This window comes from Euprymna scolopes, chromosome 31 (genome assembly GCF_053919585.1).
Source record: "Euprymna scolopes isolate OS-2025 chromosome 31, ASM5391958v1, whole genome shotgun sequence".
Classification (NCBI taxonomy): Eukaryota; Metazoa; Mollusca; class Cephalopoda; order Sepiida; family Sepiolidae; genus Euprymna; species Euprymna scolopes.
The window spans coordinates 19256481-19466480 of NC_136512.1; the positions used below are offsets into that span (position 1 = coordinate 19256481).

A 210000-nucleotide genomic window follows, 5' to 3' on the forward strand; every position below is an offset into this window, starting at 1 on the left:
CTTATTTATATATATATATATATATATATATATATATATATATATATATATATATATATATATATATATATACAAGATGCTCCAAAAGTCTTGGGCACATTTTGACAATATATAAAAACGCATCAGTGATTGTAATCTCAAGTTTTTCATGGAAAATTGGTCAGTGTGGGCATCATTGGTCAGATGACGCACGTCAAGCCGATAGTCCAATTCTCACCGAATGTGTTCCAGCATTGCGTTGTCAATGGTTGCAGCAGCTTCTGTTATTCATCTACATCTGAGGCATATAGATCAGTCTTTTCACAAATCCTCAAAAAAAAAAAAAAAAAAATAAAGTAAAAAAAAGGAAAACTGCAGGGTGTGAGATATTTTTTGTGAAATGCACGTTGAGCAAGTGCCCGTGATTCAGATTTTGCAAATTCAAGCAACAAACGCCTTTTCAAGTTGAGTGAACGCCATTACTGGATATGAAACGTAGTGAAACAAATCAAATAGCAAAATTACAAAAAAACTGAATGCATTTAGCTTTAAAATGGCGCCACTTAATACCATTCATAGTTAAGCAGGTATAAGGACTTGAAATGTGCCCAAGACTTTTTGAATACCCTGTATAATAATTTGAATAAAAATTTAAAATGCAAAAGTCAACTACAATGGTTCAATTCTGCTCTAAACAAAACATTGATTTTGAACGCGTCCCTCTCTTATCAAATAACCTACTGTTGATTTTATATGCTGGACCTTCTGCTTGTGCGGTGATAGAACTTCTCATATGTACTTGTGATGTTAGGCTGTATAAGAGTGCTAACTTTGATTGAAATCAGACGTTTCATTCTTTAATGGGATTTTTGATTATTGATTTTCGATTATTAATTTTTGATTCTTAACGGAAGTATCCCGAGACAAACCCCATCTAAGAACACTCCCATAGACATAAAGTACATGCATGAAATTTAAAAAAAAACATCAGTTCAGCCGTTTCGGAACCCATAGGTAAAAAAATTCACGCACACAGGCACACACAGACAAAGTATCTTATATAAGTAGAGATTAGATTACTATATAAAAGGAACTTTGTCTGTGTATCTGCGTGTCTGTGAGTTCGTTCCCTATGGACTCCAAAACGGCTGGGGCAATTTTTATATAATTTATTTATGTGCCTGGCAGTGTTCTTAGATAGGTTTTGTAGCAGAATGTCTTCAATAAGTGTCAATAATCGATAATCGAAATAATCAGATGAAAGAAAGAATGTAGAAGGAGGGACAGTATGGTCTGCTAGTGTTATAGACGATCCCGACCCCATGTGTAGTTTAATGGATTGAATGGTAGTGTGATTGAAAAGCAAAAAGTCGTATAATGATTGCGAAAACATACCAGTATATATATTAGTGGAAGAATGCAGATTTATTTACATTAATTCACATGAGAAATAATAAGGATATAGATAGAAAGAATAAGAGTTTGTTGAGAAAAGAGTAACGTTACTTGCGATTGATGAGAGGCTAACGGGTTAGTCAGGAAAGCTGATTGGTGGCCGATGCCACCGGAGTGGTCTCTGTTACATATTGACTGCTTGAGGGTCCAGCACGAAAGAGGGAGAAATATAAGAAACAGGAAGTCACGTGACTGTGTCACTCTCCGATTATCAGAGGTAAAGGGCGACAATTGAGTTAGCCTGGGTGTTTCAATTCCCACAATACCCCCTTCCTCGTTAAGGTGAGAATAGTAGTCTGAATAATCCAAATAATACAAAAATTGAGATTCTAAGAGTTTATGACTATTATAGTGTACCCTGTCCTTTACAAATAGTTGTAGTTCCTGTGGCAGTCATCGATTATGCAATGATTCATGCAAGTTTATTGGTATAGGATGACTTAAGAAAGACAAGAAGAAAATAAAGTGTACTCAATCTGAACTACACCCCCAACCTCAAACCTAACCATAACCCTAATTCTAACCCAGCCCCAAAATTTATATATATAATAATAATAGCCTTATTGATGGTTGAAAAGAAGCAGCATATTTTTATGTTCATTTTTCAATGTAAAATTTAGTTTTTGCTCAGTTAGAAAAGAAAAGATAAAAAAAAACATTCATACATATGTGTGCATGTCAACTGTATAGGGAACGAGAAAGAATTTTTATTAAGTATCAAGGTGAAAAGAAGGAGTTGCGGTATATAAAGAATATCAGGCAAAAAGTGTTAAAAACTTGTATGACTGTGGGATGGTCACAAGAACGACGTTGTGAGTTTGAGTGCGAGTGCTGCGGTCATAGACTGTATTGCTGCGAAGTCTATGAAGCGTACGCAAGGGTCAGCAAAATGAGTTGAAGTTGGTTCGCGTTGGTTGCAAATGTGTCGACTACAAGTACATGCGATTATGACCCAAATCGGTTTTTTGCTTATGATATCATCCTCCCAAGAATCACCTTCTCCTTTTGAGGAATATTGTTGTTGTAAAAGTCCTCAGAGTCAGAATATGGAATGCAGATCATATATATATATATATATATATATATATATAACTACTTCATTTACTCACATAAATTAATATACGAAAGTATAAATTTATGCGTAAATTTTAAGTATTTACTTCAACAGTGCTCAATACGTAGATAGAGCTAGTTAGTAAGCTATAAAATATACATGGCGATTAAGCTACACTGAATATTCCACGTTTCATCCACTCTAAGATTCTTCAGGCTTATGCCATAAGCCTGAAGAATCCTAGAGTGGATGAAATGCGGAATATTCATATATATATATATATATATATATATATATATATATATATATATATATATATATATATATTACTCACGTTCATTCCAAACAAGACATATTGCCGCTTGGGCGTAAGGGGTTATTAATTGGACCTCTTCTTAGGGGAGGTGAGCGAGATGTCGGTTTACATTACATTTAAAATTCTGCATGTCAATATAGTCAGGGAAGCAGGTAACAGGACGGGAATTCCAAAGTCTTGCAGTTCGAGGGAAGCCATTGTTAGAGTAGAAGGCTTTCCGGCATCTAGAAACTCCTACAGTGAAGGGGTGTGATTTTGTTGCCAAACAGGTTTGTTGGGGGATATGTATGTATATGGGGCACAAATGCAACGAGTTCATCAGAGCAGATTCATTTAAAATATATGCAAAACGGGCACAAGGGTGCAACACTGTGGGAATAGGACAGGGGTTGGAGCTTTTTTTTTAATTACATTTTCATCCCAAACAATGCACAGTGCCACTTTGATGTAGGATGCTACTATTAGGGATATAAGTTGCAGGGGTATTATGAAGGGAGTTGAGCAGCAAGATATCTGTTCACATTACACTTGAACTTCTGCATGTCAGTACAGTTGGGAAAGCAGAAACCTGGAAGGGAATTCGGAAGTCTAGCAGTTCTGGGGAAGAAACTATTACAGTAGAAGGCTTTGTTACATTTAAGGATCTCTACTGGGTAGGGGTGGGATTTTGCTGCTTATCGGGTTTATTGAGGGTATATACGTCGAAGGGAATTACGGTGAGAGGTTACAAGGGCTAGTATTTCATTGGAACTTATAGAAGTTTGCGACTCGTTTCTGGAACCTGTTTAAGGAGGAGATACTATTGGTAGATGCACCAGCCCAGATGTGGCAACACTACTCCATGCATGGAGTTCATGCAGTTTATATGAAATGTTTTGAATGGACTAATCTGTATGTGGATTAGAAGGGATTAGCGTGAGATTTAAACTAAAATTTAATATTATTGTTTGGAAGGAGGTAGGAGGAGAGAAAAAAAGGGAGAGGGGGAGAAAAGAGGAGGAGTTGGGAGACAGTATAAAAGGAAGAGAAATAAAGAGGAGAGAGAAAGGGAAAATGAAGAGATTAGAAAGAGAAAGAGGGAAGGAACGGGGAAATGAAAAGAAAGAAAGAGTGGAAAGAATGGGGGGGGAATAAAGAAGGAAAGAGAAAAGAAAGAGACAATAGAAAAAGAAAGAGAGAGAAAGAGTAAAGAAAGTAAACCAACAGGGATTAGCGTAAGAAAAGGTGGGATGAGGGGGTAGAAAAAAGGAAGAGAGCGGACACAAGAAATATAGAAGGGAAAAAGAGGAAGGCAAGGAAAAGAAAGAAAGAAAAAAAAAGAAAAGAAAGGGAGGTAACAGAAAAAGAGAGGATTTGGTTCGGTTGTTTAAGTAGTGTCCTGCCTGGTACAGACATTGACAACTATGGCTCTCCATCTATCTTTCTCTCGAGGCATTCATGAATTCATTGTTGCTCATCATTTTTGATGTTGTCCAGGTGCTCAGACTGTCAACGTATGTTTCTCCCTGGCGTTCTCTGCTTCTTCTACCATGATCATGCTAATGTTCTATATGTATATTGATCAGCACAAAAGTTAGGAGAGAACTGGAATACCTACTAGACACTATTTTCGAGTGTCTAAGATATCCCTCTGTACAGGGGTTTGTCAGGACAACCTGGCATGACAATACTTTTCACTACAAGTAAACCCTGACTCATCATCATTCAAGTAGTGCCATGCCTGGTACAGGTGCTGACAACTATGGCTCTCCATCTATCTTTCTCTCGAGGCATTCATGAATTCATTGTTGCTCATCATTTTTGACGTTGCCCAGGTATTCAGACTGTCAACGTATGTTTCTTGCTGTCTTCCTTTGGTTCTTTTACCCATGATTTTTTCCTGTCAAACTAATCTGTTCTATTCCGCTTTTTCTGTAGACATGGCCCATGAACCTCATTTGTTTTGTTTTTCGCACTGTCCTTATTAGAGACCTTTCTGTGTTTACCATTTCTAATACCTCTTGGTTTGTTTTCTTTTCTGTCCAGGATATCTTTAAAATTCTCCTCAGGAACCAAGTTTCAGTTGCCTCTAGTCTCTTTCTCGTGGTGTTGATGATTGTCCAGCACTCACAAATGTATAATAGAACAGACCATACCATGTATAATGAGATGAATAAATAAATGAATATTTATTGAAAACTATTGACGTATTTATTATTATTATTATTATTATTATTATTATTATTATTATTTTTTAATGTATCTGTTTACAACAACTGTCAAGCTAATCTGTTCTATTCTCCTTTTTCTGTAGACATGACCCATGAATCGCATTTGGCTTTTTCGTACTGTTCTTATTAAAGACCTTACTGTGTTTGCCATTTTTGATGCCTCCTGGTTTGTTTTCTTTTCCGTCCAGCATATTTCCAAAATTCTCCTCAGGAACCAAGTTACAGTTGCGTGTAGTATGCAAGTGCATTTATGCAAGTGTCAATGTCCTTACTAAATGGTCATGGTTGTAGTGAGAATAAGTAATGGTTATTTGCACTTACCTAATCAATAAAATATCGATAAAAACAATGAAAATAGACCGTTAAGCTTATATTCATGTTATTTTACAGAATTTACATTCAAATGTGTTCAATTGTTAACATTCATAGTTCTGTTACGTTGTAAGATAAAGTTTGTCGTGTAATTTACCATTTAGAGACAAATAAATGCTCTAATGTAGTCAAAAATGGTCTCATTGGATTCCTGGACTATGAAAACCTAGGTATAGACACCAAATTTACGTTTATATGTTGAATAGTTTCCAAGATATCGATGTTAATTAGATTTGGTTGGCGGCCATTTTGAAAAATGGCGGAAATGTATGAAGACGCAATTTGATCGTTGTCCACTCGGACTAAAATTATTACTTAGACCCTAAGCTTCAACCTGGTACCAAAAATCAAGTTTTTACAAAAAGTTGAATTGACTGATCTCTCTGGTCCCACACTATAGTCTTTTCCTCGTGCTGTTGGTGATTGTCCAGCACCCACAACCGTATAATAGAACAGACCATGCACACGTTCGGAGTATTCTGAATTTGGTGTCTATTTTAATGTTTCTGGTTTTAGGTTCTTTTAATCTTGTCATTTTATTAAAAGGTTTTATGCTTCAAGTTCTTTATGTCGTCAAATATTTATTAATTGTGTTTGGTTTGGTTCTTTTGTAGAGGAAACCTGTTGCTTTTGCTTTTGGCTTTGCAGAAAGTGATTGAGTTTTGATTGAGAAAAAAAAAACAATAATATTAATGTTTGGTGCATTTTAGGTCAAGAAGCTGATATCTTCAGACAGCCTGATCTGGTAGCATCAGAAATAAATAAAGTTAGAGAGAGAGAGAGAGAGAGAGAGAGAGAGAGAGAGAGAGAGAGAGAGTGGAAAAAAGGATAGAAACAAAAAAAGAGAGGAAAGGGAAGAAAAAAAAGGGGGAAAAGGAACAGATAGAAAGGAGGAAAGGAAGGTAAGAGAAAAGGGTGTAAGAGTGAAAATAAAGAGGAAAACGGTTCGATAGAGAGAGGGGATTGGAAAGAAAAAAGAGAGAGGGAGGAAAAATAGAGATATCAAAGAAAGAGAGGGAGGGAAAGAGGAAAATGATAGAAAAAAGAAAATGGAAGAAGAAAATGGAAGGAGAAGAAGAAGAAGAAGAAGAAGAAGAAGAAGAAGAAGAAGAAGAAGAAGAAGAGAGGAAAAAGGAAGAGAAGAAAAAGAAAAAGTGCGGGAAGAATAATGAATGCGAAAGAAAGAGAAAAAGACAAAAAAACAGAGAGAGAATTAGAGAAAGAGATAAAAAGAGAGACTGGAAAGGAAATGAAGGATAAAAAGAGAGAGAGAGAGAGAGAAACAGAACGAAATAGAAAGAGGGTGTGATGAGCAAAACAGTGAGTGAAAGATAAAAGGGAAAGAAAGAGAGAGAAGCAAAAAGAGGGGGGAGATAGAGGTATATAGTGAGAGATAAAAAGGTGAGAAAGGGAGAGACAGTGAAATAGAGATAGAAAAGGCGGGAATGACAGAGAAAAGAAAGAGAGTAAAAAAGAAAAGAAAAGGAGAAACAAAGAGAGGGGAAAGAAAGAGAGACTAAGAGATAGAAAAAAAAAGAGAAAAGGCGAGAGAGAGAGAGAGGGGGGAAGAGAGCAAGTGAGAAAAGGCGAGAGAGAGAGTAGAGCAAGAGAGAGGAAGAAAGAGAAAGAGACAGAGGGAGAGAGATAGAAAAAGAAGGATAGAGAAAAAAGCGAGAGCGAAAGAGAGAGAGGGGGGGGAAGAAAGTGAGTGAGAAAAGGCGAGAGAGAGAGAGGCAAAAAGGGAGAGGGGGAAGAAAGAGAGAGAGAGAGAGAGAAGAAAGGGAAAGAAAAGAGTGAAAAAAAATAAGAGAAAGAGACAAAAAGAGATAGGGGAAGAAAGAAAGAAAGAAAGACAGACAAAGAGAAAGAGAAAGAGAAAGAGGGGGAGGGAGGACAAATGGGAATGAAAGCATCGAACGAGCACGTGACTCTCCAGGAAAAAAAATATAATTTTTATACGTGCAAAAGTCTTGTCCGTACAAGCCGTGCGGCGCGAAGAAACGAGGCCAGCGTTACGGTACAAACTAGCAAGACACGGCATATTAAGCTGAGCATGATGCTGGACCCCCAATCATGTAACCCCCGCCGCATAAATGACTTGTTATCCCTAACATGTTGCAACAACACCCAATCATCTCACATTACGTCAACGTTAAACCCGCCGCAAGCCGTTGGTAGCCAAGGGTCAGCATTTTTATCCGCGTCTTAATTTCATGTAAACTGAATCAACTTGCAAAACAATGCTAAGATTACAAGTAATTAAATACTACACGTCACCGTGACCCGTTGGGTCGCAATCACAATTTATTCGCCTTCAAACTGTGTCACATCTTTCAAGACGTAATAAGTCTAAAAAATAATAAATATATAAAAATATATAATAATAGGGTATGTTTTTTTACCACTTGCCTCAGCGTAGTATAAACACCCCCATGTTAAGAATGGCTTTCGTAATACACCCCAACCTCTCCATGTTAAGAACGGCTTTCTAGGTTGGGAGTGGTGTTTATTCCGAAAGCCGTTCTTAACATGGAGAGGTTGGAGTGTTTATAATATGATAGGGCACGTCGTAAAAATTTACCAATAATAGTATATATATATATATATATATATATATATATATATATATTACAATAGAAAAATGCGAGCGTGAAAAGTAATATGGTTAAGCTTAAACATGGAAAAGTAAAGGACTAGTTGTTAAAACTTGAAAAGGAAACGACAAGATATTCTAGTAAAAAATATAATACATTTATAACGTAAAATATTGCAGCATTAATGTTATTAATCTTCTTCTCTATATCTTCTCTATATAAATAAAATGAACTCATTTTTTCCGGTCTGATTTTGACATTAATAGGATTAAAAATCAAGATATTTCATGCAAATATAATATGCACAAACGGCAGAACAATATCTGAGGTGTGTTATAGTCTTATTATTTCTCAAATTCCTCGATAATCTTAGATTTCTATACTTTTTCTGCTGAGAAGTCACGGCCAAAATCGGTTAAGATCAATGGAAGTGGTAAAATATTTTCTCTCTAATAAATTCCTCCTCCCCCTGCCACCACTTAACACCGTTTGGGGATCGTTCACAAGGAACAGTTGAGAAGAGAACACCGGTTTGGCTTCGTAGTTCTTTCATGTGAAGTTATTTAAAATCACTAAACTAAGCTGCAGTGCTCTGTGGCGTAGTGGTTAGCGTGCTGGACAATTCACATTATATTTTCACGTTCGCGCCGACCTACCGTAGTCGTTTTTTTTTTTTCCTAAACAACTGGAATGGACTTTTCTTGGTGGCCGAACTGTTAACGTTGCAGATGTTTTTTTTTTTCACACTTTATTTTCCTACTTTTACTCATGACTCCGGGTGTGATCCTTCCTACTTACCTACCATAACATTTTTTAAACTTCCCCCCCTCCGTCCCGGAAACAAACACTCGGGCAACGCCGGGTACCCCCGCTAGTTAAATTAATAAAAAAAAAATTAATGCTGCAATATTTTAAATCATAAATTTATTATATTTTTTACTAGAATATCTTGTCCTTTTCTTTTCCAGTTTTAACAGCTAGTCCTTTACTTTTCCATGTTTAAGCTTAACCATATTACTTTTCATGCTCGTATTTTTCTATAGTAATCCATAATTTTTCCAAGCTTCCAATAAATTCACGTGTTCTTTGTTTAATTTTAGTCATATTTTTGGCCCCCATGGACATAACATACCCATATGTAATAACAATGTATAGCACTCCCCCAATTATCTCCTTTTCATTCTGTCTGCTTCACTTGTTACTTTTCTTTTCGCGACAGCAGTGAATTAGTAGCTAAAGCGACGTGGTTGCTATGGAAACCAGTCATAAAAGACGTTGCTCACCTCCTTACATTTTTTTACGATTTTGAACACCAGTAAATTCATAACTTTTGTTTTACTGAACAAAAATTGAAAAATTTTCTTTTCACAATATAGCTGAGAAGGTGTCGTAATTGTTTGAAATTTGGTCGAAAAATGAGTGAGCGGTGAAGCTTTAAAGCAGTTCTAAATTACTAAAACTCCCACTTAAACATATATTCAAACACTACCGTGTTTTAATGATAGTATTAAAAATAATCTCTTTACATTTATTCTTACTATCACTATTATTGCTACTCACTAGGAGTTCTCACACAGGTCATCGCCAGAGATTACTCACTGACAACAACCAGAGGCATTCCCTGGAGTCTGGGTGACAAAAAGTTTTCCAGTATTCTTTACCTTTTTTCATAACCCTTGCCATTGACTTCTTGCTGACAACTCTGAACTCATCCAGTGGAGGTCTTGATAGTGCTTTCTCTCCTCGGTCTTTCCATTACCCTCAACTCTTTTAAACTATTTGGTGTGATGCCAATTAATAATGGCACTATATTTTTTTTGGTGTGCGTGTGGGGGGAAGTAACTTATGATTATACTGCTTCAGTTTTCTTGGTTCCAGTTTGGCCTTTTGTAGATCGATTCAGCAATAAACTAGCCCCCTTTTAAAAGTGAGAAGGTAAAGCCTGGGAGAGCGGACCCCCTAGACTAGCAGAAAGCCATAATCTCACCTTGTTGAAATGAATCAGGCTCTTTTAGACTGATTTTATGTAATAATAACATAGCGCATATAATTACGAGTAATCTAGCGATAATTAAATATTTGAAACTATGACCTGTGGAAATTCCGCAGATTGTAAACTCTATTTAATCCACAAATATCTTTTGATAAATTTCTTGATTCCATATGGTGTTCCACTATCTTTTTGTTTTACCTCTGTTGCAGTTTCTATTTGTCCAGTTAGCGTTTCTAGCTCATGCGTATTAGTTTCTGCATTCAAGGATTTTCCTTAACATTTCAGCCGTTTTCATTATTGTTATCCGTTGCATCTTCTCAGCAATCCCCCTTTTTCACCCTGTGGTCGGCTGGAACAGCGAAACCGACGATCTAGCATCACTTTGCGAGACCACTTAGTTATTAAAGTAGTGGGCGTCGCCATCTTGATTCTTTCTACCCTCCCTCCAACAGCTTGATTCCAGATGGTTCACACACGCGTGGATGCTTTAACGGTCAGCCATTTTCTTGGTTTCTACAATTTTCGCAACATTGTTTTTCGTTGTATCTTCTCAATCATACCCTTGATTCCAATTTCTCCCATTCTTTTGTCGAAATGTTTTGGTATTGTTCCTAGTGCTTCTGCTTTTTTCATCTTTCATATCCCTTTCAGCTCTCTGACCAGTTCCGATTACTTGATCCGTTTCTCCTTGATATTCACCCGTTGGATTGCTGGAATGCCGAAACCGACGATCACACAGGACTTTTTCTTGTTAACTATTATAGCATCTGGTTTCCTTGCTTGTATGGGGTTATATGTTTGTACGTTCTTGCCCCACAGGATTTTTTGATTTCAATTTTCAAATACTGCTGCCAGTTTGTGTTTGTACCATTTGTCTGGATGTTAAAAATGCAATTGTTTGCATAATTCCCAGTGTACTGCCTTTCCCACTTGATCGTATCCATGCTTATATTATCACTTCTAGCAGGACCTGTGGAAATTCCACGGAACGAGAAATATATTTAATCTCTATATAAATAAAATGAACTCATTTTTTCTCGTCTGATTTTGACATTAATAGGATTAAAAATCAAGATATTTCATGCAAATATAATATGCACAAACGGCAGAACAATATCTGAGGTGTGTTATAGGCTTATTATTTCTCAAATTCCTCGATAATCTTAGATTTCTATACTTTTTCTGCTGAGAAGTCACGGCCAAAATCGGTTAAGATCAATGGAAGTGGTAAAATATTTTCTCTCTAATAAATTCCTCCTCCCCCTGCCACCACTTAACACCGTTTGGGGATCGTTCACAAGGAACAGTTGAGAAGAGAACACCGGTTTGGCTTCGTAGTTCTTTCATGTGAAGTTATTTAAAATCACTAAACTAAGCTGCAGTGCTCTGTGGCGTAGTGGTTAGCGTGCTGGACAATTCACATTATATTTTCATGTTCGCGCCGACCTACCGTAGTCGTTTTTTTTTTTTTTTTTTTTTTTTTCCTAAACAACTGGAATGGACTTTTCTTCGTGGCCGAACTGTTAACGTTGCAGATGTTTTTTTTTGTTTTTTTTTCACACTTTATTTTCCTACTTTTACTCATGACTCCGGGTTTGATCCTTCCTACTTACCTACCATAACATTTTTTAAAACTCCCCTCCCCCCGTCCCGGAAACAAACACTCGGGCAACGCCGGGTACCCCCGCTAGTTAAGAATAATGTTTTGATCAAGCCTATATTTTTCTGGATTGTGTAAAAATTATTTTTTGGACTGAAAAATCAATAACACGCAGTAAATACGAGTTTCTATGAAAGCAGTGTCTATTGTATTTTAAATATAAAACTGACCCAAATAAGATAAATTAAAAAATACTAATAAATAATCAGAAATAATATTATGCTACATAGTTCAATACATATAATAAAATCACATTGTAAGAGACAATCTTTAATTTACTCCTTCAGTCCAGCACCTCTTGGCAGATAATGTCCCTTTTTTCCCTGTTTCTTTTGAATGTTCCCTTTTTATACATAACATTTTGCTGACTTCTTTCTTTGGTGAAACACGGCTACATATCAAAATTACGACGAGTTCCTTCCTCATATCATTTCAACAACACTCTATATCTGTGCCTAAATCAAAACGCGGATTCCATGAACAAAGCTTCTTTCTTAGAACTGCACGCCTGTGGAACTCTGTTCCATCTGCCTGCTTCCCACCGGACTACAACTTGGATGTCTTCAAGTCCAACGTTAACAAATTCCTAATGAACCGCCCCCTTAAGTAAACGCTTCATCAAATCTCCACACTAACGTAATGTACTTGCAATAACCCTTATCCCTGAGTGGCTTCCGGGCCTTGATAAGTGGTGATCACTGTAAAAAAAGAAAAAAAAAAAAAAGAAAAAACAATGATCATCTATTATTATTATTATGATATTTGAAGAAGAGGCTACATCAAAGGGAGCTAACTCGCATATTCTTGTCCAGAATTGCCAGATTGGTCTTTTTAAAGACCAATTTCGTGAATGAGGTTTGTAGGAAGTTTGAGGTAAAATGTGTTGGAAAGTGGTTTGAGGGGGTACCTGTTGATATAAGAACAAGTGAGGATGGCAATGTAGAGGTATGGTGGGACAAAAGCGTCACGACAGTCAAGCAATTGGAATAGAATTGTTCGGATTTAGTAGTCATTGAGAAGGTCTCAAAGAGGTAGCAAATTGTAGAATTTTCAGTGCTATATGAAAAGAATGTGATTTAGCAGGAGACGGAGACATGTGGCGATTATGCTCCGTCGTCCTTGGCAGTAAAACGCATGCATGCAGTTAAGACCCAAGTGGTTCCAGTGTAGAGTAGGTATGCTAGGTGTCGTATCGTGTCGTCTGGAAGGACGTTTGGAAAAAACAAAAAAAAAAAAAACAAAAACAAAAACAAAAAAGAAAACTAGGAATCCTTGATTTTGATCAGCAGCCTTCAGACCTCTGCTATTGTAGCTACAACCAATATTCTTAGGAAAACCCTTGATCTTTGAAACTTCTGGTTTGAAGCCGGGATTGAAAGAGTCTTCTGAGAATTAATCCCCATCTTTTTTTTCAAACGAATTTAGAATTAGAATTATTATTTGTACTCACAAGGAGTTCTCATCAGAGATTACTCACTATCAATAACCGGAGGTATTCCCGGCAATCTGGGTGACAGCAATTCTCCCCAGATTTCCAGTACTCTCCACCTCTTTTGATAACCTTTTTCAAATGAATTTGCATTATTGCAACAGCTTCTTACCATAGATTTTCCGCCAGCAACAACCATTGGTCCTCATTGGAAATTGTGGTATCAATAAACCATCCCAAGGTCCCAGCACTCTTTGCACTCATCCTTGTCTTTTTTTCCAAGTTTTTCAAGACTGTTCCTAGTACTCCTAAAATTATTGGCATTATTATCATTATCACTATTATCATTGTAATAAACATGTCTGTGCCAACGGAGAATCAGAAGCATATGAGAAAACATAATAGGGAAAATCAATCCTTATCTAAAAAATCCCAAAACATAAAAAAATACATAGCACGTTTTATATAGCTATAAAAGTGAGAATATGTGTGTGAGGACATTTCTCAACCTATATACTCAACGAATTTTTGATCTACAGAGTTGAAATTCGGTATATATGGTATTCAGATATGTAAGAAACTTTTTAATCGGTTTTCATAAAAAAAAAAAGGGGGGGCTGCTAAAGGGTCAAAACTGAAAAATTGGTATGTGTGGGTGATTGGATTTTTATCTGTCTGTCAACTGTTTCATGAATGCGCATGCATGAATCGTTCACATGACAGCTTGCATGTTAGGAATTATTAAGTTTGAAAACACTTTTTAAAGAACATGCCAAGCTAGCCTAATGGCTATCATAGTTGACTCACGGTCTTTAGGTTTTGGTTTCGATTTCAGCTTAAGTATTTTTTTTTTTTTTTTACTTAAAAGAAATGAACTGTTTAGAAAAAAAAAACAATCCTCGCATGCACATGTCTCAGTTTTTATCGGAATTTAATGTTACGCTTATTAGTTATGTTACGGCATTTCTATTTATAATAAATAAGTATTCTGCATTAATTAAAATATAATATTTATGCGTATTTTATGACCAGGCGGCCTGTTAGTGTATATATGTAAATATACAGTAGAACCCCGGGTACAGTGGCCATAGGATACTGTTTTTCAGGTTATGATGTGAAATACGATGTTTTTCCGGCCCCTGGTTTCAGTATCTGTCCCACCTTATGGTTTTATTTATAATGTTATTTGATTATATATATATGTGTATTATATACTATACTGAATATTTTTATTACTCATTTTTAATGCCGTATCCCAGGGTCCTACTGTAAAGTCTGAGGAAGCTACAGACAGCCAAAAAAACGGCCGGGTAGCTGAAACAATAATGTAACTTAACAGAAAGATACGGTAATAAAAAATAAAACGCATATTTGCTCTACAACAGTATTGAGCACTTTCTTCAGTTTTTATTAATTACCATTTCCACTATATATATATATATATATATATATATTTATGACTTACCACTTACCAAGGCACAAAGGCTACTTGAGGATAAGGTTTGAGCTTCATTGCCCATTGCAAAGAGTGGAACTTTATTCACAGATAAAGCACCTTGCAAACGGTTGATCGATGTTCAATAATTATTATTTGATTAATGAAGAAGAAGAAGGCATTGATTTTATTTTTCTGAGGATTTTCATATTTATCCAGTTGTAAACCTGACAACAGACGAATGTCTCACTCCGATCCAACACACCTGGTGTTATCAGATCAGGCTGTTTAAAGATATTGGCTTCCTGAGACGAAATGTACGAAACATTGATACTATTTTGTTTTTCTACTTAATTATGTTTGGCAAAAACAAAAACCTTTTTCTTCTTCCCATTCCCCTTTTCTCTTTCTATCTCCCTCACTTCCTGACAGGTTTCCTAACTTAAAATGTACCAAACATTAATACTGTAACCCCCCCCCCATTCATGCTCTGAAGGGCAGGGAACAAAAATGATAAAACCCACTATAAAACAACCAAACCAAACCAAACGCTACAAACTAACGGTTAAAGACATAAAGAGTTTGAAGAATAAAAACCTTCTAAAAAAAAAAAATAACTTAATGCAACATGAATTCTATTTCCAAAATAACTCGATTCAGCATTAAATAACCCGGAAAGGGATGAGATGCCGTAAAACAAAACAGCCAAACCGATCAAACACACTCATACATACACTGTTCTGGAGATAATAAATCTCAAGGTGCGTGCATAGATCTGCAGTCTTTTAAACCAACGCATTTCAGGTGAAAACATTATTACGTACTTACGGGATCATGTCGAAATTAGTATAAACTTCAAAACAATCTATATATTAATACAATGGCGTGTGTATTATTTTCTGTGTCACACTTACATCCGGGTCATTTAATTGTTATGTACTTCCATTTCTTGTCATAAATAATTTTACCAGGAATTCTTCTTAAGCTTTGGCTTCGGTTTCGATTATAGCTGATGGCACTCAAGTCATTTAATTTTTTTCTAAATGATTTTACTAAGAATTCTTCATAATTTTGGTTTTGGTTTCGATTATAGCTGATGGCACTCCAATAATCTATTTTTTAAAAATAATTTTACCAAGAATAAGTTTAATTTAATTAGGTTATGGCTGAAGGAACTCAAGTTATATATATATATATATATATTATATATATATATATATATATACACATACATGCGCAAACAGTTAATAAAACATGTTAAAAACACTTTGAAATGAGTTAAAAACATATTTAATCTGAAAAAGAAACACTAGATAAGTGGATAGTCCTTAATCCACGGAGTTTCGAAGAAATACTTTCCTTCTAATCAGAAGGTAGGAATTAGCAAAATGCAGGATCGGATTTTGCATGCAAAAGTATTTGATGAAGCTGCAAGTAAGTCAAAGATCTTACTTGATAACAAAATAAGTTAAGCAGAGGGAATATGGTAAAGAAAAGGAGATTTAACGGGAATGGATAGTCTGGTGGAAGATAAATAATCGAGTGACGGTAAACTCCAAATGTAAAACTTCAAGAAAGTTAATTGAATTTCCATTTGCACAAGTAAAATCCAAGGAAATCCCGTAATTGGAAGATGGTCCCAAATAATCCAAAGGCAGAAATCCATGGAATAATTCACAAAAATGTGTACAAGGAAAAAAATGGAAAAAATTCCAATGATATTAATAAAAGAAAAATAAGATATGCTTTTCACTCTACTGCCGAGACATATATACATATATATATATATATATATATATATTTGTGTGTGTGTGTGTGTGCGTGTGTGTGTTTTTCATAAGTTTTTTATTTTGGTTTCGATTCAAGCTAATGCACCCAAAACATGGATATATTTTTCTATTTTTAAAATTGCAACTTTATAATATATAAAAATCGATACATTAACTCTGTAATAATATATACGAAATCTGCAAAAATTAAAATATCATATTTAAGCGTACTTTACGACCAGGCAATGCTGGGCATCCCTGCTAACTTGGATTAATACTTTTGCAGTTTCAAAAAAAAACCCCCCAAAAAACTAACAATAATATCAAAGTGTCTCAATTTACGCGGAACATTTACAGAATGCCAACATCAATATATTACATATGAATCAGTTCTCGATGGCATTTCCACAGGTCCCGCTAGTGGATAATGAATCAAATTTTTTTTTTTTTTTTTTTTTTTTTTTACTTCTTTATAATTGGAGAGGTGGGGGGTGGGGGGCGCAAATCTTTAAAAGCATTATTTCGTACAAGATTCTTTGCTACAAATATTACCACTGTTGCTATACCTTTCGGACTATTTATTTCATAATTAGAAGAAACAATAAATGAAGCACGCATGGTCCCCCGCGAGTTCACAATGATCGAGGCATAAAAAATATGCCCAAGTTCAGCATCCCCCACCCCATTTAGCCCCCAGGGGACGTCAAATCCTGGTGAAAATGAACAAACCATGCAGTTTTAGGCCTTAACATATATAAATTTGAGATCTGCACCATGCAAAAAAAAGAAATGACTAAGCCCATCATATATACTCGAGAGTCAAAATAATGAAAATATTCTCTTGTTATAGCCCTAGCCATCACTTATCTACGCCAGGAGCCACTCGAGGTTAAAGGTGAACAGAATGAAATTAGCGTCAGCCGAAAGAGAAATAAAACTGATTGATGATAGTTGTTCTGTAATGTGTTACGGAGACTGGAAGCTTGTGCTAGGAATGGCTCTCCATAGAAATACCGCCTGAAACTAGGGAGGAAGTCATGGTAGGAAGACTAGTTATGGCTGTGAATGCCCTATAAGGAGGAAACAGGACTTGAAGTTCAGTTGAGCACTCTACATGGAAATAATGATAGAGTAGAGAGAGACATGTAACCTCTCTTCTATGAAAAAGAAGCTGTAAAGAAGAGATAGGCCCTCCTCTGTAGATTGCGAACTTGATTTTGTCAAGGCAGAGAAGAGTGTTGATAATAAAATTTAACTTTGAAAGTTACCATTGCATGTCGTGTTTTCCGTTATTTTCATACGCTGTTCGTTCGTCTATTGTATATTTCCGGTTTTGAAAGAGTCTCTCCACGTTTTCTATTTCAGCAAGGTGTACTGAACCCAGGACATATACGTGTTTTAATGTTCATTGTATTTAATGAATGTCTTTTTATTTTCATTTTTTTTTTTATTACGAACTCACGAATGTGTTGTTATTAGTGTCTGTTTGCATTAATAATAACAGACTTCGTAATAATATATATATATATGTATATATATATATATGATGATTGTGACATCTTGTCAGACCAGTGCCACTCCCTCAGTCACTGAAAGTCCATGTGCCCGAAGATGACTTTTCAGCCCTGCCAGCGACTTGCACACTCTCAATCAGACATGTCACTGAAAACGTTAATTGGTTTGGATGAAACTAACAGCAACGGAACCTGTATCATCGAGCGCTTTCATGTGATCAACAAAACCTGCCTTGGACAACAGAGCCCAATCACACACCTAACAGATCCAAAGATCTCCATGATTGGCCGACAAGTTTGGCGTTTTCTATATTTTTTGCATATAATAAAAATTTAATCTATGAGATATACATACATACACACACACATACGTTTAGTGGTTAAAGTTAACTTCTGAAAAACAAAATATAAACACATATTCGAATTAAGAATTTATTGTTTGACACAAGGAATATATAGAGGGGAGTTATGTTAATTTTCTTAATCCATGGATTTTCAATACTGGCTCATATCATCAGAGAAAATGAAATGCAATTAGCAAAATGCTCAGCTGTGAATAAACACGTATTTTGCTTTTCAGCACAAATATTGAAAATGTTATTTGAATGGTGAATAATAGTTATAGGATATTTCACTTGATCTTTAATCTGTGACTTATCTTGCTTTATATATATATATATATATATATATATGATTGCAAGTCTTGTCAGACGAGTGCCACTCCCTCAGACATTTAAAATCCATGAGCCCAAATGCCTGAGGGAGTATCTATACAAATATGATGTTATAGAGTCTTAGCTTTGTACGACAGCTAAGTCTCTCTCTCGGTTCAAAATGTTGAGATCCAGCAACAAGCAAGAGCAAGATAGCCAGCAACAAATTAAACTGCAGACCAGCTTAATGCGGGTAATGGTCTCCCGCTTTATGGTTTTTTAAATCAGAGATTTGCTTCTCCTAGAAAGGTTGCCTTCACCACGGCTTACGGGAGCCCTCTCCACCCCATATCCACACACACAAATATCAAATTTAAGTGCAACGTAAATAAAATAAAGTACTGCACATCAACAGATTGTTAATTAATTATTTTAGGTTAATTTTTATAATAATTAGTTACCTTCATGTAATCTGAAATTGTTGAGCTTACAACCACGACTTACCTTCTTAATTTTCAATTTGTTACGCAAAATTAAAAGCCAAGGTGTTCGTAACATCAACAATTTAAGATATGCAGACGACATTGTCCTCATCGCAGACTCTGAAGGAAAATTGCGACACATACTGAAAATAGTTAACAATGAGAGCGAGACAAAAGGGCAGCAACTTAATGCTAAGAACGCACAGTTATCGCCAAAAAAAGGCTGACGTACCAAAATGCAACATGGGCGATACATTAAAGTGCTTGGGTTGCACTATTGCATCTGATGGTAAGAGTGACGTGGAAATCAAGCAGCTAAATCCCACCCCTTCACAGTAAAGATCCCTAGATGTAAGAGAGCCTTCTACTCCAGTAGTTTCTTCCCCAGGACAGCTAGACTTTGGAATTCCCTTCTGGGTCCCTGCTTCCTCAACTGTACTGACATGCAGAAGTTAAAGTGGAACATGAACCAACATCTTGTTGCCCAACTCCCTACACAGTACCCCTGATGCCTATGTCCCTGATAGTAGCCCTCTACAACAAAGTGGTAATGTGCCTTGTTCGGGGTAAAAAAAAAAAAAAGAAGGAATCATGATGGCAAAATCTGCATTCCATAACATGAAGTGCATCTTAGAAAACAAACTTAAAACTGAGCACAAAAAAAATCAGAATCTTGAAGACGTACAGATGGTTGATTCTCCTTTACGATTGCAAATGTTGGACAATAATAAAGAACGGACAATACAAAGTTGAAAATAATGATTAACAAAATAGGTTCGATTTCGAAACCATTAATTTAGGAATTTCCTTGTTGCCGGCCATGATTGAGCATGCGTGTTGTTTGAACACGTGAAGGAGTCACATTGTTTGGTTACGTTTCTGACGTCATAAAAGAAAGGGAATTCCAATATATGGAGATGGGTTCGTGCTAGTTAGTTTAGACAAGAATTGTTTGGAAGCAGCAGAGATATGGTTTTTAAAGAGAATTTTACGAATCTCATGGGCAGAAAGGCAAATGAAGAATTCATGCGTAAGAGTACAGCAGATTACTACTCAATACTGTCCATGCCAGACAAAGTTCTTCGGCTATTTAATGTGGGCACACTGCTTGGAAAAAAAAACTTGATGTTAGAAAAAAAAAAAAAAAATCACCAGAAGGAAGAACAGAGGATGACAACGATCAAAGCTCACTGACAGTCTCAACAGGGTCACTAGAAACATGACTATAGATCTCATTAAAGAGACTGAATGCAGAGTGGACTGGAGAACCATGATCATCGATGTCTGCAATAGCAGACCTGATACCTGGAGAATTTTTTAGTGTTTTATTTTAGATAAATAATAATAAAAAATATAGTTGGCATAAAAATGGAGAAATACCTCAATTAAAGAATTTAGAAAACAACCAGAAATAACTATAAAAATTTAAAAAAAAAAAAAAAATTTTTTTAAATTTAAAAAAAAGAAAAAAAAGAAAAAAAAGAAAAAAGCCATTGCATTCATGATGCAATGCCATGCAATTACTTTTTTTTTTAATTTAATAAAAAAAAATAATAAAAACAATTTTTTTAAAAACTTTTTTTTCAAAATTAAAATACAAAATTCAGTTCAGGATCCACAACCCATTTTTATTTTTAATTTTAAAAGGAAAAAAAAAAAAAGAAAAAAAAAAAGCACATTAATTTAACTATTTATACCCCCTACCTCTTGGCCCAATATTCACAACCCCTATTGTTCATCTGACTTTACCAGAATAAAATTAAAATAAAAAAAAAAGAAAATACAAATTAAACAAAAGAATGAAAAAGAAAAAAAAATGAAAGAAAAAAAAAAATGTGTAAATTCAGCAACTACTTATCAAATAAAAAAGAAAATTATTATCCCCTTCCCACAAAAAAAAATTATTTTCAGAATATCATAAAAATGTTTAACTTTCTGTTGAAATTCATTTTTCCATCCCCCTTTTTTTTATTAAGAAATAAAAAAAATCTTTGTGTGTTCAATCCCGGAAACATGACAACTTGCTAGGATTAAAAAAAAAAACAAAAAAAAAAAAAAAATACCATTTTTGTACTTTCAATTTTCCAAGGTGTATGAAATTTGAAAGCATTTATTTTGTTAAGGAATGAAAATGGTTTTGGAAAAACTTATTCAGAAACCAATTCTCCCTAATCCGTTTACATTTAGTGAAGGTGTGATAAGTTTAGGCCAATATGCCAAGCATTACGGTGTCGTGCTAAAATCGTCCCTTTCAACTGTAATAAGTGATGATGCTGAATATACACATGATAATTAAAAAGAAAGAAAAGAAAGATCAATACTTCACAGTTTGGAGATTGTATTGCAGAAAGTTTTTTTTTTTCCTTCAATTAGATGTTTTTTTTTTGTTGCTTTATTTTTCAGCAATATTTATTTTTGTTAAATTTCTTTGAATTTTTTTTTGTTTTTTTGCAGCATTATTTTTTGGTTAAAAAAAAAAAACAAAACAAAAACAGACCAATTTTAAAAAGCCTAAATTAAAAAAAAATGTACTGATGCTAATAATGCATAGTTCCATTTGTAAACCATTCTTTCCTTGGCTTTAAAGCAGTTTGATGATCACATGACTGTTCAAGCAATTTTCGACAGTATTTAAGCCAACTAGGTAAAAAAAAAAATAAATAATAAAAAAAAATACACATATATATATATATATATATATTGATATTGTGTGCAGTCTTGGAGGAAAAAACAGTGCTCAATATAGTTATAGGCAGCATTTTTTCTCTAAAGTATATTTCATTAAATAAAATACAAGTCTTTTGCCTATTAATTCTATTTTAGATATTGTCCATTAGTTGTGAACACATCCATTACTTGAACAGACTAATAATAAATTAAAAACTTAAAATACTAGAAGCTAATATCAATAAAATAAACTTTACCAATATTAGTAACATCCTGAAATGTTTGGAAAGTTATTAAAAAATAATTAACCAATGAAATATGTATATTATTATTATTATTAAAAAAAAAAAAAAAAAAAAAAAAAAATCAAACATTTTCTATAAATTATTCAAAACCAATTAGATTAAGCTATCTATTAAGGATTAGGAAATAGTTGATCTTACAAATATGACAATTACATCAGCCAGTTCCTGCCAGAAGTAAAAACGGTTATTCAGAAGATGGAAAAGATCCAAAACAGAATTAATAGGCCCCGCCCCCCAAAAAAAACATTTTATTTAATGAAATATGCTTAAGTACGTATATATGAGAGAGAAAGGAAGAGCAACTGTTCCCTCTATCTTTTTTTTTTTTTTTTTATTATTATTTAAAAACGTTTAATCGACTCAATATGAATTTAAAATATTGATCACAATAAAATGGCTCAATTTTGACCACAATAAAATGGCTCAAGTGTCAGTTTTATTGTTCATTGTTTCAAGTCTGTCATCAATTAATTTCATTATTTTATTTTTTTTTTTTTACTTTACTGGGGCGCGTATCAAAAAGTTTGAATGCTGCCGAGCGTGATTAAAGAGTCTGACAGTAAGATGATGCTGGCCACATTTAGGTAAGGATAATAAAGCAGGTCAAGTCAAATTGCAATTGATGGATGCCACTAAATCATGTTTAAAGAGATGAGACCCCTCCCTAGTCGAATACAAAAAGAAAAAAAAAAAAAAAAGCAGTTGATCATTGTTTCTAAAATTTCAAAGTTTTTCTAACTTACATGCCGCTTAAATAAAACCATGTCTTATTACTATCTCTTATATAAAAAGCAGTTATCTGTTTATGTGTCCGCCCATCTAAAGTCAGAAACTACACAAGACACCTATAAAGCTGACATATTCTTTTTCAGCACTGCCTACAGACAGAATATGTTTTTGTTTCTTAAAACATTTATTTTTTGTAATATGTATTTTTTTTTTATTTCTGTAATATTTACTTTTTTTTGAGGGGGGGGGGTGTTCAAGAGGAACAGAATTAATTGGGATCAGGGTAGGGGGGTTAGCTGTAACGTTTAAAGCGATTTTCTTTCTCCATTGACTTTTGATGCAGAATGATATTTTGTTGTTAAGTTACTAGAGAGAGAGAAGTTGGGGGGGGGCATGATAGGGTGGGAGAGAGAAATTTTAACGCTCTATTCTGTTCTTTCTGTCCCTGGGCAACACAGTATGCTAGTATCTTCCAATAAATGGTTTAAAAAGATTGGCTGTTTTCTTTGGATCAACCAGACTACCAATCACACTGTTTCAGACCATCTAACCTCCGACTTTTTAATGTATCCTTTTGGTAGTAGGCAAGCAGGCTCGAACCCGTGACGCGAAGGCGGAAAAGTGGAAAAAAAATCTGACGTCTTACCCACCCCTACTCCATGACGCGACCGGAAGTTTGGAACGTTAAAATTAGGCAAAGTCAATCTAACAGGATACAATGACTTTAAAAATGACCCGCAAAAGATCGACCTCTCCTTGTAGAAAACTGCCCAGTTGAGGGTGAAGGAATTAATGATTTTAGCCAATTTTTCGATATTTGTCACCCGAGATGTCGAGCTTCAAAATGATACCAATCTAGTGAAAATCCGCCGCCACTGTCAAAAGTTTTAAGCAAATATACATTCAAACAGACAGGTGAGATTTATATTATAGACTAGCGGGGATGCCCGGCGTTGCCCGGATGAAAAGAAGAGAAAAAAAAATTCGGGAGGGAGGTAGGCTTGAACCCGAAACCTTGAGGTAAAACGTGAAAAAAAAACAAAAACAAAAAAAAAACACAATGTGTAGTTTTCTAGGTCAAACGTCACGCCATAGTAATAGTAGTAGAGAAAATGAAATCACGTGAATTTTGTAAGATAAAAGTCGCTGAAATAAAAGATATTTAGGACGTCGTTTTGTAAATCTGACATATTATAATCTAGGGAGTATATAAAAAGTTCTAAGACATAGGAAAAAAATGCACAGACACACATTTTTGCTTTCATATTATAGATGCGGACGGACTCGTTTAGAGTTTAAATTAGAGTTTCATTGTTAGATAAACACAACACCAGGACAAATTCAATGACCAGTTTGTATGAATAAACCAAAACAAAACAAAGTAGATACTTTTCAAGCATGCTTTTCTCAATTTTAGATTCATAATACTAACTGGATTTTTATTGGCAAATTATTCCTCATTTAATGATAATATTTCATGAAAACAACATCAAACTACTTGTAAGACGTAAACAAATTTCTCTTGTTCTTCCTTGGTCACGATCTTTATAAATTGACAATCAGAGGTCACATTGGTCGAAACATTGTGAAAAATAATAAGCAAGGTGAGAATAATAGTTTGAATCATCCAAATAAATTTTTGGCAAATGTAATTGAAACGTATTTTAAAGGAAATATAGTTCAGAAATTAATCCAGAATTTTGAGTTACTTTCTAATGCGCAACTTATTTCTTAAAAAATACTTTAGATTTTTCTATAGAATTCTCTCTCCATAAAAAAAAGAAAAAATCTGTATTATGTACGTACCTGCGACAAAACGAAAATATCACATTCCAAAAATCATGTAAATTAATCAAGTAATTTTGTTTTTAGTGAAAAAAATCATTTTTAAGTGATTGATCGGAACTTATATTACAACATGAATCTTGCAAGTTTGAATTAAGTTGAGCTGTTTCCCAGGTTTTTTGTTTTTTTTTTCAGATTGTTTTCAAAATTCTGTACCTCGAAAAGGCCACCATTTGCCCATGTATGGAATATTGTTGTCACATTTGGGCTGGTGCATCTACTAGTCTCTCACTCCTGGACAGGGTTCAAAAGAAAGTCGCCAACCTGATAGGTCCCGAACTGTCATCTAATCTTCAGCCTGTCTCATCGACGAAATATTGCATCCCTCTGCCTGTTTCACAAGTATTTTAATGGTGGATGCTGCAACGAACTACTAGCCCTTGTACCCCCACTCGACGTAAATATCCCCAACGAACAGCAAAGTCCCACCCCTACACAGAGATCCCGAGATGTAAGAAAGCCTTCTACCTGCCTTCTTTCCCAGAACGGGTAGACTTTGGAATTCCCTTCTGGCTTCCTGCCTCCCAAACTGTACTGACATGCATGAGTTCAAGTGTAATGTGAAGACGTCTTGCTGCTCAACTTCCTACATAGTATCTCTCCAACTTATGTCTCTGATAGTAGCCCAAGTGGCACTGCGCCTTGTTTAGGGTGAAAATGGAATTTTAAAAAAAAAAATAAAATAAAATAAATAAATAAATAAAAAGTGGACAATGCAGTTACTCTTCTGTTCCTTCAAAAATTTTTATTTTTTTTTTTATTTAAAAAGAAAACTATTTTATCAATTTGCATGATTTTGGGAAGGATATCTTTTGTTTTGTCACGGGTACGTACATCATAAAGATTTTCCTTTATTTTTGTTTTTTTTTAAATAAGGGAAAAATTTGGACAAGAACTAAAATTCTTATGTTTGTTAGAAAATATAGGTTAGCACTAAGATTAGCCATAGGTAGTTGGTCATACTTTTTATGGCCGACAGATGATTAAATACAAGCAATAACTTCACAAGTTTATATCTTCTATTAAATATGAAAATATTTTGGTTCTTGTCGAGAATTCTACTTATATTAAGACACAAAAATAAACAAAAATCTGTATGATGTATATAAATGTGACGAAACAAAAATATCATATTCCAAAAATCACATAAATTGATTAAGTAGTTTTATTTTTAAATAAAAAAACAATCAAATTTTATGAGTATACGAGAACTGTCCCACCTGCCATTTTGAAAAAAATCAAGAAACAAAGGGAAGATAACTCAACAATTCATATTTACGAGGTTTATGCTGTAATGCCTACGAATTTCCAAATCAAACGTTTCAAAATGATTTTCTTATTAAAAAAAAAACTACTTGACCAGTTTAAATGAATTTTGGAGTACGATGTTTTCGTTTCAGTCATGGCTACATACATCATACATAATTTTCTTTTATTTTTTAATATAGGGTGGACTCTGAACAAGAACCATAGTTTTTAACATCAATAAATAATTTAGAGCTATAAATAAATTAAGTACTATTGTAATATATTGAACTAGCATTTCAACCCGGCATTGCCCGGGTGTTTGGAGGTGTATGTTGAGCAAAAAAAAAAAAAAAAAAGAAAAAAAAAAAGGTAAATTTTTTAAAGTTTGACCCCTATTATGACCCCTTAAAATTTATTGTTTTGGGCTTAAATCAAGTTATTAAGTTAGATCCATGTCCAAGGAACCTATATCTAAAATTTCAAGTGTTTAGACCCAAAATTGTCGGAGGAGTTCGGTAGGTCAAATCGTTGAACTTTGACCCCTTAAATGCCAAATTTAAGGCCGAAAACGGATCACAAAGATTTTCCCAAATCTCGGTACCCCGTATATCAGATTTTGAGTCTGTAGACTTAAAATTGCAGAGTTATTGCATAGAGAAATGTACACAGACATGTTCACTTTTATAGATATATAGATAACTGGGAACAGAAACTCATTTTTATGCTCCCATCATAAAAGGTTTGGTTTATTTACTATATAAGCATACAATTGTTTCAAGCCACACTGATATTTTTTATCTTATAATTATAAAACTGTGGACTGTCTCGGCAGCTTTGCTTGCTTGTTTGCCTGAATCTTATATATTATGATAAAGTTGTATTTCTGTCTGTTCACAATTTGATTAAAAAAACGGTACACTATTTCACAAATTATTTTTCATACTGAAAATGGACTTATGAAAACTTTTATTCCAGCATAAGTTCTCTCTCTCTCTCTATATATATATATATATATATATGCAATTTTGTCTCTGTGTGTGTGTATGAACGTACACGTGCGGGTTCGTTCCTTATAGACTCCGAAACGGCTGAACAGATTTTCTTTAAAGTGTACAGAACTTTAGTGTACAAGTCTGGGAATATTAAGTGTTGTCTCAGAATACACCTGATAATTACCGATAATCAAAACTTATTTTAATTTATCATAGGTAACGCTATTTTTTCCATGTCGTCACTTAGCAACAATGATAGAACAATGGGCAGTGAAAATTCTACTGTTGGTAAGTTAACGTTTTTTTTTTTTTTTTTTTTTTGCATGACGTGGTCTGTAGGTTCAAACTCCGCATGTAAATTTCTTAATGTTTTTTTTTTGTTAACTGGAAAAAAGTTTATATAAAATAATTTTATAAAAGAAACACTAAGTTCTCTAGAGTGCAATGTAGAATAACATATTTTGGACTAAGTTACTGCATAGAGGTATGTGAAAGCCCCCCCCCCCCCCTCCCTCCGGGCGATTTCACGGATTTTGATGACAATAAAAATATAGGAGTGTGAAATATTCGTTGATCATCATCCAATCCCTGACAACGCCGGGTCTACCTGCTAGTACTATATATTTAAAAGAAATCTACATCTAATAAATAACCTCATTTGCAAATCACATTCAAGGAAATCTATTTTAATAATTAGACCGATTTTATTAATAATTGTTCGTTGCAATAAAATCTTAATTTTTCTATTTAGAAATATTATTTAAAAGTTGATTTGTTCAAGTTATTTTGAATTTAATTCATATTTTGTTTAATTTATTTTCAGTTATAAATAACTTATAACGGTAGCGTTTAAAACCTGAAGCAAACCGACTTATTAAGCTATGAGAGTTATTTCCCCTTCGTATTTAATTTTCATAGACCAAGATGGAGGTGTTTTACACTTCCCTAAATCGAACATGTGGTCAGTTTTCGTAACAAGTTATGATATTCGGTGTATCTTAAATAGTTTGCGACTAAACTCTCTGCTACGCAATATGTTTATACTGTACACCTAGTGTGTGTGTGTGTGTGGAAATGTTATTTTACGATTATATTTCACCTTTTATTTATACAACTCCTTTTATTTATGAAGCTTAATGTAATTACAGAGCACATAAATTACAAAAAGACTCATTTGTATATATAGTTCTTTGCATATTTTATAACATATCAGTATAAGGCTGAACCAATTGTACGTTTGTAAATTAAATAAAACTGAATCCTTGTTTTTGAAATGAACCTAAAAAATGAGGGTCTGTTCCCAGTGAAGCGGTATATTATAAAAGTATGTGTAGCTCTAGTATTGCACTATCGAGCTATTTAAATGAACGTTCGTTAATATCTTTGATTACAAAGTTGGAAAGTTATAGTTCAATAAAATATATATTTGTCTTTACAAAAGCAGTAGTTTGTTGCTACACAGTCATGAGCATGTTTCGGTCTACTAGTATTTACTAACTAGAGACCTCATCAGGCAACAACCTTTATTTTCGAAAACCGAAACATGCTCATGACTGTGTAGCAACAAACTACTACTTATATAAAGACAAATGTAACCTGCTCTACTTCTGTATTGAGCACTCTTGTATGAATCTCGTTATATTTCACTGGTTACCCTACCTTTGGAAAATAGCAACCTCAAATTATATATACATATATATATATATATATATATATATATATATATATATATATGTATGTAGAAGGCAGTACAATGCAGAGGCAACGGAAGATGAACTTAAGTAGACAAAGAATAGTTTTATTAATTCAATACGTGTACACACATATTTGCACTATCATTACCTGCGTTAGATGGAATATCCGTATTCTATAATATTTTGAGAAAGATCTCTTTGGATGTGTTTGACTGTGGTTCAAAATATTATAGAATATAGATATTCCATCAGACAGGTAATCACAGTACAAATATTAATGTGTGTATGAAATATATTAATATATACCAATGTATTCATAGTTGTATTAATAAAACTATTCTTCATCTGCTTTAGTTTGTGTCTTTCCATTACCTTTGCATTGTACTGCCTTTTACAAATTACATTTAATTACACACTAAACAATGCTTCAAACAAACTACATTAACCTCATATATGGATATATATATATATATATATATATGGATGAGAGTGAAATTTTAGCTTTTAATGATCAACTAAGTGTTAGGAAAATACAACTGGTTATTACAAATGCCACGTTTATTTGCACGCCCTAAAAGACCCAAGTCATCAGTGTGGAAGCTGTAGTTTCGAAGTTGGGCAAGTGTATGCGGTCAGTTTGTAAACAGTCAACAGAATCACAGATATATACATTGCTCGAGTTTTGATTAATTTTTCATATTATTCCGATTCTTCGAACTACTGTTCTCCTTTTGAGTGTCATTTTCACAACGGTTCCATCGATGTAATTTCTGACCAACTTCTGCATGGAATTTCTTAAAGAACCTTTTATTTAATCCACATGAGTAGCATGCTCTTGTTCCGTCAGCCATGACATGTTGACCACACAGAGGATTGAACCTTTCATCTCCGGAAGAGTGTAACTTTACAGTTGAATTTTACCAAGTGGATAACACCATGCTATGGGTCTTTGTGAACAAAGTACAATTGCAAATTACCTAGGAGTCCTACTCATTCAGGACTGAAGGAACGAGAACATGCTACCCCTAGTGGATTAAATAAAGGGTTCCGTTTGAAATTCTGTGCAGCTTGCCGAGTTTGACAAGATACCCTTGAAGAAGGTTGAAGGTCACATCAACTGAAACGTCGCACAACATTCAGGATGAGAACAGTAGTCCAAAGAAGCTGAATAAGAAGAAGAATCAAAGATGGCTGACATTTGCGACAGTCATATATGACGACGACAATATGATGACATCCATAAGCTAAGTATTCTTATCACCGACGACCAAACAACGACGGCATCCACGGACTTGACTTTTTCTTCTTGTCTTGCGCTTCTATGAGACGAACCTGCTTCTCTTGTTCTTCCTGGAAGTAAAAACAAAAAAAACATTTTTTATCTTAAGAAAACAAAAAACATTATCTTAAGAAAACAAAAAACATTATCTTAAGAAAACAATTGATATTTCACACAAACATTACCATAGTGATTGATATTTCACACAAACATTACCATAGTGATTGATATTTCACACAAACATTACCATAGTGATTGATATTTCACACAAACATTACCATAGTGATTGATATTTCACACAAACATTACCATAGTGATTGATATTTCACACAAACATTACCATAGTGATTGATATTCACACAAACATTACCATAGTGATTGATATTTCACACAAACATTACCATAGTGATTGATATTTCACACAAACATTACCATAGTGATTGATATTTCACACAAACATTACCATAGTGATTGATATTTCACACAAACATTACCATAGTGATTGATATTTCACACAAACATTACCATAGTGATTGATATTTCACACAAACATTACCATAGTGATTGATATTTCACACAAACATTACCATAGTGATTGATATTTCACACAAACATTACCATAGTGATTGATATTTCACACAAACATTACCATAGTGATTGATATTTCACACAAACATTACCATAGTGATTGATATTTCACACAAACATTACCATAGTGATTGATATTTCACACAAACATTACCATAGTGATTGATATTTCACACAAACATTACCATAGTGATTGATATTTCACACAAACATTACCATAGTGATTGATATTTCACACAAACATTACCATAGTGATTGATATTCACACAAACATTAACATAGTGATTGATATTTACACAAACATTACCATAGTGATTGATATTTCACACAAACATTACCATAGTGATTGATATTCACACAAACATTAACATAGTGATTGATATTTCACACAAACATTACCATAGTGATTGATATTTACACAAACATTACCATAGTGATTGATATTCACACAAACATTAACATAGTGATTGATATTTCACACAAACATTACCATAGTGATTGATATTTCACACAAACATTACCATAGTGATTGATATTTCACACAAACATTACCATAGTGATTGATATTTCACACAAACATTACCATAGTGATTTATATTCACACAAACATTACCATAGTGATTGATATTTCACACAAACATTACCATAGTGATTGATATTTCACACAAACATTACCATAGTGATTGATATTTCACACAAACATTACCATAGTGATTGATATTTCACACAAACATTACCATAGTGATTGATATTTCACACAAACATTAACATAGTGATTGATATTTCACACAAACATTAACATAGTGATTGATATTTCACACAAACATTACCATAGTGATTGATATTTCACACAAACATTACCATAGTGATTGATATTTACACAAACATTAACATAGTGATTGATATTTCACACAAACATTACCATAGTGATTGATATTTCACACAAACATTAACATAGTGATTGATATTTCACACAAACATTACCATAGTGATTGATATTCACACAAACATTACCATAGTGATTGATATTTCACACAAACATTACCATAGTGATTGATATTCACACAAACATTACCATAGTGATTGATATTTCACACAAACATTACCATAGTGATTGATATTTCACACAAACATTACCATAGTGATTGATATTCACACAAACATTACCATAGTGATTGATATTCACACAAACATTAACATAGTGATTGATATTTCACACAAACATTACCATAGTGATTGATATTTCACACAAACATTACCATAGTGATTGATATTCACACAAACATTAACATAGTGATTGATATTTCACACAAACATTAACATAGTGATTGATATTTCACACAAACATTACCATAGTGATTGATATTCACACAAACATTACCATAGTGATTGATATTTCACACAAACATTACCATAGTGATTGATATTTACACAAACATTACCATAGTGATTGATATTTCACACAAACATTACCATAGTGATTGATATTTCACACAAACATTACCATAGTGATTGATATTCACACAAACATTAACATAGTGATTGATATTTCACACAAACATTACCATAGTGATTGATATTTCACACAAACATTACCATAGTGATTGATATTTCACACAAACATTACCATAGTGATTGATATTCACACAAACATTACCATAGTGATTGATATTTCACACAAACATTACCATAGTGATTTATATTCACACAAACATTACCATAGTGATTGATATTTCACACAAACATTACCATAGTGATTGATATTTACACAAACATTACCATAGTGATTGATATTTCACACAAACATTAACATAGTGATTGATATTTACACAAACATTACCATAGTGATTGATATTTCACACAAACATTACCATAGTGATTGATATTCACACAAACATTACCATAGTGATTGATATTTCACACAAACATTACCATAGTGATTGATATTCACACAAACATTACCATAGTGATTGATATTCACACAAACATTACCATAGTGATTGATATTTCACACAAACATTACCATAGTGATTGATATTTCACACAAACATTACCATAGTGATTGATATTCACACAAACATTACCATAGTGATTGATATTTCACACAAACATTACCATAGTGATTGATATTCACACAAACATTACCATAGTGATTGATATTCACACAAACATTACCATAGTGATTGATATTTCACACAAACATTACCATAGTGATTGATATTCACACAAACATTACCATAGTGATTGATATTTCACACAAACATTACCATAGTGATTGATATTTACACAAACATTACCATAGTGATTGATATTTCACACAAACATTAACATAGTGATTGATATTTACACAAACATTACCATAGTGATTGATATTTACACAAACATTACCATAGTGATTGATATTCACACAAACATTACCATAGTGATTGATATTTCACACAAACATTACCATAGTGATTGATATTTCACACAAACATTACCATAGTGATTGATATTTCACACAAACATTACCATAGTGATTGATATTTCACACAAACATTACCATAGTGATTGATATTTCACACAAACATTACCATAGTGATTGATATTTCACACAAACATTACCATAGTGATTGATATTCACACAAACATTACCATAGTGATTGATATTTCACACAAACATTACCATAGTGATTGATATTTCACACAAACATTACCATAGTGATTGATATTTCACACAAACATTACCATAGTGATTGATATTCACACAAACATTACCATAGTGATTGATATTTCACACAAACATTACCATAGTGATTGATATTTCACACAAACATTACCATAGTGATTGATATTTCACACAAACATTACCATAGTGATTGATATTCCCACAAACATTACCATAGTGATTGATATTTCACACAAACATTACCATAGTGATTGATATTCACACAAACATTAACATAGTGATTGATATTTCACACAAACATTACCATAGTGATTTATATTCACACAAACATTACCATAGTGATTGATATTCACACAAACATTAACATAGTGATTGATATTTCACACAAACATTACCATAGTGATTGATATTTCACACAAACATTACCATAGTGATTGATATTTCACACAAACATTACCATAGTGATTGATATTTCACACAAACATTACCATAGTGATTGATATTTCACACAAACATTACCATAGTGATTGATATTCACACAAACATTAACATAGTGATTGATATTTCACACAAACATTACCATAGTGATTGATATTCACACAAACATTACCATAGTGATTGATATTCACACACATTCCAATAAAGGCGCACTGTAAACACTGACCATATTGTCATCTGCAATACAAACACTGATGAGCAATGTTTGACGGACACCATCATCTCTGCATCCAACATGCAGTTTTACATGACTTACTTCAAAACTGGGACAGGTTTTAATACTTATGCACTATGCTGAAATAATATTATTTATAAAGCTATTAAGGGCGCAAGAGAGAGAGAGAGAGAGAGGGAGAGAGAGAGATGGAAACAGAGGGTGAGAGACAGACAGAGGGGGGTGAGTGAGGCAGAGACAGAGGGGGGTGAGAGAGAAAGAGGGAGAAAGAAAGAGACGGGGGGGGGAGAGAAAGAGACGGGGGGGGGAGAGAAAGAGACGGGGGGGGAGAGAGAGAAAGAGACGGGGGGGGAGAGAGAGAAAAAGACGGGGGGGGGGGAGAAAGAGACGGGGGGGGGAGAGAGAGAGAAAGAGACGGGGGGGGGAAGAGAGAAAGAGACGGGGGGGGGGAAGAGAGAAAGAGACGGGGGGGGGAAGAGAGAAAGAGACGGGGGGGGGGGAAGAGAGAAAGAGACGGGGGGGGGGGAAGAGAGAAAGAGACGGGGGGGAAGAGAGAAAGAGACGGGGGGGAAGAGAGAAAGAGACGGGGGGGGGGGAAGAGAGAAAGAGACGGGGGGGGGAAGAGAGAAAGAGACGGGGGGGGGGGAAGAGAGAAAGAGACGGGGGGGGGGAAGAGAGAAAGAGACGGGGGGGGGAAGAGAGAAAGAGACGGGGGGGGAAGAGAGAAAGAGACGGGGGGGGAAGAGAGAAAGAGACGGGGGGGGGAAGAGAGAAAGAGACGGGGGGGGGAAGAGAGAAAGAGACGGGGGGGGGGAAGAGAGAAAGAGACGGGGGGGGGAGAGAGAAAGAGACGGGGGGGAGAGAGAGAAAGAGACGGGGGGGAGAGAAAGAGACGGGGGGGGAGAGAAAGAGACGGGGGGGGGAGAGAAAGAGACGGGGGGGGGGAGAGAGAAAGAGACGGGGGGGGAGAGAGAAAGAGACGGGGGGGGAGAGAGAAAGAGACGGGGGGGGGAGAGAAAGAGACGGGGGGGGGAGAGAAAGAGACGGGGGGGGGGAGAGAAAGAGACGGGGGGGGAGAGAGAGAGAAAGAGACGGGGGGGGGAGAGAGAAAGAGACGGGGGGGGGAGAGAGAAAGAGACGGGGGGGGGGGAGAGAGAGAGAAAGAGACGGGGGGGGGAGAGAGAAAGAGACGGGGGGGGGAGAGAGAAAGAGACGGGGGGGGAGAGAGAGACAGAGGGAGAGAGAAAGAGACAGAGGGAGAGAGAAAGAGACAGAGGGAGAGAGAAAGAGACAGAGGGAGAGAGAAAGAGACAGAGGGAGAGAGAAAGAGACAGAGGGAGAGAGAAAGAGACAGAGGGAGAGAGAAAGAGACAGAGGGAGAGAGAAAGAGACAGAGGGAGAGAGAAAGAGACAGAGGGAGAGAGAAAGAGACAGAGGGAGAGAGAAAGAGACAGAGGGAGAGAGAAAGAGACAGAGGGAGAGAGAAAGAGACAGAGGGAGAGAGAAAGAGACAGAGGGAGAGAGAAAGAGACAGAGGGAGAGAGAAAGAGACAGAGGGAGAGAGAAAGAGACAGAGGGAGAGAGAAAGATACAGAGGGAGAGAGAAAGATACAGAGGGAGAGAGAAAGAGACAGAGGGAGAGAGAAAGAGACAGAGGGAGAGAGAAAGAGACAGAGGGAGAGAGAAAGAGACAGAGGGAGAGAGAAAGAGATAGAGGGAGAGAGAAAGAGATAGAGGGAGAGAGAAAGAGATAGAGGGAGAGAGAAAGAGTCAGTAATTTTATTGGAACCAAGAACATTGTGTAATCGATACTTGTACTGGAATAGGGAAGATAAAAACAGAATCGGTAATTGTATTGGAATTGGGGAAGTATATTGCAGTAGCTTAATCACCAGGTGAAATGCATAAAAACGTTATGTCATCGACGCAATTAATACATCGGAATATATTCTGAGTTGTCGAGTTGACAGATGTGACTAGAAACATCATGAAGGTCGCAGATGGGAATTGCCCCCTCCAGATAATGTCCTCGATAGAATCGGATGTTTTTCTTTCGTTTTATATACAGAAATCGATTTTAAATGTAAATATAAAAAGGTATTCTATTTACCTTCTGATATGAATTTTTATTGATTATGCACTTTTTACATATTATGATATATTGTTCAGTTGAATTATTTATCGTGACTCCAATTAGACCCTATTTTCAGAGTTAGCGTTTCTAATGAATCCGATATAAGTAAAGCGAAGTAACCTTCGTCGGAAAATGAATTACGAATTGCTAGTAAGGTTATCCAGCATTGCCTGGATGACAAAGAACTGAATGGATGTTAAAATGCGAAGTTTCTCCCCTTGAAGAGAAATTTTTTTTTCTTTTTTAAAATGAGGAGTGAAGAAATAAAACAGTGCTCGATAAAAGTAAGAACGCCTCCCGGGCACTACTAAAACTGCACCCTCTCCCCTTTCTTTGTAGAGAAATGAGAAACAACGATAAGCTCAATCCAGAGTTAGCGTCTTTCACTTTGAAAAAACATGCAGACTCATTTTCTGCGTTGTATTATTACACGATACGGCACAATCACGTTGAGACACCGGTTCCCATCTGACCACCAAAGTTAAGCAACGCTGAACCTGATCAGTACTTAACGGGTGACCATTTATGTCTTCCAGGTGCTGTATGTACTTTCTGCTTATCTTGGCATTGTTTCCAGTCGTCCTGGACTTATTGTCACTGGACTCAAACAATGCCGATTCAGGGGAGATGTAGTTGGGGATTGCGCAACCCTTGTTTCACAATTACATGCGCAGCTGCCCCCTACAGGGGGGGTATCCTTTGTCTTTCGAGACTGAATGGACGCATCAATATTACACGATAACATTAAAATTGCAATGATGCAAATTTTTGCAATTTTGACCCTCAAAGAGTGAACTTATTTTTCTCAATTTTAGATATTACTAACAGCTAAGGCTGCCTGGCATTGCCCGGTCATAAAGTGTGCATAAATATTATATTTTAATCAATGCAGAAATGGAGACATGTGCATGCAAGCTTTTTACTAAGCAGTTCATTTCCTGTAAGACAAAAAAAAAAAAAAATACTCAAGCTGAGATTGAAACCAAAACCTAACAGTGAGTCAAGTCCGATTACCATTAGGCCATTGACATGATCTTTAAAAATGTTTTCAAACCTACTTATTAACATGATGAATCTGTCGGATATAAATATAAAAATCCAACAACCTGCACATACCAATTTTTCAATCTTGACCCCCCTTAGCAGCCCTTGTTTCCAAATGGAAACCGATACAAAATTTTCCATGTCTGAATACCCTGTATACCAATTTCAAGCCCGTAGATCAAACAATCGTCAAGTATATAAGTTAAGAATTGTCTTCACACACACACACACACACACACATTCTCTCTTTTATATATAGATCATTCCAGGATTACACTAATAAAAAAAAAAAAAAAAAAAAAAAAAAAAAAAAAAAAAAAAAAAAAATCAACTTTGTAGGGTTTTTTTTGTGTGTACTTTTCAAGTTTTAGCTGGACATACAAACACACATGCAGAACTTGAATTCCTACTATACACTACCCTCAAGCGTCTAAGTTCTCTCTGTACAGGAGTTTGTCAAAGCAACCTGGCATAAGGATATTTTTCCCACAAGTAAACATTGACTAAATATTCAAAATCATATAGTATTCGCAGCCAAATAAGATCTCCTTAGTATGGCTAACCCAGACTAGCTTTTACGAGAAATTGTGCACCTTCTCCAGTAATAGCATGAAGCTGGATACTCCACTAGACTAGATGAATTCTTGTCCTGGAATCCATTAAGACCAAGAGACCAAAAAGAAAGAAATACTAAAACATATTAAAATGGGGGGGGGAAAGGAGGAAATTGTTCTCAATTTCTTTACTAACTCAGTGTTTTAGAAGTAAAGAACTTGGTTGTATCCTTGAATGGTTTGTGTCCCGCCATTCATCTCATCCGGAACAACAGACGCAAGTCTCATTTCTTTCTGGACAAATTGGTTTTATTCAGTTTTTCCATGGTCGAAGTTGCGCCATCATTTCTCATACTTAGAAGAAAGAGGGGGGGGGGACGGAGGGAGTCTCTATTTTGCTGTAGTTTTAGAACTCTGCCGATCCATATACCCGGGGAATCAGAGACATACCTTCTCTGATCTGCTCTCTCTGACCTCCCCCGCCGCCCCCCAATCAGACTCTCCGCTGACTCATATGCCCCCTCCCCCCACCTCCCAAAGTTGCATCAAACTAGATGAACTCGTCTTGAAATCAAGTAAGATCAAGAGATCAAACAGAAAAAATATACAAAATACAAAAATTGTTAATTTGGGGAGAAAAAAAAAAAATGTTCTCAATTTCTTTACTAACTCAGTGTTTGGAAGATAAATAACTTTTATAGAACATTTGAATATCTATGTATTTCATTTAAAGTTAAAGTGTAAGCCCCAGGTAGGGGACCACTTGATTTCTAATGTCACCCCCTTCAGCCGGTCGGTTGAGACGATCGTCGACCTCAGAACTCTTCCACTCCAATTACGGCAGCCTGAAAATGACTCGACTCTGGCGGTTTGCAGTTCACTATTTTCGTCCTTCCAGTGACCACTGCCGGTGATAATTCTTAGCCGTTTTAATGTTGCTGATATGGGGTAGTGACAGAATTATCAATTGATCGTCTAAATTTATACTCTGGACCTGTCGTTGTGTACTCACTTACCGGCGAACATCGCCGATAAGAGAGCCGTGGATTTTAGTGTGGTGAAAAAGGAAATTAAAATGATTCCACACACGAATAAACAATTAATCTTGGTTTATTCACAATAATAATGGTCTAATAATATTTCAGAGTTTGAAGGAAGTTGGCTGTAGCTATTTTAAAACGGTAGCTTGTGACTCGAGTTCGGATAAGTTTTTCGGCCATAGGAGATACGTGTTTTAAGTCAAAAGCCCTCTCTGCCCGACTTTAACACCATCTGAATTCGCCAAAATCGAATTCTCTCTTCTTCTCTTCTCTTTTTTTACTGTGTTCGAGGAATATATACATATCCATCAATGCCCTTTAAACATCACGAGTTTGTATTTGTTTACAACAAGAAAACTTGCCTGTCATCGGCTTTCAAACCTTGTTTTCTAAAATAAACAACCGCCTGTCATTTCATCTCGAATTCTGTGTTTCAAAATAAACAGCCAGCTCACTCCAAACTCTGACCGTTACAACAATAAGTATCTCTTGACATACTTTTTCCTTTGTGTGTTCTAACCACAGAGTCATTTGATCATCCTATTGTTTGTTCTTTTTGCTCTTTCTCTACAACGGCATATCAACCCCATAACCTGGTTACACTAAGACCTTTGATAATTTGTTTGTTTGTTTGTTCTGTTTTACGGCATATCAACCACTTTGGGGTCATTTAATGCCGAAAGGTTCGTTATGTTGTGTTAAATATTGGTTTGTTCTTCTTAAGGTTTTTCTTTTTTTGGGGGGGGGGGGTCTTTCCTTATATTTTTGAGTATATTTTAGTTTCTTTCAGAAAATTGATAATTTTTTGGGGATCAATCTTGTTTAATATTGTTTTCAGATTTTTTTCTTGGTAATACTTTGTTCGGATTTGTTCAAGGTCAATGCAGTTAGTCAGTATATGGTGTATTGTGTAGGGTTCTTGACACGTTATACAGTTTGGTGTCTCCTCCCCTTTTAGTAGATGTGAGTGGGTGATGTGAGTGTGACCTATTCGCAGTCTGGTCATTACTACCTCTTCCTTTCTTGTTAACTTTTTGGTGTTTCTCGTTCCAATATTTGGTGTTATTTGGAATAGTTTGTTTTTGGTGCATGAGCTCCAGTTTTCTTGCCATTTTCTCTTCAAAAATGTGTTTATTTTAGTCTTTAGGTCTGTATAGGGGATTTTTCCACTTATGTGGTTTTGTTGCAGAGTTTCCTTTGCTGCCTTATCTGCTTGTTCATTCATGTATATGCCGATATGGCTTGGTATCCAGCAAAAGATAATGTTTTTTTTCATGGTTATGGCATCTATTTTGTTTAGCAATTTTGTAATAAGTGGGTTTGTCATTTTTTTTTCTTTTAGAGATATGAGTATTGAAAGTGAGTCAGTAAATATGATATATTTTTGATGGTCATCATTGGTTATTATATTCAGTGCCGAATCTATGGCTGTTGCTTCTGCGCTGAAAATAGAAGATTCGTTTGGGAGCCTTTTCTTTAGTTTTATTTTTTTGTGGATGGCTGCGCATCCTACTTTATCTCCATCTTTTGATCCGTCAGTGTAAATTTGTGTATATTCTTTGTATGTATTCTGGATGATAAGTAGTTCTTCATGGAAGGTTGATGGGTGGGTTTTCGTTTTGGGATATTTATTTAATTTTAATATTATGTGTGGTTGTTTGATCATCCAGGGTGGAGTTTTTGATTTGTTATATTTATGTATTTTTGTAATGTCCATTTGGGCTTCTGTGAGAAGGTTTTTTATCCGGAGGCTGTAGGGCTTGATGATATTTTCTTTCTTGTTGAAGAGATGTGTGTATTGTGGGTGGAGGGTACATTGGTATGCAGGATTTGTTGGACACGATACCAGCTTTAGGTAATATTGTAGCGCTAACTTCTGTCGTCTTAGAATCAGTGGAGGCTCATGGGCCTCTATATAGAGGCTTTCTACTGGAGAGGTTCTAAATGCTCCCAAGGCTAATCTTAATCCTTGATGATGGATTGTATTTAGTTCTTTTATGTAGGACTTCCTTGCTGCTCCATAGATGAAGCATCCATAGTCCATTTTAGATCTGATTAGAGTTTGGTATAATTTCAATAATGTGACTTTGTCTGCACCCCAATCGGTGTGTGCTAGGACTTTGATCAATTGCATTGTCTTTTGGCATTTTGCTTTTAAATATTTTATATGCGGTATAAAGTTCAATTTTTTATCGAATATAATACCTAAATATTTATGTTGGTCGGTGAGTGGGATGTTCTTGTTATCCAGTTTCAGGTTGGGGTCGTGGTGGAATTTTCGTAATTTGCAAAAGTGGATGCATTTAGTTTTTTCCTCTGAGAATGTAAATCCATTTTCTATGGCCCATTTGTTTATTTTATTCAGACAGAGTTGTAGTTTGCGTTCGGCTGTTTGTATATATTTAGATTGGTAGTATATAAGTAGGTCGTCCACGTATAGGGCGTTTTCAATTCCTGGGTCTATGTTTTTTATGATATTGTTTATTTTAATGTTGAAGAGGGTGACAGACAGGATACTGCCTTGGGGGACCCCCATTTCTTGATCTTTTTGGACTGAATAAGTGTTGTCCATCCGTACTTGGAAGTTTCTATTTGTTAAGAAATTTCTGATAATTTCTGGCATTCTACCCCTAAGTCCTAGTTCATACAGGTCTTTTTGGATTCCGTATTTCCAAGCGGTGTCATACGCCTTTTGCATGTCAAAAAAAATTGCTATTAGATGTTCTTTTTTTGCAAATGCTTCTCTTATGCGTGTTTCCAGTTTTATTAAGTGATCGGTGGGGCTTCTATTTTTCCTGAAACCCGACTGGCTTTCTGTAATTAGATTTTTGCTTTCCAAGTACCAATTTAACCTTTCGTTAATCATTCTCTCAAAAGTTTTGCACAAACAACTAGTTAGTGCAATGGGTCGGTAGTTTGTTGGGTTTGTATGGTCTTTTTTTGGTTTGGGTATTGGGATTACTGTTGCCTGCTTCCAGTTTTTTGGAATGTTGTTAGTTATCAATATCTCATTGTAAATTTGTAATAAGTAGTCCAGTGATGGTTTTGGTAGTTTTTTGAGGAATTGATAATGGATCTCGTCGGGGCCGACTGCTGTATCGGGAGATTTGTTTATTGCCTCCTCTAGTTCTGCACTGTTGAATAATTGATTGTAGTTTTCTTCATTTTTTGATTTGAAGTTTATTTTTATTTTTTCTTCATTTTTCTTTATAGCTTGGAATTTTTTATTTTGGTTTTTTGATGATGAGTTCATTGAGAATTGTTCTGCTAATTTATTTGCGATATTTTGTTTGTCGGTAATCTTTGTGTTGTCGCATATAAGGTGTTTAATAGGGTTTTTTGTATTTTTTCCTGCTATTTTTCTGACCATCTCCCATACTTTTTTGGGTTTTGTGTTTTGATTAATTTTTGTTACATAGTCTTTCCACGAGTTCCGTTTTGATTCTTTGATAGTTTTCCGTGCTTTGGCTTTGCTGTTTTTATAGGTGTCCAAATTTTCTTTCGTTGGACTGTTTTTGAATTTCCTTAGGTTTGCACGTCTGGCTCTTATAGCTTCTTTGCATTCTTTATTGTACCAGGGTTTGTTATATTTTGTAGTAGTGGAACTTTTTGGTATGTTCTCCTCGGCTATTGTGAGTAGGGTGTTGCTGAAATATGTGATGTGTTCTAAGTCAGGATTCGCTTCAGGTATTAATCTGTATTGACATGTATTTTGGAAATTTTCCCAATTTGCCTTTTGTAAATTCCAGCGGGGTGTTTTGTCTTCTGGCTTGGGATTCTCGTTTTCTATTATGATTGGGAAGTGGTCACTTCCGCATGTATCCTTATGTGTTCTCCAGCTATAATCCATGTATATAGTTGGGTCACATAGTGTTATATCGATTGCTGATAGGGTTCCCGTTGGTGGGTGCATATATGTATTCTCTTTGTTGTTGAGTAGGCATAGATCATTTTGGTTAATTATTTTTTCTATGGTTTGGCCTCTTTTGTTGTTTTTTTTACTGCCCCACCATATATTGTGACTATTGAAGTCTCCCAACAGTAGAAAAGGTTTAGGTAGTTGTTTGATTATATTGTTTAATTCTGTTTCGTTTATTGTTTCATTTGGTGGTATATAGAGTGAGCATAGGGTTACTGTTTTGTGTAGTGTTGCAGTTATTGCAACAGCTTGCATATTTGTTTTTAAGTTCACTTTGCTGTGTGGAATGTTTTCGTTTATCAGTATTGATGATCCACCGGTGGCTTTGCATGATAATTTGTTTATGTGGTTGTATATTGAGTAGTGTTTTATGTTAATTTTGTCATTTTCTTTTAAGTGTGTTTCCTGTAGGCAAATTATTGCAGGACATAAGGATTTGATAAGTATTTGCATTTCTTCGATATTAATTTTTAATCCTCTTATGTTCCACTGTAGGATTTTGTTAGTCATGGTTTATATTTTCTTTTGGTTTTGGACTGTTGGTGTTTATGTCTACGTCCATAGTTTCGATGTTAGTTTGGGTTTTCTTTTGGAAGTGGATGGTCTGTTTCTTGTTTCTGGTGAGAGGCTTTTTTTGGGTTTTGGTCTGGGACTTTTAGATTTACTTTGTCTTGACTGTCTTTTTTGGCTACCAGTTTCAACTAGTTCAAATTTATTTTCATTTTCAATTAATACTAATTCTGTTTTTTGTTTGTCATTTTGTTTTTGGGGGGTAGTTTTTTTGTTGTTCTGTTCTATTTCCATTTTTTCTGTTGTTGTGTGTTTATTTTTAACATCTGTTTTTGTCCTTGTTAGTGACTTGGATCTTTCACGTTTTGATAATTGAGGAGGTTTCATTTCTTTAGAGATTGATTCCTCAATATTGATGGAAGTTTTTCTGATTTCCTTTGTTTCGTTTTCTTTTATACTGGGTTGTTCGTTTCTGACTTTTATTTGGCTGTTAGAATTTATTTTCAGTTCTGATAAAAAAGATTTTAATTCTTCAAGTATGTTCTTTAGTTCTTTTGCTAGGTTTGCAATTTCTGGAGCAAGGTTTAGTTCATTGTAGTTGTACATTTTGTTTGCTTGTTGGGTTATTGTGGCATATGAGTTTTTGGTGCGATTTGTGACTTCTTTGCGGGCTTCTTGGAAGGTTATATTTTTTTGATATTTGATTGTTATTATTTCCTTCTCTTGCTTATATATTTTGCACTGTTTTGAGTGAGAGTGGTGCTCTTCTTGACAGTTTGTGCATTTGGTTTTATTTGGACAGTCTTCTTCATCGTGGTCTGGGTTTTTTTCACTGCAGTTTCCACATGTGAAGAATCTTAGACATTGGTCTTTATTATGTCCAAACTTTTGGCAGTTGTAGCATTGTAAAGGTTTTGGAATGTATTGTTCTATTTTCGTTCTTTCATAACCTATATTGATGGTCTCTGGTATTTGAGGATAATTGAATGTTAATATATAAGTGTTTGTATATATTACCTCTCCTTTTTTTTTAAATGTGATTCTTTTTACATCTGTGACCCCTTGGTTTTTTAGTTCTGTTTTGATTTCTTCTGTTGTGCAGACGGAGATTTCCTGGTTTTTTATGACTCCTTTGGAGTAGTTTAGTGTTTGGTGTGGATAAGCTTTGATGTTTGTTTCATGCAATTTTTGTAGTTGAAGTAGAGTTTTGGCCTGTTTTTTATTTTGTACTTCTACCAATATGGTACCATTCCTTAATTTTTTGACATTTTTAGGTGTTATTTTGCTTGATATTACCTTTTGGATAATGAAGGGTGACATTTTAGTTAACGGTATATTAGACGTTGCTTCTAGCACGATGAATCTTGGAAAGTTTGTATCTTCATTGTCGCTGTCAGAGTCTATTTCTGTGTGTGGTCTCTTGGATTTTTTGGCATTCATAATAATTTTTGAAAAATTCATCAGCCATGCTCCCCACCCTCCTCGGAGCCCCTTATGGGGAAGAACTATGAGGGGGTAAATCCCATTCGCCTCGGTTCTCCAGGGCTACATAGCTGGTATACTCAAACATGGGGAGGTTTCCAAGCATTCACAATATATGGTTATGCCCACCCAAGTATGGGATTTCCCTGTATTTTTATTATTCCTGATGGTTACCTTTTTCCCAGCTTGATTGACCCTTCAGCCATCGCTTATTAACTCAGTTTATTGTTTATGTTGAGTGTTAGTGTGTTTTTGTTTGGATTGTCTGAATTAGTGCTTGTCATGACCAACCGATTGATTGGATCGGGCCTATCCAACCTCCCGTCTAGCCTAGTAAGGGCCAAAGTGGTGTGTTGTAGTATCATGTTATTATTTCCTAGGCATGTTCCACTCAACCACCAGGATCCCGTTCTTAATGCATTACGGGTTGCCACCAACGGTCAACTGGTGGTCCCATTGAAGGATTTTTACCCTCTGCAGGGGGGCAGTTGGTATGTTCTATCGCCCTACCAACTAGGCAAAAAAAAAAAAAAAAAAAAAAAAAAAAAAAAAAGGGGTGAGGAGGTGAAGGAAAAAGAAAACGAGGGAGGGGAAGGGGAGGAGAATGTTGTTTTTGTTTTTGTTTTCGCAGAACATGACTAAGTTTTGCAAAAGGGAATAAAAAAAACAAAGACATCTATGTAGGTGCGTTTCATCTCAGGAAGTCAGTAGACAGCCTGATCTGGTAGCACCAGAAGACCTTTGATAAAAGGAGAGAGAGAGAGAGAGAAAACTACTGCAGAAGAACAAACCTATTTCTACTTAAACTTTCTCTCGCTACTTTTCTTTGTCAGTCCCTCTTTTTCTCTTCCCAACATCCATTCTCTCATCTGAAAAGCCCAGTCTTCTCTAGTTGCACACACACTGTCATGGGAGGACATTTTCTTCATAAAAGTATTAAGATATTTCAATTTCTTATAATTATTAAAAATATTACATTACTGGGGGGGGGGGGAATGGCTGTGCCCAGCATGATATTTTAATTTTGTCCAGATTTCATATATATATTATTAAAGAGTCATGATTTCTAAAGTGTGTGTATATATATATATATATATATATATATATATATATAGTTTAATGCGTAAGAGGAAAAGAGAGTTCAATTCCACAAGAGGAGACTTAACAAGCTTCTCCTTTAACCTCTTGTTTAGCTCCCCCTTACTGAAACTCTTAAAAAAAAATATGACGACAGTACAATCTAAAAATAAGCTTAAACCAGGATTAGGGACAAACAAATTCAACTTGCCTCCTCCCTTGAGGCTCTCATTCACAAATATCCGTGGGCTTAGAACTAACTTAGCTGATGTTGAAGCATTTCTCTTAACAAATACCCCGGATATCTTAGCACTAAGTGAGACTAACCTACACTCCTCCATTCCCTCTAACTACTTTAACATGCCTGGATATCTCCCACTCTGCCGTAAGGACTCTGACAGACATATGCACGGACTTGGAGTTTACATTCGTAATACCCTTCCCTTGACTAGAGAAACAAACCTAGAAACAGATGATCAAGCCTTTATGTGCTTTAGACTAAACGTGCAACACAGTATTAGCTACTATTATTTTCTCTACCGCTCTCCCTCGACTCAGGACTGCTCCATAATAAACAAAGTATCTGACAGCATAGACACGGCACTGTCCCTCGACACTAGCGCACAAATACATGTGTTTGGTGACTTTAATGTCCACCACAAAAACTGGCTTGGATTCTCTACTCACACAGATGCAGTGGGCAGCACAACCCATAGCTTCGCTATATCTCACTCCCTATCACAAATTGTTACATTTCCAACCCGTTTCCCTGACCAGGAAGAACAACACGCATCACTTCTAGATCTGTTTTTGACCACAGTTCCCGATGACTGCATAACGAAGGCCCACAGCCCACTCGGGAACGCTGATCATGCAGTGATAATGGTTGAAATCGCCCTAAACTCTAGACCCAAAACTGAAGAGCCAGTGCTCAAAACAACGAGATATTATAATAAGGCTGACTGGGAAGCCATCAGGGAACTAATTAGAGATGCTCCATGGAAAAATATTTTCTCTCTCCCTGCTGAACAATGTGCAAACGAGACCACTGACTGGTTCAAAACTGCAATCGAAGCGCATGTTCCCATGCGGAAATTTTATAGTAAGCCCCACTCTCCCCAATGGTTTACGTCGACTTGTGCAACTGCCATTACTCAAAAGCAGCATGCATACCGTAGGTTTAACCGACATAAGTCCAGTTCAAACAGACTGAAGTATATAGAAGCTAGAAATAATGTTAAGAAAGAAATAGCGACAGCTAAGAGAGAATTTACGGAAACCACTAAAAAGCGCATCGAAGCACAAAAACTAGGAACTCGAGACTTCTGGAAAATCTACAACAGTGTAGTAAATAATGGGCAATCAACAATTCCCCCACTAACCAACAATCACAAGGTTGTCTCCTCAGCAACCGACAAGGCTAACATGCTTGCCAGTCGGTTTGCCTCAAACTCCACACTGGACCCATCCAACCACCCCCTACCTGACTTTCCTATGCGGACAGACGCCACACTAGACGATCTGAAAACCACCCCTGCTCAGGTGCATGCTATCATAAAAAACCTCAAAAGCATGTGGACCCGATCTTATCCCAGCGGTGCTATTAAAAAAGTGCTCAGCCGAAGTAGCTCCAGTTCTCTCCAAACTCTACAACAAATGTCTTAATGAAGCTTGCTTTCCGGGCTGTTGGAAAACTGCTTCTGTTGTACCAGTATTCAAGAATTCTGGCGAAAGGACAGACCCATCAAATTATCGCCCCATTAGCCTCCTCCCACTTTTTGCCAAAATATTTGAGACCATAATTAACCATGCTCTAGTCCATCATCTTACAGATGCTAAACTACTGACTGACAAACAATATGGATTTAGACAAGCCCGTTCCACAGCAGACATCCTCACTGTGATCTCTGAACGTATATACCCTTCACTGGACAAAGCGGGGGAAGGCAGAGCGGTAGCTCTAGATATATCTAAGGCTTTTGACAGGGTATGGCATGAGGGTCTCCTCAGTAAAATCAGATCATACGGTATCACTGGTAGAATACTTAACATAATTAAATCCTTCTTAGATAAAAGAAAAATCCAGGTAGTCCTCGACGGTCGCACATCTAAATATGATATAAATGCGGGAGTGCCCCAGGGTTCTATCCTTGGACCTCTATTGTTCCTGATATTCATAAATTACCTCCCCGACAACATTGCCTCTGAGATGGGTATATATGCTGATGACACTACACTCTATGGCAGACACGACAGGAAGACGAATGAACACATTTCTAAAGAAATGGCAGAAACACTAGAGGAAGACCTCCAATCTGTAGTGGAATGGGGACAAAAGTGGTTGGTCGCGTTCAATGCTGCCAAGACTAAACTAGTTTCATTCAATAATTACAAGAAACCCTCTCTACCACCCATAGCAATGGCCAACGACTCTTTATCTGAGAGCCCATCTTTCAAACTCCTTGGCCTAACGTTCACAGGAAACATGAGTTGGAACAATTACATTGAAGGCATTGCCAGGGCCGCTGCAAGAAAGGTAGGCTCTCTCTACCGTGCTAGAAAACTACTAACACCCGAAAGTATCCTGTACCTCTATAAGGCCACCATTCGCCCATGTATGGAGTATTGCTGCCACATCTGGGCTGGTGCATCTGCTACTAGTCTCTCGCTCCTTGACAAGGTTCAAAAGAGAGTCGCAAACCTGATAGGCCCTGAACTGGCATCTAAGCTTCAGCCTCTGTCCCATCGACGAAATGTTGCATACCTCTGCCTTTTCTACAAGTATTTTAGTGGTGAATGCTCTGACAAACTGCAATCACTTGTGCCCCCACGACGCGAGCACCCTCAACAAACCCGACAGGCTACTAGATCCCACCCCCACACTGTAGAGATCCCTAGATGTAAAAGATCTTTTTACTCCAATAGTTTCTTCCCCAGAACCGCAAGACTCTGGAATTCCATTCCAGGTCCCTGCTTCCCCAACAGTACTGACGGGCAGAAGTTCAAGTGTAACGTGAACCGACACCTTGCTGCCCAAATCCCTACATAGTACCCCAGTAGTTGTTTCCCCTGATAGTAGCCCCCCTACACCAAAGTGGCAATTTGCCTTGTTTGGGGTGAAAATGTAATAAAAAAAAAAAATAAATAAATAAAAAAAAATAAAACTTCCCCCTAACATTCTATAATTCCTCTTAATCTTTTTTGCCCCTACGCCCTACGCTAGACACTGCATCTCCTCCATGCTACCTAGCACCTTCTCTACTCTTCTGATGAGAAGCATTAGGCTTCAAAATGCCTTGGCATAAAGAGTCCCTTCTATCCCCCAAATTTTGCTTGTATTCCATTATTTAATAAATGATCCATTCTATATCCACCAATATATAGTTTTGTGACTTCATTTCATACTTTTGTTGTCATATATATATATATATATATATATATATAATAAAAAGTATTTAGCTGCCATCAGTTAAAATCGAAACCAAAACTGTAGCATTCAAAGCTGCTGATGTTACCACAGTACCAACGTGACACACATGAGCTGGTTAAAAATTAGAAATCAAAAAATAAACTAAAATGAATATACAAAATGTATAATGATTTTTTTCAATTCTGACCCATTTTTGATCCCTTTAGAAACTATTTTAACCGGCTAAAGACCCATAAAAAACTGGCCCATGAAAAATCCAATCATTTGAGGCCTCTAATGCCGCTCTACGACTTTTTGTTTTGAATAAGATAGAGTCTGAAAATATGGAGACAGACAGCCGTTTATATATTAGATTACAGAATATAAAAATCATTTTTGAAGAGATTCTAGAATGTTCTGAGATGTGGAATATTAAGGTGTTCTATTTTGAGTGATTCTAGAATATTCCATCCACCAAAACTATAAAAGAACGCTGGTCATGTAAACCTTTTAGTTATGCATATTTAATTTGTTTTTTTCGTAACATTTTTTAAAAAATATTTGTCGTGTATTTGATATCTCCTAGACACTCTGTAAAGGTAGCTGTGCGAGTACTTGTGAGGCAAGGGTTGTACAATTCCAACCACATCTCTCTTGAATCGGTATGCTTGGGTCCAGTGGAAAGAAGTGCTAGACGACTGAAAACAATGCCGAGATAAGCGGAGAACACTTACAACACCTGTAATTCCTGAATGTTCACTCATTTCAGTACTAACCAGGCTCAACGTTGCTTAACTTCATAATCTAATGAGAATCGGGTGTGCCAACCTGATTATGCTGTTTTAGTCAGACTATGCTTAATAAAACACCTTTCCTTTATACAACTGCCTATCAAGGCTCAAAGGCTACTCAAGGCTACAAGTTAATGAGTTCAGACAGATGGTGAGATAACACCCTGAGGATTGCTGACGGAGCTTGAAATTGGTCAGAATTTGATTATTTAAGAGGACGGTTCAACAAGATATTCCTAATCATATAATCAGTCGGGAAGCAAGGTAGTTTTTAGAAGCTCCGTTTAATTTTAGGTAGACATCCTATAACAAGCCCACTGTGGACGGACTGGCAGTTGTGGCCAGTGCAATATATAGAATTAAAAATTGGAACTCATAGTTTCTTTTTAGATTTAAAAGTTATTAGCACAGGTAGGGTGCTTGTTTATATATAAAAAAAGGATCATGACAAAATTAGAGAGGCCGGTCAAACAGGCAGAGCAATCAGTGACGTCACAGAATGATTCATGCAATGCGACTTTGTGAGGGAGGGGGAATGGATACGAGTTCATGGAGTCTGATTGGGGGGGGGGAGTCAGAGAGAGCAGATCAGAAAATGTCTGTCTGATTCCCCGAACATATGGATCGGCAGAGTTCTAAAACTACAGTAAAATAGAGACCCCCGCCACCCGCCTCCTTCTAAAGATGAGAAATGATGATGCGACTTCGACCATGGAAAAACCATGTTGACTGAATAAAACCAATTTGTCCAGAAAGAAAGGAGACTTGCGTTTGTTGCTCCAGAGGAGATGAATGCCGGGACATAAGCAACTCGAGGATACGATAAAGGGGCACGAGCCCAGAATATAAAAAGGTACAATTATTTTTTTGTATTATTTGGAATATTATTCTCATCTTGGTTGTTTTGTTTTTTCACGTTTCGGCTGATGTAACCTCCAGCCATATTCAGGTGCATTCACACTGGATGTTATTCATGAATGGTGAAAAAACGTTTAGTTTATTTGCTTTCCAAACGAACGCATCCGTTAGAAATTCAAAACGCAAATAGTGCCAAGTTTTGTTTATTTTTTAAAAATTTTGTTATTAATATTAATTATATATTATATATAATTGTAAATCCTTATCTCAGAAATATTCATTCATCATATCAAAAATACCGGAATGGACCCGGAGTGATTAATTAAAAGAAAACAAAAAAACAGACAAACAAGAAAAAGTCCCCCCCCCCCCTAAAAAAAAAACAGAAAAAGACAAAAAAGCAGAAAAAAAATAGCAAAAAAAAATAGCAAAAAAAAAAAGCAAAAAAAAAAAAAAAGCAAAAAAAAGACAAAAAAGACTTGGTACTATTTGCGTTTTAAATTTTTAACGGCTGTGTTCATTTTGAAAGCAAATAAACCAAAAATTTTTTCACTATTCACCAAAAACATACAGTGTGAATGCACTTGAAGATGGCCGGGGGTTACGTCGGTCGAAACGTTATAAAAAAAACAACAAAAAAACAACTAAGATGAGAATAATAGTCCAAATAATACAAAAAATAATTGTAAATCCTCATCTCAAAAACATTCCTTCATCATCTCAAAGCTACATTCGGTTTCGTTTTTATAAACATCCCAGAATGGTTGATGTGCTGTGATTGTGAACACCGACACGATGCGACACACAGAAGTAAAAATTATTTACAGCGGTTGTAGCTAGACAAATTTTTGTTAACGCGAACACAGCTGAAAGAAACTGCTACTTATGATCAAATGTTCAGAAAATATTAGCATCAATAAGTGTTGCGTATTTGCAAACGAGTCAGCTGTGTCGTGGGTTTCTCAGAATTTCAAATAAACAGTTCAAAAGGCGTCATTGTATACCATAATTCATTCCTTTGTTTTCAAAATTGCGCTGAAATTTAATACGTAGCGACAAATTTTAAAACATCTATTCAGATCTAATTTATGGTGATTATTGTTGTTGTTTTGTTTTTAAACGGAACTTTGTGTTGTGTTTGCGTGAATTTAATATTCGGGAAGGGAAAAATAACTGTTAATGATGAGAGATCCAAATCCGTCTCAGAGAGAATTATATTTGTATTAACAAAGTAGGTCGTCATAAAAAAAAAAAAAGAAGATAATCTAAACGGAAGTACGTACATGTCCAACACAGGTAAAAAAAAGACGTTAAATCAAACAGGATTACAATTCATGAATACATCTACTTTGTTACCATATGTTGAATCACAAAACATTCACAGCAAGAACTCGTCTTGTCACAACACAACAACAAAAAGACTACTTTCTCCCTTCATGTGCCAAGCGTCAGGCAGACTTTTGATAGTTTCTTTGCAGAGGTTCCTCACCTTTAGAATGAACATATTGCTGCAGGACTACTTCTCTGCTGACTACAACTGTCTTCAAATCCAATGTTAAAAAACCCCCCAAAAAACCACACCTTCGGATGGAATTTTGAACGGAACCCTTTATTTACTTCACGAGGGTAGAATGCTCTCGTTCCGTCAGCCATGACTGGATAGAGGTCCTAAGTAATTTGCAATTGTATTTTTCGGTCGTCCACACTGAGAATTGAACCTTCAACGTTCAGAAGGTCACTTTTATAATTTATCTTTCCAAGTACTTTAACCACTGCACCAAGGGTCCTTGTGGACAGTTCCAGTAAGAATTTTTGCAGCCTTAAACCTATTTTTATTTCTAGTTATGATTATATTACTATTTTATTACTAATTATTATAATTATATTATATATATATATATATATATATATATATATATATAAATAAAAATTACAATTAAATTTAGCAAAATGATCCAAGATGGTAAAATTAAAGTATATTATAAATATTAAAGAATTAATATTTATAAAATTATCTCAGCCAGATGTAAAAGCTCGATAAAACCAAAATAGGAAATAGAGCTTATAATATGAGCAAACAGTTAATAAAATATGTTAAAAAACACTTTGAAATGAGTTAAAAACATATTTAATCTGAAAAGGAAACACTAGATAAATGGATAGTCCTTAATCCGTGGAGTTTCGAAGAAATACTTTCCTTCTCATCAGAGGGTAGGAATTAGCAAAATGCAGGATCGGATTTTGCATGCAGAAGTATTTGATGAAACAACAAGTAAGTCAAAGATCTTACTTGAAAACAAACAAAAAAAAAATGAAGCAGATGGAATATGGTGAAGAAAAGGTTATTACACATGAATGGATAGTCTGGTGGAAGATAAAAAATCCAGTGATGGTAAAATCCAAATGTAAAACTTCCAGAAAGTTAAAAGAATTTCCATTTGTACAAGTATAATCCAAAGAAATTATATATATATATATATATATTACTGTTTATTTCTAGTGCACTGTATATATTATCTACTATTTATAATTAATGGTTCCCATATTGTGTTAAATTCTATACTAAAAGTCTACTTAGTAATTGATTGTTGCCCAGAATACATATAATACACCTAAAGGAGGTTACATTGACCGAAACATTGTGAAAATGACTCAAAATGAAAACAGTAGTTCAATGATCATATGTTATAATGATATTTGAAAAACAAGGTTAGATTAAAGGGAAGTCACACTCATATCCAGAATTAACCATTTTAAACCTGTTGATGATGTCATCCATATTTTGCACAAGTAACAAGTGATCAAATGCAGTTTATACCTTTGATCCTTGTTAGTACTTCCATAGTGTTCCTAATCTTTTGGCGGCCATTCGTTCCTATCAACAAATTATTAACCTATTAACAGATAGACAGAGGTCCTTGCACAAGAAGCCGAGGCACAGTGGTTAGAGTACTTATAAAAAAAAAAAAAAAAAAAATTGTAAAAGTGATATTGTGGGGTATATGGTTAGAAAAAAAAAAAAAAAAAAACGTACCGGGTGTATCTGCATCGCTCTTTGGGAAAGAAGAAGGAAAGGATGGCGAGCTCATTTATATACACGAAGGGCATCTTGGGAAGGCAGGGCATGATGGGAGAAGCTATTTTTTTTTTCCTGTCTCTTCCTGTTTTTTTTTTTTAATTATTTCTAGAAAAAAAAAAAAACAGGAAGAGACAGGAAAAAAAAAAAAAAAAAAAAAAAAGAAGCTTCTCCCATCATGCCCTGTCTTCCCAAGATGTCTTTCGTGTATATAAATGAGCTAGCCATCCTTTCCTTCTTCTTTCCCAAAGAGCGATGCAGATACGCCCGGTACGTTTTTTTTTTTTGTATGTGCTGAGAGCGTTGCAAGCTGAAGAAGAAAAAACCTCTTTTTTTTTGCATGAATATTTAACAGTATTAGGCAGTTAAAAGGAAAACTTTAATTTCAATACTAGAAGCTATTTCGGCGTATCAAACAGGTTAACATGGCTGACTGGAGACGCAACTCAGATGTTGAGACCCTTCACTGGGGAGGGTGACCTAATTAAATGGCTGGAAAAATTAAAGTTGGTGACAAGGTTGCAAAAAATCGAAGACGTGGTCACCCTGCTGCCGCTCTACTTAGAGGGGGAAGCCCTCACTATTTACCAGCAGATGCGCGATGAAGATGAGGGAGACCTTGCCTCAGTGGAGCAAAGACTGAAATTGGCTTTCGCTGAGAGTCCATTTGAAGCACTCGGCAAGCTTGCAAGTTTAAGGTGGACTGGCGAGTCTTGATGTCTTTGCTGCGGAGATCAGGAGACTGGCAAGATTGGCTGGTTATGTGGGGAGGAGCCTGGAGATGACGGTAAAACTATACCTAGTGAACGGCTTCCCAGAAGAAATCTCCGCAAACATGCAGAGAATCACTGCGATCAATACGATGGAAGTAGACGATCTCTTGGTCCATGCCAGAGTCCTAGTCAAGAATGTCAAGGGCCCAATCGTGGCTGCAACTGTGAGTGGAAATAAGTGCATGAGGCCCCACTTAAATGACGAGAGACAGGCAGCGAGGCGACAGGAGGGGAGGCCTGCCATCAAGTGCTTCCAGTGCCAGGGTCCTCACCTGCTCAAGGACTGCAAAGAGCCGAGACCGGAGGTAACCTGCTACCGATGTGGACGAGTGGGGCACATTAGCTGCTATTGCATTGCTACACGGGACCAGGGAAACGAGTAAAGGGGAGCCATTGAGCCAGTGGTTCCCCCTTCTATGTGGAAATGGCGCACAACGAAACGTTGCCTCAGTTACTGCTAGTAGTCAATGGGAAGAAAGCCATGCCCCTTGTTGACTCAGGCTGCACCACGACATTGGTAACTAAGAATGTCGCTAAATTATGGAGCGGAGCAAGGAGTATTAAGACCGTGGATGGCAGGGAGGTGAAATGCCTAGGAGAGACAATAGCGGAAGTACTGGTGCAAGGTGTACCTATTGGACTACGAGCCCTGGTGTTGGATCGTCTGGTTGGTGATGTTGATGTGGTTTTAGGTGTAAGTGCGATCAACCAACTGGGGGGGGGCGCAACGTTGAGAGGGGGACAAGTAATTTTCGGACGCCTTGGCGCAGTAGGAATGGCAGGAGTGGAAGGTGATAGAAATATCAGAATGCAAAAACCGGAGGCTTGCTGCATCGAGGACAAGGATTTCCTGGCGGGGTTCGATGGCGAGAGGTGGACAGTGGAATGGAAATGGATCTCCAGGCCTCCGGAACTACGAAACAAAGTAAGCTGCTACAAGAAAACACTGCAAGGAGACATAATAAAAGGATTTGAGGAAGAAGTGGAGAGGTGGATAGAGAAGAGAATTCTGAAACCATGGACAGGAGAAGAAAAAGGAGTGCTATCGTTACTGGCGGTTGTTCAACCCACAAAGAACAAAGTTAGACCAGTACTGGATTTCAGAGAATTAAACAGATACGTAGCCTGCCACACTGGAAAGGGGATTGACGTATGCGAAGAAATAATTGGAAATGGAGGAGGATGGAGCGGGCCACTAAGATTGTTGACCTGAAGTCGGCTTATCTCCAGATCCACGTAGAGGAAAAACTCTGGCAACATCAATTGGTCCGGTACAAGGGGAAGATGTATTGCCTGACGAGGTTAGCTCAGCCCGCAAAATTATGACTGCCGTGCTGAAGACAGTGCTGAGTAAAGACTGTACAGTGGACAAGGCCACAAGTTCGTAAAGAGAGAAAGTGAGAGGCCATGTCGTGAGGTATGGGTTGACTGCAAAACCGGCGGAAGATCTGGATGGAGGAGCAGCGTTGGGGTTGAAACTATGCCGAGATGGCAAAGGAAGTTTTGTCTTTAGACAAGGGAATGCAATACCCGAAATCGGAACCGACCTGACAAAACGAGAACTCTTATCGCTCTGTGGGAGACTGGTGTGACACTATCCAATCGTCGGCTGGCTCAGGATAGTGTGCAGCTTTATTAAACGACAAATGGGCACTGATGGCTGGGAGGGCTGTGTGACGAAGGAGGTCACGAACATGCTACAAGAAATCATTGCGAGAGTGACGAAAGAAGACTCAGTAAAGGGGGAATGGTACGTCAGCGGCGGAGACGCGGGGGTGATTTGGTGCAATGCCAGCAGTCTGGCATTGGGCGTCGTATTAGAGATGGGAGGTGTAACTGTGGAAGATGTGGCGTGGCTAAGAAAGAAAAACGACTATTCCCATATCAACATAGCCGAACTGGAGGCCGCTATCAAAGGACTCAATCTGGCCCTGAAGTGGGGATTGAAAACGATTGAAATCAAATCCGATTCGGCAACGGTAGTTTCATGGATCAGGTCGGCAGTGACTGGCGATAAGAGAGTTAGGACCAGAGGTGCTGCAGAAATGCTGATCAAGCGCAGGCTTGGAGCACTTGCAGATTTGATAGCGGAATTCCAGTTGAAGGTATCTGTAGTGCTGGTCCCATCAGAAAAAAACAAAGCGGATTCGATGACACGGGTAAAGAAGGCCTGGTTTCCTCAGTATGCTGTGCAGGGGAGGAAGTTAAAAAGTTACATTAAATGCACCACTTTGGTCGAGAACGGATGTTATTCCTGGCAAGAGAGGTTTACCCGGAAACCATCGAGAAGGAGGTCAGGGAGGTAGTGGAGCACTGTCAGGAGTGCCAATCGATAGACGCCGGACCATCCAGACACGAAGCAGGAGAGTTGCACATTGCGGAGGACTGGAAGCGACTGGCCATTGATTTGACTCATTATCGCCATTAGCTGTATCTGTCGATGGTCGACTGTAGACCGGGGGAAGTTCGCCATAAGGAGAGAGATCAGGGCAGAAGCTGCATGGGCGATCGGAGGGGTCATCGAAGAAATATTTTTGGAGAGAGGGCCGGTCGAGGAACCGTTAATGGACAATGGCCCTAATTTCTGATCAGAAGTGGCAATGAGATAGTGGAGAGGAATCATCGCACCATCAAGGCTGCTGCGAAAAAAAGCAACATTTCACCCATGGAGGCGGTGTTTTGGTAGATCTCACCAAAAACCAGACAAGATCAGACAACTGTGCCTCATAGAGCCATCTTCACATATAAGTGGCGGCATCCGTGCAATAAACCGGTAGGAATTGAGGGTGAAGAAGCTACCATTAAAGTGGGCGAGGAGGTGTGGTTGAAGCCCCCCAATGCAAAATGTACCACTCGTTGGGGGAGGGGGGGGGTCGTAACAGGAACGCAGTCTAAGAACAACGTGATGGTGAATGGCGTTCCCCGGCATATCCTAGACCTGTGTCGTGTAACCCTGCCAGTGCGCATTGATGGCAGTGAAGAGGAAGAAGTCGAAATCCACCAAGAAGTTAACGATGCACCCCAATTTGACAGCCCCACATTGTGGTTCTTTACAACCGGACGAGAATGTCTGTAGTGAACCTGAAAACGTCAACCCCCTAGAAGTTGTCCCCCAGTGGCCTCAACGTGAGAGAAGGAGGCCTACTTGGATTAAGGATTATGAAGTGTCTTATTGATCTCGAAGATCAGGGGGGCATGTGGGGTATATGGTTAGAAAGAAAAAAAAAAATGTACCGGGTGTATCTGCATTGTTCTTTGGGAAAGAAGAAGGAAAGGATGGCTAGCTCATTTATATACACGAAGGGCATCTTGGGAAGGCAGGGCATGATGGGAGAAGTTATTTTTTTTCCCTGTCTCTTCCTGTTTTAGTGCCGAAGGTTGACGGTTTAATTCTCAGTATGTGTGCTATTAAAATACTTCCGAGTCATGGCTGATGAAACCTAAGCATGCTTAAGAATACACTCTACTAAAGCCGGATTGTCACAGCTGGTGATTTTCCAAAATACAATCCGGACATGAGGACACTTTATAAGAACAATATGCAATAAAATGCCACAGAAACGTATGGAATACTTCATACTGCTTTTGGACCATCTTGCATGAATCGAGTACCAGTTTTTGAGTGGCATAAGAAATTCAAAGAAGGCAGGGAGTCTGTGAGGGATGATGAGAGGTGTGGGAGGAGTAAGGAAGTCAGCACACCAGAGTTGATTGACCAAATAAAGAATTTCATGGATAAGGACCGTCGTGTGTCTATAGAGATAATAAGTACAGTTGTATGTCTGTGTCGGAACTGTACACAATTATTCACCAGGAACTGAAGAGGTGGAAGATTTGCGCAAAGTTTGTCACAAGGGTGCTCCATCCTTATCACAGGCTATTTGACTAAGATGGGAATCAAGACAGTTCTTCAGACCTTGTTCTGTGTAATTTTTGGTCATTCCCTAAGCTCAAGGAAAACCTTAGAGGCTGTTGCTACGCACAATAGAGATGAAAGAGGCTGTGACGAGGCTCATTGGCACGCTCATGCAAAACGACTTCTATGGGGCCTTCCAGAAGTTGTTGGAACGGTACAGCAAATGCATTGCAGCCGGAGGAGATTACTTCAGAGAAGACTAGAGTTTCGTGTGTGTACTATCAATAAAAGTGATGATACGAAAAAAGTCTGGAAACTTATTGAAGGCACCTCGTATATTGACCGAAACATCGTGCAAATAACAGCCAAAATGAGAACAACAGTTCAAAGAATATGAATAAAACTAATAATCAATCCTCATCTCAAAAATTCGTACAACTCCGCCAAATCGTTTTACTGCTTAGACATTATTGGCAGAAAATACAAATTACTCACGACTTCTACTTGGTCATGGCTGACGGAATGAAAGCATGTTACACTTGTGGATTAAATAAATGGTCCCATTCTAAATCTCGTACAGATCCTCAAGTCTAATATTATACACGTGAAAAAGGTCGGAGATTACATCGACCGAAACGTTGTGAGAATAGCAACCAAGATGAAAACAGTAGTCCAAACAGTCAAAATTATCAACTCATATCTAAAAAAAAAAAAAAAACAAACATTTAAAATCTTTCATTCCATGCTGTGCACCAAGTTTCAGCCAGGAATGTTCGACAGTTTTTGTTTTATCAGTGTTCTATGATGTGCGGAGACACTTTGGTGATTCATCAATAAGAATTGTGATCCTGAATGATTTCACACCCACCAGATCTTAACATGCCCGCCCCCTTTCTTATCTGGGTGGCCATCCCAAAGATAATGTTTTTCAAAACAATCCCTCATATAATTTCTATCGAAGCCAAAAATCAATACTATTGACCACCCCCTCCCCCAACATTCATAGGCAACACAAACTGGAACAAATACATTGAAGACATTGCAAAAGCTGCTGCGAAGAAGGTGGGTTCTCTCTACCGTGCTAGAAAATTACACACACACACGACAGTATCCTGTATCTCTACAAAGGCCATCATTTGTCCATGGAGTACTGTTGCGACATGTGGGCTGGTGTATCAACTACAAGTATCTCTCTCTTAGGTGGGGTCTAAAGCTCCAACCCCTGACCAATCAATGCAATGTTGCATCCTGTGCCAATTTTACAAGTATTTTATTAATGGAATTGTGCACTGATGAACTTATAGCACTTGTGCTTCATCAACATAAACACCCACGACTAACCAGACGAACAGCAAAATCCCACCCCTTCACTGTCGTGATCCCTAGATTCCAGAAAGCTTTCTACTCTAATAGTGTCTACATTTGAGCTACTAAGTTTTGGAATTTTCTCCAAATCACCTGCTTCCCTGACTGTGCTGACACGCAAAAGTGTAATGTGAATGGATATCTTGCTGCTGAACTCCTGACGTAGTGCCCCTCATATGGTCCCAAAACACATACGAGTCACACTGTGCTTTGTTTGAGGTGAATAAGAGTAAAAAAAAAAATTTTGAAAAAGAAAAAAATTTTGGATTAAAAAAAAAAAAAAAAAATTAAAAGAATGGGTCAGATAAAAAAAAGAATTGGATCGGATAAAAAAAAGAATTGGATCGGATAAAAAAAAAAATTGGATCGGATAAAAAAAAAAATTGGATCGGATAAAAAAAAAAATTTGGATCGGATAAAAAAAAAAAAAATATTGGATCGGATAAAAAAAAAAAATATTGGATCGGATAAAAAAAAAAAAAATGGATCGGATAAAAAAAAAAAAAAATTGGATCGGATAAAAAAAAAAAAATTGGATCGGATAAAAAAAAAAATTGGATCGGATAAAAAAAAAATTGGATAGGATAAAAAAAAAAAATTGGATCGGATAAAAAAAAAATTGGATCGGATAAAAAAAAAATTGGATCGGATAAAAAAAAAAAATTGGATCGGATAAAAAAAAAAAATTGGATCGGATAAAAAAAAAAAATTGGATCGGATAAAAAAAAAAAATTGGATCGGATAAAAAAAAAATTGGATTGGATAAAAAAAAATTGAGAGGGGGGATAAAATTTTTTGGACTAAAATTATTTTTTTTATTATTAAATGAAAAAAAACAAAAAAAAAACAAAAAAAAACAAAAAAACTTAATTTATTCCTAGCCAAAATGATGTTAAGTTTTTAAATATGTTACTTGCCTGCTTTCAGACTTTTATATTAGAAATTTTTATCTATATGTGAGTTTTTTTTAACATACATTGTAGATAATTCATATGGACAGGATCTATTCTCCGACCACATTTCCATGGATAAAACTAATCAAAATTCTTCATTACTTACCTGAAGGAGTCTCTGGTTTTCCCGAAATGCTCCAATTGGATCTTCAAATTCACTATAATACTGGAGAACTGAGCGGACATCTTCAATTCCAGACATTGATAAAGCTAAAATTAAAAATAATTAAAAAATTATTAAAAAATATAATAAAGCTCATAGAGTTAAAAAAAAAAAAATATATAAAACTAAAATTTAAAAAAAATAAAGAATTATTAAAAAATATAATGAAAAAGCTCATAGAGTAAAAAGAAAATATGAAGCTAAAATTAAAAAAAAATTTTTAAATTAAAAAATTATTAAATATGATAAAGCTCAAAGTTAGAAAAAAATATAAAGCTAAAATTAAAAATTAAAAAAATATAATGATAAAGCTCAGAGTTAGAAAAAAATATAAAGCTAAAATTAAAAATTAAAAAATTAAAATATGATAAAGCTGATAGAGTTAAAAAAAAATAAAGCTAAAATTTAAAAAAAATTAAAAAATTATCAAAAAATATATAAAAATTAAAAAATTATTAAAATATAATGATAAACCTCATAGAGTTAAAAAAAATAAAGCTAAAATTAAAAAATTATTAATATATAATTAAAAAATTTTTTTAAGAATATTAAAAAATATGATAAAGTTCAGAGTTAAAAAAAAAAGCTAAAATTTAAAAGAATTAAATTATTAAAAAATATAATGATAAAGCTCATAGAGTTAAAAAAAATATAAAACTATAATTTAAAAATTAAAATATAATGAAAAAGCTCATAAAGTTAAAAAAAATATAAAGCGAAAATTAAAGAATTATTAAAATATATAATTAAAAAAAATTTAAAAAATATTAAAAAATATGAGAAAGCCCAGAGTTAAAAAAAAAATATAAAGCTAAAATTTAAAAAATTAAAAAATTATTAAAAAAAAATATAAAGCTAAAATTAAAAAAAATTTTTAAATTTAAAAAAATATAATGATAAAGCTCATAGAGTTAAAAAAAATATAAAGCTAAAATTAAAATAATTAAAATAAATATGATTAAAAAAACCATCTTTTCATGAAAACAAGTCTGACATAACTTATCTATTTTATATTTTTATTGTCATATCAACCGATTTATCCTGACATTTTGCCAACCTAAAATCTGACTTTAATCTTGAGACTCGTCTTTGCTAAGGTGAAATGCAGTTCAGTTTGGTCCTAGGTGATCACTCTCGGGCATTACCTGCTGTCTTGGAAAAAAGTTCGTTTATTGATGGTCACCAGGGAAAACAAGCGGATCTATTTTTTGCTATTTTTTTTTTTTCAAGTTTCCAAAAGTAAAGAAACAATATACATTTTCTCTAAATACAGAAACAAAGAAAAAACCCCAAAAAGATCAGTTGCGTGTGTGTGGTCCCCCTCTGGTGCTGCATGTGAGATGATGCCATGAAAAATAGTGAAGAAATGATGAATGTGAAGGGCCAACATTGACTTCACGTTTTCGCCAAGCTTCAGAAAAATCTAATAGATAGGGCAAAAGTTATGGGCTAAAAAGTGTCATTCTTTGCAATTTTGGGGTATTTATAATCATTTTTGAGCTCCTGGGAATACCGAATCCCAGTGTAAAGGGACAAACGGTGCAGTTTCACGCCTTAAGACGTATATTTGAATTCAGCAACATGGAAAACCACTCTACATCCAGTTTTTGAGAAATATGAAAACAGAGCCCCAAAAAGGCATGTTTTCTTAGCCCTAAAAGTCCCAGAGGGATGCGAACCAGAATTTTTCCAGGGTCACCCATATTGAATTTATATTAAGAACAATGGCCTTCACATTTTGGCCAAGTTTCAGGAAAATCTAATGGATGGATCAAACGCTATGGTGCAAAAACTGTCATTTGTGGCCATTTTGGGTCATTTTTTACCTCTTTTGAGCCCCTGGGGATGCTGAATCCCAGTGTAAATGGATAACAGTGCAGTTTCAGGTCATAACACATGTATATTTGAGTTGACCACCGTGAAAAACCACTATATAGTCAGATATATCATGTTTTTGTTGAGAAATATGAAAAAAAAGAGCCACAAAGGGACGTTTTTAACACTGAAAGTCCTCGAGGACGAATTTGGCCAAGTTTCAGAAAATCTAATGGATGGGTCAAAAGTTATGAAGCAAAACATGTAATTTTTGGCCAGTTTGGGCGTGGCTACCGAGAGTAAGAAGGCCGAGCACATGATAGCGTAACGTCACTTCCTGATTAAATTGTAGGTATAGACAGCTTCTGGTATTCAACCACGTGGTCAGGCTAACAGGCATAAAAAAATATGGCTACCAATATGTGTTACTGATTGTCCATGTATGTTCTAAAGAGAAAGAACAATTCTCCATTCAGCTAATAATTATTATAATTGCACATTTGAGATGAGTTTAAATCAAACTATTGTAAGTGAATTCGTGTTTGAACTTTTATTTCTATCGGAGAAAGTCGAATATTTCATTTTATTTATTTTTTTTTTACTGCAAAACAATTTTTATACAATATTTTTCAATCTGTTCTTTTAATAATAAATAAAACTTTTCACTGAATATTTCCAAATATAGTTAGCATTTTTCACCGCAGTTTTTTTTTTTTTTTTATGACCGGTGAATTTTCAATATTTTAGCACCGGGCGTAATTTATTTCTTTGAAATATATTTAAAACTTCACGATTTTGTTTTTTATAACATTTTAACTGTAAATAATTTACATGAGGGGTTTGTTTTACACACGTAGATTCGAAAAAATTGTCAAAAAAACAAATATATAACAAATAAAATATATCAATAAATATTGTATGATTTTCGAAGCGATTACACGTTTTAAAGTGAGTAAAACCACTAAAAACCTTTCCAGATAGGTAGAAAAGTAACTTATCTTGCCTTTGATAACATTTATTTGTAATATATTTGTTTTTTGATAACTTTTTAGAATCTATGTGTACAGTAATACAAACCCAAAATTTAATTCAACTTGGAAATAATATTTACACCGGCCAAGGGAAATAAAATCTCTTGGCAAATCATTTCTTCTTAAAAAAAAAAGAAAGATTTATTGTTATCTGGAGATATAGCTCAGTTTCTAGAGCATTCAACTACAGATCAAATTATTCCCTATTCAAGTGAGGATGGACCTCACCATTTTATTTTAATTTTTTCTTGTTAATGAGTTCAATTTACAATAAAAGAAGAGGTACCATTTAAAAACACTGCAAATCATTTCTTTGTTTGCATATTTTAAAACTTAATCAGACGCAACTTTTCCAGAGCATTCATTGTGAAGCCAAATAACGACATTATCATTGTTATTTTTTTTTTTTTTTTATTGCAAACTAGCATTTCAGCCTGGCGTTGCCCGGATGTTTGGAGGTGTATGCTGAACCAAAAAAAAAAAAAAAAAAAAAAAAAATGGTAAATTTTTTTTTTAACTTTGACCTCTATTATGACCCCTTAACGTTTGTTTTGGGCTCAAATCAAGTTAGATCCATGTCCAAGGAACCTACATCTAAAATTTCAAGTGTTTAGACCCAAAATTGGCGGAGGAGTTTGGTAGAGTTCTCAAAGGTCAAATCGTTGAACTTTGACCCCTTAATAGCCAAATTTCTGGCCGAAAACAGATTAAAGATTTTCACAAATCTCAGTACCCTGTATATCAAATTTCGAGTCTGTAGACTGAAAATTGAGAGAGTTATTGCGTAGGGAAATGTAGACGGACAGACAGATACTTTCACTTTTATAGATATATAGATTAGTCCACCAGGCAAATTATTGATTGTAACATAATAAACATTCAATAGAGGATTAATTCTATCATCTTCTGGAATGTACTTCAGAAACAAAGATTCTATGAAGGGGATTGTCAACTGCAGGTACGCTTGTGGCAGATGAGCCCAATGCGAGACAAGCAGGTTTGGCTACAGTGGCTACAGTCAAAAGTCGCGTCAGGTGTGGCTGCTGAGGCTTCCCGATTCTCTCATCATACATATGCAATCTGCATAAATAATGTTTAAGCGTATTGTACGACCAGGCAATGCCAGGTGTCAAGTTAGGCTCAAATAATCATGATTGCAAGAAAAAAAAAAAAGGAAAAAAAAGAATGTATATGCTTACTTCTAAGGAAGTTGGCCAAGTCTATAAGTGTGCGATCGTCATCCGCTCCTGTCCAACGTTTGAGCAAAAATCTGTTCTCTTCTTGTAATTTTGTTGCCGTTTTGTTCCAGTCAATGATGATAACTTTTGATAAATCTCGATTCAAACAAGAGAGATCCTAGGGAACAAAAAATAAAAAATACATGAGTTGTCTCCCTTTGCAACTACTTTTTTGAATAATTGAAACAACCATTAATCTAATCGTTTTTTGGGTTAAAAAAAAAAATACAAAAATAAACTAAGGATTGCATTTTTAAAGATTTCTGTAAAAAGTGGAAATATGCAGTACAGTTTTTCAATATTTACAAAAACAAAATCAATAAACGTAAAAGGGGGGGGGGCTTGCGGTGTTTAAAGAGAGGGACATTTTTAATAACGCAAGCTCCCTCCTTTTTTGAATTTCCAACGTCCTTTTCTGTTTCTAAAATGGAACAGCGTCACAATTTACACAAGAAAATTTTCAAATATTTGTATTGGTATTTTTGTTTTCTTAGTTTCATCCAACCAGAAGACGCCTTGAAATAAAGATGAAACGTTGATGAACATATAACCGATTTGTTCCTTTTTTATTTCTATTTTATCGGAATACTATTTCCATTATTCTCATCATATATAAATAAAAAAAAAAAGAGGTTCTCCTCCAAAATTTTTATTATATATATATATATATATATAAAATAAAAATTTTGGAGGAGAACCTCTTTTTTTTTTTTTTTTCAAAATCTAAAATAATGCAAAAAGCCATGGATAAATAATATTTTTCAACTTTTGTCTGAGATTTTCCATAAAAAATATCAAATAAAGATACAGTTAGGTGTTTGCGCTATATATTAATAAAAGTAAACTTGATTTTTATTAACGCCCTTATTGTTGTGTTCTCTTGATAATGGATATTTTTACTTTATAATTTTATGATACAAGTCATATTTTTAACTTGGCTCTAATGAATGGAGAAATATATTTTGCAGAAAAAAGAAAAAGAAAAAAAAAGAAAAAATACTTACTTTAACATGGTGTCCTTCCAAATAACGAGTGGCATCTCTATACAGGCGATACATAACATAACCATTTGGGTCCAAATTATTCAATATTGGATCTGCATTCTGATGAAAAAAAAAAAAAATTTAAATATGAATAAACAAAAAAAAGACAAAAACAAAAGAAAAAACAAAAACAAAAAAGAAAAAAATAAAGAAAAAAATAAAGAAAAAAAATTTAAAAAATAGAAATAAATAAAGAAAAAAAAAAAATAAAGATAAAAAATAAAGATAAAAAATAAAGATAAAAAATAAAGATAAAAAATAAAGATAAAAAATAAAGATAAAAAATAAAGATAAAAAAATAAAGATAAAAAATGATAAAAAAATAAAGAAAAAAAAATAAAGATAAAAAATGATAAAAAATAAAGATAAAAAATGATAAAAAAATAAAGAAAAAATTTTAAAAATAAAGAAAAAAAATAAAAACAAAAAAATAAAAACAAAAAATAAAAACAAAAAATAAAAAACGAAAAATAAAGAAAAACGAAAAATAAAGAAAAACGAAAAATAAAGAAAAACGAAAAATAAAGAAAAACGAAAAATAAAGAAAAACGAAAAATAAAGAAAAACGAAAAATAAAGAAAAACGAAAAATAAAGATAAATATTAAATTCAATTTATTTATTCTATTTTCAGTATACTAATTTCTAAAAAAATAATTTTTCAGCAGTAATCCTGGTCCGCTCAAGTTGAACGCAACAATATTGGTCTTTTTAGTCAACTCATCCTTTAAACCATCACATTTGAACACTTTTTCTTAAAACTCATTCCTGAAAGATTTCTCACACTTTGTGTCTTCTGCAAATGATGGCTTTTCGCAAATGATGTCTACACCTCAGCTTCATATTTAATATGAGATATCTGGCACCTGGAGAGTTCAACGACTCGTGACTTAAATGGTTTGACGACTATTGAATCTGCCCTTGAAAAGCTCTCAAGAAGTTTTATCTTAATAGGAATTCATTATTGAGATGAGTTTTATTTATTAATTTAATTTATTGCGGACTATTATCCTCATCTTTTTTAGTTGTTGTTCCACAACGTTTCGGCCAACTATTCCTCTGGCCTTTGTCAGGTGATAACCGTGACGGGATAGGAACTCTGAATCTCCTGATTGCATCCACAGCAATCACTGCCTTCCGTAGTTGTTGCTGTCTCCACCACGTTTTTGACCAAGTAAGTCTTTGACCGGCTTTGGGTGGGATTGAAACCGTTATCTTCAAACAATTCTCATCTGGAACCCTAGAGATTCAACGTCTACTCCTTGCGCCTTCAGGGCCTGACCATCTTTCTGCTGTCATGACAGCATCTTTCTTTCTGTACAAAACTTTGCTCAAATCTTCCACATCTTCTGTTCCTCCTAAATTAGGTGTACAGTTTCCACACCAACATCAAACTGTGCACTTATTGTCTCTATAGATACACGAGGAATGTGAAGCTTCCTCCTGGTGCGATAAGTTCCCAATTAGAGCAGGCAGTCAACGGATTTGATTGAAAAGTGGGTGATTTCACAGTCAAAATATGGGAGTGTAAAACATTCGCTGATCACCACTAAATCCTGGGCAACATCATGTCTCCCTGCTAGTGTTTTCTATTTAGATTAATAGAATGCCAACAGGGCTATTTGGGCATTTCTTTGTAATAGGCTAGAGTGCTTGGCCTCTTGAGCACTGACTTTTCAATCTTCACCTTCCACTTTGTTTCACATCTTCCTGTGATGAGAGGGAAGTAAAAACTGAGATATATATATATATATACACACACACACACACGGGGCTGTGTTTTATAGCTATGGCAATGCAGTGTATGGAAACAGTCTATGCAGTAAAATAAAAATGACAATATTGAAACTTATATATATATACACATACACTAGCCTGGGTGCCCAGCATTGTCCGAGTGTCTGGAGGTGTGTGTTGAAAAAAAAAGAAAAAAAAAAATGTGGTAGTAGGTAGGTAGGCAAACTCGAATCTGTACCGCGAAGGAGGAACAGAACATGAAGGGGGAAAAAAAAAAAAAAAAAAAGAAAAAAAAAAAAACGAAAGTGACATCTTTGCTATTGCATCCATCACAAAACCGGAAGTGACGTAGGTTTTAATTAAGGCTAGTCAATTGAAAAGAAGGGATGATTTTCGAAAATATCGGCGAAAAAAGCACCTCCCCTTGTAGAAAAGTGCTCAGTTGAGGGTGAAGGAATTAATGTTTTTTGTCAATTTTTCGATATTTGTTGTCCAAAGGGTCGAGCTTCAAAATGATATCGATCTCGTAAAAATCCGTTGCCTCTGTATAAAAATACTTACATAGCCCTGTTCTGAAGTATAAATGACAATTTCAAACAAAGGCGGTCCAACTTGTTGCAGAAAATATTCAAGTCCTGGACGTTTCTTGAACCGCCAACCGGTTCCATACTGAAAACAAAAATATAAGGAAAATTATTGTCGGAAACAGATTCAACTCGTAAATTTCATTCTTTTATTTACGTTTATTGGAACATTTTCTTTAAACAAGAAAACCAACAATTAAATTAAAAAAAAAAATATTCACATATATCAAACAAAAATGCTATATTTTTCTATTTTTACTTAAAAAAAAAACAAAAACAAAAAAACTATAACATTATGAAAATGACACTAAAGATAAAAATAGTAGTCCAAAGAATGGAAATAAATCAACCCTCGTCTCAAAAATTTAAAAGCGCTTATAAAAATGTTTATTTAAAAAAAAACCCAAAAACAACAGGGAGATAACTCTGCTTAAAATCTGAGGCAAGGGAGATAACTTTTGGTAAAATATTATTTTATTAAATTAGTTTCATAAAAGAAATTAAAAATACGAAAAATAAATGGATTTCTAGCAGAAGTAATCCATTTCTATGTTAATTCAGATAATTCATTTACGTTGATAAGATAAGGTTGTTTTAAATTCTTTTTCAATTTGGATACGTTCTAGCGAGTACATCTTACTTGTGAGATATTGGTAGTTGGATGACTACACGACACCTCTTGTTGAGAAAAAGTAGGTACATTCCACAGTCGGACATCTTTGTGGTTTTTTTTAATCTGTGTTAGCCAAAAGACTTTCTTGTATTCGGTGCAGTGGCTCAAATGGCAGAGAAGTCACTGCGGATACAAGTGACTCGGGTTTTGAATCCTGAGTTCGGATATAATCTACTGATGAGCCCAAAGGAAAACGAGACTCTAGTCTAGGACTTCCGGTTCGCAGGTTTCATGAGTTTATAATGAAGTGGTGTGGTGTGCTCTTATAACAGAGTCGACAAACGAAAATCAGCAGCAGGTGTAAGATAGCTGACAAGCAAAAATATTAGCAGCAGTAGCCATTTTAGCATGTATGCAAATTGACAAGTGTGCACATGGTGACATCATGGCGAGATGGTTGGTTGGTTGTTTTACGTCATATCAACCCTTTTCAGGTTATTTAATGCCAAATCCAGTTATTTGGAAGAAAATTTTTTTAATAGAATGTTTTTTTTTTCAAGTTGGTTTCTATTTAATCCATAGTTGGAACACTAACAGGTACTACCACTCGAGGTCAGAGTGGACCTGGGAGCAATGGCAATTAAAGGGTGGTTCCACACTCCCCAAAGCCCGCACGCTGAGGCCTCACCATCGGATATAGTTTAAGGTCATATCCAGGACCAGTCATGGCGAGAAGAAACGGAGAAAAGAAAGATAAAAAATACACCGTGGTCAAAGAGAGAGGCAAAATATGACCGGGGAAGATGGACGTGTGAAAACGAGGGTGAGAAAGCACTAGCTAGTGCCGGCATGAGGTGGCAGGGAAAGAGAGACTTTTAAAAAGCACGTTATATGCAGAGCATTGTAAAATGTGGGTGTGCGAAAAGGGAAATGTGTTTATCAACAGAACGATAGGAAGTTGTTCACGAAGGCACACAAAAGGAAGCTGACATAGGATTGTTGGTCAAGGTGTACCAGCGAACGGGAATAAAAAGAACCGAGTATATATTTAGAGTTATTTTGTGCTAAGTGACGTTACAGCAGAGGAAGAGAAGAAAAAAGAAAAATGCACCACAAGGCGAGGAGTAAAAAGAAACACGCATGTGGGTAAAATAGACATGTAACCCCGTGGGGGTGGCGAGAGACTTTTAAGCCGTGGGGAGATGGCAGGGTTTTGTCATCTACATGGTACACAACATAAACTAAGAGAATTTTAAAGCAAAAGGTGATGCGTTATTTTGAAAGAACCATGAATAAATGCATTTCCTTTCAACTGTAAAAAAAATGTAGATTTTTATATATTTCCCTTTCTGTGTGTTCCTTTGCAACAAAGTCTCAGACGTGTGAATCTTAGTAGTTGAAATGTAACACGCTTAAAGTGTAACGACCGCGTTACAAATTGTGTCACACTGTTTGTCAAAATAAGTTACTATGTATTATTCAAGCCGCAATTCTAGTCTTGGTCGTGATATTCAACGTTTGAACTGATGTCAGCTCTAACCTTCTTCGGGTGCATTTCTTTCAAGTTCAGAACCATGAAATGGAATTTGCAAACCTTGATGTTGAACTCTGTAATCCAGACAGAAGTTCCAACTGAAAAGACGCACTTGAAAATGCTTGGCAGTGACGTCGCTCAAAATGCTATGAATATAACCTGAGGATGCCCTTTTCTCTACCCTGCAACCCCTCTCCCACAGAAGAGATGTTGCGAGCCTATCCTTGTTTTATCGTTATTTCTATGGCAGGTGCTCATCTGAACTCCAATCTCTGGTCCCCCCTCGCCAATCTTTCACGAAAAACACCCGTCTAGCTGAATCCACTGTGAAAAATTTCCCCCACTCTATATCTGTGCCTAAATCAAAACGCGGATTCCATGAATAAAGCTTCTTTCTTAGAACTGCACGCCTGTGGAACTGTTCCGTCTGCCTGCTTCCCACTGGACTACAACTTGGATGTCTTCAAGTCCAACGTTAACAAATTCCTAATGAACCGCCCCCTTAAGTAAACACTTCATCAAATCTCCGCACTAACGTAATGTACTTGCAATAACCCTTATCCCTGAGTGGCTTCTGGGCCTTGATAAGTGGTGATCACTGTGTAAAAAAAAAAAAAAAAGGTCCCTCTCCATGAGTGAAAAATTTACTTTCACCATGACTAATGTTTGTGAAAAAAAAAAAAAAAAAAAATCAAAAGGTGTGATTATTGAGAAAAGTGTGAACAAATGAACAAGAGTGAATTACTTGGTCCAATCATTCTTTTGTCAGGAGATCAATAAGGATTTTTCTTAATAGAAGGGTCCCAAAGTCCTACCCTGGCAAACATCCCATAGATTTTCCAGACATAGGGACAGAACAACCGAAGGTTACCAGTTCCTGAAACAAACATCTGCTGGACTTTTGAGATATCCTTAAGCCAAGTTGCGGTCCTAAAACCACTGGGTTCCAAACAAATCCGTTAATAAAAGAGATGACATGACCAGAAAAAGATGAAGACAAAAACCACAACACAAACGCTGAGTATTACTGGTCATCAAAAGGTTTGACATTAAGCTTTCTTTGAAATTCCACAAGTGTCCAAGTTCAATATAAACACTGCAGAGTTCAAAAAGCTGCACCTGAAGAAGGTTGGAAGTCATATCAGTTGAAGTGTGAAACTAACAACGTAGACCATAATAGTCGTCCGATTCATACAAATATTACATACTAGAAGATATACCAGGCGTTGCTTGGTATTAAACTTAACGTTAAATTCCTTAAAAGAAAAGAAAAAAAAAAAAAAGAAAGAAAAAACTCGCGCTAAGATCAAAATCTTAACCTTAAGACAAGGAGTTGAGTACAATAACCATTACACCAGCTTGCCGTGTATTGGAACGTTTTTATTAAAACTAAAAACCAAAAATTAAATAAAATAAAAAATTATTCACATATATCAAACAAAAATACTATCCAGTGTTTTCAAACTTTATGAAAAAGATAAAAATTTGATAACCCCCAATTTTGACCCTTTAGCAGCCCCCTTTTTTTTGGAAGAAAACTGATTAAAGTTTTCCACATGTCTGAATATCCTATATACCATATTTCAAATTCATTGAGTATATATATATATAATAAAATAATATATATATATATATATATAATAAAATAATATATATATATATATATATATAATAAAATAATATATATATATATATATATATATAATAAAATAATATATATATATATATATATAATAAAATAATATATATATATATATATATATAATAAAATAATATATATATATATATATATATATAATAAAATAATATATATATATATATATAATAAAATAATATATATATATATATATAATAAAATAATATATATATATATATATATATAATAAAATAATATATATATATATATATATATAATAAAATAATATATATATATATATATATAATAAAATAATATATATATATATATATATATAATAAAATAATATATATATATATATATATATATAATAAAATAATATATATATATATATATATATAATAAAATAATATATATATATATATATATATATAATAAAATAATATATATATATATATATATAATAAAATAATATATATATATATATAATAAAATAATATATATATATATATAATAAAATAATATATATATATATATATAATAAAATAATATATATATATATATATAATAAAATAATATATATATATATATATAATAAAATAATATATATATATATATATAATAAAATAATATATATATATATATATAATAAAATATATATATATATATATATAATAAAATATATATATATATATATAATAAAATATATATATATATATATAATAAAATATATATATATATATATAATAAAATATATATATATATATATATAATAAAATATATATATATATATATATAATAAAATATATATATATATATATATAATAAAATATATATATATATATATATAATAAAATATATATATATATATATATAATAAAATATATATATATATATATATAATAAAATATATATATATATATATATAATAAAATATATATATATATATATATAATAAAATATATATATATATATATATATATATAATAAAATATATATATAATAAAATATATATATATATATAATAAAATATATATATATATATAATAAAATAATATATATATATATAATAAAATAATATATATATATATATAATAAAATAATATATATATATATATAATAAAATAATATATATATATATAATAAAATAATATATATATATATAATAAAATAATATATATATATATATATATAATAAAATAATATATATATATATATATATAATAAAATAATATATATATATATATATAATAAAATAATATATATATATATATATAATAAAATAATATATATATATATATATATAATAAAATAATATATATATATATATAATAAAATAATATATATATATATATAATAAAATAATATATATATATATATAATAAAATAATATATATATATATATAATAAAATAATATATATATATATATAATAAAATAATATATATATATATATAATAAAATAATATATATATATATATAATAAAATAATATATATATATATATAATAAAATAATATATATATATATATAATAAAATAATATATATATATATATATATATATATATAATAAAATAATATACATATAATAATATATAAAATATATAGGTTTAGAAGCGTCTTCACACCTACATTCTCACTTTTATAGATAACTAATTGAACTGAATTTCCAACTGAAAAGACGCACCTGAAAACGGTTTAAGGTAACATTGTCCGAAAGTCATAAAATTTTGTTTTTCCAATTAATTTTTTTTTTAATTTCATTTTATTTTACACTCTTGAATTTTTAATTTTATTTCACTCAATAACAGACTGATAATAGATGAAAAAAAAAAAGAAAAAAAAAAAGATGTGCAAGAAGAGAGAAACACAGGAAATGATCACATAATTTTAATAACGTAGAAATTCGTAAACATTATGATTGTGTCTATAACTAATGACAATTTGTAAGAAAAAAAAAAAAAAAAAAAATTTGAAATTGATGTTTGTTTTTTTCTCTAAAATATTAGTATGGAGATGTGATTTCTTTTTATTTTTTTTATTTTATTTTTTTTACTTGACTCCTCAAAAGGGCAAAGTTAGACACAAGGACAGTTTTTAATGTGGCCCCCCCCCTCAAAAAAAAAAAAAAAGAAAACACTGATTAGTAACAAAAATAAAAAAAATGGATCAGTTATGAAGGATTTCTCCTCCATTAACCGAAACCAAAAAATGAAATGCAGCATCAGATACTACACTTTGATCTTGGCATCAAAGCCAAAAAAGAGGTTTTACATTATATGATTGTGTCTGTAACTGATGGCAATTTGAAATTGATTTTTTTTTTGCTTTTATTTTGTTCACAAACTATAACAATCGTCTTTTTGAATCACACTTACTAAAAAAAAAACCAAAAAAAAATATGATGTACATACTTGTCATGAAACAAAAATGTATTCCTAAAATTATGTAAATTGATTGAGTAACTTTTCTGTTTTAACTTAAAAAAAAGTTTTTTTTTTGATTAAGTGAAGTGTACGATTTTTGATTAGCTATGATGTATAAATACATGGTAGACAACTCAATTCGAACTCTTCAGATCAAAAATCATCCGCATAATGGATACATTAAGCATTAAAATCGCTAAAAATCATAAATTTTTTAATTTTCTTAGTTAAAAAAAAAAACAAAAAAAAAAAAAACCCTACTCCATCAATTCATATGATTTTTCAAAGATAATGTTTTCGTACCCGTGAAGGATACGTATATAAAAAATTTTTCTGTATTTTTGTTTTTAAATAAGTAATTCTAAAGAAAAACCATTTCTTTTTTAACAAAGAAAAAAAAAAGATCATGCTTCTGTATTCTTGTAAATACTTGTAAATTTTATTATACTATTAAAAATTTTTTTTTTAAAATACAGGGTTGTAGTGTAGATTAGGTGTAATCAATATTGGGTGAGAATCCAAAGTTCAACCTTAAAACACACACACACACACACACACACACGTATTTATAATGGATGTACCAGTGACAGAACAAAAATGCTATATTCTAAAAATCACGTAAAATACAAATTACTGGATCAATTTAAATAAGAAAAAATTTTATGAAGAAGCGATAGTATTTTGATTTGCCATGTTTAATAAAGTCACACAAATGAATTCAAGCTACTGAAATCAAAATCAGTCTTGTAATGGCTATGATTTATTGCCAAAGTCGCAAAAATTTTAAAAAGAATTTTCTATGCAATATATATCCACTGGATCAATTTACGTGATTTTTAAATGACATTGGCGTTTCCTACGATAAAAAGGGTGAAATCTGGATTTATACCCAACATTATGTTAAAATAGAATTATATATATATATATATATATATATATATATATATATATATAAAACATAACTACACCAAATGAAGGTGCAATAACTACATCTGCCAAAAATATACAGAGTTATTCCCCTTTAATGCATTTTCTGCAAAGACAAATAAAACGATCATTTTACACTTTCGTTTAGTCTAGGATATTTATGAAAAAAAAAAAAAGTTTAAACGATTGTAAGTAAGGTCACCCATAGAATGAATGTGGTACTGTATTTTGGTTTGGCTGTTTTATGGCATATCAACCCTTTTCAAGTTATTTAATGCCGAATCCAGTTATTTTAGAAATAGTATACATGTTGCATTAAGTTATTTTTTGTAGAGGTTTTTATTCTTCAAGCTCTTTGTGTCTTCAATCGTTAGTTTGTAGTGTTTGGTTTGGTTTGGTTGTTTTATAGTGTATTTTATCGTTTTTGTTCCCTGCCCTGCAGAACATGAATGAGTTTTGCAATGGGAGAGTGAAAAGGGTTATAGTATTAATCTTAGGTATATTTTAAATTAGGGGTACTTGTACAGTTTAGTGAAGACATTAAAAAATGAAAATATCGAAAAAAGTTTAAATTGTATGTATCCGTTATGGAACGAAGTTCTCTGAAAAAAATTTCACTTAATTTCATCAAGTAGTTTTATTTTTTTACAGCGGAAAAACACGTTTTTATTAGAGCGCGTTGAAGGCAGCCATCTTGGATTTAAAAAAAAAAATTGTTTGAATTTTAGAAATGCCAAAGGGAGATAACTCCAGTTAAAGTGCTGACACCCCTTCCCATCTTTAATGCTAGCTTTTCTTCCTTAAAATCGAACATTTTGCTCTGTATCATAAATTGTTTTTTCGCAGTAAAAAAAAAAAAAAACTACTTGATGTAATTAAGTGAATTTTTTTTTCGGTGAACTTCGTTCCATAACGGATACATACAATTTAAACTTTTTCGATATTTTCATTTTTTAATGTCTTGACTAAACTGTACAAGTACCAAATTAGGAAACCCGTCAGGAAGTGGGGGATATAAAAAGAGAAAGGGGGAAATGGGAAAAAGGAAAGAGGTGGGAAAGGTGGGTTGTTTTTATTTTTGGTTTTGCAGAACAAAATCAAATTTTGCAAAAGGAAGTAGAAAAACAAAAACATTAATGTTAGATGCACGTCGTCTCAGGAAGTCAATATCTTCAGACAGCCTAATCTGGTAGCATCAGAGAATTTTGATATTTTTGCCTCAATCCCCTTTTTGACGAGTATGTGACGGGCATGCAATGAAATGAAAGTATCAGAATGCGCTTGTTTAAGAGCTACAGAAACGACAACATGAGTCACTTAAGAGTAATTTCGCAGGTTGCTCTCGGATTGTGTTGATGTACATAATTATCAACGTTATTGCTAGAGTTCATTTTGGGTCATATTGGCGTTACTGTTGACTTGGTGTCGACGAACGTTCTGGTCCAAGTGTAGAGTTCTTTCTTTCGACAAATTTACGTTATGTTAAAAACTGATCTTGTATCTGTATTTGCCTTTTTTTTTTTTTTTTTTTTTTTTTTTTTTTACATTTAATTTCAACATAAAAATAATTTTTTAAAATAAATGCTTGATTTTTAAGTCTGTGGACATAAATTATTTTTATTTATAGTTATATATGACCAGATGTAGAACAGTTGAGGAAGCAGGATCAGTTGGTAGAGGGAAGGTCAAGAAACACATGGAAGGAAGTGATAAATGCACCTGTAAATAAATGTCTGCGGTTTCAACTGAAAAAAAAAAAAAAAAGTGTCGAATTCTTTCCTGGTCTTTGTGATTTTCTGCATACAACGTATGGGTCTCAAGAGTTGACGTGTAACGACTAGGTTGCAATACGATACCATCCTCCCAGTCATTAGCTACATTACAAGAGTTTCATAATGAAGGATTTGGGGTTTTTTGTTTTAAAGGTCTAAAAACTTCCAAAACTATAAGACTAGCAGAGCTACTTTTTATTGCCCAGGTCCATAAACATTCTAAATAAAAATAGTGAGTTTTGTCGTTATATTAAAACTTCAGTGCTTCTACAGAATCGGGACAAGATTTTGTAGTCGATAAATGGAGTTTTCAGATACAAAAAACAATGGTTTCAACTGATTTTTTTTTTGCAAATTCTAATAAGTTACAATGGTAGCTTCCAAATTATGCAGTCGGAATTACCCGAATATGACTGAATTATTAAAAAACTTTAATAGTGTTAGCAGGTGAAAAATTGCCGCCATCTTGTTTTTATAAAATGAAACAAAACCATAAACAAGGGGAAGTAACTCTAAATGTATAATGTGACTAACGCAAAACAAATAAAATAAACGTAACATATATACAGTGTTTCTGAGTTTGGTTTTCATTTAAGATTTTTTCATAATTGTTTAATAAATAAAAAAATTTCTACCTTATTGCTTTTCATAATTTTTTGGATATAATCATTTTTAAAACACGGGGAATACGTAGATACAGTTGAAATTCAATATTACGATTTCCGAAATCTTGTCCCAATAGTGGAGAAGCTCCACTAACTGTTCCTCTATTATTCTCATTCCGCTGCCCCATTAATTTCTTCTCTCCAACTCTCCCTTTCTCTTCCACCCAGCCCATTCCTCTCTCTCATTTTAATGTTGAATAAAACAATCATATTCATTTACCCTATCCACTTTTACATACTCTACTGTAATCTTATATTTATTGCTCCTGGACAACAAAGAGTAGAACAAAACACAATTGCATTCTTGAACCCCTAGCGTTCCCCTACCCCACCCACTTTCACAATAATATCAAGAGCAATGATATTGAGAAGGAAAATAGTCCAAAGAGATTTAAATGTAATACTGTAAGTTACACCTATTGATTCCGGACATAATATGGCATAATCACGTTGACCTACCAGTTCTCGTGAGATCACTGAAGTTAAGCAACATTAAACTTAGTCAGTACTAAAATGGGCAATCATTTGGGAATTCCAGGTGCTGTATGTGCTCTCCGCTTATCTCGGCATTGTTTCCAGTTGTCTAGCACTTCTTGCCAATGGACCCAAGCAGTGCCGATTCAGGAGAAGTGAGGTTGGAGATTGTGAAGGAAGGGTTGCACAAGGACACATGCAGCTGCTCTTACAGAGGGTATCCATTGTCTTTCGAGACTGAATGAAGGCATCAAGTGTATAGGAAAAGTTTTTGTCTCCTCAAAGTATAAGATAATGTTAATGATAATTTTATTTGTCCCAGACAGCTCAGAGTAAAACACACTTACCAAATATAATATCAAAATGTTAATAAGGAGGTCTTAACAGCACTGGCAAAAGAACAAAGAGAAATTATGTTGATAATGATAATTTTATTGTTCATAGACAATGCCGAGTAGAAGAAAAGAAAATCATGAGTTAAGACGATAAAATTTAATACTAGCATCTTCTTACAAAGAACGTAATAAGAAATTGATAAAGTAGCGTGTTGCTTACCGTCCAATCAGGATGAACCAAAACGCCCGTCATTTCCATCACCAAAGTGTATGGTGGCTGCATATATGGGTATTGCAGGGGGTCAGGTAGCAGTTTATCACGAGACGGATCTTTCAGCATCTTGAAATAAATAGAAAAAAATAAAAGCGTTATGTGGGATTCTACAAAAGGGCCCAGAGAAAAAGGCAAAACACATGTTCTAATTGTGATCCTGTAAGGGTCCACAAGAAAGACACAATTTTGTATTTAGTGGAAATGAAATATATCAGACAGAAAATCAAACGCAACAAATAAAGAGTGTATGCATTTGTCAGTCTGCCACGTGTGCAAAACTGTCGCGAGACATACAAGGTAGAACGATAACGTTTTTGCGCTAAAGAAAACACTACAGATTTATTTTAAAACTTTTATTAAAAAAAAAAAATCAATTCAGGTAACTTGATTATCTAGTAGAGCTGATATCTATTCAATGTAGCCGTTTTCAGCTTCAATCACTGCCTAGATACGGGGCCAGAATTAGGAGCATGCCCTTTCCACAAGTGCCGGTGAGAGCTCGGCGAATACTTGGCAATCAGGCTAACTTTGGTGTTGTGGGAAGTCATGTTGGTGATGTTCTCGATGTATAACCAAAGAAAGTAGTCCAGTGGGTTTAGGTCAAAAGAGGAGGAGGGGCAAGTGAGAAAAGGGTACAAAGTCGTAGCACTCCTCCTAAAGCCAAGCTGAGCTTTACGGACTTGTGGGCCGGCATCGAGTCCTGCTCCCACACCAAGAATGTGCCAGCAGCCACCCGATTGCACCAGGGGATTACCACACTCTTCAGCACATCCAGGTAAACTTTGGTGTTGACTTTCAAGCCAACGTTGAAGATATGAAGTGGCATAATGTGGCCCTCACTTGAAACGACACCAAAGACAATAACCGTGGCCGGAAACCTTTTGTTTCATCACCATTGTTATTTGTGACAATCCAGCGATTGTGAGCTAACGAGGAAAGAACCAAATACTTTTTTTGCAGGAACTTAAGTTCAGACTATCAAGATTGTCTAGGAACAAAAAAAATTCAATTTCCAATATTGCCACATGTTTTTTTGGGGTCGCCTTAGACCAATACCCAAATCTTGGCTTAAAAGTTCAATAACTCACAAACAGTTCATTTTCAGAGGTTTTAAACGTGATTTTTTTTGATTCCTCGCGTGGAAAACCTTGTCCATGCAAATTTTCAAGGTTCCACCTAGTCTAGAAATTGATTCATGCCCCAAAACGTAATTTCATAATTTCGCGAATTTGCGCCTCTATGCGATATATGTAAAATACCAAAATTGCGATATTTCCGGAACTGCTTAGAGTTAAAAGCTCAAATTTTCAGGATTCCCTAGTTTTTATGATATACCAACATATGGTGAAAGTTTGGAAAAAATCTGAGAGGTAAGGGTGTCATGGTCTGGATGATTTGAGGTGGAATTACCGGATAGAAGTCTATCGCTATTGAGATTTGTACACAACTGGCCAACTAGTAGATGGTCTACAACAAAACATAAAACCGGTTTTCATCAAACGGAAATGGAATCATGTCTTTTCTATGGCGACAATTTTATCGTTCCACTCTGTATTCTTCCGGTCTTTATAAGAAGTGAACGAGTTCATTATTATCTGTAAGGTGGACACTACAATGGTTTTAGAAAAGCAATTTTAATTTTGTAAAGAATTATTTAGATGAGGATTGATCATTCATATTCTGATTATTCGGACAACCATTTTCATCTTTGTTGTTCTTTCCACAACATTTCAGTCGATGCAACCTCCAACCTTCTTCACGTTTATCTTGTTGAACTCTGGAATCTGCACGGAATTTCTGACGGAACCCTTTATTTAATCCATGGAGGTAGTATGCTCTCGTTCCATCAGCTAGGATTGGGTAGAAATCCTAATAAATTCCCAATTGCGTATTTGAATGTTGCCTGACAATAAGCACGACAGAAAGACTCCTTGTATTTGACAAGATACACGTGAAAAAGGTTTGAGGTTACATCAACTGAACCGTGAAAATAACATTCAAGATGAGAACAATAGTTTAAAAAAAGTTGGAATACCAATTTTTTTTAAGTTCAGAAAAAAACAAAAAACAAACAAAAAAACAAACAAAAACAAACAACAAAAACAAAAAACACTCCCCCCCAAAAAAAACATTTTTGTTTAAATTTTAATTTAGTAGCCACAAACACCAGCCCCATTACCGCATCCCTGTGCCTATCTTACAAGTACTTTAATGAAAAGTGCTCTGCTGAACTCCTAATACTTGTGTCCCCTCAATGTACATGTTCCCTGACAAGCAGTAAAAACCCCACCCCTTTATTGTTGAGGTCGGGTCAGATACTGGAAAGCCTTCTACTCTTACAGTTCCTTCTATAGGACTTCCATACTAACCTGCAGAAGTTTAAAAGTAATGTGAAAAACGTTAATGTTACCCAAGCACTTGACCACAACTGCACCAAGTGGAGCCAGCTCGTCCATCGTTCAGTCACCATGCAGTGCCCCTATGACCTTGGCGAATTACGGAACCAGTAACATTATGTGAAACCAGTACATAATATGACAAATTAAAAATGAAGATTATTTATGTTGAAACTATAAAATAACTTCAAATTAATAAAGTGACCTTTTCTGTTTCAAGTTTTGTGCTAGCTGCGAATTGTTATTTTATAAGGTTGGTGCAAAAATAATGTTTTTTTTTATCAAATTTATACATACATATATATATATATGTAACCACAACAAAGGTAGATGTTTCTCGCATGCCTTTCTAGCTAGGGATTTCCCCTTCCTTCCTTCTCTTCAAAAAAATGCTCCATTGCCAAAAGTGTGCTTATTCATAAAGTCTGAAGAAATGCTGGTTTTGAAAATTTTCAAACGACATAATGCTTGAAATTGTTGAACTGGACACGGAAACAATCGTAACGTAAATTGAAATACACTTTTTGTTGCCACCAACACCTTGTTTTTGCTTACACAGTATATACATGTTTTCATCATCCCCCCACCACCACCTTTTTTTTTTTTTTTTTTACTGATCCATCGTTTTTCTTTCTGTTTTCCCATTTATAAAAAAAAAAAAAAAAAAAAAAAAAAAAAAAAAAAAAAAAAAAAAAAATCAATAAATTTATTCAAATTAAGTTTTTGGCTCAAGTTAAAACCATAAACATTACGTAACAAACAAGGGAGATAATAATGAAATGGGAAAATTCTAACATGAACAGCATTTCAGAAATATAACACATTAAATAAATAAAAAAAAACAAAAAAACTCAGGAAGCAAATCAAGAAAAATTAGTAAAAAAATAATCCGGTACTTGTACAGTTTAATCAAGACATTAAAAAATGAAAATATCGAAAAAAGGTTAAATTGCACGTATCCGTTATGCAACGAAGTTCTCCAAAAAAAAAATTTCACTTAATTTCATCAAGTATTTTTTTTTTTTACAGCGAAAACATAATTTGCTATGATACCGAGCAAAAGGTTTGATTTTTAGGAAGAAAAGCTAGTATTAAAGATGGGGAGGGGGTGTCAGCGCTTTAACTGGAGTTATCTCCCTGTGGCGTGTTCAACAAATTCCATAATGGCCGACTTCAACGCGCTCTCATAAGAACGTGTTTTTCAGCTGTAAAAAAAAAAAAAACAACAACAAAAAAAACCTACTTGATCAAATTAAACGAAATTTTTTTCGGAGATCTTCAGTCCAAAACGAATACGTACAATATAACTTTTTTTTCTATATTTTCATTTTTGAATGTCTTTATTAAACTATACAAGTACTAAGAATCCATGTACTTGTAAAACTGATTTTTTTTTTCTCACTCTGGCATATTAAAACCTTATATTTTCTAGATTATTTAATTATTGGAATTCTTTGGCGATAAGTAATTTGTATATTTTTTTTATTTTATTTTATTTATTTACGAACTATTATCCTCATCTTTTGTAGTTGTCGTCAACAACTATGGAAGCCAGTAATTACTGAAGATACAGTTGAAGATCCAGCATTCCTATCCTGTCGCAGTTAACAACCTGATGAAGACCAGAGGAATAGTTGGCCGATACGTCAGAAAACAACAATAAAAAATGAGGATAATATTCTGCAAATAAATTGATAAAAAAAAAAAAAATGCCCTACATTTTCTATTTAAAAATTATTAAAATAAACTTTTTAATATTCTCAGTCATGGATATGCAAACAATTTCAAGAAGGTTAAGAAATTTGCATATTCCTTTGAAAAATCGAGCACTTTTTTTTTTATTGCTTTTTATTAGATGATTGGTTTAATTTCACTATTACCTTGAATTCTGTTCGTGCATAGTTTCTACATTCTGCATAATTGTGTAGAATTTAGGACGAGAATGTTCTAGCATGTTTATATATGTGTATAAGTGACCTTGTCTGTGTGCGAAACTTCTCTAGAAAACTCCTCTTTGAATATAGATTTGAAACTTTGAAACTTGATATATAGCTTATTTGGACCTCAGGAAGATTTTTTTCTTATTTGGCTTTTAGCTGGTAAACATAGCTGCCAAGGGGTCAAAATGGAAAAAAAAAAGTTGACTTTGGCAGGAGTAAATCGATTAACTTTTGAGCTTGCAATCACATTTTTTGTATCAAGTTGTGTAATTTTTAACTTTTTTTTTTAATCCGTCTGGGGGGGGGGGAACAACGAAAGCTAAAACACTAAATAACAGAAAACTGGCTCCATAATATTAAATACGAAATCTGCATGAATTAAAATATATTTACACATTTTATGACTGGGTAATGCTGGATTACCTGCTAGTAATTAGTAAAGTGACTCTTTTTCTTTTTCAAGTGTTGTGCTAGTTGAATCGTTATTTTAGTTGACTTTGTCGAGATCTCTTTCACCTTTGTCTGCTTTACTTTATGTAAAAATCTGAAATCTAGAAATTCAGGAAACACCTGGAACATTTTCATTGAATCCGTCTTACCTGTTTGTATTGACGGAATTCTTTCATGGCACGTTTTAGGTAGGCCTGGAAAATGGACACTGAAGAAAAAAAAAAAAAAGAAAAAATTACAGAAGCTGGTTAAAACAATACATTATGCTTGTCATGATAAAAAAAAATAATTTTCTAGGAGATATATAAATAAAAAAATAATATAATGAGAAAAAGGAAACGGAAAGAGGAAAAGGAAAAATAAAAGAGGAAAAGAGGAAAAAAGAAAAAGAAAAGGAAAAAGAGGAAAAAGGAAAAAGAAAAGGAAAAAGAGGAAAAAGAAAGGAAAAGGAAAAATAAGAGGAAAAGAGAAAGAAAAAGGAAAAAGAAAAGAGTAAAAAAGAAAGAAAAAGGAAAAAGAAAAGAGTAAAAGAGAAAGAAAAAGGAAAAAGAAAAGGAAAAAGAGGAAAAAGGAAAAAAGGAAACGAGAAAGAAAAAGGAAAAAGAAAAGAGGAAAAGAGAAAGAAAAAGGAAAAAGAAAAGGAAAAAGAGAAAAAGAAAAAAGAGGAAAAGAAAAAAGAGGAAAAGAAAAAAGAGGAAAAGAAAAAAGAGGAAAAGAAAAAAGAGGAAAAGAAAAAATAAAAGAGGAAGAGAAAGAAAGGAAAAAGAAAAGGAAAAAGAGGAAAAAAGAAAAAGAGGAAAAAGAGGAAAAAAGAAAAAGAAAAAGAGGAAAAAAGAAAAAGAAAAGGAAAAAGAGGAAAAAAGAAAAAGAAAAGGAAAAAGAGGAAAAAAAAAGAAAAGGAAAAAGAGGAAAAAAAAGAAAAGGAAAAAAAGGAAAAAAGAAAAGGAAAAAGAGGAAAAAAGAAAAAAGGAAAAAGAGGAAAAAAGAAAAAAGGAAAAAGAGGAAAAAAGAAAAAAGGAAAAAGAGGAAAAAAGAAAAAGAAAAGGAAAAAGAGGAAAAAGGAAAAATAAAAAGGAAAAGAGGAAAAAGGAAAAATAAAAAGGAAAAGAGGAAAAAGGAAAAATAAAAGAGGAAAAGAGGAAAAAGGAAAAATAAAAGAGGAAAAGAGAAAGAAAAGGAAAAATAAGAGGAAAAGAGAAAGAAAAAGGAAAAAGAGGAAAAAGGAAAAAAGACAAGGAAAAAGAGGAAAAAGGAAGGAAATAAAAAAAATCTATTCGATATTTTTAAATTTATGTCTAAAAATTTATTTTAGTTGAAATTCAATTTTTCAAATTTCAATTTTCGTTATTCCGAACATGAACTGATTATATTTTTTGTTAGAAAGCAGAATATGTCACCATTTAAAAATATTAAGGAATTTATTAAAATAAAGACTGTAACAAAAACTGTCACAAGTAAGAAGTTATTTTCAAAATATATTACATCATGTAAAGAATGTGAAAAAACAATATATTTTGTTTTAATCTTATAAGAAAAAAAAAATAGTTGATTGTTAAGATAGAGTTGACAAATCAATTTTAAAAAAATATGTGCAAAACAAAAAAAAAAAAACATTACATGCTTAACTGTCATGTTGAAAATAATATATCCCAAAATTATGAAATTTTGAGTAGAAAGTTACTTCTAGTTAAAAGTAATTTTTATGGAAAATTGGGTAAAATTCCATTTTTTTTTAGACATTATTAAGTAGAGGACATAACTCGAAACAAATATTTTAGGTTATTTGTTCATAATTATTGCTTATAGGGATTTTTTTATTAATTTTTTTTACAAAAAACTATTAGTTGTTCTACTTAATGAATTTTCATATTTTTCTTTATATATTACTATTTTTGACATGACAATTATGCACATAATATTGTTTTTGTTTAAAAAGACATTTAAAAAAAATCGATCTGTTGACTATCTTAACAAGCACCAAAAAATGTCTTAATTTTAGAAAAGAAAAAATTATATATATATATATATATATATATATATATATATATATTTATTATAAACAAGGTTTTAAATTTACAAATTAAATAAAACAAAACTAATGAAAAACTTACTGTCTGAAAATTCATCTTTGATCTGGAAAGAAAGAAAACGGTCGTTAGTAAGAGAAGGTAAAATCTGGTTTTATTTTATATTTCATTAGTGAATTTTTTTTTTGGAGGCAAAAGAGAAACTATAACCCCATAATGGAATGAAGTAAAAATTACAGACAGAAGAATGGTAGAGTAAGACAACTCGAAGAAACGGTGCCGATCACCTACCAGGCAGATTTAGCATAAAATTTAATACAATATGGAAACCATTAAAATAATAGATAAGGTCACAAGAAAACAATATATAAGTCTTGGAAGTTTCTTTAAAATCTTTAAAACTTTTAAGAAAAACAAAAGTACTTTGTTAGAAAATTATTTTGTCTGTAGGTCAATTAATTTCCTGCATCACTGTATAGTTTTATTTATATGAACAAACGATAGGACAGATGTTCTTAAAGGGATCATCAATTGATCAAGGTCACAGAGCGGCACTAGCGGCCTCAAATGATTGAATTTTTTGCAGACTTTTATGGGTCTTTAACCAGTTTAAGTAGTTTTTAAGGAGTAAAAAAAAAAAAAAATGGGTCAAAATTGAAAAAATTATTATACATTTTGTATATTCATCTTAGTTTAATTTTAATCAATTCATGTGTGTGTCACGTTGATACAGTAATAACATCACCAGATTTGAATGCTACAGTTTCAGTTTTAGCTGATGGCACCAAAATACTTTTTTTTTTTTAATAAAATACACATCAAGTGCACTTGAAAGCCAAATCACAACGTAAAATTAGGAAAATAAACAAACATTTTACTTATTTAAAATTTATCAAAAATATATTTCAGAGGTATACTCCATCTTCAGTGTGTTGTTTTTTTTTTTCTTTTCTTCTTCCTTGCCATGTTGTAAATTTGGTGAAGAAGTCAGTTTATAAAAAAGCCGCTCGTTGTTTCTAGCAGTTGTATTTTGAAATGTTTGAACTGTGCGTGGGCAATGAGAGAATAACGTCAAAGAATAAGAGTTCATATAGAAACGTTTTAATTTGAAAAAAATACGCATCAAATATTTCAAATTTATTCTAATTAAAACAATATTTCTATATGAACTCTCATCCTTAAAACTTTTTTTTTTTTTACTTTTGAAATCATGATTCTCTAATAATATACACAAAATCAAGACAAATTAAAACATCATACTTAAACGTATTTTACGACCGGGCAATTTTGATTTTCTAAGGATGTCGTTTTGATCAAAAACAATATTACGTACTTAATGATCATGCTGAAAATAGTATTATATCCAAAACTTACGAAAACTCATAGAATAGAAAGTTGTTCACCATTAAAAGTAATTTTTCTGAAAAATTGGGTAAAATTGCATTTTTTTTTCGATGTTATAAAGTAGACAATAGGAGGCTATGCAAATAAGACAACTAAAATGAATATTTTAGATTACTTGTGACCTGGCTGCAATATTTCTCTATAGTGATAGACTTGTTTTTTTTTAAAAACAATAGCTGTTCTATAAATTTCCATAATTTTTGAATACATTATTTTCGATATGAGAATTAAGTACGTAATATTGTTTACGGCATAATTATGTTGACACATAGGATCCTGCTGGATTACCAAAGTTAAGCAATATTGAACCTGGTCAGTACTAAATGAGTGACCATTTGAAACTTTCAGGTGCTGTATGTGCTCTCTGCTTATCTCGGCATTGTTTCAAGTCGTCCTGGACTTCTCCTTGCCACTGGACTCAAATAATGCAGATTCAGGAGAGGTGTGGTTGGAGATTGCACAACCCTTGCCTCACAATTACACGTGCAGCTGCTTCTACAAAGGGTTTCTTTTGTCTTTTGAGACTAAACGAAGGCATCGATAATTGTTTTTGTTTAAAACTTGATATTCAAAAAAATCCATTTGTCGACTATAGCTATTAAGCACCGTAATAATTTTTGTGTGTTGTTTTGCGGTGAATTTTGAAGGATAGTAAGTGTCTAGAAATGGTATTAAACGATTGTTCTGTTTCAAAGGTGAATTTTTTTTTTATGATTGCAGCTTCATCTTTATTTATCCAATATATGTGCACACACATATATATTATATATATATATATATATATATATATATATATATATATATATATATATACACAAACACACATATTTATATATATAAATAAAGGTTTTATGACTCAATGAGGAACCCCTCCCTGGACTTCTACGGCAAATTCCATTGTTTTAATCTTGTGTTTTAATGAAGATATAGCATTTTTACTGGAAAAGTAGTGTAAAAAATGTGACGAAAAGCATATGGGATTAAAAAGGGAAAAATATCCAAACGTGTAAGGCACAAAAATGGTCATAACTTCCTTAATTTTAATTGGATTTAAAAAATTTGAAAAGAGTCTTTCTTAGATCAAACTTTTTCTATGTATGCCATTGAGATATTTTAAGCAATTTTAATTTTTTATGTGTATTGCTACACACTTACATATATATATATATATATATATATATATATATATATATATATATATATATATATATATAAGGATTTTATGACTCGATGAGGAACCCCTCCCTGGACTTTAGCCATCTATCTCTGTCCCAAGTTCTCCGCTGCCACGTGGGACTCGTGTTTTATCAGGTCGTTCCTCCATCTCGTTCTTGGTCTTCTCTTTGACCTCTTATGTTCACGAGGTGTCCATTCCGTTGACCTGATGGACCATCTGTTGTCATGTATGTGCCCTACCCATCTGGATGCCTTGATAGCAGTATTGATGTCAATAACTCTTATTTGTTGGTAGATCCAGATGTTTGTCTTTCTATCTTATAGAGTGATGCCCAACATTATCCTCTCCATCTTCCTTTGTGCCACTGCCAAGATTTCACTTTGGCGAGCTGTCACGGTCCATATTTCACTACCATAGATCATCATAGGTAATATATATTCATTGAAGATCTTCACTTTGATTGACATATCGGCAGCAGTCACTTGTGTCCCTATATCGGGTCCATCATCTGCCTCATCTTCTAGGATTTTACATGGCTTGCAAGGCCGAACCAGTGATAGAAGAGTTGTGGGTAGTATTTGATAGGGAGTATAGGAGGGGGACAGAGCTGTTCTCCCTCTATCCTTTTTCTCCTAGCCTTTTCATATTGTCTTCTTTTCTCCTCAAAGTCCATGGTACCTTTGCGTGCAAGGCGCTTCCATTTTGTCCGATCCCTGGCAGCCTGTTCCCACGAAGGGTCGATGTTAATCCATGCCAGGGTGCACTTTAATTGGTCTTTATAACACAGTTTAGGTGCTCCTCGTGATCGAATCCCATTGGCGAGCTCACCATATAGTATTTTTTTTGGCAGCCTGGAAAGATCCATCTTGATAATGTGGCCTGCCAAACGGAGGCGACGGTGAATGATGGTTGCCTCAACACTGGTTATTTTAGTCCTGTCCAGTACTTCGAAGATAGTGGTATGGCTCTCTCTGGTGATATGCAAAATTTGCCTTGGCTTGTGTTGCTCGAAGCGTTCCAAGTGTTTTTGTATCGCTTCTGTACAATGTCCTTGTTTCACAAGCGTAAAGGAGTGGGGAGAGTACTACTGCCTTGAAGACCATGATTTTAGCTTGTCAATTTCAGTTTTTGATTGACACACACACATTATATATATGTATATATATATATCTATAATATAAAGCTGAATGTGTGTGCGTGTGTGTCTGGTCACGAATAGGCTCCTATATGGTTGACTATTTTAAAAAGCTGATTACATATAATTGTTCTCTTTCGGTGGAGGAGAAATCCTTCACGACTGAGACAATTTTTATTTTTGTACCTTTTCTCCACGTTAAAAAACGACCCTGGTGTCTAACTCTGTCCCGTGGGGAGGCATAGTAAATAGGTACATATAATGATAGAAGATGTATCGAGACACAGGAATGGGTATGTTTGATCTGGCAGAACTGTGGTTCATTAAAATTGTGGGGTCTGCGTTCACGCCTGGTCCACAAAGTATGGAAATAAATTTAAAAATTAAAAAAAAAAAAAACGTTTACAAGTGTTTTTGATATAGATGTACATAATAATACTTTGATAAGTATGTTTTTACTTAAATAGGGATGGTATAATAAAATTGTGGGGTCTGCGTTCACGCCTGGCCTCCATAGAATGGAAATAGGCACAAACTTTAATAAAAACTTTTCATATCTATCTGCGTAAGTATACTTTGATAATTATGTTTCAGTTGGAAGAAATATGGTATAATAAAATTATGGGGTGTTCGTTCACACCTGACCTCCATAGAATGGAAATATGTCACAAAGTTTAACAAGGTTTTTTAATGTAGATCCACAGAATATTGTGATAAGTGTTTCAGTGTGAACAGGTATGGTATAATAAATTATGGGGTTTATCTATTTTATTTTTACTTTCATCATATTTTGCTTTGGTTTTGAAACCCCCAAATTCGAAGATATCTCTTTACAACCCTTCCTTTCCATAACCTATCATACTTTAATAAATCAGAGTCCATTCTCTGTAGGCTGTTTTTGAACCCACGACGGGTACTTTTGCTAGTATATATATATATATATATATAGATAGATAGATAGATAGATAGATAGATAGATAAATATATAGATATGAAACAAATGAACATATAATGGTGGAAGAAGCTATGCAGATCAACCTTTATTAATACAAAATGTGTGCATATTTTTTAATATTTATTTTTAAATGTTGTGTTCTTGCTTGCGTGGTCAGATGCGTAATCCATATTTTGAAGAAATCTTCATTCGTCAAATGTGTTAGACTTTCAAAACGTGCATATCTATGGTCCCCGTCTCACCAAACATTCACGAGAAACACTCGTTTGACTGTAACCACTATCAATAATTCCCCCCACTCTTTATCTGTGCCTAAACCTAAATGTAGATTCCATGAACAAAGCTTCTTTCTTAGATCTTTTTTTTTTTTTTTTTTTTTTTTACATAGGCATCACCACATTATCAAGGCCAAGAGGCCACTCAAGGATAAGGGTTAAAGAGTGTACAGTAGAAATTGGACATTATAGTAATCATTAGTAATGAAAATTTGGTAAAGTTGATAACTTATATGGAACGGCTCATCAAGAACTTATTTACGTTAGACTTGAGGACAACCATATTGTAGTCAGCCGGAAAGCAGGAAAACGGAAGACAATTTCACAGGCGTGCAGTTCTAAGAAAAAAGCTTTGTTCATGGAATCTACGTTTAGGTTTAGGCACAGATAAAGAGTGGGGGGAATTATTGATAGTGTTTACAGCTAGACGAGTGTTTCTTGTGAAAGTTTGGCGAGGGGGGACCATAGATTGAAGCTCATTCGAACACTTTCCATGAAAATAACGATACATCAGAGACAAACTCGCAACATCTCTTCTGTGAGATAAAGGTTGCAAGGAAGAGAAAAGGACATCTCCTACGAGGCTACGAAGTCTATTTTGAACTCTATCAAGGCAGGCCAAGTCCTTTCTAACAGCTCCTGCCCAGATGTGGCAACAGTATTCCATCCTTGGACGTACCTGGCTCTTATATAGATAGAGAATAGCATCAGCAGTGAGATATCTACCACACCTGTGGAACTGTCTTGCGTTTACCTGCTTTCCAGTTGCCCTACAATATGGCTGTCTTCAAGTCCAATGTAAACAAGTTCTTGATGAGCCGTTCCCCTTAATTAATCCAATTTACCAAATTTACACTTCTAACGATTACAATGATATTGCCCTTTTGACCAATGTACACTCTTTAACCCTTATCCTCGAGTGGCCTCTGGGCCTTGATAAGTGGCGATTTCTTTGTTAAAAAAAAAAAAAAAAAAAAAAAAAAAAATCATGGCTATCCTAAAAAGTTAGCAAATTTTCAGAAATTGAAAATTAATTTTATTTGTTTTAAAATGTATTATATTATTAAAACTTAATACAGGGATTTTTCCTTATGCTCAACGACTTATTATTTATTTCATTTTTAATATATTTTATCTTTCATATATTTATAACTAAATTGTCATTTGTTTAAGTCTTTTAGGTATCTCCAATGCTCGCCACAGTTTTAACCCCCCCCCCTAGATGTAACATGATGTAATTGTAATTTAATATTATCATCCTAACTTTTTTTACCATTTAATAGAAAAAGCTCCGAATAAACTGCTAATGTTTTTTAACATTTTTTACAGCATACAAAAATAATAAAAATGCGAGACAAAAAACGTGTTTACATTATCAACGCTTTAAAACAATGTTCCTATGTAATGATGTTTGTTAAGCCGTTCACACACCCATGTTTTAAAAATCTAGCAAAAATCAAATAATCATATTTTCCTGAAATTTTCGATATTCAATCATTATTAAATAAACTTACATATTAAAAGTAGGTTTCGATAAATATATTAGCGGAAATATATTTTTTTTAGGTGTTCTACCCCTCCTATATTTCATGGTCCGAAAACTAAGCAAAATAAATGTGGGTTGATAAAAGTTTCAACATTTTTTTTAAAGCTGAAAAGATCAAATAATTAAAAAAATAGTAATTTATATATATATATATATATATATATATATATACACATAATCCTGTTATTTATTTCACTTACCTCAAAGCTGTAAATAAAATTGGACATAAACTCAATATGTTAAAAAATAAAACACAAAGAAAAACACTTTCTGGATAATTTTTTTCTCAGCAATATAATTATTCGAATTACAACAACAAAAAAAAAAAAAAATACAATTCTAAAAAATAATTATTTTTAAAAAGCTTTAAATGATATTAAATTCAAATATTATGCGATATGAAGTTTAAATGGATTTTTTTAATAACAGGTTTCCAATAATAAAAAAATATATTCATATAAAAGTAGGCACCGCCAAAAATGGCCGCAAAATCAAGTTGTTGTTGTTTTTTAAAACTAAATTACATTTATTAAAATCCATTATTTCTGAGTAACTTTTTTTTTCCAGAAAGATAAAACCCTGAATTTTATCATATAGGAAACAGAATAATGTAAAACTTTTTCTACTATTTTTAATTCAATTTTAAATGTTAAATTTTCCCAAAAAGTTAACAATTGACATTTTTTGTCTTGCACAAAAAAACGTATTTAAATATTTAAAAAAAAAGGTTTTTGAAATAATTTATTTATTTATTTATTGTCTAACTAAGATTTAGGATGATTTTCTAAGAGAATATGCAAAAATATTATAATATAAGTACCTGAATTTCAAATAATTCCACTTATTCATATAGGTAACCAGATATTTCGCGTCGCCGTAGAGTTCAGATCGACTCTGTTTACGTTTTCGTTTGATAATAAGAAAACTATGGAAGACCAAACAAGCCAAAAAAAACTTATTTTTCAGTGACGAAAATTTCAATGTATTATTAAGCTGAGGCTGGCCAGTACCAGATGGGTGACCATTTGTATGAGTTTGGTTTTTAATGTGTATGTGTGTGGGGGTCAGGCTCCCCAAAATGGGGGGGGGGGGGCAATTTAAAGCAGAATAAAAAAAAATTATTTCAGCGCGTTTGGTCCACCGTAGTCGAAAGGCGGCAAACGTTTTCAAACGGGATCGAAAAAAATGATGCTATTTTTAACACAAAGGGCACAATATTTATCGAATTTTGTTTTTTGTATCGATTATTCAAAGCATGCCCTGTTTAATAATGGTCATGTATTATTCGGCTCGCTAAAAAAAAATTGTTAATTTATTTATCAAAAATTTTAAAATGGCTTTTTTCGTATAAATATTAAAAAAAATTTTTTTTTGTTTTGCTTAACTTAAATTAATTATTTTACTTAACATATTCACCGAATTTCACACTTCAAAACTCAAAAGCGGGATAATTAAACACAATCGAAGTTCTGATATTCAGACGTCAAAATAAGGTATGCAAACAATTTTTTTTTTTTTTTTTTTTTGAATCTATAATTCTGTCCCTTACAACAACACAATATGTTTTGTTCAGTTTCAGATGATTATTTTAAGCATATTTGTTCCCACTTCAAAACAAGGGGGGTTTTGTAAGCTAAAAAATATATATATATAAATATCGTTTATGAAAAATAAGTACACTGTTATAAAGTTCATTCTTCTCCTAACAATCGCTGAAAATTTCGTATTGATCGGATAATTACCTGATTTTTGGTAGATTTTTAAAAAGACGGTCCGTCAAAAAGTACTGACCTGCCCCCCCAGTTTTGGCCTTGCCTATATAAAAGAATATAAGACTATTGAGATAATAAAAATTGTAAATCCAAAATCAACCTTAAAAGAATTCGTTTTGATTTTATTTAAATTGATAGAGGGTGGTTACTGGTTCTTATGTTTGGCGCTTTTTTTCAAAAATGTACGGAGGCTTGTAAGGAACATTATTTTTAAATACATGTGTCAACAGAAGACGTTAAACTTAATTTTATTAACTCTAATCTGTGTAGTTCGTTAATAAAAATGTATTTGTTTTACAAAAGTTTTATATTATTTTTTATCTATAGCAAAAAACAAAACAAAAAAAAAACGTAACTCCATTAATAATTATAACGCGAACGCTTATCCATAAAAACCAACAAACACACGAAATGATGACGTCACTATTAAAATGTGTACTATTGACGTTTTACACATCGCCGTGGAGGTACCTAAAGTTTTTAATATATTTTCAGCGATCTTATTAAAACGGGTTATGTTTAAAAACGCAACTATTAAAGGGAGACAAATTTGTCAAATGGTTAAAGGGAGATAATTTATGTCATAATTCAAAAATCTTTCAATAAATAAACATTTGTTTATTAAATTAAATTCGATATTTCGATTCATAACAGACTCTAAGGACTCTTTATCAGGAAATATAGTCTGCATGTTTGTTTTTTTTGTATTTTTTAATCACCACTTATCAAGACCCAAAGGCCACTCGAGGATAAGGGTTAATGGATGTAAGATGGTAGTGTAGTATTATTAACGATTACTAATCGTTAATGGTGTAAATTGGAGAGAATTTGATTCTTTATGAGGACGGCTCAACAAGAACTTGTTTACATTGGATATGAAAGCTACAATGTTTTATTCAACCAGGAAGCAGGCCAGCGGAACAGTGTTCCACAGGCGGGCAATTCTGGGAGAAAAAAGTTTTGTTCATGGAATCTGCGTTTAGATTTAGGCAGCGAGAGAGTGTGAGAAATCGTATATAGTGGTTGTAGCTAGTAGAGTATTTACGTCCTAGTAAACGTGCACACGCCCACATGCATATACATACACACATCAGCAATGCCCATCAACCATAAAGCACTTTAGATAATTACAAATTTCAAGGTGGTTCCATTAAAATAGTCAAAAACCAAAACACTTTTGTTCAGAAATGAATATCTTTTCACATAAATAATCTACATGATATATTTGAAGAGTTTTTAGGAAAGTAATGATAAAAATGTTAACGCTATGAAACAGCCATTTAGCATTAGTTTTTTTTAATCCCTGAGATGATTAAACGAATGGCACGTGTTTCCTTTTCAGATTAAATATGTTTTTAACTCTTTTTCAAAGTGTTTTTTTAACATGTTTTATTAACTGTTTGCTCCTATATATATATATATATATATATATATATATATATATATATATATATATAGGCAGCAAATCATTTATGCATGTCTGATTAAACACAACCGAGTTTGTCTTTTTTTTCCAATTAATAATAATTGGAATCCCTTTTCTCAATGTATTCGTAAACTCTAGCAACCCTACTAAATACGTAACCTCAACATACAAAAAAACCTAACAATGCAATCCTCTTAAATTACAATAGTGAATGCCCACAGAAATACAAAACTGCCCTTATAAAAGAAAAAAAACAAAACCCGATTCACATACAATATAGTGTCAACCCGACAAATATTTTACAAAAGAACATAAAAACCCTAATAAACAATCATTTCCCTAACAAAACCGTAGACCAACACAAAGCTAAACTATCCATAAAAAGAAAAAAAAAAAAACCAACAAAAACGACACCATCAAGGTATACTATAAAAACCAACTACACATTAACTACAAAATAGATGAAGAAAATGACAAACCTAATTAAAAGGCAGACCAAACTCATTGAACATAACAAAAAGAGAAAACTAATACTATGCTAAATTTAAAACTTCCAATCTAATTAAAAACGATAATAATACTAACACCACACTAAACCAAACTAATGTAGCATATGCATTTACCTGCACCTTCTAAGAAGGTCTCTGAACCCACTTTAAAAGTTCATATAATGCATACATCGGCCACACCACAACAACACTCCCAACGATTAACCTACCACTCAGCAGATAATAGCAACTAAAGTCTACAATCATCCAAACTAAGAAATATTTTAACTAACAAGACTAAAATTAGACATCTTAACAACTGCACATGACGTAAATTACTCGAAGCTATACTAATTAAAAAACTAATGAATAAATTAAATAAAACTTATTAATCGAATTGCGTTTAATATTGGGACAAATACACTAACCGTATTCGAAATTAAGAAAATCAAAATTAAAAATAATTCACCCCTACCCACCTTACATCTATCTAATTAGAATTAACTATAAATACACCCAAGCCTCGATAAAGAACAACAACCACTCCTGAGGATGATTGGAAGTACCGATGGAAATTGCAAGAGAATATGGTTGAACAACAACCACTGGACGCCATACTATATAACCTACCAGCAAAAAGAAGACTGCTTGGCAAATAGAAAAGATTACCAGCAAAACTGGAAAAAAGATGAACTCATATATATATATATATATATATATATATATAGACTTGTTTGTAATATACGGAGTTTTACTGGGTTTGTATAATTCAGTAAATTTTCATATACTAATAAGTTTTAAGCCAATGAGAGATGACTTAAAAAGTAAGCTACAAAATTATATTTCATAATTGAGCATTAATATACTATTAATTATGTGAAAAAGAAATATAGAAATCTAATTTGGGAATTCAATAAATGTTATTATTTAATGATTTTAAATGGCTATGGGTTTTTGTGGAAACTTCTTATGACAGGTTTTTAAATAAGGATACGAAAATTAGGTGATATATTAATATTTGAATGGGTTTTTGACGGAGGATGCCTCCAGGGTAAATGATTTTGCATGCTTCATTTCCGTTAAGGGAATTTTCTTTAAACAATGTTCTATTGTCAAGAGTTTTTTTATTTAAGAGGTCTGAAGAAATGCTGGTTATGTGAATATTTTCAAACGGCATAATGCTTGAAATTGTCTGACTGGTATTGAAACAATTGTAACTTAAAATGAAATACACTTTCTGTTGCTATCAATTCATTTTTTGAAGTCTTGGTTTTGTTAATACAGTATATATATATATACACACACACACACATTCATTTTTGTTGTCCATTGTAATTATTTAAAATAATTTTGTTTCATATTTTTAGAGGGATTTGCGGTTTGCTATTCTAAATAAATACTACCAATTTCCTTAACCACAGCATTGGAATCATTGGGCCACTTGACCTCATCCCAAACACCTTACAAAAAAAAAAAAAAAAAAAAAATATATATAATAGATTGTTGTTGGTTGGTTGTTTTTGTTTTACGGCATATCAACCCTTTTCAGGTTATTTTATGCCGAATCCAACGATTTTGAAGAACAATTTTTTAATAGAATATATTTGTTGTTTTCAAGTCGGTTTCTATTTAACCCATAGTTGGGACCCTAACAGGTACTACCACTCCGGGTCAGAGTGGACCTGGGAGCAATGGCAATTAAAGGGTGGCTCCACACTCCCCAAAGCCCGCAAGCTGGGGCCTCACCACTGGATATAGTTTAAGGTCATATCCAGGACCTCATATAATAGATTAGAATCAACCAACATTACTAAGTAGTAAAAAATATAAAGTTGCAAATAAAGGCAGAAAAAAATGTACTGACCTCATTACCTTCGGGGTCAATGGCTGGGGCACCTGTCAAAGAAAAAAAGGTATATTTCTTAATAATAATATATATATATTAGTCCTCGCGCAAAAGAACAGGACACAAAATATTTTAAATAATAATAGAATAACAAAGACTTTAGCTGGCAAGGACTACTATTGACCGTAACCAATTGTACAGTCCTTTTGAAATTTTTATCTCTATTTTTCTCGTTATGTACTGAATATTTGTTAATGAAACCTACATGAAATATTTTTCTTATTAAATTTTAAAGATTTTCTATTCTGAAAGAAGTTTAAAAAAATTTAATCTAAAAAAGTTATTTTAAAGTTTTTGTTAAAAAAAAATTCAGACTTTCTCATTCAGACCTGTATTACAAAAAGGGTGTGTGTGCAAAAAAATGAGTTGTGGTGTGAGGAGAAATATAAACTGGAACAGGAAGAATATTCAGACCTGTAATAATACAAAAAGGGGGTTGCAAAAATGAGTTGTGGTGTGAGGAGAAATACAAGCTGAAATAGAGAGAAGGAGAGTTTTAAAATATAATCTAAAAAAGAGAAGATACAAGTTAGAAAAGTATTCCATCCAAGGCATGAAAATTGTTAAATGTTGAATCAAAAAAATTACCTTGGATTTATTTTATGTAATGTACATTTTGTTGCAATTTAAAAACATTATCTTTCATCTAGCAATTAATGATATAGATATAAAATTTTCAATGATTTTTTTTTAAATTCAATTTAAATTAAATTTTTATACCTTACTTTTATAAATTTTACAAAGTGCACTTTGAAGATAAATAAATTTCAAATTGAATCTTGTACCTTTATTTTTAAAGCCTATAGTAAAAACATTGTTTAACAATTTTCATTCCTTTGATGAAATGCTTTTCTAACTTGTATATCTCATTGCCAGAACTCTGATATGATTATACATGTTGCTCATTAGGATTTGAGGAAGCCACAGCTACAAAGAGTTTTAGGTGATCAATGAGGCACAACTTAGTGTCGCACATGCTTCAGATATCAACCTGGGAATTTCTAGGACTTTGATAAAAATTAATGAAATGGGGGGAAAAAAGGGAATAGGAAAAAAATGCGAATAGGAAAAAATAATGGAATAGGGAGAATAAATAATGGAATAGGGAGAAAAAATAATGGAATAGGGAGAAAAAAATAATGGAATAGGGAGAAAAAATAATGGAATAGGGAGAAAAAATAATGGAATAGGGAGAAAAAAATAATGGAATAGGGAGAAAAAAATAATGGAATAGGGAGAATAAATAATGGAATAGGGAGAATAAATAATGGAATAGGGAGAATAAATAATGGAATAGGGAGAATAAATAATGGAATAGGGAGAATAAATAATGGAATAGGGAGAATAAATAATGGAATAGGGAGAATAAATAATGGAATAGGGAGAATAAATAATGGAATAGGGAGAAAAAATAATGGAATAGGGAGAAAAAATAATGGAATAGGGAGAAAAAATAATGGAATAGGGAGAAAAAATAATGGAATAGGGAGAAAAAATAATGGAATAGGGAGAAAAAAATAATGGAATAGGGAGAAAAAAATAATGGAATAGGGAGAAAAAAATAATGGAATAGGGAGAAAAAAATAATGGAATAGGGAGAAAAAATAATGGAATAGGGAGAAAAAATAATGGAATAGGGAGAAAAAATAATGGAATAGGGAGAAAAAAATAATGGAATAGGGAGAAAAAAATAATGGAATAGGGAGAAAAAAATAATGGAATAGGGAGAAAAAAATAATGGAATAGGGAGAATAAATAATGGAATAGGGAGAATAAATAATGGAATAGGGAGAATAAATAATGGAATAGGGAGAATAAATAATGGAATAGGGAGAATAAATAATGGAATAGGGAGAATAAATAATGGAATAGGGAGAATAAATAATGGAATAGGGAGAATAAATAATGGAATAGGGAGAATAAATAATGGAATAGGGAGAATAAATAATGGAATAGGGAGAATAAATAATGGAATAGGAGAAAAAGAGAAAAGTCAATCATTTGCACATAGCACAAATGTCAATAATTAAGGTAAAATATGAAAGGATACAAAAAAATAAAGAAAAGTTAAAAATGTTTGTTTAGAACATTTTCACCTTTTCAATTGAAATATTTTCAAAAGGTCAAAATAAAAAAAAAAAGAAACCAAGGTCAAATAACCGTAAACGACTCACAAAGGTCAAGGTTTTCTGGAAGGAAGTAACTTCAATCAGCAACTAAGCTAGAAGGTCGAGGGGCGGGGTGGTAGTCAGCAGGAAAATGAAACCAATTTTATAACTATTACACCATTCTCTTTTTCTTTATAATACAGGTATATATATATATATATATATATACTCGGGTTTTTTTTTATATTCAAAAGTAATGGACTAATGAATTCAACGAGGTTGTTAGATAGTGCTCAATAAAAAGAGCTGATAATACTTGTTTATTGTTATATAAACATGCTCACATCCCGCTGCTACAAATAGCCACTTGTTTCAATCAAACAACAGATATCATCAGGCAACCTGATGATATCTGTTGTTTGATTGAAACAAGTGGCTATTTGTAGCAGCGGGATGTGAGCATGTTTATATAACAATAAACAAGTATATATATATATATATATATATATATATATATATATATATATATATATATAAGAGAGAGAGACTAGCAAGAAAAGTGAAACTAAAATTTTAAATAAACATTTGGAGTTTTTCATAAAAACAAAAACTTTCACTTATATTCATTGACTAGCAGGGCTACCCGGCATTGCTCGAGACCGTATAAAACAATGAGAAAAATGAAGTTGGTTTTGAACATATGTTATTCTTCGGATAGAGGAATTTTTGATGTCTAAGTATTATTTGTAATCTCAAGCAAAAAAAAAAAAAAAAAAAAAAAAAAAAAAAAAAAGGAAAGTTTGTGTTAAATTGTTAGATGAAAATACAGAATAAAATTAAAAGTACACGCCTCTCTCCATATAAAGAATAGCTTTCTAAATGTTATTTCAGCACTGTCGATCGCTTCTGTGGTGCCGGTCTTCAAGAATTCTGGTGAAAGAACTGACCCATTAAATTATCGCCCCATTATCGTCCTCCCGCTTTTCGTCAAAATATTTGAGTCCTTAATTAATCAAGCCCTCGTCCAACACCTAACAGCTGCTAAACTCCTGACTGACAAACAATATAGATTTAGGCAAGCCCGTTCCACAGCAGATATCTTAACTGTAGTCTCTGAACGTATACACCGTTCACTAGACAAAACGAGGTGGGGGGTGGGGGTAAAGCGGTAGCCCTCAATATATCTAAGACTTTTGACAGGGCATGGTACGATGGTCTTCTAAGTAAAATTAGATCATATGGTACCACTGGAAGAATACATAATGTAATTAAATCCTTCTTAAGTAACAGAAAAATCAAAGTTGTCCTCGACGGTCATACATCTAAACAATATGATATAAATGCGGGAGTGCCTCAGGGGTCTATCCTTAGACCTTTATTATTCCTGATATTCATAAGTGACCTCCCTGATAAAATTTTCAGAGATGGGTATATTTGCTGATGACACTACTCTCTATAACAGGCACGAGGGGAAAACAAACGAACACAGATCTAATGAAATGGCAGAAACACTAGAGAATGACCTCCAATCTGTAGTGGAATGGGGACAAAAAATGGATGGTCATATTCAATGCTGCCAAGACTAGTCCTGTTTCCTTCAATAATTACAAGAAACCTTCTCTAACACCAATAGCAATGGCCAAGAACACATTAACTGAAAGTACTTCCTTTAAACTCCTCGGCCTAACGTTTACAGGGAGCATGAACTGGAATAGATACATTGAGAGCATTGCCAAGGCTGCTGCAAAGAAGGTGGGCTCTCTCTACTGTGCTAGAAAACTACTTATGCCTCAAAAGTATCCTGTACCTCTATAAGGCCACCATTCGCTCATTATGGAGTACTGTTGTCACATTTGGGATGGTGCATCTGCTGCTTGTCTCTCACTCCTGGACAGGGTTCAAAAGAGAGTCGCCAATCTGATAGGTCCTGAACTATCATCTAGGCTCCAGCCTCTGTCCCATCGACAAAATGTTGCATCCCTCTGCCTGTTCTACAAGTACTTTAATGGTGAATGCTCTGAGGAAGTACAAGCACTTGTACCTTCTTGACGTGACTACCCCCGACAAGCAACTAAGTCCCACCCCTTTACAGTAGAGATCCCTAGGTGCAAGAAAGCTTTTTACTCCAATAGTTTCTTCCCCAGAACTGCAAGACTTTGGAACTCCCTTCCGGGATTCTGCTTTTCCAACTGTACTGACATGCAGAAGTTCGAAGTGCAATGTGAACAAATATCTTGCTACTCATTTCCTTTCATAATGACCCTGCAACTTATGTCCCCGATAGAAGCCCCCTACTTCAAAGTGGCACTGTGCCTTGTTTGGGGTGAAAAATTAATTAAAAGAAATCAGTTTTTGTTTATTAAATTGTTACAGTACACAATAGCTAAAACAAACACTTAGCATTACTTTATCAATGTATGTGATTTTTAGAATGTGACAAACACTCAGAATTACTTGATCAATGTTGATCCAAGTTTTGTAATGTGAAAAATAAACACTCAGCATTACTATATCAATGTACATCATTTTTAGAATGTGACAAAAACTCAACCTTACTAAGCATTATTCGGAATTGAATGATGATCAACCGTTTAGATAAGACAGACCATCGGTACCGTCAGCTTAAAACTCGATAATAGGGAACCGTTTTATTTCCAAATATCAAGCTCTCTGAAGCCACTCTATCTAATCTGTATACTGACAGATCGCTCAAATCAAAACTTCTGAAAATAAAAATATAAATACTACGCTCTTATATCCATAAAAAATTTCAAGTAGAATCATGCCTTGTCTGGAGCGATTTTCATAAAAAATTCAAGTGCCTTTATTATGCCTTGTCTGGAGTGACTTTCCATCAAAATTTCAAGTGGCTTCATGCCTTGTCTGTAGTGATTTCCATCAAAATTTTCAAGTGGCTTCATGCATTGTCTGGAGCGATTTCTTTAGAACATTTAAAGTGGCTTCATGCTTTGTCTCACTGTGTGTGTGTGTATATATATATTATATATATATATATATATATATTAGAGAGAGAGAGACTAGCAGGTAAAGTGAAACTAAAATTTTAAATAAACATTTTATAAGTTTCTCATAAAAACAAGACAAAAACTTTCACTTTTATTTATTGATAAACATCAACATTTTGGTATTGAGAAAGAACGAGACAGACCCGGCAAGAGAGAGAGGGAAACTCACATTACATATCCATCATCATATTTCTCTCCATACAAAATTTATTCAAATTACGAGACGTTCAAATGTATTATATATGCAACTAGCAGGGGTACCCTGCGTTGCCCGGGTGTGAAAAAGGTGATGTAGTAAGGATATTGAAAAAGAAAAAAAGAAAACAAAAATAGAAAAAGAAAAAAAAACAAAACAAAAAAGAAAAAAAAACAAAACAAAAAAGAAAAAAAAGAAAAAAAAGAAAAGAAAAAAAAAGAAAAGAAAAAAAATAGAAAAGAAAAAAAAAGAAAAAAAATAGAAAAGAAAAAAAAAAGAAAAATAGAAAAGAAAAAAAAAAGAAAAATAGAAAAGAAAAAAAAAGAAAAGAAGAAAAAAAAAAGAAAAGAAAAAAAAGAAAAAAAGAAAAAAAGAAAAGAAAAAGAAAAAAAAGAAAAAAAAAAAAAAGAAAAAGAAAAAAAAGAAAAAAAAGAAAAAAAGAGAAAAGAAAAGAGACAAGAAAAAAAGAGACAAGAAAAAAAGAGACAAGAAAAAAAGAGACAAGAAAAAAAGACAAGAAAAAAAGAGACAAGAAAAAAAGAGACAAGAAAAAAAGAGACAAGAAAAAAAGAGACAAGAAAAAAAGAGACAAGAAAAAAAGAGACAAAAAAAAAAGAGACAAGAAAAAAAGAGACAAGAAAAAAAGAGACAAGAAAAAAAGAGACAAGAAAAAAAGAGACAAGAAAAAAAGAGACAAGAAAAAAAGAGACAAGAAAAAAGAGAAAAGAAAAAAGAGAAAAGAAAAAAGAGAAAAGAAAAAAGAGAAAAAAGAGAAAAAAGAGAAAAAAGAGAAAAGGAAGAGAGAAAAAAGAGAAAAGGAAGAGAGAAAAAAGAGAAAAGGAAGAGAGAAAAAAGAGAAAAGAAAAAAGAGAAAAGAGAAAAGAAAAAAGAGAAAAGAAAAAAGAGAAAAGAAAAAAGAGAAAATAAAAAAGAGAAAATAAAAAAGAGAAAATAAAAAAGAGAAAATAAAAAAAGAGAAAATAAAAAAAGAGAAAATAAAAAAAGAGAAAATAAAAAGAGAAAATAGAAAAAAAGAAAGAAAAAAAGAAAGAAAAAAAGAAAGAAAAAAAGAAAGAAAAAAAGAAAGAAAAAAAGAAAGAAAAAAAGAAAGAAAAAAAGAAAGAAAAAAAGAAAGAAAAAAAGAAAGAAAAAAAGAAAGAAAAAAAGAAAGAAAAAGAGAAAAGAAAAAAAAGAGAAAAGAAAAAAAAGAGAAAAGAAAAAAAAGAGAAAAGAAAAGAGAAAAGAAAAAAAATAAAAGAGAAAAGATAAAAGAAAGATAAAAGAGAAAAGAAAGATAAAAGAAAGATAAAAGAAAGATAAAAGAAAGATAAAAGAAAGATAAAAGAAAGATAAAAAGATAAAAGATAAAAGAAAGATAAAAGAAAGAGAAAAGAAAAAAGAAAAAAGAAAGAAAAGAAAAAAAGCGTCGAAAAGAAAAAAAGCGTCGAAAAGAAAAAAAGCGTCGAAAAGAAAAGAAAAAAAGAAAAGAAAAAAAGAAAAGAAAAAAAGAAAGGAAAGAAAAAAGAAAGGAAAGAAAAAAGAAAGGAAAGAAAAAAGAAAGGAAAGAAAAAAGAAAGAAAAGAAAAAAGAAAGAAAAGAAAAAAGAAAGAAAAGAAAAAAGAAAGAAAAGAAAAAAGAAAGAAAAGAAAAAAGAAAGAAAAGAAAAAAGAAAGAAAAGAAAAAAAGAAAGAAAAGAAAAAAGAAAGAAAAGAAAAAAGAAAGAAAAGAAAAAAGAAAGAAAAGAAAAAAAGAAAGAAAAGAAGAAAGAAAAGAAGAAAGAAAAGGGAAAAAGAAAAAAAGCGTCGAAAAGAAAAAAAAGAAAAAAAAAGCGTCGAATTTAACACCTTACACAGCCTAATATCACAAGTGCATTTGCAAAGTTTTATTACCACACAAGCTGAAAGGCTCAACATAAAATCAAACGATAGTTCTTTGATATGACAGGATCGCGTTTGAAATGAATATTTCTGTTTAGAACATTCTTAGCGTGCAAACTTTTCAGTGCTTACACAAAGAGAAGGACAAATCGATTTCTTTTAAATGTCCTTAAAACAATATTAATTGCCATGTCGAAAATAGTAATATATCCAAAAATTACAAAATTTCATAGAGCAAAAAGTTATTTATAGTTAAAAGTAATTTTTATGGAAAATCGGGGAAAATTTGCATTTTTAGTGAATGTTTTAGAATAGACAGAAGATTACAGAAAAAGGGGACATAACTCGGAAAGTATATTTTAGATTACATCATAATGACTTCAAACATGTTTAGCCGATATTGAAAGACTTTTTTTTTCTTTTACTAAAACACAATAGCAGTAGTTCTACTCAATTTTTTCTTTTTTTCATTTTCATTTTCTTCCTTTAGAGATTGTAATGCTGGGTATGGGGCAGCCAAACCAGCTGCCAACATTGCTCTGCTCTTTATTGAAACCAACCGAGAGCTCTTTTTAGTATCCTCGCTGTTCCCTTAAGTGCAATTATCTGGATCTCTTTTGCACTTGGTTCACCAGGAATGTTAGGTAGGACCAGGTTCTTCTTCATAAGCCCTGTGGCACCTATAATAACTGGTATGATTGATATCTCCCTAAGATTCCAGTTTCTTTTCATATCATACATGAGACCTTGATGTTTGGTCTGTTTCTCTCTTTCAGCTCTATTCAGACCTCCATCATTAGGGACACTCACTTCAACCAAGGTTGCAACTCTCTCTGACTTATTCCATATAACTATGTCAGGTTTTACAGCAGCATTTTCAAGGTAGGTGGCTGTAGGGATTACATGGTCGTAATGTATGGTATACAAGTCATTTCTAACTCTTCTTTCAGGTTGAGATTCCCAGAACTTGCTGCTACATTTAATGGCGTCCAACATGTTTAGCCGATATCGAAAGACGTTTTCTTTCTTCCTTTTACTAAAAACACAATAGCAGTAGTTCTACTCAGTTTTTTTTTTACCCACCTTCACCCTGAACAAGGCATATCGCCACTTTGATGCAAGGTGGTACTAATTGAGACCATGCCTATGAAAGATTAACAAGATGTTGGTTTACATTACATTTAAACTTCTGCATATCAGAACAGTTAGGGAAGCAGGTAGCAGAAAGGGAATTCCAAAGTCTAGCTGTTCTAGCGAAGAAGCTATTAGAGCAGAAAGCTTTCTAGCATTTAGAGACCTCAACAGTGAAGGGGTGTGATTTTGTTGCTAAGCAGGTTTGTCTAGGATATATATACATTGATGGGGCACAAGTGCAACAAGTTCATCGGAGCACATTCCATTAAAACATTGTAAAACAGGATTAGGGATGCAACATTGCGGGGATGGGACAAGGGTTGGCGCCTAGTTGACAAATTGAGACCTATTAGATTGAAAAACCTTTTTGGATCCTATCCAAGAGAGAGAGACTAGTGGTAGATGCACCATCTCAGTTGGGCCAAAGGTGGCCTAGTAGAAGCATAGGATACTCTCGAGTAGTTTTCTAGCACGATAGAGGGATCCCAGTTCTTTGCAGCAGCCTTTGCAATGTCCTCAATGTATTTGTTCCAGTTCATTTTTCCTGTGAATGTTAAATCGAAGTGTTTGAAGGAAGAATTCTCAGGTAGGGAGTTATTTGTCATGGAAATTGGTGATTGGAGAGGTTCCTTGTAATTGTTAAAAGAGAACAGCTTAGTCTTGCATTAAATGTTACCATCCATTAACGTTCTCATTCCACTACTGTCTGGAGGTTACTTTCTAAGGATTTTGCCATTGTCTTAGACTTGTGTACATTCGTTCTTCCCTCATGCATGTTATAGAAGATTGTATCATCAGCAAATATACCCATCTCAGACACAATATTATCAGGGAGGTGTGGTTTATGAATATCAGGAATAATAGTGGTTCAGGGATCAACCCCTGAGCCACTTCTGCATTAACGTTATGCTGCTTGGATGAATGTCCATCCATAACAACCTGAATGGTCCTATTGTCTAAGAAGGATCTAATTGTATTTAGTATTCGTTTAGTTATACCATTTGATTTACTTTTCATTAGCAGCCCTTCGTGCCAGACTTTTAGATGCACCATCCCAGTTGGGCGAAAGGTGGCCTGGTAGAGGCATAGGATACTCTCAGGTGCAAGTAGTTTTCTAGCACCAGATATATCAAGGGCACAGCCTCGACTTCACCCACCGTATCCAGGGCACGGTATAGGTGTTCAGAGAGGACTTAAAATATCTGCAGTAGAACGACATTGCCGAAATCTGTACTGCTTATCAGAGAAAAGATTAGTTTTGTGAAGTGATGGACTAGTGCTTGCTTGATTAGCATCTCAAAGATTGTAGCAGATAGGGGGAGGAAACTGATAGGGTGATAATCGAGACATTCTGTCCTTTCACTAAAATTCTTGTACACTGGTACTACAGAGACCATCTTCCAGCTATTAGGGTGGCAAGATTCAGCCAGGCATTTGTTGTAGAGTTTGGAAAGTATGGGGGCTAGCTCAGCTGAGCATTTTTTAGTTAGTATAGCAGGGATGAGATCAGGCCCACATGCCTTGGAGGTGTCTAAATTTTTTTTATGAGATCGCAGACATGAGAAGGGGTGATTTTCACACGATCAATTGTGGCTTCTGTCTGCATGGGGAAATTTGTGAGGGGGTTGTTTGTTGGCTCTAGGGTGGAGTTGGAACTGAACTGCCCGACAAGCAGTTCCACCTTTTCAGTTGCCATGCATGCAACGTTCTGGTTGTTGCTCAGTGGAGGAATTACTGATTGCCCATTATTCACTACACTATTATAGATTTTTCGGTTGTCTTTTGCGATTCTATGCGTTTCCTTGGTTATTTCAGCATACCTTCTTTTCGCAGTGGCTATTTCTCTCTTACAATGATTTCTAGCATCCATAAATTTTTGCCTATTTATATTCGACTTATAACGTACAAACGGGTGGAGCGTAGGCTGTCTTTGTGCAACTGCGATTTCACAATCTAATGAACCAGGGAGGGGGGTGAATGGGGCTTGCTATAATACTCCTGTGCAGGGACATGTGCTTCAATGCTCACTTTGCACCATTCAGTTGTCTCCTTGGCACACTGTTCAGCAGGAAGAGAGAAGATATCTGTTCATGCGACATCTCGAATGTGTTCTGATGGGCTTCCCAGTCAGCCCTTTTGTAGTACCTTGTCATTTTGAGCAATGGCTCCTCCTATTGGGGTTGGGTTTTTAAGTGTAATGTTAACTGATACCAGTAGGTGGTCTGTATTTCCAAGTGGACTGTGGACATTAGTTACACAATCCTCAGGTATTGTGGTAAGGAATAGGTCTAGAAATGAAGCTTGTTGGTGGTCATGATCTGCGAGGCGGGTTGGGAACATGACTGTGTGAGGGAATGGGTTATGTAGGGAAATTATAAGTAAAGTGTCCAGCTGTATCTGTGTAACTAAGCCAATTTTTATGGTGGATATTAAAGTAACTAAACATGTATTTGAGCATTACCATTTACGGAGATATCTATTATCTATCTAATATCTTACTAAGACGATATCTATCAAATATCTTACTAAGACGATATCTATCAAATATCTTACTAAGACGATATCTATCAAATATCTTACTAAGACGATATCTATCAAATATCTTACTAAGACGATATCTATCAAATATCTTACTAAGACGATATCTATCAAATATCTTACTAAGACGATATCTATCAAATATCTTACTAAGACGATATCTATCAAATATCTTACTAAGACGATATCTATCAAATATCTTACTAAGACGATATCTATCAAATATCTTACTAAGACGATATCTATCAAATATCTTACTAAGACGATATCTATCAAATATCTTACTAAGACGATATCTATCAAATATCTTACTAAGACGATATCTATCAAATATCTTACTAAGACGATATCTATCAAATATCTTACTAAGACGATATCTATCAAATATCTTACTAAGACGATATCTATCAAATATCTTACTAAGACGATATCTATCAAATATCTTACTAAGACGATATCTATCAAATATCTTACTAAGACGATATCTATCAAATATCTTACTAAGACGATATCTATCAAATATCTTACTAAGACGATATCTATCAAATATCTTACTAAGACGATATCTATCAAATATCTTACTAAGACGATATCTATCAAATATCTTACTAAGACGATATCTATCAAATATCTTACTAAGACGATATCTATCAAATATCTTACTAAGACGATATCTATCAAATATCTTACTAAGACGATATCTATCAAATATCTTACTAAGACGATATCTATCAAATATCTTACTAAGACGATATCTATCAAATATCTTACTAAGACGATATCTATCAAATATCTTACTAAGACGATATCTATCAAATATCTTACTAAGACGATATCTATCAAATATCTTACTAAGACGATATCTATCAAATATCTTACTAAGACGATATCTATCAAATATCTTACTAAGACGATATCTATCAAATATCTTACTAAGACGATATCTATCAAATATCTTACTATCTAAGATGATATCTATCAAATATCTTACTATCTAAGACGATATCTATCAAATATCTTACTATCTAAGACGATATCTATCAAATATCTTACTATCTAAGACGATATCTATCAAATATCTTACTATCTAAGACGATATCTATCAAATATCTTACTATCTAAGACGATATCTATCAAATATCTTACTATCTAAGACGATATCTATCAAATATCTTACTATCTAAGACGATATCTATCAAATATCTTACTATCTAAGACGATATCTATCAAATATCTTACTATCTAAGACGATATCTATCAAATATCTTACTATCTAAGACGATATCTATCAAATATCTTACTATCTAAGACGATATCTATTATCTTACTATCTAACCCTAACCTGATGGTGCATCTACACTATCAGAGACATGATCAATTAAAAGTAGTCTTCACTTGAACGAGAACGGTCCAGAAAATATAAGTAATCAACGCAGTGATGAAATCAAAAAACAAAGGCCTGATCATTCGATTCCAGATCCTGCTCTCTAGTTAAGGGGAAAATGCTTCGAATATAGACTCTAAGCCCATACATATATCGGGTTTGTATTACTGTACACATAGATTCGAAAAAGTTGTCAAAAAACAAATATATAACAAATAAATATTATCAAAGGCAAGATAAGTTACTTTTCTACCAAACTGGGTCCATTTTTTTTTGTTTTTATTCAATGTAACATGTTCATTCAGCTCGAAAAACATGCAGTGTTTACCGATGTATTGGAAAATTCAAAATGGCGCCCGACACTCTCTTTAACATGGTAAGTTTGGGAAAAGGTGTTATAAATAATAAACTAGACAAAATACTATTAAAAAAAAACACCGAATATATGTCAACTTATACCACGGTAACATATAATGAGCGAATTTCTAACAGTATTTTGTCTAGTTTATTATTTATAACATTTTTTCCTGAACTTACCGTGTTAAAGAGAGTGTTGGGCGACATTTTGAATTTTCCAATACATCGCTAAACACTGTATGCTTTTCGAGCTGAATAAGCATGTTACATTGAATAAAAACACGAAAAATATATCCAGTTTGGTAGAAAAGTAACTTATCTTGCCTTTGATAACATTTATTTGTTATATATTTGTTTTTTGACAACTTTTTCGAATCTATGTGTACAGTAATACAAACCCCATATATCTATCAGAGTCCCTACGGCAGAGAAGGAAGTATCCTGTCATGTTAGAATAGTTAGAGGGGATTATCATGTTAAAGTAGTTAAAATAGATGTAGGTTCGTTTCATTTAATGCTAAGATTTACATACTTTTTGTTGGATATATTACTATTTTTGACATAATTCAGTAAGTAATATTGTTTTGCTTAAAAAGGACGTAAAAAAAAAGAAAAGAAATTGATCTGTTGCCTCTCTTTGTACAAGCATCGACTTTTCAAACTAACACTTGACCTTATGTCAAACCTCCTGCAGTGGAGGTAAAGAAAATAAGAGTCTTCTGTTTAAATTGGTAAATCAAAAACCGGGTTTGTTTTACAATCCACAAAGTTACGAAAAACATGGCCAAAAAACAAATGCATAACAAATAAATGCCATCAAAGGCAAGATAAGTTACTTTTCTACCTAGCTGAATAAGTTTTTCTGCAATTTTATTTACTTTAAAACGTTTATTTGGTCCGAAAAACATATAGTGTCGGGTGTTAGGTGGAAACAAGAAAAATGGAAGCGAATTGACAGCTAAATATTTGAAGTTTTGATAATGACTTAAAAATTATACAAAATACTGTTAGAAACTCACCCAATATATTTTACTGCGACATTTTGTGTAATTTATTTTTAAGTCACTGACTTTTGTTTTACGGCATATCAACCCTTTTCGGGTTATTTAATGCCAAATCCAAAGATTTTGAAGAAAAATTTTTTTAATAGAATGTATTTGTTGTTTTCAAGTCGGTTTCTATTTAACCCATAGTTGGGACCCTAACAGGTACTACCACTCCGGGTCAGAGTGGACCTGGGAGCAATGGTAATTTAAGGGTGGCTCCATACTCCCCAAACCCACAAGCTGGGGCTTCACCACTGGATATAGTTTAAGGTCATATCCAGGACCCCCATTGAGGGACTTTTACCCTCTGCAGGGGGGCAGTCGGCGTATTCTAATGCCCCACCGACAGGGCCCCCAAAGGGTAGAAGAATGACTTATCTTGCCTTTCATAACATTTATTTGTTATATACATTTGTTTTCTTGACCACTTTTTTGTGCCTGTGGATTGTAAAACAAACCCCGGCGGACCTGAGAGTGCCAATCCCCTAAAAATGCCTGTTTTTCACTTTTTTTTTTTCTGACGATTATCATAGATTAGAGACTTAAATATCACATTATCCACCCACCCCAAAAAATATTTAATGACTTTTAAGAAGGGGGAGGTCACTTTCTCATAACATTTTCATCACGTGACACGTCGGTAAAGAAACGGACAGTAAGTCAGGTAGCAATGAATTAGAACGTTATAACGAGAAAGTGAACCCCCTTCTTAGGAGTCATTAATTTTTTTTTTTTTTTTTTTCCATAATTTTTTCTGCTAATATAATAATTGTTGGTAAAAAAAATTTTTAAAAGGTGTACAACAAGCATTTAGGGAGGGGGGTCACTCTCGTACAGGTCCGCCCAATTTGGAAACGTGGGTGTCATTTTTCAGTAATTTGAAAAAAATTTGAATTTTTTTTTAAATCCTAAGCAACGTTTATAGCTTGGTTCAAATTCCGTGGAAGCATTGACAACCTTCCCAGGCATTACCTCAATCTTCCAGGGTAGCGGGGAAGGAATTACTTCAACTTTGAGGCCGACTTGACTCCATGTTTGCTAAACATCGATTTAACGTCTGTCAAATACAACTTATTATAAATGATTGTTTTTAATCGATTTCCTTTATTAAAAACATGGTTGTGACTAAAAGGCGATTAAAATAGGATTTAACCTTTTATGCGATCGATAAAAATGAAAAAATACGAAAAATTAATTTTTTTTTTACAGAATTTGAACAGATTTTTTTTTAAAACCTTAAGTTTTAGTTCCAGTTCACTTAAAGTCGCTATGGTTCAAATTCTGTAGAAGCACCTTTCTAATGGAGTTAACAGCTTTTTATTTAATAAACTTATGGGCATTTTAGGAGAATGCGAACCGAGCTATTTTTTTTTTTTTTTTTTTTTAGATAGGACTTTAAAAAGTCAATTTTTAAGGTATTTTTGTTTATTAAATTGTTAAGTGAAAGTACAGAATAGTTACAAAACGCCCTTTCCGCCTCATATCAGAAATATTTTTCCATTTCTGCACGGTCCGTATTCTGAATAAATATTAACTTCAGTAAGAAAAGGCGAAAATATAGCTAAAAAGAAACAATACATGGTGCTTATGCACTTTTGTTACCGCGCTATTTTTAAATAGTTTTTCCAGGTTAAATTCAAGTTTCACAATATAGTTTTTCAATGAATTTTTACATTCGGTCCACCTCCACAATTTTTAACGTCGGGAGGTTGGAGGTGTTAATTCAGAAAGTCGTTCTTAACATTTTTACAAAAAAATTGTGGGGGCGGGCCGATTGTAAAAATTTACCCTTTTTTTCTTTTATTTTATTAATTGTTATGTGAAAGCACAGAATAGTTACAAAATACCCTCCCCTCCCCATGTTAAGAATGGCTTTCAAAATAACATTTCAGCACGCCCGCTTAATTATATTAGGACGTGCATGAAAAAAAAAAAAAAAAAAGCATTAACAATATTTATTAAAATAAAACGCAGTCGTGCAGTTTAACATCCCATGACAAATCTAGAAAGCCATTCTTAACAGATAGGGAGGTGAGGTGAGCTCTGTTAACTCTTCCCTTGCGCGGGCAGAACTCTTAAAATAAAAATTTGCTTGGCGATTCTAAACTGCAGTAGTGCTAAAAAAAAAAAAAAAAAAAAAAAATTATAGACGATTACAATAAATAAAATAAAATTAGGGTGCTTATCCAATTATTGTGCCGCCCTATTTTTTAAAATAATATTTTCAAGTTTTACGATATCTTTTTTTTATTTCATTTATTTAATTGTTAGGTGAAAGTACAGGATAGTTACAAAACACCCTCGCCATGTTAAGAACGGATTTCTAAATAACGTTATTATTTCAGCATGAGTGCCCAAATTATTTGTATATTATAAGGGGGAACATATTCTGTATGCGACAAAAAATAAAAACAATGACCCCAAAAAAACGAGGTTAGGGGTCATTTATTTTTGTTCTATTTTTTTTTTTTTTTTACAACCGTTTTTATACAAATGAATAGTTTGTTTTTAGGTTATATAATTTTAACCAGACGTTAATATATCAATAATATAACACGAATTATATAATAATTTTGAGGCTTTTTAAAAACTTACCCCAAATATTAATCAACACGCCAGTCGTGACAGTGGCCCAGCCTCCAAGGAGAAGGAGACCGAGTTTCCACGCATTTCTTCCGGACCATTTCGTATCTTTCGTTTTCGTCTGGTCACCCCCGGTCGACTCGTCACCACTCTGTCCATCGTCAGTGGCCGGAGAGGCAACAGCCGCTTGTTTCATCTTTGAGCTTAGAATTCCGCTGGTCAGCGATCCGAGGTCGCTATCGTTACGAGCGACTTTTTTTCCGAGGTCCGACGACCCCCCTTCTTTCGCCGTGCTGTACGGACGGCCCGTCTGTACGTACAAAGTCCGAAATCCCATCGAGGGGACCAAGATCTTCCTGCCCGTCCACACCCACCGGGTGTTGGCGGTCAGGCGGCGGAGCAGTTGAGGACAACACGAGTTCATCCTTCGTGAAAGACACATGCACCTTGTGAAGGCCGCCATGTTTTTTCTCTTTGGTCTCGACCGGGGAAATGGATTATGGGTAATTATCTCCCTTTAATATTCTCGAGTTTGTTGCACGTTTTCGCTCTCCTTGTTTCACATTCACTTTTGAGTTCTAGAATTCAACCTAAAGTCGACAGATCGAGTTTTTTTTTTTAACGATGTTATCTAAAAAAAAAAAAAAAAATGTTACGTACTTAAATGCCATGCCGAAAATAGTAATATATCCCAAAATGACGAAAACTCATCGAGTAGGAAGCGATTTATCATTTATAAGAGTAATTTTTACGGAAAATTGGGTAAAGTTGCATTTTTCTTAGGCGTTATAAAGTACCTATTTACTATGCCTCCCCACGGGACAGAGTTAGACGCCAGGGTCGTTTTTTAACGCGGAGAAAAGGCACAAAAAGAAAAATGGTCTCAGTCATTGAGAGAGAACAAGAAATTGAGTTGCAGCATCTGAAGAACAGATACTACACTTTGAGATATTAAATCCTTTATTCAGGCCAAAAATTTACATGAACAAAAAACTTAGGCACAAGGCCAACTCCAAAGGCGTTGGTCATCCTTGTCACTCCAGAACTAAACAAAAGTTTCTCTTAGCTAATATCTTCTTTCACCACAATACCACATTCACCCTTTCGTACTTGGGGACGTCCTACTTAGCACCCAATTGTTTAAAACATTTTTATTGACGTATAAAAACAAAAAAGAACAATAAAGGTAATACAATAATTCATTTTTGTCGAGGGCGGGGAAAGAAAAAATACAAAAGGACCCTCCCAACCGGACTAGTTGATAGACCGCCCGTTCAACTTCATTTTATAAAGAAACCTGAGCTCCTGCGCAACAGCCTCTAAGTGGGGGTGCCCGCTAGATGGGACGAAATGGAGAAAAGAAAATTTTGTGGGTGAGGATTGGGGGTTGGGGGGTAGTAACCGATTTCTTTCTCTCCAAGAGGGGTGAAATTTAGAGGGAGGCGTGAAAAACAAAATTGCAGTTAAGAGGGGATGGGGATCTTGAAGGCTTCCTAGTCCGGGAAGGATGAAGTACTCACTCGGCTAGCTAAGAGGCTAAAGATTAAGTTACACTTGACGGAACTGCGTGTTCCACACCTAGGCAGGGAACACGTATTCAAATTTGGCTCTTTTTTGTACACACTACACTTTGATCTTGGCTCGAAGGCCAAATACAGGCAGTAAGAAACAGGAAATATAACTCAGAATGAATATTTTAGATCACTTGTTCATGGTATTGTCTATAGCGATGGACTTCATTTTGCTAAAAACACAATAGCGATGAATTTTCGTAATTTTTGGTTTTGTTTTGTTTGGTTTGGTTGGGTTGTTTTTTTGTTTTATGGCATATCAACCCTTTTTCAGGTTATTTAATGCCGAATCCAAAGATTTTGAAGAAAAATATTTTAATGGAATATATTTGTCATTTTCAAGTCGGTTTCTATTCAACCCATAGTTGGACCCTAACAAGTACTACCACTCCATGTCAGAGTGGACCTGAAAGCAATGGCAATTAAAGGGTGGCTCCACACTCCCCAAAGCCCACAATCTGGAATCTCACCACTGGATATAGTTTAAGGTCATATCCAGGACCCGTAATTTTTGGATATATTACTATTTTCGACATGACAATTAAGTAAGTAATGTTGTTTTTGCTTAAAACAACTGATTTGTCGACTCTATCTTAATAAGAACCGACAAATTCTTATAATATATGTACCCGTAACAGAACGAAAATGTCATATTCCAAAAACCACATAAATTGATGATTCTAGTAGCTTTTTTCTTTTAACTAAGAAAATCCAATTTTAGGTGCTTGTTAAGGTAAAATCTACAGATCAATTAAAAAATCTACGGATCAATTAAAAAATCTACGGATCAATTAAAAAATCTACGGATCAATTAAAAAAAATCTACAGATCAATTAAAAGAATCTACGGATCAATTAAAAAAATCTACAGATAAATTAAAAAATCTACGGATCAATTAAAAAAAATCTACAGATCAATTAAAAAAATCTACGGATCAATTAAAAAAATCTAAGGATCAATTAAAAAATCTACGGATCAATTTAAAAAAATCTATGGATCAATAAAAAAATCTATGGATCAATTAAAAAAATCTACGGATCAATTAAAAAAATCTGCGGATCAATTAAAAAAATCTACGGATCAATTTAAAAAATCTACGGATCAATGAAAAAAAATCTACGGATCAATGAAAAAAATCTACGGATCAATAAAAAAAAATCTACGGCTCAATGAAAAAAAATCTACGGATCAATGAAAAAGAATCTACAGATCAATTAAAAAAATGTTGTTTTTGCTTAACGCAACAGAACTTACTTAATTGTCATGTCGAAAATAGTAATATATTCAAAAGTTACGAAAATCCATCGAGTAGAAAATTATTTATAGTTAAAAATGATTTTTATGGAAAATTGGGGGGGGGGTGATGACATTTCCCTATATGTGAACACCTTAAAGATTGCGAATACAGGGCACATACTTATCTCTCTCTTCGCTACTTTAATGGCGACGTATTGTTTTAGCCTATAACAATAGACGTTTTTTTTTTTTTTTTTTTTTTACTAAAAAACAAAATAGCAGTTGTTCGACTTGATGAATTTTTGTAATTTTTGGATGTATTACTATTTTCGACATGACAAGTAAGTACTGTCGTTTTTGGCTTAAAACGACATATTTTAAAAAATCGATCTGCCGACTCTATCTTAACAAGCACTGAATTTGTATTTTCTTTATATATACTAGCAGGTTACCCAGCATTGCCTGGTTGTAAAATACGCGTAAATATTAAGTTTTAATTAATGCAGAATTGTCATCATAAACATATATACCGTAGGTATTAAATATAACGTTAAGTTCCTTTTAAAAAATGAAGTAAATAAAACGAAAAAAAAAACCCCCCAAAAAACGAGACATGTGCCTGCAAGTATTTTGTTTTTTCTTAACAGTTCATTCTTGTATAGTCCTGGATATGACCTTAAACTATCTCCGATGATGAGGCCCCAGCTTGCATGCTTTGCGGAGTGTGGAGCCACCCCTTAATTGCTATTGCTCCCAGGTCCACTCTGACCCAGAGTGGTAGTACCTGTTAGGGTACCAACTATGGGTTAAATAGAAACTGACTTGAAAAAAAAACCTTTAATATATTCTATTAAAAACTTTTTCTTCTGAATCACTGGATTCTGCATTAAATAACCTGAAAAGGGTTGATATGCCGTAAAACAGAAAAAAACCAAACCAAACCAAACCAAACCACTTCTTGTAAGTTAAAAAAAAAAAAAAAATACTCGAGCTGAGATCGAAACCAAAACCTAAACAAAGTGAGTCAAGTACAATAACCATTATGCCAGCTTGACACGACTTTAAAAAGTGTTTTCAAACCTACTTATTCTTAACATAAGTAATCTGTCGTGTGAACCATTCACGCATGCGCATTCATGAAACAGTTGGCAAACAGATCATCTCCGCGTAGCAATTTTTCAATTTTGACACCCTAGAAGCTTTTTCTTGCTGGATGAAAACCAATTAAGACGTTTTCAACATGTCTGAATACCCTATATATCAAATTTCAAGTCTGTAGATCAAAAATTTGTTCAATATATATAGGTTGAGAAGTGTTTTCACACACACATTCTCACTTTTATAGAGATATAGATATATTTTTTAATGACGTTGAATTTTTAATTCCCTACTAGGCTACAAAGTATATTTTGAATTCTGTCAGGGTAGGACAAGGTGCTTCTAGCAGCTCCTGCCCAGATGTGGCAACAGTACGCTATCCTAGAACATACTTGGCTCTTATACAAGTAGGGAATTGTATCGAAAGTGAGATACCGTCTGGAGCAGTAGAATGATCCAACCATTGTTCCATTTTATTTTTGCTTTTGTCACGATCTTATTCCGGGTTCTGCATTTGTAGTGTGCATAGGCTTTAGGGGAGTCCATTTTTGGATGATGATAGTGTCTTTGTACACAGTCAAGAACTACACTGACGTCTTCTATAATATAAATCTCACCTGTTTGTTTAAATGTATGTATGTATGTATGTATGTATGTATGTATGTATGTTTGTTTGTTTGTTTGTATGTATGTATGTATGTATGTTATGTCAGGTCATGTCATATGCTACTGGTACCATGTAACCCAGTACTACCTGCCTCATGGTCAGGTCACCGGCGACTAAACTGGTTCCCCCACCAGACTTGTTTGGTGAGGAGGGCGGCTAGTCTCCCTGAAGGATTAAAAACAAGACCTTCCAAAGGGCGAATGAACTCTTTTTCTGGGTCAACGGCCAACTAGCACCATGTATATTTGTGTGTGTGTATATGTGTATTGGGGTAGAGAGGGATCCCGTAAGCCGTGGTGAAGGCAACCTTTCTAGAAGAAGCAAATCTCTGATTTAAAAAACCATAAAGCGGAAGACCAGTACCCGAATTAAGCTGGTCTGCAGTTTAATTTGTTGCTGGCTATCTTGCTCTTGCTTGTTGCTGGATCTCAACATTTTGAACCGAGAGAGAGACTTAGCTGTCGTACAAAGCTAAGACTCTGTAACATCATATTTGTATAGATACTCCCTCAGACATTTGGAATCATGGATTTTAAATGTCTGAGGGAGTGGCACTCGTCTGACAAGACGTTGCAATCATCATGTATGTTTGTATGTATGTATGTATGTCAGGTCATGTCATATGCTACTGGTACCATGTAACCCAGTACTACCTGCCTCATGGTCATGGACTTTAAGTGTCTGAGGGAGTGGCACTCGTTTTGAAGCTCGACTCTTCGGACAACAAATATCTAAAAATTGGCTAAAAGCCTTAATTCCTTCACCCTTAAACAGGCACTTTTCTACAGGGAGGTGTTGCTTTTTTTCGCCGATATTTTCAAAAGTCATCACCTTTTTTGGATCGTCTAGCCTTAATTTAAAACTACGTCACTTCCGGTTTGCCAATGGACGCAACAGTTAATGCGTCACTTTTTTTTTTCACTTTCTTTTCCTCCTTTGTGGTATGGGTTCGAGCCTACCTGTCTACTACAACATTTTTTTTTTTTTTTTTTGCTCAACACACACCTGCAAAAACCCGGGCAACGCCAGGTACCAAGGCTAGTTTAATATAATTTGGGGTATAAATGTTATTGTTTTAATGAAGAAAGAAATTGAAGATGGTATATGAATAAAAAAAAAAATCCATAATAAACTATAAATAAAATAAAAGCATCAAAATGTATTTCATATATATCTTAAACAATTATGGCGTGGTCCCTTGCTTTATTAGAAGCTGTTTTGGAGCAACTTCGTATATGGCCGAGAGCCATACTGACATTTAAATATGAGAAAGTTATTGTTTTAGCGAAGAAAGGAAACGGATGATATAAGGTATGCACATAAAATGAAAAATAAATGAAACTTTGAAATAACAGAGGGGTCACCAATTACTAAGTACTACCTAAAACATAAGCAAGTTTTATAAATTAAAAAATATTGGAAAATACAAAAGTGTTGTGGAGACGCCACTAATTAGCATACGTGGATGAACAAGATATAGATAAAGGTATCAAGTCAGCAAGACCGGAAAGCTGTGTTCGAACGCTGGATAGGCAAGACGCATGTGCTGGTTGCTCCATGAAAGACTTTAACACGCCCTCTGTCGGACAATCTTCCAACTGCAGTAAAACTGCACCTTTGTAAATATTATCTTTTCGTCTTAATATATTTGTTTTACCTTTACTTTCTGCGTCCATGTTGTTATTGATACAGACACAACAAAAAGTTTATAAGAAAACATTTTCATATAAGAAATAAGAATACAAAAGTTAGTTTCATGCAAGTTCTAACCCTTATCCTTGAGTGGCCTCTGAGCCTTGATAAGTGGTGACTCCTATGTTAAAAAAAAAGTAAATGTGCATAGTACGACACATGTTTGGCTAAAGAAGTTGAGTGAATACTAGTTACAAGTCAATGGTGTATTTTGGAGCGTCTTTGTATGGCCAAACACTACACTGACATTTAATAATAATTAAGATATAAAAGTTTGGAGTCTTACTACACTATTGGGATGAGATTTTGTGGTCGATAAATGGAGTTTTCAAATAAAAACCAATGGCTTCAACTGATTTTTTTTTGTCAATTCTTATAAATTACAATGTCAGCTTCCAAATTACGCAGTCAAAATTACCTGAATATTACTGAATTATTAAAAAAAAAAACCAACTTTAATCGTGGTAGCAGGTGAAAAATTGCCGCCATCTTGTTTAAATCGAAACGAAAAATTACCTCCCTTTTGAACTCTCCTGTGTCTTACGATTGTCTTCATTGAATTCTATTTTTTATTTTTTTAAATAAATAATTTTCTGGCTTATAGATTTTCCTAATTTTTGGATATAATCATCTTAAAAATAGAAGGAATACATAAATACAATTGCTTTCATGTGAAATTCAGTTTTACAATTTCCGAAATCGCGTCCCACTAGTGTAGAAGCACCAAGTTTTGTTTTAGCAAAAGAAGAGCATGAACGGATATATATATATATATATATATATATATATATATATATATATATATATATATATATATATATATAGTAATTTATAAAATATATATGGCGATTAAGCTACACTGAATATTCTGCGTTTCATCCACTATAGGATTCGTCAGGCTTATGTGCGAATTTTGTGGTTGCTTCTTGTTTTTATATATGTTGAGGATTTCTAGTTAGCCAATCAGCTTTCTAGTATCCACCGCACCCCCTCCTATCAGCCAATGGGCATGCATTTTATCGAACAAAGGATCAGTTTTAGAACTAGGTTAGTGGTTTAAGGTAGATCTTTTCCTTCCTTTTTTTTTTTTTATATATATAAATATACCTATGAGTACACACACACATGCACATATATATACATATATATATATATATACATATATGTGTGATCGTTTATGTATATTCATGTTTATTTAATTTATTTATTTGTTTGTTTTCTATTGTTATTGTTAGTTTAAAAGCTATTTTATATTGCTATCCTAGAGTAAGTTTTATTTTGTGAACACAGTTGTTTGCTATTTCTCGTCTACAGTTTAATAGATTTTGAGGTTCTTTAAAGTACAGGATAGCAAATTTTTCATGGAGGCATAATTTACATGGGTCGTCTAAATGTCTGCACGTGGTAGCTTGTCTCATTATTTTCCATTCGACTACCGGCGAATGTCCTCTTTCTTTGAGTTCCCAGTATTTATTCGCTAGTGTTGTTTTTATACAGTGTTTTTTATTTTTGAATGTACTTTTGTGGTCATAGTATCTGGTTTTGAAATCTAAGGAAGTCATGCCTACGTAATATTTCTTGTTATTCGGGTTTTCTTTCGCAAATATTGTTGCTTGATAAACTACACTTTTTGTTAGACATTTATTTTGGACTGGGCAAAGTGTGCGGTGTCTACAATTGCATTTATCTTGTTCGTTATTAGTATTTTTATTTATGGTATGGTTGTTCTTGTCCGGGGTTGGTTTGTTATTATTATTATTATTATTATTATTATTATTATTGTTATCATTATTATTATTATTATTATTATTATTTCTGTTAGTGTTGGTTTTATTTCTGTCATGGTGTCTACTTTTTTTATTGTTTATTTTGTTGTTGTTTACATTGTTTTCATTTAGTATTTTGTTATTATGTGCTTTAATTATCATCTCTAAATTTTCGCAACAACTGTAAGATAACTTCAAGGTATTTTTATTGAAGATTTTGTGTAAGGGGTTGGTTGCGGGAAAGTGTTTTTCAATAAGATCTGGAAATTTCTTGCCAAGTTTTGTTTTTAACATTTGATTGTATGGGGCCATATACCAAATTATAGTTCTTTTTCTTCTATTTTTATTATAGTTGTTGGTTTTTTTTTGCTTATATTTGATATTGATATTTTTGTATCCACTATTTTTTAGGGTTGTTTCGTAGATATTGGTTGACCTGTTAAATGCATTTTCATCGCTTGAGTTATTACTGAGTCTACTTACGATCGAGTTAGGAATGTGTTTTATAATTGATGGTGGGTGGTTGGACTTAGGGTTTACGTAAATTGGAGTAGCATTATCTTTTAAGTATGGTTCATATGTGTTTTTATCTAAGTTTAACGTGACGTCCAGGAAGTTTGTTATTTTTATGTTAGTTGATACGTCCGCTTTTAGGCCTAATTTTTTCATTTCTTTGTGTATGATTTTCTTAAAGTTTTCTCCCTTGACTTTGTTGGAGTTTTTTATTATAGCTAGTCCGTGATCTCTATATAGGCCGATATCCGTAGTATCGGATATGCTTGTGAGGGTATATAGAATGAATAATCCCACAAGATCTGATGCCTCTGCAGAGTCTCTGGCACCCATCGCCAAATCAAACGAATTTTTCATTTTAGTTTTTATCCATTGGTTATTGTTATTTATTAGAACTGATTTTCTACATTTTTTAATGATGTTGATTTCTTCTGAGGATATATCAGTGTATGCCTCGGCAAATTCTAGGGCAATGTTAAAAAGTTCTTTGGATATCGAAGGATAAAAGTCTATGATGTCAAACTATATAAACGTACATTTATCTTTGTTTTCTATATTTTTAAACCAGGTGATTGCTTCGGTAGTATTTGCCCACTGGTTTAGTTCTAGGTCCTGTTTGATTTGTTTGTTTACTCTAGAAAGTATAGTTTTGCTAATTCTACCTATTTCTGATTTAGTTGGGTTTATCAGGCGGGTGCTGGGATTATTATTAAGTCCCATTTGTGGTCTTTAAGCACAATGTATGCCTCTCTAAGTTTCAATTTGCCAACTTTATCGCTAATTTTTAGTTTATCGGTAATTTGTTTACTTTCAGTATTTATTATATCTATGTAGTCGCATTCGTTTGTGTCTATTTTTTTGTAGTTTTTTGTAATGTTTTCTGTGATTAGTTTGTTATATTCTTGCTTATCTATTTTATAAAAGTTTCTGGTTTTATCTGCTTTTACAAAGATTTTATTAGAGTTGTTTATGTTTCTAACGATTTTGTGTAGTTTCCGTTGGAAATTGTTAGGTTGATTGTGGAATTCTAGGTTTTTAATTACGTTTAAAAGGTCATTTTCAAAGTTTATCGAAAGGTCTACTGTTTTCGCATTTTTAAGGGTTTTAAAACCATAGGATTCTTTTTTGTTTACGTTTTCATTTTTAAGGAAGAAATTTGCTCGCCATCGCATTCGGCGTATTAGTTCATCTGTTTTTTGGATTAATTTAATAATATAGCTATGCTTGCTGGGTGTGGGGATGTTTTTTTAGCAATGTTTCGAAATTAACTCTTTCCATATCTATTTTTAATGTGGTGAAATAAATTCTTTTGAGAGTGCTCGACTGTTTTAGGAGCTAAGTATAACTACTTCATTTACTCACATAAATTTGATATACGAAAGTATAGATTTATGTGTAAACTTTAAGTATTTACTTCAAAAGTGCTCAATACGTAGGTAGAGCTAGTTAGTAATATATATGGCGATTAAGCTACACTGAATATTCTGCGTTTCATCCACTATAGGATTCGTCAGGCTTATGCGCGAATTTTGTGGTTGCTTCTTGCTTTTATATATGTTGAGGATTTCTAGTTAGCCAATCAGTAACCACAAAATTTGCGCATAAGCCTGACGAATCCTATAGTGGATGAAACGCAGAATATTCAGTGTAGCTTAATCGCCATATATATTTTATAAATTACTAACTAGCTCTACCTACGTATTGAGCACTTTTGAAGTAAATACTTAAAGTTTACGCATAAATCTATACTTTCGTATATTAAATTTATGTGAGTAAATGAAGTAGTTATATATATATATATATATATATATATATATATATATATATATATATATATATATATATATATATATGGAATATAATAAAAGGAAAATAAAATAAAAGCACTAAAATAGTGGAAAGGTCACCAGGTAGTAAGTGCTATCTAAAAAATAAACAGAATTTTATGAATGAAAAAATTTTTTAAAGATACGAAATTTTATAAAACTTTATATAAGAAATCAAATTTATAAAAGCTAACTTTTTTTTTTTTTTCTTTTTTTAAATTCAATTTTCACCCCAAACAAGGCACAGTGCCACTTTGAAGCAGGGGGCTACTATCAGGGACTTAATTTGCAGGGTCATTATGAAGGGAGATGAGTAGAAAGATGTTTGTTCACATTACACCTGAACTTCTGCATATCAGTACAGTTGCATCTCAATGTCTAATCTATCACACCTCTTTGTGATGCCTGAGCGTTGATGGATTTTCGTTTCTCACAGAGTTGCTGTGTCAGATGATAGTCCCGGAGGTCATTTTTTACTTTTTTTGTGTCTACAACTTCCACTGTAATTTCATTTGTTGCTTATTTATTTTGTTTTTGAAGTATTCATATCTACATATATATATAAAGCGTTCATGTTTGTGTGTATGTGTGTGTGTGTGTGTGTGTGTGTGTGTGTGTGTGTACAACTCTCCTACAGCCTATGTCACTAGACTGACCATGACCCGGCAGAATCGAAAAATTTTGTGCCTATTTTCTGATGCAAAAACCGATTGCTTTAATTATGTTCTTTTTAAAAAAACTCTTCAACTGCTGGTAGTAATAATAAAATAATCAATATTTATTGATTTATAAATGTTAGTAAAACTAACATTTATAAATCCCCCCACCCCTTCCCTCACATCCACGTGTTTTTACGTTTGAGAACACATTATGCACATTGAAGATGTGCTTTTACAGTAATCAAGACGAAATAACTATTTTATAGTTACATATTTAGAGATTTATAAAGAATCGGACTCAGAATCGGTAATTGTATTGGAATCGGAAATTAAGAACAAAATCGGGAATTATATCGGAATCGGAAAAATATTGGAATCGTCCCATCACTAGTATATATACTCTCCTACAGCCCATACCATTGGACCGATCATGACCAAACCTGACATGATGATGGTCTCCGACCTAGGGATGGGGCACACTATTTTTCAAGGTCATGTTCAAATGTTAAGGTAAGGACTTTGCTCTACGCTCGGGTACCTGTGAAGTGGGTACCTGAGCATACAGCAAAATCCCCTGTGGAGAGCGAGTATCTTTGCTAGTATCTATCAATCAACAAGTTTCGAGGTTTGAAAATATTTTTCTGAAACGACTTCTACCTTCTTTTGTGATTTGAAAAACAGGTTGACATTAACAGAGAATTATCAGACCAAATGTCTTCAGAGTTATGGATTAAGTTCTTAGTCTTTTCATTTATGTTGAGCAATGATGACATCTTAAGATTTTTACATTTACAATTACAAGATAGTAAAGAATTCTGGCCTTTTTGGCCAAGATCAAAGATGAAAGAGTGCCGAGCCGCGCTAAAACGACTACCAAGGTCTAGTGACCTTGTGACTGCTACCCGTAGGGAACTCCACAGGGATCTAGTGAAGGAGGCCGCTGACGACCCGCTATGCGCGCGTTTGGGGTGGCAGCAGAGTGAGATCCGCTCCGCGTGGAGCTGGGCGCCAGGTTCGAGTCATCTGAACAATTCGGAGTTCTCTCTGACCTGGCGATTGGCCCGAAATGCACTTCCACTCAACAACATACAATGCAGTTCTGGGTTTCTGGAGTCGCCTGATTGTCCCCGTTGTGGGACAACGGCTGTGGAAACTACGGATCACGCTTTCTTCGATTGCCGCGAACTCCGCCAGTACTGGTCGTATGTCAGTGGGGTGACGGCTCGCATCGATCCTGAGCATCCTCGCCCAATTACTGTATCCAATGTTGTGGACAACGTGAGGCCGCCGTGGGACCGGGAAAGACAAATGGTCTACGTTACGATTCTGGCCGTGGCGAGAATGGTGATTTGGACGTCGCGTCTGCAAGGTTGCCGGGGGGTGTTGTCTTTTTCTGATCAAGATCTGATCGCGTTCTTTAAACACCAACTACGGGTGAAGATCAGATGTGATAGAAGAAGGCTGCATCGCGCGGCATTTGACAGAAGATGGATACATGTGGCAAGTCTGTGTGTACGAAGAGGAGCCAAATTTGAATACGTGTTCCCCGCCTAGGTGTGGAACGTGCAGTTCTGTAAAGTTAAATTAAACAAGTAGTCTCTCAGCTAGCTGAGTGTGTGTTCCATCCCTCCCCGATTAGGAAGCCTCCAAGATCCCCATCCCCTCTTACCTGCAATTTTTGTTTTCACCCCTTCCTCTAAATTTTACCCATCTTGGAGAAAAAGAAATACAAACTAACCTCCATCCCTTACCCACAAAATTTTCTTTTCTCCATTCACCCCCATCTAGAGGGCATCCCCACCTAGAGACTGACCCGCAGAAGCGAGGTTCCTTTTACAAACCTAGTGGAACGGGCAGTCTATCAACTAGACGGGGTTGGGAGGGTCCTACTAATCACCTTTTGTTTTTTTTTTCTTCCCCCTCCCTCGACACAAATGAATTATTGTTACCATTTTATTATCTTTTTTGTTTTTACACGTCAATAAAAAATGTTTTAAAAATTGGGAGTTACTAGGACGTCCCCCAATATGAAAGGGTGAATGCGGTATTATGGTGAAAGAAGATACTAGCTGGGAGAAACTTTTGACTCTGTTTAGTTCTGGAGTGACAAGGATGACCAACGACCCCCAAAATCCCCCCTTTTGAGTTGGCCATGTGCCTAAGTTTTTTGTTCATCGTTGATTTTTTTTTCTGTATTTTTTAACATGAATAAAAGATTTAATATCTCAAAGTGTAGTATCTGTTCCGGCAGATACTGCACTTAAGATAATTTGTACCAGTCAATGGAGGGGAAACCCTCTATACTGGGACAATTATTATTTTTGGTAATCAGAGTGACCCCTTTTAGGGGAGCTGGTTTTTACCTCACATTAAAAACGGCCTTGTGCCTAATTTGCTCGGTGGGGGAGCAAATAAACACCATCTGTTCCGGCAGATACTGCAGGCTATGACTAGCAAAGACCAGATGTGGGGGCAACCCCACATGCCTGACCTTTAACCAGCTCCCATTTCCCACCTTTCGGGAGCTGGTCCCCTTTTTCCCTTCCCCCTCCCCTTCACTCCTCACATTAAAAATTGGCCTTGTGCCTAATTTGCTCGGTGGGGGAGCAAATAAATACCATCTGTTCTTCAGATGCTGCACTTCCATTTCTTGTTCTGTTTCGGTGGAGAAGAAATCCTTCACGACTGAGACAATTTTTATTTTTGTACCTTTTCTCCACGTTAAAAAACGACCCTGGTGTCTAACTCTGTCCCGTGGGGAGGCATAGTAAATAGGTACAAGATAGTAAATTATGATGTGATATTCTTCTTTGAAATCTTCAATCTGTTCTTACTTTGTAAATAAACAAATCGAGCACTGTCAGAGTGGCGGTCAATGTTTGTATAAAACATTGTAAGATATCATTGCCTTCTATGCCTGAACTATAGTGACTATCATTGACGGCATATCCACTGCCACCCATCTACTAAATTTTTTCCATTGTGGCAACGGTACTCCATTTTAGGACGTATTTGGCTCTTAAGTAAAATGAAATATGAAATTTGATCAAAGGGAAGAAAACATCAAAACACGTGTGAAGTGATCAAAATTCACAATTCCAATATTTTTTTTTACTTCAATATTAAAAAAAAAAAATGCTTGCAAAAACAAAATAAATAAAATGGCACCAAACTTTTATTATGCACTGTTAGCTTAAAAACATACAGTACCCTAAAAATTATGCAAATTCATCAAGTATTTTTTTAAACAAAAAGAAAAACACATTTTAACAGTGAAATGTCTTGTCTGCCGTTTTTTGCTTACATTAAGGTCAACGACAAAGGGACATAATTCAAACTTTAATTCGTCACAGTAATCATAATATCACAATAATACCAGCTAGAAATTGTTTATTGATTAAATTTTATTTTATTTTATACAAACAAAAATACTGGATATATTTGGTGTACAGCCTTTTATTTTTTAAACCTAACAGTTCGTTTAATATTTGTTCAGAAGTAAAAAATGTCACACGTATAGTATATGATGACGGACATTGACAGCATATCCACTGGCATCCATCTATAATTTTTTTCATTGACTCAAAACCCTACACATGTCACAATATATATATGTATACAAAAGTGAACTTGTCTGTGTGTGTACGGAACGATCTCTACCAAACTACTCTGTCAATCTTATGTCTACAGCAAACAGACAAGACATACTCGACAATATAGACATCTAAGAGAATATTTCCTCAAGACCTGTCCATACATCGACCATTTTTAAGGCTAAGTAAAAAAAATTGAAGTAAAAAGGAATTAATTTTAGCTTCTCCTTTACACTTTCTCCTCGTTAAATAACTGTTCTCCTCAATAAAACCTTTAAAACTCACAACAAATCTCCCTTGTTTTCATGCATGAGTTTTATTCCCTTAAGTTAGACAATTACTGGACAACACAACTATACAGGGAATGACCAACATGGAAAAGCGACGACCGTGCATGTATGTAAAAAAACTTTTATTAATAAATTTATTTTTTGATTGCACACTGGAAAAAAAACCCCAAAAAAAAAAAAACCCCACAAGTGCACAAGTATGTGTTTGTATGAAAAGAATATGTATCACCCGTTCATTAAATGTTCATTTAATGTTTGCTTAATTTATCCAAATTTTTAAATTTTTTATTTATTTATTTATTTTTTTATTACATTTTCACCCCAAACAAGGCACATTGCCTCTTTGGTGTAGGGGGCTACTATCAGGTGCAAAAACTACTGGGGTACTATGTAGGGATTTGGGCAGCAAGATGTCAGTTCACGTTACATTTTAACTTCTGCACGTCAGTACTGTTGGGGAAGCAGGGACCTGGAATGGAATTCCAAAGTCTAGCGGTTCTGGGGAAGAAACTATTGGAGTAGAAAGATCTTTTACATCTAGGGATCTCTACAGTGTGGGGGTGGGATTTAGCAGCCTGTCGGGTTTGTCGAGGGTGCTCACGTCGTGGGGGCACAAGTGATTGCAGTTCGTCAGAGCATTAACCACTAAAATACTTGTAGAACAGGCAGAGGGATGCAACATTTCGTTGATGGGACAGAGGCTGAAGCTTAGATGCCAGTTCAGGGCCTATCAGGTTTGCGACTCTCTTTTGAGCCTTGTCAAGGAGCGAGAGACTAGTAGCAGATGCACCAACCCAAATGTGACAGCAATACTCAATACATAGGCGAATGGTGGCCTTATAGAGGTACAGGATACTTTCGGGTGTTAGTAGTTGTCTAGCACGGTAGAGAGAGCCCACCTTTCTTGCAGCGACCCTGGCAATGCCTTCAATGTAATTGTTCCAACAAGTTTTTGGTTGTTTTTTTTTTTTTTTCTTTTTTTTAACGTAGGTATAACCACTTATCAAGGCCAGAGACCACTCGAGGATAAGAGTTAAGAGTGTACAATATTCAATTGGACAATATAGTAATCATTAGTAAAGGATATTCGGTAAATTTGTTAACTTAAGTGGAACGACTCATCAAGAACTTGTTTACGTTGGACTTGAAGACAACCATATTGTAGTCAGCCGGAAAGCAGGAAAACGAAAGACAATTCTGCAGGCGTGCAGTTTAAGAAAGAAGCTTTGTTCATGGAATCTACGTTTAGGTTTAGGCACAGATAAAGAGGAGAATTATTGATAGTGTTTTCAGATAGACGAGTGTTTTTTGTGAAAGTTTGGCAAGGGGGGGACCATAGATTGGAACTCAGTCGAGCACTTGCCATGAAAATAACGATAAAGCAGAGACGAAATCACATCTCTTCTGTGAGATAGAGGTTGCAGGGAAGAGAAAAAAACATCTCCTATGAGGCTACGAAGTCTATTTTGAACTCTATCAAGGCAGGACAAGTCCTTTGTAGCAGTTTTATGTACATTAAAGTGTTCATTTGATCCGGAAAGCAAATAGTGTCAAGCGTTGGGTGAGAACAAGAAAAATCGACGTTTATAAATATCTGAACTCTTGATAATGACTTAAAAATAAAAATAAAACAAAATGCTGTTAGAAACCAACTCTATAAATGTCACGGTAACACTATTATTGAGTGAATTATTTTTATTTTTAAGTCATTATCAAGACTTCAAATATTTAGGTGTCAATTTGCAGTCATTTCTCTTGTCCACATACTGCACAATCACGCTGACACACCGGTTCTCACCAGATCACCAAAATTAAACAACGTTGAGCCTGGCCAGTAGCAGATGGGTGACCATTTGGGAAGGTGAGGCGCTGTATGTACCGTAAGGTAAAATACCAGGTTAAGAAACTTGCACGATCTATCCTTTTCTCGAGGGTAGATGGGACTCTCTTAAGCCGTGGTAGGCAACCCATCTAGTGATGGCATCACGATAAAAAATATACCCTAGAGAGCCCTGGCGAAGCATCAAGTATTCAGCTACCGACAAGATTTGAATTACACTACAAGCTCGTGTAGTGAGTTCAATCTCGGCTACGTCCGCGCTGGATTGGATTGGATTGGATCTCTTGTTCACATCTAATGCTAGAAACTATTTGTTCTTTTTGAACCGAATAAACGTTTTGAAGTGAATAAAACCACTAAAAACTTTTCCAGATAGGTAGAAGAGTAACTTATCTTGCCTTTCATAACATTTATTTTTTTTATATATTTGGTTTTTTACCAATTTTTTCGTACCAATGCGTATTGTAAAACAAACCTGATCACTTATATCATTCTACCCCCACCCCACCCCAAATCAACATTCCTGTAATGACCTGGTCCCTGTTGATTCTGTCTAGTTGTTGAGGGTCTACCCTCCCAGGCTTTTCCTTCTCTCTTTGAGAAGGAGGTTAGTTTATTACTAATCGCCGGAGGCGCCCTTACCCGGGAGTGCACAGGCATCTTTTGCAGAATCAGGGGGTTCCTTCTCTGGAGCACTGACTTTGTCAATCTTATTTTCCGACCCTGATGTCACAGTTCTTGCGGTGGGAGAAAACTAAGTGCCCCCCCCCACCCATTAAAACAGAGAACATAGATGACCTGTGACCTGAAGTATTAAGGCATAAAAAAATCCCACAACAGACCTGATAAGATTTTAAAATAATAAAATTTCATAGCACTGATCTTGGTTTCTGTTGTGGAAGGATCCACCTAATTAGCATATGTGGAGTGTCAACCATATGAATATGGTTGGTACTGTAAAGACGGGAGAAACCTAAGGAGAGACCCAATGAGAGACTCAGAGAGACAACGAGTTTTAACACCTTGCTAATATGTTGTAGTATATATATGTTGTGGTAGGATCTACCTAATTAGCATACGTGGAGTGTCAACTATATGAATATGGTTGGTATTGTAAAGACGGCAGAGAGACAACGAAATTGAGAGTCGACAACCACCCAGCCGGCACCTTCTCCAGGGATGGTCTCCCTATGACTATACTGATGGACCCTACGTAAATATTGTATATAATTTCTTGCATTCAATATATCTGTTCTACTTTAATTTTGTGTTGTAGTTATTTATTTCCATGTGTTCAGTCGAGTTTCAACGGTTTCATACGATACTGACCACAGTTACGTCTTTGTAACGTACTTTAAACGTACTATGCTGAGAGTTGGAATTTTATAATGAGAAAAAATGGACAGAAATCATTACAAACGATTGAGAATTGAAAGGGTCACCGCTTAGCAAGAGTTAAATTCACCAAATATACAAGCAGGGAAACCTGACGTTGGCCAGGCCTGATTAATGATCCACGAATGTTTCGACTTTAAGTTCTGAATTTTTGAGATGAGGGCTGATTGCTTATATCACTTGCATTGCTCGGACTATTGTTCTCATATTGAGTGTTATTTGTGCAACGTTTCGGTCGAATTCTCCTTCGACCTTCATCAGGCATGTTGGTTTTTGTTTGGTCAAGTCTTTAATATCAAATCGATATGGACTTGAAACATTAAAAAAAAAATGGAGAAGACTTGACCAAACATCAACTGACATGCCTGATGAAGGTCGAAGGACAATCTGACCGAAACGTTTCAGTAATAATACTCAAGAATGTTTCACACTCCCATATTTTTATTTTCATCGAAATTTGGTGAAATCACACATTTTTCAATCAAATTGATTGATTGCATGCTCTAGTTGGGGACCCATCATAGTGCACGGGAAGGAAGCTTCACATATCTCCTCACAGTGACTTAGTCCACTATACATTGTTGTCTATGTTGCACCGTAGAGAACCTACTGTTGATTTTATAAAATCATTTTTTATATATAATTGATTTTATAAAATTTTTATTGTATTAGGTTGGTGCAAACATAATGTCGTTTTTTTGACAATAAACTGAACGTCAAAAAATGACATTATTTTTGCATCAACCTAATATAACGGTTTGAATTAAAGTTTAAAATGCAAAAGTCAAGTATCATGCTTCAATTGTGCTCTAAACAGATTTCGAATGCGCCCCTGTCATATCAAAGAACCTACTGTTGATTTTATATGACTGACCTTTCTCCTGGTGCGGCGATAATAGCTTGAATTTATGCTTAAAATAAAAAAGGGAAGTGTCATGGTTCAGTTGTGCATTAAACAGAAACATTCATTTTGAACGCGCCCCTGTCATATAAAAGAACCTACTGTTGATTTTATATGCTGGATCTTTCGGCTTGTGTAGTAATAAAACTTCTCATATGGACTTGTGATGTTATGCTGTATAAGGTGTTAACTTTGGTCAAAATCGCCTGTTCCTTTTTTTTGTCAGATTTTTTCCATTATTGATTATTGATACTTATCAAAGGCATTCCGATACAAAACCTATCTAAGATGACTGGCAGATACACAAGGTACATTTGTGTGAAATTTTATAAAAATTGGCCCAGCCATTTTGGAGTCATAAGGAACGATCACACAAACACACACACACACACACACACACACACACACACACACACACACACACACACACACACACACACACAGAGCATACCACACCACACCACACCACATCACACACACACACACAGAAAGTTCATTTTATAGATAGACTAGCGAGGGTACCCGGCGTTGGCCGGGTGTTTGGAGGTGTGTGGGAGGGGGGGGGGGTAAAAAAAAAGTAAGTATGAGGATCGAACCCGAACCGTTGAGGCAAAGTTGTAAATTAAAGTGTGAAAAAAAAACGTGCAACGTTAACCATTGCCCCACCGCGACATGCTAACGGAAACCCGTTTGAATTTATTTAATTACTTGGATTGAGCAGGTGCCCGTTTTGATGAGTTAATGAGGTCAAGTTTGACTGTGGGATAGTATTCATTTACTGCTAAACGCTTTTTTTTTTTTTTTTTTTTTTTCAAGATGTTATAGGAAAAAGACTAACCCACATGCGGCGAGCGACAAATATTGAATATTTATCTTCCCGAAATCGAGCAAATTAAATAGACAGGCGAGCTTCGTTGTTAACTGTGAGATATTACGATGTATATGTGATATAAAAAGTTTTAAAAAGTTGTGAAGCGAGCGACCGTTCTCTGAAAAAAGCCTTTTGTTGACATACAGAAAACGCATATATTCGTAGTGGTGTAAAAGATATTATTTTGTAATTAATTATCTGTTTAAAAAGTGCAAAGATTTTTGTAAATTTGTGCAAGTGTCGAAAGAGTCAATAACTTCACTTTCCGAGGCCACACAATTAATTCCAGTAGGTAAACTGACACACAGTCTTCAGGCAGTTTTCAATAATTTTACAAAACGCCGGAATCTCATCGCATGCGAAAATAATAATATACAACCCGACTGTACCTCGACATACAAAGGCTGCTGCAAAGAAGGTGGGCTCCCTCTATCATGCTAGAAAACTACTCACACCTGAGAGTATCCTGTACCTTTACAAGGCCACCATTCCCCCATGCATGGAATATTGTTGTCACATCTGGTTTGGTGCATCTACCACTGGTCTCTCCCTCTTGGATAGAGTCTTAGTGAGACTAAGCTGCTCTCCTTTAACAATTACAAGATGCCTCTCCAACCACCGATAACCATGACAAATAACACCCTACCTGAGAATTTTTCCTTCAAACTGCTCGGCTTAACATTCATGGGCGAACTCGGCTTAACATTCATGGGCGAACTCGGCTTAACATTCATGGGCAACCTCGGCTTAACATTCATGAACTGGAACAAATACATTGAAGACATTGCAAACGCTTGCAAAGAAAGTGGGCTCCCTCTATTGTGCTAGAAAACTACTCAGACCTGAGAGTATCCTGCTCCTCTACAAGGCGACCATTCCCCCATGCATGGAATATTGTTGTTACATCCGGGCCGGTGCAGCTACCATTAGTCTCTCCCTTTTGAATAGGGTCCAAAAAAGAGTCTTCAATCTAATAGGTCCCATTTTGTCAATTGAGCTCCAACCCCTGCCCCATTGCCACAGTGTTGCATCGCTGTGCTTGTTTTATAAGTCTTTTAATTTATTGTGCTCTAATAAACTTGTTGCACTTGTGTCCCCTCGACGTACATATCCCCGACAAACTTGCTTAGCAACAAAATCACACCCCTTCAGTTGAGGTCCCTAAATACCAGAAAACTTTCTACTCTAATAGTTTCTTCCCTCAAATAGCTAGATTTTGGAATTCCCTTTCCTGCTCCCTGCTTCCCTGATTGTATTGATATGCAGAAGTTTAAATGTAACACAAGCAAGCATCTTGTTTATCTTCCCTAGTCATGGTCCCAAATAGTATGTCCAAGTGGCGATATGCCTTCTTAGGAGTGAACGTGAGTTAAAAAATAAAAAAAATAAAAAGAACATGTTTAACCTACACTTTGATATATAAGAGGACGATGACACCTCCTTGCAAGAACTGCTAAAACCTAACGTCGTCATTTCCTCTGACCTGGATATACAAATGATTGGGAACTGCTCGTGAGTTTGTATATTTCCATGAAACTTCCTCCTTTAGAAGAAGTCAGTTGAAAAAAAGAATACATGATATCTTTTCCACAAAGCAAACACCCATGCTGTATCTGTAAGCTTGGAGCTGGCTCAAACTCCATGAAATGCAGAATATGCGATGAGTGATGCCAGTGCTATGCATATTAGAAGCAGCTAATTTCATTTCAATATGGAATATGAAGATGGTTACCGTAATACGAATAATTGTAGAAGTGATTCAGAAGAATTCTGAAAGACACCCTTCCTCCCTCCCTGCCAAAAAACTGGAAGAAACTGGAGTCAAAGAAAGGATTCATACTATACAACACACACCGATGATGAAAACAACCTAAATATTGAAGAAAATCCTTGAGTGCGAGAACCAACCCAGGTAATCATATTGACCAACCACAGTTAAGTTGAAATAGGAAAAAAATATATAGAAAGGGAATGGATATTGCTATCTCTGTCTGTCTGTCTGTCTGTCTGTCTGTCTGTCTGTCTCTCTCTCTCTCTCTCTCTCTCTCTCACACACACACACACACACACACACACACACACACACACATATAAACACCCATTTTTTTAAACATTGGAGTCACCCCTTATGAGTGCCACCCAATATCATAATAATCGTTAATAATGGAAATTTGAGAACTCTTTTCCGATTGCCTGCTTTCCAGCTGACTACAATCTGATTGTCTTTCAAATTCTTGATGAACCGTCTTCCTAAGTAATCCAATTTAAACATTTTTTTTTTATTACATTTTCACCCCAAACAAGGCACATTGCCACTTTGATGTAGGGGGTTATTATCAGGGACCTAAGCTACAGGGGTACTATGTAGGGAGTTGGGCAGCAAGATGTCGGTACACGTTACACTTGAACTTCTGCATGTCAGTACAGTTGGGGAAGCAGGGACCTGGAAGGGAATTCCAAAGTCTAGCCGTTCTGGGGAAGAAACTACTGGAGTAGAAGGCTCTCTTACATCTAGGGATCTCTACTGTGTAGCAGTGGGATTTAGCTACTTGTCGGGAGTATTTACGTCGAGGGGGTACAAGTGCTTGCAGTTCGTTAGAGTATTCACCGTTAAAATACTTGTAGAACAGGCAGAGGGATGCAACATTTCATCGATGGGACAGAAGCTGAAGCTTAGATGAGAGTTCAGGACCTATCAGGTTGGCGACTCTCTTTTGAACTACTTATGCTTACTACGCTATAATCACATTGACTAATGTATACCCATTAACTCTTATCCCCGAGTGGCCTCTGAGCCTTGATAAGTGGTGATTCTTGTGTGACCTGGAACCTTGGAGTGGCTTATTAACACTTAAATCCCAAGAAGGTGTTTGTGATGACAAAGAGTAAAAAAAAAACACTTGTTTTTGCCAGTGAGTAATCATTGACTACCACTTCTACTTTGTCTGTGTATTGATATTCATATTAAAAACACTTTTCTCTATTTATTTAAAAAGAAAATACAACTTTGTTATATATGGGTCGTGGAATTGCAGTCACTAGCAAAAGATCTTTCTAATTTGCATATTTTTTTTTTTTTTTTTTACAAGGTGGTCACCACTTATCAAGGCCCGGAAGCCACTCAAGGATAAGGGTTATTGTAAGTACAGTACGTTAGTGTGGAGATTTAATAAAGTGTCTACTTAAGGGGGTGGTTCATCAGGAATTTGTTTACTTTGGACTTGAAGACATCCAGGTTGTAGTCAGGTGGGAACAGAGTTCCATAGGCGTGCAGTTCTAAGAAAGAAGCGTTGTTCATGGAATCTACGTTTTGATTTAGGCATAGGTAAAGAGTGGGGAAAGTTTTTGTCAGTGGATTCAGCTAGACGGGTGTTTTTCATAAAAGATTGGCGAGGGGGGGCAGAGACTGGAGTTCAGACGAGCACCTGCCATGGAAATAAGGATAAAACAAAGATAGGCTTGCAACATCTCTTCTGTGGGAGAGAGGTTGCAGGAAAACGAAAAGGGCACCCCCCACTAAGCCACGAAGTCTATTTTGTACTTTATCAAGGCAGGATGGACTGTTTTTAGCAGCTCCTGCCCAGATATGGCAGCAGTATTCCATCCTTGGACGTACTTGGCTTTTATATTCTTTTAAACATTCATTTTAATTAATTCCCTATTAGTGTTTCGGTTTTCTTCTGGGATAATTATCTTTAGTTAACTATTATATTCATGCAGATATTCTACATGATTTATACTTGCATAATATTTGCATAAAATATTTATAGTAAACACAAACCTCTTTATGTATATTTATGTATGCGTATATATATATATATTTGTTTAAAAAATTTTGCCTACTAAACTCCTCTGTCAGTTTTTGGTCTACAGATATGAAACTTAATATATAGGATAGTTGAACCTATACAAAACTTTATATTTGGATTTTAGCCGGGGAAAATCAGTGTGAAAATTAAAAAATGGAATTTGCAGGTGAAGATTGAATAACGGCACTATGAATATGCATGTGTAACGTCATAGCTATTGGTTCGTATTTTAATTTTAAGCCTTGCAGCAGACATGTCTTCATATAGATATTGTCCCATTGACTACTGTACACTCATTAACTCTTATCCTCCGGGCCTTGATAGGTGGTGACTGGTAACCACTTTGTAAAAAAAAAAAAAAAAAAAAAGGTTTGCCTGTTAAGAACGGCAAAAGATTTAAGGTACAGCTTAAATGTCTAAACTCAAAGGAATTGACCTGATATTCAAGAAAAATCCAACTAAAAGCATCCAAAAGTTGAGACTATTATATATCTATAAAAAGATTAAATAAATTTTAATATTTCTATGAAATTTCATCCTATGCAAGATTTATCAAGGGAGTTAAGTACTATTTAGCTGCTTTAAAGTTATCTCCCTTTGAAATAGTTTCCTCGTGTTTAGAGCTGAGGTGGAACAATTCTGTAAATATGATACTGTTTTTACCTTCGTACATATTTTATATATCTATATATCTATATGAAAATTGGTTACCTAGCACAAATGTGTTCATACGAGATAAGGATACGTCATCGACAATCAGTCCTACATTCAGTGAACCGTTGGGCGCTACTGTGCTAGAGACGGATAAATCTGAGGGAGATAACTCCTATTGATTAAAAAAAAAATGCATATTTCGCAATAAATAACTTGGGACGCTAAACTGTAAGTACCGGAAATTGTCGAAACAGTTTACGAAAATGAGACACGATAATTAATAAACGACCACACGAATTTTTGAATAATAATAACAATTTTTTGGGCGCTTTTTTTTATACAAAGTCATTGATCTGACGGCGACAACTCCCTTTTACTAAGAGATCCGTTCATTTTTTTCAGTTTATAAGTTAGGACGCTAAAACCACCGATATTTTTATTAAAATCAAAACATCAAAAAAAAAAAAAAAAAAAAAAAAAAAGAAAGAAAACTCCGACGGTTATTTTTTTTAATGTAACGAAGTTGATAACATTAATAATACAAAATGTAGTCCTTCGGGCCGGGATCAAAGAGTAGTATCTGTTCTGCAGTGCTGCAGTGCAGCACTGCAGAACAGATACTGCTGCACTTAAGATAATTTGTACCAGTCAATGGAAGGGAAACCCTCTATACTGGGACAATTATTATTTTTGGTAACTAGAGTACCCACTTTTTGCCTACTTTTAGGGGAGCTGGTATTTACCCAAAATTAAAAACGGCCTTGTGCCTAATTTGCTTTGGTGGGGAAGCAAATAAATACAATAATATAAAATGTAGTCTTTACGTAACTATTAAGAGAATCGTTTCCGTTTTCATATCACAATGTACGACGCTAAAACCAATGGTATTTTCATTCGATGAAAACATTTGAAAAAGAAAAATGCGGTCACTTTTTCTACATTTTTTTGACTCCTTTTTGTTTTAATTTGTAGTGGACTGGTGGATATATTATACATATCCCTCAGTCGTACAAAATAGGTAAAATTAATTGAATTGAGAAAGAAACGAACAACGCGTTTATTGAATTAAACGAACTAGAATTTATTTCATGAAGAAACAAATGAAAGAAAAGGGTACAGCATGTGTTTAGTTTGGCGTTCGTCTCTCGCTGTTAACTGGTGAGAGGGAAAGTCTATTGTTGGAGAGAGAGAGAGAGAGAGAGAGAGAGAGAGAGAGAGAGAGAGAGAGAGAGAGAGAGAGAGAGAGAGAGAAAGTCAATCCAGTTTGGCACGCGTCTCTCGCTGTTAGCTGGTGAGAGGGAAGGTCTATTGTTGTATATATATATATATACATATATATATATATATATATATATATATATATATATATATATATATATATATAGAGAGAGAGAGAGAGTCTCCAGGACATGGAGAGAGAAGTGTGTAAGGTGTACGTACTGTCTGTTGGCTTTTGCCCCACACATAGTAGCAGGGGATGTGAGGCGCGCGGGCGCCCCCCCCCAAAAAAGGGAACGATTGGTCCGTCGACCGTCCAGGTCGGGAGCTGAATCGAAAAGAAGGAAACAGCTCAGGTCTCTTGCTTTTATAGTTGTTTCCGGTGCTATTTGCGCATGTGTGGATTTCCTTTAAGGGGAAGTGACGTTGCCCATGTCTGCGTACATGTGTGTATATAAGCGTGTGTGTGTTTGTACGTGAATGTGGGTGTATGTACGTGAACGTGAATATATCTACGTGTGTGTACGTGTGCGCGTATGTTTGTGTGCGCGTATGTGTATGACAAGGAAAATGGCTTGAGATGTGAACGCGTGTTTTTGTGCGAGACTAGAAAGGGCTCGCACAAATTAAAAAGGAAAGTATAATTGTTTTCAACAAAACGTTTTAGTAAAACAAGGATGAAAACATAAAAAAAAGCTGCCGCGGCTGTTTTAAAATTTAACATTTTTTTAACTGAACAAATCTTATAATATTTATAAAAGCACCGCCATAGCTTTAAAAACAGTTTCATCCTTGTTATATTAAAGAGTTTGTTTGCTAAAATTACAATTTCCTCTGCAACTATCGTGGCATTTGCCATTATTTTTACAAAAAAAATTATTTGTTAATTTTAAAAAGTAGTAAAAAAACAAAACCAAAAACGTAGTCGTAAACATTACATTTCTTTTGTAATATTTTCATTCTTTGGGTTTTAAGTAATGCCCCTGCCTCACTTCCCATAGCAGTAGAACAAACAAAACTTGGCACAGTTATTAGTCTTTCTCTACATAGGAATCACCCAGAGTTATGCATTTCTCCAATCATTTGATGCAGCTCTAGAGACCGTTTTTGTAGAACATCCCAGGTTGGTCCTGCAACCACGACGTGACTTCAGAAATCAAGGCTGCATCATCTGGGAAACGCTTTCCTTAAAAAACCTTCATGGCTGGGAAGAGGTGAAAGTCAGAGGGAGCAAGGCCAGGAGAGTAGGGAGGATGGGAAAGGATTTCATAACCACACACCCGTGCTTCTGATCTGGCGACATGCGAGTGGTGGACCGGAGTGTTGTCCTGCAGGAGGAAGGTACCTTTGCTGATCTTGCCCCGCCTCTTGATTTTGCTAGCTTTCCTTGATTTCCTCAAAAGTGAAGCATAATAGGCTCCTGTAATTGTGGTACCCTTTGCCAGGAAATCTATCATCACTACTCCGTCCTGGTTCCAGAAGACTGTGAACATGACCTTGCCAGCGGATGGCTGCACCCTTATCTTTTTTGGATGTGGTGAATCCAAGTGCTTCCACTGCATTGACTGGGATTTGGTTTCTGGATCATAGTGATGGACCCAGGTTTCATCTTTTGAAAAACTTTGACTCATCTTCTTGGCACATCTCCAGATTCATCCCCGAGCACTCAACGCGTTCTCGCTTCTGGAATGGTGTGAGCAACCTGGGAATCCATCTGGCAGACATCTTATGCATATGCAAATGGTAATGAATGACAGTTTTCACACACCCTGTACTAATCTTGACATCTTGGGCTATTTGGCGAATAGTAATGAATGCGCCGATCTTCCAAAATGGCAGCCTAAACTTTACGGACAGATGCCTCATCAATGGCAGAAGGGGGGCGACCACGTCTGGGATCTGTTTCCACAGACTTCCGGCCATGTTTGAATTCACGATGCCAGCGTTTTACAAGGTCATATGATGGGGCATTATCATCATACGTTTCTTTCATTTCATTAAAAGTCTCCTGTGGTGTGTGTGCGCCCTTTCAAATACAAAAACCGGATCACTGCTCGACATTCAACAGGCTCCATTTCACACCTGACTCAGTTCAAACACCTGTAAAACAGAAACCACAATTAGTTCAGAGCTGTAATTTGCCACATAACTCGGAGAGATATAAATCATTGAAAATTTCAGCTAGATCAGACAACTGGAAGTGGGTCAGGAGCATTACTTATTGCACGCACCTCGTATTAACTTTGTTACATTAAAAAAATAACCGTCGAAGCTTTTCTTTTTTTATGTTTTGGTTTAATAAAAATATCGTTGGTTTTAGCGTCCAAAATTATGAGATAAAAAGAATGAACGAATGTCTTAGTAAGATTGAGTTGTCTCCCTCAGATTAATGATCTTGTATAAAAAAGCACCAATTTTTGAATAATAATAACAAAAATGAACACAAATGAAAAATATTAATAAACGATAATTAAACTTGCTAATTAAATACACAAAACCGATAGCAACAAAACTAGTTCGGCAATTTTTACGACTATTTTAATTCAGGATTTGTGAAAAATTTTAATTACCGTATATTTCCATATAAAAACGATAATAAAAACTATTGTTTCTACGCATCTGGAAATTGCATAATTCTTGCGATATATGATTTATCATTATTATTATTATTATAATTATTATTATTATTATTATTATTATTATTATTATTATTATAGGCACGGCAAAAAGTAAGTATTTTTTGACGGAGTCTCGCTTTAAAAATTTACCAAAAATCAAGTAATTATCCAATCAATACGATATTTTCACCAATTATTAAGTGAAGAATGAACTTGATAATGGTGTACTTTTATATGATCAATATTTATTTTTTTTACCTACAAAACCCCTCCTTATTTGTGGGTACAACTATGCTTAAAATACTCAGCCGAAACTGAGCAAAATATATTGTATTGTGGGGAGGGTGAGGATTGTAGATCAAACAAACCAACAAACAAACAAACAAACAAACAAACAACTGCGTACGTATCAGATTTTAAGGTTGAAAATCCGAATTTTGAATGTGTTTTATTTTTCATTTTTTGTTTTCTGATTGTGGAATTCGTTGAATATATTAATATTAATCACTATGTTTCAGATTAGCATATATATATATATATATATATATATATATATATATATATATATATATTCATTATTCTTGCGAAAAAAACTACTTTATAATCCTTGAAAAATAAATTAATAATTTTTTTTAGTGAGCCTAATATTGCTAAGATGCCATTAAATAGGAAATTCTTTGAAGCATCGACACCGAAAAAAAAAAAAAGAAAGAAAAAAATCGATAAATAACTGCGCATTTTGCTAAAAATACGATAATTACTTTCGGCAATTTCTTGTTTATTCACCTATGGTGACCCAACCATGATACTAGATGCAGGAGTTGTTTTCAACACATGCGACGCCTATCATTCCCCAAATGGTCACTCATCTGGTACTAACCAGCCTTATTGTTGCTTAACTTCGGGGGTTATGTAGGCAACAAATATATATATATATATATATATATCATAATTTAAGAATTTAAAATTTGTGATTTGAAAAAGTTAAATTTTAAATAAAGAAATTTTATTGTATGCAAGACTAAGAATACAGTATAGTAAAATACCGTATTCTTTGTCTTGCATACAATAAAATTGCTATATTTAAAATTTAACTTTTTCAAATCACAAATTTTAAATTCCTAAATTATGATTTATTTGCTCTATCAAGTATATTGAGCAATTTTATTTATCTAGGATAGTCTTATATAAAATATTACATCCAATAATATTTTGTAAGACCGATAATCACTGGATTTGCACACCAGTAGAATTATTGTATTTCATTATTCTGAATAATTATATATATATATATATATATATATATATATATATATATATATATATAAAAGTGAAAGCGTCTGTGTGTGTGTCTTTGTGTGTACATTTCCATACGCAATAACTCTGTCAATTTTTAGTCTACAGACTTGAAATTTGATATACAGGGTACGGAGATTTGGGAAAATCGATGTGACCGGATTTCGGCCAGAAATTTGGCGTTTAAGGGGTCAACGTTCAATGATTTCATTTTTGAGAACTCTACCAAACTCCTCCGATAATTTTGGGTCTAAACACTTGAAATTTTAGATATAGGTTCCTTGGACATGGCTCTAAATAACTTGATTTGAGCCCCAAACAATAAATTTTAAGGGGCCATAATAGGGTCAAAGTTTTAAAAATTTACCGCTTTTTGTTTTGCTCAACATACACCTCCAAATACCCAAGCAACGTCGGGCTGAAATGCTAGTATATATATATATATATATATATATATATATATATATATATATATATATATATATATATATATATATATATATCGCTTATGAAAAAAGAATTAAACTCTTTACTTAATCGTCAAATCAAACCATTAAAAATACATTACTAAATATAGTTTATTTATTCCCTTATAGGCCTTCATACTTAATTTTGAACTATCATTAAACTGTTTTTTTTAATTAATTTCTCTACATAAACCTATAGAGTGATATAAAAAGTTGGGATTATTTGAAATTCAGATACTTATAGTATTTTGCATATTCTTATAGTAAATCATCCTAAATCCTATTTAGACAAAAATTATTTGGTTCAAAACCCGTTTAAAAAATATATTTTAATGTTTTAGCGATCGAGACAAAAATAACCGTGTGGTTTTGGAAAATTTGGAATGGTGTGGTTTTCGAAAATTTGGAACGATGTGGTTTTGGAAAATTTGGAACGGTGTGATTTTGGAAAAATTAAAATTTTAAATTCTATTAAAAATAGTAGAAAAGTTTTATATTATTCTGCTTTTCATATGATAAAATTCAGGTTTTTATCTTTCTTGAAAAAAAGTTGCTAAAGAATTCTGGATTTTAATTTTAATAAAACTGGATTCATTAAAAAAAACAACTGGATTCATTAAAAAAAACAACTGGATTCATTTAAAAAAACAACAACTTGGTTTTTATTTCACTTTTTGGCCGTGCCTATATTATTATTATTATTATTTAAAATTATTTTATTACTTAACATTTAATTTAAAACGTTTTACATTGTTTCATTTTTAAACGTTTTAACTTGTTTCCAACTTGTTTCATTTTTCGATTGATTAACTGATTATAATTGTTCAGGTATAGTATTCGTGCATTAATATTTTTCATTTGTATTTAAAAAAAAAAAGCCTTCATTATCAACAGTCTCACTGTTAGACAGATCCTGTTGTCATGACGACATTTTTCTGTGACCAGGCCTGCTTTACAATGGCCGCGGCCATAGCCACAGAATCGGACGTAGGCATTAAGTCACATACTATTTTTTTTCTATTTCTGTAAATACGTTCTATTGTTTTTTCTTAATTATTATCCGCCAATGTTGCAAGCATTTCTTTTTCAGCATTGCCAAAATAAAAAAAGTATTTTCTGTCAACCTTTAATTTTGTTGTCTACATATTTTATCTGTGAATTGAATTGACATTCTGTTGAATTGTTTCAAAAATGGAGTCAGATGAACCGTCGATAATGATTAAAAAACCTTAACTATAATAAACATCGATACCCAATTATGTTGTATTAAAAAAACCCATTAGAAACAAAATTATATTATAAGTTGTGATGGGACGATTGCAATATTTTCCGTGATTCTCGTACAATCATCAATTCATTTGTAAATTAACGATTCCGATATAATTACCGATTCTGTTCTAAATTATCGATTCTGATACAATTACTGATTCTGTTCTAAATTTGTAATTTTGATTCAATTTCCGAATCTGTTCTAAATTCCTGATGCTAACACAATTATTAATTCTGTTCTAAATTCCTAATTTTGATACAATTAGTGATTCTGTTTTAAATTCCCAATTCCGATATATTAGGTTGGTGCAAAAATAATGGCGGGTTTTTATATATAGGTGAACGGCAAAAAACGACATTATTTTTGCACCAACCTAATAATTACCGATTCTATTCTTAATTCACAATTCCGAAACAATAACCGATATCAATAGGCAACATATATATATATATATATATATATATATATATATATATATATATATATATATATATATATATATTTATCATAATTTAAGAATTTAAAATTTGTGATTTGAAAAAGTTAAATTTTAAATAAAGAAATTTTATTGTATGCAAGACTAAGAATACAGTATAGTAAAATACCATATTCTTTGTCTTGCATACAATAAAATTGCTATATTTAAAACTTAACTTTTTCAAATCACAAATTTTAAATTCCTAAATTATGATTTATTTGCTCTATCAAGTATATTGAGCAATTCTATTTATCTAGGATAGTCTTATATAAAATATTACATCCAATAATATTTTGTAAGACCGATAATCATTGGATTTGCACGCCAGTAGATTTATTGTATTTCATTATTCTGAATATATTCCCAATTCCGATATATTAGGTTGGTGCAAAAATAACGTCGAGTTTTTATGTATAGGTGAACGGCAAAAAACGACATTATTTTTGCACCAACCTAATAATTACCGATTCTATTCTTAATTCACAGTTCCGAAGCAATAACCGATATCAATTCAGATTTTAAAATGAGGTAAAAATGTAGAATTTCATTTTTTATTCGTGTTGGGTGGATTTAGTGGAGCTTCCACATCTACTTTTAAATTTGAATATAATTTTATTTTTAATTTGACAAACTTCTAAATGTTTTCCTTTTTATGTACCGTGCCTCAAAATTTGATAAACTCATTGTGAGATTTTCATGCCATTATCTTCTTAATTATACACTCGTGCCATTTTTATAGATGTGCTATTTTTATTTGCGCCATTTTATCTGTGCCATTTTTATTTGTGTCATTTTATTTGTGCCATTTTTATTTGTGCCATTTTATCAGAAAAATTGTTGCTATTCATTGTGCTATTCGTTGATTGATTTATAAGTTTGGCAGACTCTATCAAACTCCTCCGTCATAGTTTAAAAATTTATGAATATTCATTGTACCAGCGATGGCAAATTAAGTTTATAAAAAAATAAAATAAAATCTATATATCTATAAAGGTGAATTGTGTGTGTGTGTGTGTGTACATTTCCCTACCAAACTACTCTGTCAATTTTCAGTCTACAGACTCGTGATTTAATATAAGGAGTATTGAGATTTGGGAAATTTTTTTGATCGGTGTTCGGCCAGAAATTTTGCTGTTAAGGGGTCAAAGTTCAACGATTTCACCTTTGAAAACTCTACCAAATTCCTCCGTCAATTTTGGGTCTAAACACTTGAAATTTTAGATGTAGGTTACTTGGACATGGATTAATTTTTTAAAACTTGATTTGGGCCAAAAACAATAAATGTTAAGAGGTCAAAATTGGGGTCAAATTTAAAAAAAATTGATCTCTGCGGTCTCTACCAAATTACTAAGTCAGTTTTTGGTCTAAACCTTTGAAATTTTACATAAAGTGTATTCAGACAGGGGACAAGCTTTTTAATCGGTTTTGGCAGAAAATTTGGCTGCCAATGGGTCAAAGTTCAAAAGATTTGAGCTTTGCGGTCTCTAGAAAACTATTCAGCTAATTTTGTGTCTAAACATTTGAAATTTTACATAAAGGGTATTCAGGCATGCAGCAAGCTTTGTAATCAGTTTTTGAGTAGAAATTTGGCTGGCAAGAGGTCAAAGTTGAAAGAGTTTACCTTGGCAGACTCTACCAAACTCCTCCGCCAATTTTGGATCAAAACACTTGAAATTTTAGATGTAGGTTACCTGAACATGAGTCAAACTTTTTAATAAATATATACATATGCACATAAAGTTATGAACAGTGCATAGGGCCCGAGCGAAGCCGGGTTGAACTGCTAGTAAATAAATAAATTGAAATAAAAGAATCGTTTTTAGAATAAGAAATTAGACTAAAACATTTTTAAATTCCTGATAGCTATTACAATACCCGTATGCCAACATTTCAGATTATCAAATTCTACAATGGACAGTATCCCAGGCAACAACTCAGACGCAGGAGGTAATTCCATAATGAAGAAGAGGATAAAGTGTTAAAACCTTTCGCCGTCTTTTCTTCTCCCCCCCCCCACTCCCTAATCTATTTATGGATTTGGCCGGTGCTAGTGCACTTATTCATCCACACAATTTTTTAAATAATATTTTCAAGTTTAATTAAAGGTTTATGATATCTGTTTTTTTTTTTTTTTATAAATTGTGAGGTTAAAGTACAGAATAGGCACAAAACACCCCCTCCCCAAGTTAAGAACGGCTTTATAAATAATAACATTATTATTTCAGCACGGATCAATAAGCGCACTAGTACCATTTTGCCTTATAATAGGCAAAGGTGCGAAAAAGTGGCAAAGAAACAAATACAAGGTGGCGCAGAAGTCACTTTTCCTTTTTAAAATGAAAAAGATTTTTTTTTGATAAATTATTTTGGACTGTGGGAGGTGGGTGGATCCGGCTTTGCCCGGTTATAAAATACGCTTAAATATGATATTTTAATTTTCCAGATTGTGTATATATTATAGTCGTGATTTTAAAAGTTAAAAAAAAAAGTATTTAGGTGCCATCAGCTAGAATCGAAACCGAAATCAAAACTAGCATTCAAAGCTGGTGACGTTACCACTGTACCAATGTGTGACGCATATGAACTGATTAAAAACTAAAAATTAAAATTGAACTAAGATGTATATACAAAATGTATAACGACGTTTTCAATTTTTGACCTTTTTAGACCTCTACGTTAAACCTGATCAAATTTATTATTGCTATGATTATAGTGACTTTGGTGTAATGAGGATGATTATTAATTTCCTTTTCAACGACGCCCCACACGTTGTACTCCAAAGGATTAAGATCTGGTGAGTTAGGAGGCCATAAGTTTGCCATGACACGACCATGAAAATTTGAAATAGCATTAAGTGAATATTTAAGTATATTTTAGAAATCCAAAACGATATTTCTTCTTAAAATACATATTTAAATATGTTATATTTCTTCTTAAAATACTTATTTAAATATGTTATATTTCTTCTTAAAATACATATTTAAATATGTTATATTTCTTCTTAAAATACATATTTAAATATGTTATATTTCTTCTTAAAATACATAATTAAATATGTTATACTTCTTCTTAAAATACATATTTAAATATGTTATATTTCTTCTTAAAATACATATTTAAATATGTTATATTTCTTCTTAAAATACATATTTAAATCTTATATTTCTTCTTAAAATACATATTTAAATGTTATATTTCTTCTTAAAATACTTATTTAAATATGTTATATTTCTTCTTAAAATACATACTTAAATATGTTATATTTCTTCTTAAATACATATTTAAATATGTTATATTTCTTCTTAAAATACTTATTTAAATATGTTACATTTCTTCTTAAAATACATATTTAAATATGTTATATTTCTTCTTAAGATACATATTTAAATATGTTATATTTGATCTTAAAATACATATTTAAATATGTTATATTTCTTCTTAAAATACATATTTAAATATGTTATATTTCTTCTGAAAATACTTATTTAAATGTTATATTTCTTCTTAAAATACATATTTAAATATGTTATATTTCTTCTGAAAATACTTATTTAAATGTTATATTTTTTCTTAAAATACATATTTAAATATGTTATATTTCTTCTTAAAATACATATTTAAATATGTTAAGCAAATTTTCGGCCCAGTGGAGGAGTTTTCAAATAATTTCTTTTAACGATTAACTCATATTTTAACACAAAACCCGTTCTGATTCAAACTCATTATTCTAGCTCCTCTAGTATTATTTCTAAATAAATCTTCGATCAAGATTTGTAGGCTCATAAGATTGTACCTATTTACTATGCCTCCCCACGGGACAGAGTTAGACACCAGGGTCGTTTTTTAACGTGGAGAAAAGGTACAAAAATAAAAATTGTCTCAGTCGTGAAGGATTTCTCCTCCACCGAAAGAGAACAAGAAATAGAAGTGCAGCATCTGAAGAACAGATGGTATTTATTTGCTCCCCCACCGAGCAAATTAGGCACAAGGCCGATTTTTAATGTGAGGAGTGAAGGGAGGGGGAAGGGAAAAAGGGGACCAGCTCCCGAGAGGTGGGAAATGGGAGCTGGTTAATGGTCAGGCATGTGGGGTTCCCCCCACATCTGGCCTTTGCTAGTCATAGCTAGTCATAGCTTGCAGTATCTGCCGGAACAGATGCTACACTTTGGTCTTGTCCCGAGGGCCAAGAAGCTAAAGTGTAAAGTGAATCCATTCAAATTTTATCTACAGCTGATGTACTGACTGTAATTTCACATAGTATCAGTAAATCCCTCAACTGGGGTTTCCTCTCAAGGGAAATAGCTCCAAACATATCAAAGACATTTGATCGGGTTTAACACAGATATTTACTTCATAAGATTTCCAGCTATGGGATATCTGAAAATTTCTTCTTAATTATAAAATCTTTTCTCTCCGCCGAGATGTTAACTGGACAGTTTTAAAGTCTTCAAATATAAGCACGCGGATCACGTGACAATGTTATAAAAAACAGGACGACACTTTTTTTTTTTTAAATATCGTTAAGTGAATATTTAAGTTTACTTTAGAAAGCTAAAACGATATATTTTTCTTTAAATAGGTATTAAAATATTTTAAGCAAGCTTTCAGTTCGAACGGGCCAGTTTCAAGCGATTTCTGCTTTGTTTATCATTGATAAAAATATACCTTTTTGGCTTTCTAAAAATTGTTTTATGTACACACGTACATACATACATACAGACAGACAGACAGACAGACACACACACACACAAACACACACACACACACACACACACACACACACACACGCGCGCGCTATACGGCATATATATTTTGATAACATAGCCAAAGCAATGGAGGAAATAAATAAAGACCACCTGATCAAAGTTTGCAGTGATTTTCGAACTTGAATTTAGTGGACAATAGAAGCCGAAGGAGGATATATATAAAATAAAACGTGGATTAATATTATATTTATTTGTTTTTTTAAAAGAAATTGCAAATTTTCACTATTTAACAGTTTCATTTTCTATTTTTCTAAACGAAATGAGAAAGAAAATTAAAACTGTAAGTTAAAATTCACAATCAAAATCAATCAATCAATTTATTAGTGATGGAACGATTCCAATATTTTTCCCGATTCCGATACAATTATCAATTCCATACTAAATTCCCGATTCCGATACAATTACCGATTCCAATTCCGATTCTTTATAAATCTCGAATTATGTAACTATAAGATTGTTATTTTCCCTGATTTTCGTTACAACACACATGTTTAATATTCTGAAATTTACATAACGTCAGAATACAGTTGTGGGGGATGATCTATCGGTTTTAGCTTTACTGGTATTTTAAAATCAATAAATAGTTATTATTTTATCATTATTACCAGCAATAGAAGATTTTGGATTAAACAAAATCAAAAAAAAAAAAAAAAAAAAAAAAGAAGACAATTGAAAGAATCGTTTTCTCATCGGAAAATAGGCATCAATTTTTCCGATTCCGATATTCCCAAATCTTCCGATTTTTCCGATTCGCGATTCCGATTAATCGTCCCAACACTAGTATATATATATATATATATATATATATATATATATATATATATATATATATATATATATATATATATATATATATATAAAGAAGATGTTTTCACTCAGCCGGCGATCCAAGATGTTAAAATGCCGATGGCCAATTGAATATGATTAGAAAAAAGTTTAGTTTCTACTGATAGTTCGTTTGTTGTAGTTGTTTTTTTTAATAACTCAAAGAATTTGTTTTCACTTAATCGGTGATCCAAGATGTTAACATGCATATTTTAAATCTGTCTTTTAACTGCTTGTCGTCTGTGCGTGTGCGTGCGCGTGTGCGTGTGTATACACATATTCAATTACACAGTTCACAAACAGGACAAATAAACATTTTAGAAAAAGTTCTTTAAACCTCCTTGTCCACATGGCACACCAAACAAAAGTGGACATACCTGCTTGTATTGTTGCTTTCGACTTCTGGTTCTGCAAACGAAGATACTTCTCTCAGAAAGAAAACACAAAATAACAGGTTATATTTTATATAAGTTTATTTTGACGTACCCACGCTTCTGTCGGAGTTTGCATACGTTTCTCTTTTGGTTTCTACATCTTTCTAGAATGCGTCTATTAGCGCGTCCGTCGAAGATGACGATTGATTCCGGTACGCTCCCCGGGAAATTGAATCTCTCTCTGTCTCTGTCTCTGTCTCTGTCTCTGTCTTTCTATCGCTCTCTTTCTGTCTGTCTGTCTGTCTGTCTGTCTCTCTCTCTCTCTTTGACGCTCCCCCGACTGTTTACGTGAATATATCAATACCGTTTTTTTGTTAGTGTACAGAAGAGAATAAATCAATTATTCCTCTTTATTCATATGCTCACTTAGGTTACAACAGCATTTTTGTCGCTTATTGCTATTCGTACAAAACAATTATGAATCTTTTCTGAATTATGTGCTTCTTTCTAATCGAAAATAACTTTCTTAGCGACTTAAGATTTCTATTATTATAGAACACTTCCTTAACGGTACTTTATTGATTGTATTTTCATGTTTTCTGGTAAGTTTTGTTCGTTCCGTTTTCATCTCTCCATTAGCATATATTATACATAAAGGGAGGCTCCTTCAGTCTTTTGACAGACTATGGATACCCATAAAGGGATGCTTGCGCATGAAATTTTTGCGGCAGGAGGTGCACAATCTCCAACCACACCTCTCCTATGTCGACATTGTTAAATACCAGTAGCAAGTGAAGTGTATAGGACGACTGGAAGCAAATGCCGAGATGAGCGGAAAGCACATACATCGCATAGAATTTCCAAATGGTCACTCATCTGGTACTAACCAGGCTCAAGGTTGCTTAACTTCGGTGATCTGACGAAAACAGGTGTGTCAATGCAATTTTATATATATATATATATATATATATATATATATATATATATATATATATATATATATATATATAATTCTTGTCTGTTTTTTTTTTTTTGACGAATTTTCGTAATACTATTTACTCAAAAGGAATTAACATTCAAGAGACTATCTCATTTGCATATTACATTAAAGCAAATCTGTTTTAATAATTAACCCTTAATTTTTAATGGAAATTAATAATAGAATTGTTTTAAGTATTCAATTAAGAAATATTATATAAAGTTAATTTATTTAATTTATTAATTTATTCTTTTAAATTATTATTATAACCAACATCAGCCGCGTTAAACAACGGGAGTAAGCTTTCATTTAACCTATGAGTTATTTCCCTTTAAATTATGCGATTTTATTTCCCTGCTTGAATTTCATAGGTGAAAAAACGATTCTGTTTTATGCTCCCCAAAATCCAAAATATGGTCAATTTTCAGGAAAATCCTAACAACTTAGGATGGTGACTAAATCCTCCACCCGGCAACATGTTTAATCTTGGCAACGCCGGGTATACATAGCTAGTATATATATATATATATATATATATATATATATATATATATATATATATTATATGTATACAGGGTAGAAAAATAAAATTGTCTCTCTAGAAAAGACGACATGATTCCATTTCTGTTTGATGAAAACCGTCTTTCTTTTTTTTGTTGCAGACCATCTACTAATTGGCCAGTTGTGGACGAATCCCAAGAGCGATGACATGTCTTAAAGTGACACAATGTTCAACGAGTGAGATTGGAGATGCGCCGCTGTACAACTCATGATCCTAGTGATGACAACAGGACAATTGCCACCCTCCTCAAAATGCAAATCCAGACAGATCAATGCTTAAGGGTACAGCTTAACGCATCGAACGACCTACAGTTATGGTCTTTAGTGAGGTTTCGAGTGAAGGTCACATCATGCCACCTCACATCTTTGAAGTCGACTTGAAAGTCAACTCCAAAGTGTACCTGGATGTGTTGAAGAGTGTGATGATCTCCTGGTGCAATTAAGTAGCCGTTGGCAAACTCTGAGTGTGGCAGCAAGATTCGGCGCTGGCCCACAAGTTCAAAGAGACCCAGGCTTGTCTTCAGAAGGAGTGCTACGAATTTGTACTCTTCTCTCACTGGTTTCCCTCCTTCCCCGACATGAACCCGCTGGACTACTTCGTTTGGTCATACGTTGAGAACATCACTAACGTGACCTCCCAGAATATCAAAGCGAACCTGGTGGAAAAGGCATGCTCCCAGTTCTGGACCCATATCAAGGCGGTGATTGAGGCCGAAGGCGGCTACATTAAATAGATGTCAGCTCTACTACATGATCAAGTTACCTGAATTGATTTTATCATTAAAAGTTTTAAGATAAAGCTGTAGTGATGTTTTCTATTAGGGCGCCAATTTTATCGTTCCACCCTCTGTGTGTGTGTGTGTGTGTGTGTGTGTGTGCATATATATATATATATATATATATATATATATATATATATATATATATATATATATATATATATATATATATATATATATATAGAGAGAGAGAGAGAGAGAGAGAAAATAAAAAGGAACAAACCGTATTATGTGTTCATCAACGTTTCGTCTTTATTTCGGGACTTCCTCTGGAAATAAAGACGAAACGTTGATGAACACATAATACGGTTTGTTCCTGTTTATTTTCTCTATTTTGTCGGAATACTATTTCCATTATTTTCATCATATATATATATATATATATATATAAATATATATATATATATATATGTGTGTGTGTGTGTGTGTGTGTGTGTGTGTGTGTGTGTGAGTAAAGAAAACATTAAAACATCGGAAAAAAGAAATAAAGGAGAAAAGAAAAACGAAAAGTTAAAACAAAGACTACGATATATGCAATGAAAAGAAAATAAACAAAAGAAGAATAAAAAAAAAAAACAAAGAAATAAAGGAAACAAACAAAAGCGACGGAATAATAATAATAATAATAATAATAATAATAATAATAATAATAATAATAATAATAATAATAAGAAGAAGAAGAAGAAGAAGAAGAAGAAAAAGAAATCGAAAAAGCAGCGTTTGATAATAATCTAGTCAGGACATGGAGTCATGGTAGTAAGATGGGTGGGGCCGGTTTCGGACATTACCTGGAGGGTGGAACGCTACGTCGTGGGGAGCAAGTGAAATCTGCCCTCGGGGAGTAGCGCGCCGTGTACTGGCCAGTAAGGCTTCCACTGACCCGTTTACAAGGTTAGTCGATCGGTTTTAATGTTTACTGGTTTCTCTTCCGTGTTTGCAACATGTGACTTGGATGTTAAACGCAGAGGAAACTCCCAGAGCGGAACAACCGCACTCTTTCCCGCGCTTATCCACCAACACCGTCTTTCGTTGCGTTCGACAACGACAACGCTATCTGTAAAATATCTCCTTTTCCCTTCCGGCGGTACGGGCTTTGCGATACGATCAGTAAAGAAAGAAGTACAGGGGGGAAAAAGAAGAAGACGAAGAAGAAGAAGAAGAAGAAGAAGAAGAAAAATTATATATAGGAAGAAGTAATAGGAGAAGAAGAAGAAGAGAAAACAAAAGAATGCGAAAAAGAAGAGGAAAAGGGAGAAGAAAGAGCTGAAAAAGAAAAAAGGGGAGGAGAAGGAGAGACGAAAAAGAAAAGGAGAAGAGGATGAAAGTAGAGGAAGAAGAATGAGAAGTGAAAAAAGAAGAAGAAGAGAAAGAAGAAGAAGAAGAAGAGAAAGAAGAAGAGAAAGACGAAGAGAAAGAAGAAGAAGAATCCATGACAGTGTTAAAGGTCATATTGGACACACAGATACACACACATTATATGTAGGAGCTACCGAACTCATAAGAAATTAAAAAATTACGTGGCGAATATACCCGGTAAACAAGTGCAAGAAAGATGCAACCAGTTGCATCTTGAACATCGAGAAAAATAGCAGAAACACAAACCGGTAGCAGGACTTGAAACCAGAAATCATAAAATCCTCTGGAACATAGAGATACAAACAGATATACCTATCCAAGGAAGGAGACTAGGCATGATAATACAGGGTAGAACGTAACGATAAAAGTGTCACCCTAAAGAAAAACAGCATTACAACTTTATTTTAAAATTTTTATCGTAAAAATAAATTCAGGTAACTTGGTTATATAGTACAGCTGACATCTATTCAATGTAGCCGCCTTCAGCCTCAATCACAACTTCGATAAGGGTTCGGAACTGTGAGTATGCCTTTTTCACAAGTGCTGGCGAGGGCTCGGCGAATACTCGGCGGATGGTGGCGATCAGGCTGGCTTTGATGTTGCAAGAGGTCATGTTGGTGATGTTCCCAACGTATGACCAAATGGAGTAGTCCAGCGGGTTCAGATCAGGGGAGGGGGGAGCCAATGAGAGAAGCGTACAAAGTCGTAGCACAGCTTCTGAAGCCAACTCTGGGTTTTTTGGACTTGGGGCTGGCGCTGAGTTCTGCTGCCACACCCATAGTCTGCCAGCGACCACCCGATTACACCAGGGGATCACCACACTCTTCAGCACATCCAGGTACATTTTGGTATTGACTTCAAGCTGACTTTGAAGATGTGAGGTGGCATGATGTGACCCTCACTTGAAACCACACCAAAGACCATAACTATGGGTCGTTTGATGTGTTAAGTTGTGCCCTTAAGTATTGATCTGTCTGGATTTGCATGGTGGATTGATGGATAGAGAGCATCGTGTCGCTTTCAGATTTGATAGAAAACTCCTATCGCTCTGTGGATTTGTACACAACTGGTCAACTAGTAGATGGTCTTAAAAAAAAAAAAAGAAAACCGGTTTTCATTAAAAGGAAATGGAATCATGTCGTCTTTTGTAGGGCGACAATTTTATCATTTCATCCTGTAGTTAACAAGAATGAAAAATCCTACTAGATAGTAGATTTCGCCATCCCATCAGAGCACAGAAAGAGAAACGAAGCAAATACACAGAATTAGCTAAAGAGCTGAAATGGATATGGAAAATGGCGAAATGAAGATGACACCAATAATCGTAGGATTACTAAGAACAATCCCGTAAAAACTACAAAAAAAGAGACCCACCATACAGTGGCTGGCGACAAATAACTTCTTAGTATTGTGACCTGCACCTACCAGGCACTGGCTGGTGATAAATAACATTTGTAATTTGATCTGCACTGACCAGACACTGGTTGACGATAATTTATTGTGACCTGCACCAACCGAACACTGGCTGGCGATAAATAACTTATTAGTATTGTGATCTAAACCCACCATACACTGGCTGGCGATAAATAACTTATTAGTATTGTGACCTGAACTTACCAGACACTGGTTGGCGATAATTAACTTATTATTTTGACTTGCACCAACCGAACACTAGCTAGCGATAATTTACTTATTAGTATTGTGACCGTTACCCACCATACACTGGCTGGTAATAAGTAACTTTGTATTGTGATCTGCACCGACCAAACACTAGCTTGCGATAACTAATTTTTTTAGTACTATGATCTGTACCTACCGGACACTAGCTGGGGATAACTAACTTATTAGTATTGAGATCTGCGCCAAACAAACACCAGCTGGCGATGAATAACTTATTAGTATTGTGAGCTGCACCCACCAGACACTGGCTGGCGATAACTTATCCATTTGAAACAATTGTTTATTGGGCATTTTAGAATATTGTATTTTCATATTAAGGGAATTCAGTATAATAACGATTGGTGCGATTTAGAATATTCCATTTTATTTTAAGGGGTGTTATGATAACGGTCGAAGCGAATTAACGTATTAATATATAGATAATCATATACGAAGAAGGTAAACGAAATTTCTGATTAAGAAAAGAAGACAAAGAAGATATAGAAGAACGAGATAGACACATGAAAGCAAGTGCGTGCACTTCAAGACACACGTACGTTTAAACACATTCACAAATGCTCAGTCGAAAGTTTCGCTCAAATGAAACTCAACGAAGAAAACATTTTTCAACTCAGCAAATATTTAAATTGTAATATAATGTGTACTTCAAATAGAACTATTTTCGTATTATTTGGATACTTCGGATTATTGTTCTTATCTTGCGTTATTTTCACAACGTTTCAGTCGGTGTAACCTCCGACCTTCTTCGGGTGTCGATCTCGGGAATGTTTCAGTCACACTATTTCTGGAGGCTAAAGGTTCAATTCTGTATGTGGACGACACTTTCAATACAACGGCGAATCACCTAGGACTTCTTCAAGGATGGCTGACGGAATGAGAGTATCCCCCCCCTGTGGATTGAATAAAGGAATTCGTTCAAAATTCTGCGTAGATTCCCGAAGATTCCCGAGTTCGATAGTAAGATTCTTGAGTTTGACAGAAAGATTCCCGAATTTTCCAAGATACACCTGGAGAAGGTCGGAGGTTGCATCGACCTAAACGTTGTGAAAATAACACACAAGACGAGAACAGTAGTCCGAAGAATCCAACTAATATGAATTGCACAGAGTAGTCTACTAAAAGGAAAAAAAGCAACAGAGAAAACAAGTAATACAGCAATATCAATCACATATGTGAGAACAGGAAAACAAATTAAGAAATGAAAAACTAATACAATACAATAATACATTTTAATAATACAATACAATAATATAATACAATACAATAATATAATACAATACAATAATACATTTTAATAATACAATACAATAATATAATACAATACAATAATATAATACAATACAATAATATAATACAATACAATAATATAATACAACAATAATACATTTTAATTATACAATACAATAATATAATACAATACAATAATATAATACAATACAATAATATAATACAACAATAATACATTTTAATTATACAATACAATAATATAATACAATACAATAATATAATACAATACAATAATACATTTTAATTATACAATACAATACAATACAATATTTTTAGTGAGAATAGGAAAACAAATTAAGAAATGAAAAACTAATACAATATAATAATACATTTTAATTATACAATACAATAATAAAATACAATACAATAATATAATACAATACAATAATATAATACAATACAATAATACATTTTAATTATACAATACAATAATATTATACAATACAATAATATAATACAATACAATAATACATTTTAATTATACAATAAAATAATATAATACAATACAATAATATAATACAATACAATAATACATTTTAATTATACAATACAATAATATAATATAATACAATAATACATTTTAATTATACAATAAAATAATATAATACAATACAATAATATAATACAATACAATAATACATTTTAATTATACAATACAATAATATAATATAATACAATAATACATTTTAATTATACAATACAATAATATAATACAATACAATAATATAATACAATACAATAATACATTTTAATTATACAATACAATAATATAATACAATACAATAATACATTTTAATTATACAATACAATAATATAATACAATACAATAATACATTTTAATTATAAAATACAATAATATAATACAATACAATAATATAATACAATACAATAATACATTTTAATTATACAATACAATAATATAATACAATACAATAATATAATACAATACAATAATACATTTTAATTATACAATACAATAATATAATACAATACAATAATATAATACAATACAATAATACATTTTAATTATACAATACAATACAATACAATATTTTTAGTGAGAATAGGAAAACAAATTAAGAAATGAAAAACTAATATAATACAACAAAAGAAAAACAAAACTGTTTATTTACTTACATTTACAACGTCACACCAAGAAAGTATGTATGACCAATAGAGAAATATACAACAATACAAGACAGATGTTCTAGTGTAACGTTGTCTGTCCGGGAACCAACACGTTGTAGCATCAGTCGCAAAGTGGACATATAATAGAAAAGAACTTCGACTTTTTTTTATATTAGTGTACAGCGACATTCATTCCATTATTCTCTAATTACCGATGTGACGTTCCTCACGTGAACGTCTTCTGGAGCGACATACACGCCTCTCGGGTGATCTCGAACGTTATGTTTGTCTCTAACATGATCTCCTTTTTAAACTCTTTATTTTGTTTATACCGTCATTCCGCATGCATTTACATACGCGAGTCCGGGCTATGTTACACTTGATTTAGTTAAAAAAAAAAAAACAGAGAAATAAAAACATTAAAACACGAGGACAATAGAACAAATGATACAGTAATAAAAAAAATATATCATGCAATGAATTCTGTTTATTAACTTGCGTTGATCCTGTCATACATCGAGAAGGGTTATATGAATAATAGGGAAACAAGTATCGCAATAATAGAAAACACAGATACTGTGTTCATTTAACTCATTTTAAGAGCAGTAAAAGAAAATAAGAACACTGGAATAATAACTAGCGGGATCTGTGGAAATTCCACAGCGGACTCTTTCATATGTAATATATTGATGTTGGCATTATGTGAATGTTCAGCGTAAATGGAGACACTTTGATATTATTGTAGCCCTTTTGTTAAAGCTGCAATAGTATTTATCTAAGATAGCAGGGACGCCCGGCTTAGCTCGGTCGTAAAACACGCTTAAAGATGATATTTTAATTCTTGCAGATTTCGTATATATTATAATAGAGTAAATTTCTATTGATTCTTATATTTGTAAAGTTGTGATTTTAAAAATAAAAAAAATATATTCATATGACTTGGGTGCATTAGCTTGAATCGAAACCGAAACCAAAACTTATGAAAATATATATATACATATATTATTTTCAGAAGTTTTTATTTCGGTTTCGATTCTAGCTAATACACCAAAGTCATATGGATTTATATATTTTTTTTTAAATCGCAACTTTATAACATAAAAATCGATAAAGCATTAACTCTATAATAATATGCAGGAAATCTGGAAGAATTAAAATATCATATTTAAGCGTACTTTACGACCGGGCTTTGCTGGGCGTTTGTGCTAGCTTAGATAAATACTTTTGCAGTTTTAACAAAAAAGCTATAAGCTATAATATCAGAGCGTCTCCATTTACACTGAACATCTACAGGATGCCAACATCGATATATTACCTATGAATTAGTCCTTTGTGGAATTTCCACAGGTCCCGTTAGTATGATATAATTAATTATAAAAATGGTATTAAGAAAAAAATTATTTTGTGTGTCTTTAGAGCATACGGTGATACGACATTTTCCCACCATTTTAATAGCCCTTTGCAGTTTTTGCTGTAAACTAGATAATTTTTCAAGCGCGGTTTTATGCAGAGAATGAAGTGTATGGTTACACTCTCTACATTCACAGATTGCTACGTCGGTGATGTATCCACATCTAACCATATCATCCTTATCCAATTCTCAGGCGGTTTAATCTTTTCCACTGGACCAACGGTGTTTCTGAGCCAGGATGTTGCTGTACAGCATTAACCCTAAGCGAGTTGAACCGGCTTCTTCCGGAAAAAAGTATTATCAAAGGAATATTAAATTCACAAATGTTCCGCAGTGGAGATTACGACGAAATGTATTTGCAATTCTTGCATGCTAACATTTTCTAACAGGACTTTTGGACCACCCTTGTGATACGGGTAAAAAAAATAAAAAATTCGACCACCTTGTATACTATCTAAATAATTGGATCTTAAAATATGTAGACAAATGCAGGCTTACATTTTATAACAAGACTTTTGGATCACCCTCTGTGGTATGGGTAAAAAAGAAAATTGGACCACCTTGTATACTGAATAATTGTATCTTAAAATATGTAGACAAATGCAGGCTTACATTTTATAACAACACTTTTGGACTACGCTTTGTGGTATGGGTAGAAAAATTGGACCACCATGTATGCTATCTGATTAATTAGATCTTAAAATATCTAGACAAATGCAGGCTTACATTTTATAAAAAGACTTTTGGACTACCCTTTGTGGTATGGATAAAAAATAAAAATTGGACCACCTTGTATACCGTCTGAATAATTGTATCTTAAAATATGTAGACAAATGCAGGATTACATTTTATAACAAGACTTTTGGACTACCCTTTGTGATATGGGTAAAAAATATGACCACCTTGTATACCATTTGAATATTTGGATCTTAAAATATGTAGGCACATGTAGGCTTACATTTTATAACAACACTTTTGGACTACTCTTTGTGGTATGGGTAAAACATTGGACCACCTTGTATACTATCTGAATAATTGGATCTTAAAATATGAAGACACATGCAGGTTAAAATTTTACAACAAGACTTTTGGACTACCCTTTGTGGGATGAGTAAAAAATTGGACCACCTTGTACACAATCTGAATAATTGTATCTTAAAATATCTAAACAAATGCAGGCTTACATTTTATAACAAGACTTTTGGACTACCCTTTGTGATATGGGTAAAAAATTCGACCACCTTGAGTACTATCCGAATAATTGTATCTTAAAATATGTAAACAAATGCAGGCTTACATTTTATGACAAGACATTTTGACTACTCTTTGTGATATGGGTAAAAAATGGACCACCTCGTATGCCATCTTAATTATTGGATCTTAAAATATGTAGACAAATACCGGCTTACATTTTATAACAAAACTTTTGGACTACCTTTTTTGGTATGAGTAAAAATAAATTGGACCACCTTGTGTAATATCTGAATAATTGAATCTTAAAATATGTAGACAAATGCAGGCTTACATTTTACAACAAGACTTTTGGACTGCTGTTTGTGGTATGGGTAAAAAAATTTGACCACCTTGTATACCATCTGAATAATTGTATCTTAAAATATCTATACACATGCAGACTTACATTTTATAACAAGACATTCGAACACTAATTTTCTTTAACCGTTAGTAAACTTTTGCATCACCTTTTATAGCATCGGAATAATTGTATCTTAAAATATGTAGACAAATGCAGGCTTACATTTCATAACATGACTTTTGGACTACCCTTTGTGATATGGGTAAAAAAAATATGACCACCTTGTATACAATCTGAATATTTGGATCTTAAAATATGAAGACACTTGCAGGTTTAAATTTTATGAGATGACTTTTGGACTACGCTTTGTGGGATGGGTAAAAAATTGGACCACCTTGTATACAATCTGAATAATTGTATCTTAAAATATGTAGACAAATGCAGGCTTACATTTTATGACAAGACTTTTGGACTACCCTTTGTGGTATGGGTAAAAATAAAAATTGGACCACCTTGTATTCCATCTGAATAATTGTATCTTAAAATATGTAGACAAATGCAGGCTTACATTTTATAACAAGACTTTTGGACTACTCTTTGTGATATAAGTAAAAAAATATGACCACCTTGTATACCATCTGAATATTTGGATAAAGAAACGCAGGCTTACATTTTATAACAATATTTTTGGTAAGGGTAAGAAAGTTTGTATAGTACCTGAATAATTGAATCTTAGATAAGTAGACAAACACGTGCTTTGATGGGCAGAAAGCAGAGGCCCGCAGTATTAATGCCGGAGTCCCTCAGGGGTCCATCCTGGGCCCAACTCTCTTCCTGATCTACATCAATGATCTCCCAAAACACATACTTAAATCATTCGTTGACATCTATGCTGATGACACGATCATCTATGGCAATACATCAAAGGCCGTAAATGACAAAGTTCTCTTTGATTTTCTCTCCTCTGATCTTGAGCGCGTGGTACAGTGGGGGAGGAGCTGGATGGTTACTTTTAATGCATCTAAAACCAAGCTTCTATCTTTACATCATCAACGCTCTGATCCCAATCTGGCATCAATTGAAATGGCTGGCTCTCGTCTAGGGGAGGCCCCATGTTTTGATAATCTTCTGGGTTTGATCTTTACCCCTGATCTGAAATAGAACATGTAAATCAAGTCTGTTGCCAGGGTCGCGTGGAAAATGTGGGATCCTTCTACCGCTCCAGAAGATATCTCACTACTGATGCAATTCTCTATCTATATAAAAGCCAAGTACGTCCAAGAATGAAATACTGCTGCCACATCTGGACAGGAGCTGTAAAAAACAGTCTATCCTGCCTTGGCAGAGTACAAAATAGACTTCGTGGCTTAGTGGGGAGTCCCTTTTCTCTTCCCTGCAACCTTTTTCCCACAGTATAGACGTTGCGAGCATATCCTTGTTTTACCGTTATTTCCATGGCAAGTGCTCGTCTGAGCTCCAATCTCTGGTCCCCCTCGCCAATCTTTCACGATAAACACCCGTCTAGCTGAAACCACTGTCCATAATTTTCCCCACTCTTTATCTGTGCCTAAATCAAAACGTAGATTCCTTGAACAAGCTTCTTTCTTAGAACTGCACGCCTGTGGAACTCTCTGGCGCTTGCCTGTTTCCCTCCTGACTTCAACTTGGATGTCTTCAAGTCTAATATAAACAAATCCCTGATGAACTCCCACTGATGACACTTTATAAAATCTCCAATACTAACGAATACTACAACACTATCCCATTGATTACGGTACACACAATAACCATATCCACGAGTGGCTTCGGGGCCTTGATAAATGGTGATCTCCATGTAAAAAAATAATATTTAAGATCACATTTTATTATTTTAAGAAATGAATCTTAAGCAATCAGTATAATATTTGAAGAAATGAATCTCAGAATTAGTAGACGAACGCGTGCTTAGATTTTATAACAAAACTTTTGGACTACCTCGTATAATATTTGAAGAAATAAATCTCAGAATTAGTAGACGAACACGTGCTTACATTTTATAACAAAACTTTTGGACTACCTCGTATAATATTAGAAGAAATAAATCTCAGAATTAGTAGACGAACGCGTGCTTACATTTTATAACAAAACTTTTGGACTACCTCGTATAATATTTGAAGAAATAAATCTCAGAATTAGTAGACGAACGCGTTCTTATATTTTATAACAAAACTTTTGTACTAACTCATATAATATTTGAAGAAATAAATCTCAGAATTAGTAGACGAACGCGTGCTTACATTTTATAACAAAACTTTTGGACTACCTCGTATAATATTTGAAGAAATAAATCTCAGAATTAGTAGACGAACGCGTTCTTATATTTTATAACAAAACTTTTGTACTAACTCATATAATATTTGAAAAAATGAATCTCAGAATTAGTAGACGAACGCGTGCTTACATTTTATAACAAAACTTTTGGACTACCTCGTATAATATTAGAAGAAATGAATCTCAGAATTAGTAGACGAACGCGTTCTTATATTTTATAACAAAACTTTTGTACTAACTCATATAATATTTGAAAAAATGAATCTCAGAATTAGTAGACGAACGCGTGCTTACATTTTATAACAAAACTTTTGGACTACCTCGTATAATATTAGAAGAAATGAATCTCAGAATTAGTAGACGAACGCGTGCTTATATTTTATAACAAAACTTTTGGACCACCTCGTATAAACTTTTAATCTGTATACTATATAAATCTATATATCTATAAAAGTGAACGTGTCTGTGTGTCTGTCTGTGTGTGTATGTGTGTGTCTGTGTACATTTCCCTACGCAATAACTCTGTCAATTCTCGGTTTACAGACTCGAAATTTTATATACAAGTTACTGACATTTGGGAAAATTTTGGGATCGATTTTTGACCAGAAATTAGGCTGTTAAGGGGTCAATGTTCAACGATGTGGCCTTTGAGATCTCTACCAAACTTCTCCGCCAATTTGGGGTTAAACACTTAAAATTTTAGATATGGGTTCCTTGGACATGAATGTAACTTAATAACTTGATTTGAGCCCAAAACAATAAATGTTAAGAGGACATAATAGGAGTCAAAGTTTTAAAAAATTGACCGGTTTTGTTTTTTTTTCTTAACATACACCTCCAAACACCCGAACAACGCCGGACTGAAATGCTAGTATATAATATGAATGAATCTTAGAATAAGGAGACAGATTCATGCTTACATTTTATAACAAGACTCTAAGGCCATTTCTGTTCGGGCAATAATTTTTTCTAGGGATAAGAAGATATTCGTTCGAGCTTATATTATAAAAAGGCCCCTAATTGTAAACAAACCAAGCTGTACAGATATCTATGTTCAAATTTGAAAATACATTGTCTTCTCGCGTATAACTTATGCTGATTTATTAACTTATGCAAACTGATTTTAACGGTATATTGACTAAACGTTACGTTGTATAATCTAGGAACAACAACAATTACGATTAGAGATGCTAAAAGGTAGATATTTGAAGCTGGTTTTAAGCTCATTTGTTGGCGCGGATTTTCTTTTTGCCTTCTCAATTTGAAGTTATTTTATTTAAATTGATGTGAACACTAGGATACTTCAATTAAAAGTCAAATATGAACAGATAAAATTATAGAAGAATAAAAGGCCAATCAAATGAGGTATAGTTTGTTTAATCAGTTACATTAAATTTAGCTTAAATTTGAAGTTTCATCGTATGTTTATCTGTTTGCCAACTATTTCACGACTGCGTATGCGCGAATCATTCACGTGACAGCTTTTTATGTTAAGAATAAGTAAGTTTGAAAACACTTTGGAAGATCATGCCAAGCTGGCCTAATTGAAAAGTATATTCAGTTCGAGTTGGGAGAACGGTGAGGAAGAGATATTAAGGACGTTTTTAGCAACAGCTGGGCTAGTCGAGCAACCAATTTTTTTTAAATATTAAATGTTACAGTTTTTTCTAGTGTTTTGACTTCAACATGGAGAGGCTGCGTTCATGTTATCTTTCTACATATTATATTTTTTTAATTTCACAATCTAAAATAAAGACTGTTTTCGAACAGGTTTTAAATTGGTCTGTACATAGCCATAATAAAATTTATTCTGTACCTGCACAAAATATTAAATTGACGTGAACACTAGGATACTTCAATTGAAAGACAAACATAGACAGGTAAAATTAGAGAGTAATAAGAAGGTTAGGGTTAGGGTTAGGGTTGAGATATAGGTTGATTAAAAAGTTTAAATCAATTTCGCTTAAATTTGCAGTCTTTGAAAAAAATGACAAATGCGGACTTTCTTTTTAGCGGCACTGTATATTAGAAGAGTGTGAAAAACATCGTAACATCAAATAAAGTGAACTATCGAAATTCTTTTTATGTTTTTCGAGTCTTCAATCAAGTTCGACAATTAAATATTTCATTTTAGTGTTACGTAATGTGGCAGCTTCTCGGAACCCTAAATGCTATATCAAAGAAGAGAGTATGAGAAAACATTATTACCTCAAATAAATAAGCGATGGGAATTCCTTTTATTTTTTTCCAGTCTTCAATTAAGATCGACAATTAAGTATTTCTATTTAGTCTTAAGTAATGTAACAGTTTTTCGGATCCTTAACGGTACATCAAATTATAAAGGATGAGAAAACATTGTAACATCAAATATACCAACATGTGAGAAAAGTATGTTCGGAGAAACGCAAGAATTCCTCAATGGAAAGAGAAATAACTGCTTCCTTTTAGTTTTAAGATATTCACCAATTGTATAATACACCTGTTATTCCAAGAGTGCTTATGCCAAATTTAGTGCAATTCTTTCGTATAGTTTTGTAACCTATAAATGGCGGAAAACAGATTTTGTCAATGGATAAACGAAGTCATCTTCTGCATCTGTATAATGTATAAGGATTATAAATTATTTTATGCTTTTGTTTTCCTTATATATTATTAAATAGAAACAGTTTCGAGCTAAAATCCATTAAGTATTACGAATGTAAGCTTCAGAAAAGCATGTTTGAAATGTGTCAACATTATCTTAAGGGAAATCAAAACAAAATGGCGACCGAATTTGACCTGATGTCGTGTTATTTCGCTTATTCAGATATTGTAGACGCATTTCAAGCATGGCTTTTCTAAAGTTTACGTGCGTAACACTAACTGGATTTTAACTCAAAATGAGGTGCTTGTTGAGAGAGTGGGAGGCAACATACCGATTTTGTTAAATATGCCATTTTAAGCAAATAACAATATTACTTACTTAATTGTCATGTCCCAAATAGTGACATATCTAAAAATTACGAAAAATCATTGAGTAGAACAACTGCTATTTTGTTTTTAGCAACAAAAAACCCAAAAAACAAAACAAAACAAAACAACAAACAAAAACAAAACAACAAAAAACTCTATCGCTATAAGTGTTATGTTTGACGTTTATCTTTGTCGCCAACTGTTATGTTTGCAGGTTGAACCAAATAACGTATAAGGCAATACAAATGAAGACTCAACAAACAAAGGTAGATCAATAAGAAGTGTATTAGGAAAAGTATATTTACAGTATATTTACATAATGGTTGTCAAGTAAGAGAGTCTTGGCTGGAGAACATATCTGCTCTCGGCTTGGCCTTCGGTGGCTTCTGGTTAACACACCCTCAGACTAACCGAGTCTTGCTATTTATGTGTAATATTATCCACATAAGTAAATGAGTGGGTGCCACCACAACAATAAGGTAGACAAGTAAGACGCTATTGCGATGCAATCTTAAATATACGTCCCGAGTTATGGCCCCTGTCTGTGAAATCTGCATCGTCTATTATCAAGTATCTACGATAATGCAATTTTCCCCAATGTTGCGTAAAAATCATGTTTACTATAAATGATTTCCTACACGATGAATTTTCGTAACTTTTGGGTATATGACTATTTTCGATATAACAATTGAGGAAGTAATATTGTTTTCGCTCGAATTGACATATTTAACAAAATCGATCTGTCGCTTCTCTCTCAACAAACACCCAAAGTGATTCCTAAATTACTAACATGCGAAAAACAATATGGCGCCAATTTTATTGACTACTAGCATTCCGCCCGGCATTGCCCGGTCGTAAAATACGCTTAAATATGATATTTTGATAAATGCAGATTTCGTATTTACTGTTATATTGTATAATATGTGGTAATGATTAAAAAAAAGTTAAAAAAAAAAGACTCGTGTGCCACCATCGACTATCGAAACCAAAACGTTTACCTCATGATTTACTTTTTTCTTAGACGTTAATGCCCGAGCTACGAAGACATGTTTTCTGCAAGGCTAAAACTTAAAACATGAACCAATAGCTATTACGTTACGCATGCATATTCGTAATGTCATCGTTCGATCTTCAACTGGCGAATTCCATTTCTTTAATTTTCACACTTTTTGCGCCAATTTCCCCAGCTAAAACCCAAATATAAAGTTTCACATGGGTTCGAATTTCCTATATATCAAGTTTCATGTTTGTAGAAAAAAAAAACTGACAGAGAAATTTGGTAGGCAAAATCTTTTAAACAAATATATACATAAATATATATAGAAAGAGGTGTGTGTTTACTACAAGCTTTTTACACAAATATTACACAAGTATAAATCATATAGATTATCTGCATGAATGTAATTACACGTAATAATTAACTAAAGGTGATCATCCCATAAGAAAATCGAAGAAACTATCAGGGAATTAATTAAAATGAATGTTTAAAAGAATATGCAAATCATCTAGATCTTTTGCAGATGAATGCAATCCCACGACCCATATAGAACAAAGTTGTAGTTTCTTTTTAAATACATAAATAAATAGAAAAAAAGGCTTGCTTTTTTTCTGTTGTCCTTGGCCTTCGGGCTGGGATCAAAGTGTAGTATCTGCTCTGCAGATGCTGCACTTAAGATAATTTGTACCAGTCAATGGAGGGGAAACCCTCTATACTGGGACAATTATTATTTTTGGTAACCAGAGTGCCCCCTTTTTGCCTACTTTTAGGGGAGCTGGTTTTTACCCCACATTAAAAACGGCCTTGTGCCTAATTTGCTTTGGTGGGGAAGCAAATAAATACATTAAATAAATAAATAGAAAAAAGGCTTGCTTTTTTTCTGTTGTTCTTGGCCTTCGAGCCGGGATCAAAGTGTAGTATCTTTTCTGATGCTTCACTTAAGTTAATTGGTTCTTGGTCAATGTAGGGGAAACCCTTTATACTGAGACAATTACTATTTTTGGCTACTGCCAGAGTGTTCCCTTTTTGCCCTTGTTTTAGGGGAGCTAGTTATCCCCACACATAATAAACGATCTTGTGTCACAGTTGCTTTCGTGGGAAAGCAAACAAATACTTAAATAAAGGTGACCTTTATCTTTTGCCAGCAAATGAATAGCTGGGATTAAGGCTAAGTGTTAATATTTTACTTTCGATTCTAACTGATAGCACCCAAGTCATATATATTTTTTACTTTTGAAATCACTACAATATATTGGGTACAATATAATAATTCATATTGAATTGATTCTATAATAATAAATACGAAATCTGCATAAATTAAAATATCATATTTAAGCGTATAGACCGGGCAACACCCGGGCGCCCTATAAAATACAGCTGCTTCTCTTTGTGTATGTACGTATATCCATCTAAGAGTCAGAAACTACGCAAGAAACAATCACAGATATGATATATATTATTTTTCAGCATTGCCTCGAACAGAATATTCACATATGTTGGCTCTCCATTATAATAACGAAATCCGACAGTCGAGCAAATCAGGTTTTCGATTAAAAAAAAACAATGATAGCTACTTAGTTATTGTATCGATCTCAACTAAAAGCAAAGAAATGGGGGGGGGGGAGACGGAAGAACAAAAAAGAAGGAAAGGAAAGATACGTTAGGAAAGGAAAGAAAAAAATCGGAAAAGGAAAAAAACAAAACAAAAAACAAACAAACAAAAAAGGAAAATAAAAAGAAAACGGAAAAGAAAAAGAAATGCCCCCCCCCCTATGAAATATACAATTAATAAAAAGAAAGAAGTAAAAAAGGATAGAAAATGGAGGGGACGGCAGAAATAAAAGGAAAACAAAAACAGAGTAAAAAAAGACGGAGAGAAAAATTCTAAATAAAAAAAGACAGAAAGAAAAAAGAAAGAAAGAAAAAAAACAGAAAGAAAAAGAGACAGAAAGAAAAAAAGACAGAAAAAAACAGAAAGAAAAAAAACGGAAAGAAAAAGATGCAGAAAGAAAAAGAGGGAGAACGAAAAAAGACGGAAAGAAAAAAACAGAAAGAGAAAAGACAGACAAAAAAAAAGACAGAAAAAACAGAAAGAAAAACAGAAAGAAAAAGAGGCAGAAAGAAAAGAGACAGAAAGAAAAAGCAGAAAGAAAAAAGACAGAAAGAAAAGAAAAAAGACAGAAAGAAAAGAAAAAAGACAGAAAAAAGGCAGAAATAAAAAAGACAGAAAGAAAAAAACAGAAAGAAAAACAGAAAGAAAAAGAGACAAAAAGAAAAAGAGACGGAAAGAAAAAAGACAGAAAGAAAAAGAGACAGAAAGAAAAAGAGACAGAAAGAAAAAAGACAGAAAAAAAAGAAAAAAGACATAGAGAAAAATACAAAGAAAAAAGACAGAAAGAAATAAAACAGAAAGAAAAAGAGACAGAAAGAAAAAAGACAGAAAGAAAAAACAGAAAGAAAAAGAGACAGAAAGAAAAAAGACAGAAAGAAAAAACATAAAGAAAAAGAGACAGAAAGGAAAAAGACATAAAGAAAAAACAGAAATGAAAAAATACAGAAAGAAAAAGAGACAGAAAGAAAAAAGACAGAAAGAAAAAACAGAAAGAAAAAGAGACAGAAAGAAAAAAGACAGAAAGAAAAAACAGAAAGAAAAAGAGACAGAAAGAAAAAAGACAGAAAGAAAAAAACAGAAAGAAAAAGAGACAGAAAGAAAAAAAGACAGAAAGAAAAAAACAGAAAGAAAAAGAGACAGAAAGAAAAAAGACAGAAAGAAAAAACAGAAAGAAAAAGAGACAGAAAGAAAAAAGACATAAAGAAAAAAGACAGAAAGAAAAAAAGACAGAAAGAAAAAGAGACAGAAAGAAAAAGAGACAGAAAGAAAAAGACAGAAAGAAAAAAGACAGAAAGAAAAAAAACAAATGAAAAAAGACAGAAAGAAAAAAAACAGAAAGAAAAAAGACAAAGAAAAAAGACAAAGAAAAAAGACAAAGAAAAAAGACAGAAAAAAAAGGAAAAAAACGAAACTGAAAGAGAGGAACATGACTACACTAACAAAATAAAGCAAAAATAAAATAATTGTAAGATTTAGAGTTAGGGTTAGGGTGAATGTTGATTGAAATATCGGAGTAAAAATACGCGAATCTAACTGAGAGTCTTGAAGAAGACCCGAATTGCAACAATAGCAAATTGATTTAAGAATCAACGACAATGAAGCTAATCGCTACAATTACTGAATAACGCAATGGCGGAAGACTTTTACTTCTAAAACAACAAAAAAGAAAGACAAAGTGAGATCTCTCTCTCTCTCTCTTTCTTTCTCTTTATCTTCTTGTTTCTTTCTCTCTATATCTCTCGCGCACGCGCGTTTTAAAGCCTCCTCCGTCTCCTGTTCTGGCTCCTTGCCCTCTTTCTTTACTCTTTTTTCTTTTATTTTTATGGAAATCGCTCGAGACAAGGCATGGAACCATTTGAGCTAACAAGAACGAAAGTCGCTTATTGCAAAGACAGGAGACGTCTATTGGCTTTAGTCTTGAACCCCCTCCTCCCCCCCAAAAAAAACCAAGGCTGTAGGTAGAAGGAAAAAAATGAGCAGGAAGAGAGTTCCACAACCTTTCAGTCCTTGGAAAACACTACTAGAATAGGAAACCGTATTACAATGAGGTATCAAGGTAGTGAATTAATGGAGACCACTAGACCAGTGAGTCAAACGAGCTGGAACAAGGGAAGCAGGGAATAGATGTAGAAAAGACTGAGAGAGACGAATGCGTAAATACATTCACTTTCTGTGTCGCTTTCTATGATTTTCTCAATCTCTCTCTTTCCCTCTCTTTCACCGCCCCCTTTCTCTCTCTGTCGTTCTGTATCAACCCCATTTTCTCTCTTACGCCGTCTTACCCCCTCTCTCTGTCGTTCTCTGTCACTCCCATATTCTCTCTTATGCCGGATTACCCCCCCTCTCTCTCTTTCTGTCGCCTTCTATCATCCCCATTCTCTCTCCTACCCACTCTCTACTCTCTCTTTGTCACTCTCTCCTGCTTTCTGACACCCTCACTCACCTCCTCTCTATTGTCTTTTACCACTCTTCCACTACTCCCTTCACCCATGTCTCTCTCGGTCGCTCTTTATCACCCCTCTTTCTCCCTTTTACCACCTCTCTCTCACACCCTCTCAATTTGTTTGGTAGATGCTATCTTTTCAATAAACGATTTTAAAAGCTTTTACGGAATAAAGTGCACAACAAAGAAATAAACGAAGGCCATTCCAAAAGTTGTGCTTTCTATTTTTTTAATTTTTTATTCTGCTCGAATCGATCAGAGGGGATTACAAATAGCATTGTTATGATGATTGAACTTATGCATTCATGACCTGAAAGTTTCAGCTTTCTGTTGCAAATATTGAAATGAAAAAATGAAACTACGGCATGAAGTTGGTTTAACCGGCTTCCTCTATAGGAGGAAGTTGCATGCTAGTATGAAATTCACAATCGATTCCCATTCGCATATACGAGGTGCTTCAATAAATTTCCATATTTATTTCAATTTTATTGATAGAAAACACGTAGAAAGTCTAGTCTCCTTCGAAGTAATCTCCTCCGGCTGCAATAGACTTGCTGTACCGTTTCAATAACTTCTGGAAGGCTCCATGAAAGTCCTCTTGTGTGAGCGTGTCGGTGATCCTCGTCACAGCCCCTTTCATCTCCTCAATTCTTTCATAATTATAGCCTCTAAGTTTTTCCTTGAGCTAAGGGAATAACCAAAAATCGCAGGGAACAAGGATTTGACTATAGGGAAGGTGAGGAATTGTTTTGTGATGCCCATCTTGGTCAAATAGTCTGATCTTATCTGAGCACCCATAAAACAAACTTTGCACAAATCTTCAGTTTTCGCGAGTAATTGTGTTTACAGTTCCCACACTGACATCAAACTGTGCATTTATTGTCTCTATAGACACACGACGGCCCTTATCCATGAAATTCTTTATCTTTAGTAGGGTGTATTCCAATTCCTGCCGTAGCTGTTAGTTCGGACAAAAATAACAAAATACCAAGGATTATATACGACATGAAAAGAAAGTGGAATTTTAAGAAGGTATCAATTAAACAAGTCATTATAGGAGCAACCGGGCTAATGGAAAAAGAATTTAAAAAACTATATGGCCAATATACCCGATGAACCAAGTGCAAAAGAATACAAGCAATAACACTTAAAGAGACGGTTAGAATCTTAAAAAGATCTTTCGGTTGGAGTAACTAAACTAATGGGAGAATGTTTGGCATTCTGTTCAATGCCCCATCCCCACGAAAGTGATAAGAAAACAAAAGAGAGAAACACACACACACACACACACACACACACACACACACACACACACACACACACAACTCTCTCTATCTCTATCTTTCTCTATCCTTTTCTTTCTCAATCTTTTTCTTTCTCTCTCACGCATTTTATTTTTCCTTCCTTTCCCTTTACCCTTCTATCTATCTTTCTTCCTTTTCTCTTTCTTCTGAATGTCTTCTTTCTTTGTTTTTCCTTCTTTCCTTCCTTTTTTTTTTATTTCACCGGCTCTTCATGTTTGCGTGTTTACCCCCTTCCCCTCTTTTTCGCGCACGTTTCACACCGTTTCTTCCGTTCTCTTTCTATCGACTCCATTCTGTTCTATTATTTCCTATTCTTTTTTCCACCCTCTTGTCAGTCCTCTCTCTCTTCCTATCCCCCACTCCTCTTCATACCGCGAAACGCGTCAGTTAATGCACACACACACACACACACACACACACACACACACACACACACACACACACACACACACACACACACACACACACTTACTCACTCTCTTTTTCGTTCCTCCTCTCTTTCTGTCTCTTCACCTTTCTCACTTTCTCTCTTTCTTTCCCTCTCCTTCCCCCCCCCCTCTCTCTCTAAAACAATATCTTTCCAATGAGCGATAATAAAAACGCTAAGCTTGTTTTGAGTAAAGAGCGCACGGAGAAGTGAATGAATTACAGTGCACAATATTGGGTCGGAAGCCGTTCAAGATTTAGCGTAATGGTCAGGTCTAAGCAAAAACGGGGACTGGTCATGCTGGACCGGAATAGCTGGACCTACTTGAGTGTTTGACGCGAACTATTTACGAAAATCAATGCGTTTTTATGTCCAATTATTGACCATTGTCTCCGCTGAAACCTTTCTAGGATAACCAGTCGATAATATTCATCTTTTATTACGTTCGGTGTCTCTTTCGACCACGGCAGAGGTCGGACATAAGGCAGGTTGGGTAAGGATACAATACTCATATGGATTCACTGTTTCACGGCATATCAACCTATTTTCAAGAACTCGTCTTCCTACCACAACAAACACAGATTTGTTTTTCTTCCTTCGTGTACCTCGCATTAAGCGAAATCAACATCTTCTTTACATCTTGTGAAGGAAGTTTGTTCATGGACACACGTTACCGCGGAACTTCTTCTCTTTAGTCGTGTTTAGATCCAATTTAACAACTATTTGCTATAAATCCTCACCCATAAGTAATCAAACGTAGTTCGTTAGTACTTTCGGGATTGAATTATGATCAACTAATGTTTCGCATTCCCATATTTTTATTGTCATCGAAATCGGTGAAATCGACCATTTTTCAATCAAATCGATTGATTTTCTGCTATACTTGGAGATCCATCATGATGCAATGGGAGGTAGCTTTACATGCCTCCCCACAGGGACTTAGTAAACAATACATTATACTCCACAATGCACTGTAGAGAACCTACTGTTGATTTTATAAAATTATTTTTATATACTTGATATGCGGATTGAATTGAAGTTTAAAATAAAATAGCCAAGTATCATGCTTCAATAGTGCTTTAAACAGAAACATATTTTCGAACGCGCATATGCCATACCAAAAAAACCTACTGTTGATTTTATATGTCGGACCTTTCTACTTGTATTGTAATAAAAATTCCCAAAATGCATTTGTGATGTTAGGCTGTGTAAGGTGTTAACTTTGGTAAAATCGCCTGTTTCTTCTTTCATCTTTTTTTTCGATTACCGATACTTATCGAAGACATTCTGATACAACACCTATCTAAGAACACTGCCAAACACATAACGTACATTTGTGAGAACTTTAATAAAAATCGGCGCAGCGGTTTCGGAGTTCATAGGGAACGAGATCACTCCCGCACACTCCCGCAATGACTTAGTCTACAATACTTTAGAGTCTATATTGCACTGTAGAGAACCTACTGTTGGTTTTATAAAATTATTTGTCATATATCGTGCTTTGAATTAAAGTTTAAAATACAAAATCAAGTATTATTCTTCAGTTGTGCTGTCATATCAAAGAATCTACTCTTGATTTTATATATGCCTAGTCTTACTGCTTGTGCGGCGATAATGACTTCAATGTCAGTTTGAAATGAAATAGTCTAGTATTATGGTGCAATTGTGCTTTAAAAAGGAACATTCATTTCGACCGGACCTCTGTCATATCAGATAATCTCCTTGTGATGTTAGGCTCTGTAGGTGTGTACTTCTTTCATCGAATAATGCGATTATCGATTATCGATAATGATTGGAAGACATTTCGATACGAAATCTATGTAAGAACATTGCCAAACACATAAAGTACCTTCGTGTGAAATTTTATAAAAAATCGGCCTAACCGTTTTCGAGTCGATAGGGAATTCTCTCTCTCTCTCTCTCTCTCTTTCTCTCACACATACAGAGACAAACACCCACAGAATTCCAATATATATGTGTGTGTGTGTGTGTGTGTGTGTGTGTGTGTGTTTGTGTGTGTGTGTGATGATGCCTCCGTTCAGTCTCGAAAGACAAAGGATACCCCTTGTAAGGGCATCTGCGCATGTAATATATATGTAATATATATGTAATATATATATATATATATGAAGGGATGAAAAAGGAACAAATAAAAGTTATATGTTCAAGAATGAGTGTATCATTTTTTATTGATTGATTATATATATTAAAACGATAGCGTGTGTGTTATTTTGGGTGTTACGCTTACATCTTTTTTCTTCCGAGTGACTGTCGTTTAATTGTTATGACCTTCCATTTCTTGTAATAAACAATTTTACCATGAATTCTTTATAAGTTTTGGCTTCGGTTTCGATTATAGCTGATGGCACTCAAGTCATCTATTTATTTATGAATAATTTTACCAATAATTTTTCATAAGTTTTGGTTTCGGTTTCGATTATAGCCAAAGGAACTCAAGTTATATATATATATATATATATATATATATATATATTTCTTCATAAGTTTTGGTTTCGGTTTCGATTCAAGCTGATGCACTCAAGTGCATCTTCGTCAAGATATATTTGAAATATATTTAACGATTTTTGCTTGTTTGAAGTTAAAAGTATGACCATGCTTCAATGAATGAGAGAATAATGCATTCAGGGAATTGCTATTTTTTAAATCTCTTAGGTTGATTGAGTCTTTCATTTAATTCATGTTGAGGTTCACCAACATATATTTGATAGCAATTGTGGCATGCGACAGTATAAATGCCTGCATTGTATATGGGTTTGTTTAGGAAATATTTTGTTTTTAATGTTCGTTTTATAGTTTGTGATGTGATTTGTGTTATTGTAATTCCTAGTTTGTTTAGAGTGTTGCCAATTATTGTATTATTAGTGTGAGTGGGCAAATGAAATGCCTATATATGAGAGAAGTGTCTGGTGTAAACATTAACTGAAATTAGCCGATTCCTCAGACACGATTTCGGAACAACCTATTTGTTGAGGGACATCACGTCTCTAAGAAGGATGAACCGCTTTATATATATATATATATATATATATATATATATATATATATATATATATATATATATATATATATATATATAAAGCGGTTTATATATATATATATATATATATATATATATAAAGCGGTTTATATATATATATATATATACACTTGTGCCCGATATTATTCATACCCCCCCCCCCTTGAAAATTGAGTTTATTAGGTGTAACTTTGTAAGAATTTATTGTTTACGTCCATATTGATACATATTCTTAATAAACCTCTTCTGATCATTTTCGTAATTTTAAAATCTCGGGATACTTGTAATAAAAGAAATATACAGCTATTTATAAAATCTGCAATGTTCAAAAATAATCATACCCCCTTATTTTTTCAGTATTAATCGAGTTTCTGACTGTTTGTTTCCTGTTTGATTCTTATTTTGAATGCTTTTATACAACCTTTGATTAATTTCATTTCGTTTTTTGCATTTTTCAGAAATTAAAATGATATCAACTGAAAACCAATAAAAGAATAAAAATTATTAGAATGGGGAAGAAAAAAGAGCTTAGTAATGATCTTAGGACTAAAATTGTGAATTCACATAAGGATGGTTTAGGTTACAAGTCAATTTCCAAGAAATTTGAGGTCCCTACAGCAACAGTACACAGCATCATCAAAAAATTCCAGAGCCACCACACAACAAACAACTTGATTGGTAGAGGAAGGAAAAGGAAACTGTCTGCTAGAGCCACCAGGAATATTGTAAGAAGTGTTAATGCAAATCCAACCACCACTACTAAGGACATTTTAGAAAATCTGGAGTCTTCTGGCATAAAAATATCAAGGCAAACATTGCAAAGGACTCTGCATGAAAATGGTCTGAAAGGAAGAAGACCAAGAAGGACTCCATTGCACACCGGAAAACACCTTTCAGCACGTCTAAAGTTTGCTAGGACCCATGTGAATTCTCCAGAGTCCGTTTTCTCAAGTATTTTGTGGACTGACGAAACAAAAATTGAATTGTTTGGCCATATGGATGCTTCTTACGTTTGGAGGAAGAAAGGAGAAGCTTACAACCCAAAGAACACCATACCCACGGTGAAACATGGTGGTGGTAGCCTAATGTTTTGGGGCTCCTTTTCGGCTAGTGGTCCAGGTAGTTTGGTCAAGATAGATGGAACCATGAAGAAGGAGCAATATTTGGAGATACTCCAGAAAAACATTAGACAGGATGCGGAGAAGCTCCATTTAGGACCAAACTGGGTCCTTCAACAGGATAATGATCCAAAACATACTGCCAAAATAGTCAAGAAATGGTTTGAGGATAATCAAATTAATGTTTTGGAATGGCCTAGCCAGAGTCCCGACCTGAACCCTATCGAAAACCTCTGGAACATATTGAAAACTGAGGTTAAAAAGCGGAAACCTAGAAATTTGAGGGATTTGGAGAACTACTGCATTGAAGAATGGTCAAAAATCAGTGTTGATGCTTGTAAAAAACTTGTTGATAAATATCCAAAACGGTTACAGGCAGTTATTAAGAATAAAGGGCATGCTATTGACTATTAGTAAGAAAGGTATGAATAATTTTGAACTAGTGCCATTATTGTTTTTCTTTGTATAATGTTTCAAACTTGCATAATTTATTTATTTGTTGAGTTTAAATTAAATGCTTATGCTTGATTTATTGTTTGAAATCCCTTTAATATTGTCTACCTTCTGGTTTGAGCAATATTCTTATAGAAATCTCAAAGATCCGAGGGGTATGAATAATATCGGGCACAAGTGTATATATATATATATATATATATAAAGCGGTTTATATATATATATATATATATATATATATATATATATAAAGCGGTTTATATATATATATATATATATATATATATATATATATATAGATATAGATATAAAGCGGTTCATCCTTCTTAGAGACGTGATGTCCCTCAACCCCCCGGTTTCTTTTTTATTTAACACCACACACACACACCTACAAACACCCGGGCAACGCCGGGACCCCTCACTAGTATAATAATAAATACAAAAACTGCATTAATCAAAATATCATATTCATGCGTATTTTACGACCGGGCAATGCCGGGGGGGGTGCTATAGCAGTGTCAGAAGTCACCATTACAAACTAGTGAATAAACATTTGATTATTTAGACTCTCTCTCTTTCAAAGCTTATAACAGTATGAAAATGTAATTTTAAACCCTAATTCTTTTCAATAAAATGAGCAAAGACCAAATTTTAAAATAATGAAAGGTTTAATCGAAAAAAATACAATATTTGTTTTCATCGGGTTTCTTTAAAAAAGATTTCACGAAATTCAACGAATTTTAACTTAATCCAAATCTAATGAATATATATATAAACGCCAAAAGAAATCACTTACCTATAAAAATACTAAGCAATGGGTGCTTCCATTCTTCATTTATAAGAATTGTCCATATTTATATTTTATATTCCATGTATTTTTTAAATAAAAGGATTTTTTAAGGCAAGGGTCCCAGAAAACCGCATCTCCCCAACTCGTTATCCGCCATTAGCGATTTTTCAAGTTGTCAAATACGGAGGCTTCAAAGGGACATAAATAATTATTTCCAAAACGTAAAAACAACACATTAAACCAAATACATTTCAAAAGTAATCTCGATAGAAACTATATGAAGAAACAAACATTTAATTTATCTCCCTTTATCTTTATTTGTAATTAATTAAATATTTGAAGTCAATAAAGTTGGTCGATATGGGTTACAGTACGTAAAAAATGATCACATTTCACTCATCAGTTTTCGCCGATTAAACGCAAATCACTCGACGAATTTTCGATTTTTTTCTTCTATCAAAGATTTAATATATTTTATTTCTTCTTGATTTTTGATTTAATATATTTTATTTCTTCTTGATGGAGTGAATTATTTTTTAAATATCTAAAAAAAAAAACATCGAATGAAATAGAAAAGAATTGTTGTAATTGTACGAAATTTTCTGGACAATATAACAAGATTATAAGGTTTCATTCAAAAAAACAAAAAAATCAACATGGTTTAAAAAGGTTTAAAACTTTGGAGTTTACAGGTAAATATGCAAATAACTATTTTTTTTTGTTTTAAATTAGCTTATTTTATTTATTGATCTTTTATCTTCAATTTGTGATATATAAATTTGAGGTGAGAAAATTAATTATTTTCGTTTGAATAGATATTTCAAAATGGGGGGGAGGTGAATTAAAAAAAATGCTTGTCTAGAATATTATATTCAGTTTAATTGAAAGAGCATAACATTTCACATTGAACCTGAAAATATCGTAAAAATTGAACCATTAGAAAAATTTTGATAGATTTTTAAAGTGAAAAAATTGAAAAAAATTTAACTCGCAAAATTCAATTGATTTCATTACGTAGAAAAAATGGCTGCATGAACACGCGCAGGCATTTTGTAAACATTGTCTTTTAAAAAATAAAAAAAATATTTCTATTATTTTTTAAACAACCTTAATAGTTTATTTTGGAAGTATATTTCATAAAGAAAATGAAAATCCAATTTAAAAAGAGAAATTACGAGTTTTTAAAAAATATTTTATTCGCAGTTTTGTGTTAGGGGTGTCCAAAATTCCCCCCAAAATTCTGACATACCTAGTGCTGCTATGAGTCAGTGTGTAGGGTAGACGTTTGTTTGTGAACACGTAACAAATACTGTAAGAATTATACATATGTTAGGCTAGGTAGATAATCGTTGTGGATAGTGTGAGGTTAACGCCTGCTGGGTGGTCAGACGATTTAAGTTGGCTCACTTACACTACTTAAGGTTGCAGCCCTCACTGGTCAGTCACGGCTGAATGAGTTCGCAGCAAGTGGTAGGTAGGGGCCAGATTTTCCCGGGTCACCATTTGTTTCGTTCTCAGCTATGTGACTAGAACGTCTCACAAAACAGAGAATATTTCATACCCCCCCCCTTCAGACTCGTCTATGCACAGGGGCCAGATATTAGAAACACTGCTGAGATATTGTTTCGTGGACGTGTACTGTTTTTTTTTATACGAACCCATGTGCGACCATCTTGCCATACTAGAATTAATTCCCTGTAACTGGAAAATAACAGCAAATAGATTAAAATAAGCAAAAAACAACAAAAAAAAATACAAAAAACAAAACGAACACACACACACACACACACACACACACACACACACACACACACACACACACACACACACACACACACACACACACACACACACAATTATAGACACGCCGGATATTAAAAATGTACTTTAATTCGTACTCTTATTGATTTTCCCGGCCAGGTCATTGGCTGCAGAATAAATACCCGGAAACATTCGAGTAACATTTCTCATATAAAATAGCTGATATATATTCTCTCTCTCTCTCTCTCTCTCTCTCTCTCTCTCTCTCTCTCTCTATATATATATATATATATATATATATATATATATATATATATATATATATATATTAATTTTATTTATACAGACATTAATGCCTACATATGTGCATACATGTTTCTGTAATCACCCACGTTGGGGGATTACGTCTTCAGGCAAAGAATTACCGTCGAATTATATATATATAAAGGCTTCCTTCAGTCTTGACAGACTATATGGATACCCACTGCAAGGGTGGCTGCGCATGAATTGTTTTTCAGGCAAGAGTTGCGCAATAGCCAACCACACCTCTCCTGAGTCGACATTGTTGAATACCAGTGGCAAGTGGAGGTTCAGACGACTGGAAACAAATGCCGAGATAAGCGGAAAGCACACACATATATATAGTGGAGATGGTAATTAATAAAAACTGAAAAAAGTGCTCAATACTGTTGTAGAGCAAATATGCGTTATATATATATATATATATATATATATATATATATATATATATATATATATATATAAAATAATGGAAGCGAGAGTTTATTCCATATCGTTGACAAATTTGTAACTTTGAAGTAGTATTTGATTTAGCTCCTTAAATCAAGTGACTTCATGCCTTGTCTGGAGCAATTTTGATTAAAATTTGTTATGTAAAACAAGTTAACTAATAATCTGTTTACGTCAGATTTTTGTAGTATAATACTGTGCTGACACAAAGTCTATAAAAGAAGGGAAAATGTTTACTTTTTTGTTTCTCTGCGATAGGTAATACGAAGCAATAAACATTTGACAAGCCATTAGTCGCATGCTCTCGTGTAATGCATGAATGCGTGAATGTAGGATTTACATGAAATTCTTAAAGATAAACTAAAATGACCTAAAATTGGGCTGAAATGACTTAAATAAATAAAAAGTAAATGACTTAGAATAACTTTAATGAACTTAAGGATGAACTGAATGACCTTAAGAATGACTTGAATGCTTAAAAAATAACTAGAATCCTTCAAAAACAACTTGAATGATCTGGAGAATGACTTGAATGGCTTTGAGACTGACTGGTTGTAAAGTGAGTGATCATTTTACATTAAATTGATACAGAAAAGTGATCCCCCACTTTATATCACAAAGTTATAAACAGTACAGGACGCAGTAAGAACAGATACTACACTTTTTTTTTAATGTGAGGAGTGAAGAGGAAATGAGGACCAAGTCCCCGGGGAGTAGGAGAGCTGGATAGTGACAATTGGCATGAAGGGTTGCCCCTACATTGACCATGGTCTTATATGTGGGGTTTTCTCCACATATGTTCTTTGCTTGCAGTATCTGCCGGAACAGATATCATTGGCCAAATGGCCAAGAAAAGCTTAAAAAGATAAGAACAGCATCTATTAACAACAGGCCTTTGATCTTAACCAAAAAGGCCAAGCACAAAAGTGTTACGGACAGACCGACTGACCGACCGACGGACCGACGGAGTGACTTAAAGAGTCGCTTGCACGCGACTAAAAACTTTACTATTAATTAATCAATGTTTATTTTCATTTAGAAGACAAGGTCGCTGCAAAAATGGTTGGATTATTGTTTCGCTCCAGTAGATGTTTCACTTCTGATATAATCCTATACTTGTATAAGAGCCAAGTACGTCCTAGAATAAATTACTGGTGTCACGTCTGGGCAGGAGCTGCTTGGAAAATCCTATCCTGCCTTAACAGAGTTCAAAATCGGCTTCGAAACATGGTGGACGATACCCTTTTCTTTTCTGTGCAACCTCTTTCCCACAGAAGAGACGTTGCGAGCCTGTCTCTGCTCTATCGTTATTTTTATGGCGACTGCTCGTCTGAGCTCCAATCTATGGCTCTCATTGTCAAACTTTCACGAAAAAACCAAAAAACAAAAAAACAAAAAAACATCACTCGTCTACCCACAACCACTATAAACAATTTCCTCCACTTTCTATCAGTGCATGCATCTAATCGTGAATTCCATAAACTAAACTTCTTTCCTAGAACTCTCCGCCTGTGGAACTCTTTTCTCCTGGCATGTTTTCCAGCTGACTACAATATGCTTGTGTTCAAGTCCAATGTAAACAAATTCTTGCTGAGCCGTCTTCTTTAAGTAATCAAATTACGTCAAATTCCCCAAACTAACGATTACTACACTGTTGTGCTGATGATTACCGTACATTCATTAACCCTTATCCTCGAGTGGCGTTCGGGCCTTGATAAGTCGTGACCCTTGTGTAAAAAATAAAGAAATTACTTAACTACTTTCGAAAGGAGAAGAAACAAGAATATAATTCTTAAAGTAAAATAACTAAACATTAAGAGAAACGTGTTCGTTCATATTTTTCGTTTCACAAACGTAAATATGTGGTATGTACTAGCAGGCCGCCGGGCGTTGCCCAGTCGTAAAATACGATATAAATATATTTTAATTGATGCAGATTTCGCATTTGTCATTACAGAGACACTTCTCTATTTATTATTATGACTAGCATGGGTGCCCGGCGTTGCCTGGGTGTTTGGAGGTGTGTGTTAAGAAAGAATGGTAGTAGGCAGGCAAGCTCGAACTCGTATCGCGAAGGAGGAAAAGAACGTGAAAAAGAAAGAAACAAACAAGAAAAAAAAAAACAACAAAAAAAAACAAACAATACAAAAGCATGACGTCCATCGCCAAACTAAAGGTGGCGAAGGTTTAAATTAAGGCTAGTCAATCGAAAAGAAGGGATGACTTTCGAAAATATCGGCGAAAAAAGCGACCCCTCCTTGTATAAAAAGGCCCAGGTGAGGGTGAAGGAATTATTTCTTTTAGCCAATGTTTCGATATTTCTTGTCTGAAGGGTCGTGCTTCAAAACGATACCGATTTCGTGAAAATCCGTCGCCTCTGTCGAAAGTTTTATGCTGATATACAAACATGCACACACACATACATTTAAACAGACAGGTGAGATTTATATTATAGAAGATGGTAACATTTTGTCTAATAAGACAATGGCATCTAGTCCGGTGCACCGCAACATCCGCCGTGGTTATACAGTTAGAAGCTGGAATTGGCTCTCCAGATGCAGAAGGAAACCTAGCTTTGCCCAGTTACTAGGGTCGCCCTCTCGGCGTTGTAGACAATATTTGACGGAACGGCAAGCTAATACAGTTGGAGCCAGCGCAGATGCAGGAGTTGCCGGAAAGGGGAGTACTTCACCATTTACCTATCGGGACTGCAAACCGCATTTTTTTTGTCGGGGTTTAACTCCCTTAGCCTTTGACTTTCCCAAGGAATGCGCAACGAAGTAAAGCTATTTTTTCCATAGCGGGTGGAAATTTAAAAATATTTCCAATTTTGACGAAAATAACGGAGATTCTCATAGTATTAATGGTTGTATCAAAATGAAAGCGATATCATTAAATTATTATTATATTGTACCGCATATAGAGTAGTGGCCGACACGTTGAATTTTCAAATAACATTTTTTGTTGCGTCTGTCACGTTTTTAATTTTCGTTGTTCTGTCACGTTGAATTTTCAAATTACATTTTTTGTTGTGTCTGTCACGTTTTAAAATTTCATTGTTCTGTCACGTTGAATTTTCAAAATGACATTTTTTGTTGTGTCTGTCACGTTTGAAATTTTCGTTGTTCTGTCACGTTGAATTTTCAAATTACATTTTTTGTTGTGTCTGTCACGTTTGAAAATTTCATTGTTCTGTCACGTTGAATTTTCAAAATGACATTTTTTGTTGTGTCTGTCACGTTTGAAATTTTCATTGTTTTGTCACGTTAAATTTTCAAATGACATTTTTTGTTGCGTCTGTCACGTTTTAAAATTGCATTGTTCTGTCACGTTGAATTTTCAAATGACATTTTGGTTGTCTGTCACGTTTTAAATTTTCGTTGTTTTGTCATGTTGAATTTTCAAATGACATTTTTTGTTGTGTCTGTCACGTTTTAAAATTTCATTGTTCTGTCATGTTAAATTTTCAAATGACATTTTTTTTTGTGTCTGTCACTTTTTAAATTTCATTGTTCTGTCACGTTAAACTTTCAAATGACATTTTGGTTGTCTGTCACGTTTTAAATTTTCGTTGTTTTGTCATGTTAAATTTTCAAATGACATTTTTTGTTGTGTCTGTCACTTTTTAAATTTCATTGTTCTGTCACGTTAAACTTTCAAATGACATTTTGGTTGTCTGTCACGTTTTAAATTTTCGTTGTTTTGTCATGTTGAATTTTCAAATGACATTTTTTGTTGTGTCTGTCACGTTTTAAATTTTCACTGGTATTTTCATTGTTTTGTCACGTTGAATTTTTCAAATGACATTTTTTTTTGTGTCTTTCACGTTTAATACCCTCATCTATTCTTTGAATGATGAGGATAAGACTCATTTCTGCTTCGGTTGCTTGGAAATCTGAGCAGAAAGTACGTCAAAATTCCTTTCTTGACAATCAGCCCGACAGGAGCGGGTCCAGAAACTGTTACAGTGCCTGTCAGACTGAGGTACGCCGCCTGGATATTACCTAAGAGGTCCATTCTCCCATACCTTTTCATCCGGCTTTCGGGTGGGGCAAGTTTATCGCTTGTTGCCTGAGGCGCACCCTACCGAGAAATGCTGATGCGGATGCCCAGTAAGTTTTTGCTAGGTCAGAGTGTCCCTCCCTTAAGGGCGCTGACTGGACATTCCTATTTTCTTATCTTTTGTCACATCAATCTGAGGTGGGTAGCAAGTAAATATCTACCATTTTATATAGTGATTGGGATCGGGATCGAAATCGGTAATTGTATCGGAATGGTGAAATTTTTTTAAAAATCTTCCTATAATTAGTCTAATTAGCAAGTTCGTCATTCGGGGATAAGATTTGATGAGACTAAATGATAGTTAGCTGAGCGATGAGGAACACTATGGATGTACCGGTTAATTGGTTTATATTGGTCTGTAACGCTTAAGTTTAAAATAGTGTTTTGATTTGTCAGCGCACGTTTAAATTAAAAATAGTATTTTTATTGGTCTGTCACGTTTGTATGTTAAGTTTTAAGTACCATGTTTGTCGCAAAATGCGCGGAATGAATGGACACATCTTACGAATAGCTGCTCTCTTTTTTTTTTTAAACAATATCGAAACAGTACCGGATGGGTGGTCTAATTCGAAGTCTGCAACATCTGCGTACGTGCCAGTCCGTTGAAAGGACCCCTTAAATTATAAAGTATGTTGGAATAAAAATAAAAAGAAGAAAAAAATGAATAGACACTACCGGAGTGTGTATGTGTGTATTTGTGCGTGTGTGTGTGTATTAATGTGTGTGTGTATTTGTGTGTGTGTGTGTTTGAAAAAAAATTTATACCCGAAGGACAAAGCATAATAAATAAATAAATTGCATAAAAGAATAAACGGGAATAAATCGTGAAATGTGAGGAAATTTCTTTATGAAGTTTTCGGTAAATTTCAGATTAAATCGTTATAAAAATATCGAAGGTTTGGAGTAGAACAGAGACGTAAATGTTTTTGATAAAAGAAAACGTGCACCTTTAGAATGCTGAAAAGTTCAATCTCAGGTCAATATTTTCCAGGAGTGAAGCAACCATTAAAGTTTTAGCGAGGTAAATGCAAGAGTGCTCAATACCGAATTAGGGCAACATATACATTTTATTTGTTTTATATAAGCATTAATATGTCGCTACACATTTGTTACAATAGAAAATATTGCTTATACAAAAGTTCAATCCGTTTGTATAAGCAATATCGCCTGAAGAGCTCTCTGGTTACTTGTAACTGGCTGACCGAAACATGCTCACTAATGTGTAGCGACATATTAATGTGTATGTAAAACAAATAAAAACAAATAAAAAGTATATATATATATATATATATATATATATATATAATATATATACTTTTAATTTGTTTTACATAAATAAATCATGATAAAGCGATTTTCCTATATGGTTGACTATTTTAAAAAAACTGATTACATATAATGATAGAAGATGTATCGAGACACAGAAATGGGTATGTTAGATCTGGCAGAACGGCGGTTCATTAAAATCGCGGGCCTGCGTTCGCACCTGGTCCACAAAATATGGAAATAAAAAATGTAAAAATTAAAAAAAAAACGTTTATAGTTGTTTTTGATATAGATGTACATAAGAATAATCTGATAAATATGTTTTAACTTAAATAGGGATGGTATAATAAAATTGTGGGGTCTGCGTTCGCGCCTGGCCTCCATAGAATGGAAATAGGCACACACTTTAATAAAAACTTTTAATATCTATCTGCGTAAGTATACTTTGATAATTATATTTCAGTTTGAAGAAATATGGTATAATAAAATTATGGGGTGTTCGTTCGCACCTGATCTCCATAGAATGGAAATATATCACAAAATTTAACAAGTTTTTTTTAATATAGATCCACAGAATATTGTGATAAGTGTTTCAGTGTGAACAGGTATGGTATAATAAATTATGGGGTTTATCTATTTTATTTTTACTTTCATCATATTTTGCTTTGGTTTTGATACCCCCAAATTCGAATCTATCTCTTTACAATCCTTCTTTTTCATAACCTACCAGACTTTCATAAATGAGTCCATTTTCTGTAGGCTGTTTTTGAACCCAGTCAACGACGGGTACTTTTACTAGTATATATATATATATATATATATATATATATATTTACTACCCTAGGCATTTTAAAATATTTTGACTGTACTCGTAATTAACACTATTTATCTTAGGCTTTTTTTGCCTTAATATATAATGCTTCAAGTATTTTTAATCTATTAATATTATTTTCGCTCTGCAAGACCTTAGTCATCTCAACCGTGATTCTTCGGAGTTCAGAATGATGGCAGCCATGTTTTCCCAAATGCTGCGATATTCAACTAAAGTCGGAGAGACGTGCAGAGTTAGTCTTCTCGACAACGTATTTGTAGTATAGCCCATGTAGTTAGTAGAATTAGAGATACACTATATATATATTAATTGGAATTCATTATTGAGATGAGTATTATATTAATTTTTAATTTTTGCGGACTATTATTATCAGTGATTGCTGAGAATGCAGTTAGGAGATTCGAAGTTCCTATACGTCGCGGTTACCACTTGACGAAGGCCAGAGGAATAGTTGACCGAGACGTCGTGAAACAACAACTGATGAAAGACGAGAATAATATTTCGCAATAAATAAAAATTAATAGAGATACACTCTCCTAATGGACAGTTAAATTGGTAAACTACATTGCTTTTTTTTCTAACAAGTTATTTATCTACTTTGGTACGTAAATTAATTATTTAAATTTTATTAGACATTTCAAAATGGGGGGGGGGGAATAAAAAAAAACAACGTTTGTCTAAAATATGAAATTTCACATTGACCATGAAAATATCGTAAAAATTGAACCAATAGAAAAATTTTGATAGATTTTTAAACTTTAAAAATTGAAAAATATTTAACTCGTAAAATTCGATTGATTTCATTACGTAAAAAATGCATTTTTTGTGTTAGGGGGTGTCAAAAGTCCCCCCCCCCAATTCTGATACACCTACTGCTTCCTTAGTATTTCTCGTCATCTTGGTTTACTATTTGCCTTCTTCCATGTTGTGAGTTTTTTTTTTTTTTATAGTAGACTAGCATTTCAGCCCGGCGTTGCCCGGGTGTTTGGAGGTGTATGCTGAGCAAAAAAAAAAAAAAAGAAAAAAAGAGTACATTTTTTTTTAATTTGACCCCTATTATGACCCCTTAAAATTTATAGTTTCGGGCTCAAATCACTTTATTAAGTTAGATCCAGGTTCAAGGAACCTATATCTAAAATTTCAAGTGTCTAGACCCAAAATTGTCGGAGGAGTTTGGTAGAGTTCTTAAAGGTCAAATCGTTGAAATTTGACCCCTTAACAGCCAAATTTCTGGCTGACACCCGTCACATCGATTTTCCCAAATCTCAGTACCCGGTATTTCAAATTTCGAGTCTATAGACTAAAAATTGACAGAATTATTGCGTAGGGACATGTACACAGACAGACAGACAGACAGACAGACAGACACGTTCACTTTTATAGATATATAGATAATGAATTTTATTTTTTTTCATCATTGGGGACTACGTATCGACGGATTATATATATATATACTCTTTTTTAGAATACTTTCATCAGTTTTGGAGTTCTTGTACAGCTGGTTACGGTAATATATATATATATATATATATATATATATATATATATATAAATAGGTTGAGAATTTTCTTGTTGGATATTATTAGTTTGATTCAAGTTGCTGATAGCTATTTTTATTTGTTTATTTACAAGAGAGTTTGGGAATTGGTTATTGACTAAAACCTGTTTTATATTTTTTAATTCGTTAAAGAATATTGTTTTGTTTGAGGAAATCACCTTCGCACGATGTATAAGTTTTTTTTTTATTGTAGCGGTTTTATAACGGAACGGACATTCACTTTTAAAATTTAAAATGCAGGAATTAACGGATGTATGGTATTTAGACACGGAGATGATAATTTCCTAATAATTGGAGATCATAAACCCGGATATTTATATGGCAACGTAAAACCCTATAAACCTAATTCCCTACTTCGTCCCATAATCTCACAGGCGAGAATCCCAATATATAATCTAACTAAAAAAAAACAATGAACTCATCACACTGTATTTACCTTGCGAATACAGCGTAAAATCCACAGAAGAACTTAACTTATGCAGATTGTTCAAGCCACTAAAATCAACAATAAAATCACCGCTTCTCTAGATGTCAAAAATCTTTTTACAAATGTACCAGTAAATGAAACAATTGACAACATATATAACAATCCAACCCTTCCTCCACTTAAAATGAGTTCAATAATCCTAAAGAAGCTATCAATAATATGCATTACTAAGGTTTCATTTTATGCTCATCTGGGAAATATACACACACAGGTGGATGGCGTGCCTACGGGTTCCGTATTAGTGTTGTATAGTTATCATAAAAGGGGACCATTGTATGATCGTCTTAATGTTGCTGTCTATTTGTGATATATTCATATCTAATTTTTCATATGCAAGTGTGTGTGTGTGTGTGTGTGTGTGTGTGTGTGCGTGTGATACATGTATTTTGTACTTAGCTTAACTTCATGCGTCGTTGATCTTGTCCACCTGGAATTCATCTTGCTTTTGGAGGGAAGACTGAAAACCTGTTTTGGACGAATATTCATTCACTCCCAAGACGAAGAATGGTTTTATATAGTTTTTATTCACTTCCAAATGTCGATCGCAGAAGAATGGAAAATGAATGCCTTTGCTTGCATGGTTAATTCAGTCTTATTTTCACACACGTCAGCGTCCCCCCAGTGAAGGGGAGGTGACGACCTGTTAAGCCGTCTGTTTTTCTCTACGTCCAAACCCAAACTCACTGACTCCAGCTGTGGCTACCGAGAAAGAAGACCGATGCATATGACAGCGTAACGTCACTTCCTGATTAAGTTGTAGGTATAGACAGCTTCCGGTATTCAACCACGTGGTCATGCTAACTGGCATAAAAAAATATGGCTACCAACATGTGTTACCGATTGTGCATGTATGTTCTAAAGAAAAAGAACAATTCTCCATTCGGAAAATAATTATAATTGCACATTTGGGATAATTTTAATCAAAATATCGTAAGTGAATTCGTGTTTGAACTTTTATTTTTATTGGAGAAAGTCGAATATTTCACTTTATTTATTTATTTTTTTTTTTACTGCAGAACAAACAATTTTTACATAATATTTTTCAGTCCGTTCTTTTAATAATAAACAAAACTTTTCACTGAGTATTTTCAAATATTTTAAAGTAAGCATTTTTCACGGCAGTTTTTTTAAATTTTTTATTTATTTATTTATTTTTTTACGATCGGTGAATTTTCAACATTTTAGCATCAGGCGTAATTCATTTCTTTGAAATATATTTAAAACTTCAATTTTTTGTTTTTATGACATTTTAACTGTAAATAATTTACATAACGAGTTTGTTTTACTTGAGGGGAAAAAGCAAATGAATATTTCCGACTCTCAGAAATGGCTACCCAGACCATCAGTAATGCCCAGACCATCAGTGATGCCCAGACCATCAGTGATGCCCAGACCATCAGTGATGCTTGTTTCTGCGTTATGAAAACCTTCTTACTTTATCAGGTATTGCCTGACAACTTCTCGCAAGGACTCTATCATGTTGATGATTATGGTACTGTTGAAGTGAGAATAAGTTTTCATCCCTGAAGTGTATGTTATTGAGCGTGCCCTCTTAGATACGGGGACTCAGAACAGATGACGATGATCATGATGATCATGATGAGGTAGACATTTATAACAGTTCTTTCTTCATCATGATGACTGTGTGGATATTAGATTGCAGTTACAAACATAGTTGGATCCTTTACTATTCAACCAGCCGACTAGTGATGTCATGAATTTAAGCTTTGACCTACATGGTCAACCTCCCTCCTCTCGCCTCTAAGTGGCTCCCCTCTCGATCTTTCCTAACTGACTCTCTCATTAACTTTTTAACTTCAAACCCACAGATTCCTATATTGATAAATCTCCTTTGTTTATGACGTCAGAAGTGTGTTTACCAACATGACTACTTTCACGTGGATTTACAAATGTCTGTCCAAACACACTTTTGGCAAACAAAGAATCCTCAATTCTAATTGTTTAATATCTAACATATTTTTAAAATATATTTTTTAATCCGCATCGTCCATTCTTTTAACTGACATATTTAATATCCAGATTTTTAAAAGAATGGACAATCGACTCTTTTGCCGACATAAACAATATTTAACTATTTCTAATAGAATTAACAATGGACTTAATTTCTAAGATTCCGAATTCCATTATATTTAACACTTGCCTACAGGGTTCGATTCTAGCCTTATCTTAATATTATTTTTACTTATCTAGTATGTCTCCTTACTTACATGAGAAGGGGGCAGCCCTTTCATGTAACATGGCATCTGTAGGTCACTTCGACATATTCTTCGCATAGGTCACTTCGATATATTCTTCGCATAGGTCACTTCGACATACTCTTCGCATAGGTCACTTCGACATACTCTTCGCATAGGTCACTTCAACATACTCTTCACATAGGTCACTTCGACATACTCTTCGCATAGGTCACTTCGACATATTCTTCGCATAGGTCACTTCGACATACTCTTCGCATAGGTCACTTCAACATACTCTTCACATAGGTCACTTCGACATACTCTTCGCATAGGTCACTTCAACATATTCTTCGCATAGGTCACTTCGACATACTCTTCGCATAGTCCTTGATGACGTTTGTGCTTCATTTTCCATTTGTTTCATGGATGTTCTTGGATTTCGCCCGATTGTTTCCCTAACATTTTTTAAATGAATTTAAGTGTTCTTGAGGTGTGAGGACGACCTGATTGTTGTTTCTCTTTGATCGACGAAATTTCCAGGTATTAATTAACTGTCCTTTTTATAAAACATTCTGTTGATTTTGAGGTTTTTCTCTAACTTGAATATTTCTTCTTATGCCGCTCTATGATGAAATCTTCTCTTCAGTTCAGCAGCCATTGTTAAAAATGAGTATATTCTGTTACTGAAAAAAAAAAAAAAGAAATCATATATTAAATTATCATATAATGAGAATAAAACAGTAAATTTATTTTAATATTACCATAAAATATTGTTCCAAAATTTTATAACAAGGGCTCATGAATTGTCACAGAATTATCATCACCAACGTCATCTGTTCTGAGTCTCTGTATTACATGTACCCAATATGAGTCCCCGTTATCTGAGTCCCAGTTATACATGTCCCGTAAATGTGTCTTAAATAACAAACAGACATTGTCAAAAATTATTATCTTTTGTTTTTGAAAAATAAGAAATCATACATCAAATCATCATATAATGACAATAAAACAGTAAATTTATTTTAATATTACCATAAAATATAGTACCGAAATTTTGTAACAGGACTCATAGTACCCCCACCCTGTATATTTAACTTGATTATTTCATGTATTGAAATTTAACTGACTCTTTAGATTTCAATATAATCCTTTCAGACTTCGGATTTCAGATTATTTCTCTCGAACGTTTCGAAGAACAACCTCTTTAATTAATTAAAGAAGTTGTTTAATTTAATTAATTAAAGAAGTTGTTTAATTAATTAATTAATTAATTAATTAAAGAAGTTAATCTGAACTACTTATTTGTACAAGTTTATCTATTTGTAGCTCCATGTCCCATAGGATTTTATAATTATCGTTTTACAGTACATTTGTTCGATGTTTCAAAATGCAGTTGTTTGCACAGTCATGTCTGCTCTTGTATTCTTTTAAAGTAGTTTGCTGCATTCATTTATATGCCTCACTGTTTTGTTTCTTTGGCCACAGAGTTTAGATTGACTGTTTTCTCGGGGTTGATCTATTTTAGCTTTAATATAGTCGGCCCTAATCTCATTGTTTTGTGCAGCTGTTAACAGCGATTCGTTTCTTTGTTCATGTGTCCTATTCTATTGTTTTCGTTGATTTCTTCTGTTGATATTCTTATGAATCGTAGCTATTTTTTCGTTTTGTTTTGGATTTCACTGTATGGTTTCAGTTTGTCGCGTACTGAGCAATCGAACTCGGGAATCTGCACAGAATTTCTGGACGAAATGCTTGATTTAATTAATTTAGGCATGCTTGAGTAGAAATTCTAAATAATTCGCAATTGTATTGCCCGCACTGAGGATTGAACCTTTAACCTCCAGTAGGATATAATTTTACAATTGAATTTTATACCAAGTACTTTATCCACAATGCCAGGGGTCTTTGCGGACCAATTTTGTCTCTAAATATACAATCTTACTTATTATCATATATCACTATTTATGACTATATATTATTATGAATATATATATATATATATATATATATATTTTAGACTATTCATTACTACATATTATGACTATAGTGTACATATTATGCAATTTATTACAACATATTATTACTATGTATACATACTAGCAGTTCGGCCCGGCTTTTCTCGGGCCCTATGTACTGTTCAGAACTTGCGCTACTTGTGAATACACTTCATGTCAGATTTCAAATGTTTAGACCAAAAATTGTCTGGTCCTGGATATGACCTAAAACTATATCCGATGGTGAGGCCCCACCTTGCGGGCTTTGGGGAGTGTGGAGCCACCCTTTAATTGCCATTGCTCCCAGGTCCACTCATAACCGGAGTGGTAGTACCTGTTAGGGTCCTAACTATGGGTTAAATAAAATCTGACGTAAAAAAAATATACTCCATTAAAAATCGTTCCTCAAAATAACTAGATTCGGCATTAAATAATCCGAAAAAGGTTGATATGCCGTAAAACAAAAACAACCAACCAACGAACCAACCAAAAATTGTCTGAGTAATTTCGTAGAGACCGCAGAAGTAAATTTTCTGTTACTTAGACCCCAATATTGAACCCTTAAATCAAAATACTGACCAAATTTTAGGTCAAATCTTGAACCCAAATTTAAGTTATGAAGAAAAATGTAATGTATCCAATACTTATGCGTGGCGCTGTACATATATATATATATATATATATATATATATATATATATATATATATATATATATATATATATATTATACTATTTATTTCTGCAGATTATTATATATATATTTTTTCAGAAATATAATTTAGCACGATCATAATTATTTTTGGTTCGGTCTGTTTTTTTTTTTTAATTTTTATTTTTGCATTAGAATAAAAACTCTGTTCACCAAACAATGAAACTTCAAAAGAAATGCAAACATAGAGATGGATTTCTAAATTTGACCTCTGTCATGAGAATCTAATTGATTCCAGCATCTTGACAGGTGCGAGTTTGAGACAGAATACAAACGAAGATAAAATATGTCGTTTATCCAAGCTGTTGGAAGGTGATGTGGTTATCGAGCACAACCAACAACCTTGGTGTGCCAAGTTCGAATCCATTTCATTCCACAGAAACACTTTCACTTAGGGATGTTGGCACCCTCACGTGATCCCTCTTACAGGTACCCGATTTGTTTCTTGAAAGAATTCTGACTAGAAACTAATGCCAACCATAGAATCATCGAGTTCATAAGATATGAACTCAACTCAACTCAGTAATTAATGGAATGTGCTCCGATGAATTAACAGCACTTGTGCCCCCTTCGACGTACATACTCTCGAGTAAATCTGCTGTATAGTTCATTATTAGTATTATTGTTATTGTTTGTATTTCTTGTTGTTATTGTTAGGTCTTATTAATAGTGTATTTAAGAGAGATGTTGTTGAGAGTCTTACTAAGAGGGATGTTGTTGCGTTCTGTGTTCGTGTTATGAAGAGATTCATATATATATATAAAATGTTCATACTTAGAAGTGTTAGTGAGGAGGCAGTGTTGAGACAGTCTTAGTGTTCACGTTGTAGATATGTGATGTCGAGACATTGTGTATGTGAAGACATTTTATAACACAGATATATAATACATATAATGACAATTTCACTTTACCTTTTGGTAGAATTACAGCACAAAGACGACATTTATAAAAACACATGAGGGGTTTATTTCTTTTCCGACCGGTCGTGGTTTTCTGAGTCAAGAATTCAAAGCTTTACATACTGTTTCAAAGGTGACCGTCTCGCTTCCAGACGTTCGACTCCCATGTCCAGACTGTCGTCTCTCGTCCTCAGACTCTCTCTCAGACTCTCCCTCAGTTTCTCTCCGCTTAACTCTAAAGTTTCTAACTATATCGAGAACTTCCCATTTTCCATGACGTCATACACATGTTAAAGCATGTGTCTTCTTTCACGTGTTCTGGAAATGCGTGTCCAAAACTTTTTCCTTCGTTTACAAAAGGGATTTTAACCTATATTCCCAGTAACCTATATTTCCAATATGTTAAAAACATGTTTATTAAATTATCTTATAGTTGCATTCTTCAATTGAATTTCATAACAGATTTGACAATGCACATTCTTTTCTAAAAACTATTTTATCTCTAAGCTAAACAATGGTTCGGTTTTTACATTCCATTTGCTAATTCTCTCTCGTAATCTATTTCTAAACCTAAATTACGAGGTTCGAATTTCGTCTATTCTATTTCATTTTCATTTTAACTAAATCTCTCTATTTTTATACTTACATGAAAAGGGGACAGCCCTTATCATGTAACAAATTAACAAGCAGCAAAATCCCACCTTCACTAATGAATCCCCTCCCTGTTTCCTGCTTCCCTGACTCTACTACTCCCGCAGAGGTTTACAAGTAATGTGGACAGACATCTCGCTGCTCAACTCTCCTCAGTCCTCTGCTAGATAAAATATCAAATAGTATCCCGTTACGTTCCAAATAACAATATGCATGTTGGGGCGAAAAAAGAGTAAAAAAATATTTATTTCATTATCTTGATATTTATTTTCATAACGTTTCAGCCGATGTAATCTCTGACCTTCATCAGGTGGATTTTGTAAAATGTCCTTTTGTTTTGGTGTGACACGTAGTCTGGGTGGGTCATGTGTGACTGTCTATAATATTATCATGTTTATAATGATTTGTGTGGTTACAACATCGACTATATGCACAACGAAACAGGTGTAAGACGGGTATGAGAAAAATAGATATAAAAATTCGCCTCTATGATTATGGCTTGACATCTTATGGTAACTGGAATGAAAATATACAGTGTGTGTATATATAGTCGCTTATTTTTTATTTGGACGTATTTTTTGTTTTGTTTGTATTTGTTTTTAAAAAGCATAAATAAATAAATAAATAAATATAAATACGTCCAAATAAAAAAATGGGCGACTTTCTAAGAAAAACACCGGTTCTCCGAGGAGGAGACGTTAACCTTAATATCGTTTAAAAATAATCAACAACAAAACCACGTAAACAGATAAAAGATAAAAACAAAGCAGTAAATCGTCTATGGCATCATAGCGTAATGGATTAGGGCGCTGGACATAAGGTCCAAGGTTTGAATCCTTACAACAGTCAAGCTACGCTGAAGAGGGATAGGGCTCCGAAACACGCGTGCCCGTAGATTGCTGTTTTTAAAAATAATATATATATATATATATATATATATATATATATATATATATATATATATATATATATATATTACTGCTGTTTTTAAAAATAATTTGCTCGGTGGGGGAGCAAATAAATACCTGGTCAATGTAGGGGCAACCCTTCATACCAATTGTCACTATCCAGCTCCCCTACTCCCCAGGGAGTTGGTCCCCAAGTCCCCTTCACTCCTCACATTAAAGATCGGCCTTGTGCCTAATTTGCTCGGTGGAGGAGCAAATAATTACCTTGGCCTTCGGGCCGGGATCAAAGTGTAGTATCTGTTCCGACAGATGCTGCACTTAAGATAATTTGTACCAGTCAATGGAGGGGAAACCCTCTATACTGGGACAATTATTATTTTTGGTAACCAGAGTGCCCCCTTTTTGCCTACTTTTAGGGGGAGCTGGTTTTTACCTCACATTAAAAACGGCCTTGTGCCTAATTTGCTCAGTGGGGGAGCAAATAAATACCATCTGTTCCGGCAGATACTGCAAGCTATGACTAGCAAAGACCAGATGTGGGGGCAACCCCACATGCCTGACCTTTAGCCAGCTCCCATTTCCCACCTCTAGGGAGCTGGTCCCCGTTTTCCCTTCCCCCTCCCCTCACTCCTCACATTAAAAATCGGCCTTGTGCCTAATTTGCTCGGTGGGGGAGCAAATAAATACCATCTGTTCTGCAGATGCTCCACTTAAGGTAATTTGTACCAGTCAATGGAGGGGAAATCCTCTATACTGGGACAATTATTATTTTTGGTAACCAGAGTGCCCCCTTTTTGCCTACTTTTAGGGGAGCTGGTTTTTACCCCACATTAAAAACGGCCTTGTGCCTAATTTGCTTCGGCGGGGAAGCAAATAAATACAATAAAGAGGTATTAAACTTTACGTTAAATTCCTTAAAGAAAAATGAAGTAAAAAACCAGGAAGAATCTGAAACTGAGATGTGCACGCGAGTATTATGCTTGTTTTTTACTAAACAGTTCAATTCTTGTAAGTAAAAAAAAAAGAAAAATACTCGAGCTGAGATCGAAACCCAAACCTAAACACCAGCTTGACACGATATATAAATAGTGTTTTACAAAGTTACAATTAAGCTACACAGAATATCCCGTGGATGAAACGCAGAATATTCTGTGTAGCTTAATTGTTATATATATTTTATAACTTACTACCTAGCTCTACCTACGTATTGAGCACTGTTGAAGTAAATACTTAAAGTTAACGCATACATTTATACTTTCGTATATTGATTTATGTGATTAAATGAAGTAGTCATATATATATATATATATATATATATATATATAAAATTATATATATATATATATATATATATATATATATATATATATATATATATATATATATATATATATTATTGTCCGATGGTTTCCACTATGGAATTTCATCCATTATAACTCCCATCTTTCCTGTCGCGAATGAAGAACAGCAATAGCTCATTCATCAAGATATGCAACAGCTGCCAGTTGTGATTATGCATATATATATATATATATATATATATATATATATATATATATATATATATATATATATCACCATATTCCCTCTGCTTCACTTTTTTGTTATCAAGTAAGATCTATGTCTTACTTGTAGTTTCATCAAATACTTTTGCATGCAAAATCCGATCCCGCATTTTGCTATTTCCTACCCTCTGATGAGAAGGAAAGTATTTCTTCGAAACTCCGCGGATTAAGGACTATCCACTTATCTTTTCAGATTAAATATGTTTTTAACTCATTTCAAAGTGTTTTTTTAAATATGTTTTATTAACTGTTTGCTCGTATATATATATATATATATATAAGTTATTTATAAAATATATATGGCGATATATATAAAATATATATAAAATATATATGGCGATATATATAAAATATATATAAAATATATATATAAAATATATATAAAATATATATGGCGATATATATAAGTAATTTATAAAATATATATGGCGATTAAGCTACACTGAATATTCGGAGTTTTATCCATTCTAGGATTCGTCAGGCTTATGCGCGAATTCTGTGGTTGTTTATTGTTTTTATATGGTCTTCTTCTGTTGAGGGTTTTAGTTAGCCAATCAGCTTTCTAGTATCCACCGTGCCCCTTCCTATCAGCCATAAATAAAAATACTAATAACAAATAAGATAAATGCAACTGTAGACACCGCACACTTTGTCCAGTTCAAAATAAATGTCTAACAAAAAGCGTAGTTTATCAGACAACAATATTTGCGAAAGAAAACCCGAATAACAAGACATATTACGTAGGCATGACTTCCTTAGATGTCAAAACCCGATACTATGACCACAAAAGTACATTCAACAATAAAAAAACACCGTATAAAAACAACACTAGCGAATAAATACTAGGAACTCAAAGAAAGCGGACATTCGCCGGTAGTCGAATGGAAAATAATAAGACAAGCTATCACGCGTAGGCATTTAGACGACCCATGTAAATTATGCCTTCATGAAAAATTTGCTATCCTGTAATTTAAAGAACCCCAAAATCTATTAAACTGTTGAAGAGAAATAGCAAATAATTGTGTTCACAAAATAAAATTTACTCTAGGATAGTGATACAAAATAGTTTTAAATCCTACAAAAACAATAGAAAATAAACAAATAAATAAATTAAATAAACATGAATATACATAAACGATCACGCATATATGTATGTATATATATATACATGTATATATATGTACATATATGTATGTACACATATGTATATTTATATAAAAAAAGAAAAGAAAGAAAGAAATGTCTGCCTTAAATTAGTTTTAAAACAGATCCTTTGTTCGATAAAATGCATGCCCATTGGCTGATAGGAAGGTGCGCGGTGGATACGAGAAAGCTGATTGGCTAACTAAAACCCTCAACAGAAGAGGACCATATAAAAATAATAAACAACCACAGAATTCGCGCATAAACTTGACGAATCCTAGAGTGGATGAAACGCCGAATATTCAGTGTAGCTTAATCTCCATATATATTTTATAAATTACTAACTAGCTCTACCTACGTATTGAGCACTTTTGAAGTAAATACTTAAAGTTTACGCATAAATCTATACTTTCGTATATTAATTTTATGTGAGTAAATGAAGTAGTTATATATATATATATATATATATATATATATATATATATATATATATATATATATATAAAGAAAACATGCTATAAAATGTTTTATAAAATTCTATATGGGCGACATTTCACCTTTCTTATCGACCGAACACATTATCAGTACTATTTCTTCTTAAGAAATACATTTCTGTCCATCGGGCTGACCATCTGCAACGCCATTAAGAAATCGAATGCATTATCAGAACTTGTAGATTTTTAAATGAAAACAACTGATAGGCACAGTTCTTGCAACAACAGCAGCCTCTGCCGCATAAAGGACCACCTTTCCTCATAATGTGACTGCTACCCGGCTAACATAGATCTATCGTAAAATCGAGGACGAATCAGCATCAGGACCGTCGTTCCCTAGTCGCTTCTATCTCCGCTATAGAGTGGAAGTAACATCATTGCTTTTGCCCCTTTGCGTTAAGTGTTTTTTTGACCAGATCTTCCCTGACTTCGTATGCAACTGCTAAACCTTGCTCTTCTCAATGTCGGGATAAAACTTTGCAATCTTGACAGTTTACGAATAGCTGCAACCAACGCGGAGGATTACATCGTGACCGTCGTAAATACAGATTCAGGCCGTTGCACTGAAAAGTGACGTCATGGTCTGCAGTTCTAGCAAGCAAGAACTGTCGACAGTCAAACTGTCGATAATAAAAGACCTTTACACATTTCTTTAGAGCTTTTTTACTACTATTGCATGATTAATTTTTCTTTTCATAAAAGTGGACCTTTCCTCGAATTTTATAAATTATTCTTATAAATATAATATATAAAAGACTATATGTTTGTTTGTCTGTCTGTTGCCATATTTTCAAACTCTATTTCGGCTGAAACTAAAAGTCGCAGAGCGGCGTTAGGGGCCTCAAATGATTGGATTTTTTACGAACCTTTCTTTTATGGGTCTTTAGCCGGTTAAAAGTTTTTAAATGGGAAAAAATTGAAAAAAAAAAGAATTGTTATCGATTTTGTGCATTTATCTTAGAGTATTTTTAATTTTTAATTTTTAATCAGTTCATATACGTGTCACGTTGGTACAGTGGTAACGTCACCAGCTTTGAATGATACAATTTCGATTCTAACTGAGGCCACCCAGCTACCTCTTTTACTTTTGAAATCACGACTTTATAATAATATATACGAAATCTAGACAATTTAAAAAATATTTAAGCGTATTTTACGACCGGGCAAAGCCGGAACCCCCCTGCTTCCCCGCTTGTATAATAAAAAAAATGAATTTCATGTTTTATTTATTTATTTTTTTATTATTTACCCCGATGTTAAAACCTCGACTTTTGAGTTAAAGGAAATTAATGGGTTTTACTAGACGGTATGTTTTTTTTTTTGTTTTACATAAAAAAAATCCATTTTAATTTTAAGAACAAATAATAATCTGCAAATATGGAAGTATTTCTGTGTATATACAGTGTCAAAATACATACCTATGGCAAGTGAGCTACACAACGTTTGTTTATTTCAACTAAAAGATTTCGTTCGGCTAACTCAAGTCGACTGAATTCCTTCATTAGAATGAAATGCAATGAGTACATATATATATATATATATATATATATAACTACTTCATTTATTCGCATAAATTTAATATATGAAAGTATAACTTTATGCGTAAACTTTAAGTATTTACTTCAAAAGTGCTCAGTACGTAGGTAGAGCTAGTTAGTAATTTATAAAATATATATGGCGATTAAGCTACACTATATATTCTGCGTTTCATCCAACTATAGGATTCGTCAGGCATAAGCCTATAGTTGGATGAAACGCAGAATATTCAGTGTAGCTTAATCGCCATATATATTTTATAAATTACTATATATATATATATATATATATATATATATATATATATATATATATATATATATATATACGGGGTTCGAATCGTTCGACTGGTATTAATCGTGACACCCTGCACTGAAGATTCCCGAAAGGATGAAACACTAGTGTCTGTAGATATTTAATTATTATAGTAGAAAATAATTATGACAGCCCCTTTAAGAAATTCGTTTCTTATCGTTGAGCACTTTCAGTTGAATTAAAAGTCGGTCAATTAAGCTCTTATGCGTAGATCATCGTATAACGATTAACCACTGTCTGACTGACGTAAATGAACATTTAAAATTAAGATGTTTAAAATTCAACGTTATTTCAAGCGGTTAATAGTAACCGAATGGATTAGGTCTCCGCTAATCGAGCCAGAGATGTCTCGTGATACGGGGTTCGAATAGTTCGACTGGTATTAATCGTGACACCCTGCACTGGAGATTCCCGAAAGGATGAAACACTAGTGTCTGTAGGTATTTAATTATTATAGTAGAAAATAATTATATATATATATATATATATATATATATATATATATATATATATATATATATATATATATATGTTAAACTACTAATTAGTAAAAACCTGAAGAGAGTGTTCAATACTATTGCAGAGCAAATATGTGTTAAGGTCTGACGAGGCTGTTGGATCGTAAACATGGCCCAACATCCGAAACATATGTGACCAAACAGATAAAACGGTAATAAAAAAAACAAGCAAACATATATATATAGTCATCCATATACAGTACTGTTTCGCAGCTCATCAGTGCGGCCAGACCGGCAACTGCCTCAAGCCAGGATCGAAACCCAACTGCCCAAATGAAAGTCAAGGCTTCTCACCATTACGCTATACGGCTGATGCTGTCTGGGTAATGAATTAACGATGCTTTACATCGTCCAAATAAACTCTATATATGCATATATACAGGGTGACCCCAAAAAACAGAGGACATTCAATTGTTTTTCTGAGCATTTTACAGTCAACGTAGAAAAAACGGCCAAAGACCCTTGTGTTTTGATGTGATGTTTTAAATATAATAAACTAGTTATGACCATAGTTTCATTGAATTGTTACAAAACACTAAGAAACGCGGCCTAATTAGAGTTGGGGCCCGTTTTTTTGGGTCACTCTATATATATATATATATATATATATATATATATATATATATATATATGTATAATATATAGAGTTTATGTTTTCTGATTTGATTTAAAAAGAATCACTTTTGAAAATAAATATTGCTTGAATCAAAGAATACAATGTTTAAATTAAGGTCCTTAATCGATGGATTTTCAATGTAAGTACATCTCAGAGGAAAAATTCTAGCAAAATAATAACCTTGGGCTGAACTTATTTTGCTAAATATCAGAAATGTAGAGAAAATATTAAAGATGAAATAGAAATGTAAACAAAAAATAAAAAAAGAAGGAAGGAAGGAAGGTAAAGGGGCGGATAGAGAGTAGTAGTAATAGTAGTAGTAGTCTTGGTTTTACTACAATTGTTCTTATGTTTGTCAACGGGTTAAAGTAGTTTAGTTGTAAGAAAATAGCGACAATATAGTTGTAATAAAGAATAGTTGCAAAACACCCCACTCTTCCCATGTTAAATAATAATTTCGAAATAATAATGTTAATATTTCAGTCAAATATTTAGGTCAAAATCTACAAAAGAAGCGATTTGTGTTTATTTGTTTACGTTGTTGTATGGGTTAATGATTATGAGCTCATACGCAACCGGATGTCGTAAACCGGATGTCGTAAACTGGGTTGTAGATTACATCACTCGTTACAAGGTCATTTGAGTTTTATAATTATATAGATTTTTATTTTGAAAAGTGATTCTTTTAAAATTAAATTTGAATGTATAAACTATATATATGGAACGATTTTATTTGACTGGGAGTGTTTTATATGAATATTTCCTCGCAGTATTTTATAATATTTGAAACCACTAGATTCGTTAACCTGTAATCTAATTCATTTCAGTACGTTAAAGTATATATATATATATATATATATATATATATATATATATATATATATATGGCGGCGAGTTTGTTGGTGAATACGTTAAGTTTGGGAAAATGAATCCAAACTAAATAATTATATAAAATACGGTTAGAAACTCACTCAATATATGTTACCGTGACATAGGCTGGTATATATTCGGTGGGTTTCTAACAGTATTTTGTATATTTTTTTAGTTTTGACTCATTTTCTTAAACTTAACGTATTCACCAGCAAACTCGCCGCCATTTGTATTTTTCAAATATACTGATAACACAGCATGTTCTCCGAACCAATTAAACATGTTACGTCAAATAAAAACACTAAAAACTTACCGCTGATAACATTTATTTGTTGTATATTCGTTTTTTGACAACTTTTTCGAATCTGTGTGTATAGTAAAAACCCCCTGATGATCGCCACAAGCTATTAATTGTGGATTTTATTTTTTACAGCGGATTATGGTACGGCAGCTTTCTTTGGCAGCAGGGTAAGCATATGTAGTTCCTTTTACTTTAAACGAGAGAATTAGAAAATATATGTCATCGTCATACAAATAAAAAGGGGGAAGGAATGTTAGAGAGTGGCCGGGCAGAAGCAGTAAATTATCTGTCAGCTGTATATCTATCTTTTTATTTACTTATCTATCTATCTATCGATGTATCTGCTTATATAGCTATCGATTTCTCTCTCTCTCTCTCTCTCTCTCTCTCTCTCTCTCTCTATATATATATATATATATATATATATACCTGTCTATCTATGTCGATATAATTATCTATCTTTTTTTTTACATGGGGGTCACCACTTATCAAGGCCCGAAGGCCATTCAGGGATAAGGGTTATTGCGTATACAGTAATCAATGAGACAGTATTGTAGTAATCATTAGTATTGAGTGTTTTGATAGAGTGTCTTACTTAAGAGGGCGGTTTGTCAGGAGTTTGTTTATGTTGGACTTGAAGACGTCCAAGTTGTAGTGATGAACGGACAACAGAGATTTGAATTAATGTTTTGACAACATATCAAATTGTGACCTGGTCAAGTTTGCACCGGAAGATGCCAACAGAAACTGGAAGTGATGTGTTATATGTCACGTGTTCCGGTTTGTGCAAGCTTAGTTAGCAGTTGGATTTAAAACACCAAAAAGACAGCTGGGCTGAAAACGGGTTTCCCTATGAGGGAGTGAAGGGTCTAAGAATGGAAACAGCAGAATCCCCACAAACCAAGGATTGTCGACCACTCCTTCTGCTACGACGAATATCTGGAAGTGAATAAAATACATAAATTCTCACATTCTCTTGGGTCATGTCTTGTAGTTTTCCTTTTAACGGATTCCAGCTCCTTTAAGGACAGTTGACGAACATCACAGAGGAAACAATAGCAGAAACCGGTATGTCGTCATGTTGTTATATATTCTGACGCGACAACACCTAGATGAATCATGGGCCACTAAAATTAACATTTAGGCGAGGACAACAGTCCGTTACACAACGTACATAATACATAAGGACCGTTTATGATAAGAACACACAGACATTTAGTCACGTATACACATATAAAAACTACTCTGCAACACAAATAAATCAAAATAGCAAACATTTATAAACCCACGCATGATTCAACTATATGCACACGTATATTTATTTAGTACTGTACATACACGGTCATACATATAACACCCCCATGTAACTCTATATAACATACGTTGATATAACATACGTTGATATAACATACGTTGATATAACATACGTTGATTTGGTACCGTGACCAGGATTCCCTTTCAAAGGAGAGTGGCAAACCTGTTTACCACGGACACACAAAAAAAAAAAAAATATATAAATAAATCTACATATATAACATCAGCAGGTGATGTAATTTAGTGCAAGGGTCCTTATATATACGAGGGTCACGACCTTATGCAGGATATAAGATCTTCAACTTAGAGATCTTTAACTTAAAAATAAACCTAACAACAACAATATATATAAGACCAATTCAAAATTTTTTTAAAAAGAAACCCTTTGTGAGGATAGATCTTTAACTCCTTTCACGAAAAGCTTCAATACTACAACCTAAAAAAAAGCCAAAGCAATTAATTCATGAGACATTTTACATTTAATTAAAACTATAACACCAGCGGTATAAATGTTTTTTTTTTAGTTCAGTTAGAGATTAGCAATCACTGCGTAAAGGTGTCACTATGCCTTAAGCAAGCAAACTTACCGAAGTTGAGCGTTCTCGAATTCTAGATTTCCACAAGCAAGGTTTGTCATAGCAGGTGATCGCAGCTAAGGTAAATCGCAGTTAAATTGTGATTCGCAACTTTCTAAAGAACAGTAAGAATTATGGAAAATCAAAATCCACTGGGAGGCCACCAAAAATTTCTCTTGCATTGAGTAGGAAAAATAGACGGGCTGTTGTGAAAGAGAAGGGGCTTTCATCTAGTCAAATTAAGGCACTTACAGATGCTGATTGCACTTCATTAGCTATCAAACGACACTTACAACAAAAAAGCATGGTAAATAAAAAACATAAACAAATTCCTCACCTGCTTCGCACGTCACAAGGTAGACTGTTTAAGATTTCTTCATGAATACTAAGCATGGGACTTTGAGAAATGGAAGAAACTCCTGTTTTCTGATGAGAGAAAATTCGATCTAGGTTATCCTGGTGACTTCCAACGATATTGGCATAATGAAAACATGCCTCCTGAAATTTTCTCCACACATCATAGTGGTGGAGGATACCTAATGGTATGGAATACATTTTCTCACAGAGTGACGATGGAGCTACAGGTGATGCAGGGTCATCAGATAGCGGGTGGTTTTATGTTAGCATGCTACAAAACGTATCGTTGATGAAAGAGGGTCACCATTTGTATGGAGATGGATGGTTATTGCAACATGATAATGCTGCGAAAAAATGGTATCCATCTCTTGGGACATCCTGCATGCTCACCGGACTTGAACCCAATTCAAAATGATTGGGTATGAATGACAAGAGATTTTGATCGAAATGGCCCTTAGATAAGGCACTATAGAAAATCAGATGTCAAATAGTTACATAGAAATTACATCACACATTTGAGACGCAGGACGGAATTTCTAGTCAGTTCGAGTCGAGGAAGCAGACAGATAAGACTTGCTTGACAATGTAGAAATCTAAGAGAATATTTCCTAGAGATTTGTCCGTTCGTCAACCATTTTTTAAGGCGAAGTAATAAAGAATTAATTTTAACTTTTTTTGGTCTCTTCCCTTGGTAAACAAACTTCTCTCTCCAATAAAACCTTTGAAACTGCAAAAACTCTTCATTGTTTCATGTATGAGGTTTATTCGATTTATTAAATAGCCGATCAGCAGCTACTACACAAAGCAAGGAATGGACACCTAAAAGAAGCGATGATCAAAAAATGAAAACTAAACCATGCATGTAATTTAAGTAAAAAAATGAAGTAAAAAGGAATTAATTTTAGCCTGTCTTTTACTCTCTTCACTCGGCAAAAAAATTCTCTCCTAAATAAAACCTTTAACATTCGCAACGAATCTCCATTGTTTTAATGCAGAAGACGACGCAACTATAAAGAGAACAGCCAACATGGAAAAGCGACGACCGCACACATATATAAAAAAAGACTTATCATTTGATCTGATTTTTTCTCACTCATTAGCACAAGTACGCGTTTGTCGTAAACGCATTTGCGCAGTGTTTTACTTCACATTGTTCGTTAATGATTGGTTATTTAAATACTATATCATCTTTCTGCTCAAGTCCCTACACAGATGGATCTATAAATATGGTTTACATCACAGTACCATTACGATTCATTCACGATATGCGGATACATTTTTTTAAAAAGGGAGCATATGACACATGGTCCTAAATTTTATTATGTAACGATACACATAAAAATGATAAATAAATGTATAAACTTAGACAGATCAACTAGAGAAGTGAATCTTAACTTTTTCCGTGTTTAATGGCCTTGCGATCTGAAGTCACCAGAGCATATATCCTAGTAAGAACTAATACTTAAAAGACATGTGAAGTAAAAAAGGCGAATTCTATCGTAAAAAAAGAGAAAATGGCTGCCTCTCCATTTCCGGTTTGTAGCCAGATTCTATGGCTGCGTAAGTTCTAGAGAGCTAAACAACAATCCGGATTGTCTAATTTAATGGAACGAGCATCGCTCTGTCGACCAATCGTTGAGGGTCGTACAGCTGAAATAGTTGAAATGGAAACGCAATGGTTATCTGTTGCTCGAGGCTAGCCCCCGCCCCATCTCTTGAAAAGGCATCGTATTTACCAAATTCTTTAAAACGTTTTTGAACATTCCGTCACAGGAAGCGTCGGAATCCATTTATTCATTGAAACAGCTTATAGAGACGCCTTCGTATGATGCAGAGATAAAAAGAAATTTTCGTTCTCGGCTGGCTAGTCTGATTGTTTCGTCGCACATGTCCGATTCTTGTCGAGACTGTTATTTACTTGTTTTCCCATCGAGTCGGGTTTTAATGTGAGGAAGACATAACTTTCCCCACAAAAGCATATTCTTGATTGCCTTTACTTGGCATAATGATTAGAGTGTTCGTTAATGGACCGGGAAACCGAGGTTCAATCATTGGCTGAGTCACACCAAAAACTTCGTACTTGTCCAATTCTTGTCGGAGACTCTACTTATTTGATTCCTCTTGAGAGCAAAATTCGACACAAGGTCGGGTTTTAATGTAGGTAAAATCCAACTCTTCACCAAAAAGACGTTCTTGATTGGATCCATTTGACATAATGGTAAGGGCCAGGAGGCTGAGGTTCGATTCTCGATCGAGTCGTGCCAAAGACTGGAAAATTGGAACTGGATTCTTCCTTGCTAAATACTCAGAATTATAATTTAAAAGTTGGATCAAGGGCAAGTGGAGTAATCTTTTGGAATGGCGTAGCGTCCTCCCTTACACCTCGACGTAGCAGCTGATGAAAAAGTATAGTTTTTTGATCGGGGCAAAAATAAAAATTGCTCCTGATCGAGGACATAACGGTGTAGTATCAGAACAGATGTTACACTTTAATCTTAGCCCGACACCCCCAAAAAGAAAGTTTTTGTAAGTATTAATTATTTCAGATACAGGTGGATATTATTGCACTCACACACGTGCACAACACGTATATGCACACACACACACACACACAC

General features: G+C 33.9%; 1 protein-coding gene across 1 annotated transcript; it reads right to left on the reverse strand.

The window, feature by feature from the left end:
• Window positions 1-28916: 28916 nt before the first annotated feature.
• Window positions 28917-159695, reverse strand: LOC145255664 (mitochondrial import inner membrane translocase subunit TIM50-like). The gene is made up of 11 exons (XM_080114221.1): window positions 159327-159695; window positions 113867-114485; window positions 97564-97595; window positions 85606-85627; window positions 83644-83702; window positions 78655-78774; window positions 68031-68138; window positions 65696-65794; window positions 64653-64809; window positions 60551-60654; window positions 28917-29745 (listed from the first exon to the last, which is right to left on the reverse strand). Exons 2-11 carry the CDS (start codon window positions 114315-114317, stop codon window positions 29653-29655), a joined length of 1245 nt encoding a protein of 414 aa, XP_079970347.1. The 5' UTR covers window positions 114318-114485; window positions 159327-159695; the 3' UTR covers window positions 28917-29652.
• Window positions 159696-210000: the final 50305 nt, after the last annotated feature.

What these genes read in the sequence shown, in the direction of transcription:
- LOC145255664 (XM_080114221.1), bottom strand. Translation starts at nt 114,317, where the DNA reads ATGGCGGCCTTCACAAGGTGCATGTGTCTTTCACGAAGGATGAACTCG. An exon ending in CGTGTTGATTAATATTTGGG is followed by an intron (nt 97,596 to 113,866) that starts GTAAGTTTTTAA and finishes TTTCTTTGACAG; the next exon opens with GTGCCCCAGCCATTGACCCC. An exon ending in CAAAGATGAATTTTCAGACA is followed by an intron (nt 83,703 to 85,605) that starts GTAAGTTTTTCA and finishes TTTTTTCTTCAG; the next exon opens with TGTCCATTTTCCAGGCCTAC.